The sequence below is a fragment of the Dermacentor variabilis genome, chromosome 3, assembly GCF_050947875.1.
Source record: "Dermacentor variabilis isolate Ectoservices chromosome 3, ASM5094787v1, whole genome shotgun sequence".
In the NCBI taxonomy this organism is placed as follows: Eukaryota; Metazoa; Arthropoda; class Arachnida; order Ixodida; family Ixodidae; genus Dermacentor; species Dermacentor variabilis.
In genome coordinates, this window is record NC_134570.1 from 215,201,993 (window position 1) to 215,490,350 (window position 288,358).

General features: G+C 46.7%; 1 protein-coding gene and 1 pseudogene across 1 annotated transcript; one reads left to right on the forward strand and one right to left on the reverse strand.

Annotated features, from left to right (window-relative positions):
- The first annotated feature begins 32,364 nt into the window (after nt 1-32,364).
- LOC142575019 (testis-specific serine/threonine-protein kinase 3-like) lies at nt 32,365-223,752 on the forward strand. The gene is made up of 6 exons (XM_075683993.1): nt 32,365-32,550; nt 65,808-66,022; nt 69,148-69,367; nt 155,785-155,959; nt 216,809-217,035; nt 223,618-223,752. The coding sequence occupies exons 1-6, from the start codon at nt 32,365-32,367 to the stop codon at nt 223,750-223,752; spliced, it is 1,158 nt and encodes a 385-aa protein (XP_075540108.1).
- On the reverse strand, nt 38,124-38,304 carry LOC142576811 (U2 spliceosomal RNA; annotated as a pseudogene).
- Nucleotides 223,753-288,358: the final 64,606 nt, after the last annotated feature.

A 288,358-nucleotide genomic window follows, 5' to 3' on the forward strand; every position in this document is an offset into this window, starting at 1 on the left:
GCTACTCCTCTGACAACTCGCTTTAGAATTGTGCAGATTCCTAGAGCACATTATGGAAGGGCGGGTCAAGAACTCGTTAAAAAATGGAGAATAACGAAAAACAAAACGAAAAGAAACTAACAGCAGTCTAGGAGCCTGCTGCTGAATTGACTATGCGTCCAATGGCAAGTTGTGGAAACTGCCAACTGAATTAGCTCTTGCGAAGAGGAAATTGCACCGGTAGTTTTATTTTAACTCATGTTTACGTCACAAACAGGTTTGATGGTAAACCCAGCTGAGTGTGTAATGAGGAAAATTTAATGCATAGCTTTGCTCCAGTTATTTCGTTCTACATGGCCATTTTAAAATGCAGAAAGCTCTAACTATAGTTTTCATGATGATTTCCTTCAACTTGTAAATTTCTTGCGCCAATATAAAAGATTGTGCCGTTAAGTTTCTAACTAAGAAGTTCATGAAGGAAATCAGTAATTACTGAAAAGATCGTTTTGGTTTTTGAGACAAGTGATGTTCGCCTGGGCAGGTAATTCACCTGTAGTCTGTAGTAAGGTAATTTCAGTAAAGTTTGTAGGTTTTCTTTAAAAGTCTTCAAAGTAAAAGCCATAGCCCAGTCTACTGGTACACAGGAAATTAGTGGAAGCCATTCCACGTTGCATTTGCAAGCAACAACCAGCATGTAAAGTTTTACTTTGCCGAAGCGGGGTGTGAGACCGGGGTAGTTGGTATTTCATGCTGAAGTGACTAGCGCAAGAGTGGACCCAGGACACTATAAAGGCGACAAGGACAAGCGCAAACTTCCAACTTTGCCGCTTTGGAAACCTTGCAAACCACTTTGCCAGTACCTCGCTCCAGGATACTGCTGTAAGCCCATGCTCTTACTGCTGAGAAAATCGTGGCAAGTTTGCTGCCTCACGAGAAGACAAGTTACATGCTTAGTGGGTGACCTTCTTCGAGCGATGAGATAGCTCTTGGACTGGTGGACTTGCTGCCACTTGCTTGCTACTGTCTTCGTTTTTCTTCTTCGTGGGCTCTTCGGAGCCGTGTTTCAAACTTCGCAGAGTTTCATCGCGTGCGTGTAAGATAACTAAATTTCGATAAGTGTCATCGGTAAACTTCAGCTCTGACTTGTTTCACAGCACTTACTTAAGCAAGGGCGCAAGGAAGCAGTGGACATGTCAATTTCAACTAGCCTAAAATTGATTAATCCAAAGCCGAAAGGAGGTTCACAGATATAGGAACGAAGTGCCGATAAGCACGCGAAATATAAAAAAATGGGGCCTCGAATCAAGGCACGGCAACACGTTTATTGCAGCTTGAGCCGTAAAACTTGGACCTAAACGAAGCCATTTAAACGCTGTGAACTCGAACATCGCGTCCTATGTGATTTGTTTACGAGAGTGCGAACTCTTTAATTTCAATCGCTTGCCTAACAAAAGTGACCTTTTCCGCACGTGTGCAGTTTCTTTTCGTGTATGTACACTGTTCGTTTAGAAGATTTGTTGTTTTAGTATGCTTTGCGCTTATAGGAGGCCAACAAAGGGACTGGCTAAAGAGTGGCCCATTGAGGCTTACGTGAAACCACATGAAGATTGTGTAGGAACGCAGTTTCCACGACTGGAAGACGTGCTGTTGCGGAGCCGCAACACCTTCCTCGCAGCCCAATCCCTGCACGAGCAGTTGCACCTTTCCACGGGGCAGCCCGTTGAAGCGAGCCATGCGGCGAACAGCGGCGCGGGCATCCTCGAGGCGCCCGCGGCTCAGCAGCCAGCGGGGCGACTCTGGCAGCAGGCCCGTGCAGGCGAACACGATGGCCGCATAGACGAGCATGAGTGCGTGTAAGCTGCGCCACGTGGACAGCGTCGGGGTGAGCCAGGCGGCGCAGATGGCGCCCAGCGAGAAGCCGAGCGAGACGGCCGCGCTGTCCGTGCAGCGCAGTGCCGGCACCAATGACTCTACCAGCAGCACGTCTAGGGAGGGCGCCGACGCGGCGCCCAGCGAGGTGACCAGCCGGGAGAAGGCGTACGCTGCGGCGCTGGGAGCGGCCGCCGCGGCCAGGCTACCGGCGGCGTGCACTCCGGCGCCCCAGAGGAGCGCGACGCGCCGACCGAATCGGTCGGCGATGCGGCCGAAAGCGAGCGCGCCCAGCGCCAGTCCCGCCATCGCCAGGCACTGGCACGAAGCTGCCAACCAGCGCCGGTCGCATACCAGCTGAAACTCGTTCACCACCGTGTGGGCACCGTATACGACCGAATACTCAAACTCCACCCGGTTGCAGCCACCCCGCTGCAGGACTTCGCATGGATCGTCCGACGAGTTGTTTCCACATCGGAAGGACAAACCCCCGGGCAGGACGAATGCCGATCCAACTGTGTTGAGCGCCAGGAAGAAGTTGCTGCAGGCCACCAGGAAGGCGAGCAGCCGTTGCATCGGCGCCAGACGCCACTCGGGGATGGCGCAGGCCGACATGTCGCTTCGTCTGTGCGAGCGAACAACGGCGGCTGCAGGACGCCGATGCAGCATTCGGGCACCACTTTTCTTCTTTAGCATATTGCCTCAGGCAACTCTTGCACTCAGCGCGTGCTTTTGTAAAGGCCTTTAAGGAAAACGTCACTAAACAAATTCACAAGTGCGATTGCACCTTCGTCCAAAGGCAGGCCTTTTGTTCGGCGGCAGCGAAGCGGACACCTTCGGATTCTTTTCGTGGAACGGCTCGGATATACAATGACTTCTGTTCGAGAGAATCTTGTTGCGCGCGTTGCATTCAGAAACGCGCATTAGAATATGTATCATAGGAGCTCTACCAACAGGAACTAGCGTTCTCGGTTTTAATTTAACAATTCCACTGAATTATTACTACTGTGCGTTTAAAAAAATTCGTTTGAAATTTAATATAATTGGAAAGATTTCCTCAGTATTGCTTATACCATACAGACATTCATTCTACCCACGTGCTAGCAATTAGAGATGTATCTTTAAGATACGCTAGCATTTTAGACGAAAGTGCTCGAAAGTTGTTGGGCAAGAACCTGAAGCTGCCAATTTCTCTGATGTAGTTACTTGGGGCATATTTCCCACAGAAAACGAAAATGGTGAAGAGCGCTACTGTAGCGCCCCTAGTTGCATGACGATGTAGTACGTCTTACCGTCGGACGAGCATAAAGCGAGGTATCATCAGGGAAGCTAGCGAACGATGCAGAAGCGGGTGGAAAGACCGAGAGATGAGAGACATTTTTAGGTACCGATTTCCAACGGTCATCACACCCATTGAAATTCTATCCAGACGTTGTCGCATACCAGTTTTGGTTGTTTGAACAAAATTACTATTTAACTGAATTGAATTGAATCCTGAGCTTTCACATATCAGTACTTCGCAAAATTCATGGGTGTCAGTGTAATAGTTTGAAGCAACCATTTATAATGGAGTTTCAGGTCACAGTACCACAAGCAGTGCTCTCATATTTGATGCCGTTTCATCTAATTGACAGAAGAACACATGACTGTTAACGTGCCTGTCAATATAGGAAGCTGTAAGAAATGTATTTGTAGCACTTGTGGTCTTTCGTGCATGTGGGTGACAGCTGGTCTAAAATAAAGACTATTACAGAAGAGGCTGTTTTAATAAATATTGTTCCTTTGGCGTACTTCCCTCCAGTGACAGCTACTAGAGTGCAAGATAACGAATAATTTGGAGGGTTGCTTGCAATTTTCGCATCTTGTAACGTTCACTTAACGAGAAAACAGTCTAGTTGCGTGAAAAACTTGTTACGCTTAACGTTATTCGCTCGCAGCGTCTTTCACGGTGCTCTTTTTAAGGCTAACCACTCTGCAAATCCTCGCGGATTTTCTTGGGTGTGGCTGCTAATAGCTTCAAAGGAAGTGACTTAAGTTCCCGATGGTAGGATCGAGCCTCTGTCCCCCAAGACAGCAGCCCGATACTCCAACCATTAGCCCGCAACTTAGCCCGCAGTGCATTTGCAATAAGTGTGATCTTTCGGTTCAAGTGGCTTTCCTTAAACACGCACACCCTCATCAATAAAGAAGAAAATAGCAAGAATTCAGACTTCAAACATGCAAGTTCATCTAATACGGCGAGTGAGTGTGGCAGCTCAGGATAAGCCCTGTACGGCAGAATGGCGCCTGCCCTGTCAACAAGTACAGTTTTGAGATGATCGTCGAGTACATCCCAATGGCATGGGTGCGTGACAGCAGCAGATGCGGGAGGGCTGTGCTTAGACAGCCGTGGATGACGTGCTTTGCGTCAGGGCCTTCGGTACGACCGTGCGCTGACATTGCCATAGTGTGAAAATGAACGCAGGTTTCAGCAAGCATTTCGCTCTATGTAGATTTCCGCATGGTGCGTTAGACCTGCCGCGATTTTTAATACTTACTAATCCTTATTCTTTTGTGTCGCATGAAAACTAACAACCAATTGAGCGTGTTGAAAGTTTTCCTTTAACTTGCGTGCTCACGTCCTGCGTACACTGACAATAATGGAGGCCACGTTTGGCAGAAGTTAAGTTTGAGCATATAAAAGTCATATAATCTGTCTCTTACGTATGCATGAACGTTATACCTCTTGGAACGGATGTACTGAGCCGATTTCGTTTACTTTCAAGAAAAGTAGGGCCCGGTTGAACTTGTATCTAAGTCTGATGTTCATGACTGTGTTATCTCCTACAGCATTGTAATAAAGAGAATAGAGCTTCTAAAACATATAAGGTGTTCGAGATATTATAGACCAAGTTAAGAAAAGGTGAGGTCTGTGAAAAACACGAAAAATGCGGCGGAAACCAATCCTGTTTCTTTATTCTTGCTGCGATTTGTACGGCACACACAAACGGAAACAAAGCGGTGGGGGCCATACGTAGCGCAAGAGCAACGAGTCGGCTAGCCTGATACATTCCTCTGTTGAAGTGTTTTCACGTAATGCTGCCACGGCTGCTCCGTGATACCCTGTAGTTATTCTGTTAACATGTCTCCATTTATCTCTCAGACTTCGAGAATTTTGAGGAGGTGTGGAAAGCATCGGGAAAGTTTGCCTGCGCCTACCGGGAATCTGCTTTAAACTGGAAAAAAAGTGTCTTTCGAGGACAGCGAATTTTGGGGTCCTGCGGCATCTTACATATTTTATTTTATTTATGCATACTGCAGCCCGTTCGAGCTATGGCAGGAGTAGGTGGACATGCGACTAAAACTAATTATGATATGCAGAAGTTAGATCAAGGGACTTCTCGATTTCTCGATTGCCCTTCGTCGATTTCTCGAGGCAGGGCAAGGAACCATGCTTGCACAACGCAGCATGAAAACCGTTTCACGGCATGTGTCACACAGGTTAAGTATAAGTTCCCTCTCACATGCGAGAGTTTATATAGGCCGGACCGTTTGATGTATTAATGGCGCCTGCGTGGGCACCACACTTCCCTGGGGCCAGATAATGGTGCAAACGTGCCTCGCCATTGCAATAAATGTGGCTATCTCCAATTGTTCAGCAATGTAACGATTCTTGGTCGGGGCAAGGGCAAAGAAGAGCGAAAAATCCTGGAAGCCCTCTACATCAGTTCATCAGGTGACGACTGCATTATTACAACCTCGGCGCGATTACTTGAAAAAGAATTTGCTTTTTGAGGTCGGTCCCGATGGATGCGATATGTTGTCATTTCATGCCCTGCGATTAGTGATGCTGTTGTAGCGCATGCTCTGCTGGCCGTGCTGGGATTACGCCATTTCTAATAAAGCTCAGTTGATAGTCCAATCATTGTGGTGTAAACCTCTCCTCTTGTCTATTGTGACTGTTTTTTTTTCTTCAACTATGTACTAACTGGCGCTGATTTCAACCCTTCTCCTTTTGTAAAGTATGGTCAAATTGCAAGTGAAGAGAAGCGCACGCACCAGAATTTTTCCTTTCGCAGGTAGCCGATCGAGAAGAGCTCCTAGAAAATTAACTCGGGGTGTACGTGATCGAAGCCGATGTGTACAGGTCGCGTGGCTCCGCGCAGCGCCAGCCACGGGAAGCGGAGGAAACCGAGCGCAGAGGCGGCGCATGCCGCCCGTCGCTTTGCTCGCCGCCCCGCGCTGCCATCCGACGTCAATGGGCTCCGCTTCAGGGAGAAACATTCAATTCCGTGCACTGCCGTCCGTGAGGCGTAGAAAGCCCATAAGTGCGCTCGCTTCAATTGCAGTTGCGTAGAATGCGAATAATCAGGGGAAAAACGGCAGAACTATGTTGCGGAGAACGGTATTTTTGAACCCACGAAAAAACGACGCTGTGCTGCGTCTCGCGCGAGCATCCCGCGGTCGAAACACATTCACAACACCGTCAGTAACTGCAAATTATCCGGTATACATTTGCTCATATACCGTTAGTATCACTCCCTCACTATCGTTTTCGAATAAAGGAGCGACACTTTTGAATGACTATACATGCTTGTTCGCGTTTCCTGATCCCCCGATGGTAGCTTTACGCGACATTTCGTATTTTCCAGTCACTAAATAGACTGAACGCGCCGTAGCCAGGCATCAGTGAATCATCCCTCGCACGACAGTGAGGGAAGCAAACTGTGGTGTCATTCGTTTTGTTCAGCCAATAGCCATGCTCTATGCACGAGGTGAAAGTGTTTCGATCTGTCGTGGCTATAACGTCCCAACGCAAAGCTTACTCCAGAAACACCGCGCTTCATGTCGCTCATAATGTTTTGAAAGCTGGATAATTTCTATGCATTTACATCCAGATCAAGTAAAGCTCAACTTTGCTCCTTTAGATCGTGGCAGCCGCTCCAGACGTGTGGTCACCAAGCCGCGCGCAGGTGGGGGGCAGCAGAGTATGGGCGGCGTCCCTGCGCCGTTTCGCGCATGCGCTTGGTTTTCGCCGCTTCCCGTGAGTGGCACCGCGCGGAACCACGCGCTGGCGTGTTCCCTCTATCAGTGAACTGATCTGTACATCGAAAAACTTACTAGGCTTAGAAATAAACACTGTTTGGCAGTCTCTTATTGATGATTCGAACGCGTTTAAAAATGTTTTAAGGCAGGTATACTACACAAAAGTACTAGAGTTACAAAAGAAGCAATTCTTTCTTCTTTTGTAACTTAGCATTTGGTAAAAATTCAGGTAGCCCTATACACAGTCTTAATGCCTAATTTTTCGCATGAACAAGGGGGCGAAGTTTTTGAACAAGCGCCACAGAGTATAACACACCAAAATTCTCGAACAGGGCGTACATACATAAGGTATATTGATAACAAGGCGGCCATGCGCGTCCCTGATCGACTGTTGCTGAGTCGACGCAATAATACAGCCGTTTGAACCTCCTATGCTGCAATATGTGACTACGCCACGAAAGAAAGCTGTCATATACAATTCCAATATATGTGACAACATCTAGTTGTGGAATCGCATCGAGCTTGTAGGAGGCAGATATATGCACAATGTCCTACACAAAAAACACGAGCAATGAACACTTGTTCACGTTTAGAGTCAGATGAGTCATACTAAGCCAGCCTTCTAGAACGCATAAATACCTTTGCAGATTTCCGTAAAGTGTGTGAGTGTCCCGATGACAAGAATGCTATATCATCCCTACACACGTAAGTATGCACGTGCTGTTGTGGTGGGATAGAACTGAGTCAAATATTAAATAATAATTACACTGCACTGTCCCTTGTGGAACTCTTGACTTGCTTGTATGCACACGATGAGTAGCTGTTCTCAAAGCAACAAAATAATCTGCACTTAAAAATTGCGTAGTCGATGCCTGTAAACATTTGGAGGTCTGAAGTTCTCACTGCCGGCTTATCGATACTCCCTGTTCAACGCTATCTTATGGCTTAGTTACATTTGAGATCAAGTGTAACCAGTGTCGCAATGTATGCGACTTTGAAGGTCAATATGTTGCTGCCATACTGAGCACCCTCGCCTGAAACACACTGAACGTGGGCTAAGAACCACTATCTTAATAATAAAGTTCATGACACGAACATGTAACGTTGTTTTATCAACTTTACAAAATGTGTTGCTAGGGCAATTGGTGTTATGTTGTCTAAGGTATAACCATCCCCCGGCTTTTTTAGGTAACGCTAAAATCTTTGCAATTTTCTATGATGGTGGAATCGAAGACCCTCTGACAAAATAATTTACGATGATTAGTAGATCTTCTTGCCATTGTTTATACAAAATATTTAACATAACCGAAGTGATTCCATCATTGTCCGGAGCCACCGTTGGAAGTTTCCGTAACACAATTGACAATTCACCCACTTATACCTCAGTAAAATCCTCATCAATAAGAGAAATCAACGTAGGGGGAAGAACATTGAAAGGAAATCAATGCTCCAGCCCTTAAGCAACAACTTCCACTGAATACGTGATGTCTTGTGGAGATAAAATGGTAGATTTCTTGTTTACCTGCAACGGAGTCATTTTCTTATATCTAAGAAAGCAGAATAGAACAGGTATGTGATTGCGTTAGGAAATAAAATCAAAATGCTTCATGTCATATTCATATTTTGCTTTCGAAACAGTACGTCTAAATGTACCTGCACGCCTTTATGTGGCGTTGGTTACGTAATCTTTTTTTTCGGCTGGCTTTTCTTCGACTATAATCCCGCCAGCAGTGATCATTCCACAAGTGTAAAGAGGACTTATCTTTACCTGCCTCTAACAAAGTAGGATGTCTCTAGATATGCCTCTAACAAAGTAGGATGTCCTGAAATTCCACATAAGAGATTATTCTCCTGTCACCAATGCCCTAGTCGAGTGACGCACGGAACTGTAAACCCAATGCCAGATATGGGAGTTCAAGTTCACCCGCCAATATCACGTTATAGCGCTTGTAGAAATTACACTATGCAGAGGGCCATGTGTCGTGAAACCCTGAAGCATAGTATACGTTTGCTATAAAAATAAACGACATAACGGTAGACCTAATGCTATTACTAGAATTTAGGAGACATAAGTTTCACTGGTATCTTTATTTTGTTGTAAATTGTTGTAGACAATAATGTAAGCAATTGACTACCTCTTGCAAACCCACTTGGACTTTAGAGCGATAACTATTGAGACGAATTTTTTTCGATTGCAAACCAAATTCCTTGTAATATGGTTATATTTTGATTTTGCTGAACAGTGAGGCACGACAAATCTGTGGAAGCTGCAAAAATTGAACGACAGTTCCACTGCGATACTTTTAGAGGTATCATGATAAAGATAATATTGCACTAGCAACACCTTCTCCAAAGCATCCGCCTTGACGACATATTAGGTGACAAGGAAGAAGTTGTGTAATAAAGACCTCTTCTGTTTTTGAGCTCGAGCATCGACTTTAACAACAGTAGAGATGCGCAAGTCCAACGTATGATTTTGGTGACAACTCGCAAAAGATTTAGCTATCTCATCGCTGTCATCAAAGGGAAACGAACTGCGGTTGTTGATATTTCCTACTTCTTCCGAAATTGGTAGCTTAAAAGCCACATGAGTGTGAGATGGAGTTATATTTACCAAGTTAGCCATCTAAGTACTCATTAGCTGGCATAAACATTCGGACAGGCCGGGGACTAACCTGCCTATCGCGTTTGTGATTGCCTTGGCAACTGAGGCTTCAATTTTCTGCGCGAAGGTCGCATCCGTAAAAGAAGCTTGACGTGCGGTAAGTCAACCATACCCGCAGGTTCCCTCCTTGGCAGATATCATAGAGTCTCTCCTAGAGCACCGCCTCTTGCCTATGACATCTAGCCCTTGCGTCTCTGGCACACGAACAGCCCAATTTGAATAGTCCGCTGTGTGTGCAGATTCATAGGGGCACGAATTCTCACCCTAGGGCGATTCAGTCGATATTAGTCGATTACAGCGGCCCTCACCGCATGTGCAACAGTGCAACCTAGACTTGCACCCATCAGCACTATGACCGAATCTGGAGTAATTACAGCATTGTAGGAGACGTGAAGCAAGAGGTTAAAGCCAGGAGATAAGAGGTCACACTGATTTCTGATGGGCACGATGTATCAACAAATGTTGCAATAACCGACTCAGGGCAGACCCAGTGCGTTCAAAGCTACGACTGCTACAACTCTGGCCATGCCTAGCTTCTCCAGGGTTTCAGGTGGGGTTATTTAAAAGTCAACTCCGCGCACGAGTCCTTGGGTGCAGGCAAGATGCGGTGGTGTAAACAAACTCAGCGGCACAGAGGCAAATGACGAGCACTTGCGTAGGTCCACTATGGAAGCATGGTCCGGCGACTGCGACCGCCCAGCCGGACATACCCTGCTGCTGAGGAGTCACGGCAAGAAGTTGTTCTTTAGTTGCTTTGGGGTTATCGAATCGGAAAGATCCATTACCTGAGGCCACTAGAAGGACGCGAATGTTCTTCCCGCTGCTGCGAAGAAAGGTCTCCAAAGGTACTTCATCAGGTTTTAGTGAGGCTGTCCACATGTATCGCTACAAGCAAAAGTCATTTAGGCTTAAATGGAAAAGAAATGAAAGCAGGAAACATCATTAACGAAAACTATCCGATACTTAACCAATCCTGCGCTGAGTTTACCTTAGGCATGTGAGAAGGGGACGAAGAAGACGAAACAAAAGAGAAGACGAGCGGTCATAGGCAAATCGATGGAAAGCGCTAACCCCAAAAAGGAGAAACCAGAGAAAAGCAATGAGCAGCCTGAAGAGATCCAGGAAGAGAAGCCGGAAGAGGCAGAAAAATCCAGGGATCTGCTCGAGCGGCGTGGATACAGTGTAGGCAATACACTCGGCTCCGGGTCCTACTCTACGGTGAAGTAAGACACATTTCTTTCACTGCTCCCGATATCTGTAGACTTTTACGATCGCTTGTCATATGTGTGACTGAACGCAGCCTTGGTGCGATTCTTTCTCTAGTGCATGCTCGGTCATCGGAACGTTGCGATAACACTACGTATGATAGCCATGTATTTGCCATGTCAAAGGGGCGTGAAATGCTGCACGTAATATCGTTGACGCAAGGATGAGTCCGTTTCTCGTTGCCAGAGAAGTGCTGGCATTAGCTAACCGCCGCTTCTCTCGCGCTTGCGAACAGCGGCATATATCGAATATGGCAGCCTGAATAGTCATTCTGAAGCGATAATCGCCGGAGATGTTCTCGAGTTCACGAGCTCATAACAGCTGGCTGTAACATCGCGTACGCGCCCCCCCCCCCGCAAAGTAAAAGAAGGTAAAAAAAATTGCAGTCCCTCCCGAAACACTAAAAATCGCTTGCGACAGCAAATTAGTGGACAGCTATACGTAGCAAGTGTAATGTCGGCGTGGCCACCGTGCTCACCACGCGGGCACGTTGGGCATGCCGGGACAGCGGCCTGAAGGAGACACGGGCGCACACGGGGACGGTGGCTGAGGGAGTGAGTTTATTCAGATCACGGTGCCTTAAATAGGATCAGCGTCGCTATCACAGCACCCCCTGAGGGCGAATAGGTTTCGGTCTCGAAACCGAAAATCCGATGTAACACCATCCCTTCTTTTTTGAAAATAATTCAGAGAAGAAGCAACGTTATACGTTTGTTAAGGGTGCTCAATATACAATAGCAAGTAATTCTTTTATTGCATAGAAGGCAGGGGAAGCAACATCATAATACATTAGTTAAAGGTATACATTACTCTAGCATTGTAATACCCAACCCTCTCCCCCTAGCAGAACAAAAAGCATCAAAATAGAGCACTCGATTTTTTTCAACGCAAACACAAGCACGCACAACAGAACACAATGGACAGCACAACAGCGAACAAAAGACCTGAAGACCTGTTCAGGGATGCCACGTGGAAATGCAAGTAATAACGGGAAATATGAACACAAGAAATATAATCATGAAACAAAATTTTCAGCGCGGTTTCTGGCACCGCCTGTTTGACCGCCGAGGCAATTGCGGTACATGAAGTTGCCTTTCCTCTATGGGTACCAGCAATGGCTCCAAAGTTACTATTGTGCTTTGCTGCTCAGCTAAGCACCCACTAGACAAAACTGAGGGCGGAGATAAAGACTTGGCATTTGAGCTTTCTAGCTCACTAAAACGCCCGTCAGGCGGCTCTGAAGGCGAAGAAGATCCAAAGAATTCGTAGATTCACTGACGCGCTCCTCAGGCACAGCTGGGAGCAACGACTTATGAAGAACTGCACGTGAAAACGAATGCTCAGAGACAAGCGTTAGGCGTTTCAGAGAAAGCATGTGGACGGGGCACATTATTCATTCGTTGTGAAGGTACCTGCATTGAACCACTAGGTTCGGTTACACGCCTGTCAGGCGAAAGAACTTCACGTTAGCTGGGCACCACAGCCGGACGTAGAACTGGTGCCTGAATGGAATCCTCAGATCCTATGAAGTGTTCAGCAGTCGTCGCTGCTAACGGAGCATTTTGACTGGCTACGTCAGTCAGCATAAGTTACCGTGCCTGACTCTTTTGCCTTGTGGCCTAATATGAAATACTTATTTGAGCTACTTTATGAGCTGTGTAACAACGCAGTCGCGAATCAGAAGAACAGCACTGAAATGCGGAATTCACTGAAGGAATATCTGAATAACTACTGTATGTGACTGTTGTACAAAAGAATTCGCAAGAGGAGTATATATGCCTTAGCATGCGCGCGACTATAAAAAAACCTTGTAGGAGTGCGCTCAACACGCAAATTGACCCGTCTTTTACAGTTCACCGGGGTTTACCGTGGACTTGCCGTTGCGACGCTTTACCTGGGATGACGCTCGCTGGCGTTGAAGTTGTACGAAACTTCAGACATGGCACAGCTCCAAAGTCAGATGATGTAAGTCCCCTAAGGTAGACAGTTGTAACCCTATATACTGGTTCACTGTCGCTGGTGGTGAAACGAATAGGCGTTGACCTGCGGAGCACCGTCAAAGTCCACTGCACCGTATAGGTTCAGTGAAGTCGGATGATATTCCGTCTAGCGGGAACCAATGTCGAAGTCCGGTGGTGAAGATGAGGATTGGACTCACGAAGATGTCGCTCCATCGATCACTACCGTCAATGTTTTAATCGCTATAATTTCGAGAAATGATGAACCGACTTTATTCACAAGAAAGTTCACTGAAGCTGACTTGTCTTGAACTTTGACAGTGGCGTTGAAAACTTCGACGTTCTTCACCACTTGCTCCAAGTAGTTCTGGATGACTAAATGCGATTGAAGTAGGCGGATATGTGAAAAGTGCCTCTTGTGTCCCTGAAGATTCATCAGCGACACAACCACTCCGATGTCAACCATCAACTGTAGAGTTAGAGTGTATTAGAGTCTCTTTGCTCACCTGTACAGGAACGCGGATAAGCGATAGGGCGCCGACAGCATCCTCAATGTCTAGAATGGTCGCTGTCTTTAGAGTGGTATTGTATTGCGTTTCCAGCTGCTTGACTGGTTCATCTGTAATATGCCATAGATGGCACAGTTGGAAGAAATGGTCCTTATTGCCACACTTCTGGCAGAACTTGTGGTGGGTAGGACAACCCGGCAAATTTGCCCAATGGTGCAGCGAGCCGCAGCGGAAGCAGCCGCTGGGCCAAGCCGGCGGCGCGGAGGTAGACGAGGCGCCAGGTTGCTTCATTCCCCGAAGGGGAGGCCGACCACCTCGCTCTCGGCGTCCGCTGTCTCGGCCCGTTCGGGGAGGGGGGGGGGTGAATGCCGGTCCGTTGGCCACCACCTTGAAGTGAAGCTAAGCGGGGAGGGTAACCGCCATCTTCGACTGGAACAAGACGGGAAAGACCGCCAGCTTGAAATGACGTCTGGAGATGAAGGTAACCGCCATCTTGAACTGAAGTCGGGCGGGGAAGGAGACCACATCTAGAAGGTGTCGCGAGAACGACACTGGTCGCGTCCACCACTTTGTGGCTGCCGACGTTGTGAGACGGCGTCTACTTAGAGAACGCCGAGTTGCCGCATTATTTTATTGGTGCGTTTTTCTTCTTGAGCAACTTGCAATGCTTCTTGAAGGTGAAACACTAGCCGAGTTGAATGAAGCGGTGGTGAAGCTGATGCTACAAAGCCACAAAGGACTTTGTCTTGAACCATGCGGTCGGTAGCGGTGGAAACGCACGATTTGGCGTGTCGTTGAACATTTTCAATGAATTCTGTAGTTGGCTCCACAGTACTCTGAACACTGCGTTTGAAATGTATGGGACTGCAAAATTCGTCCTATTCTTCACGAAAGTGCCTGTCGCGGAATTGAAGCGCCCCTTGGTATACGTCAATTGCCTCGGAGTCTTCTATCCCTTCATCGGTTCGAGCTTGCGTCTTTCCCTCGATCAGATTATAACTAATGCTGACGCCTTCCACCCCCAGCGCGTTGAGCACATTATCTTTCTTGTGGTCCGGCGTAGCGGTCTTGGCGGAAGCGTCACGTACGTAAACACGCGGCCATTTGAGCCAAGTAGTGGCCGGTGCACCAGGACAGGACAAGAAGGGGGGGGCGCATTGCCGGGTTCATGTTGACGAAGTAGCGGGCAGGTTCTAGGGGAGCGGATAGCCGTAAAGGAGACGCCACAGTAGCTTCGAAGGTCAGGAAGATTAGGTTGCATTCGCATCAAAAAGCAGAAAGGTGCAAAAATGGCGCTTGAAAAGAGTACAGCAGAAGTAGAAGACGTGGTCGAGAAGCAAGCTGAGCGTTCTAACTCACATGTAGGCGCGATGCACGTGGATTATCCTCGTCGCCAATGTGATGTAACGAATGGCGACGAAAAGCTTTGCACAGGTGCAATGGTTGCAGCGTCCGATCCGGCGTGTGTGGCAGCAGAATGGGGAATGGTAGAATCGGCAGTTCTTGTGGGCATTATGGCAGCAGTTCACGATGTGCAGCCCGCACGCAGAGTCAATCCTCGACGCCAATATGACGTCAGCATTGCCGCCGTGATCGCCACGCCGGGCACGTTGGGCGCGCCAGTACGGCGGCCTGAAGGAGACACGGACGCAGACGGGGACCAAGGCTTAGAGAGTGAGTTTATTCAAAGTGCGGCGCCATAAATAGGCCCAACGTCGCTATCACAGCGCCCCTTGACGGCGAATAAGTTTCGGTCTCAAAACCGAAACCCCAATGTAACAGTAAGGATACTAGTTTCATTGGGCGTATACAGTTGTAAACATAGGCGCACTGACTAAGTTAGCAAGGATGGTGTCATGCACGCACAAGCAAACATGAACACATCCAACTCCATGACCGTACACACTCGCTGTCAAAACGCTGGCGTGAGGAAATGCGGCAGCAGAAGCGAGCGAAGTCACTTACGTGTTGGCTAACGCTTCAACGAAAAGTGACTGCCGAGAACACACAGCGCGCAGAAAGCTACGAGCCGCTGACGCACGTAGAATCTATCCCTAACGAATATCGCTCAAGATACGGCCGGGCGACTGCGCGTACCTGCCAGATTCCCAGTTGAAGCCGCAGAAGAAAGCCGCACCCTCTCCCCACCCCGTGGCGCCTCGCAACGTTGTATGCATCGCACACGGAGTAAGGTGGTTTAGCTTGCCTGTTTAAGGCACGTAAAGCTGCTTACTCAAAACTAAGCGCAAGAAACTTCTTGCTGCTAATAGAATAACCTCTAAATTGTAATAAACGCAAGAACACGAAAGTCAAAATTACTCTTCCTATGATAAAAGGCTTTACTTAAATAGCATAGCTCTTCTTTGGCGCTGTAGTGCAGCTGCAAGCGCAAGATGCCACCCGCAAACTATTCATTCCTCCGTGCCCCTACGCCAACACCCGCAAAACTTTATGGGGCCCCAAGCTATTGGGGGCCCTTATTGTAAAACTCCTTTTTATAACGCTATTTGCCTTCCAAACTAAGATGGGTGCCGCTACGCCGCTGCGTAGTAGAAACTTTGTCTATGTCGCAAATCGTCTACAGCGCACTTAAAAAAATGTGGAATTGTCATTTTGTTTATTGACTCTAAAACTGAAGCGCTGTCACGCTGTTTCGTTGCTGCGTGTTTTTTTCTCCGTGCAATCACACACCAGCGCATTCCGATTGATTCATCAGTGATACGTGCCGGGAAGCGATATTAATGAAAGGGACAACCATTGCTGAAATGTTATTACCACGTTACTGGAAGACAACTGGAAAAATCACAATAAATTTATATATATATGCAAAACTGATGCATAACGCTGGTATGATGACGAAGATAATAAATTATGCTTCTTGCCATGTACATCACCACTTCGATGAAAGGATAAATTGGAAAGTGCTTGAAATCGTACGCATAAGTCTCCTGTACGGGTATGGCTTACGCTGCAGCGCTCGACAAAATGCTGCTGGGAGTGGTTGTTGAGCACCGCGTGGCATAGTGTGCAGCGTCCGTAACTGATTTCCATCCCGTGGTATTGCGCAATAGGAGCGGAGCGAAACCAAACCAGTACAGAAAAATATTGCGTGGATTCGACGTCTGTTTCGGAACCGTGAGAACGTGGACTTATCGAGGCATTTGAGCGGACTTCGTTGCTTGAAGCCGATGACAGACGTTATTTGCTGCATAGCGCTGACGCTCTCTTTCCGCGTCTTGGCTCCCTCAGAGGTCTGCCTTAGGATAACAGGTGGTCTTGTCTTGCTCGTAAACACTTTCATGATAGGGCGCTACTTGAAATGACTGATGCGTTGATGCTTGAGTCTTTTGTGTTTAACTTCGCGTTTTGCGCGTACTGTTTGTTGTATCATCATCATCATCATAACAATCATCATCAGCCTATTTTATGTCCACTGCAGGACGAAGGCCTCTACCTGCGATCTCCGATTACCCCTGTCCTGCGCCAACGCATTCTAACTAGTGCCCGCAAATTTCCTAATTTCATCGCACCACCTACTCTTTTGCCGTCCTCTAAGGCGCTTCCCTTCTCTTGGTACCCGTTCTGTCACCCTAATGGTCCAACAGTGATCTAATCTGCGCATGACATGACCTGCCCAGCGCCATTTTGTTCTCTTAATGTCTATTAGAAAATCGTCTATACCCGTTTGCTCTCTGATCCTGTGTGTTGTGTGTGCTTTGTTTGACAGACGCGAGGCTTCTATGTGGCAACGTTTCTTGCCGTGATTTATGCGCATGCTTGAGCATTTATTGTGATTAGCATTCTGGGGCTACTTCACCTACTTTCGCTTACTGTGGCTGTGTCATACCCAGCCTCTGAAACGTCCCTCTCGGCCGGGAAACAAAAAAATAAAATTACGTGTCTGACTGATCACAGCTACAATGTGCGCTCATCTACTTTACAATGAACATTAGTGTTTTACACTTAAAAATGAGGCATATGCAATTGTGTGGTCGTTTATCCCAAATATATTGTTACGGAAGGATGAAAAAAGAGGGAGAGGAAGAAGAAGATCGCGAGACGCTGGCTGCTGCGTGTTGTTGCTGGTCAGCCATCTTGACCACATTCACTTTTCTTTTATATATACGGTAAATATATTCAGTCTACACTCCCAACATCCCCGCAGCATATTGGTGGGAGGTGCTGGATACCACTGCTGGAAACGGAGCTCCCCAGTCGACGTCGCATCACCGTCCTCAGCATAAATGACGGTGAGCACTCGGGATCAACGTTGTTGCCGCCTGCAACGTCACCATCGCCCGCTACGACGCTGTCCCCTTCGGTTGTTGTTGTGCAAGCCAAGGATCCCGGAACTTTCTGGGGGACTGATGACGCCGACGTTGAAAAGTTGGCGGCTGTGTACGAACGTGTGAGTGGAATCAACAGATGGGACCCTACGCTTATGCTAGCTAACGTGTTGTTATACCTAAGAGGCACGGCAAAGGTGTGGTTTCAAAACCATGAAGAGGAGCTGACCAGCTGGGACCAATGCAAAGAGAAGTTAACAGACTTGCTTGGCAAATCAGCTGGCCGTAAAATTGTCGCCAAACAGGAACTGGCCTTTCGTGCCCAATACCCCACAGAGTCCTGTTTCGTGTATCCAGGATGTGCTGGCGCTTTGTCGTAAAGCCGATCACGACATGGCAGAAGCTGAGAAGGTAGGGCATGTGCTCAAGGCAATTGCTGACGACGCCTTTAATCTGCTCATGTGCAAAAGCTACCCTGCAGTTGATGTTATCATCATCACGAGTCGAGCCATGGTCGCAAATTCCAGGTGTCTTGCACCGACAGGACATGCATGATCCTTGGCTTTGCCCAGCAGCCTTGTTTTGTCTCACGGATCTTTTTAGGCAGGCGTAAGGGCCAGCGATGTCGATAGGGTAGCTGTGTAATTTGTAGACGGGGATCTTCGCAAATAAACAGGGGCCCATTAGTTGCATAGTCAGTGCTACCGCGGCCCAAATGTGTGTCCGCGGAGCATTGCTGGCTTTATGGAGCCGTGGTGTCGAGTTCCAATTGACTTGCACCGTCGCCACTTGATTGATCCAGGCTTTGCCCAGCAGCCTTCTTTTTCCCTCGCCAGTATTCAGGCAGCCTTGTGGGCTGGCGATGCCGATATGGTAGCTGTGTAGTTTGTAGAGGCTGGATTTTCACTACGAAGCAGGGGCCCATTAGTGGCTGTAGTCTATGTCACTGCTTCCCAAATTCCTGTCCGCGGATCACCACTGGCTTCATGGGTCGTGCCTTGGTATGAGTTCCTGCTGTCTTGCACCGACAGGACTTGAATGATCAAGGCTTTGCCCAGCAGCCTTGTTTTGTCCCTCGTCACTTTTCAGAGAGCCATGTAGGCCAGTGATAATGATTTGGTAGCTGTGTAACTTGTAGATGGTGGATCTTCACTACGAAGCGGGGGCCCACTAGTGGCGGTAGTCGATGTAGCTGCTGGTCAAATGTGTGTCCGCTGAACACTGCTTGTATTTATGGTTAACCCACGTTCTCGAGCTCCCGCTGTCGTGCCCCGACAGGACAAGAATAATCCATGCTCCAACCAGCAGCGTTCTTTTGTCTCTCGTCACTTTTCTAGCAGGAATTTGGGCAAGCGATGTCGATACCTTTGCTGTGTAATTTGTGGACGGCGGATCTTAACTATGCAGCAGGGGCGCACGAGTGCCGTAGTCGATGTAACTGCTGCCCAAATGTTTGTCTACGTAGCACCGCCGGCTTTACGAGTCAAGCCATGTGCGCGAGTTTCGGGTGTCTTGCACCGACAGGACATGCATGACGCTTGGTTTTGCTCAGCAGCCTTGTTTTGTCTCTCGTAGCTTTTCAGGCAGGCATGTTGGCCAGCGATGTCGATACGGTAGCTGTGTAATTTGTAGACGTTGGTATACGCAATTAAACAGGGGCCCATATGTGGCATAGTCGGCGTTACGGCAGCCCAAATGTCTGTGTGTGGAGCACCACTGCCAATGCGAGTCGAGCCATGGTCTGTATTTTTAGCCGTCTAACACCGTCAGGGCTTGAATGATCCAGGCTTTGCCCAGCAGCTTTCTTTTGTCCGTCGTCACCTTTCAGGCAGGCAAGTGGACCAGCGATGCCGACACGGTGATTGTGCACTTTTTAGACAACGGATCTTAACTATGAAGCAAGTGCCCATTAGTGGCTTAGTCGGTGAAACTTCTGCCCAAATGTGGGTACGCGGAGCACTGTTGGCTTTAAGGGTGGAGCGATGGGCTTGAGCACCATCTGTCCTACCCCGTCGCCACGTAAATGATCCAAGCTCTCCCCAGTAGCCTTGTTTGTCCCTCGTCACTATTCAGGCAGCCTTCTGCGCCAGGGATGTCGATACGGTAGCTGTGTAATTTGTAAATGGTGGATCTTCACTATGAAGCACGGGCCCATTAGCGGCTGTAGTCAATGTAGCTGCTTCCCAAATGAGTGTCGCGGAGCACCTCTGGCTGTGTGGGTCGTTCGTGCCTTGGTCTAGAGTTCCCGCTGTCTTGCACCTACAGGATGTGAATGATCCAGGGTTTGTGCGGAAGCCTTGTTTTGCTCTCGTCTCTATTCAGGCAGGCATGTGGGCCAGCGATATCGATAAGGTAGCTGTGTAATCTATAGGCGGTGGAACTTCGCCATAAAGCTTAGGCCCATTTGTAGTGCTATCGTTGTTACTGCTCCTCATAGGGGTGTCCGCGGTTCACCGCTACATCTTTAAGTCGAGCCATGGTCTGGAGTCTCAGTTGTCTTGCACCGTAAAGACATGAATGATCCAGGCTTTGCCCAGGAGCCTTGTTTTGTCCCTCGTTACTTTTCTGGGTATCCACTGCAGCGGTGGCGTAGAGGTAGAACACCCGCCTCGCGTGCAAGAGGTCCGTGGTTCGAATCCCGGGGCCGGCAATCTTCCACCGGATTAAAAAAAATCCGCATGTTGATAAAATTGCACGAACAGGCCTGGAGTGTGGCCTGATCCCGGTGGCCAGAACCGGTAACGCACTCCCTCACCAGAGCAGGATTGGCCACCCTGGTGTAACTTGGCCACAACCTCCTATGAACACAACAATCAAGCCCCGGCCCTCAGTCCCCAGCAGCTGCGAAGCAACTGACCACGGCGGCGGTCAGACCTGCGACGCAGCAGAGGGTGCTAAGAATCACTGGCTCCGGACAGGCCGCCATTGGAATATGCACCTGGCAACATTTAACGCTAGAACGTTATCTAGTGAGGCGAATCTAGCAGTGCTATTGGAGGAATTAGAGGGCAGTAAATGGGATATCATAGGGGCTCAGTGAAGTTAGGAGGCCAAAAGAAGCATATACAGTGCTAAATAGCGGGCACGTCCTGTGCTACCGGGGCTTAGCGGATAGAAGAGAACTAGGAGTCGGATTCCTGGTTAATAAGAATATAGCTGGTAACATACAGGAATTCTATACCATTAACGAGAGGGTGGCAGGTCTTGTTGTGAAACTTAATAAGAGGTACAAAATGAAGATTGTACAGGTCTACGCCCTTACATCCAGTCATGATGACCAGGAAGTCGAAAGCTTCTATGAAGAGGTGGAATCGGCGGTGGGTAGAGTGAAAACTAAATACACTATACTAATGGGCGACTTTAATGCCAAGGTAGGCAAGAAGCAGGCTGGAGACAAGGCAGTGGGGGAATATGGCATAGGCACTAGGAATAGCAGGGGAGAGTTATTACTAGAGTTTGCAGAACAGAATAATATGAGGATAATGAATACCTTCTTCCGCAAGCGGGATAGCCGAAAGTGGACGTGGAGGAGCCCGAACGGCGAGACTAGAAATGAAATAGACTTCATACTCTGCGCTAACCCTGGCACCATACAAGATGTGGACGTGCTCGGCAAGGTGCGCTGCAGTCACCACAGGATGGTAAGAACTCGAATTAGCCTAGACCTGAGGAGGGAACGGAAGAAACTGGTACATAAGAAGCCGATCAATGAGTTAGCGGTAAGAGGGAAAATAGAGGAATTCCAGATCAAGCTACAGAACAGGTATTCAGCTTTAACTCAGGAAGAGGACCTAAGTGTTGAAGCAATGAACGACAATCTTGTGGGCATCATTAAGGAGTGTGCAATGGAAGTCGGTGGTAACTCCGTTAGGCAGGATACCAGCAAACTATCCCAGGAGACGAAAGATCTGATCAAGAAACACCAATGTATGAAAGCATCTAACCCTACAGCTAGAATAGAACTGGCAGAACTTTCGAAGTTAATCAACAAGCGTAAGACAGCTGACATAAGGAAGTATAATATGGATAGAATTGAACATGCTCTCAGGAGCGGAGGAAGCCTAAAAACAGTGAAGAAGAAACTAGGAATTGGCAAGAATCAGATGTATGCGTTAAGAGACAAAGTCGGCAATATCATTACTAATATGGATGAGATAGTTCAAGTGGCTGAGGAGTTCTATAGAGATTTATACAGTACCAGTCGCACCCACGACGATAATGGAAGAGAAAATAGTCTAGAGGAATTCGAAATCCCGAAGGTAACGCCGGAAGAAGTAAAGAAAGCCTTAGGAGATATGCAAAGGGGGAAGGCAGCTGGGGAGGATCAGGTAACAGCAGATTTGTTGAAGGATGGTGGACATATTGTTCTAGAGAAACTAGCCACCCTGTATGCGCAATGCTTCATGACCTCGAGCGTACCGGAATCTTGGAAGAACGCTAACATAATCCTAATCCATAAGAAAGGGGACGCCAAAGACTTCAAAAATTATAGACCGATCAGCTTACTGTCCGTTGCCTACAAAGTATTTACTAAGGTAATTGCAAATAGAATCAGGAACACCTTAGACTTCTGTCAACCAAAGCACCAGGCAGGATTCCGTAAAGGCTACTCAACAATAGACCATATTCACACTATCAATCAAGTGATAGAGAAATGTGCAGAATATAAGCAACCGTTATATATAGCTTTCATTGATTACGAGAAAGCGTTTGATTCAGTCGAAACCTCAGCAGTCATGGAGGCATTACGGAATCAGGGTGTAGATGAGCCACATGTAAAAATACTGGAAGATATCTATAGCGGCTCCGCAGCCACCGTAGTCCTCCATAAAGCAAGCAACAAAATCCCAATAAAGAAAGGCGTCAGGCAGGGAGATACGATATCTCCTATGCTATTCACAGCGTGTTTACAGGAGGTATTCAGAGACCTGGATTGGGAAGAATTGCGGATAAAAGTTAATGGAGAATACCTTAGTAACTTGCGATTCGCTGATGATATTGCCTTGCTTAGTAACTCAGGGGACCAATTGCAATGCATGCTCACTGACCTGGAGAGGCAAAGCAGGAGAGTGGGTCTAAAAATTAATATGCAGAAAACTAAAGTAATGCTTAACAGTCTCGGGAGAGAAGAGCAATTTACAATAGGCAGCGAGGCACTGGAAGTCGTACGGGAATACATCTACTTAGGGCAGGTAGTGACGGCGGATCCGGATCATGAGACGGAAATAATCAGAAGAATAAGAATGGGCTGGAGTGCGTTTGGCAGGCATTCCCAAATCATGAACAGCAGGTTGCCGTTATCCCTCAAGAGAAAAGTATATAATAGCTGTGTCTTACCAGTACTCACCTACGGGGCAGAAACCTGGAGGCTTACGAAAAGGGTTCTACTCAAATTGAGGACGACACAACGAGCTATGGAAAGAAGAATGATAGGTGTAGCGTTAAGGGATAAGAAAAGAGCAGATTGGGTGAGGGAACAAACGCGAGTTAATGACATCTTAGTTGAAATCAAGAAAAAGAAATGGGCATGGGCAGGACATTTAATGAGGAGGGAAGATAACCGATGGTCATTAAGGGTTACGGACTGGATCCCAAGGGAAGGGAAGCGTAGCAGAGGGCGGCAGAAAGTTAGGTGGGCGGATGAGATTAAGAAGTTTGCAGGGACGGCATGGCCACTATTAGTACATGACCGGGGTTGTTGGAGAAGTATGGGAGAGGCCTTTGCCCTGCAGTGGGCGTAACCAGGCTGATGATGATGATGCTGACCTTAGTAACTTGCGATTCGCTGATGATATTGCCTTGCTTAGTAACTCAGGGGACCAATTGCAATGCATGCTCACTGACCTGGAGCGGCAAAGCAGAAGAGTGGGTCTAAAAATAATATGCGGAAAACTAAAGTAATGCGTAACAGTCTCGGGAGAGAACAGCAATTTACAATAGGCAGCGATGTACTGGAAGTCGTAAGGGAATACATCTACTTAGGGCAGGTAGTGACGGCGGGTCCGGATCATGAGACGGAAATAATCAGAAGAATACGAATGGGCTGGAGAGCGTTCGGCAGGCATTCCCAAATCATGAACAGCAGGTTGCCGTTATCCCTCAAGAGAAAAGTATATAATAGCTGTATCTTACCAGCACTCACCTACGGGGCAGAAACCTGGAGGCTTACGAAAAGGGTTCTACTCAAATTGAGGACGACACAACGAGCTATGGAAAGAAGAATGATAGGCGTAACATTAAGGGATAAGAAAAGAGCAGATTGGGTGAGGGAACAAACGCGAGTTAATGACATCTTATTTGAAATTAAGAAAAAGAAATGGGCATGGGCAGGACATGTAATGAGGAGGGAAGATAACCGATGGTCATTAAGGGTTACGGACTGGATCCCAAGGGAAGGGAAGCGTAGCAGAGGGCGGCAGAAAGTTAGGTGGGCGGATGAGATTAAGAAGTTTGCAGGGATGGCATGGCCACAATTAGTACATGACCGGGGTTGTTGGAGAAGTATGGGAGAGGCCTTTGCCCTGCAGTGGGCGTAACCAGGCTGATGATGATGATGACTTTTCTGGGTATCATGGGGGCCAGCCATGTCGATGCGGTAACTGCGTAATTTGTAGACGGTGGACTTTCACTATTCAACAGGGGCCCATTAGTGGCATAGTTGGTGTTAACGCGGCCCAAATGTGTGTACCCGGAGCACGGCTGACCATGTGAGTCGAGCCATGGTCTCGACTTTCAGGTGGCTTGCATCATCAGGACTTGAGTGATCCAGGCTTTGTCCAGCAGCCATTTTTGATCCCTCTTCACATTTCAGTCAATCATGTGGGCCAGCGACGCCGATACGGTAGCTGTGTAATTTCTTGACGGTGGATCTTCACAATTAGGCAAGGGTATATTAGTGGTATAGTCAGTGTGGCCGCGGCCCAAGCGTGTGTCGGCAGAGCACCGCTAGCTTCACGAATCGAACCATGGTATTGATTTTTAGTGGTCTTGCACTTTCAGCGCTTGAATGATCCAGTCTTTGCCCAGAAGCCTTCTTTTGTCCATCGTCACCTTTCACGCCGGCATGCAGGGCAGCGATGGTGATAGGGTAGTTGTGTACTTTGTAGGCAGCAGATTTTTACTATGGAGCTTGTGGCTATTAATGGTGTCGTCGGTGTAACTGCTGCCAAAGTGTGTGCCCGCGGAGCACTGCTGGCTTTATAGGAGAAGTCATGGTATCGAGTTTCAACTGTCTTGCACCGCCGCCACTTGAGTGATCCAGGCCTTGGCCAGCAGCGTTGTTTTTGTCCATCGTCATTATAGAGGCAGCCTTGTGTGCCAGCGATGCCGACGCAGTAGCTGTGTAATTTGTATACGGCGGATCTTCACAGTTAAACAGGCGCCCATTAGTAGCAATCTGTGGCCTAAACGTGTATGCGCGGAGCACCGCTGGGCATGTGAGTCGAGCCATGGTCTCGAGTTCCAGGTGTATTGCCCTGTCAGGACTCGAGTCATCCAGGATTTGCCCAGCAGCCTCGCTTGGTCCCTCTTCACTTTTCAGGCAATTATGTGGGCCAGCGATGCTGATACGGCAGCTGTGTAATTTGTAGACGGTGAATCTTCACTATGAAGCAGGGGCCCTGTTGTGGCGTAGTTGGTGTTACAGCTGCAGAAATGTATGTGTGCGGAGCAATGCTTGCTTCGTTATCACGCCATGGTGTGGTGTTCCAGCTGTCTTGCACCGTGACGAAATTAATGATCCGGGCTTTCCCCAGCAGCCTTGTTTTGTCCATCGTCACTTTTCAGGCAAACATGAGGGCTAGCGATGACCATACGGTAGTTCTGTAGTTTTTACATAGCGGATCTTCACAATGAAGCAAGTGCCCATTAGGGGAGTAGTGGAGTGATTCCTGCCCAAATGTGTGTTTGGCGAGTAATGCTGGCGTTATAAGTCGAGCAGGCTCTCTAGTTCCCACTGTCTTGCACCGACAGGACAAGGAAGATCCATGCTTCGACAAGCAAACTTGTTTTTTTCCTTCGTCACTTTTTCAGCCCGGCATTTGGGCAACCGATGTCGATAATAAAGCTGTTCAATTTGTAGACGGCGGATCTTGACTATGCAGCCGGGGCCCACTATTGCCGTAGTCGATGTAACTGCTGCCCAAATGCGTGTCTATGGGGCACTGCTCGCTTTACGAGTCGAGCCATGGTTGCCAGTTCCAGGTGTCTTGCACCGACAGGACATTCATGATCCTTAGCTTTGCCCAGCAGCCTTGTTTCGTCTCACGTAGCTTTTCGGGCAGGCATTAGGGCCAGTGATCTCGATAGGATAGATGTATAACTTGTAGACTTAGATCTTCACAAATAAACAGGGCCCCATTAGTACCGCGGCCCAATTTAGTGTACGGGGAGCACTGCTGGCTTTATTGGTGGAGCCATAGTCTCGAGTTCCAACTGACTTGCATCGTCGCCACTTGATTGATCCACGTATTCCCCAACAGCCTTCTTTGGTCCCTCGTGACTATTCAGGCAACCTTGTCGGCTAGCGATGCCGATACGGTAGCTGTGTAATTTGTAGAAGGTGGATCTTCACTATGAAGCAGCGGCCCATTAGGGGCTGTAGTCGATGTAACCTCTTCGCACATGCCTGTTCGCGGATCACCACAGGCTCCATGAGTCGTACCTTGATCTAAGGTTCCCGCTGTCTTGCACCGGCAGGACTTGAATGACCCAGGCTTTGTCAAGCAGCCTTGTTTGTCCCTTGTCACATTTTAGGCACGTATGTTGGCGAGAGATATCTATACGGTAGCTGTGTAATCTATGATGGTGGATCTCCACTATGAAGCAGGGGGCCATTGGTGGCGTAGTCGGTGTTACTGCAGCGCAAATGTGTGTCAGCGGACCACCGCTGCATTGATAAGTCGGGGCATCGTCTCAACTTCCAGCTGCGTTGCACCGTACTGACTTGAATGACCCAGGCTTTGACCAGCAGCCTTGTTTTGTCTCTCGTCACTTTTCAGGCAGGCCTGTAGGTCAGCGACGTCGGTACGGTAGCTGTGTAATTTGTAGACGGTGGATCTTCACAAATAAAAAGCGGCCCATTAGGGACATAGTCGGTGTTACTTCTGCCCAAATGTGTGTCGGCAGTGAACCGCTGGCTTTATGGTGCGAGCCATGCTGTCTAGTTCGCGCTGTCTTGCATCGACAGGACCTGAATGATTTAGGCTTTGCCAACAGCCTTGCTTTTGCCTTTGTCACTTCTCACGCATGCTAAGCCAGGGAGGCCGGTACAGTATTTGTGTACTTTTTAGACAGTGGACCTACGATGTGAAGCAGGGACCGATTAGCAGATGTAGCCGATGTAGCTGCTGCCCAGATAATGTGACCATGGAGCACCGCTGGCTTTGTGGGCTGTGCCGTGGTCATACGTTCCCGCTGTCTTGCACCGAAGGACTTGAATGGTCCAGGCTTTCTCCAACAGCCCTGATTTGTAACTTTTCACGCTCGTCTCTTTTCAAGCATGGTTGTTCGCCAGCGTTGTCAATACCGTAGTTCTATAGTTTGTACTAGGTGCACCTGCAATGTGAAGCGGGGACCAATTAGCCGATGTAGTTGATGTGACTTCTGCCCAAATGATGTACCCGCGGAGCACCGCTGGCTTTATTGGTCGTTTCATGGTCAAAAGTCCCCACTGTTCTGCACAGTCGGGATTGGAATGATCGAGGCTTTGCCCAGCAACCTTGTTTTATTGCTTGTCATTTTTCACCCAGGTCTGTTAGCCCGCGATGCCGATACGGTAGTTGTATACTTTGTAGACGGTCGAGCTGCTATATGAAATAGGGGCAGATGAGCGGGTATAGCCGATGCTGTCACTACCGTCCAAAAATGGTTTTTGGACGACAATGCAACGGGGGTTACGAGGAACTTGTAGTGGAGGGCGTTCTATAAATGTTGGCCCCTGTGATTCCATTCGAGCACCCAAGTGGCACACGACCTATTTTGGAATCAGACTTCTTGAGAGTGATGCCGGTAATCTAAACCACGATTTTGCGCTCAGTAGCGCTACGCTATTGCCACTAACCTATCGCGGCAGTGGAAAAGGTAGCGCAAATGTGAAATAAACGCAATGAGTTCGAAGACAAGTCTGTTTGATACCACTTATTGTTAACCTTTCCAAGCCTTTGCCTTTCTTAGACCGTTGCTTAATTTACCACTAGTGACACCATTCGCTAGCGCTTATCTAGACAGAGCGCCAGAAGGTCACTTCATTGGTTAATGTGTGATCTTCCAGCTAAGAAAAAAAGGACAGTTCGCTCTTTATTATACATGGTTACATCATTGTTTCCCATCAATGCTCAAGATAGTCTCGTCTTCCTCGCAACATGGGTGTCTGAAAGCATCCCTCCACAGTGGGTGGGGCGCATTTATATTAGCGAACCAACCAAGAAGCCAAGAGTAATGTGGGATGTGATGAAGCAAGCAAGACCATCAGACACCCAATCCATCCAGTGAGCTAGAGATCGGAAACGGAGTCGTCTAGTCTGCTGAATGTGTTTACCTGCGTGCCACGAAGTCAGCCGAAAGGGGGTATAACTTGTATGACTATTCGCTTAGAGCTGCAGAACAAGAACCAAAGCGACACAGACGCAACGACCTTGCAGTTCAAGCCGTACAAACGAACACACACCGTCTTAACCATCGCGATCCCGTGCTTCGAGATAACTTAGGATAGAACCAACCGAAGGCAAGATACCTGAGGTGCCACTTCAGGGGATAGGAATCATGTACCGTGGCAGATCTCGACTTCAACACGATAACTGTGCGGCTGGTGTGACCGTTTACCGCCGGGACAACACACAAGCGAATTGCCTGGACCGATTCGAACACACCTCTTCGAACATGTGTGAGCTGGGCTTAGCGCAACCGCACAATGAACTCGTAATCGCAGTGACTCATTTTAATCCCAAAGCCACTGCCTGGCGGGTTGTGCCCTAGGTCACCAATGCGATGGTGCTATATAGGTCGTTTCCAATATATATTATTGCATATTTAAACATTCCAGTAGCAACTGTTTTCTTGAATGATAATCAGGCGCCTCGGTGGCTTCACGGCTATGGTGTTGCGATGCTAAACACGACGTCGCGGGACAAAAGCCCGGCCGGCGCAGCCGCATTTAGATGGCGGCGAAATGTAGAAACTCCCGTGTCCCGGGCAGTGAGGGTGCGATAAAAATCCTCAGGTGGTCAAAATTATTCCGTTGTCCTGCACTACGGTGCGCCTCTTAATGATATCGTAATTTTGACACGTAAAACCTCACAATTCAAGTTTGCTGAACGATAATTAGCAATCATAAATGCTTCAACTCACCACCATGCTGGGATTCATCACCACATCTAGAGTTATGTGCATCAACCTCGTCTTTAAAACAGTGATTTCACCGACGACATTAAGAAAATATCCCTAACATTAGATATCAGAAGTCGTTCATCGCTACATCCATATAAATAAAGGCGACAAAATTGAACATGTCTACGAAGTGTCATTTCCTCTCACACAAGAGCAAACGCTTAAGGATTCGCTTACACACTCGTACTCATCCTGGGAACTTAAACATTTTTAATGGTAAAGCATTATATGCCCCATTACTCGAAAATCCGTCGTAGTCAGGCTGACCGAAAGATCGTACCACAAATTACCGACGGCGCAGGGAGTAAGAAAAACGCCTAAAATGTTCGGATTGATAGCGAATTTTTCAGGAGGTTCCTGCGAAGAAAGCGAATTAATGGCATTGAAAAGAAAACAAGTCACATTGTCAGTGTAGGTGGAAATCGAGCCCGGGCCTCCGCTTTACGAGATGAGCATGCTTACACGACGCCGCGGCGGCTAGCCTTGTGCGTGCGGCATTGCACGTCTCACTTCGCAGCCATCTGATGACATTTGGTCCGTCAGATGGCTATCGCGAGACTAATGCAAGCGTAATTCGTTACATGATTGCGCAGTCAATGAGGATGAGGAGGCGCCAATTTATGAGTGTATAAAATGAGCGCGTTGATGACGTCGCGCTGTATACAAGTGATATCATTTGCTCACAAAAAGCACTCAAATGTGTCTCCGCCTAATTTTCTTTTCTCTCTTTCAACTGCCTAAGCGAATGACAAGGCCCGATTACACGCGAAGATTTTTATCAATTGGTGCTACGAAAGAATCGCCATGACGTTATAGCGACTGCAGGAAGACGACTATAGGATGATGTTGTTTGAATGATCACGGTCTTATGACGACAGTTGCTTCACCACGATGGCATCATGACAATAGGATTTAGAAGCTGAAATGACGGCGATGGCGCGACCACGACGGCATGACGACGACTGTATGATGACGACGTAGTGACGACGGCGCTATTTCTTTTTGGTCAGAACGTACTGAGGTCAAGTACACCGAGCAGGAGGTGCTGAAACATAAAGTACATTGCGGCATTGTTTATATTGTTGATAAAACCGTGGTAGGTGGAAGCAAAAGATAAATACCCAAGCACGTACGTGACAACCAACATATCATATTTAATTGCAGAAGGCTAACAGTCAAAACAAACGATAGGAAGAGAAATAATCAGTTACACCTTTCTGGCGCTACACGGTAGGTCTGCATCGTCATGAAAAAATAGGGAAAAATGCTTAGGGTGCAATACATACATACATACATACATACTTACATACATACATACATACATACATACATACATACATACATACATACATACATACATACATACATACATACATACATACATACATACATACATACATACATACATACATACATACATACATGCATAGGCACGCTTTATTTCCGGAAATGCAAGAGTTCTGGTGGAAACCATTGGCTAAAAGCTGTGGTTGTGGTGAAACCTTATTATTACAGAAGTCGTTGCGTGGTTTACTTCTGGGTGGTTCCCTCTGACAGGGTTCCACTGGCCATCGCGGCTCGCCGGGCCTTGTCGAGGGTCACCAGTTGGCTTCCAAGGTCCAGTTCGGAGAGTATCGCCTCCCAAGAGCATGTAGTGAGTGTGTGTGCAGGGAGTAGTGGCAAAATTGCGTCGCCCAGATGCTCAGTACATTCATGTGTTGTGTGCGCGAGTGTCACTGTGTGCTTGTTTCGACCCGCTGGACTGTGCCGAAGGTTCATTACAAGAAATACATGCACTGTATCGATATAGTAACACTATTTAAACACTCAAATCAAATGAACTAATGCCAAAAATATGTGCATGCGACAGAAAGAAATATGGAGAACAAATAACATATTCTGTTCTTAACCCACATCCGAGGGTTTTAAATATGCAACCCTCTTGGCTCCGTAAAATGACAATTAAATCGAGAAAGTAAACACCCCTCAAGGAAACTGAAGATTACAAGGCACACCCAAACTTAAACACAATCGGTGATCACATGCTTACAAAATGCATTCGGAGTTTCTTGGATGAAGAAGAATTTAAATATTGATATTGATTTAAAATGTACAGGTAGATTAGGTTCTAATGACTGTAGCTTATAGTTATCACGAAACCACGGGGCGCACAGTGTGTAACTATTTCGCGTTATGACACAAATGAGTCTTGGTATTAGCATGCTCTATCCCCTGAAAATTCTGGTAGGCAGCATTTGCGAAGTAAAATAAGAAGTAAATAATTGAAGTTAAATGAAAATGGTAGGATAAAGGTAACCATGTTGTCCCTCGAAAACCTATGTTATAATTAAGCGTAATAATTTTCTTCTGCAGAGAAAGCATTTTCATAACATTCCTCGTACCTGTAGTCCCCAACACTAAGCTACACTAATTTAAATAGGAAGCAAGACTAGGATAAAGGTGCTAAGCTTTGCTTGGTGCAAAGAAGATGCCTACAGATAAACAAGGCTCCAGCCACCGCAGACAGTTTTTACAGGTACTTCCAATGTGTTTATCCCAAGCACGTTGTCAAGAGGAGGCAATACGTAAAATATTATGTTCCTCTACATTTTGCGGGCTCTCCGCTGGGGAGCCGCGGTTTACTGACGTGCCTCAGATGGGCTCCTGCGTCTTGCTCTCAATTCTCTGGAAAAGGCCACTGACTCCTTTCATCTTGTACCGACCGAATCGCCAAGCTACAAGGAACAAGCGGATGCCTTACTATAAATATGAGTGCGTTTTTGGTCAAAATTTCGAGCTTCATCCTCATCAACCACCACTTGCCTTGCTAAGCCTAGAGCTGCGCGAGATCATACCGGCCCGCGATGATAATCGCCGTCACACGTGCAACAGGAACATGGTGCGCGAGATAGGAGGCCTCCAGCGTTCGCTGCTGCACGTGGAACATGCGTCGTACGTGCATTGTGTACCGGAGAGGAGGCTCGGTGCTCACTGGCGCTGCGGCTGACACGCAGACCTTAAGATTATCCAGGAGACACCCGTGATGTGCGCGACGTCATGCGAACGGCAAGAATAAACAAGGGCAATGCATACAGACTAAGAGGAAGACGACAACGTCACGCAATATTATACGTTTGATAATAAGTGCGGCAGAACTATGGGCCTCAGCGACCGATGGCTGACATGGGAAAGGAAAGGCAAGAAGGAAATCACGCGCGGCGACAAAATCCACACAATAGCCAGCCAAGCCGCCATTGTCGCGCGAGTCCAGAATGGCACCGCTACCTTTAGACGACATCAATATGGCCTACCACCCGGAAGGTGGCATTGAACTTGTCAAATGGTCACTCGTCGCAGTCATTCACAGTCAATAGAGCCAGCGTTGTACTGCATAAAGAATTCCATGAAACGTGCGAGTACAAATGCAAAAAGAAGAGAACCTGCTTATTTCAAGTGCAGCTAACAAGAACTATGCTCAAAACTTAGCCAAGATCACCAACATACAGCTTGGAGGCAACATCTACAACGAAAAAGTCAACTCGCGTCTACCCGAAGATGTTAGCAAAGGTGCTCTCTACGGCATCACGCCAGGCATCTGGAGCGCGGAGGTAATGGATAGAATCTGAGTCGCTGTACAGTCTTCAACGCCCGCATGCTCTGACAGTCCCGGTGGCGGTCATCTATTCTGCGGGCCCGCACGTCCCCTACAGCATCATTTATCAGAGCGGCAACTACCGATGCAAACCGTACCGCAAGTCAGTTCAGTATTGCTGAACATGTGGCTACCTCAGACGTCGTAGAGATACTTGACCAAAACAAACCTAAAATTTCTGCTTATTTCTGTTCAAAATGTGGCACAACAAACCAATTCCTAATCCATGACTGCGAACCCACGTGCTTGATTTGCGGAAAAGGAGACGAAACGGCTGGCAAAGAATGCAAGAAAAATCTCAAGTCACCATTGTTACAACAAGGCTAAGAAATGGCGCCAGTATACCATGTGTGCAGTGTCACACACTGGCCACGCGCCCCTTCTGAAACCTCCGCTCCCACAGTCCCGGCAGTCCTCTTGCTTTATGAACTGTGAGCGGCCGAAGCATCAAGTTCCGTCTGGCACTACTGCTCCGCTCGTGCTCGCCGGCCGGCCTGTCTCTAAACATTATACTCTGTACCTCCATGTAACCACACCCATTTCTGTGTACCCCATGCTTACTAAACGCAGTTAATACGGCTAATACACGGGCACTCTAAAGCCCTTTAGGTAAAGGAACGTCTACCAGAAAGGCGTTCAAGCGCAGTGACACATGATAAAGGAGTATATCCCTTACGACAATGTTTGTTTGCTGGAAAGCAGATCGCGCATCTGCTTTTCGAGAGAAAAGGCCGTTACTGTCGCCTACACCGTGCACAACTTGTTAATAGAAGGAAACCTGCCAGAAAACTACGGTGCCTCATAAGCATATTTTTTACCTTGCGAAAATGTTTTAATTTAACGGTAATGCGATTTGTCGAAAAGTGAAGATTTCCTCTAGCTATTCTGTCAAACGCTCGCGCCACGTCACTCGTATCACAACAAAAACGCGAAAAATGAGGGCACAAACGTGGGCAGTACCGTGGCAGCACTACAGCATGCACAGCAAAACATGGACTGTCCATAGGTGCTGGGTCAGTTTAAGTTGCTGCTAAGAACACACACACATGAAGAAAATACACAAATATGCGCACTATAAGCCATCAACAATGGAAAAAAATGTTTTAAGGTTCTACAATCGCTGAATGTAATCTACATATGCAGCTTTTTTAGAATGTTTTATCTGTTGCTCTAACAAGCAGCGCTATTTTTTTTTCAATCTTTATTTTGCAGCCTTCATCTGAGGAACCAGTAAAGAAGTTAGTGCGGTGCCGTGTGTTATCGGTGCAACTCCTTTCAGCAAAAGGTCCTTCAGAGAAACAAAAGGGGTTTAGTGTAAAGGCCTTTACTTTTGCCCGTGTGTCGGGGGTATTAGCCCCGTTAACAAATTCCAGTGTTCTATCACCCACTATAGGAGACATAATGAAACGCGGTGCCAGAACTGAACTGGTTCTAACGTCAGCGCATCAACAATAAAGAAGATTCCTACACCTGCGGCGATACTTCCGACAATATCGAGTATTGCGGTGACAGTGATATCACGTACCAGATCGTTCCCGATCGTCCCAATTGTAAGCTGCGCCGCACACGCCGTCATGATGTTGTGCTCGTTCTCCACATGAAGCCGTATCTGAGCGAATAACTGTGCCAGCGATCCTTACTTCCCCGAGTAGAATTTCTGGTTTAGCATCGGGGCGATGCTCGTAAGGGGAAGGATAAATAATGCGTGTATTCTGTGCATATAATAACAACGATGGGGGCATTATAAGACTCCATCTGGTGGGTCAGAGAGATTAGGCCAGGAGGAAGAAGACGTGCCTCTGTTCAGTTTTTTTTTCAACAGGTTGTCCTGTTGCTCCTGAAGAACGGCTCCCTGTCTTGTCTCCGCGTGTTACCGCGACAGTATTTCCAATTGTTAGCGGGTACAGGGGGGTGTGGCTCGGATCGCCATAGCGGGTTGCGTCACTTCCGCTGCCTTAAAAGCCAGCGAAAAGCTAAGTGTATTGTGGTGTATGTAAAGCTAAACAATATTTCATAAAGCAAAACAAATATTTTGCGCCTAGCCCATTGCTGAAATTAACATTGCTTGTCATGGCAATCGTGGAGCGACCTTGTCGAGCTCAACTCCTAGGTGCCTAGGGACAGAACCGTTCAGGGACTTCAGACAAGCCGCATTGGATGCCTGGCCCACGCCAACCACGCGTTGTGCTACCACAGAACACCAATGTGCTATTCTATGTGGTTCCGTGTTTCATGGGGGAAAACCATGCAGTAATGGTGGCGTGCCATGGTGGCTTTTGGTCTCGGTGAACTGTGGTGGTGCGAGACCCGTATTTCTGAAGGATTTGCTGGTGCTGACGATTGAAATATTCAAATGACGCAGCGCCTCGGCATTACAGTTACCGGATCAGAGCTTCGGTGTCACCGTATCCGGCCTTTACGTAACTATGTGCTCTTTCTTGATGGAGTTCGGAACATCCTACAAGTAACGTAATGGTGGTTGCGATGACCGCGCGCTGTTCAATGCGAAGTCTCTGTTTTGTGTACTGTGCTTGAAACGAGTGGTGCAACGGTGCAGCGTAGGTGCTGGAGCAACTGCAAACGCAGCCGGAGACGCGAAGCCAGAGTGGCTTCGCGTCTCCGGTTTTCTATTCACATACACGTTCTCCCGTTTTGGTCTAATTGGCGGCTGTCACGAGATTGTGGTGTGTTCCTGGCCTAGTATGAAGTTTACGATAGTAACACAGCTAGTTCACGTACTTCCGTGCTATAGGTCACTTGCACGATGACCGAGCTGAAGACGACAGTCTGCTGAAGGTATGACAGTCTTATTACGAAGGGAATATAGACGAAAATATGTAAACATATTTGTGTATGTCTCAAACTTTGAGTTATACTTAAAACGGGTCTCTTTTACGAATGATAAGTAGGCTACGTAGCCTACTCATCAGTCGGCTACGTGGCCGACTTATCAGTCAGCTACTTTTTGTTGAAACCCTCTTCCATTTAGTAGACTGACGCAAGGTGCACGTGTATTGCTGCACTGCTGTGATCACAGTCAAAAAGCTATATATATTGTTTATTCACACCGTACAGATTCGTGTTATGCGGGGAAGCATGCTAGAATTGAGAGGCGGCCGCTATCAACTGCGTGCCATACAATGGAAGGAGAAAATTGGATTATTTTCTGAATTCCCCGCAGTTACATGGTTCGGCTACCTGGGTAAGAGTAATTACTGGAAAAATACGTTTTCCGAATATTTTATTACACAGATATTGCAATGACTGCATCTGTAGCACAAAAACAAAAGCTTACACCAAGTGTTCGTACGGACAGACTTGCTACAATGAAATTGCTGGCTTTACCCCAACATTCTGACGAATATCTTTGAAGTCGATGTGCATTCTTTAGAAGCATCCACAAAGAGTGCCGAATTAGTCCGTCTCAGGACCAGGGCAAAGAAGACATTCGTGTAATGAAACATTTGCTATAATTCGCAAAGTGGGATCGAGGCATACAACCTTCACCACAGATTAGTGTATTATAATCTATAAAATAAACTGGAAATAGAAGCATATATCCTCCTGGGACCTGAAGATGAGATTGAAGAAATTTTAAGTTAAACAGGTTTATTAAACAGTACTGACAAACACCTTTTGAATAATAATTTAATGTCGAGCAGACAGTTTTTCTGCAAAATTGCTGGAATTACACGTAACACGAACACGAGAACACGAGTTACACGAGTTACACGAACGCGAATATTTGGGAAAATCTTGGGCCTTTCTAAACATGTTAGTGAACGTAAGTTTGAAGCACATTTCCTGGTGGCGTGTATGTAGTGCTTTTCGCAGTCCGTTTCATTACTATGTTTGAAAATATCGCACACCTCAATGATATTAGAAGTTTTAGTCTAAATGTCTGTAGGGCAGAAATACATAGATAGTGATTGTGGCTGATCATAGGCATAATTTCCTGAATAAATAAAATTTGCCTTATTGAAGCTTTCAAATATTAGCGTATATGGCAATAATTGTGTTGCTTCGTGCAACGATGCAGCACAGAGGGGCAATTATTTCTGGCGCTAGCACAAGTATAAGTCGAATGTAAAGATACACTGTTGTGGTGTCCCTTTGGGTCATAGAAGCAGCCAGCGAATATTATCTTGTTCAGTCGATCACCACAAGCTCCTTTTCACCAGTTTCTGCGGAAGACTTCCCTATGTAATTTTCCCTTCAGATCGCAGGCGGGTTGCTATCCAATCTCAAGAACACACCAGTGCCTTAAACTTCGTGGGAAATGCGTAGCGTAGTTATTTACTGGTGCGATGAGCCCCCTGCTCAGGAGGAGTTGTGTGCTGCGTCAGGCAGCCAAGCACAGGCCACGCGTATTGCTAACTTTTACTTAAATTTCGGACTGGGTAGTCAGGCGCATGGGCGTGAACGCCCGTTGAGCTGTTTGGTCTGTTTGCAAGAGCGTGGCCTTTTTCAATTGACAAGGTGGCAGCACTAGCAGCGTCTATGCGTTTGCCATGACAACAGGTGTTAATTTTAGGAATGCGTGTCGTGCTCAGTAATTTCTTGCTTTGTCAAATCTTGTTCAATATGACATACAACGCAGTACACTTAGGTTTTCGATGACTTTTTCAAAGTGACGAAAGTCATGGAACCTCTTATGGCAAGCCATGCCCCGCGCTACTGCGCAGCAGTGGCAAAGATGTCGACTTTTATTACGCCTCCTTGTGTACGTAATATGACAGAAGATGGTGGGTGCACATGTGTGCAATTTGGAACGCTTATTATGTCTAGTGACAGTGGCCCCTTTGCACTTTTGTATCTTTCACCACAATACTTTGCCTAGACATCACTGCAAAGCACTGTTATATTGCGGGAAAGAGCGTTTTGGGGAGCCAAATTATGCAGTGTTTCTTAACCTTTGCGAACTTTTGTAGCTAGTTACAACAAAATACAAGGGTACAAGGCGGTGAAGCGGATCGATAATTGGGGGGGATGGAACTAACATCGTCCAGTGAAGCATACTAAGAGTGGAAAAAACGCATCTTTCATATAGGATTACACTGTGCTTATTATTTTTAACTGTAATATAATTTGCAAGTGAATCTGGAGTCGTGGCAAGCTTCACTGTATGGCAATTCTTTGTTTCTCCGCATGACAATTTTGTATCGCGGTGAACCTCACTAAAGCATATTTGCCATGGTGGAACACATTGTTCACCTTCAGTGCAGAAGCACAATGTTGATTCATGCATATGCTTCTGGCTGACCTGCACATCCTGTGCAAGAATTGAATTATTATTCATAAGCGCACAGGTACTTTATTTGGGAGGGCTAGAGTTAATATCGAAGCACAGTTTTTATTAAGGGGATAACGCGTTCCCAAGATGGTTGCAGCATAGTTTCTTTTCTTTTCCTGGCACCTGTTCTGCTAGAAGCTTCAATTACAATATTTCTTATCATTTCCTTTGTGTTTTCTGTTTTTACTGCGAAACTCTATATGGCTAGTTTCCAGCGGATCGATGTCCGTAAACCAAAACCGTGGGTCGATATCGATGATAGTGCAATGCCGGTTCGGCCCGCGGCGGAGCTGAGGGAGGCCTCAAGCACCCTGCGAAATTGCAAAAAGAGTTTGTAATGTCTCGGGTCCAAATACAACCCGTATCACATATTAAGCTGATGAGAACAGATGCTTCACTTTGACCCGCGTCGGTCATGTCTACAATCCCACTGCCCTCTCTTTTTCGGCGTGTCAAGCGCTTGCTTATCTCCTTTCCTTTCCTTCCGCTCTCCCATGGTGGCGGTCTCGTCGAACGATCGCGCGTGTCTAGTTTCCTGCGGCTCCTCGGGTTTGCGGTCCCGTCGTCCACGCGAATGTATATATAAATATAAGCAAAACTATATACAAATACGACAAAAGGAAGGAGTTTGTGGGTAACCAATTTAATGTGGCCTGTGTTGTGTGATCCATTGTGAATTTTAAGAGACCTCCACACCATTACTGCACTGCGGGGTGTCGACCAACGCACGATCACCTTCGTTATGGTGAAGTAGTGCGTGCCCTCAGAGTGCGGTGAGGTGCGTGTCTCTTCTACGTGCCGGGATCCGTTAGTAAAAGGTGTCATGCCGTCTTTTGCGACAATACATGGGTATGTATATCTTCCAGTGCCTCATCATCTTCCGTGGCTGAACACGGACTAGTCGTGGCTCGCCTTGCGTTTACATGAATATGGCATTTGAAATACGGCAATGGACAGTTTGCCATTAAAGGGCCCGCATACACAGCTTCACTGGTCATCCATCTTCAAACACTTGATTGGCACTGAATTTTCGCGCTGATTTTTAATATGCGTGCTGCACAGTAACCACATGAGTCCCGAACTTGTGCTTCGTGGTATCAGACCTCATGGTTCATGCTGACAAAACAGAGTGAAAACCGAACAGGGGTTAGGTGACATCCAGTGACCTTGCTTGTCGTCTAATGCTATCGCTCCATGAAAACAGCATGGAGCCACTATAGTCCAATGAGGAAGGGAGGTTTATCACAATCGCTAATGAACTGTATTGCAATCAAACAATCAGTGCTCTCAATAACAAGTTTTGGACGGAAGAAGAACTTGCACCCAGCAAAGGCTGAAAGTAAGCATTCAGGATATGTGAAGTGCGCATTTTGAAGGTGGAAGCATCACTGAAGGGGCTCTGACTGTCTGCCCTCTTTATGGATCGCAAAGATGATTCCCGCTTTAAGGAGATTGGTTCAGAGGTTGCTACCTGGCAACAATGTTTAATAATAGAGAAGCTTGTCTTTGCCCCCTATCAATAATCTGTTGCCTCCGGAGTCCCTGCAAAGTAGGCAACTTTTAGACGCATTGTGGTTTCCATTTATGCCTGCAAGAATTTTTACCTAAAAGACACGTCTGTTGCCCCGTGCCTCAAGCTGGTCCTCACTGACGTCACTGGAGGAGGCATCGCGGAGTATGGTGATGCACTTACAGAACGCTATTGATACCAGTGAAACCAGAATATTGTAGCTGCTGCTTTTTATGTTCTCTTCATCCTGGTCAGTTATAATGAGCAGTTCTTTGCGCAAACAGAAGGTATTTGACCGTGCATAGTCTGTGTACTAAGACCTCTTAGCGTGTTATGACGGAGACCAGCCCGAGAATTTTAGCTTGGCGTCCATATGTCAAAACCGTCTAATGCGTTGACGGCTTCCTTTTTCTGTTTCACACTGCATGTTGAAGCTGGCAATAGGGTCAACGAGATGTTTTATAGACTTCCCATCAGCTTTGTTAGGGTTCTGCCCATAGATGTCTACGTTTTGTTGACTTCTCGCATCACTTAAACCATGGCCACACCTGCTGAAGCCTGCGATCAAAAAGTGCTATACATCATGTTGCTCCAAACTCATGACATGTAATATGAGGCCTAGAGGAACACTCTCGTTTATTTATGCCCTAATTACACTGTATAAAGCCTCCATTGTAAGTGCGAATATTAATATCTGCTGGTTTTTCAGTTATTCCTGTCCGGTTGACTGAAAGCCATCCTGAGTGACTTTCAGAACCAAAAGACTGCTGCCTGACAAGAACTAGATAGAGCAAAGGTCGCTATAGCCTCATATGTCAAACAAGTTGAAGGCCGCTGAGTGTACAGGTGGTTTGCTCCATATGCAAGAAGCTTTGTTCTCCGTTTTGAAGCGAGTAAACTCAACTTTCCTTGAAGCATGGCCTATGACAAAGTACGTGGCAGATGCTGCGTCCCCTGCAAAGACCATGTTGTGTATGAGATTGTGAAATCCCACAGCGGCTTCTACACTGGGCAAACAGGCCAGTGTTAAAACAACTGCACATACAAAGATGGAAATATCATGAACATGAATGGAAATGGCCAAAAATTAGGCTACTCATTGGGCCCAACTGCAGGTGGAAGTCACTGTAGAAAGCATGTGACGCCCCCTCACGCATAATGTTCGTTCGCCGCCAGGCTCGGTGGCCTGCCAAGCTCGGCAGGCAACATTGGCCACCGCACCGCAATAAACACCGATGAGCACGGCTGCTCGGCGGTCAGTCATCGTTCATACGTCTCGTGAAAAAGTGACTGTCATGATCCACCCGGGTTCGTGAACAAGGAAGGGCTCGAGGCACCACCCCGCTGCGGAGGGTCCGTCTATCGGAGGGTGCCTCGAGCCCTCCCTTGTTCACGAACCCGGGTGGATCATGACAGTCACTTTTTCACGAGACGTATGCCGTTCACAGGAACTGGAACTCTATGAATGCCGATAAGAATATTGTAACGCACAGATGAGTGACGGTACTCGGCCAACGGTACGTTGGGCGAACTTGTGCCCGACAAGCAGCTAAGCGAGAGCCTCACTTCAACGTCCACAGCATTTTCACAAGAGTTCCACGCCTCTTCTTCCCTCCTGTAGCACGCTGATGATACGTTGTTCCGATTGCGCGTGCCTTGTGAGCCCGTGTTGCCCGCCTCACTGTCGCTATCTTTCGCAGGTAGCAGTAAACAACTGCACGGACGCAGGAGGTGGCTTCCGCGCGTAATTGGAAATGATCTTGTGTCATTGTCCCTGTTTCATGAATGCATCTTTCCGATGCTCATACACAAGGCGGTGGTTTATAGGTTGTCATTCGAAATTCTTGTAGGCGGAAGGAGTTACTACTTGTCGTAGTACGGTTTCATTCGGTCGATATGAATGATTTCTCTTTGATGTCGCAGTCGTGACGAGGTTACTTGACCTTCTGGAGCAACCTCGTAGTTCAACAGACTAATTAGGCGAATTATCCTATATGGGCCAAAAGAACGACGAATAAAGCTCCTCGGAGAGGCCACGCATACGTATGGGAGTCCACAACCATACTCTGTCTCCAGGTACATACTGGACGTCTCTTCGTCGCAAGTTTTATCGGAGCGCGTCGGCTTGCTGTTGCTCCTGAATGCAGTGTTGCGCGAGCTGTCGTGCTTCTTCAGCCCTTTGTGTTATGTCGCTGTTATGTTATTTTCGGAGGTCTCACCTACAGGTAGCATTGCACATAAAGTTGTGGTGACGGTGCGGCCAAAAGCGGGTTGGAAAGGTGTCATTTGAGTAGTGTCTTGCACAGCGGTATTGTACGCGAACGTTGCGTACGGTAGGATCCTGTCCCCTTTTTGGTACCCCATTGACAACATATCAATCAGTGTTCTGTTGAGTCGTTCAGTCAGACGATTTGTCTGCGTATGATATGGGGTGGTTTTTTGGTTACTGGTGTGTGTCAGTTTCACAAGGGACTGTGTCAAACGTGCAATAAATATGGTTCCTCGGTCCATGATGAGAACTCTGAGAGCACCGTGCTGTAGTACTATGTTAACGAAAAAAAAATGAACTACTTCACTGGCCGTTCCCTTGACAAAAGACCCTGTCTCGGCTCATCGAGTTACGTGGTCTGTTGTAACTGCTATCCAAAGCTTCCTGATGAAGATAAGGATAGGGGCCAAGTAAGTCCATTACCATTTGTGCGAACGAAGTTTCTGGTGGCTTTACGGGTTTTAGGAGACCAGCTGGTTTGAATGGTGGTATTTTACGTCTTTGGCAGTCCCAGTAAGTTCTTACGGAGTGTTGCACAGAATTCAATAAGTTTCGTCAGTAATACTTCATTCGGATGCGTGCCAATGTTCTGCTCACTTCTAAATGTCCTGATGATGTGTCATCGTGGCACGCTTCCAATATTTAGAGTCGTAACTTTGAAGGTACGATGAAGAAGTGTCTCTGCGCTGTGTTGAAAATGTCTTTTGTACACGACAACATTTCTCAAGACGAACGACGACAAGCTGCGTACAAAAGCTCGCGGAATGTTGACAGGATTTCCTTCTAGGCAATCAATGAGCAGGCCTAAGTCCGCGCCAAATTGCTGATGCTGAGTCATTTGTGATGTTGTTACAACTCCTAGGAACGGGCAATGCTGTGCATTTTCCGTAAGTGTAGATTCGGTGCAATCAATCGGTACACGTGACAAGCATTCATCGTCACTGTGCTTGTGACCGGACTTGTATACGACCGTTATATTGTATTCCAGCAGCCGCGGACTCCATCTTGCAAGCCATCCAGATGGCTCTTTGCGATTTGCCAGTCAGCACAACGAATAATGGTCGCTGATAGCTCGAAATGGTCGGCCAAATAAGCATAGTCTAAACTTGCTGATGGCCCATATCACCGCGCGGCATTCTTTTTCGGTCGATGAGTAGTTCACCTCAACCTTCGAAAGTGTTCAACTAGCATACGCAATGTCTTGTTCCTCTCCATTTCTTGTTCGTCTCCAGAGTTCCTGTTTTACGCCCAGCCTTAGATGGCGAAGTTTCTTCAGCTAACTTATGTTCGGATCAGCTCGGCGGAATAGGCGGGACATGTCTTCTATATACATGGCCAGGCTTTCATTGTTCCGTTGGTTGCTTGCTTACAGGGCAGCTTCGGCCCTCTCCTTGCTGTCGGTACTCGGGTAAGTTGCCAGCAACTCCCGTCGGAAGGCATCCCATGACACAAATGTCGCTTCGTGGTTTTCAAACCACGTTCATGCGCTGTCCTGTAACGCGAAGTATACGTTTCGTATCTTGCGCACTCCGTTCCGTCCATTGAACTCAGCGACGCGCTCAAAGCGTTGCAGCCAGTCCTCTGCGTCTTCAAATGTGTCGCCGTGGAAAGGCTCTGGCGTCAGTGGCGAGTTCTGTACGATGTTGGCGTGATTTGAGCTGCCATCTCAGTAGCGTTTCCGTTAGCAGGTGCTGACGCTCCGATAGAATCTGGCAAAGGGAAAAACTCGGGGGCTTACCATGTAGGCGACGACTGCTGCGTTGAACAGGAGCCATTTCGATGGGTCCAAGTCGCCGTGAGTCCGGGCTCCTTTCTTTGACTCGAGAATTGCTTGAAATCATACCCACCGCCTCCAAAACAATTCACAACGTTAGGAGCCGTTTTTTTGGCAAGGCATGTCTACCTTTGTGGCCAAATACGTCGCTTCTTGCGTCCAATGTCAACGGCGGAAACGGCCGACTTCGCCTCCTGCTGGGCTTTTACAGCATATCCCATGTCCCGCGACACCCTTTGCCATCGTTGGGATAGACCTAGTCGGTCCTCTGCCCATAACGCCGTCAGGTCATTGATGGATCGTGGCAGCTGTTGACCAGCTCACACGTTACGCAGAAACCGCTCCTCTACGCTGTAGTTCGGCCTCAGATGTTGCCACCTTCTTTCTGGATGCCAATGTGCTGCATCATGGTGCACCTCGTGTACTGTTAAGTGTCCGCGGCAAGACTTTCCTGTCAACAGTGACCAAAGAAGTACTCGGAGCTTGTGGCACAGTTCCCAAGACGACATCTGCATATCACCCTCAAACAAATGGCTTAACTGAGCGATTTCATCGCACACTAATAGATATGATATCAATGTATATCGGGCCAAACCACGACAACTGGGACGAACCTTTACCTTTTGTGACGTTTGCTCACAACACCGCTATCCTCACCTTTCTACCTAGTTTACGGCCGTTCGCCAACATCGACGCCGCTTTCTTCAATACCCTTCAACTAACACCTCGGCCAGTGTACCCGAACAGTTCGTCTCGAGACTTGAGGAATGCTGTCAACCTGCTCACTTCAACACCGAAGTCAGTCAGCTAGATCGCAAGCAATGTTACGACATCTCTCGTCGCGACGTCTCCTTCCGTCCTGGAGAGGAAGTGCTCCTTTGGACGCCCGTTCATACACCCGGTTTGTGTGAGAAGTTTCAATCCCGCTTCCTTGGACCCTACATTATTAATGAACAAACATCCCCTGTGAACTATCGCGTTACTCCCGTAGACGTTTCTTCGGACCATCGTTATTGTGGTTCGTAGATAGATCACTCTTTGCGCCTCAAATGATTCGTTCGGCGTCACCCTCCTGGCTAAGTCGTGGCCTGGCTGGCTGCTTGCGCGCGAGGGGAAGTTAGTGAGCATTATTCATACGCTTCATATTCTCACCTGTACATACTCATCATCACCGTTTTGAGGCCTGGTGGTGGGGTTCTCGCTCGAGAAAATAAAGAAGAGGCTGCCTGCCTAAATCTCGTCTCACAAAATTTTACATATATATATATATATATATATATATATATATATATATATATATATATATATATTGACACAACCATATTTGGCACAACAATAATGCAGCGGGTATGCGCCAGTGGGGATGACGCTGAAGTAGCGCGGGTGTTTAGGTGAAGTGGGGTAACGAAGTCACTGTTGCTTTGCCATTGGACGACTGTTAAAGTGCATTTCTTGGCGGTGCTGCTCCGCTTACTCGTTGATCCCACGTCGTTACACTGGTGAAGGTGCGGGGTATTCTTCATGCTTGGCATTCCTTCGCGGAGCCGACGATCGAGCCCGGAATCACCATCGCGAATCGAAACACCGGTCCACCGGTTGAGTCGTCGCCTGCTAGGCTTGGAGCCCGAGTCCAGTCCCGTGCAAGAAACTTCGAGAAATTGTTTGCCTCCTAAAAATAACATGGCCACCGCAGCTTCATCGCAAGTAACACTACAGAATCCTATGGTCCCGGAGAGCTTTCATGGTGATGCCTTTGAAGACGTCCAAGATTGGCTAGACCAGTTCGAACGCGTCACCCAGTACAACCATAAGACCAGCTCGGCGGACAAACTCTCGAGTGTCTATTTCTATTTGAAGGACAATGATCGTACGTGGTACGTAAACTGGGAGAGGAGCTTTGCCACGTGGGACGACATCCGCACACAGCTGCTGCAGACCTTTTCAAGCATCGATAGGAGGGAAAACACGCAGCTTCTCCTTGAAATCCGCGTTCAGAAACCCAATGAGAGTGTTACTATGTTCTCGGAAGACATGGCCCGTCTTTTCCGTAGGGCAGGCCCAGACGTGCCAGAGGAAAAAAAGCTGCGATCTCTCTTGCGAGGAGTGAAGGAGCAACTGTTTGCAGGCCTTGTGAGAAATCCACCGATAACAGTGGCACAGTTCCCAAAAGAGGCTACAGCCATTGAACGGGCCCTGCAGCAACGATACCGCCAGCATGACTTGAAAAACTCGGTGGCGAACACTTCCGTACTGGCTGCGAGTAACGAAATGTCTCTGCCTGAAGTTGTCCGAGAGGTGGTGCGAGAAGAGCTTCGGCAGCTCTGCTTTGTTGTTGCGCCTTCGGAGCTGACGCCAGCGTTATCTTTTGTTGCTGATGTGGTCCGGGAGGAAGTCCGGCAAGCTTTTTCAGCGCCAGACTGTGGGAACGTTCCGCGGCGCCTCATTTATGCCGAGGTTGTTCGCCGTCCACTCAACGCAACTTCAACGCCGTTGACACCCATAACTACAACACCACCTACGCCACAAACAGAGCCGACATCGTCACCCTCGTCGACTCTACCGACCTCGCCGATCATGCCAGCACAAACAATGCCATATTTTCGACATGCGCACGCCACTCGGCTTCACGGAGAGTTACCGCCGAACTATCAGCGTCGGAAAACCGATTTGTGGCGCACCGTCGACCGTCGACCAGTGTGCTACCATTGTGTTGAAGTTGGACGTCTATAGAGTTTGCCACAAATGGAACAACTATCGCGCCACTCAAGATCCAAGCTTTCCTGCCAACTATGCTTATTCTCCGTATGATGGTCGACGCGCTTATAACGACGCTCCTGTGAACAGTCAGCCACAAAATACGACGACGCCCCGACCACGTTCTTCTTCGCCATCTACGGCGCGCTACAATTCGCCGACTCGTCGCAGTTTTGCCTACGTCACTCGACGGGGAAATTATCCGTAGTGACCTCCGGGGGTGAGGTTTCCAATACTCTAACTTCTCCACATCCGCCGTTATCGACGAACGACGACGTGAAGACTACGATGACGAAAAAGACACCCAGTACAACGAGAAACACGACGAATACGACGAATACGACATAGTACGAAAGACGTAACTGACATCGTCAGTGCCGAGCTCTTCGTTTGCATTGACGGCCGCGAAGTAGCCGCTCTGGTTGACGCTGGCTCCCATTTTTCAATCATAAGCTTACAGGTCGCCGAAAAACTAGGGAACGTGAAGACATCATGGCACGGGCCCAACATAAGAACCGCCGGACGTCAGTTGATGACAGCTGTCTGGAAATGCACGGCCCGACTCTTAATCGCCGGTTCAACCTTCGTTGCCACCCACATCATCTTAACTGAGTGTTGTAAAGAACTTATATTGGGCATGGATTTCCTACGTGAGTACAGTGCCGTGATTAACATCCGTGACAGAACCGTCACATTTGCCACGAGTTCGGACAACGTCACCCATGCGAAGCAACAACAACCTCGCGGATGACGTCATACTTTTGCCGCGGAGTTGCTCTTTCGTACAGGTGCGCTGTGACAGCCTGCAGAATGGGACTGGAGTAGCTGAGCAGATCAGTGCGCTAGCACTGAATTGCGGTGTCTCCATTACCAGAGCACTTATCAATGTAATCGACGGGAGCGCCGAACTCTTGCTGACAAATTTTAGTAAGGAGCGACGACACATCGTTAGAGGCACTGCTGTCGCCTATTTCGACGAAGTGACAGAAATACAAGACTGCCACTTAGCGCAGGAGTCGGCCTCTACAATCCACACAGCTGCGGCTATTGTAGACGTTAATCCGACGTTAACGGCCGTTGAGCGGAACCATCTTCTTGAGCTCATCAATCAGTACCAGGGCTGTTTCTCCTCTGTGTCAAGAGTTGGTCGAACGCCACTTACCAAACAGCGCATCATTACTGATGTCGACGCCAGACCCATCCGACAAAATCCTTATCGTGTGGCCCCAAAGGAACGCGAAGCAATACAAAAACAAGTGAAGACGATGCTGGAAGATGGCGTTATTCGACCATGTAATAGTCCTTGGGCATCACCTGTAGTTTTAGTGAAGAAGAAGGATGGTAGCCTGCGCTTCTGCGTCGACTATCGGAAGCTCAATCAGGTCACAAAGAAGGACGTTTATCCACTGCCACGTATTGATGATTCCTTGGATAGGTTGCGAAACGCGTGCTACTTTTTCTCAATGAACTTGAAAAGCGGTTATTGGCAGACCGAAGTGGATGAGAGATACCGCGAGAAAACAGCCTTTTTGACGCCTGACGGACTTTATGAATTTCAGGTACTTCCTTTCGGTTTGTGTTCGGCGCCAGCAACATTTCAACGTCTAATGGACACTGTGCTCTCCGAACTCAAATGGCAAACATGCCTGGTGCACTTGGATGACGTGATTGTCATTTCCGCAACGTTCGATGAACACTTACGAAGGCTGAAAACTGTTTTCATGCGATACGCTGTGCCGGTCTCACTTTGAAGCCTGAGAAGTGCCATTTTGGTTGTCACGAGCTCCAGTTTCTCGGTCACGTCGTCAGTAGCCAAGGAGTCCGACCTGATCAGGATAAAATTGTTGCCGTCGCTAATTTCTCGATTCCATCAGGCAAAAAAGCCGTGCGACGTTTTCTGGGACTCTGTGCATATTGATATGGAACAGCCGCCACAGTGAGCCTGCACTGAGGTGGAAGAAGACGACTTGGGCCCGCTTGATATAGCGTCGCCATTTTGGCCTTCCGTTAGCTTCCCTGTAAATAAATTGTATATAGTATTGGGCTCCAGCTACACGTAACATTAATTTGGTGGAGGTGGACGTTCCCCGTGCCCGTCATGGAGCTTCGCAGCGGTCGCAACGGCGTATCACCCTCAAACAAGGGGACTGACAGAACGACTCAATAGGACATTGGCTGATATGATAAGCATGTACGTAGATGTAGAGCTTAAGAACTGGGACGAGGTTTTACCTTATGTCACCTTCGCGTACAATACGGCTCGTCAAGAGACCACTGGCAAGACACCCTTCAGTATCGTACACGCCAGTGAGGTTACAACAACATTAGACGCAATGCTCCCTCATGAATTTGACGACAACGATACGGGTGCTGAAGAGATGACCCACCGAGCAGAGCCAGCTAGGCAGCTTGCGCGTCTGCGAATTCACGAACAATAGGACTGTGACGCCAGGCGCTACAATCTTCGGCACAGAAAGAAGAAGACGTTTTTGCCCTTGCACGACTGATAAAGTACAATTCTTGGCGGTGCTGCTCCGCATACTCGTTGATCCCACGTCGTTACAATATATATATATATATATATATATATATATATATATATATATATATATATATATATATATATATATACTTAAGGGAATACAAACGCCATAAAAATGCACTGGAATACACATGAAAATTACCAACTGTAATTACAAAACATTATTCGAAACTATTTTCGTTACAGGTAAGACAAGCAAAGACGACACCAAATAAACGTAGAACTATCAAAAACAACAGAATTGCAGTTCTTTATAAGCACGCTAAATATCACAAGATTTGCATATCTTGAATTACACTTCACAGCGTTTCATTGTCAACGTGGAGGCTGTCAGGCGACACAAGGAACTTATTGAAACTACATTCATGTATAGCGCAAACCGCCCTCTTTGAAAATGGCATCTTTCGCGCCTCCGCTTTTGCGAAATCAGATATAGTCTGTTCGAAGGAGAGATCGCGGAGGAGGTCACTTTCCATGGACATGATAGCTAGCGAGTTCACCTTGTCGTCAAGGAGGCTCGAACAAAGGCGGATATTTTACCAGCGACTACTTGGAAAACGATCCTTTGGTCTCACAGTTTGCCACGGGTATGCTTAAGTGGATTCAGAAAGCAATAGAAAGGTTCGGAAACACATCAATGAGCTTTCTTTCGTGCAGCAACTTCATTATTCCGAGGGCACTCGCGTCCTGGCACACAGAGTTGTGCAGAAAGTTCGCAAACTGAACGATTTCAGCGGAAAATGCTGGCTCCAAATCATTTTTCTAGGTTTTCACCAACTTGTCAACCTGCTGTGCCAGAGAGGCCTCGCTCCCAACTTCTGTCAGCAATTTTAAGAACCCGAACCTTTCGCAGAGTTCAGTGTAGGCAGCCTTTCGCACTCGCAAAGAAAAGCCTAGACTGTCAAGTACAACATTGTAGGTCTCTATGATAAACTTTTTTCTACCTTTCAGCGCACTATCGTTTTTCCGTCCGGGTGCTTACTTAAAACGATGCGTTTGCCCTCAACCTGATAACATTGATTGGTACTTAGCGTGCGTGCTCTCTCTTCGAAGGTATGAAAGAGAGGTCGCAAAGTATTAAAAGACCTTCTAGAGAGCTCAGCAGGTCTACAGTAGTTGAAACGTCTAGGTCTGGTTTCTGAAGTGCTACACTCGTTTTGTCAAAGCGCTCCAAGATTTCTCTCCAGAAAATCGCGATGAATGCAGTCTCTAGTTTTGTCATTTTCTTGAAGAGAGAGTGTGCTTCGTTCCTAGTGTCATCGTTTTCTTCCTCGTTCTTTGATATAGCTTCAAGGCAACGCAAGACTGCATTGATTTTTTTTCAGAATGGCCTTACATGATTCAGCGTGTGCTGACCACCTGGTCTCAGAGAGACATTTCAAAACAAGCTACTGGCCAGTTCCGTCCATGCTGTCCAAACGACACTTCCGTTGCTTAGGTGAGGCATGCAACAAAGAACACGTGCAGTCTCTGAATTACAGTGAAAAATTCACATCCTTGAGAAATGTTTGAGACGTGAAGGGTGGCGTGGTGATGACGAGGGGCAAGGGATATTTAGATCCGCATCCCACATTACACGTTTTAGATGTTTTCCCCTTACCCCTCCTCTCCACACAGCACAGGACAGACGTACTGACAGGAAACCACGAAAACTCTTCCATGCAAACGCACCTCGCTTCGTAAGAAAGAGGGCCCCGCCAGGGTGGCGGCGGATTCTTGTTTTTGCAGCTCGACAAGCTCTCACCAAATGATCAGGCTAAACGCATGCTGTTACATTAGGCGGGGGGCCCTGTTTGCTCGTTCTGGTTTTCTCGCTGCATACATGCCGCTTGAAGTTCCGTTGCCCATGGTTTCATATACTAAGCAGGTTAGAATAAATGGGCCCCCTTCTTCTACTGTGCGAGGTGATGCCCTGGGCTGGAGCCCCCTTAGCGCCCCCCCCCTTAATACAGCACTGCACAACTTTTTCCTACCTCCGTCCGCGTGGTTCTTGTGACCACTAGTAGTTCGCCCGTGTCCCAGCAAGCCCAACTTGCCGACTCCGTCGTGGAGGCATCAGTTCTGTGGCTTCACTCGTGGCAAGCTCAGTGCATTTACTGTGGAACCCTCGCCCTCCTTGCAAAGCCTGCGTGATGAATTCCGCGATTAGATCTGCAAACTCTCAGCCCGAGTCGGCACTTTATCGCCTCGACGCCAGCGCTCTTTATTGCGCGGCCATCTTTCTCGCGCACGCACTCGCCGTCCTCATCACGGCAAGGCGAATGCTGGTACCATTGTACCTTGGGTAACGTAGCGCTAAAGTGAACGGCACTCTGTAATGTGCAGGGAAACTCTTCACAGCGCTAACAAGAAGCGGCGAGTGGTGCTCCTGCCGAAGTCAGCCATTTATTCTTCGGGACTGACAAACCCACAGGCCTGCGTTCTCTTGTCGCTACTGGTGTGGAGGTCAGTGTCACTCCATCGTCCACTGTGATTCGCAAGCTCCGGCAAGTCCAGTCAAGAATACAAGCTGCTAATGAGACGCGCATTGCCGCTATTGGGGAACCAGCACTGTACCTCAACATGGGCCTGCGCAGTACATTCCGCTGCATTTTTCTCATTGCTGATGTTGCCTAGAACACCTTGGGAGCAGATTTTTCGGCACCACTGCATGCAGCAAGGATATTCTCCCAGATCGACCTGGTGCAGGCTTACCATCAAATTCAAATCAAATTGCACCAAAACTTTATTTCATCTCAACAAACAGAGAAAGGAGGGGGGGGGGGAAAGCTGCATTACTGCAGCTTGACTAAGCCTGGCCCCCTATGGTACGATACGACAGTGTGCAGCAGTAACAAGGTACATAATTCTAGTCATTTTACAGAAAATGTGAGGAAAAAAAGAAATAGCAACGTGGATCTAGACGCAGTAAATTGATTTTTTTTTGTCTGTAGCACAAAATAATGAAGAAACGCTATTAGAAAAGAACATCCAAAATAATTTAAGAAAGATAAGCTGTGACAACGCAGCTAAAAAGAAAATGAAAAACAAAAATGAATACATCAGACGCAGCAAACACGATGTAAATAGACGACGTATATATATAAAAAAATAAATATATATATAAATAAGTACATATATATATATATATATAGGAAGAAATACACACGCTCATGCATACCGATATCTATACAATATAATCAAATACAAGTACAAGGATCACACAGGGGGATTTTGCGAAAGAAAATAAGTGAAAAATAAACGAGTAGACACAGTATCCGGGTTTAATCCACTTGCAGTTTGGGTATTTAGAAGATCAGCAATGCGGTAAGACGCAGATTGCTCTCCATAATTAGTACGATAAAATCGTGTTAACCAAATGTTGGCATGTTTCGTGTTATAGAGAATTTCGCGATGATTCACGTTGAACAAGCTTACATAATCAACATTTCCCCTTCTCAACGTAGTTCTGTACATAAATGCTAGACGAAATGAATAAATGAATTCAAACGACAATATTTCGTATTCATAAAACAATTTAGACGTGTGTTCTTTGAAGGAAAGTTTAGCTACATCATGAATTGCTCGGTCTTGAAATAAATTTAGTAGTGATGTTTTGTTTTGATGTCGTTGCCCAGATTAGGCGAGAATAATTTAGTGTAGAAAGAAACAGTTAGTTATACACATTTCGTTTCACAGTGGTAGGCAAGGCATGTAAGTGTCTATGTAACAGTCCCGTTATTCTATTTAGCTTTCCGCAAATACATTCGACATGTTTGTTCGAAAGTACGTTGTGTGAAAATATATCTCCTAGTGTTTTAAACTTATTTAAAATTTTAATTTCTTCACTTTTTAAATACAACACAACCAGCACATATTCTCAAGACGGCAATCACCACGTCATTCGGTCTCTTCAAGTACGTTCGCATGCCTTTCAGCCATCGCAATTCTGTACAAACTTTTTAACGATTCATCGACACAGTGACAATAGGATTGCATTTCTCTTTCGCGTGCATTCTTGGCATTTGCTTGGCTTTAGTCATGACGCAGAACAACACATCCAACATCTAGGACAACTAGATCTTTCACCACCTCGCTGAGTGCGGCCTTATTATCAGTAAGACGAAGTGTGAATTCGGCGTGCTCGATTTGGACCTCAACGGTCACCGTGCCCGCAAGTATAGCATACGTCCCTTGCCCTTAAAAGTCCTCGCCATACACGATTTTCCACTGCCATCTTCCAATCGGAAACTGCGTAAGATTTCTTCCCTCGTGAATTTCTACAATCGCTTTATCCCTCGCTGCGCCGGTCCCCTACAGCCCCTAATGGACATGCTCCACGGAAACAAATGCAAAACAATTGAACTCGCCTGGTCCCCAGAAGCACTAACCGCTTTTCATACCATCAAGATCAAGATTTCTAACTCAACCCTTCTCGTCCATGCGAGACCAAGAAGCTCACTTTGCCTTATGACCTATGCGTCCGATGCTGCAGTGAGAGCGGTGCATCAACAATTCGCGGATAATGTCTGGCAGGCCCTTCCCTTCTTTTCTCGGAAGCTCTCAGCCACGGAGACTCGCTACAGCACATTCGGAAGAGAACTTGGAAAGTACATGGCTGTATCTCACTTCAGACACTTCTTCGAGGGTCGAGAATTCCACATTTAGACATACCACAAACCTTTGACCTTCGCCGTCCGGCCGAATTCTACGAAATGCTCATCATGGGAACCACGCCATCTCTCCTTCATCGTGGAATTCGCGACGGAAACACGGCTCGTGCGCAGAAAGGACAAAGCAGCAGTCGACGCGCTCTCGCGCAGTGCCTCTGCCATCAGTACGGACAACAATCCGGTTAGCATCGACTTCTTCGCACCAGCTGCCCAGCGACAAGAGGACACAGAGGTAACTGCGCTTCGTGGGAAAACCTGGCGCCTAACATCTGCGTGATGTCCACTTTCCACCTTGAGCCGTCCCTATTTTTTGTGACGTCTCCACTTTCCGGCGCACCGTTTTTGACGCCCTTCATAAACTATGTCACCCTGCTATTCGGGCCACACAACGTCTGGCGACACAACGTTTTGTCTAACCGGGTATCAGCAAGAACGTACGTTCCCGGGCACGTGGTTGTAAGGTATGCCAACAATCGAAGGTTCATCGACACATAAGGGCACTTTTCGGCTCATTTAATCCACCATGTGAACGATACTTTTGGGCCATGACCGCCATCAAAAGGGAGCACCTACGTCTTAGCCTGCATAGATCGCTTTATTGAATGGCCAGAAGCTTCCCTTCTTTCCGACATCAGTAACCTTCGCAAACGCGTTCGTCGCGGGCTGGGTTTCGTGATACAGCGTGCCATCTACTACTACAACCGCCAGAGGGCGCCAGTTTGAATCCACACTACTTGCGGGTTCTTGGATTTTGTGGCGAATGGACGTGCTTTTCAGGGCTCCGTGGCGACGACGAAATCATAAGTTTTTGTCATGCTTTGAGCTTGCTTCTGTTTTTATTTGCTGTTTTTTTTGCATTTAAATAGTAATTGGGGGGTTTCCCTTTCCCTTTCTTTCCTTTTCTTGTCTCCCGTATTTCGGGTGCACGGGTGAGCTTCGTGTACATTTGTTTTGCAGGATGATTAGAGCGTCTTTCCGTGCCACGTGTTCCAACACTTGCAGCCGAGTGGGACATTGAGTGTCTGTAGTCTTTAAATGGTAGCTTGGAAGTGGCAAGACAAATAGCTATTAGTGGTTTTACTGTGCGTGTTTGGTAGAAAAGTGAGAGCGTGGCCGCGTGGTTGAGCGCGTGCGAGAGCGTGTCATACCATCGGTCTCCGCAGCATTGAGTGTTTTTGAAACAGTCATGAGAGTTGCTTTGCGGCATTTTGAGGATTTGGATCCTGCGCGTACCGGTTTTTTTTTTAAGGCACGTGCTCTGCATTGATATAGTATAATAGTATTTGCAGAAAGCCGTGCAATACATGGCGAGAAAGCCGGTAAAGCAGGCAGTACGGGGGGAGGGGGGTCCCTCAAGGCAGATGAGGAGACAGGTGAGAATGGAGAGGGCGTCGAATCAACCGGCACACAATGTGACGATACTAAGCTGCAGAAAATGGAGGCTTTCCAGGAAGAGCTTCTCAAACAGGTGCAAGAGCTCAAAAGGGAGCTAAACGGGGAGCGTGAGGCACGGAAGGTAGTTGAAAAGAGACTGGAAGCAGCCGAGGAAAAGCTGAACAGGGCCGCCATTGTGACCGAGAATCTGCGTGACAATGGAACGCAGACCCCCGACGCGACAGGCGCGGTAGGGTCAGAGAAATACGTGGAACGCAGGCAGGGTGATGAAGGGTTAGCTGGAAAGAGCAGCACCTACCTTGAGGCCGCTAATCGGAAAAAGCAGGAGCCCAGGGGACAATGCCCCTTGTCGAGTCCGAATCACGCGGAAAATGACAAAAGGAAGCAGGGAGAGGTAGGAGAGAGTGAAAGGGTGATTATCGCTGGCAATTCAAACCTGGCTGGGTGCTGAAAAGCAATGGTGGAGAGGGTGAAAGGCAACAAAAGAGTGGCGGTAGGGACATTTCCGAGGCGCACACTGGGTTCTGGAGCGAGCGAAAGAAAGCGAGAGTTATGGAGCGAGCGAAAGAAAAGCTCGCTGAAAATGCCCGCGTGCGCAACCTCTTCATAGTAGCAGCTGGGCTAAATGACGTCCTAAACAGGAAAGGGCCAGGACTAGCCCAGCGCTTGGTGAATGGGCTGGACGACTTGCGTGAGCTATCCCCTCAGCTGCAGATCGTGGTGTGCACGGTGCCGGAGGTGCCTGTGCGTGACAGTCACGTACAAAGAGCCGTAGTGGCTGCTAATGAGGCAATATGGAAAATGAGCCGAGAGAAAGGCTTCGAGGTTGTCGAAGTAAACAGGGAAGTGAGAAGTTGTGGTTTTAAACGAGACGGGATCCACTTCAATTACAGGCTAGCACGAGAAGTGGGCTGGCGACTTGGTGGTCGCGCTGTTGCTTTTTTAGGGGGCCCGCTGGCGCTCAGGAGGTCAGAGTAGAAAGTAATGAAGAAGGTCCCCTAGGGAAACATCAGAAGAGCATCGCCGTCGATAACAGAAAAAGGAGGAAAACAAGAAAAAGAGCTCGCCATGCAATAGGCTACATAAACATGGAGGGTGGCAGAAGAAAGGAAAAGAGGGCAGAGATTGAGGAGCAGTTACACAGAGAACAAATAGGGGTGTATGCGGTTACAGAAACGCACCTTAGAGTCTAGGAAGAGCCGGCAGTTATCGAGAATTATGTTTGGGAAGGGTGCAACAGAACTAAGTCGGAAAGAAAGGGAGGGGAGTCGGAACGCTCATCCATCAGGGAGCCAAATGGGAAAGAGTAAATCCACAATGCCAAGAGCATCTTTGGTTATCAGGTAAAATGAGCGGGAAAGAAACTTGGCTGGGCGTTGCGTATTTGTAAACCGAAAAAATTTGCACAAAGAAGAATAAAGAGTTAGTAGAATGCATAAGCACTGATATTAAGGGTTTCGGAAGTGGTGCTGAGATTATCCTATTAGGTGACATGAATGCTCACATACAGAATTTAGATGGCTATACCGACAATAACGGGAAGTCAATGCTGGACCTTTGTGAGCAACATAACCTCGTGATCGTGAATACAGGGCCTAAGTGTGAAGGACAGATCACGTGGGAAGTGGGAAACCGGCAATCTACCATTGATTACTGTCTGATGACAGAAGGAATTCATGATAAGTTGAGAGAAATGTTGATGAGGAAGGGTATAGCAGCATAGGGAGTGACCATAAACGCATCATATTGAAAATGGGATATGTAGTTGGAAAAGAGAGAAAGGAGCACAATATGGCCAGTCCAAATTTGACGGCTGCACAAATAGCAAATATAGTCACTAGAGCCGAGGAAGAACTTGGCAAATGGCCAAGTAAAGAGTGGGAATATGGTGAGCTTCAAAGTGTAATAACGACCGAAATGCGGAAAGAGAAACAACATGTTCGTTGGAAAGGAAAAAAGAAATCATACGAGCATTTCGAGAGCACAGGCAGGCAAAGAAGGCGCAGTTGCCACAGGATGAAGTAAGCAGTAAATGGGCAATATACCGGGAGAAAAAGCCTATGGTTCAAATACTGGTGCAAGCAAAATTAAAAGGTGAAAGTGAACGTTGATTGTCAGAAATACGCGAGAAAAAGGAGGCCGCACCTACAATATTTTGGAACCACATAAAATTATTAGGCAGGAAGTCAACAACAATACAACAACATATTCTAGAGGAAGACGAAAACAGACTGGAAGGAGAAGTGGCAATAAATTACATCCGAAAAGCAACAGCCGAATCTTTCCAAGGCAATGACGAGGTTGTACTTGATGAAAAAAAGAGCATGAAAGAGACCCTAGTGGAAAAGGAGCTGGTGCTGACAAAGGTAAACTGGAAGAAAGCGGAAAAGAAAATTCCTAAGCGCATAGCCACAGGGCTAGATGAGGTTCCTGTTAGGCTGATAAATGAACTAGGACCAAAAGGTAAGGTAGCTCTGGTGAAAGCAGTGGTAAAAGATAGACGAATAACAGACAGTTGGCGACAAAGTAGAATGAATTTAATTTATAACGGTAATGGGGAGAAAGACAGAATTCACTCGTATAGACCGTTGACCATATCATAGGTAATATACAGGCTAGCAATGCAGGCAATCAAATTAAAATTTCAAGCATGGACAGAGAATAATGGCATTTTGGGAAAGCTTCAGAATGGCTTCAGGATAGGTAGGCGTTTGTATGATAACTTGTTTGTTCTTACTCAGTGTATTGAAATATCAAAAGCAGAAAGCAGACCGTTGTATGCGGCCTTTTTAGACATCACAGGAGCCTACGACAACGTAGACCATAACATTTTGTGGGATATTCTGGAAGGGGAAGGCTTAGGTGACGATTGTTTACAGATTTTGAGAGATATTTACCTAGAAAATACCGTTTGTGTTGAATGGGAAGGGATGAGGAGCGAGGAGAAAGTTCATATCAACAACGGACTGAGGCAGGGGTGCCCTTTATCCCCGCTGCTGTTTATGATGTACATGGGGAGGATGGAGAGGGCACTAGAAGAAAGTAATATCGGGTTCGATCTCTCATACAAACAGGCGGGTGCAGTAATAGAACAGCAACTCCCAGGTTTATTTTATGCGGACGACATTGTGTTGCTAGCTAAGAAGCAAATTGATTTGCAACGTCTGGCTAATATCTGTGGACAGGAAGGCAACAATTTAGGTTTGAAATTTAGTGTTACAAAATCAGGTGTTATGGCATTCAATGACAACAGTGAACAGACAGTGGAGATACAGGGCCAAGAAATACCTCGGGTAACAGAGTATAAATACCTTGGTATATGGATAAACGACGGCAATGGATATATGGAAACACAGGAAAAAACCGTAACAGTAAAGGGGAAGAGAAAGGCAGCCATAATGAAGCACAGAGCACTATGGGGATACAATAGGTACGAGGTCCTCCGAGGTATGTGGAAAGGTGTAATGGTTCCAGGACTTACTTTTGGAAATGCGGTTGTTTGCTATAAATCAGGGGTACAATCAGGACTCGACAGGAACCAAAGGTCAGTGGGTCACCTCGCATTGGGCGCTCACGGGAATACTACAAATGAAGCTGTGCAGGGTGATATGGGCTGGACTAGTTTTGAAGTGAGGGAAGCTCGCAGTAAAATTGATTATGAAGATCGGCTGAGGAATATGAAAGAAAGTAAAGGGGCTGGGAGAGTGTTCAGGTATCTGTAGAGGAAAAACATTGATTCACAGTGGAGGAAAAGAACTAGAAAGCTTACCAGCAAGTATGCGGCCTGTAGGGTGGACAACACAGCAACAAAGAAGGTCAAGCGCTAAGTCAGAGAGGCTGAATTAATCGCATGGGTGGTGGAAAGGGAAAGAAACCTGCCATGGGTAGCTACTTAAGAGGAAAAAAAACGAAATCAGGAAAGAAACCATTTATGATAACTCAAAGGGAAGCTCATTACTTTTCGAAGCGAGATCGGGATGCCTTAGAACACGCACCTATAAAGCGAGATATAAGAAGGAAGAAGAAGCATGTGCTTGCTGCGGTAAAGCTAGGGAAACTACGCAGCATGTTTTATTAGAATGTGAAGACGTCTACCCAGCGGTCGATTTAGGCACACTGGCCTCCTTGAAGCCCTTGGGTTCAGAGGGAGCAGTGGTAAAGCAAACATGTCCGCAATAGACATAAGTGAGAGGCGACTGGAGGATTGGTGGAAGAAAAGTAGGGAAACGACAAAAGACGCAGACGTACAAAAGCACAGTTCGCAATAGGGGATCAGAAAATTTGGGCGTGGTAGTTCAGGGTGCTTTTTTTCATTGTTTAAACTATGTAGAATATTAGGCAGTATAGCAGCAAAAGCTTGGTTGCGCAACCCCCCGCCCCGATCCAAAGGGGACGCTCATAACATACATACATACATACATACATACATACATACATACATACATACATACATACATACATACATACATACATACATACATACATACATACATACATACATACATACATACATACATACATACATACATACATACATACATACATACACACATACATACATACATACATACATACATACATACATACATACATACATACATACATACATACATACATACATACATACACACATACATACACACATACATACATACATACATACATCCGTCCGTCCGTCCGTCCGTTCGTTCGTTCATTCATTCATTCATTCATTCATTCATTCATTCATCAATCCATTCATTCATTCTTTCATTCATTCATCCATCCATCTATCCATCCACTACTAAATAATTTGCTGGCCCTCCTAGGCAGTTATCGCATACGCATCATGGCATATCACCCGATCGCCAATGGTCTAATAGAAGATGACTTACCCCATCACCAATCACCATTACCCCATCAGCTTTTTGATAAGAATCATGTTTGCGGGTTCATTTACCGTACATTGTACGTCGTCTAAGAATCCTGCTCGATTGTAAACGTTGCTATATCGGGCAAACGGGGAGGTGCGTCAATGATCGCCTGCGAGAGCGTTTCGCTTCACTATAAGCAAACCCACACTTTCATCTGGCGGCCCACTTAACACTTGCGATTGCACTCTTATCTTTAAGTGCGAAATAATTAAAATATATAGGGAACAGCCCGTGCGGGAAATCTTTGACGCTTTTGCTTAGTCACAAGTGACGACGCATGCGTAAATTCTGCGTCCCTCACGCTATCAACAAAAGAACTGGATTATCTCCGTGGCTAATCTCTATCCTTCTTTTTCTTTCTTTTATGTCACCTTCATTGATGTATTTATATGCTGCTTCTACCAATGAATAAATATTTGCTAGTCAGCGCTCTGTCCTGTGCTCTTTACTCGCTCGTCCTGTGTCACGCTGTTTCTGTTTGTTTTTTCAATAAGTAATCGTTTGCCTTCCGAGTTGGTATGAACGACAAAGCGACTTGCAGTCATGGCGGCGGCGAGGAGGCTATAGAATACGCACTTTGCCACTGTCCTCGATACAGTGTGCAATGGCTGTCGCTAGCGACCGTGTTGGCACCCCTTGACGACAGGCCACTTTCAGAACAGTCGTGAAATGCCGACATGAACTGTCTACGCACTCAAAATTGGCAAAGGCTTTGTGGACCTGTTTATGTTAAGTGGCCTGTTAGAAAGACAATATCCCGTCTTTTTTTTCACGCCTTTCTATTTTTGTCCCGGCTCTTCTTTCCGTCTTTACTTCCCCTTTCCCTTTCCTTATTGCAGGGTAGCAAAGCAGAGGCTTTAACTCTGGTTAGCCTCCTTTCCTTTATGTCATTTGCATCTCTCTCTCTCCCTCCAATGATGAACCAACCAGCCCCTTTGAACACACTACATCAATAGGCTGCGAGCTTCATTCCGAACACTTGGTGCTGCAGAACCACGGCCAACACCGCACCGCATCGCATACTCCCAAAGAGCTGGCAACGTCCTCTCATATTTTCGTCTGCTGAGACTCTGTACGGAAGCCCCTGCAGCGCCCTTAAATCGGTTCACATCGTGTCACCCATCTTACCGACAAACATTTCACCGTGGACTTAAAGGGCCGACAAGACAGTATCTCTATTGATTGCCTCAAACCCGCCTTGGTTGAGAACCCACTCCCTCAGCCAGCGGATAAACTATTTAGCCAAGTGCAGTTGGTCCTCGGCAATCACCAAACACACTTCAACTCCCAGCACCCCGACCCAAACTCCTCAACGTATCGTGCCGGCTACGCGCACGGCGGCTGGCTAGCGAAAGGCCATTGCCCAGATAGCGAAGTGGATGCGTGGCTCACATCACGAGCGGCCGGTGCGAGGTGAGCGGTAGAGCGATCCGCCGAGGAATGTTGGTCAGCTAGGGCCTTCTGCTCATTAAAAATGTACGTTGTTTCTTAATAATAATAATAATAATAATATATGGGGTTTTACGTGCCAAAACCACTTTCTGATTATGAGGCACGCCGTAGTGGAGGACTCCGGAAATTTAGACCACCTGGGGTTCTTTAACGTGCACCTAAATCTAAGCACACGGGTGTTTTCGCATTTCGCCCCCATCGAAATGCGGCCGCCGTGGCCGGGATTCGATCCCGCGACCTCGTGCTCAGCAGCCTAACACCATAGCCACTGAGCAACCACGGCGGGTACGTTGTTTCTTGTGAATCATCGTCATCACTGATATTGCACGCCACAAAGTCTTCCCATAATCTTCCTATGCTCTGTTGCGGAAGAGCAATCGCCCGTCTTGGCCGTTTCATAAACTCTTTTTCGCTAACAATGATCTCAAGAACACTCTTTGTGCGGTGCCATTCTACGTCTCCTCACCTGTTGATCAACGTTTTAAAGAGCGAGTGGCAAGCTGCAGCACCAACCTGTACTTTCATCCATTTACGCCAAAGACGTCAACGGAATGAAACAACCTCCCCGCCCCCATCGTTAGCAACACGGATGAATCTTTCTTCAAGCCTTACGACTGCAACAATGTACAACAGCTGCACCAATCCTATCTGTGAAATCACAATGGCATAGAGATTCATTTAAATAAATGACAAAAGGAATGAATAAATAATCAAAAAAGATATAGCCGCGCGTGCTTGTTTATCTTTATCGGTGACCACGTTTGAGCGCTTCACAAATGTTATTGCGCAACGCAGGACGTGCCTGCATTTACCGGAAGTTTCGGGCATCTTATTGTTGGTTCAATCCGGGGCTGTTTGTTGTCGCCGAACCATGTGTAATCTGATTTCATGTATGCACGACGCAGTGTTCTGGAACCTTCTAGAAGACAGGCGGGCACCAGCAATTACTCTGGAACCTTCGATGACTGATGTATAAAAGCCGACGCGCTTAACCCGTTGTCAGATTTTTCGACGATCGCCGTCTGTGTTCGCCTGTATTGTTGTGCTTTATATGTAGTGTTCCTTTTTGTGTGGTCACAGGTTTGCAAATATAAGGTAGTTTCGTCGTTCAGAACACTATTGTGTTCTATACCGTCACTACTACGTGGCAGCTAGTGGAGGTAGTTTGCGTTCATGTATTGGGCGCCCCCACAAAGCCGTTACCCAAGCCCGAAACCGGAAGACAACACCAACTTCGCCAAGAACCAGCGAGGTAGCCGCAGGCTCCAGGGACTGCACCGGAGCACGAAGTTTTGCCTGAGACGACCAGGAAGATCATCACCAAGTCCACCCCAATGGCAGCCCCGCGTCCCCTATCTGCTGCAACAGCCGAGAAAGCCATCACCCTTCCATGGATCACCGAGTGAAGATCAAAAAAGCTGGATGGAGACATATGAAAGAATCGCCACATTCAACAGCTCGAGCTCCGACAACAAGCGGTGGCATCTATACTTCGCCATAGAAGACGACGTCAGAACGTAGTTTGATGAGGGGTGTCAAGCGAGAGCTCTACGCCGGTTTGATGCGCAACCTGCCCTACACAGTTACTGAATTTGCTTCCGAGGCTACAACCATCGAGCGAACACTCGAAAGTAGGAACAGGCAGTTCAACCGACTCACGCTCCCAACAAACAATACCTAAGTTCAACCAGTGGGCACCGACGACCTACGCCACACCATCAGAGTGGTCGTACGCGTGAAGCTTCAGAAGATGTTGCCACGATCGCAGCCTCAAGTAGCACGCATTACTGACCTCGTCCGAGAGGAGATTCAGCAGTCATTTAAGGTCCCCGAATTGCTGCGGCCAGAGTCGGAAGCGATGACTTACGCCGCCATAGTCCGCCGCCAAATGCCCGCTGCATGCCCGCGCCTGGGCTCCATGACGCCGTGATTCCGTCGCGGGAATGCGCCACCGTCGCCGCCGCCGCACCGCCCGTCTGTCGGCCATTGAAGCGCACCAAGGAAGACAGACATTTTGCGCGTCCCCGACCACCGCCCGCTTTGCTACCACTGCCGAGTCGCCGGCCAAGTGTACCACCGATGCCCCTACCAAGACTTGGGACTCCGAGGGCTCGCCGTCAACGCGCCGCGTCTACAGCTTCAGGAGCGCCCACGTAACATCGCCGACTACCTCACCGCTACTCAGTGGGGTTCTCGACGACCGTCCCGTTCGCCGTCACCAGGCCGCTACCTATCGCCGCAACGGCGATTAAACACTGGCCCAGCCCGGGGCCGGTCTACGAGCCCATATCCGGAAAATTAAAAGCAACAACCGATGGCGGTGCAGTAGCTGTTCGTCGAAGTGACGAAGATCCTCCACTGCCGACGAACACGCCGAAAAGACGATCTCGACAATATATCAACGAGACGCCGCAATGTCGACGAAGCCTAGAAGCAAGGAAACACGCCTACAAGAGAAGACTTGACGACGCAACATTTCAGCCACCCATCAACACGACGCAACCATGATTCGACGCTAAAACCTAACGGCAACACAAGACAAAAAGTCACCGACCTCGACGTGTTTTCGATAGCCACGCAGTCTCTGCCTTAGTGGACACAGGAGCCGGATACTCCGTGATGAGTAGACCACTTGCTGGCAAGTTGAGGAAAGTTAAGGCTGCTTGGTAAGGTCCTCGAATCTGGACAGCTGGAGGAGACTTGATAACACAAAGTGGAATCTGCGCGGCCAGAATTGCCGTTAATGACCGAACCTACCCTGCCGCCTTCGTTATTCTCCAACAGTGTTCACGAGGTCTAATTCACGGCTTGATATTCCTGAACCAACAAGGCGCAATCATTGACCTGAAGTCGAAGTCAATAAAGCGTTGCGAACATCAAGCAATACCACCGGAGAGCTCGCGTAGTCACCGTGCCTTCAGTGTGGTAGAAAATGAAGTGAGCAGCCAGCCCTGCTCCAGCATTTTCATTTTGTCGGCACCGAAACACCTGGAGAGGCGTCATCCAGGGGGACCAACATCTACTGCTCGACCGTGAAATTTGCATCGCACGAGGCACCGCTTGACTGCACGGAGCAAAAAACTAACGTGTTGCTGACAAACTTCAGCCAGGAATTGTCACATCAAGAAGGGCCCGACGATCAAATACACTGAGGAAATTCTCGAAATCTGCAATTCGTTCATCCTGTCGGATTCTGTGGCATCTACCTGGACCACCATATTCCCGAATGAGAATTTGACGTAAATGGAGGTCTCCCCATCAGTAAGCAAGAAAAGCTCAAAGGTCTTGGCCGACGATAGAAAGACTGCTTTTCGACATCATCGAGGATTCGACAAACACCAGTTGCGAAGCACCGCATGATAATCGAACAGCGTGTTCGACCACACCGCCAGAGCCCATGCCCAGTTTCAATGCAAGAACGTGATGCTAAAAGGCAATAAGCCGACGAAATGCAGCGCGACATCATGCAGCCGTCGAAAAGCCCGTAGGCATCTCCTGTAGTCATGGTAAAGAAAAAGGACGAAACCCTGGGTTTCTGCGCCGATTACAATCGATTGAGCAAGATTACGAAGAAAGGTGTATACGCCCTCTCACAGATAAACGACACATTAGAGAGTTTTAGAATAGGGGCGCCAAAGAAATAGCGTCGAAGCCACGGCGCATGCGCGAGACGCAAATTGCATTTGGGTTTTGCGTTGGGAACACTATTTCACCGATTTAGCGGGAGCTCAAATAGCGTTCCCAAAAGCTTTGCGTCAACAAACATGGCGGCACCCATCGAAGCGACGGCTCTAACCTAGCACCAAACTGGGTTCGATTCGCGGTAACACGTGAAGTTCGCCAGCTAGGAGAAATGACTGCAGTTATCGCTTTCTCTCAACTAGCGTGTGTTATGAAGATTGATTCATTAGACGCCGCTGATTCCGAATTCGAGTGCGAATTTAATGGCTAATAGGCCTAACACGGCTAAGCTTGGCTGGTGAAGGCACGTAAAGTTGGTTTTGTTGCTCAAAACTAAGCACAAGTACTTGTTTATTGCTTGAAGAATAATCTCTAAATTGTAATTAAACGCGAATACACGCATGTTAAATTACTGTTCATATCACAAAATGGTATATTTTATTTAATTATTTTTAATCGTTTTTGTTAGACGCCGTAGTGGCGCTGTCAGCGCAAGACGCTATCCGCAAACGCAAAGCCCTATTCTAAAGCTCTTCACTCCTGCGTGCCCCAACGCTAACACCGCAAAGCTCTTTGGGGCCCCAAAATATTGGGGCCCCTATTCTAAAACTCTCTATTGTATCGGTTCTGCAACGCTAAATACTTCTCGTCGACGGATCTCAAAACTGGCTACCGGGAAAAAAAAAGAAAGAAGAAAGCTCGACGAGCGGGATCGCGAAACGAGTGCCTTCATCACGCCGGACGGCGTCTATGAGTTCAATGACATGTCATTCGGACTGTGGTCGGCTCCTAACGTTCCAGCGCGTGATGGACAAAATGCTAGCGGGAAGGAAGTGGCAGACCTGCCTCGTCTACTTGGAAGATGTCGGTGCTTTTTCTGCAAGTTTCGACGAGCGCTTGAGACACCATAAAACTCTAGTGAGGACAATCGAGTCTTCCAAAGTCACTTTGAAACCGGAAAAGTGTCACTTTGCGTAGGAAGAGCTGCTGTTCCTGGGACAAGTCTTCAACACGTTTGGAGTACGACCCGACCCGCAGATGACACCTGCCATCACAAAGCTCCAACAGCCCGTCGCCAAGAATGAAGCGCATAGGTTCACTGACATGTACGACTACTACAGGTGCTTTGTCAAGGACTTTCCCAGCATCGCTGCGCCGCTGACACATCAAACAAAATGTGATGTAGTGTTCAAGTGGGAAACGTGGCAGGCCGACGCATTTTGAGAACTCAAACGACGTAAGCATTCGCGACTGGTACTCACGCACATGGACGAAGTCGTCGATACGGAAATCCACAGTGACGCCAGTAGACTAGGCCTAAGCGCCGTCCAAGTCGAGAGGAAAGATGGACTTGAACGGGTGATAGAAAACGCTAGCTGTACGCTGTCAAAAGCAGTAGGCAACTATTCTACAATCGAAAACGAATGCCGTGCCACCACAGGGCTACATGAAAATTGCGCCCTTACCTCTATGGCAGACCACTCAAAGTCGTAAGCGATCAGCATGCCTTGGTTTGGCTAGTGACATTACAGGACCCTTCTGGACGCCTGGCACAGTGGAGCCTTAGAATACATGAATATGACATCTCTGTAATTTACAAGTGAGGACGGAAACACTCTGCTGCCGACTGCCACTCCCTGTCTCGCGCTCCCGGGGACACGCCGCCTAAAGCTGACAAATATGACGACGCCTTTTTTTTTAACAATAGGCACAGACGACTTTGTCGAGCAGCGGCGAGCGCACCCCGAGCTAAGCAGTCTTGCTGAGTACTTGGAAGGAAAGACCGACTTTTTCCGGAGGATATTTAGGCACGGATTGTCTTCGTTCTTCAAGCGAAATGACGTCCTTAGTTCCTCGTTGTGGCTGCAGCACTCCGGTGAGAAGTCCTACACGCCCTGCACGACGATCAGACATCCGGGCACCTTGGGTTTTATCGTACGCTTGCAAAAATGCAAGTGAAGTATTACCTGCCGTGACTGACCGCCGACATCGCCCGTTACGTCAAAGCTGGCGTGACTGCGAACGACGCAAGAAACCGCCCACAAGTCCAGCTGCATTACGTCAGCCGATCAATCCACCTAACTGACCATTTCAGCAGATCAGGATGGATTTTTTGCGACCCTTTCTGAGGTCAACATCTGGAAAAAAGTGAATCGTCGAGGCGACCGACTACCGCACCCACTTCGCTGAAACGAAGTTCATCCCGAGAGGCAGTGCAGTAAAAGTGGCGAAATTCTTCGTCGAGAACATCCTGCTGCGATATGGTGCCCCAGAAGTCCTCATCGCCGAAAGAGGAACAGCGTTTGCCGCAGTGCTTACCCAAGCCATTTTGCAATACAACCATACAAGTCACAGGAGGACAACTGCCTAACACACGCTGACGAATGGTCTTACGGAGCGACTGAACAAGACTGTCGCCGTCATTCTAGCAATGTACGTCGATGCTGAACACAAGACGTGAGATGCCGTCCTGCCGTACGTAGCCTTCGCTTACAACGTGGCAGTACAAGAAACAAGAGACTTCGACAACGCTACGTGGAATACCAGCCCGTGACATTGTTTTGGTTTGGACCCTGATACGCCGACGAGGACTCAGTGGGAAACTATGGCGACGATAATTCGAACCTTACAAAATCAGCAGACGTATTGGCGTACTGGACTAGGAGGTCGCGCCACACGGAATGTCGCAACCACAGCGGTGCCGCGCACGATCCTGAAGTGGCTCACGTGGTGCGTCTTAAGCCCTTTTGCGCACGCTGACGAACTTCGTTATTTTGTTGTTTCTTTGCACCCCTTTGTTTACAGCAACGGGCTGAGGCCTTTTAAGATGGGCGTATTCACACGCGTATTGTATATCGTATCGGACGACAACATTTGGCCCCCTAACAAATATCATCGCACAGCGCAGGACGCGCCTGCATGTATCAGAAGTTTCTCGAATGTTATCGATGGTTCCCTCCGCGGTCTGGTTGTCACCGAACCTTGCGTAATGTGATGTTGTGTTTTCGCGACGCGAATGGTATAGAACTTATTGGACGGCACACGGACACCAGCGATTACTATGGAACCTTCATTGACTGATGTATAAAAGCTGACGCGCTTGACCCGCTGATCAGGTTTTTCGACGATGACATACTGTGTTCGCCGCTATCGTTGTGCTTTAAGTGCAGGCTTTTTTGGAGGCACAGGTTCGCCCAATAAAATATAGTTTCGTCATTCACAGTATTGCTATGTGACAATATGGTCTTTAAGGAAATAACTGAACTGACTAAGTAAATCAATTTCCATCACGGTTGTACTACGACTGGAGGGCCGAATTTCACGATATTGTGATTTCAGTAAAAAACTCATTGTTCCTAACTCTTCAGCTGCGCTGCGGGTCTGCTCGCCGCTTTCATAAGGTCTTTCGCAGCTTGCTTCCGAATGAGGACGAATGGCTGACGGTTATATTCATGGTGGACATAGCTGCATATTCAGGTGCTAGCATTCTATATTCTAAAGAACACATTCTTGCGCCAAAAAAGGAAAATAAAGACTTGGGAAGGAAGAGTACGAAAACAAAGATTGAGCGCTCAATCTGTCTTCTTGTACTCTTCCTTCCCAAGTCTTTATTTTCCTTTTTTGGCGCAGCAATGTATTCTTTAGATCCCAAACAACTCGCCCAGCAACAAGTTCTACTCATTCTGTATTCGCTTTGAAGGGATTTCGATGGCGCAACGCAGCAAGTCTATGCCATCGTTGCAACAGGAAGGCATTAGTCCGGAGAGCGCTGAACATTGCTTTTGTCGTATACAATGTATTCCAAACCCTGGGAAGTTTATTGCTTCAAGAAGGATTCCAATCAAGGTTCTTCGCACACAATAATTTAATTCTAAGCCTGTACGTTTTCCATGCCAGTGCCCGAGCATATAGTTATACGTGTGTATTCCTTAAGCGAATGCTCAATGGCGATCTGCCTCATTTATGTTGTAGCACCTCTCTTGCGTTGTCCTGCAGTTTCCTGCGTTTGTTTAACATGTTTCGCCAGGTGGCCCAAGTACATGATTTTTGGTAGGAGAAGTATGTGTGAAAGGAATCAAACCACCGTTATAAAACACTGTTTTACCTGCCTCCGTTATCGTGTGAGTAGAGCGCGAAGGCTAAGCAAGCATGTATGTTCAGGGCTTCTCTTGTCTCCGCCCTCCATTATTCCTCCTTCTTCCCTTCCTCTGTTCAGAACTGGCGCACAGATTTGGGGTTGGACAACCGTCGTAAAATATCTTTATACCTCGAATATTTTATGCAAGTTAGCTTTTTGTTTGTGTTTGCATCTGTGCAGGCTGGTGTCCAAAGGTGGTACATCTTACGCCTGCAAGATTGTGTCCAAGGAGCTGACATCAGCCGTGTACCGCGCCAAGTTCTTGCCACGGGAGCTGAAAATTCTTGCCGCCATCCGCCACTCGCACATTACCTACGTCAGCGAGATCATCGATCTCCCGTCAAAAGTATTCATCATCATGGAGTTGGCCACCGGAGGAGACCTACTGGAGAAAATACTGGTACTGTAAAACGACGCATTGATATGTGCCCCTAATAGACGAAAAAAATATAGCAACACTTTTTGGCTACCTTAATTTCAGGCATTTTATTCCGATAGCAATTATGTGAACACTCCTGGTTCGCTTCTTCCGTCGCCGTAATCTTCCGCATAAAGTCCACAGGTAACACCGTCACCGCGACCCCCACGCTGTATGTGCGAGTGAAAGCATGCGAGTGGAGCCGATGCTCACGGCTGAATCTCGCCCGCGCGAAAGGGAGGAAAGCAGGGAGGAAGCACGCATGTTCTCTCGCGCGCCAGGCACCCAACGTAGTGAGGCACCTGAAGGAATGGGAGGGACGGCGTTCTACTCCGGCTGCAACTGCGTATGTGGGAGCTGTGCGTGGTCACGCGGTTTTAAGAGTGATCTGGGTAGGGGGCAGAGCCTAGGCGCGTCAACGGCTCGTAGCTTTGTGCGTGCTGTTTTTTCTTGGCGCTCAGTTTGCGTCGAAGCGATACGAAGGTAACTTCCCTCAGTGCTGGTGCCGCCTTTGCTGACGCCAGCGTTTCGTCAGCGAATGCCCGCGGTGATCGAATGTGATGTGTTGCTGTTTGCTGTGCGCACTGACCCCATGCTTCATTTAGTTAGCTGGTGAACATCTACAAAGAGTACGCATTTCGGATGGTTGGTGCATGATTACGAGCAGCAAAGAGCCCTAAACAAAAGGACAAGGACATAGACAACAGCGCTGACTAACATCCAAATGTCTTTATTCCTGCAGTCAGCATACATGTACTCCGCCGCTAACTCAAAGCACATAATCAACAGAATTCAGCATGCGCAGGGGCGAACATTGCAATTAAAGCAATAGGAAGGCCATCTCCTTCGGAAGGAGAGAAATAGAGGGAAGGCTTACACATGCTTCGCCGCTATTATGAACATGGAAAGGTTCTGAAATAAGACGTGAACGGTCATTGAGTTATTTTGATATATAGATCACAGCTTTAGAAGACGGCTTGAAGCCGCATTCATTGCAATGAAGTGCTGCAAGCTTCGAATTGCATCTATTTGGTGGTCACAAGACCTGATGAGGGGCGCCTTCATGCAAGATCTTGTACCGCGCTTGACTATCTATGGGTGCGCGAAGTAAAAGGGATGAAGGCTCTAATGAGATTTCGTCCCTTTTCCGCATAGTTTTGGATTCTTTTGAATTGATCATGGAGCATCCATCAGACAACCAGCTGCGTTTCTTAGACTTGGAGCTGTGGTTCTCAAGCAATTATGTATGTTGAGGTTATGCTCCTCGGTCTGATAAGAGCATCATCAGGTCTTGTGACCACCAAGTAGATGCAAACTTCCAATTGCAAGTAGCCAGGCTGAAGCTCGAAGGTTTCCCGTTACCGCTTTTAACTGGCATCGCTTAAAGCCTCGCAACAAAACTTAAAAGAAAGCAATCGGCAGCTACTCAATCTGAGAATCGCTCGCGGCAAATGGTTGTGGCTATCCCATATGTGCGCCAGGTTGCGCATAATCTCGAAAAGGTTGTCAGTAGGGCAGCCCTTAGATTGCCTGTTCACTGCCAGAAATAAGTTAGGTAGCCTGCGCAGTCAAGTCAGTCGAGGGACCGAGAGCAACAAAAAAGTTGTAAAAAGCGGCACACACAAAGGTTTGTTGCTGACTCTTGTGACTGTGAGGTTTAAAAGATTCCTCCTTCATGCAAGCGTTGATGAGGCTATGAGATCGGCTGTCTGCTATCGCAGACAGCCAGTTTTCTATGCGAACACTCCCTGCAGCGCTGCTTCTTTATTATAAACGGAAGTTCTCTCCTGAGGCCGCCGCTAACGGTTATATCTGCTCTCCTGGAGCAGTAGTTAAAAAAACCAATCTATCGTCGCGACGACAAAAGCATCCCGCAACGAAAAAACTGCTCAGCTTTTGCAACATATCGAGCCCCTACGAGGAGAATAACGGAACACCAATGAGGAATCTGCCCCCGGCCCTCTTGCATTTTGCCTCTATCCCGGCTGCTGCCTGACGCGTCCTGGGTACTGGAGGGGATGAGCAGCAGCTACTCGCAGTGTTGTATGCAGGATTATCATAGCAGAGGAACGCCGCAAAGTACCACAGGCAACCTGATAGGAATTAACATTTTACTAGATAACTTAAGATTTATGCGTCCAAATAAGTAAATGGGTATCGCATGCGTCATTGCACTGTACGTTGCCTTCCATCTCTTGCGACAAATAGTTTCGCGGTTTTTATTATGGAGTGCGTGCGGAATTGCCGTGGAAGCTGCGCGTGCAGCAGTTATATAAGTTTGCATCCCAGTACGACGGCAAGACTGAGTGCATATGGTGCAATTCGCTTTAATAATTAATTATTTTTCCTTCGTGCTTCGTTGCTTGTGCGAGCCTGACAGCTCAGCAGGCTGTGTGTATTTGGGCTGTATATGAGGATTGTTTTGTCCTGCAACCCTGTTGTACTCTTTCACAATACCCGTCATGGTGGCTTAGCTACTATGTTATAGCGCACAAGAGCGCGGGAGGAAATCGCGGCCGCGGCGGCCGCATTTCGGTGGCGGCGAAATGCGAAAACGGCCGTCTCCCGTACATTAGGGGGCACGTTAAAGAATCGCCGGTGGTCAGACGTAATACGGAGTCCCCAGCAATGGCGTGACTCATGATCACATCGTGATTTTGGCACGCAAAACCCATGAAATAATTTTGATATAGGGACAGTGCATTCCAGCGAAAAAATGCAACGTAAAATACAGACGCACACAGTATAGAGATATAAAATTAGAACTTGAACAAAAGTGTTACGGGCGCTAATGGGGGGGATGCGGCATAATAATTTCGGGAACCTCTGCCCAGTTTTCCCCGTCAAGCTCATCCTTCATATTGATTTCGAACTCTTGAGTGTAATAAATAACATCAATAAAAAATTTGCCGTTCTTCCACTATGTGAAGAGGGGTGCCAGCGATGCTCGGGATCTGAGGCTCTTCGTGGTCGTACCACCTCGGCTTCACGCTCCTCCACGGCGAGGTCGGCACGTCGGTGACGAGCCCTTTCTTGAGGAGTTCTGGGCGACGTTCATCAAACGCCGCCTGTTATTCGGCCGAACGCAGGAAGCGCGGCCCGCTCCCACTGCCGTTTCTTTTTATCCATTTCAGAATACTGCCGGCCAACGTGGCCCAAGCAGGAGTGCAATTACAATGAAATGGGAAAAGAACAGAAGTAATTTCCAACAACATTCGCACGACAATATTATACATCGGTTTCACAAGGAAGATATTTATCGCACACACACATAAAAAGAACAGAACATAAATAATTTACAACAGTACTTGCACCAGAAATAATTCAACAGTTTGGCTGGGTCGATATTTAACACAACAAGTTAAGTTCAAGGGCTTCGTCAAAGTGTTCAGCCTCGCAAATTCAGGTAGGCTGTTCCAATCCGAAACTGTGCGTGGGAAAAAACTATGTTTAAATGCCTCTGTTTTGGCAAAAATTGGTTGTAGAGAGTGTTTGTGAGTGTTACGCGTTGATCTACTTGTAATTCACTTTAAATATGATTGTGGAGATATATTCTTTTTCGAGACAAAATATTACGCTAGAATTTTAGTCGACAGATTTTTCTGCGTACAGAAAATGTGGAAATGTTATGCGTAATCATGAGCTTAGTTGGAGAATCCACCCTTCCATATTTATTAAATATAAGTCTGATTGCGTTCCTTTGCAGGCTTTCTAAGCACTGCATATCTTTTTTTAGTGGGCACCCCATACAACGGATGCAGTCTGCGATCTAAATCTCATAATGGAATTGTACGCTTGAAGTTTAACATTCACCGTTGCCTTTGCAAACTTCCTTTTTAAAAACAGTTTCCGGAAAGCTGCTGCACAAATTGCGGAGATGTGCGCCCCCACTGTCATATCACTAGAAAGAATAGTCCCTAAATACTTATATTGAGTTACTGCTGGAATCTTAGATTCATGGATAGAGCAAATAAACACGCCAGGATTCTTTTTACACGTTAAATTTAATAACACTGTTTTGTTAAAGTTTAGTTCTATGTCGCATTCTGTGCACCAGCATTCAATGTGGCTGAGAGTTCGCTGTAATAGCTTATGAACTTCATGGCAGATCATTTCTTTAAACCCAATACAATCGTCCGCAAAAAGATTAATACACACTGAGTTGGAGATTACTTGCACTAATCATTTACATATTGTTATGGACTAATGAAAGAATACAGAGGAAGACGAAGATCGCGAGACGCTGGCTGCGGCGTATTGTTGGTGGTGAGCCATCTTATCTACTCGGACTCATCCTGTATATATATTGTAAATACAGTCTTTATATATACTTCCAACATCCCCGTAACGTATTGGTGGGATGTGCGGGGTACCGCGGCTGGAAACGGAGCTCCGCAATGGACGTCGCATCACTGTCCGCACCATTATTGACGGCGAGCCCGCGGGATCAACGTCGCTGCCGCCTCAAACGTCACCGTCGCCACCTACGTCGCTGTCGCCTTCGATTGCGGTTGTGAAACCCAAGGATCCTGGAACTTTCTGCGGCACCGATGGCGCCAACGTTGAAGAGTGGGTGTCTATGTACGGACGAGTGAGTGGAATCAACAGATTGTGCCTTACACTTAAGCTAGCTAACCTGTTGTTCTACCTACGAGGCACTGCAAAGGTATGGTACAAAAACACGAAGAGGAGCTAACCAGCTGGGACCAATGCAAAGAGAAGTTGATGCAGTTGTTTGGCAAAGCAGCCGGCCGTAAAATTGCCGCAAAGCAGGAACTGGCCTTCCGCGCCCAATCCCCCACGGAGTCCTATGTCTCGTACATCCAGGACGTGCTGGCACTTTGTCGTAAAGCCGATCGCTACATGACAGAAGCGGAGAAGGTCGGTCACGTGCTTAAGGGCATTTCTGACTACGCCTTTAACCTGCTCATGTGCAAAAGCTGTTCTACAGTTGATGCCATCATTGAAGAGTGTCGACAGTTCGAGGAGACAAAAAGCCGACGCGTCTTGCAAAGATTCGCCAGACTTCTCAATACTGCTGCAACGTCGACGTGTGAAGACCAACCCGCACAGCAGCATGCGCCGCCATCAGAGGACGTGGTGCGAATCGTTCGACGTGAACTGGATGCGATGGCGCCGGCAGATTTGGCTTCGCGTAGCCCTGATTCTAACACTTTTTCGCTTCCCCTCGTACGAGCCATCGTTCGCCAGGAACATGAAAACATTGAAATACATTCTGTCCGTGCTGTCGCCAATCGCAGAACTAACGAACGCCTTTTTACTATTTTAGCTCCGCCCTGACGCTTCTCTCCTCGCTATCGCAACCCGGCTGAGTGGAGAACTGAAGACGACCAGCCGATACGTTTCAACTGTCGCCGCATTGGCCATGTCGCCCGATACTGTCGCAACCTGTGGCCCGCAACACTCTGTCTCTCGTCCCTTTTTGTGCGCTAAAAACCTAAAAGTTATGAAATACGAACATACCCAAACCTACGATGTTTCCCGGATCAGACAACAACACGTGTGCTTAAAACGTCATCCCATGCATAGAATTGGAAATCGATGCGAAGTTTATCATTCACCAGTGCGACCTTCTTTCCTTGTTCTTTATCAGCTTTACCACTTTGCCAAAACAGTTTTTGTTTCCTTAATGTTTCAATAGAGTAGTCATTTAGCACGGAAATCTGCGTTCTCTTAAGCTATTTGCAGTTGAGTAGCACTTCTTGTTTATCCATGTAATTTTGAAAAAAAGAGATTTACAGGTCGCTTTCCAGGTTGTTTTCCCGGGCGATGTATCCTAGCACTAGACAAATACTTTGCGCCAAGCCTCTCCTCGAATGCCTCCTTGCTTACTTTCTGTCGCAGGGCAGCCTAATTTGCTCGGTCATCTATGTCGCAAACCACAAGATTAGTTCTCCAACCCCTATCTTCCAGCTCTACAAGTTTTGCCTGTTGCAATATGATTGTTTGTTGCAGTTTTTCAACGGAATCGTTAAGGACTTTATGTGCTGTTTCTTTGACATTTGTTTCAAGGTCTGCCATTCGGGTCGAGAAGGAATTGACGCTTTTTTCGGCGTCTTACAACCGCTTTTTAAGCTCTGCCAGATGATCCCTACTAGCCTTTTGGCCCTGTACCAGCGTCTAGAGCATATCAGCATTGGAAGGACCCCAATTCAATTCTACATCGCCACAAGCTAACAATGTGCACACATGGTAACACTCGTTGGCTAATGCAATCTAAGTCCGCGGGCACGGCACAACAACAACGCTTCTTTCATCGCTTCGGTATGAGCGAACACAACTGTCCGGCGTTTTCGCAGAGTCCACTGAAGATTCCGTGTAGGAACTCCACTTTTACACGTTCAGGACTGGCTGATGTGACGCATGCGCTCCGATATCTTGTAGAAAACCTGACGTCCAACTGATTGTCAGATGGGCGAAGTTGCCGCTTCTTCAACAAGCACGCGCAGCGCAGGTATGATTCTGCGATGTCCAAGAAGCAGTGACAATCGGTACCAAAGCTACCTGGAACAATAATACGGGACGTATGTTCAAAGCTCCGCTTCCTGCGATTTCGCCAAACTCACTGAAGAATCCGCGTTGGAGCTGCCCTTTTATACGTTCGGGACTGGCCGATGTGCCGCATGCGCTGCCGATATCTTGTAGAAAACCTGACGTCGAAATGATTGCCAGATGGGCGAAGTTGCCGCTTGTTCCATTAGCACGCGCAACGCAGGCTTGATTCTGCGAAGTCCAAGAACCAGTGACAATCGGAAGCAAAGCCACCTGGAACAACTGAGTTGATATGTTAAGGGCGCGAAAGTAATTGGTTATTAAAATTCCACAGCTCCCAGCACGTCTGCGTTGATGTTTACATTTGCATTTCAAGAGCCAAGATGCGCTTTCACTGCCCAATCTCTAGAAGAGAAAAGTGTTGTTACCATCGAAAGGTACATCGTGGAGCGCTAGAACATAGATTTTCCTGAATCTATATTAAATAAGAAATTCAGAAATAGACAATGGTGACCGGGGACACGGTTAGGGTTGTTACTGCTAATTTTGACAGTTGTCTTTCGCTCTTTACACTTTTGAGCGCACATATAATTTGTGTGTTCAATGCAAAATAGCTACACAAACATTCGTGGATGAGTGTTCATTCTGATTGCATACTGGCTTCTCACGGCAGTGCTCTGCCAAAATAATCAGACCCGAGCGAGAAAGCTTTTCACGCAACTTTGTGGAACAACCCAAAGCTTCTTTTTCGCTTCGCAAGAGCTTATGTAATATTTCTTGAAAATTAACTAACGTGTCAGTGTAACGGCACATGTAAGTCTACAGGCCTGTGCGCGACATCTTACGAATTAAAACAAAACAGATACGCAGCCATTCCCGCAGACGGTATGATTTTGATCAGCAGGCCATATTGAGGTGGCCGGTAGGGCGTTTCTGGCGCTTCGTCGTCACGGCAGAACTATACCAATTGGCCACGTCGACTTTAATACCGGTGTCCGTGCTATCAGCATTGCCGGCTTCAGAGAAGCACGAATGAATACCGCGCAAAAGAGAGGTACAGTGTACAGTACCGATACGAAACTGTCATACAATTTTAAAGCGTCTCGACGGAAAGCGCTTCTGTCGCTTCGTCAGAACTTATGTCGCTGCAACATAAAGTGGCACATTTCTAACACCACGACAGAAAATGTGTAGTCCCGAAAGAGAGTTCCTGCTGCGACGTGAGAATCGCTGTTGCGATAGAAAGTTGTTGCGACTTATAAACTCTTGCTGTCGCGACAGAACGTTTCTGTTGCGACTTCAGAAGGATTGGCCGTTGTGATCGAATGTTTCTGTTGCAACGTCAGGATTGCTGTCGTAACGTCCGTGTCGCTGTCACGATAGAAAGGTGTTGTAGCGACTTAAGAACTCTTGTTGTCGCGACATAACGTTTCTGTTTCAACTTCAGAACTCTTGGTCTGCGTGACAAAATGTTTCTGTTGCGACATCCAAATTTCTGTCGTAACGTCAGAAATGTCTGTCGCAACTGCCTAAACGTCAGGAACTTCTGTAGTCACAACAGAAATTTCTGTAGTTTCGAAATAAATTCATGTTGTCTTTTTCATCTGCGAGCTTCACCGGGCAGATTTAGTCGATGGAAAAGACGCCCTCCGGAAGGAAGCATGTTTCTGATACAGTACCTTGAAGAACTGTAGTTATCTGCAGCAAGTGAAGAAAAAGCTGGCGTAAGCGTGCAGCTGCCACGGCACCGCCGGATCCCGTAGTGATTTCCCAGAAGAGTGTCTTATGTAGCATACTATCCTCCAGGGTTGTTGAGGGTGTCCAGTCGATGCATTTGATGAGGAGCGTTGGCAGTGCTGTCATGTCCAGCGTGGGCCGGTCCCGCAGATTAGCCGGTAGATTTCATCGATGGAAAAAAGGCATTCCTGAAGGAAGCCGATTTCCGATAGCGTGCTTTGAAGAACGGTAGTTATCTGCAGCAACTGATGAAAAAGACGGCGTAAGCGTCCAGCAGGCATGTCGGCGCCGGATCCCGTAGTGGTTTGCCAGAAGGGAGTCTTATGTAGCCTACTATCCTCCAGGGTTTGCAGGGTGGCCAGTCAATGCATTTTATGATGAGCGCTGGCAGCGCTGTCGTATCCTATGTTGGCCGGTCACACAGGTTAGCCGGGCATATTTCGTCGATGGAAGAAACGCCCTCTGAAATGAAGCACGTTTCCGGTACAATGCCTTGATGAGTGGTAGTTACCTGCAGCAACTGTAGAAAAAGACGACGTAAGCGTCGAGCTGCCGTGTCGGCGCCGGATCTCGTAGTGGTTTCCCAGAAGAGAGTTTTATGTAGCCTACTATCCTCCTGGGTTGTCGAGGGTGGCCAGTCGATGCATTCGGTGAGGAGGGTCGACAACGCTGTCGTGTCCAACGTTGGCCGGTCACACAGCCCACTTGAGAAAGTGAACAGGAAATTTCAGTCTGTCGTATTTTAGGACGTAGTTTCTGTCGTTCTGTTGTCCGAAGTGTGATGTCCTGTGGTCGAAAGTTCTGCAGGTCGTCATCAATGTTTCATTAAGAATTCAGAGAGACCTCTTAAGGTTATAGAAATTTGTTAGTCCACCAAAGAAGAATATAAAAGTAAAAAAAAAAGATAAAACTTCCCCACCCTGGTTTCGAACTTGGGACTCCAGGATCCCGAGCCCAGCATCTTACCACTACACCACGCCGAACTTCGTTTATCACACGGAGAACAAAACTGAAGGTATATTACAAAGTGGACACAACTACACACCTAAAACTCAGGCAAACACACACGTGCATCCAACAAGTGCATCCAGTCTGGCGGAGGTTCCTGCGCAGCGTTCGCACTTCTTACACATGCAGCCCCTTCGCGAGAGAAGGATTTTGTAGATTGCGGGCTCTCTGCATGGCGATCACGCAGTCTACATCTCCATAGGCTGTATAAACCAAGTAATATGAACATGTCATAGGGAGGACCAGCCTTAACGTTAAACGGTAGAAACCTAACTAAATATGGACTGATGTCAATGTCCTTTTTAAGCGTCCGTTGGAAAATGTCCCAAAAATGTACAGCATCCCTACTGTCTATGAAACAGTGATCTATGGATTCGGCCTGGTGAGAGAGTCGACAGTTTGTTGACCACGGCACAAAGAAACCCCTCGAATTCAACCAAGTTTTAACAGGGAGTGCTTCCGAATGTAATTTAAAGAAAAATGTTTTACTCCAGGACGTTCACACATTTTTTCGGACGCGCTTAAGTACATGATGATAAGGTCGGCTTAAATAAGTTGCACGATACAAAGGATCTGGGAAAATAGAGTCCACCAGTGTCTCAGAAATTGCTTTTCGACTGGCAGTAAACACGTACTCCAGGCTGAATCTAACTTTCAAAAAAAGAAAGGTGTCAACAACCTCCTTGAGAAAGCCCCAAGGAGCCAGTGGGGCATATTTGGCATTTGATGACACTACTATATTAGGCTCATAATGAACTAGTCGGAGTTGCAACATTTAACGCAAAGACGGATGGTCACTGTCTCGAAAAAAAAAACAAAAAAATAGGCGAGAAACAATTTGCCTGACGAAGAGGTGGACTAATCCTAGACCACCACATTCAAGGGAGAGGTAGAGATTGTCGAGCCGCGTTGGTTCACAACTCGAACTCCAAATAAACGTTGCAAATATGCGACGTATTGCGTGAAGGCGAAGCCGTGAGCAGTGCAGTACTTACAGCACACACATAAGACGGGAAGCTAAGAACACGTTGCACACTTCAGAACGAATGAACATTGACAAATTCCACCCTGGCCATGAATTCACTTTACGTTGAATTTTGCCAAGTTCTCCTGACCAACGAGTGGCCGATTTCTATACTGCGAGAGAGGCACACCTATATACCACAGATCCTGTTTCCATTGAATGCCTGCGTAATGTGATGGCTTTCTGGCCCATAATCCAAACCAAAATCCTGAACTTTTTTCAAAGTTAACGTTTGCACCAGAAGCCGCAAGAAATTCTTCTGTAATTGCAAGAGCGGTCTCTACACAGTTTCTATCAGTATAAAAAAAAGGCCCGTCGTCTGCATACGCAAGAACCCGAACCTCATTAGTCGGTAATTTATACCATTGGTAGTTTTGTTCTTTAAATATGCTCATACACAGTGATTCTAAATACAAGCAGAACATAAGCGGTGAAAAAGGGCATCCTTGTCGTTCTGATCATACAAGCCTAATCGGATCGGAGAGAGAGACATTCAATATCAGCCTCATTGAGCCATTAGCACAACATATGCTGACAGCTCTAAGCAGCAGGGATCCGATATTTATATGCTCTAGTACAGTAAACAGGAATGAGTGATTCAGCCTGTCGAACACTTTAGTCAGATCTAGCTGTACCATTCCCACCTGTCCAATCCCCTCAGCTACATACTCTAGCACCGATCTCGCAACATGAATGTTTGTCTGAATGGACCGGCCCTTGATGCCACATGTTTGATGATCACCGACCGCAGATCTTATTACAAGTTGCAAACGGTTAGCTAATACCTTCGCAAATATGTTATAATCCACATTGCATGAGGAGATAGGCCGATATGCGTCCACTTCTTGCAATTTATTCCCATCATCGCTCTTGGCTATAAGGACGGTGTGTCCTTCGTACATTGTCGCGGTTAGGTACCCTGCTTCCCAGGCCTCACGGTACACCTGAAGTAATCATGGCAATAAGAGGGAATGAAAACGCTGATAAAATTCGGCAGTAAGGCCATCCGGGCCGGGCGTCTTGCCCTTCGCTAAGGAATCGATGCATGCAATTATCTCACTAATATCAATGCTTTCATTTGTATAATCATAATCATCCTGATTTTATTGGCGCAGCAACGATACAATTTTTTTGGCAGCATCTGTATCTAATGGCTTATGTTCTTGAAATAGTTTTTGATTATGTTCGAAAAACGCTTTAAGTATTATAGTAGGCTCATTAACAATGATTCTACCATAATCTATATCTATTTTTTGTTTAGGCAGCGCGTGTCGATGCTCATCACATAGTGCCCTGCTGCAAGGCTGTTCTTCCAGGAAACGCTGCTCTCGCGCACGCACCAGTGCACGTCTGCATTTTTCTGTGTTCAAAGTTTGTAACTATGCCTTGACCTTATGAATGTCATAAATAAATTGACCCGATGTAGACATTCCGGCTCTTACAATTCACTCAGAAGTCTACACAATACTTTGTAAGTATTATTTTTTTTCAATGGCCAATAGTGATGTTTCTTCGAGAGCAATAATTTTAGCTTCCTGTTTGAATAATTCCCGCGCAACAAAGAGCGACAAATCCTTGCGGCGTGACACATGAGCTATAAGCTCAGTAACACGATTTAAGAAATACTCACGCGAAAGTAATTGGTTATTTAAATTCCACAGCTCCCAGTACATACGCCGACTTTCGTACCGACGACTGCCAACCGATGTTGAGACTGCATGTCTCTAAGTGTACATTTTGGCTATGTGAACAGTAAGAATCTCTGTATGCGTTGATGCTTACATTTGCATTTTAAGAGCCAAGATGCGTTTTCACTCCCCCGCATAAACTGCCGCATCTCTAGAAGAGAAAAAGTGTTGTTACTATCGATATGTACCTCGTGGAGTGCTAGAACATAGATTTTGCTGTATGACATCCATAATGAATAAGAAATTCAGAAATAGAAAATGGTGACCGGGGACACTGTTAGTGTTGTTAGTGCTAGTTTCCACAGTTGTCTCTCGCTTTTTACACTTTGAGCGCGCATATAATTCGTGTGTTCAATGAAAAATAGCAACATAAATATTCGTGGATGAGTGTTCATTCTGACAGCATACTGGCTTCTCACGGCAGCGCTGTACCAGAATAGTGAAGCCCGAGCGAAAAAGCTTCTCACGCAACTTTGTGGACCAACCCGAAACTCCTTTTTCGCTTCGTAAGAGCTTATGCAATATTTCTGGAAAATTAACTAATGTGTCAGTGTAACCGCAGATGTAAGTCCACACCCAGTGTGCGACATCTTACGAAATTAAACAAAACGGATACGGAGCCATTCCCGCAGACGGTACGATTTTTGATGAGCGGGCCATCTTGAGGCTACCGGTAGGGCATTTCTGGCGCCTCGTCGTGACGGCAGAACTATAAAAATTAGCCACGCCGACTTTAATACCGGTGTCCGTGCTATCAGCATTGCCGGCTTCAGAGAAGAGCGAATGAATACCGCGCAAAAGAAAAGTACAGTGTACACCACCGATGCGAAACTGGCTTACAATTTTGAAGCATCGCGACGGAAAGCGCTTCTGTCGCTTCGACAAAACTTACGTCGCTGCGACAGAAAGTGGCACATATCTAAGGGCATGACAGAAAATGTGTAGTCCCGACAGAGAGTTCCTGTTGTGACGTCAGATTCGCTGTTGCGCTATAAAGTTGTTGCGACTTTATAAACTTTTGCTGTCGCAACAGAACGTTTCTGTTGCGATGTGAGAATTGCTGTCCTAACGTCAGAGTCGATGTCGCCATAGAAAGCTGTTGTTGCGACTTCAGAACCCTTGTTGTCGCGAAAGAACGCTTCTGTTGTGACTTCAAAACTCTTGGTCGTCACGGCAGAATCTTTCTATTTCGAAGACGGAATTTCTATCGTAACTTCAGAATCGCTGTCACTATAGAAAGCTGTTGTCACGGCTTCAGAACTCTTGTTGCCATGACAGAACGTTTCTCTTGCGGCTTTAGAACTCTTGGTTAGCGCGACAGAATGTGTCTGCTGCGACAACGGAATTTCTGTCGTAACGTTAGAAATGTTTTTCGCAACTACAGATACGTCAGAAACTTCTGTAGTGGCGACATAAATTTCTTTAGTTGTGAGAGGAATTCCTGTTGTCTTTTTCAACTTCGAGGTTAGCGGGGCAGATGCCATCGTTGGAAAAAAGAAACGCCCTCCGGATTGAAGCACCTTTCCGATACGGTGCCTTGAAGAACGGTAGTTGTCTACAGCAACTGAAGAAAAAGACGGCGTAAGCGTCCAGCTGGCATGTCGGCGCCGTGTCCCGTACAGAAGAGAGTCTTATGTAGCATACTATCCTCCAGGGTTATTCAGGGGGGTCAGTAGATGCATTTGATGGGCAGCGTTGAGAACCCTGTCGTGTCCAACGTTGGACGGTCCTACAGGTTAGCCCGGCAGATTCCGTCGATAGAAAAACCGCCTTCCTGAAGGAAGCACGTTTCCGATACGTTGTCTTGAAGCATGCTAGTGATCAGCTGCAACTGAAGGAAAAGACGATGTAAGCGTGCAGCTGACATGTGGGCGCCGGATCCCGTAGTGGTTTGGGAGAAGAGAGTCTTGTGTAGCATACTACACTCCAGGGTTGTTGAAGGTGGCCAGTCGATGGATTTGGTTAGGAACGTTGGCAGCGTTCTCGTGTCCAACATTTACTTGTCACACAGGTTTGCCGGACTGATTTCGTTGTTGGAAAAAACGCCCTCCGAAGGAAGCCCATTTCCGATAGGGTGCCTTGAAGAGCGGCAGTTATCAGCAGCAACTGAAGAAAAAGACTGCGCAAACGTCCACCTAGCATGTTGGCGGCGGATCCTATAGTGCTTTGCCAGAACAGAGTCTTATGTAGCATACTATCCTCCAGGGTTGTCGAGGGTGGCCAGTTGATGCATTTGATGAGGAGTGTTGGCAACGCTGTCGTGTGCAACGGTGGCCGGTCACACAGGTTAGACGGAAAGATTTCGTCGTTGAAAAAATGCCCTACCGATGGAAGCACGTTTGCAATACGGTGCCTTGAAGAACGATAGTTATCTGCAGCAACTGAAGAGAAAGACGGTTCAAGCGTGCAGCTGCCACGTCGGCGCCGGATGCCGTAGCTGAAGAGAGTCTTATGTAGCATACTACACTCGAGGGTTGTTGAGGGTGGCTGGTCGATGCATTTGGTTAGGAGCGTTGGTAGCGCTGTCATGTCCAACGTTGGCCTGTCACGCAGGTTAGCCGGAAAGATTTCGTCGTTGGAAAAAAAAAACACCCTCCAGTAGGAAGCACGTTTCAGATACGGTGCCTTGAAGAGATGACTATTGGGTTAGTCGGTCGTCCATATTTGAAGTAGTAACTTAACGCGAATAAAAAGCGAAAACAAGAAAGGCGGATAAGGACAAGCGCTACTCACTACTGTTTAATGGAAGGATAATACATATATATCCTCTTGTCACGCATGCGCCTACCAAGCAGAAGAGAAACAGGTACATGTAGTTCAAAGACGGTTGCACAAGAAGTGAAATTCGGCATCTAGTAATGTGATAGAAGGCTCACTTACACACCTATTTCTATTCTTCTTGATAAAGAAGGCCTCAAGGGCGAGCCTGGAAGAGGCGTTGCCGCTCCTGGCCGGAATAGTAGTCGCAGAAAATCGAGCGTCAGAACCACATGCGCTAACAAGAGCCCCAAAATGTGCGCCCTTGTTCTCCTTTTCCTTTATTTTTTATGCATGTTCTCTTAAACGGTCATTCACACAACGCTCGCTTTGTCCAATGTAGAGCTGCCCACAAGAGTGCAAGGGAAATGCATAAACAAGCCCTCTGGAGCACTCAACAAAGGGCTTCTCGTGCCTCATGCGGCAGCCCCGCCTGCTTTCACAGCAAACTCGAGAACACAGCTTCGGAAGTTTGTTGGGCGCGCGAAAAACCAGAGGAATACCATGACAGTTAGCAAACTTTTTAAGGTTGTGTGACACCTTGTATACGTAGGGAATAACCTCTGGCCTTACCTTCGGTCGTTTGACCTCTGCTCTCGCCCTTCGTGCTCCAAGCTTTACTTTTTGCAGATGAGACTCTACTATAGCCTTCACGACCGTCAAAGGGAAACCACCTGCCAAAAGGCGTCCAACTTGGTTCGTAAAACTAGACTGCATTTGATGTACGCACGATTTCCGCAAAGCCGATTCCAAGCAAAGACTATCAAATGCTCGCTTCACCACCTTGAAGTGTGCGGAATAGTACGGCAGCAATTGCTTCATGGCTCGCGGTTGATAGGTCCAGCAGACGTGGCCAGCTTCCGAAGACAGTTTTAAGTCTAGGAACTGAGGGCCTGTGTTGTAGGAAGTTCACGGGTACAACAACGAACCCTTGGCCTTGGTTGCTAAAAGATTCTAAAATAAAAGCAGGGGATGTAAAGTCACCGTTATTGTTTAAAAGCACTAAAATATCATCAACATACCTGAAAACATTTAAAACCTGTCCCCGATTAAAATCCTGCTCCAAAGACCTATCAACAAAAGACAAAAAGATGTCACACAATATAGGAGCAACACAAGACCCTATACACACTCCTCGGCGTTGCAGATATGGCAGCTCGTTGTAAAGAATAAAAGTCACACTTAAATTAAACTCGAGCAATGTTTGAAAGCTGTCCACTGAAAGGCCCGCTGAGTTCTGGAACTCGACTACGTCGTTATATTCAATAGATTCCCTTAAGAAAACCAGAAGCTTATCCTGATAAATTGTGTAGAATAGATGTTCTACGTCCACGGAAAAACCTTACTTAATGCCGTCATTAAAAAAAAAGAGCATAAGTGCGCACATTCGGGGGCTCATGTTAGCGCGTGTAGTTGTGGCGCTCAATTTTCTGCGACTACTATTGTGGGCAGCAGCGGCAACGCCTCTTCCAGGCTCGCTCTTGAGGCCTTCTTTATAAATAAAAATAGAAATAGGTGTGTAAGCGGGCCTTCTATCACATTACTAGGTGCTGAATTTATCTTCTTGCGCAACCGCCTTTGATGTGCATGTACCTGTTTCTCTCTTGCTTGGTAGGCGCACGCGTGACAAGAGGATATATACTGCCACGAGTATAAAACTTGTGGGCTCAGTGTACGTCTCCGCGCACGGCGTCGCCAAGTGGCCCCCGAGAAGTGGAGCCTCATGACGCGGCACGACGGCGCACGGCGATGGACCCACCGCAGGTTCGAGCACCGAGCCGAAAGACCTGGCCGGCTCTGGCCGTACGCATGGGCGCTCTCCCAGGAACACAAGGCGTCCAGAACAGTTAAGGCGTTTATTGATCACAAATGGCCAACATGTACCAGACTGCACCCAAACACACGGAGTACACTCGGCGCCCGCGGTTCCCGATGGCGAGGCAGGCGGGTTACACGCCGCGTCGAACAATGGTTTGCGCGCGCGGGCCGAAATGCGTTCGCAAACGCTACCTAGCGCTTCCCGTCACCGACAATGGTCTGCGACGCTTCGGACACGCAAAAATGTGACGCACTGAGCACCTGCGACTACCGCAAGGGCGGAACGCAGAGCCACTCAGCCAGTCACACTTACGCAAGCTGACAAAGCACATGAACGTCCCCAGGCCGGGGCGTTGGGGACACAAATAGCTGGTCGCTCACGTACCTTGCAGCTTGCCTCTCGTGACCGGCGCTCGTCCCTGTCGCAGCGCGACTTTCCCGCGCACGGCGATCGTCCCCAGTCGGGGCTTCTTCCCTACGTCACGCCCCCACGATCCAATCGCAGGCCCGCGTAGCATGACGTCGCGGGACGCGGTCGCGGCGCCCGGGGAAAACGGCGCGCGGTCGAGGGGCAGGCATTTGGGAGGGGTTTTCCTCGCAATGGCGAATAAGTCCGGAGCGTTAGGCACAGCAACGACTGCGCCCCGGTAGACCGAAGGAACTCCCACAAACTATTTACACGTTGTATTTACAAAGCGTATATACACAGCTGCCGAGAATCCCGAGAGGCTATTGCCACTTCCTGCTCTTTACCATGGACGAACTTGTTCTCTTTTCGCACCGTAACACGACCTCCGGCAGAAAAAGCACCGTCCCGGTGCTTCAGGCGGGGACGTCGGTACGGGCATGGTAAGGTTTAAGCCGAGAGACGTGTACGACGTCAGCTGATGTGGAACCGGGTGGCATGGCGGATGTCAGGGAGATTATCTCCTAAGTGGCATTGGTCACTTGACGTAGAAGCCGGGATGGGCCTTTGTAGCACGGAAGAAGTTTCTCCGAGAGCCCTACTCGGCGGCGAGGGGACCAAAGTAGCAAGAGAGAGCCTGGCGATTGTAAGCGTGCCGTTGAGATTCCTGCGATGCCAACAGACGAACGAGTACGCGCAAGCTGGCGCGCATGCTCAGCGTGGGCGATGGCGTTGCGGGCCTACTCGGTCCTCGAATCCTCTATCGAGGGGAGTGAAGTGTCCAATGGTAAGACAGGGTCACGACCGAAGAGTAAGTAAAAGGGGGAATACCCAGCAGTATTGTGGCGTGATGAATTATAGGCGAACGTGACATACGAGAGAGCCACATCCCAGTCCTTGTGGTCGGGTGAAATGGATTTCGAGAGCATGTTTTTAATGGTCCGATTAAGTCGCTCAGTAAAGCCGTTGGTCTTGGGATGATAGGAGGTAGCCAGTTTGTGCTTGGTAGAACATGAGGGTCGTATATCGGCGATGACTTGGGAGAGGAAAGTGCGGCTGCGGTCAGTAAGGAGCTGTCGTGGGGCGCCATATACTAAAATGATATCGCGGAGGAGGAAATCTGCGACGTCAGTTGCGCAGCTCGTGGGAAGTGCTCGAGTGATGGCATAGCGCGTCGCGTAATCAGTAGCGACAATGATCCACCTGTTGTCAGAGCTGGGCTCGGGGAAAGGGCCAAGGAGATCCAAACCCGCGTGAAAGAAAATCTCAGGTGGAATGTTGATCGCCTGTAAGTGCCTGGCAGGAAGCGTTGCAGGTGTTTTGCGATGTTGACAGGGCTTGCAAGTAGATACATAGCACCGTACGGAGCGAGCGAGACCGGGTCAGTAGAAGCGGCGGCGCACGCGGTCGCAAGTGCGAGCAAACCTAAGATGTCCGGCAGTTGGGGCGTCATGCAGCTCCTAAAGCACGGTGGAGCGGAGGTTTTGAGAAACGACAAGGAGAAGGGGAGGAGCGTCAGGATGAAAACTGCGTCGGAACAATATCACGTCGCTTAGAACGAAGCACCGTAATGATGAATCAGTAGGAACAGATTCCATTCGGTGAATGAGGGTCCTCACGGTAGCGTCATGGCGCTGCTCTTTGACCATGTCCAAAAGCTGGGAAATGGAAAAAGTACTTGCGGAAGCGTCCATGTCGGTGCTGGAGGCGTGTGTACAGGGTAGCGGGACAAGCAGTCGCCGTCCTTGTGTATGCGACCAGACCTACATACCACCGAATAGGAATACTCTTGCAGCCGCAGAGCCCATCGTCCAAGCCTCCCTGTGGGATCTTTTAAGGACGAAAGCCAACAGAGGGCGTGGTGGTTCGTTACAATAGAAAAGCGCCTGCTGTATAAATAGGGGCGGAATTTCGCCACTGCCCACACAACGGCGAAGCATTCGCGCTCGGTAATAGAGTAGTTCCGCTCCGCAGGTGACAAAAGACGGCTAGCGTACGCGATGACACGTCGATGGCCGAGTTGAACTTGTGCCAAGACGGCACCGATTCCGTGGCCACTGGCATCTGTGGAAGGGGCTGAAGTAGCGATGTGTCCTAAAATCGGTGGGGTGGTGAGCATGGTGGTAAGGCGAGAAAAGGTGGTGGCCTGAGAGGGTCCCCATGAAAATGACACAATTTTCTTCAGGAGGTCTTTGAGAGGGCGTGCTATGGTGGCAAAATCTTAAAAAAAGCGGTAGAAGTAAGAGCGAAGGCCCACGAAACTTCGGACATCTTTTGCGGACCGTGGAACAGGGAACTCTTTCACGGCGCGAATTTCCTCTGGGTCTGGTCGGATGCCAGTCGCATTGACGACATGTCCAAGAACAGTAATCTCACGGTGGCCATAGTTAAATTTCTTGGAGTTGAGCTGTAGAGCGGCCTTGCAAAAAACGGCAAATAGAGATGAAAGGCGCTCAATCTGTGTGCTGAAGGAGGGCGTGAAAACAACAACATCATCTAGGTAGCACAGACAAGTCGACCACTTGATTCTTTGGAGTAATGAGTCCATCATACGCTCAAAGGTAGCCGGAGCGTTGCATAGCCCAAAAGGCATAACTTTGAAGTGGTAAAGACCATCAGGCGTTATGAAGGCGGTCTTTTCACGATCGAGATCATCGACAGCGATTTGCAAATATCCGGACTGCAGGTCGATAGACGAAAAATACTATGCCCTGTATAGGCAATCAAGGGCGACATCAATACGAGGTAGTGGGTAGACGTCCTTCTACGTGATGCGGTTGAGGTGGCGGTAATCGACGCCGAATCTCCATGAACCGTCCTTATTTTTGACCAGCGCGACAGGGGACGCCCAGGGACTTCACGATGGCTCAATGATGTCTTTCGCTAGCATCTTGTCTACTTCCGTTTTGATGACGTGACGCTCCGAAGCTGAAACTCGGTAGGGTCGCCGATAGATGGGTGGATTATCGCCTGTATGGAAATGATGTTTGACTAGTGACATCTGGCCTAAGGTTCGATTGTTCAAGTCGAATATATCCTTGTAGGAAAGCAATAGACTGCAGAGCTGTTCAGTCTCCGCAGGAGTGAAAATCGGGGCAATCATTTTCCTAATGTCGTTGTCAGTAGATTTGTCAGACCGGAAAGGCGCACAGGAAGCGTTGACGGCAAAAGTCTCAACGCAACTAACTTCTAAAGCAGTAATTGTAGCCAGGGTGATATCTATAGGCAGAATTTGCTTAGCGAGCCGGAAATTCACTACAGGGAGATACGTGCGATTGTCTGTGACCCGCAGAACTGTATGCGGGACAGTAACGTTGTGGGTGAGAACGAGTGCAGTTATGGGAGCGGAGACGTAATAACCATCGGGCACTGGCGTACAAGGCGACATTTCGACGTATGTCAACACCTGTGGTGGAACGTGAACAAAGTCGGTCGGTCTTAGACGAATTTCGTGTGGTGTCGGAGGAACGTCCACTAGAGGCAGGTCAAGACGCACAGTACTTGAGGAACAGTTGATGAGCGCTGAATGGGCAGAGAGGAAGTCGAGGCCTAGGATGAGGTCATGGGGGCATTGGTCAAGCACAATGAAAAGAACGATAGTATGGCGGCTGGAAATGCTCACAAGTGCAGTACACATTCCCACCACGGTCACCGTGCTACCTTCGGTGATTCGTACGAACCGAGTAACGGCACGCGTAACAATTTTCATTAAGTAGCGGCGTAGGCAACTGGTCATAATCGATATGTATGCTCCTGTGTCTACGAGTGCTGTGACGGGTGTGCTATCAACTTGGACGTCAAGAAGGTTATGTCTTGTAAACAGCGTCAAAGGAGGATGTTTGGGGGATCCGGCATTGCAGCACCACCTCGAGGTGCCGTATTGCCTAGTTTTCCTGCTGGGATGGTCCAGGGTAAGTCGGCGAGGGGGAGCGGTGAAGCTGCGGCGGACGTGGCTGGCGACGTTGAGGTGAGGGCGAGCGAGCATAGCCGTGAATCGAAGTAGTGGCGTCGGAAGCGTCGTAGAATCGACGGGGTGAGCAACTTCGGGGCGCACTTGAATTCCGGAACGTGTTTCAAAGAGGGGACGGCCAACGGCGCTGGCAGTGATGGGAAACGTGGCCGATTCGACCGCAGCAGAAACAGATCGGCCTGTCGTCAGGTGAACGCCAGTTCGATGGATTCCTGAGAGTGTAGGGATGACGGAAAATGTGAAGTGGACTGCGATAGGACCGAGTCATAGGAGCAGTGCGGGTGTTAGGGCGACTAAAGGATCACGCCCTGGGAAGACCCATATTAGCGATTTCCTGGCGAACCACGGACTGGATCAGCTATATAGTCTCAGCAGTGTTGTTCCAAGACGTCTGTTGAGGCGAGGCAGGAAGCGCTGCTGTGAGTTCGCGGCATACAATTCAGGTCACGTTTTCGCTTGGAGGTGGGGAGCTAGATTGGTCGTGGGGTAGGTACAGGAAAGGGTCGCTGCAGTATTTGGGAGCCGTACCAACTGATTGTACATAGGGCGCTCTTGGCCTGCTCGAAATGGCGGCATTCCTTCGTGATGGTGTCGACAGTCGATAAGTTTCTAAAGACCAGGAGGTTCAATACGTCGTCCGCGATGTCTTTGATAATGTGTCCAACCTTCTCTGCCTTTGGCATGGACGTGTCGATTTTATGACAGAGGGCTGGGACGTCCTAAATGTAGGAGACATACGACTCAGTAGCAGTTTGCACACGCGTGGCGAGTTGTTGCTTGGCGGCTAGTTGTCGACCGGTCAAATTGCCAGAAACGTCGGACAGCTTTTCATTGAACAAGTCCCAGCTGGTCAGCTCTTCCTGGTGTGTGTAAAACCACGTTCGCGGTGTTCCGTCGAGGTATAACACGACATTGGCCACCATTATGGTTGGATCCCACCTGCTCACCTTGCTGATGCGCTCATAGATCTTCAACCGTTCTTCCACGTCAACACCATTGAGGCCAGTGAACTTGCCGGGGTGTTGCGGCTGAGGTAGAGCAACATAATGAGCACAGTTTAGTGACACTAAGCGTTTTCATCGATTTTTCAAAGGCCTTTGACACAATTAACCACACCACTCTGCTAACAAAACTTGAAATTTACGGTTTCAAGGGCCCCTTCCTTGGCTTAATCAAAAGGTATCTCCAGTTCAGATGTCAAAGGATTTCATTAAATAACTGTATTTCCGATAACTTATCCATTCATTCTGGTGTACCTCAAGGAAGCATTCTTGGACCTTTGTTATTTAACATTTACATAAACGACATAATTAATATTGACACCACTGCCCGATTCATCATATACGCTGATGACACTAGTCTGTTCTTTACATCTGGTTGTGCAAGGGACCTGTTGGCTCTTACGAACGCTGCTTTAAGTGAACTTAATCGATGGAGTTCATTGAATTCCCTGTCTATAAATAAAAACAAGACAAAGGCTGTACTTTTTCAACCTAAAAACAAAAATGTCCACATTGACGGCCATTTGCTAATGGGTTCTTCGATTATCAACATTGTGCCATCTATTAAATGCCTCGGGGTCGTATTTCAAGAACACTTACTTTGGAATCTTTATACAGACTCAGTTGCTAACAAAATCGCTCGTGTTGTGGGAATACTAACGAAACTTCGACTTTTTCTTCCCTTGAGCGTGAAAAAATTGCTTTATAACTCTCTCTTCCTGTCCCATCTGAATTACTGTCATTTAGGCTGGGGAAACACCACGATGTCTAACATCACAAAACTTATTCTCTTGCAGAAGAACGCGGTGCGCGTTATCGCCAATTCTTCATATGACGCTCATACGCAGCCCCTTTTTAGCGCCCTTAATTTACAACCGGTCACCTCCATATATCGTAGTATTTTACTCAAGCGTTTCACTACTTCGAAAAAACGGAACACGAAATTTTGCGAGCATTTATCTCTATTGACAATGAATTCTAACATTTACAACACACGTCACAGAGAAACATGGTACGTTCCTAAAGCGCGCACTAACTACGGTCAACAAGTGTTACGCCACACACTGCCATCTTTGTTAAACTCATTGGAAACTCAATAGACACCTATCTCTCCTTTTAATAGGCTCACTGTGTATTCCTTTTTTTTCTTTTTGCTCTGGTATACACTAACGCCATGCTCACTGACCTGGAGAGGCAAAGCAGAAGGGTGGGTCTGAAAATTAATGTGCAGAAAACTAAAGTAATGTTTAACAGTCTCGGAAGAGAATTGGAGGGGTATTCTGTAAGAGTCCACCTAGTGGACTGCCCATTTCGGCCGCGGCTGATTGGATGCGGCTGTACGAGCGAGGACGAGACGAGTGGCCCTAGCCAACCAGGAATGGCCGAAATGGACAGTCCACTAGGTGGACTCTTACAGAATACCTCCCCAGCAGTTTACGATAGGTAGCGAGGCACTGGAAGTGGTAAGGGAATACATCTACTTAGGGCAGGTAGTGGCCACGGATCCGGATCATGAGACTGAAATAACCAGAAGAATAAGAATGGGTTGGGGGGCGTTTGGCAGGCATTCTCAAATCATGAACAGCAGGTTGCCACTATCCCTCAAAAGGAAAGTGTATAACAGCTGCGTGTTACCAGTACTCACATATGGTGCAGAAACCTGGAGGCTTACGAAAAGGGTTCTGCTGAAATTGAGGACGACGCAACGAGCTATGGAAAGAAGAATGATGGGTGTAACGTTAAGGGATAAGAAAAGAGCAGATTGGGTGAGGCAACAAACGCGGGTAAATGACATCTTATTTGAAATCAAGAAAAAGAAATGGGCATGGGCCGGACATGTAATGAGGAGGGAAGATAACCGATGGTCATTAAGGGTTACGGACTGGATTCCAAGGGAAGGGAAGCGTAGCAGGGGGCGGCAGAAAGTTAGGTGGGCGGATGACATTAAGACGTTTGCAGGGACAACATGGCCACAATTAGTACATGACCGGGTTAGTTGGAGAAGTATGGGAGAGGCCTTTGCCCTGCAGTGGGCGTAACTAGGCTGATGATGATGATGATGATGATGATGACACTGACGCCATGAACACTTAAGCAATTTTCTCTGCTTGTCAATAACTTATCATTTATAGATGTGAATATCAAGGCTGTATTATTTGTGTCGTTTCATACTATTCGCTTCCTGTAATACAATTTCTTGCAGCATTCTATCGTTGATTTTTTTTTACCCGTATGCATTTCTGTTATACAATGTTGCCTAATGTTCACTTTTTTTCTCATTTATCCATTATTGTATGTTTGTGTTCTCTCTATTGTGCACAGTGCCATTTTTGTAGGGGGTACAGACCCCGTCAAGCCGAATGCATTTGGCTTTTTGTCTGTACTCCTGTCATCTGTACATGTATAGATGCAAATAAACTTGAATTGAATTGAATTGAATGAGTATGCGTAGTCGGCATTGCAGCTGCAGATGCGGTGCCTTGCACTGGAAGCATCTTCCCAGGCTTGGTGAGACGTCCACTGCGGAGCTCCGTGGCAAAGACGCGTACCCCGCCCCTCCACCAAAATGTAACGAGTTTAACTATTCACACATTGTATTTACAAAGCGTATATACACAGCTGCCGAGAATCCCGAGGCTTTTGCAACTTCGTGCTCTTCACCGTCGACGACCTTCCTCTATTTTCCCACCGTAAGAATATGTACTATCCTTCGTTCCATTAAACAGTCGTTAGTAGCGCATGCCCTTGTCCGCCTTTCTTGTTTCCGTGTTTTTATTCCCGCTAAGTTGCTACTTCAAATACGGTGCCTTGAAGAACGGTACTTATCTGCAGCAACTAAAGACAAAGACGGTGTAAGCGTCCAGCAGCCATGTCGGCGCCGGATTGCCGGTTTGCCAGAAGGGAGTCTTATGTAGCCTACTACCCTTCATGGTTGTCGAAGGTGGCCAGTGGATGCATTTGGTGAGGAGCGTTGGCAGAGCTGTCATGTCAAACGTTAGCCGGTCAAACAGGTGAGCCGGGCAGATTTCGTCGTTGGAAAAAATGCCCTTCGGAAGGAAGTACGTTTCCCATACGTGTCTTGAAGAACGGTAGCTATCTGCAGCAACTGAAGAAAGAGACGGCTTAAGCGTACAGCTACCATGTCGGCGCTGGATCGCGTAGTGGTTTGCCAGAAGAGAGTCTTTTGTAGCATACTAACTTCGATGGTTGTCGAAGGCGGCCAGTGGAAGCATTTGGTGAGTAGCGTTGGCAGCGCTGTCGCGTCAAACGTTGGCCGGTCACACAGATTAGCCGGGCAGATATTGTCATTCGAAAAATATGCCCTCCGGAAGGAAGCACGTTTCGATACGGTGCCTTGAAGAACGGTAGTTATCTGCGGCAACTGAAAAAGAAAGACGGTTTAAGCGTGCAGCAGCAATGTCGGCGCCTGATGCCATAGTGGTTTGCCACAAAAGAGCCTTATGTCGCCTACAACCCTCAAGGGTTGTTGCGGGTGGCCACTCGATGCATTTGGTGAGCAGCGTTGGCAGCGTCGTCTTATCCAACGGTGGCCGGTCGCAAATTTAGCCGGAAATATTCCGTCGATAGAAAAAACGCCCTCCGGAAAAAAGCACATTTCCGATACGGCGCCGTGAATAACGGTAGTTATCTGCAGCATCTTGAAAAAAAAAAGACGACGTTAGCGTCCAGCTGCCATGTTGGCGCCGGATCCCGTAGTGGTTTGACAGAAGAGACTCTTAGGTAGGCTACTAGCATCCGAGGTTCCTGAGGGTGGCCAGTCCATGCATTTGGTGAGCAGCGTCGGCAGCGCTGTCGTGTCCAACGGTGACTGATCACGTAGGTTAGCCGGGCATATTTTGTCAATAAAGATAATGCCCACCGGAAGAAAGAACGTTTCTGATACGGTGCCTTAAAGAACGCTAATTAACTGCTTCAACTGAAGAAAAAGACAGCGTGAGCGTCTAGCTGCCACGTCGGCGCGGGATCACATAGTGGTTTGCCACAAGAGAGTCTTATGTAGCCTACTACCCTCAAGGGTTGTTGAGGGTGGCCAGTCGATGCATTTGGTGAACACGTTGGCAGCGCTGTCATGTCCAACTGTGGCCGTTCAGAAAGCTTAGCCCGGCATATTCCGTCGATATAAAAAATGCCCTCCGGTAGGAAGTACTTATTCGATACAATGCATTGAAGAACGCAAGTTATCTGCAGCAACTGAAGAAAAAGACAGCGTAAGCGTTCAGCTGCCATGTCGGCGCCGGATCCCGTAGTGGTTTGCCAGGAGAGTCTTATGTAGCCTGCTACCATCCAGGGTTACTGACGGTGGCCAGTCAATGAATTTGGTGCGCAGCGTTGACAGCGCTTTGATATCGAACGGTCGCCGGTAAGACAGGTTAGCCGGGTAGATTGCGTTGATGAAAAAAAAACGTGCTCCAGAACAAAGCACGTTAACGACACGGTGCCATGAAAACTGTAGTTTTCTCCAGCAACTGAAGAGGAAGACGGCGTAGGCGTCTAGCTGCCATGCCTGTGCCCAATCCCGTTGTGGTTTGCCAGAAGAGAGTGTTACTTAGGCTGCTACCATCCAGGGTTATTTAGGGTAGCCAGTCGAAGCCTTTGGTGAGCAGCATTGAAAGCGCTGTCGTCTCCAACGGTGGCTGGTCACACAGGGTAGCCAGGCAGATTTCTTCGATGGAAAAAACGACCTCCGGAAGCAAGCACACTTCCTATACTATGCCTTGAAGAGAGCCAGTTATTTGCAGTAACTGAAGAAAAAGACGGCGTAAGCGTCCAGCTCACGTAGTATTTTCCCAGAAGATAGTCTTATGTAGCCTACTACCCTCAAGAGTTATTTAGGGTGGCCAATCGATGCATTTGGTGAGCAACGCTGGCAGCGGTGTCGTGTCTAATGGTGGCCGGTCACAAAGGTTAGACGGGCAGATTCCGTCAATAAAAAAAACCGCCCTCCAGGAGGAAACACGTTTGCGGTAAGTTGCTTTGAAGAACGCTAGTTATCTACAGCAACTGAAGAAAAATTGGAGGACGCTTAAGCTTCGCCTTCAAGAGTGGAACGCGACAGCGTTCCCGTCGACCCGCCAAGTGGTGTAAGACAATGGGCTACGGCGCAGCGACTACGCGCCCCGCATGGGACGCGGTGATCGTCGAGCAACGCAGCGTTCGGCGCGACAACGAAATGAGCGCCTGAGCAAGCGACGCACGCCTGAGCCTTAGAAACAGCTCGTTTCTAAGGCAACACCGCGTTCACTAGAGGCGCTTTTGTACCGCTTTGAAGCATCGAACTCGTGGCTCAGTGGTAACGTCTCCGTCTCACACTCCGGAGACCCTGGTTCGATTCCCACCCAGCCCATCTTGGACGTTGCTTTTTATTTATGAAGTGCCTGCCATGATTTATCGCTCACGGCCAACGCCGCGGACGCCGACACCAACACCGACGCCGACGACACCGGCTTTTCTGCGACACGAGCTCCTTAACGCTATCGCGTTAAAAAGAGAGCGTAAGCGTCCAGCTAGCTGGCATGTCGGCGCCGGATCCCGCAGTGGTTTGCCACGAGAGAGTCTCATGTACGCTGCTAGCATCCGAGGTTGTTGAGGGTGACTGGTCGATGCATTTGGTGAGCAGCGTTGGCAGCACTGTCGTGTCCAACGGTGGCTGGTCACACAGGTTAGCCAGGCAGATTTCGGCGATGGAATGAACGCTTTCCGGAAGAAAGCACGTTTCAGATAGCTTTGAAGAACGCTAGTTATCTGCAGCAACTGAAAAAAAAGTCTGCGTAAGCGTCCAGCTAGCCCGTCGACGCCAGATCCCGCAGTGGTTTGCCACGAGAGAGTCTTATGTACGCTGCTAGCATCCGAGGTTGTTGAGGGTGACCGGTCGATGCATTTGGTGAGCAGCGTTGGCAGCGCCGTCGTGTCCAACGGTGGCTGGTCACATAGGGTAGCCAGGCAGATTTCGGCGATGGAAAAAACGCCTGTACAATCGATGTGCATTCTTGAGGGGCTTCTCCAAGGAGTGCAGAATAAGTGCAAATCAGGACCCGGGCGAAGGAGACACTCGTGTAATGAAACATTTGTCATAATTTGCAAAGTGTATTCGAGACAAATAACTTTCACCACTTATCAGTGAATTCTAATCAAAATAAAATGCAAATGTAAACAGCATATATGCTGCTTGGACCTGAAGACAACGCAAGGCGGCTTTCAAGTTCATTATTGCTACTACTGCCTGATAGGCCCTCCATTGGAGACTCAAGATGGCAAGTCCACTTGCACTTGATGAAGCTCCACGGAGCTAGGGCACTGCGTATATCTCTACGTTACTAAATAATGCAACCAGGCATTGTCGGTCTTCGTGGCCTTCAAATTGTTCACTAATTCATCCTCAAGCAGCAGAAAAGTGCACCAGTGTTTCCCGTCTCTCTTCAAATATGTGGTTTTGAAGTGATTGAAGAAATTTTCAGTTAAACGCGTTGATTATGCAGTACTGACCAACTTTTTGCCTAATACTGCTATAGCGATCAGGCAGTTTTTCTGCAAACTTGCTGGAACTTGCAAATGGTGCATATTGTGAAACAGTTACACGAAGTTGAATATTTGAGACAATCTTAGGCCTTTCTAAACGCGATAAGTGAACTTAAGTTTGAAACACATTTGCTGGTGGCATGTATGCACTGCGTTTCGCAGTGCATTTCATTGCCAAGTTTGAATATGTCGCCCATCCCAATGATATTAGAAATTGTAGTATAAATGTCTGTAAGGAATAAATAAATATATATATATATATATATATATATATATATATATATATATATATAATGCCTTTTGGCGGATCGTAGCCTTAATTGCCTAAATGAATAAAATTTGCCTATGGCAGCTTTAAAAAAGCGTGTATGGCCATAATTGTGTTCCTTCGTGCAACGATGCAACAGAAGGGAAATTATTTCTGACGCTAGCGCAGGGGCAAGTCGACTGTAAACATAAACTCTTTTGGTGTGCCTTTGGGTCATAGAAGCAGCCAGCGAATATTATCTAAATCAGTCGATCACCACAAGCTCCTTTCCACCAGTTTTTGAGGAAGCCTGCCCTATGTGATTTTCCCTTCAGATCACAGGCGGGTTGCTATCCAATCTCAAGAACACACCTGCGCGGGAAACGCGTAGCGTAGTATTTACTGGTGCGATGAGCCCCGCGCTCAGGAGGAGTTGTGTGCTGCGTCGGACAGTTAAGCACAGGCCACGCATAATGCAAAGATTTACTTACAATTCTGACTGGGTATTCCGGTGCTCGGGCGTGAACGCCCGTTCAGCTGTTCGGTCAGTTTGCAAGAGCGTGGCCTTTTGCAATTGGTAAGGTGGCCGCAGCCCTAGCAGTGTGTGCGCGTTTGCCAGGACAACAGTCTTTAATTTTAGGAATGCTTGTCGTGCTCAGTATTTTTTTTTTGCTTGATGAAATCTTGTTTAACATTACATACACCGCAGTGGCTCCACACATACATACACCACAGCTTTTCGCTGACTTCTTCAAAGCGACGAAAGGCATGTGACCTATTACGGCAAGCCATGCCATGCGCTGCTTTACTGCCTAGCAATTGTAAAGATGTCGACTTTTTTCAGGCGTCCTTGTTTGCGTAGTGTGAGAGAAGACGGCGGACGCACGGGTGTGTAATTAGGAACGCTTATTATGACTAGTGACCGTGGCCCCTTTACACTTTTTGTATACTTCACCGCCGTACTTGCTTAAACATCACGGCAAAGCATTGTTGTATTGCGGAAAAGTGCTTTTTAGGGAACCAAATTACGCAACGTGTTTAACCTTTGCGAACTTTTGTAGCTTGTTACACCAAAATACAGGGGTGTGTTGCGGTGAAGTGCATTGATACATGGGGCAGGGTGGAGTGGAACTAAAGTCATGCAGTGAAGCATGCTTAGACTAAAGAGGGCGCCACTGGCACATAGGGTTACACTGTGCTTATTATTTTTAACTGTAATATAATTTCCAGGTGAATCTGCAGTCGTGGTAAGCTTCACCGTACGCGCATTGTTTGTTTCACTGCATGGCAATTTCGTATCATGGTGAAGCTTACTAAAGCATATTCGCCATTGTGGAACACATCGTTCACCTTCAGTGCAGGAGCACAATGTTGATTCATGCCGCCTGTGCTTCTCGCTGGACTTCACATGCTGTTTCGGAATTGATTTGTTATTCATAAGTGCACAGGTACTTTACTCTATTTGGGAGAGCTAGGTTAATATGGAAGCTCTGTTATTATTAAGGTTGCCAAGACGGTTCCAGCACAGCTTCTTTTCTTTTCCTGGCGCCCATTCTGCTGGAAGCTACTATTATAATATATCTAGCCTCTTTGAGCCAGTACAGAGTTTATATAAAAAGCTGACACTGATTGAGGTTGGGAACATCATCTATGCTCTGTGCAGTGAGCTTTATTTATCATCTTATTATCAACGGCGCGGCGCTGCGCTCGTACAACGCGGAATTATCAAGCACTATGGAACGTTCTCAGCAGCCCTCGCCATTGGTAACCGGCAGGAAAGTGCACAGTTCTTCGTGATGAAAAAAAAAACCGTCAGGCCATTCTGGGGCTGGAGGGTAGCGAACGCTTTGGCTTAATTCAGCGAAACGTTGACGCTGTAGCCACAACTACCTTCGAAGGAACATCCCGGCAGTTCTCCCACCTAGTTCGCGGAACTGGACGCCTTCAACGGGAATACAAAATTGTGCTTCGCGAAGATGCTACGCCCATCGTCCAGCCTGCGCGAAGAGGGCCTCTGTCTCTTCAGCAGCTGCTGCGTGCGGAATTGGACCGGACGGAACGAGTGAGGATTGTGAGGAAGATGAGCAGTCCAACAGACTGGGTAAGCCCATTAGTCATCGTGCGCAATAAAGAAGGGTAGCTAAGCATATGTCTTGACCCCAGGAAAATTAACCACAGCTTCAAACGTGAACACTATCAGATGCCCCGCCGAGAGGACATAGAGCGGGAATTAACAGGTGCGAATTTTTTCTCACGTTTAGACGCCAATCCCGGATTCCATCAAATTCAGCTGGATGGGGATTCATCGAAAATATGCACGTTCTAGACGCCCATTGGCCGGTATTGTCTTTTGCGGCTTCCTTTCGGTATTTCATCAGCCAGCGAAGTGTTACAGAAAGCACTAAATGAGATATTTCAGGGCCTTCCAGGTGTGCGCGTCTGTGTGGACGGTTTGGGGCGCGACCAGAGCGCAGCACGACCAGCGTCCACGAAGTTCTCTCGAAGCAGCTGAGATCGCGGCTCTTACCATTAACGCTCGAAAGTGCACGCTTGGGGCATAAGAGATTGCGTTCTTGGGTGACGCGATTTCCAGCGACGGCATCAAACCTAATCTAGAAATAATTGCCAGCGTCCATGCGATGCGAAAACCAGGAAACAAGCAGGCAATGCAAAGGATGCTTGGGACTATCAACTATTTCAGCAAACCTTTGCCAGGCTTGGCGCAGCGCACTGTGCGGGTGAAGTCGCTTCACAGGCATGGCGTATGATTTGAATGGACACAAAACCTTGAAACAGAGTGCCGGGATACTTGCAAAACTCTGAGCGCAACACCACTGCTAGCGATTTTGGACCCGAACCTGGACGTAAAGGTGACGTTAGATTCCTCGCAGCACGGCGTTGGTTCAGTTTTGTTGCAAAGACGTGATAACTGATGGAGGTAGCCTATGAGTCGAAACCTTTAACGGAGACGGAACAGCGCTATTCTCAAATTGAACATGAAGCTCTCGCGCTTGTTTTTGGTTGTGAACGGTCCCATCGCTTCGTGTACGGCCGCCCGGTGACACTTGAAAGCGATCACCGACCTCTCATTGGTATTGCAAAAAAAGCGATAAAATTTTCGTCGTGTTTCTGCCTTGAGTGAAGTCAAAGAGGCTCAATATTCAATGGAGCAACGAATAGCCGATATCGACCACAGGCTCTCGGCAGTTGAACAATGCATTCGAACATCTGAAGGCCAACAGGGTGAAAGCCTCGTGCCGCAAGTGGTCGTATTGAACCAATTGCACAACGAATTTGAAGACCGTTCACGTCGCGAAAACTGAATATTTCATGGGGTAGCAGATAGCGCTGCGGAAACTTGGGCGCAGTCAGAAGAGAAAATTTGCTCGGTTTAAAATTCAGCATTAGGCATGAATCTAAATAAAAGCGATGAACGCATTTCCAGAGCACACAGACTTGGCCGTTTTATCCCCAACAAGTCCAGGCCAATTATTGTCAGATTTTTATCATCTAAGCTAAGAGAAACAATTCTTTATACTAAAAGTAAGCTAAAGACAACTGGTGTTTCCGCAAGATTTTTGTAAGGCAACTAGAGCTGTCAGAACTAAACTGTACGACTTCGGCAAGAAAAGCGGTCAATTTTTCACTGGGAAAAACAACAAGCTATATATCAACAAAAAATGTTATACTTACTCTCCTGATAACGACAGTGTCTGTGAACTTCGATTGGGCAATGTTCCCTGCACTGCTGAATTATCGTCCACTGCTACTAACCACGATTCTGACGCGTCTTTTTCTTAACAGAAATTAGGCACCGGCCACGCAGCCAACCTTGTCGTGATTTCTCTTTTTTATTATCGAATGTGCGAAGTGCAGTTAATAAACGTGAAGCTCTAGCATCTATTTTCGATTCATGTGCCGCTGACGTGGTTGTATTGACCGAGACTTGGTTCACCGATAAAATTCTTAGCGAAGAGCTGTTCCACTGTGACAAGAATTACGTTGTTCACCGTCATGACCGCAACCTAAAATCAGGCGGTGGTGTTTTAATTGCCGTCGCCGACAATATAGTGTCTTATAGGATTCTACTTGCGTCGTCTTTAAAATTGGTTTCTGTGCGTATTGTAATAAACCACCAAAACACATTGCTTTGTGCGTGTTATCGGCCGCCAAGTACACCATCTACTTTTTGCGATGAACTGCATGACACTCTGAATTTTCTTGTCTCAAAATTTCAGCACTCACCGCTATTCCTTTTAGGCAATTTTAATTTCCCCAAAATAAGGTGGACTTCGGTATCGCCCTTTGCTGTCGGTACGCCCACAGAAAGTCAATCTTTCCTTAACTTGTGCCTAATCTTTTGCAACTTCTTTCTAGGCCAACTAGAGCTGGCACTACTTGATCTAACACTCTAGACTTGATCCTTGTCAGTGAACCAAACTTAGTACATTCTTTAACTTGGTTCCCAGGACTAAGCGATCACTGTTTTTTGCATTTTTTTTGTAACAGGCCCCGTTAGATGTGAGAAGAACAATGCAAAATTTATTAGAGATTATGCGAGCGGGGATTACACTGCAATTAATAATGAGCTTGCAGTATTCATTGATGGCTGTATACCAGAATTTTTCAGCCGTACTGTGGAAGAAAATTGGAACTTGTTTGAAAACAAAGCCACGTCCCTTGTCGCTAAATATGTACCACTGCGCGAACTTTCCGGAAAGAAACGCTCTCCTTGGTTTTCTACGAAACTAACAAGACTGTCAAACAAGAAAAAACGCCTTTTCGTGTTGCAAAATGCAGTCGAACATCTACTCGTTGGAATGATTATTCTAGTGCGCTGCATGCTTATCCTACCGCATTAAAAGAAGCCAAGGATGTTTTTTAATACCTATCTACCTTCACTCCTTTCCACAAATCCGTCAAAATTTTGGAGCACCGTTCAAATAAAAAAGTAAAATATCATATTTCTTACAAATACGGATGGTAACACCATGAGCGATGCAGAATGTTGCAATGTCCTAAATGACACTTTCTCGAAATCTTTTTCTATTTGCTGTGTTGATACAGTGCCACACATGCGCAAAGAAGATTTTTTTCCCATGGATCCGCCTCTCAATTTTGCGGGGATTTTGAAGTTAATTGAAGATTTAAAACTATCGTCTTCCTGTGGTGCCGACGAAATTAATTCGAAATGTTTGAGGAATACTGCTGTCTACTCCTGTATATTTTTTATGTACCTTTACCCAATCGATTGAGTGCTCAACTTTGCCCGCAGACTGGAAGGTGGGGAAGGTGGTCCCTCTGTTGAAATCAGGTAACCCGCATTCTCCTCTCAATTAGAGATACGTTTCACTTACCAGCGTGCCTTGCAAAATCCTTGAACACGTAATATTTTCCAATCTTGTCTCATTTCTTGAATCCAACTCTTTCTTCACTTCATCTCAGCATGGGTTTCGCAAAAACTACTCCTGCGAAACACAACTAATATCGTTTATACATAACATTTCTTCCTCTTTAGACAAAGGCCAAGTTATTGACTGTATCTTTCTAGATTTTGCGACAGCGTTTGACAATGTGTCTCATCACTTACTGCTTCTTAAACTTAGTACTCTTAATATTGACCCTAATATTCTGAAATGGATAGAATGTTTTCTCAACAACCGTACCCAGTTTGTAACAGCTAACGATTCCGCATCCCCACACTGCGCCGTGAAGTCAGGTGTTCCTCAAGGCTCCGTCTTGGGACCGTTATTATTCCTAATTTATATAAATGACTTACCTGCCGTATTAAACAGTTCTATTAAACTTTTTGCCGACGATTGCGTTCTATACCCTGAAATAACTATTCAGCATGATAACTTTATGTTTCAGAAAGATCTAGATAACATTTCAAGGTGGTGCTCACAATGGCTAATGTTCTTAAATCCGACTAAATGCAAAATTATGTCTGTCTCAAGTCGCTCGAACTCACCAACTCCTTTCGGCTATATTATCAATGAAACGAACCTTGAGCACATGACTTCCTATAAATATCTTGGAATCCGGCTAAACAGTAATCTTTCGTGGCATGCGCACATCGAATATATCCCGAACAATGCAAACAGATCTTTTGGCTACATTCGCAGGAATTTCTCAAAAGCGCCACCCCATTTGAAGTTACTGCTCTACAAAACACTAAATAGACCGAAGCTGGAGTACGCGTCATCTGTCTGGGACCCTGGTCAAAAAACACTAGCAGGTACCATTGAGTCAGTTCAGAACAGGTCAGCACGTTTCATCCTTTCTAATTATTCCCGCACATCTAGCGTTTCTTTAATGAAGTGAAACCTTGGCCTTATTACCTTGCACATTCGAAGAAAAATTTCCCGTCTCGGCCTTTTTCAAAAAATCCTTTACCAAAACAGCTCGCTTAAACAAGACTTCATTTCGGAGCCTTCGTACATGTCGTCGCTTCTTGATAATCGGTTTAAGGTGTTCATTCCTTTCTGTCGCACAAATGTTTTCTCTGACTCATTTCTGCCGAAAACCAGTGCCGAGTGGAACCGCCTTCCCCCCTCCATCGCCTGCATCGAGGAGGCATCATCTTTCAAGACTGCAATAAGTGATTATGTTTTGAACATATCACCTTAATACTAATAATTGTTTGAGCATGAATTTTTATTATTATTATTGTACCCACCCCCTCTGTAACGCCCTTCTGGGCCCTAAGGGTACTGTAAATAAATAAATAAATAAATAAATAAATAAATATGTCAAAACCTTCTAATGCGTTGCCGACTTCCTTCTTTTGTTTCACACTTTGCCTGACGAAGCCCGCAACAGGATCAACCAGATGTTCAGCAGGCTTCCCATTTGTTTTCCAGGGTGCTGCCCATAGATGTCTACGTTTTCTTGACTTCATACTGCAGTTTAACCATGGCCACGCCTACTGAACTCTGGATCAAAAAAGGGCTATGCATCATGTTGCTCTGAACTCATGCCATGATATAAGACCTTGGGAAACACCCTCGTTTATTTACGCCCTCATAAGACTGTATGAAGTTTGCAGGGACAACATGGCAACAATAGCACATGACCGGGGTACTTGGAGAAGTATGGAAGAGGCCTATGCCCTGCAGTGGGCGTAGTCAGGCTGATTAGAAAAATAAAATAAAGAAATAATGTATGAAGCTTCTATGGTAAGTGCCACAATTATTATCTGCTGGTTTTTCAGTTATTCCTGTCCGGGTTACTGTAAGCTATACGGAGTGAATTTCCGAAGCAAGGGACTCCTGCCTGACAAGAGAAAGATAAAGCAAAGGTCGGTATAGCGACATATGTCAAACAAAATGAAGGAGGCAGCTAAGCGTAGAGGCAGTTTGCTTCATATCCAACAAGCTTGGTTCTCCATTCGCAAGCGAATAAACTCAACTTGCCCCGAAGACATGGCCTGTGACAAACTACATGGTAGATGCTATGTCCCCTGCAAAGCCGAAGTTGTGTATGAGACTGTGAAATCGCACAGCGGCTTCTACACTTGGCAAACAGGCCGGTGTTAAAATACCTGCCCATACAAACAAGCCAATATTATGAACATGAATGAAAATTGGCAGAAATACTCCTATTCATGGGGTCCAACTGCTGGTACAAGCTACTTTTTCACCACACGTGTGTTGTTAACAGGAACTCGAACTCTGCCAACGCAGATAACGATATGTTTGAAAATAGTGTCTTTAAAGTCAAACTATAATCAACACGAGCAGTGCTACCTACAGTACTAGTACCTTATAGCAACAAGTCATGACTGCGCCAGCATGCAAAAGGCACTATTCGGAAATTCCCAACTTCTTTTCATTATACTTATCCCGGTCATGTGTTTCGACAGATTTGCCTGTCTGGTTAGGTTAATTAATTACGAATTTCAGGTGGCTCCAATCAAAAAATGTAATTTATTTTCCCGGACGCTTCGGAACCAGCATGGCTTCTCCTTCCTCGATGAAGATGTTCAGCCCAACTTTTAACCTTTGATGATCGAGGTAGGAGAGCGGGTTGGAGGGGGGGGTGGCATTCTTGGATATAGAATGGTGGTAAACTTGGCGCGGTCCTAGAAAGTTCTGTACTTACACCATGGGTGTAACCTGACGGCAGGTCTCCTTCTCGATATTGTGTGCAAAATGGTTTAATTATGTCAACAATGATAGCCATATTGTTACGCGAACAATTTATTAAGAACTGGAGACTATTTACAAAGTATACACACAAAGGATAATGCAGTGCTGGTCATTTAGCACACAGCTCGAAAACCAGAGAGCATTCATCGTCTTTGTCGGCACGACCACGTGTATCGTCCATAAGAAACAGGCAATATCCATGTATCATTATCCCCGGCGGCGCAAGCACCGTCGAGGTGCGTCTAAATATTGGTGATAACAGGAGAGTAATATGGTTTCACGCTTGCGACATGCACAACATCAGTGGAATTCGGGGCAGATGAGGCACGGGTACTGACTGGGGCGAATTCGTACCTAACTGGAGTCACGGCAGGCAGCACTCGATATGGGCCTGTGTACCGAGACAAAAGTTTTTTGACAGGCCAGAGTGACGAGTCGGGGACCGCAGGAGTACCAGATATCCAGGCGAAAAGTGGACGGCTCTGTGTTGACGATCGTACAAACGCCATTGGTTCTCTTGCGAGGTCAGGAGGCGAGCGCGGGCAATTTCGCGTGCTTGGGCTGCCCTGTTGACGGCGTCAAATGAACCAGCATGTATTCTCACTCACCTGGCACACGAGTTTGATGCTTTTCTCCAAGCAGCTTCAGAAACGCGTTGTGACGTGAACACTTTGTGGCATCAATTTAAGTCAGTCGTGGTACACTGCACAACAAACTTCATCCCCATGAAACATTGCAAACCACAAAGGAAAAACCCATGGATATCGCGTGAGGTCATTCAAGCGAAGCGTAAAGTAAAAATACTTAGACATACTATTAAAAGACAAGGGCCGAATGAATATTTGAAAGACAAAGTAACCTCCGCTCTCGCTGACTTCAAAGGAAAATTAAAAAATGCAAAACCACTATTTCAGCACAACTTTCTCCAACTTTATTACGAGCAATCCACACAGATTTTGGAAATACTTTCGCCCGCGTTTAGGTGTGTCACCCGAACTTTCTCTAGAAGACAAAACGGCTCGAGCGAACACAATCAATAACCTTTTCTTTTCGGTTTTCACTTCAGATAATGGCTCACTTCCCTCCCTACCCTGCCCACCTAAAACCATCGGTTCATTAAGCATTACCAATGCCGGAGTTCTTAATCTATTGCTTAATATCGACATCAAGAAAGCTAACGGGCCAGATGATATCCCGAATGGATATTTAAAAACGTATGCAGAATGGTGTAGTCAATACCTTACCATTACATGCCGCAAATCACTCGCGTCCGCACAACTACCAGATGACTGGAAAAAAGCGAAGGTGATTCCTATACTTAAATCCGGCGACAGCAACGAAGCTTCTAACTACAGGCCAATCTCACTTATCAGCACATCTTGTAAAGTATTGGAACATATTATCTTCAAACACATCACTATATTTCTCGAGCAAGAACATATAATAATACCTCAACAACACGACTTTAGAAGTGGCCTCTCAACGGTCACACAACTAACCGAAGTGGTGCATGACCTTGCGCTCAACCTAAACAACCGAAGCCAGACAGACATGATCCACCTCGACTTCAGTAAAGCATTTGATTGTGTAAGCCATGTAAAATTTGCTGCAAAACTGGAGGCTGCAATCGGAGATGGTCAGATTACTGCATAGATAAAAACTTCTTATCACATCGAACGAAATAAGTTATTGTAGATAACATCCCTTCCAGGTCTGTAGCTGTCACCTCCGGTGTTCCCCAAGGGTCAGTATTGGGCCCATTGCTATTTTTGATCTTTATTAACGACATTGTTGCTAACATTGAATGGGACATTAGGCTTTTCGCGGATGATTGTAATATTTATAAAGAAATTGTCAATTACGCAGAACACTTATTATTAAACAGAGCACTCGATTTGGTGCCCAATTGGTGTAAAGAATGGCAAATGTCAATTAAGACCGCTAAATCTGTATGCATGTCCTTTACAACAAAAAAGAAGCCTTCAGAATTTTCTTACGACCTCGGTGGCACTTGCCTGAATAAAGTAAATAACCACAAATATCTAGGTTTGAAATTCTCTTCTGGCCTTTCATGGAACTTGCATATTGATAATATTGCCTCAGTCGCAATACGCAAGCTTTTTTTCCTTAGACGATGTTTAAGCCTTGCACCGAAACGCACCAGACTACTAGCCTATACAACTTTTGTGCGCCCCGTCTTAGAATACGCTAACACCATCTGGTTTCCACACACATCAACTAACTTATCAAAACTAGAGAAGGCGCAAAGAAAAGCTGTGATGTTCATTTTTAACAAATGCAGGCCCTATGGCTCCCCTACAAAACTCTTAGCTGATGCAGGTCTTCAAACACTATCTGTTAGGGCCAGACACGCCCGCTTAAAATTCATCTACCAACTATGCACGACAGTTATAAGATAGACCGAACTAAGTACGTTACTTTGTCTACATCACGTCTATCGCGAAAAAATCACCCATTTACACTAAACCAGTACAGTGTTCGCAATGACACGTTAAAGTTTTCACTTTTCCCACGTGCGATCAGAGAATGGAATCGCCTCCACTCAGACTAGTTTCCTTTCCGTCACTTTCATCGTTCGTCAATCTACTAGAGACATCAAACAGAGAAGACGCCACTTAACACACTCCCATATCTAAAACTGTAATACTTATTTCTGTGCGTGGAATTTCTACACTTCAACCCTCAAACTGGCCGCTTCTGCGCGTTTTTCTCTTAGCTGTATAAGTTCTCTAATCTTAGAGCGGTCATTCATTCGCTATTTTTCATGTGAATTCTAATAATACAACATTGTTATATTCTTATACCAACCAAAAGTATTGTATCATTGGTGATTTCTGCAGTAGTTAAGAAAGCCTGTTCCTTTTTTCTTTCTTTCTTTTAATTTACCATGTAACATGACCTCTTTGTTTCTTTCTATAAAATCGTGCCTCCCTGCTTTGGTCTCTCTGAGACTGGCAGTATTGCAAATAAATAAATAAATAAATAAATAAATGCATACTCGCTGTTCTCTGCTTCAGCGGATGGAAGCGATGCGTCCAGTGGCAATGTGGGCTCTCGGCCGAACAACAGAAAGAACGGTGGAATAACCGGCAGTGTTGTGACGCGAAGAATTATATGCAAAAATGACATAGGCTAGGGAAGGTCCCAATAAGTATGGTCGGAGGAGACAGACTTTGCAAGCGTGTCTGTTAGGGTGCGATTTGGACGCCCATGAGAGCATTAGTCGGCGGATGGTACGATGTAGTCAACCTGTGCTTGCTGGAGCGGTACTGCAGGATGCCGGCGATGACTTTAGAAGGAAATGTCCGACCACGGACAGAGAGCAGTTGGTGCGGAGCACCATGCTGCAGAATCACGTTACGTAAAAGAAAATCGGCGACATCTATGGCGCAGCTCAATGGAAGAGCTCTAATGATGGCGTAGCGCGTGGCGTAATCTCTCACCACAGCGACTCACTTGTTGTCAAACGGGGATACAGGGAAAGCGCCCAGTAAGTCCAAGTGAACGCGAAAGAACGGCACCGAAGGAATGTCGAGCGGTTGAAGGCATCCGGCAGGGAGCGCCGATGGTGTTCACGGCACTGGCATTTGTCACATGCTGCAACGTATTTCCGGACGGAGCGAGCAAGGCCTGGCCAAAAGAGCCGTCGGCGCATCCGGTCGTAGTTGCGGGAGACGCCAAGGTGATTTGCCCTTGGTAAATCGTGAAGTTATTCGAGAACAGCTGACCGGAGGTGCTTAGGAATGACGAGGAGTAGGGCAGGACCGTCGGGACGTACATTGTGGCGGTATAATACACTATCCCGGAGAACAATCAGGTGCAGGGAAGAATCAGAAGACGAAGATTCCAAGCCATCAATGATGGCGCGCAAGGTGGCATCACGGCGTTGCTTGTCCGCAACGTGTAGCAGCTGAGAAACAGAAAACGCAAGCGTCGCCATCGTGGTCAGGGTCGGCGGGTGGTTCGTCCACTGGATAGCGTGGTAAACAGTCTGTGACTTGATGTAATGGGCCTAACTTGTACACGACTGCGTAGGAATATTCTTGGAGCCGCATAGCCAAGCGACCAAGCCAGCCGGTAGGATCCTGGAACGAGGAAAGCCAGCAGAGTGCGTGGTGGTGCGTGATTACTGAGAAGTGCGTGCCATACAAGTACGGGCGGAATTCGGAAACCGCCTAGACGAGAGCCAGGCATTCACGATGTGTAATCGAATAGTTGCTCTCCCCTGCTGTGAGGAGGCGGCTAGCGTAGGCAACCCACGACTTTGACCCTGTTGGTGTTGGGCTAACACAGCTCCGATACCGTGACCACTGGCATCGGTACTCACCTCTGTAAGAGAGGACGGGTCAATGTGGGCTAGTATAGGTGGCGTGGCGAGAATGTTGGTGAGCTGGGCCTCACCTAAATGGCAGGTCGTTCTTCAGAAGATCAGTAAGCGGTCGAACAATCGCTGAGCAGCGAGTGTCGTCTATTCCTACTTGTCTCCACTGTGTCCGTGTTTGTGCGCTGCTTCACCAGCAAGGTACTATAATCGCTGAGAAGTCCAACGAAGCGTCGGAAGTAGGAGGCGGTTCCTACAATACTTCGGACGTCTATGACAGATTGAGGTACTGGAAAAGACGTGACAGCGCGAATTTTCTTCGGGTCTTGTTGAATACCGGAAGCGTCGACGAGGTGGACCAGAGCTGTAGTCTGCCGACGACCGAAGTGACGCTTCGATGAATTCATTTGCCGCCCAGCCTCGTGGAAGACTTGAAGAACACCTGATAAGCGATCAAGGTGTGTCTCAAAGGCACTGCTCTCCGTCATCGTCATGGAGTTCCGCCGCGGCCGCACCGTCCTGGTTTCCGCCATGACTCCCGGTGACGACACCTCGTCTGCTTCTACCCCGTACCTCCACCAAAATGTTACGCGAACGAAGGATTAAGAACTGGAGACTATATACAAAGTATATTTACAAAGGATAATGCAGCGCTGACCAGTTGAGCCGACAGCTAGAGAGCCAGAAATCGTTCGTCGTCTTTGTAGGGGCGACCGTGTGCATCGTCCACAATAAACACGCAATATGCAGGTGTCAATATTTAATCGGAAATGCAACAGAACAAAAATAGGTAAACAGTATTGTAATAACATGAAGCCAAGCAATGCACAAGATAAGTGATCCCTTTTTTTGAAAAAAATGTCACACAACTGCAAGTAGATCACCAGCAGTGGCTAAGAAACTTTCAAGCATGGGGGACAGAGGCAAAGCTTAACAAAGTGCTACGATCACATTCAAATTAAAACGGCCGTGGACAAAGAACACTGACATTATAGTGTATAGAATGAAAGGGCAAGACTACATCCTCGAACACTCTTTGTCACCACGCATTTTACACCCCATAAAGAATCTGCAACAATAACAAAAACATAACACATTTTAGACATGATTTCAAGTCCAATGTGCTCAGTCCGAAACCAAGAACAACTAACACAAAAAGGCTTCGCGTAGTTTTGCAATGATCAAAATTGTCAAACTATGTCGCCATTTTCTAAAAAATTGGGCTGCACCGCTTATCATGAAAGAAATGCTGATACCAGGGCTGCAGAAAATGATATCAAATAAACATAAGTTGCTTATTAAAGGCACCTCTGTATGAGTTGTTTACTTACCTTGCACCATCATTGTGTATATGCTTCTCTTGTTTAAAATGGTTTAGCGGCCCACGAAAAACGCCCGTTGCAACAGCAGGAGTACGCATTGTCTGCACATAAAAAAGCCACTGCTTTCTTATTTTCTTTCTTGTTCTCTACTACCATTCAGAAGTATTTAGGCGCCTTAGTATCGCTGCTACAAACATTCTGCTACAAAGCACGAAGTTGGGCAAGCTGGGGCATAATGAAATTTGCAGTTTTACCCTTAATAGCGGATGAAATATAGTGCACCGTAAGCCTGCTCCAAGCGTTATTTGTTGGAGTGAACACTTGCTGATGAAACTGAGTGTTTTTTGAGCAGTAATAAGTGCGAGTCATATTTACATATGGAAGTTGTGCCTCGCAGTGATGAAGTCGAAGGACTTTGCTTTCTTCCTCCTCTTTCACATCCGGACTTAGCCACTGCTCTCTACCACAACCCTTTATCTTCTTACTGCTGGAATTGTTTGGGTTTTCTGAAATCTATATTTCGGCTAGCCTATTACACTGCCTCAAGTTATCCTTGAGGAAAACAAGACACTAATAGTCCCATCCTCTAGACGTGGAAAGCCAAGCACTAGTAGATAAATAACGAAGACTAAGCAGACGCACCCAATCATTGTCATTACTTGTAAGAAGAAAATTTAAGATAGAACTGCCTCCAGAAGTGGGAAAGTGATGTGCCAGAACATGAAAACGCGAACGCCGGCTCTCTATATAGAACATAGATATTGAGCAGGCGTCAGCCAATCATGGCACCTGTTGGCTAGACCACGCTTTCCAGGATCATCATTCGCCACGGCCATAGTTTCAGCAGAGTGGCTGAAATATAGAATTATGGACTGCGAAACTTTGGCCCCAAGTTCGCATCGTCGCAGCACAAGGAGAATTTTTTTACTTGCAATTTTCTCATAAGAAATTAGGGAATTCCAGCGACAACACCAGTGGACATCAAACCAATCAGGGGAGTTAGCCCATAGCACCTACTGCTGTAAAAAAGTAGACGGCACAAGCACAAGAGTTGAGACAAGCACACTACACGCATTTGTTCTTCTGCTAGTCCTCAATTGCTTTTGTTCTGCAGTTGATGATCTCTAATGAGTTAAAGGAGCAAGAATTTAGCACAGAACAAACATTAACCTTAACAGGTGTCTAGTAGTATAATTTCACCTATTCAATTTCATACAACCCTGTGAATACTTACCTGTTGTCAGACGCCTGTTGACACGACGTCAACAAGCGTCTGACTTGAGGATGTATCAAAGTGTAGCGGCAAAATCTCGTACTATGGGCATAGGATTTCATAAGGCCCTGTGTAGCGAAAGCGAAGCTCCTGGGAGAAGCCAACTCGATGACATGGTGACGAAAGGAGCACCCAAGCATCTGGTGCGAACTTTACATCGCGATGGCAACATCGTAACGCTCTTTTTGTATATGCTGCATGTCTAATAAACGAGATCGGGCGACTGACTGAACGTGTCATGTGAGCGTGATCGATGACTTTACGAGCGTAGTCAGTTGCAACACGCGGTACAGAAGGGAGGATGTGGACGGCAATTGGGTTCGCTACCATACAAGAGAGAAAAGGGCGAATATCCTCCAGTGACATGTCGGGACGAGTTATACGCGAACATCACGTAAGCCAGTGTGGCGTCCCACTCGCGGTGATTGTTGGAGACGTACATCGACAGCATCTTTGTGATTGTTTGGTTGAGACGTTCCGTAAGACCGTTCGTTTGTGGGTAGTAGGCGGTGGACAGCTTGTGCGCAATGGCACAAGAGCGGAGCAAGTTGTCCACAACTCGAGACAAGAACGAGCGGCCGCGGTCTGCAAGTAACTGTCGAGGTGCACCATGGTGGAAAGTGACATCGTGGAGGAGAAAATCGGTGACGTCGGTTGCGCAGCCAGTCGGCAATGCCTTTGTTATCGCGCAGCGTGTCGCGTAATCAGTAGTGACGGCGATCCACTTATTGCCTCTAGTCGTTGTCGAAAAAGGACCAAGCAGGTCAAGGCCTATGTGAAAGAACGGTTTAGAGGGAGCTTCAATTGGATGGAGCCGTCCGACAGGTGCCAGGGAAGGTTTCTTCCGGCACTGACATAATTTGCAAGTTGCGACATAACGACACAGAGAGCGGTGGAGATCCGGCCAGAAGAAACGGCATCGTACGCGATTGTATGTACGGAAAACTCCAAGATGTCGCGCCATCGGTACATCGCAAACTTCTTCGTGGACGACGGATCGCAGATGACGAGGAAGGAGAAAAAGCAACTTAGATTGGTCAGGGTTGATATTGCGGCTGTAGAGGATGCCGTCATGCAGCACGAACATGCGGCACGTGCTGTCGGTGCTGCCAGATTGCACTCCGGAGAGGATGGATGGTAAGAATGCGTCGCGTTGTTGTTCAGCGCGCATGTCGGTCATGTCAGTCAAAGCAATCACATAGGTCACCGGATCATGTGCAACAGGATCGGGAGGATCCACGGGGTGACGCGAGAGGCAGTCAGCGTCTTTGTGGAGGCGTTCAGTCTTGTAATGGACACTAAATGAAAATTCCCGGAGCCGCAATTCCCAGCGACCAAGCCGTCCAGTCGGGTCCCCGAGAGAAGACAGCCAGCAGAGTCGCGTGATGGTCTGTGACGACCGAAAACGTGCGGCCGTACAATACGGCTCGAGCTTTGCCACAGCCAAAACTAAAGTCAAGCATTCCCGCTCCGTGATGGAGTAATTTCTCTCGGCAGGTGACAGCAGGCGGCTGGCGTATGCTATCACGCACTCGGTACCATTCTGTTGTAGTGCCAGAACAGCGCCGATGCCATGGCCGCTTGTGCCAGTGTGGACTTCGGTCGGTGCAGATGGATCAAAGTGGGCAAGTATGGGAGGGGTGATCAGAAACCCAATGAGAGCGGCGAACGCGTGAGCGTGCTCCGTGCCGCATGATAATGGAGCGTTCTTCTTTAGAAGATATGGTAAAGGCCGAGCAACGTCGGCGAATTTTTTTATAAAACGGCGAAAATAAGAACACAGGTGGACGAAGCAGCGCACGTCAGAAGCAAAACGTGGCAGAGGGAAACTGCGTACGGCACGAACTTTTTCTGGATCTGGTTGGACACCGGATGCGCCAACAAGGTGTCCCAACACGGTATTCTGACGGCGTCCGAATTGACACTTCGTGGAGCTCAGTTGAAGGCTGGCTTTTCGGAAGACCGCAAGAAAAGCAAGAACGTCGTCAAGGTAACAAATAAGGTCGTCCATTTGTACCCTCGCAGAAGAGAGTTCATCATACGTTCAAATGTCGCAGAAGCATTGCATAGGCCAAAGGGCATGACTTTGAACTGATATAAGCCTTCTGGCGTGATGAAGGCCGTCTTCTCGCGTTCCATTTCATCAACTTAAATCTGCCAGTAGCCGGATCGAAGATCGATGGACGAGAAGCATTTAGCTCCGCGCATGCAGTCTTTGAAGCTGGCTCGTGGTTGGGTGCCTAAATAATTTGATTGCCGGTTATATGGACTTGTAGGTGTCGCCCAGGTAAAAAATGTGCTACGTTTCGATTAAGTGATCCTAGCGAAGCAGGCCTACGTTTGCGAATATGCCTCTGGAAACTATAAAAGTGAATCTGTTACAAATAAGATTTAGTGCCAAGGTTACTGCAGAGAGTAAATGGTTGCACCATGATGCATTTCCTATTGTTCACGTTATCTATGTTCTTTTGCTTTTTGAAGCGGGAGCTGCCATTCTGCGCCAATAAAAATGTGCTGTGTAGGTATCCTCATAGCGAGCTTAGAGGTCTGCCCAGAGGCGCCACATATTCCAAATCATCACTGGTGATGTAAGTGACAATGATCTATGTCCACAGTATTGCATTTGTAGTCCTGGTGAATTTTCTAAAGATCTTCATCACAAGATAGATTCATAGATGGACCGTGCTAGTGAGTAGCTAAACGTTTCATCATCCACTTCCTGTGTAACGGTAAGTTTGTGTTTATATGTTATAATTATTTAAGGCTACGCTGCGTATGATTCACTAGTTATTTTATTATACCTATACAATCCTATACAATGTCCGGGTAGCTAGACGTTTCATCATCCACTTCTTGTGTAATGGTATAAGCTTGTGTTTATATGTTATAATCATTTAAGGATACGCGGCGTATGATTCACTACTTATTTTTATGTATCTATACAATCATTTCCTTCTTCCCACAGGCTGCATCACAACGGACATGTTTCAGCAGAAAATGTCTGCAAACAAAGCGACTGTGCTGACCCAAAGATTACACTTCCCCCCCTCCCCCCCTGTGGCGAAAATGGGCGGCACACGCAGTCGACACCAAACTCGGCGAAAGTCCTGTTAGCATGCTGCGCCTCACAAATTAGCAATCAGACACAGTTGCCAGCATGTCCTCACAAATATGTACACGAACTGTCGAGCAACGAATGGTTGCTATATTTCGGGTACGTGTCTGAAAGTATAACGAGAGAGAAACGCAACGCCAGAATAAGTAAGTGTTTTATGTTTTAACTGAACGTGCAGAACATTATTAGGTGGTGGAAGCCGTCAGTAATATGCTAACATAGCAGTAATGTATTACATTTGGGAATTCGAAATGCCTCCTTTGTAAGGGTGGCCGCATGGCGCTAAGACGCGATAGCTGCTGTCTGCCAGTTCTCGTGCGCTTCTTCCTCGAATTTCGGTGGTGTAAATGCTCGGCGGCATCTCAACGGACCAACGCTTGCTTCAGTATCCGCGTAGCTGCAGGCTTGCCGCATGTAGTTGTACGGGTATTCCTACAGGTCAGTGTTGAACGGTTCATGTCCTGGTCACGGCTGCAGAATCCTTTCATGCCCGTTTCTTTCTGCAAACCTTGGCTACGCTTAGCATAGCTCAAGAAAATGTCCATCTGTGGCTTGCCCTTGAACATAAATGTTTTATGTGTTTTGATAATTATTTCCGCTCTGCTTTCTTTCTTGGCTTGCTTGTGCTTTGCTTTGTTTATGACACCGCATCAAGTAGACGGTATCGTCCATTTGATGACTATGGTCCTACTCTGTTGACGAAATATTTTGCGTATTCGTTGGGGGGCCTGCTTTTGCACATTACTGCAATTGCAGGGGTACTGGCACCTTGCGGAATAACAGGCCCTTTTCTTCTCTGATTCTTTTAGGTACTCCAGCAGAACTTTGGGTTGCAGAGTCAGTGTAAGTTGTGGAGCTCAATAAACCTGGCAGTCGCGTGCCCTGTCCTATGTTCGGTTGACTACAACGCTGCCACTACCATGTGACAAGTGCCCCTCCAAAGAAATTCTTCATGCCGTTTCGAGGAGAGCAAAAGGTGCCTGTTTGTGACAGCCATGCTTCAGAAGGTCCAAACCGCTCTTAGGCCAGCCATTTGCTTGTAGGTATTGTGGTTTCACGCCATTTTTAACGCAACCTGCGGTTTAGGAGCCTGACAAAGGCCAGGTTGCTCAGGTAACATAGGCCCCTGTACTATAGCTCTTCAGTTCGATTTGTCTTTCGCTCAGAAAAGGCCTCATTATAAAGGCTTCAAAAGTTGCTCTTCTGAGATCGTAAAAGCTGTCCCTAATTTCTCCGAAAACAGTTCTCCTGAACGCAGTTTGATAAGGTTCGCTTCAATTTGCATAAAATACCCGCAATGGAAGTTGTTAACTTCAGAAAGGCTCTTCTACTCATTGATACTGTTTCTGTTTTTGCGTTGTAAGTGCATTGAGAGAGATCGCAGGTCAATTTTACCAAGAAATTATAACGGCACACTTTCTGTTTAACTTTAACGAAGTAACAGCTATAGTAAGTTGAATAGTCGAGGTCACATTTGCAGTATGGTTGACTGTGTATGAGCTCTAACCACTCAGAAAGATAAAGGAACTTCTCCGTTGCATACCTCCATGCCGGAACGGTTGCCACGACATAGGTAACAGCGAAAAAATGGGCATCTCCGAATGGCTGCAATTGAAGTGCGTATATTTTTGTTTCAGTAACATTTCTACAGGCCTGCCAGAGGCTGAAGGCCGGCCGAGCCTGAAGATGGGTAATTTTTCGGAGAGTGAAACCCCCAGCACGTCGAAGCAGAATTGTCAAAATATGCTAGTTTTTGAGCAACGGTTTAATAGAGGAATTGATTTCACTCGCGTGGTCACGGCCTCACCTGTTCGACATTCTGCAAGTTGATTACGAAGACGTGGGAAAGTGGTCACTCACGTGGAACACGATCGGAACGAAACTTGGCATCGCAGGTAAGCATAAAAAACTGACCACTTATTAAGTGCAACGTTATAATGAAGACTTGTTCATGATTTCCACCGAGATAGTTAATTACAGCAATTTAATTATCATACGCACGCTATCGTGAGACCCTTGCGCGCAGCTAGTCCATGTGCATGCGAGGTGCGTACTCGTGATGGCCGTGGGCCACATATAAGCGAACGCCTCTCGTCTACGCACAGCCGTACTGAAATTGAAAAAGAGATTGTCGCACAAACAATATACAAATTTTTCTATGAATGCTTGCTTATGTACTCGCACTTTACATGCGCTTGCTTCAAAAGTGGTACGTCGCGCAGAATTAGTTTTCGCAGTGAGCAACGTATATCTGCGCTGGCACCAGTCATTCGGTTGTCGTAAAAAGTTTCTTTGCCAGCACGCAACATTCACAAACATACTGAAGCAAGGTTTGGGTGCGGGCCAGTTGGTATTCCATGGTATCAATAGTTACTTACAGCGCATACATAGACGAGGGACAAAAAGGACGACGAAAACATTCTTCGTTGTCCTTTTTGTCCCTCGACTATGTATGCGCTGTAAGTGACGATTGAGTAAGAAACAGGCGGCTTTTAAAATCAAATTATATCAAGTTTATTTTTCCATAGACAAATAGAGGGAGGCCTGAACGAAAAGTGAAAACAATCCACGGGCATTTCCGTTCCAAGCAGACATCTTTGAAGCTCCCCTTCTGTCCTACGGTAGTCCTGCGCTCGTGTCGTTGCTTCACATCCATGCGGCAACGCCGCGAACAAGACCAGTGTCGAAAAAAAAATAACTTTTTTATTGGAAAAAAGAATACGGAGTACAAGAAACGGGCCTAGCGAAGCCACCACTGCCTTGAGATACTTGGTCGGGCAAAATCGGCGGACTAGCATACAATATTTACTTTACGATACACGCACAACAAGATAATTCAGGATGAATAACATTTAGGAAGCTGAACACAACAAACAAAAGATACAGCAAGAATCAAGAGTAGGCACCAAGGCAGTAAGATGTACATGTTTTAGAAATGATGACCAGCATATTTAGGCAACCGAGGTTGAGGCAACCGTGTTACAGCGAACAAATCATGTTTTTCAATGCCTTTTTTGATATAATGGAGAATGCCTCATTTGGCGAAGTGTTCAGAATTTTCAGAACATAAACACAACGCATGGCCTCACCATATCGTGGTAATGATCGCGGAAATACAGAGCGAACACTACTACGAAGGCTTCGGGGGGCTGTCTAACATACTTTAATACCACTGAACCAAAATGTCTTAGCGCCACAGTTTGCGCAACCAGAGTCCAGGAGCATGGAAGGACAAGCGCTGAGAAGATGCTACCATTTCTAATCGACGGAGGGTTCTAGGCTATGTCTTTAGTATGTTTTTAACAAAAAATCAACACGATTTTGCCATAGAGTGGGGCCGAACGCAAAAACAGTACTCCCGTATCGAAGAGTGCTGCGGACCAAGGCGTGCGCAATAGTTTTTTTTTTACTTGAAGCGGAACGATAGATTTAAGGTGAAAGAAATAACCACGCAGCGGACCTATGTTTATCGCAAATGTGCGATAGTTTACTATGTCACGGCATATCGCTGTCGAAGAATACTCCCAGGTATTTTACCGAGTTCATGTATTTAACCGGCAGGCATCGACAGGAATGACAGTTCCGACTGTGCAGGAAAATTGGTGCAACTATTACTGTTATTATTACTGCTATTCTACTGCTATTACTGCTATTATATATATGCAGCGGTGCGTAGAGGTAGAGCATCCGCCTCGCGCGTAAGAGGACCATTATTCGAACCCCGGTGCCGCGCGATTTTCCACCGGATTAAAAAAAAGCAAATCTACGTGTTCATAAAATTGCATAAAGAAGCCTCAAGTGCGGCCTGATCCTGGCGACCAGTACCGGTAACGAACTGCATCACCAGAGCAGGATTGGGCACCCTGGTGCAGTACTTGGCCGCAACCTTCTACAGAAATACAACAATCAAACCCCGGCCCTCAGTCCCCAGCAGCTGCTCAGAAACTGACCACGGCGACAGTCAGACCTGTGACGCAGCAGAGGGTGCTAAGAAACCCTGGATCCAGACAGGCCGCCACTGGAATATGAACCTGGCAACGTCTAACACTAGAAAGTTATCTAGTGAGCCTAGTCTAGCAGTGCTATTGGAGGAATTAGAGGGCAGTAAATGGCATATAATAGGGCTTAGTGAAGTTAGCAGGACAAATGAAGCATATACAGTGTTAAAAAGCGGGCACGTCCTGTGCTACCGGGGCTTAGTGGAGAGACGAGAACTAGGAGTCGGATTCCTGATTGATAAGGATATAGCTGGTAACATACAGGAATTCTATTGCATTAACGAGAGGGTGGCAGGTCTTGTCATGGAACTTAACAAGCAGTACAAGTTGAAGGTCGTACAGGCCTATGCCCCTACATCCAGTCATGATGACCAAGAAGTCGAAAGCTTCTTTGAAGACGTCGAATCCGCGATGGGTAAAGTCAAACCAAAATACAGTATTCTGATGGGCGACTTCAATGCCAAGGTAGGCAAGAAGCAAGCTGGAGACAAGTCAGTGGGGGAATATGGCATAGGCACTAGGAATAGCAGGGGAGAGTTCTTAGTACACTTTGCAGAGCAGAATAATATGCGGGTAATTAATACCTTCTTCCGCAAGCGGGATAGGCGAAAGTGAACGTGGAGGAGCCAGAATGGCGAGACTAGAAATGAAATAGATCTTATACTCTGCGCTAATCCTGACATCATAAAAGATGTGGGCGTGCTTGGCAATGTGCGCTGCAGTGACCATAGGATGGTAAGAACTCGAATTACCCTAGACTTGAGGAGGGAACGGAAGAAACTGGTACATAAGGAGCCGATCAATCAGTTGCCCGTAAGAGGGAAAATAGAGGATTTCCGGATCAAGCTACAGAACAGGTATTCGACTTCATTTTAGGAAGAGGACCTAAGTGTTGAAACAATGAACGACAATCTTATGGGCATCATTAAGGAGTGTGCAATAGAAGTCGGTGGTAACTCCGTTAGACAGGATACCAGTGAGCTATCGCAGGAGACGAAAGATCTTATCAAGAAACGCCAATGTATGAAAGCCTCTAACCCTACAGCTAAAATAGAACTGGCAGGACTTTCGAAGTTAATCAACAAGCGTAAGACAGCTGACATAATGAAGCATAATATCGATAGAATTTAACATGCTCTGAGGAACGAAGGAAGCCTAAAAGCAGTGAAGAAGAAACTTGGAATTGGCAAGAATCAGATGTATGCATTAAGAGACAAAGCCGGCAATGTCATTACTAATATAGATGAGATATTTCAAGTGGCTGAGGCGTTCTATAGAGATTTATACAGTACCGGTGGCACCCACGACGTTAATGGAAGAGAGAATAGTCTAGAGGAATTTGTAATCCCACAAGTAACGCCGGAAGAAGTAAAGAAAGCTTTGGGAAATATGCAAAGGGGATGGCAGCTGGGGAAGATCAGGTAACAGCATATTTGTTGAAGGATGGTGGGCAGATTGTTCTAGAAAAACTGGCCACCCTGTATACGCAATGTCTCTTGACCTCGAGTGTGCCGGAATCTTCAAAGAACGCTAACATATTCCTAATCCATAAGAAAGGGGACGCCAAAGACTTTAAAAATAATAGAGCAGTCAGCTTACTGTCCGTTGCCTACAAAGTATTTACTATAGTAATTGCAAATGGAGTCAGGCACACCTTATACTTCTGTAAAGCGAAGGACAAGGCAGGATTCCGTAAAGGCTACTCAACAATAGACCCTACTCACACTATCAATCAGGTGTAAGAGAAATGTGCGGAATATAACCAACCCTTATATTTAACTTTCATTGATTACGGGAAAGCGTTTGATTCAGTCGAAACCTCAGCAGTCATGGAGGCATTGCGGAATCAGGGTGTAGACGAGCCGTATGTAAAAATACTGAAAGATATCTATAGCGGCTCCACAGCCACCGTAGTCCTCCATAAAGAAAGCAACAAAATCCCAATAAAGAAAGGCGTCAGACAGGGAGATACGAGCTCTCCAATGCTATTCACAGCATGTTTACAGGAGGTATTCAGAGACCTGGATTGGGAAGAATTGGAGATAAAAAGTTAATGGAGAGCACCTTAGCTACTTGCGATTCATGGATGATATTGCCTTGCTTAGTAACTCAGGGGACGAATTGCAATGTGTGCTCACTGACCTGGAGAGGCAAAGCAGAAGGGTGGGTCTGCAAATTAATCTGCAGAAAACTAAAGTAATGTTTAACCGTCTCGGAAGAGAACAGCAGTTTTGGATAGGTAGCGAGGCACTGGAAGTGGTAAGGGAATACATCTATTTAGAAAAAGTAGTGACCGCGGATCCGGATCATGAGACGGAAATAATCAGAAGAATGAGAATGGGCTGGGGTGCGTTTGGCAGGCATTCGCAGATCATGAACAGCAGGTTGCCATTATCGCTGAAGAGAAAAGTGTATAACAGCTGTGTCTTAGCAGTACTCACGTACGGGGCAGAAACCTGGAGGCTTACGAAAAGGGTTCTACTTGAATTGAGGACGACGGAACGAGCTATGGAATGAAGAATGATATGTGTAACGTTAAGGGATAAGAAAAGAGCAAATTGGGTGAGGGAAGAAACACGAGTTAACGGCGTCTTAGTTGAAATCAAGAAAACGAAATGGGCAAGGGCAGGATATGTAATGAGGAGGAAAGATAACCGATGGTGAATAATGGTTACGGACTGGATTCCAAGGGAAGCGTAGCATGGGGCGGCAGAAATTTGGGTGGGCGGATGAGATTAAGAAGTTTTCAGGGACGACATGGCTGCAAATAGTACATGACCGGGGTAGTTGGAGAAGTATGGGAGAGGCGTTTGCCCTGCAGTGGGCGTAAACAGGCTGCTGCTGCTGATGATGATGGTGGTGATGAATACTGCTAGTTTTGAAGGGTAACTGAAGCAAGCGAGTTGGGTTTCGGTGGCGTTAACTTTTAGACGGTTATCAGCGAACCAATTTATTGTCTTGTCTACATTATTCTGAAGATTCCAGATAGCCATAATGTGCGAATATGTTTTGACACCAATGAAGTGTCGTCAGCATGTTGAATTAAAAATAATAAAGTATTATTATCATTAAGAATAATAATATTATTATGGTAAGGGTAAAAATTAAGTAAGTATAATTAGTAAGTAGTGATAAGTAAGTAAAAATAAGAATTAAGGGCAGTCAGCGGTGAGTGCGTTGCCCAAGCTAACGCGCTGAATTCCAACAGGCAGGGAACTTCATGCAGCCCTCGTGATACCCTGGAAACTCCTATCATCTTCATCAGTGCTCACCATTCTGCTGTCTTTGGCGACAAGGGGTCAACTCGTCGGAAAACTAGGATCCACCAGCAGGCTGCTTAAGCCAGCGGAGAGCGGGGATCCTTTGCAGCCAGCGGCGAGTGCATTGCCAAAGCTAACGCATTGTATTCCAACAGGTTGCGGGTCGTTTGACTGATGTCTCTCGACTTTGAATTTGCCAGTGACTTCCCTGTGTGTACGCCTTACCTTGTATGCCTTGTACGTCTTACCTGCATGACAATAACAGAGTGTATTACCTGCGACAAAGCACTGCCCGGTGATGACAGGTTCATACCCTGCGCGAGTGGTAAATTTTCTTATCTTTGGGGTCAAAACTCTTCTACAATTGCACAAAACACCTTTAACACGATGCGTACAGCAAAACGAGACGTGTGGGTATGCAAGACATGCAGAACGGCAAAAAAAAAAAACGAAAAGACGGTTCCAACTCTGAGTCTGATACTGCCGAGGTTGAGAAAGGTACGGGCCTAGAATCGGCATTGCTTCCGGAACTAGAAGATATAAAAGAAGTTTACATTGCTTACCGCAGCTTTGTAGCAAGGTTCAGTAGTTGCTCATTTTGAAAACAGAAGTGTCCACATTAATCACAACAGTGCAAGAATGGGAGAACTCGGTGAATTATATGTCACAACAGTACGATTCTGCTCTCGAAGAGTGAAAAACAGCCAAGGAAGAAGCGTTTTCTTGAGATGCAGAATTATCCACCCTCAGAGCAGCAGTTCAGAAGCAAGCCGAACAGCTAAAACGCGTACAAGCAGACCAAATGACAGTAAACAATACAGCCGCAACATGAACATGGAAATCCATGGTCTCAAGGAAGAAACGGTCGAAAACCTCAAAGATGTGTTATGTAATATCGTTGGAAAGGTAGAAGTCCAAAGTTTTTCCCCGTGAGAAGTTGAAACAATCCATCCGCTACTGGGCAGATGCGACGCTATTCCTTGGGTTCTTGTGCGCTTCACTTCCATTGCATCCAGAGAAAATCTGCTTGAAGCCCACAGGAAGCTCAAAAATCTTTACGAACCTGGAAAGCGCCAAGCGAAGTTTTTCAACGACAACTTGACAAGATTTGATCGACACTTATTCTGGCGTGTAAGGACAAGGGCAAAATAAAATGAGTACACGTTTGTTTGGATTAAGCGTGACAAGATTTATGTGAAAAAGACCAAAAATTCGCCCCTCCTGTGAATAACCAGGCCGGAAGACTTAGATCAGATTAGGTAACTACTATGGCCAATACCTGCAGCCAGATCCCAACTATCAGTCTTTTAATGACACATTTGGCCACAGCTCAGAGAATGAATTTACTGTCGTAAACACCAATATCAAAAGCCTTCGAAAATACTGAGAAGAATTTAAGCTGGTTGCCATTTTGGGAATTTGATTTGTTGACGTATTCGGCGTGACATAAATCAATTTTCAGATGCTTACATGCATTCATTTTCAGTGCCAAGCTATCAATGCCGTTTTATGACGCGGCCTCACCCACGAGGGGGTGGGATCGCTATCGCTCTTCAAGATACCTTTAACGTTGTATCAATTGACATGAAATTTGTTCATGTGGAATGCGTAGCGCTTGCGGTATATTGCGGTACTCGATGTTTAAGGTTGCTAGCTATATCGACTGCTATATCGGCCACCTTGCAACAGCGTTACCCGTTTTATTCTGGAACTCGAAGAAATGTTGATCTCTTGGAATAGACTGAAAGAATTATGTTTAGTGGGAGACATAAATATAAATACCCTGCGTTTCACATCAGGCTCTGTATCCGATTTCTTGGCCCTTTTGTCATTGTACGGTATTGTTGATACTATAACCGCTCCCACCCAGGAAGAAATCGTTGATGACTATGTAACAATGTCATGTTTACACCATATCGCTTCACGTGCTTCAAATTACTCCTTTGCTTCTTGTATTATTTTGCAACGTTTCGCAGATCACTATGTCGTCGCTTGTCGTACGTCTCCATCTTTACAATTCCAACTGCCCGTCGAAACACCACAGCCAAAAACTCAATTGAAATCACTATAATTGACCAGAGGGTCTGAGACAATCTCATTACCAGTTTTCATGGGATGGCTATGCCTGATTCAAATTCACCACAGAAGGCGTATAGTACCTTTTGTGACCAAATAAAAAAAGTTTGAAAACATTTCTAAAGGCGTTGTAATACAGAAACGTAGAAAGGATTATAATTGGTCGACTACGGATATAATGCCGGTCATTTCTTACAGACATGATCTGGAAACAATGTAAACATTCCCAAAAAATAAAGACCTACGGCTCGAATACAAAGCCGCGTGAAGTGGGGGTGGTTACTTTGATAACATACACAAAGCACCAGTAAATTTTCGAAAAAATTCAGCAGACATTGAGGAATGCGGAAAAAACATGGTCGTTCATAAATTATCTTCGTAGCGAAAATGCTTCAAATATCAGCCCAATTTCTCTTTTCCCGCGCCAATCGGTCGAGGTCGCGGATAAGTTCAACCATTTGTTTGCATTGACTTCCGAGAAGTCATGTTCATGTAGTACCGTCCAATATACGCTTAAATAATCCCTTTCAGCGTTCGAATTTCTACCTAGAACTTCAGAAAGTGAATTCTGTAAAGTATTTTGAGCTTTAAGTGGAGTAAGCTTGCTGGTATCGATGGTTTATCACTGAATCTGCTACACAGGAACTTTACAGCCTTATCCGATATACTATTTTTGATGTTGAACAATTTTCTTGATACCGCGCTTATCCGAAAAAAAGCTTAAGACCGAAAATTTCAAACCGATTTTTTTATTCGAAAGCCTGCTCTTAGGCATAATACAAAGGATGTTAAATGTACACGAACATATTCGACTCGTGCAAAAAGTCTACAAGTTAACAATGGTGTGGTCCATGAATCCAACGTTCAAGGCCGGGTGGGCGGCCAGGCCGAAGGCCTGTTGCCCGGATGTGGCGGAGATGGCTTAGATGAAGCCCTGGGCACGTCCATAGTGGGTGTGTCCCTGCCACATTTTGAATTTCTGGGTTACAAAATGGGCGCGATGAGCCGTAAGGTCCATGGTACTGTTGTGGCGAGAAAGCGGTCACAGACGGGGTGAGCGCGACCCCGACACGTAGCCTCCTGGCTGGTTAACCCACCAGGAAGGTCTGACCCACATGGAGGTATAAGAGCTGGTGTGGTGTGTCGGAGCTTTCCTTTTACCGGATCAGTCGTCCACAGGCTCCTTCAGGAAAATGTGGAAGTGGGTATGTTGTAATCTGTGGGTGGGTTGCCATATCTGCTTCAAGGAGACCCGGCAGGGCTACTGGAGGCACCCACTGGATGCGTATGAGGATATTCGTAGTGGCAGCAAGACGGTGAATGCTATCTGATAACAGAGTGGACCGAGATACCCTACGCATGTCGTGGGTAGCTTGAGTAGAGTCTGTGCGAATGGTGAGTCGAGAGTATCGAGCAGCTTGAACAGTAGGTATAACGCGGCCAAGCCGTCTCGTTAGGCAGCAAGCTCGGCAAGATAGGCCGGTGGTGCAGGATCGGCAACATACGAGCACGTCTGTCTTGCCTCATGGACACACGAGAGCTGTGTGAATCATGGTGCCATTAACACTGACATCAGTGTATGCTACAAGAGTCGCATCGTCTTGATTATCATCGGCGCGATGAAGGCGGGAAACTTGGGCATTCCCCTGGTGAGGAACCGGGCTATACAGACGACCAAGAGGCTTATTGTCACTTAATTGTACTCTCTTGCACGGAGCTACATCAGGTATCGTAGATGCTGGATTGTCTATTTCGTGTCCCATGTACCGGGCCAGTGAAGCAGCCGAGCAGAAATTTGAGGGTTTTCGGGCGCGCATGCATCCACGTTGGTGCACGAGTTCGCGAACCAACGTCGAATAAGTGTTGAGTTGGAACTTGGCCTGTAGGGTTAGCAGTGGAGTGAGACGTGGTAGTCCGGTTATGCTCCGCATGGCTTCGTTACTAATGGCCTCCAGGCGAGCCCATTGTGCCTTCGTGAGATGATGAAACGGCTCTGTAGACGAGTCGTGGTAGCAATACAGAACGGACAAGAAGGCGAGCGATGTTGGTGCTCGCTCCGCCAGATTTCTTCGCAATCCGACGTATAAACTGGATCGTTTCTGCGACCTGTTGCTTTGCATTCTTGACCCATTGTCCCCCAGATCCGGAGGAATTAATTTCAAGGCGTAGTACACGGAGGGTCAAAGCCTTGTGTAGTGGTTGCTGATCGAGAGTAAAGTGAAGAGGCCGGAGTACATGTAGACGGCGCCCATACTTGTTCGCTACTGACATGTATGTCGTTTTGTCCTTGGAAATTTCAAGCCCTATCTGAGCGCACTAGTGGCGCGTCATGTTGAAGGCCCCTTGGAGCGCTTGTTCTTGCTGCAGATTTCAGGATCAACTGACCAGACAGTGATGTCTTCTGCGTGCATTATGTTCTGTGCGTTATGTACTGTCGCTAGCTTCCAAGCTAGTGGAAGGAGAGCAATATTGAAAGGGTCTGGTGCGAGCACAGATCCTTCTGAGACATCCCAATGTGCGACGAACTGACCTGCCACTTGGGCAGCCAGGCGAAGGGAGAAGGTGCGAGAGTGCAGGAAGGCTTCGACGAATGTGCAGATACGGCTAGGGGACTGAAGCCAATGGAGAATTCCGGCAATTGCTTCGTGGTTCACATGGTCATATTCTTCATGGATATAAATTGCCAGAATGGCGCGAATTCTTCGGGAGGAGCCTCCGGTGAGAACCATAGAAGATAGGTACGCAAGGCCATCCTCTGCGCCTAGATGAGCACGGAACCCGATTTGGCCAGGTTGATACCGCGAGTACCGCTCGAGCCACCACGGAATACGTGTCGCGAGCATAAGCTCCATAAGCTTGCCTAACGTTGAGGTTAGTGCTGTTTGGGCGCACATTAGCGATAATATAGTGGGGCTTACCGGATTTGGGGATAGGGTCCATTTATGCATGCCGTGAAGAATCGGGCATGACTCCTGTAGCCCAAGTTCGTTTATGGCCCCCAACAGCACTTCGAGAACCTTGCCTTCCGTGTTTTTATAAAGTTCGTACGGTATGCCATCCGGTCCTGGGGCATTGCATGGCTTCGACAGGTCTATTGCCGCTAAAAATTTCGCCATAATGAAGACAGCTTGTATAGCCTCCATGTCGGAGAGCGTAGGCGGCATACCTGTGCCTGCGGGAAGGCAGTTTTGAACAACGAAAGGAGGCGGTGCTATGTCCAAAGTCGGAAAGAAGTGTGGGTAACAGTTTCTGCGAATACTGCTGGTGTCTGACCCGATGATAACAGGGCGCAGGCTGCGGGTTCTGGAGGGCGCCGACTACGTTCCATTATTTGGAAGGTGCGCCGAATAGAGGCATTGGACGACGAAGGTCCGAGAGAATAGCACCAGTCCATCCAGGGGCCACGTTCTAAGCGGTGTTCATGGCGCCGAGGTACTGTAGAAAGGCGTTGGGCCTCTAACCGAAGGGTATGTGATGCAGGGTCACGTTCTGATGCAAGTTCTGCTTGGCGGCGCGACGCCCAGAGACGCAGAAGTTGCAAAGAAGGAGCGGTTCGCAATTCATACACCCACGACGTACGTGTTGCCTCAACTAATGGCGCCATAAGACAACAGGACGGGTCCCGCATGGAGTTAGATACAGTGATTTTTTATACTGCCCTGTATCGATCCCAGTCCACCACTCGACATAGTCGGTGGAGGTGGCCTGTTCCGCCCGAATATAAGCCAAGGTGAATCGGATGATGGTCGCTACCCAAGCAGTCGGGCTCACCTGACCACGTGATGGTCGTCCTTCCTACCGACCATGATAAGTCCGGTGAGTGTGGCGGCGCGCGAGGGTGGTCACACCGACGAGTAGGCACTGATACATGATTAAGCAGAGTCAAGTGGGCGTCCATAAGTGTGTCGAGCACACACGTACCATGCACACTGGAAATAGAGTATTCCCATGTGATGTGGGGCACGTTGAAATCTCCTGCTACCATAATGAGGCAAGCAGGAGGTTTATGTCGTAGGTGCGCCAACCAGCCGAGACACAACTGAGCCCCATGACTCCTGTAGGGGCGGGCATAGTACGAACCGATGATAACGTCCGTGTATTGCATACCAACCAATATGGCCACGACTTCTTGCTGTAGATTACGCCACCGTGAAAGATCAACGCGGGTCTGATAAAGAGTGCATCTTACAAAAGCTGCAGCCTATCCTGGAGGGACATCGGGCGTAGCACTCCTACGATCCAACATTGGAGGCGATGAGAATGCCACTAAAGGGGTGGCAGGCCGTTGGATTCTTGAAGCAGTAGAGTCCAAACATGCTGATTCGCATATCTGAGACGCTGACGCAGCGCTCCGACCTCCCCGCGATTCCGCGACAGTTCCATTGTAAGACGCCTTCCGGCACACTTGAAGATGTAGCAACCATAATACGTTAAGATTGGCCAGTAGAACCGAGGTTAGATGCTGAAGCTGTTGCGCAACGGAGCACAAGAGTTCGTGGGGTGAAAAAGGTTTCGACACAGATGCCGGGTTAGTCATATAAGCAGGAGTAGACGTCGACGACGAATGCGACAGCCGCGCTCCGTGAAGACGACGCCGGAGCACTCTATGGCGTTCCTTGAGACGTTGCATTTTCTTTTCAAGGGTGGCTAGGCGAGCGTCGATCTCGAACTCTTCGTTTGTCAAAGGAAGCTGCGCGTCTTCTATCGATTGTGATGCCCTTTGTGGTCGTGAAGTGTATGACGTAACAGCTGCGCTAAATGTAGGAGTGGCAGCATCACTTGTCGGTGTACTTGCTGTCACCTGGCTAGTGTCCTCTTCCAGCGAGGCAAGAAGAGCGTAACGGTTGTACGCAGGGGCTTCTTTCATTGATGGATCTCGAGGACTCTTTGTTGGCTGTCGAGAATGGCTTTGTCGAGCCTTTTTAGGGGCCTTAAACTTCGTAGAGCATGTCGTGGGAGTGACGTCATGACCATTATGCAAAAAAGAGGGGATGCGTGCAGACAGGACACAAGAGTAGAGAAGTGGACAACACGAACGCCGACTATCAACTAAAGGGAGCACTGAGGCGAAAAAAGAAAGAAGACACAGAACTCATCTGCGCAAGCCCAGGAATGGTATCACCTCGTGTCAGTCGGGTACATGTGCCGGTCTACGTGAGAGATAACTGTTAAGGCACTTAATTTCTTCCTTATGTAATGTAATCGAAGGCTGACTCACGCATGAACTTCCACCATTATAGATATGCCATGCCTCTACCATAGGACGTGTATGTTCATTCATATGCCTGTACAATATCGCGCGTTCATCTAACTCTGGCGTGCATTTACTATCTTGGCAATGTAGCGAAAGATTAGAAGGCGATCCGCCGGTTAACGACCTTTTCTGTACCATTAGCCTCTGATTGATACAACGTCCCGTTTGCCCTACATAGATCTGGCCACAGCTAAGGGGAATTTTATAAACCACACCCATACAAAAGTCAGTAAAACTGCTCTTCTTATTGTGCTTCACTGGACAAATATCTGTTCTTTTTTGCCTTTTACCTTCTCCTTTTTCCTCTGTATGGCAGCGTGTATCTTACCTAACTCATTGGGATGAAAGCAACATTAACATCATATCTGCTTGCTACTTTTTTAAGCTTGTGTTACACTGAATGAATGTACGGAATAGCCACTACTCTTTTTTTGCTATTACTGCTTTCTGTAATCACGTCCGTCCCCCTCGAAACCGACTTCTTTAGGCGCTCAGCCACTGTGGCGCCCTTCAGTTGATAGTCGGCGTTCGTGTTGTCCACTTCTCTACTCTTGTGTCCTGTCTGCACGCCTCACCTCTTTTTTGCATAATGAATCCTTACCAACTAGCTCAGCTTTCTGTCGTTCTAAAATGTCATGATCGTTTCTTTGGCATAGGCCGCAGCTAAACGATGCTGACGGTTGAGGCTCCATGGTGTCTTCCTTGGGTGGGTAGGGTCAGGATGATTTCATGTGTCACTGTCTAAAGCAAGCGTAGCAGTACACAACGGAAGGCTTGAACGGACGCGGGCATAATACGCAGCCGTAATGCAGAATATGTTCAGGTGGGGAATTAGGACCTTAAAGCGTGATTAGGCACGTACGACCACTGCCTAGGTAGCGAGCAGCCACGACCTTGTGTGTCGGACACGATAGTTACTGCAGGAGCCTTTCGGTTTCTTCATCAAGGTCAATGCCATTAACCACGTAGCGTCTTAAATCGGTAGCACTGGCGAGGTACGCCTGGACTGGAAGGACACATTCTTCCGAGATTTGTATTTGTTGCAGTTCTTCGAGTTTATAAACTAGTGCCATAGCAGGCACCCATACTCAGACTGTATAGGTTGGTTTGTGGTAGACCGAAGCCTTGAAATCGGGAAATCTCGAGGCTGGCGTCCAGGGCCGCCTTGAATGATACGGTTGTGCAGAGTGGACATGCCATGTCTAGTACGAGACTTGATAACGACTTTGTACCAGATGTCGTTGGCGACCCCGAAGACGTACGTGTCGGTCATGTGGGCAGGTCTTGTGATGAGCCAGATCTTTTCGGGTCTACTGGAGCTACATTTTAATCCGATGGAACGCCAGTAGCTTCCTTTGTTCTCTTGGCCGAGGTATGCGCCATGACAGCACGGCTGTTCTGCTCCACGTTGGTGGTATCCATCCTCAGGGATGTATACCGCCATCGCCTTCGCACGTTGCAGTTGTCCCCACGAAGGAGACGCTCCTGACTTGGATGGCAGTTGCATCGGTAATGTTCCGCTCCCTCGACACAGCAGACAGCAGCTTGGATGCTCCGCGCCGACGCGGCGAGTGCCGCGGGGGCACTCGCACTCGCGAAGCCGCACAAGAACCCGAGCTGGACGACGCTGCAGGAGGGTATCGGCGGGCCTAGTAGATAGGCGCCTGTAGTAATTATGAACCACCAAAGCGGTCGATAAACAACAGAGTTCCAGTAGTGGGGAACAACCGGCAACGGGGCGAAAATGCGGAGTTACGGAAAAACACGTCCGAGTGGAATGGTCACTGGAAACGCCCCCCTCGCAGCCCAAACCACTTTCTGAAGGAGGAAAAAGGGATGACATGAAAAACTATCCACCTATTTCTATACTACCACACTACTCACATTATTGAAAAATTTCTATTAAAATGCATGTAATGTTCTGTTGAAAAAGTTTCCATTTTGTCGACTCGTCAGTTTTGCTTTGTTACCGGTCATCGTAAAGTAGTCCTTCTGGAGTAGTTCAGGGATGAACTGTTTTCAGCTTTTGATCAAAAACTGTTTAGCGTTTCCTTATTATTGGACAAATCTGAAGCTTTCGATAAAGTTCATCACGGGATTTTATTACAAAAATTATATTCAAGATGTTTTAGGGGTCCATTTTACGATTTCCTCAAAAACTATCTCGCAGAAAGATCACAAGTGGTTGTCTGAAATAAAACGATAAATGCAAGTGGTAAGCTCTCACTCAAACCCGGAGTTCCTCAAGGGTTCTTTCTATCACCTCTACTTTTAAATATATTCAATAATGATTTATTTCGGGTTGTTTCAAAATGTTTGATATTTCAATACGCTGACGACACGATGTTGCTGTGAAAAAATTTTTCGTAGAGCATGGCTATCTCAAATCTTAAGAATAATGTAGTCAAGACAATAACTTGGTTTGCCGGTAACTGTCTTAAGGTTAATGTCTCAACAACTCAACTAGTTTGTTTCAGAGCCCCTTTAAAACTAACCGTAATCGAAGCAAGACTGCGAGTCGGCCTAGTTGGAATAAATTCAGCTTTAAAACTTATTGTGCGCAAGCAAACAGGGACGAAAAATAGAAGAAACACAAACACAAGTGCTCGTCCTTGCGTTTCTTCTATTCTTCGTCCCTGTTTGCTTGCGCACAATAAGTTTTAAAGATTAACCGTAATTGATGCACCAATTTTCCTGCACAGTCGGAACTGTCATTCCTGTGGCTGCGTGTCGGTTAACAACGTGAACTCGGCAAAACCCCTGGGAGTATCGTTCGACAGCGATATGTCGTGGCATAGTCACCTATCGCATATTTGCGATAAACTTAGGAGCGCCGCGTGGTTATTCTTGCAGCTTAAATCTATCGTGCCGCTTCAAGTAAAAGAAAACTATTGCGCATGCCTTGGTCCACAGCACTCTTCGGTATGGGATTGCTATTTTTGCTTTCTGCCCCAGCCGATAGCAAAACCTTTTTGATTTCTTTCTAAAAAACATACTAAAAAAGCATAGTCTACAACACTCCGTCAATCACAAATGGTAACATATCAGCGCTTGGCCTTCCGTGTTCCTGGAATTTGTTTGCGCAAACTGTCGTGCAAAGGCATTTTTGGTTCAGTGATATTGAACTATGTTACACAGCCCCCGAAGCCTTCTTAGTGGTGTTCGCTTTGTAGTTCCACGATCCTTAGGAAGATATGGTCAAGCTATGCGTTGTGGTTATGTTCCGAAAATCCTCAACGATTTGCAAAATGAAACATTCTCGATTACATCAAAAAAGCATTGAATAACATGATTTGTTCACTGTAACACGGTTGTGTTCACATTTGTAAGATATGCTGGTCATCATTTCTAAAACAACCACATCTTGCCGTCTTGGGGTGGATTGTTGATTCTTGCTGCATGATTTGCTCCTTGTTCGTGTTAAACTTCCTAACTGTTAGTTCTGCACTATCTTGGTATATGTCGATACTAAAGTAAGTAAGGCACGCTCGTTCACTGGTTTTGCTGGGCCAAGTCCCTCAAACCACTGGTGGCTTTGACAGGACCGTTTCTTCTACTTCGTATTCCTTAGTGGAATAAATTATTATTATTATTAATATAATTGTTATATTCTGCTCTAGATAAGAAACTGTATATTTGTCCTTTGCTTTTGTATTTATCAAAAGCGTTCGAAAGTGTAAATAACGACACTTCATTGGAAAAGTTGTTTCGTTTGGGTTTCAGGGGACCTTTTTTGATCTTATTAACAATTATTTACAAGACAGGTCACAGGTAGTCACGGGTAGTAAAGAAATTGTTACGGTTAGGAAAAGCATCACAGCAGGCGTTCCACAGGGATCCGCGTTTTCACCTCTCTTATTGAGTTTATTCATGAACGACTTGCCTACGATAATTACAAAAGCTACGGTGTATCAATGTGCACATGAAGACTCACATGTCATAAGCGTTATGCGGAATCAATTACCGCCTATATAATGCCGTTCATAAATCCATGCAGTGGTTTGAAGAAAATTGTGTATATATCGAAGCTAAGAAAAGCAAAATCATGTGCTTTCGAAGTCCATTAAAAACTAAAAAGATAAACAGCCAATATTTCTACGTGATGAACATTGTACTTCTCGTAAATGTACTGCTATACAATATGGGGAGACATTGAAATACTTGGGTGTAAAGTTTCACAGTGGCATGTCTCGGCAGCATCACGTGGCGTTTTTATGCGACAAACTACGGAGTGTTGCATATATACTTTTCAACATAATGGTTTAGCACCTCTACCAGTCAAGAAAAGGATAGTTCATGCACTAGCGTGCAGTTTGGTGAAGTATGCTATAACGATATTTGACTGTCGTGCAGAGCGCTGGAAAAATCGGATAGATAAATTACTAAAAAGTATATTAAAAATGTTGCTTATGGTACTACACTACGTGAGAATAATATTTTTCTTGAATTAGGATTTCCTGCATTGGAGGATTTATTTACCAGAACGATTATTATGCAGCATAATTGTGGCGATGAATTCAAGGACGATTACGATGCACCTCGATTGTTAAGAAACAAAATACAATTTAAAGTACCCATTTCCACAAGTAACTATGGAGGAGCGAGAATAAGTGTACACATTCCAAAATATTTAAAGATTTGCATGGTTAATTTTTTGGTAACTTCAAAAAAAGAACAGTTGAAGAATTTATTGATGAAATGTTGAGTTTTAGTTCTTATTCTTGAGTTATTTATGTGTTTGTTATTGTTTATCATGGTATTATCTGTTAACGGGGAATAGTACCAACCATTCTTCTGAAAGTTGAAAAAAATGCGTTAACACGTAAATGTCTGCATTTTCAACTATTATGTAACCATGTGCCCACATAGCTGTACCGGCTCTGCCGGGCCTAGTCGCACAAGTCCTCGTGGAGTTAAACAGGCCATTTGTTTGTTTTGCTGTTCGATGTGTATAAATAAACTATTATTATTATTATTATTATTATTATTATTATTATTATTATTATTATTATTATTATTATTATTATTATTATTATTATTATTATTATTATTATTATTATTGCAGTCGGCGGCGATTCAACAACCGGACATTAACACACATATTTCACAGGATCGCACGTGTTATCATCCGAGAAGATTCTACTGCTGGATTGGGCCTTCATCCGGTTTTCAAGCCATCACCACTTCAGAAACGTCATCGCAGAAGGCTTTTGGGAAATCACAACCAGCCTCAAGAAACCTTGGCAGAAACGCCTACTTAAACAGCCTGCAGCACAGGACGCTCTGCAGTCGGCGGCGATTCAACAACCGGACATTAACACACATATTTTACAGGTACTGTACTTACCTTGTGAACCTAACTAAGGGTGTTGGCCGCCGACAGCAGAGTGTATCTTGTTGACTGTTATTATGGGCAATTGTATTGCTTGTAACAAACTGCTACCCGATGATGGTCGTTTCACTACTTGTTCGGAGCGCGGCAACCCTTATCATTTGGGTCAACATTGCTCAGGTCTTGCTCAAAATACTTTCGCAGCGAAGTGTCAAAGTAAACGTGAATCATGGGTGTGCAAAACGTGTCGCGCGGTAAAGCAAAGAGGGGGGGGGGGGCGGGCTCACAGTCTACGAGTATGACTCCCCCAGAAGAAGACACTTCAGAAGCCACGTTAATGTCAGAGCTAGCAGGTATTAAGCAAACTTTGACCTCTTTGCTGACTTTACATGGAAAAGTAGGTTCTCTGCTCCTCCTGAAAGCAGAATTCACAAACTTGAGCATAACAATGAAAGACCTAGAAGAAAAAGTCTCCTTTTTGTCTAAACAATACGACATGGTGTTAGCACAGCTTTCTGCCATTAAAGTACGGGAAGCTGCGCGTGAAGTACAAATTACTGACATGAAAACGCAACTGGACACACAGGCGGAACAGCTGCAGCAGCTGCAACAAGATCTAAATGAGAGCGAACCGTATGGCAGAAAAGTAAATATGGAAATTGAAGGGCTACCTGTCAAATACGAGGGAAACCTAAAAGAAGTCTTATCGAACATAGCCAGCAAACTGGAGCTATCAGATTTCTGTAGCTCTGATATCGAGGCGGTGCATCGCTTACCAAACAAACATAAGACGAACCCAACAGTACTAGTACGTTTTTCTTCCTTGACCGCAAGGGATGCGTGGTTTGATACGCGGGGGAAGCTAAGACGCTTGCATCAAATTGGACAGCTGCCGAGGCTTTTCATCAATGATAACCTGACAAGAATGAACCGAAATCTGTTCTGGCGAGCTAGAACTACAGCAAAAGAAAAGAACTAGAAATTTGCATGGGTGAAGGGTGGAAGTATTTTCGTGAAGAAGAATGAAGATGCACCCCTAATCCTAATTAAGAGTCTAGCCGATATTCTTAAAATTTCATAAGCAACATGGCAACAAATTTTTCCTCTGTCTCAAATTTCAATGAGTTCAAAGATATATTTGCTACCAGCCGTGAACACGGTTTCACAGTAATTAGTATTAATATCAGAAGTCTACGAAAATGTTGCGAGGAATTTAGAGAGGTATCGGAATCAGTCGCAGATGTAGTAGATGCATTTATAATAGTGGAAACAAATGTACCAGAGGACTGCACTAACATTTACAAATTAAAGGGTTACAAAGCCCATTTCATGTCCCGACAGAAACGACGAGGAGGGGGTATAGCATTGTTTGTTAAGATAACATATGACTCTGTGATTACGGACATTTCTTTAAACCACGCTGAAAGTTTGACAGTAAAAATTAAGCTTACTAACACAGAATTATTGTTGATAGCTATTTATCGTCCGCCTAATAACAGTGTCACACGGTTCTTGCGTGAACTTGAAGAAATTTTAGAAGGCCACAAAGAAGCAGATCAGGTTTGTTTGGCGGGCGACCTAAACATTAATATATTGAACATCAGTTCGACTACTGTGTCGCATTACCTCTCCATCTTGTCAACCTGTGGTGCACAAGTGACCATAAATCAACCTACTAGAGAAGAACTCTTACAAAATGAACTAGTATCCTCCTGTCTAGACCACCATAGCAATAAGAGCACCAAATTATTCTTTAGCGGCATGTACCATTAGGCAAAAGATAGCGGATCACTATTTTGTCGCATATCGCCTTAAGGCACTTTTACCCCTGCCCGACAAGGACAAATCAGAAGAAAAACGTGATAGTAATCAACTAGAAGTGCAGATTTTCAATAGAAAAACATTTGATCATTTGATCTAACAGTTTGACTGCACGGAAATAATTAAGGATTGTAATTATGCTAAAGTTTATGAAAAATTTTGTGAGCTGCTGAAAAGTTTGAGCTTTCTAGTATGTACACAATAACTTAAAAAAACAAAGGAAAAGTTACCGCTGGTTTACAGCCGACATATAGAGAGCTATTTCCTACAGAGACTGGTTGTGGAAAAGGAGCAGGCGTGCGCCGAAAAATCAGGACTAGAAAACGGAATATAAGATTGCGAGGAATAGGGTCGCTGCCCTGTTGATATCAGCAAAACGGCGGTATTTCTTAGACAGATTTATTCAAGCGCACAAAAATTCTGCAAAAACTTGGGCGTTAATAAATACGCTCCGAGGCAGTACTGCAGCACCTGCAAATGTCTCAGAATCTTTTTCAGAGAAGCCAGATATAGTGGTAGATAATTTCAATAATTTTTTCACGCGTTTTTCTAACACTGCGCAGTCGCAGAGACATATTTGCTCACTCAAACAAACTGTTCAAGCATCTGCTTTTTTGCCCACGTTGTCGAAGGAAGGTCTGAGGCGAATAATTTTTAGTTTTCGACCTAATAAACAACATGGTATAGATGGGTTGGCTGTGGCCACACTAAGAAATTTTGATACATTAGCAGACATACTGCTTTTTATGATTAATGGTTTTCTAAGCACCGCATCAATTCCGGAGTCATTAAAAACGGCTATTGTTAAGCCACTGTATAAAGCAGGAAAACAAGATGAAGTTGAAAACTATAGACCTATCTCAGTTTGCCTATACTCTCTCAACTACTGGAAAAGTTTGTTTGATTGTATGACTTCCTTCTTAAAAAAATGTTCATTCCTAACACCAAGACAGTTTGGATTTGTTGCTGAGCGAGGTACTATTACACTGTTAGAAGAGTTCACCGATGCATTATATTCTGATCTAAATAAGAACCTGTATAGTTGTGTTTTGTTTTTGGATTTAGCAAAAGCGTTCGGAACTGTAAATGACGATATTTTATTGGAAAAGTTGTTTCGTTTGGGTTTCAGGGGACCCTTTCTTGATCTTATTTGCAATTATTCACATGATAGATCACAGGTGGTCATAGGCAGTAAGGAAATTGTTAGCGCTAGAAAATATATTACAGCTGGGGTTCCACAGGGATCCATGTTGTCCCCTCTTTTATTCAATTTATTTATGAACGGGTTTCCCACGATAATTAGAAAAGCCACTGTGTATCAATATGCAGATCATACAGGTATACTCACTCGTTATATGTATTATGAAGAAGCTATTAGCGCCCTACAAAATGCAGTCCATAAGGCTATGCCATGGTTTGAAGAAAACTGTGTTTATATCAATGCTAAGAAATGCAAAATGATGTGCTTTGGTAGTTCATTCAAAATTCAAAAAATAAACTTGCCAATATTTCTACATAATGAACATTGTATTTCATGTAAATGTACTGCTATAGAATATGCGGAGACATTCAAATACCTGGGTATAACGTTCAACAGCGCCACGTCTTGGCAACATCACATGGCGCTTTTGTGGGGCAAACTACGTAGTGTTGCATATTTACTTTTCAACATAAAGGGTTTAGCACCTCTACCAGTCAAGAAAATGATAGTGCATGCACTAGCGTACAGTGTGCTGAGGTATGGGATAACGATCTTCGCCTTTTGTACAGAGCACTGGAGAAATCGGATTGATAAACTACTAAAAATATATTAAAAAATGTGCCTTATGGTACTACACTTAATGACAATAATATTTTTCAGGAATTAGGATTTTGCACATTGGAGGATTTATTTACCAGAACTGTTGTTATGCGGCATAATTGGAGCGATGAATTCAAAGAGGCATACGATGCACCTCGATTGTTAAGAAACAAAAAACGTTTTAAGGTACCCTATTCCACTACTCAGTATGGTGAAGCGAGAAGAAGTGTATACATCCCAAAAATATTTAACGATTTGGCCGATGAATTCTTTTTGGCAACTTCGAAAAAAGCATTTGAAGAAATTATAGATGAAATATTGAAATTTAGTCCTAATGTTTACTTAAGTTGTTTATGTGTTTCTTTTTATTTACTATGTCATTGTCTGCTAACGGGTAATACTACCGAACATTCTTCTCAAAGTTGAAAAAAGAACGTGTTATTATGTAAATGTGCACCTTTTCACTTCTATGTAAATATGTAATCACATCGCTGTACCGACTTTGCCGGGCCTAGTTGCACAAGTCCTCGTGGATTTAGACAGGCCCGTTTCATTGTTTTGGTTTTGGATGTGTGTCTATTATTATTAATATTATTATTATTATTATTATTCAATAATATTATTATTTGTTTATTAATTCCAGTTGGCGGTTGGCGGCGATACCCTCGGCCAAGGCTCATACCTCATTTTTCAACAGATTACAGATGTGCCGCGGGAACGTGTTGGGGCTGCACTGCAACTGGTTTGCCGATTTTTCAAACCTCCGCCCCCGCTGCTACTCCTGAATTCCGGAATTCTCGTCTAGCGTCGCAGGACCGGTCCATCGTTTTGCTACACCAGGACTTGGTTGCTAGTCTTGGTTTCAGCGACAATCGCTAGTCCTGCCAGACTTGGTTTCAGCGACAATCGTCTAGTCACCAGGAAACTCTGGCATAGGGGCACCTACATACTTTGGCCGGACGCCCACGATTCCTTGCAGTTGGCGGCGATACCCTCGGTCGAGGCTGTTACCTCGTTTTTTTAACAAGTAGAGTGTTGCGACTGTATTACTTTTTTTGTTGATTGTATCGCCGCCGACTGCAGCTTTTGGTTGTTGATTGCAATTTTGTTGCTACCTCGTGAATTTGGCATGTCGGGCGATGATAAAAATTACGTTGTGCGTCACAAACAGCTGCCCACTGGCGGAAGGTAATGAACTGTTCAAGCTGTAGCCATTCCTATCACTTAGATCAATCTTCTCTGGTATTGCCCAAAACACGTTCACCACAATGGGGTTGTCTAAAAGAGAAGTTTGGATTTGCAAAACCTGTAGAATTACGAAGAGCCGGGCTGGTTCCACTTCACAGTCTGATATTTCTCATGTAGTGGATAATGCGATCCCGAATGGGTCACTGACGGCTGAGCTCAAGCACATAAAAGAGAATATTTTCTGCTTAACATTCCTGACTCAAAAAGTGGACACACCTCTAGGCCTCAAAGAAGATTTTTTGAAATTAACTCAGGCCGTTGACCACCTGGAGGAAGCGGTGATATTTATGTCGAATAAGTACGACTCGGTTAACCCTCAGCTAAACGAACTCGGGACTCAAAATGCAAAATACAAATGTGAGCTTGCCACTCTATCTTCTACAAAGCAGATGCAGGCAGAGCTGCTTCAGCATTTGCACGATGTTCAAAATGACAGTGAGCAATATAGCCGCAATGCTAATCTGGATATTAACGGCCTTCCTCAAGAAGATCACGAAGACTTGAAGTAGACGATGGGGCAGCTCGCTAATAAACTGAGATTGGCAGATTTCACCCTATCATATGTGGTGGCCGTACATTGCTTGCATGGAAAACACTACTCGATTCCCACAGTCCTGGTGCGCTTCACGTCTGTTAAGGCTAAGGAAAGATGGTTTCAGGTTCGCGGCAAGTTGCAGGAGATATATCACTCTCATAAGCTGCCAAAACTATTTTTCAATAAAAATTTAACCAAGCAAAATCGAGAACTGATTTGACGAGTAAAGACAGTAGCCAAAGAAAGGAAGTAGAAGTTCACTTGGGTCAAAGTAGGGAAAATGTTCGCAAAGAAAAATGAATTCTCGGCTCTGATTCGAATCAACATGCTAGCAGACGTTCAAAAGATTGTCTAGTAATTGCAAGCACCTGCCAAGAGGTTCCCTATTTTCAGTCTTTCTGTGACAGCTGCAGTCGATAGTCGAAAGGTGACTTCATAATTACTCATCTTAAAATTAGAAGCTTACAGAAATACTTGGATGAATTTAAAATGATTGTCACTTCAAAACTTAGTTTTGTGGATTTGTTTGTTATAACAGAAATTAACGTCGCTGATACAGGCCCGGATACGTTTGTTCTACATGGTTATCACTCGCTCTTTGTGGCACGGTCCCATTGGTGAGGAGGAGTGATTGCTATTTTCGTCAAAAACGTGTATGACGTGTCACACATTGATGTTTTTTTTTCACTTTTGCGGAATGTCTTGCTATAGAACTGGCTCAGAAGCAGTTCCTGCTGTCTGTATTCGCGTTTTATCGTCCTACATGTAATTGTGTCAGTCGATTTTAATAGAATTGAAAGTCTTCTTACAACGATTCAATCCGGTAGATGAAATATGCCTAGTTGGAGACTTCAACATAAAAGCGCTTTGTCACACAAATTGTGCGGTAGCGGACTACTTATCTCGTTTAGCTTCCCACGGGATTGAAAATACTATAAACATTACAACCATAGAAGACCTGGTAAATGGGCATGTAGTCAGTTCATGCGTACATGATATTTTGGTTCCTACTTCAATTTATTATTTAGATTCATGTGTCATAAAACGGCGTTTGGCAGATCATTATTTTGTGGCTTGCCACTTTATGTCGTCAACCCCATTTACAACACGCGCTTGCACAGAGGACTCGCCTAGCAACGTTGTTAAGATTTCTATAATAGACGAGCGTGAGCTCGATGACGTAATCAGGGCATTTGATTGGTCTACATTAATGAACTCAAATGCTCCACATGTTGCACAAACAAAAATATTTGAAAACTTGGCAAAAGAACTGTAACAAGGAAACGCCGAAAAAATCATAACTGGATAAATGCTAACGTAATTCGTGCTATAGTGGAAAGAGATGTGTTGAGGAAACGTTCGAAACGCTCCCCCAAAATGTAACACTTCGCGTTGAGTACACAGCAGCGAGAAACAGGCTAGTCGCCCTTATTAGATCGGCAAAACTGCAGCATTTTTTACAACAATTTAATCTAGCCTTGAAAAACCCTGCAAGCCTTGGTATTTAATAAATGACCTACGAGAGAAAGCAGGCTCGAGATCTGCCATTCATTCCTTTTCGACGACTCCGCAAGAACTTCTAATATATTTAACCGTCATTTTACTCGTTCGTCTAACGGAGCTGATCAAGGGCATGCTCTGAACTGCTCGCTCGAAAAATATGTATCTGCCGCAGCCTTCCTGCCGAAGTAGTCGGAATTTGATTTACGTAGGATCATTTTCAGCTTCAGACAGAACAAACCACCCGGTCTTTATGGCCGTTCAGCGCGCATGCACCAAAGAAACTTTGAAAACCTGTCCGGCAGTCTTCTTATGCTTAACTGGTTTTTGGACGATTCTTGTATCCCTGAAAGACTAAAAACTGCTTTAGTCAAGCCGCTTCACAAAGGAGGAAAAAAGGATGTAATTGAAAACTATAGACCTATGTCTATTTTGCCTACACTGACCTAAGTGCAAGAAACGTTTCTCTTGGAAACAATGCTTCCCTTCATTAACAAGTACTCATTTATGCCCCTGATCAGTTTGGTTTTGTCACCGGTTAAGATACTACCTTACTTTTAGAATCCTTTCCGGATGAAATTTTTTCAGCGTTCGACCAAAAGTGGTTTAGCATTGCATTATTCTTAGATATTAGTAAAGCCTTTGAGACAGTTAACCACGACCTTTTGTTCAACAAATTACATTTATTGGGCTTCCGGGGACCATTTCATGATATCCTTAAAAGTTATATATCGAACAGATCGCAAAAATACTCTTAGGCAATCACTCTAGTTCTATTTTGCCTAATAAAGCTGGAGAGCCTCAAGGGTTTATCATAGCCCCGCTCCTGTTTAATATTTTCATGAATGACCTTGCGTCCACTGTTTCGAAATGCACAATTTTTCAATACGCCGATGGCACTGTTATGCCAGCAAAGCACTTATGCTACAAATGGGCAAATAATATGCTACAAAAAGACGTCCATAATGTAATTGATTGGTTTTATAAAAACTTTCTTGTAATCAATAATTCAACAACAAAGCTGATTTCCTTCAGGAATTCCTTGAATTTGAGATCGATAGATGAACATATCTTTTTGAACAATAAGTTATGTTCGCAATGTAGTTGTACTCCAGTGGAATATGTGCAGTCTACAAAGTAGATGGGTGTATTTATTGACTCGAATATGTCGCAGGAATCGCATTTAGCGTACTTATGAAGTAAACTCCGAAGTGTTGCTTGGCTACTCTATCACTGTAAGAGAATAGTTCCTTTATCGGTAAAAAAAAACAATTGTGCATGGTCCTGCCTATGGAATATTAAGTTATGGCATCACAATTTTCGCCTTCTGTTCTGTGCGTTGGGAGAGCCGGGTGAACGCTCTTTTAAAAAAAACCTGTTCCAAAGTGTAGCGCATAACTCGCCTCTGCTTTCATCTCGAAACATATTTACCGCCGAAGGTTTTCCTTCATTCCGCTCATTGTTCGTTGAAACAGTGGTGTTACGTCATTTTTGGGACTCGGATTTCAAAGTTGAACACAAACCTGTGCGCATGCTCCGTTCGGGCTTGCATTTCACTGTGCCTCGTTCCGCAACGAGGTACGGTGAGGCCCGGCGATGTGTGTACGTTCCTAATCTGTTTACCAAACTACCAGAGGACATTTTCACACCAACATCGAAAATATCACTTAAAAAGAGGATCCGTGCTCTGTAGGCGAAAAATGTTCCACCTTCACATTTGTTTTGCCTTCTTCTCTCACATAACATTTATGTGGAAATTGTTTGAAAGTATCGAATTCGTGCATTTTGTGTTGTTCTGTGTGGTGTTGTCTGGTTTATGTAAGCTTGTACTGTAGGTACTGCTGTAATAAATTTGCGCAGCCAAATGTAGTGTCGCCCGCCTTAACTAACAGCGTCAGTTTTCTTTGATATGTGATTGTTTTCCTATTTAAATGTTTTTCAACCTATTTCCTATTGTGCAGGGCAATGCCCCACAAGCCCTTGTAGGCTTAGACAGGCCTGATTATAACTCTGTATATGTGTTATGGCAATAAAGATATGGTTATTATTATGAATGTTATTCTTATTCTTATTATTATTATTATTGTATTACTGGGAGTCAGCGGCGAGTGTGTTGCCCAAGCTAACACGTTGTATTCCAACAGGAGTTGACCTTGATGCAGCCCTCGTGTTACTCTGGACGCTGCTATCACCTTCATCAGTGCCGACCATTCTGCTAACTTTGACGACAAGGGGCCAACTCGTCTGGAAAGCAGTATTTACCTGCAGGCTACTTCAGCCAGCGTACAGCGGGGATCCTTTGCAGTCAGCGGCGAGTGCGTTGCCCAAGCTAATACGTTGTATTCCAACAGGTCGCGTGTCGTTTGGCTGATATCTCTCGACTTTCAATTTGCCGCTGACTGTCCACTGTGTACGCCTAAGGCCTTGTACGCCTCTCCTGCATGACAATGACGGAGTGTATTACCTGCCACAAATCACTGCCCGATGATGGCAAATTCATAACCTGCGCGAGTTATAAATTTTCTTATTCGGGTCAAAACTGTTCTGGAATTGCGTCGAACACCTTTAATATAATGCGTACAGCAAAACGAGACGTGTGGGTATGCAAGACATGCAGAACTGCAGAAAAAAAAAGGAAGCACAGACGGTTCCAGCTCTGTCTGATGCTGCCTAGGTCGATGACAGTACGGGCGTGGAATCGGCATTGCTTTCGCAACTACAAGATATCAAACAAGTCTGCAATGCTTACCGGAGCTTTATACCAAGGTTGATTTGTTGCTACTTTTGAGAACAGAAGTATCCACATTAACCACAACAGTCAAAGAATCGTGGAGCTCGGTGAATTTTACGGCGCCACAGTGCGATTCTGTTTTCGAAGAATTAAAAGCAACCGAGCAACAAGCGCCTTCTCGAGCTGTAGAAATACCCACCCTTAGAGCAGCTGCACAGACGCAAGCCGAACACCAAGAACGGATACAAGCAGAACTAAATGACAGTGAAGAATACAGCTGCAACATGAACATGGAAATCCATGGTCACAAGGATGAAACGGACGAAAACCTCAAGGAAGTCTTATGCAATATCGCCCGAAATGTAGCAGTCAAAAGTTTTTCCCTGTCCTAAGTTGAAACAATCCACCATCTACTGGGCAGGCGCGGCGCTATTCCTAGGGTTCTTGTGCGCTTCACTTCCATGGAATCCCGAGAAAAGTTTTTGAAGCCCGCAGGAAGCTTCAAACTCTTTTCGAATCTGGAAAGCGCCAAACAATATTTTTCAACGACAACTTGACAAGACTCACTCGAGACTTATTCTGGCGTGCAAGGACTGGTGCTAAACACGAGTACAGGTCTGCTTGGATTAGGCATGGCAAGATTAATGTGAAAAATACCAAAAACTCGACCCTTCGACTAACCAGATCGGCAGACTTAGATAAATTTATGTAACTGTACTATGACCAACGCCTGCAGCCAGATCTCAAACTGTCAGTCTTTTAATGACACATTTGGTCACAGCTAACAGAATGAATTTACTGACGTAAACACCAATATCAGAAGTCTTCGAAACTACTGGGAAGAATTCAAGCTTGTTGCCACATCGGGAATAGGATTTGTTGACGTATTTGTCCTGACAGAAATCAATGTTTCAGATGTATGCAAACATGCCTTTTCAGTGCCAGGCTATCAATGCCGTTTCTTGACGCGGCCTCACCGACGAGGGGGTGGGGTCGCTATCTTTATTAGAAATACGTTTGGCGTTACATCCATTGACGTGAACTTCGTTCATGCCGAATGTGTAGCGCTGACGGTATCTTGCGGTACTCGATGTTTAAGGTTGCTAGCTCTGTTATGGCAACCTTGCAACAGTGTTACCCGTTTTCTGGAGCTTGAAGAAGTGTTGATCTCATGGAATTCAGTGGAAGAATTATGTTGAGTGGGAGACATGAATATAAATACCCCATGTCCAAGAGTAGGCTCTGTATCCGACTACTTGTCCCTCTTGTCCTCGTACGGTATTACTAATACTATAACCGCTCCTACCCAGGAAGAAATAGTTGGTGACCACGTAACAATGTCATATTGGACCATATCGCTTCACGCGCTCCTAACTACTCCTTTGCTTCTTGTGTTATTTTGCAACGTTTCGCGGATCACTATCTCGTCGCTTGTCGTTCGTCTCCATCTTCTCCAATGCCAACTGCTCATCGAACCACCACACCCAATAACTCAATTTACAGAATAAATTGTTGCGCCAAAAAAGGAAAATGAAGACTTGGGAAGGAAGAGCACGAAACGACAGATTGAGCGCTGAAATCTGAAAACTGAAAGGGCTGAAAACGACTGTTTGTCGTTTCGTACTTTTCCTTCCCGAGTCTTTATTTTCCTTTTTTGGCGCAACAATGCATTCTTTAGATCCCAACCAACTCGCCCAGCAACAAGTTCTACTCAACTCAATTTACATCACTATTACCGACCAGAGGGTATTAGACAACCTCATTAACGGTTTTAATTCGATGGCTATAACTGATTCAAATCCACCGCAGAAGATATATAGTATCTTTTGCGACCAAATAGTAGTTTTAGAACATTTCTAAATGCATTATAGTACAGAAGCGTAGAAAGAATTATAATTGGTTGACCACGGACATAATGCTTGCCATTTCTTACAGAGATATGCACTGGAAACAGTGTAAACATGCCTCAAAAAATAAAAACCTACGTCTCGACTACAAAGCCGCAATAGATAGGGTGGTTGCTTTGATAAGGTACACGAAACGCCAGTACTTATTCGAAAAATTTCATCAGTCATCCAGAAATGCGGCAAGAACATGGCCACTGATAAATTATCTTAATAATAATAATATTTGGAGTTTTACGTGCCAAAACCACTTTCTGATTATGAGGCACGCCGTAGTGGAGGACTCCGGAAATTTTGACCACCTGGGGTTCTTTAACGTGCACCTAAATCTAAGCACACGGGTGTTTTCGCATTTCGCCCCCATCGAAATTCGGCCGCCGTGGCCGGGATTCGATCCCGCGTCCTCGTGCTCAGCAGCCCAACACCATAGCCACTGAGCAACCACGGCGGGTGATAAATTATCTTCGTGGCAAAATTACCTCAAATGTGTGCCCAATTTCTTTTTTTTTTTTCAGGCGAATCAGTCGAGCTCACAGATAAATTCAACCATTTGTTCGCGCTGAGTTCCGAGAAGGTTTGTTCATGTCAGACCGTCCAATACAGGGCTTAAAGAATCCCTTTCAGCGTCCGTATTTCTACGTAGAATTTCAGAAAGTCAACTCCGTGAAATAATTTTCACCTTTGAGTGCAGTAAGCCTGTTGGAATCGACGGTTTATCAGCGAATCTGCTACAAAGGAACTTTGCAGCCTTATCCGATATACTACTTTTCTTGATGAAAAAATTTCTTGATACCGCGTTTATCCCAAAATAGCTTAACACAGCAATTCTTTACCTATTCTTTAAAGGAGGGAAAAGGGATGACATCAAAAAACATCCGCCTATTTCTATACTACCCATACGTTCTCATATTATTGAAAAATTTCTCTTAAAATCCATGACATCTTTTGTTGAAAGATATTCAATTTGGTCGACCCGTGAGTTCGGTTTTTTTACTGGTCGTGGCACCGTAGTTCTTCTGGAGGAGTTCTCGGATGACTGTTTTCAGCTCTTGATCAAAATCTGTTTAGCGTTGCTTTATTTTTGGACATATTTAAAGCTTTCGATACAGTTCATCACGGGATTCTATTACATAATTATATTCCAGTGGTTTTACGGGCCAATATTAGGATGTCCTCAAAAACTATCTCGCAGAACGGTCACAAGTGGTTGTCTTGGATAGAACAATAAATGCAAGTAATGAGCTTGCACTGAAAGCCGGAGTTCCTCAAGGTTCCATTTTCTCACCTCTATGTTTCAATATATTCATTAATGATTTATGTCGGGTTGTTTCAAATCGTTCGATATTTCAATACGCTGACGACACTATATTGCTGTCAAAACTTTTTTCGTACAATATGGCTATCACAAATCTTCAGAATAATGTGGACAATACAATAACTTGGTTCGTTGATAACTGTCTAAAGGTTAACGCCTTAAAAACCCAACTTGTTTGCTTCAGATCGCCTTTAAAGCAAACCGTAATCAATGCGCCGATTTTACTGCGCAGTCGGAAGTGTCATCCGTGTCGATGCGTGCCGGTTAACTACGTGAACTCGGCAAAACCCCTGGGAGTATCCTTCGACAGCGATACGTCGTGGCATAGTCACCTATCGCATATTCGCGATAAAGTTAGGAGCGCTGCGTGGTTATTCTTGCACCTTAAATCTATCGTGCCGCTTCAAGTAAAAGAAAACTGTTGCGCATGCCTTGGTCCACAGCACTCTTCGATACGGGATTGCTATTTTTGCTTTCTGCCTCGGCCGATAGCAAAACCTTTTTGATTTCTTTCTAAAAACATACTAAAAAAGCATAGTCTACAACACTCCATCAACCACAAATGGTAACATCTTCTCAGTGCTTGGCCTTCCATGCTTTTGGACTCTGTTCTCGCAAGCTGCGGTGCTAAGGCATTTTTGGTTCAATGAGATTAAAGTATGTTACAGCCCCCCGAAGCCTTCATAGTACTGTTCGCTTTATAGTTCCGCGATACTCAACAATATATGGTGAAGCTAGGCATTGTGTTTATGTGCCCAAAATTCAGAACGATTGGACAAATGGGGCATTCTCCATTACATCAAAAAAGGCATTGAAGAACATGATTTATTCGCTGTAACATGGTTGCTTCAACATTTGTAACGAATGGTGTTCGTCATTTCTAAAAAAAATGTACATCTTGGTGTCGATTATTGATTTTTGCTATATGTTTTGCTTCTTGTGCGTGTTAAGCTTCCTAACTGTTAATCCTCCTGGATTATCTTGACAGATGTCTATGGTAAAATAAATATTGCACGCTCGTCCGCTGATTTTGCCGGGCGAAGACCTTCAAGCCACTTGTGGCGTTGACAGGCCCGTTTCTTGTATTCTGTATTCCTTTGCGCAATTAAGATTATTATTATTATTATTATTATTATTATTATTATTATTATTATTATTATTATTATTATTATTATTATTATTATTATTATTATTATTATTATTATTATTATTATTATTGAACAACGCATACTACGAATACATCCTTTTACTGTGGAGTGATTTATTCTTACTCTTTCTTTAAGTAGTGAAGTGTGCATGTACCGACGCCTGGATGACGGGAATTTCACAACATTTACGACTTCACTGTGAACTACGTAATCATGGAATATAGATTAAACTCATCATACTATTATAGTCCTCTTAGCAGATATTTGTTGTATAATTTTTTTCGGGATAGTTACGATAAATCCAAAGTTACAGCTATATTCTGTAACAATGCTCCCTCCGTAAACGACCTTGTACTGACAGCAGACGGTAATTCTGTAATGTTTACAACTCCACTGTGAACTAACTAACTATGAAAAGTAAACAAAACTCGGCATAATGATAGAGCCATTTCAGCGGCCAACTTCAGTATAACTATCTGAAAGATACCTACATTACATTGAGAGCTACAGAGCATTCGCGAAAAACTGGAGCCGGAACAGGTTTGTTGTGTCGACGCGACGCGTATACGGGCGGACATTGACCACCGCCAGAGGGTAGCTGCGGAGTACAGCGTTACGTATTTGTGGACCGCAAATAATTGCACAGAGAAGAATAAAGAGTTAGGGGAATGCATAAGCGCTGATATTAAGGGTCTCGGGAGCGGCGCTGAAATTGTCCTATTAGGTGACATGAATGCCGACATACAGGATTTAGATGGCTATACCGACAACAACGGGAAGTCAATGCTACACCTTTGTGAGCAATATGACCTTGGCACCGTGAATAGAGGGCCTAAGTGTGAAGTGCAGATCACGTGGGAAGTGGCAAACCTGCAAACGACCATTGATTACTGTCTGATGACAGAAGGAATTCATGATAAGTTGAGAGAAATGTTGATGAGGAAGGGTATAGCAGCATAGAGAGTGACCATAAACGTATCATACTGAAAATGAGATATGTAGTTGGGAAAGAGAGAAAGGAGCGCGAAATGGCCAGTCCAAATTTGAAGGCTGCAGAAATAGCAAATATAGTCACTAGAGCCGAGGAAGAACTTGGCAAATGGCCAAGTAAAGAGTGGGAATATGGTGAGCTTCAAAGTGTAATAACGACTGAAATGCGGAAAAAGAAACAACATGTTCGTTGGAAAGGAACAAAGAAACCGAAAAGCTGGTGGAACAGGGAGATACGAAAAGCGATCGCAGAACGACAGAAAGCATCTCGAGAGCACAGGCAGGCAAAGAAGGCGCAGTTGCCGCAGGTTGAAGTAACCAGTAAATGGGAAATATACCGGGAGAAAAAGTCTCTGGTTCAAATACTGGTGCAAGCAAAGATAAAAGGTGAAAGTAAACGTTGGTTGTCGGAAATACGTGAGAAAAAGAATGCCGCACCTGGAATATCTTGGAACCACATAAAATTATTAGGCAGGAAATCAACAACAATACAACAACATATCCTAGACGAAGACGAAAGCAGACTGGAAGGACAAGCGGCAATAAATTACATCCGAAAACTAACAGCCAAATCTTTAAAAGGCAATGACGAGATTGTATTTGAAGCAAAAAAGAGCATGAAAGAGACCCAAATGGAAAAGGAGGTTGTGCTGACAAATTTCAACTGGAAGAAAGCGGAAGAGAGAATTCCTAAGCACACAGCCACAGGGCTAGACGAGATTCCCGTTAGGCTGATTAATGAACTAGGACCAGAAAGTAGGAAAGATCTGGTGAAAGCAGTGGAACAAACTTTAAAAGATATACGAATACCAGACAGTTGGCGACAAAGTAGAATAAATTTAATTTACCAAGGCAAGGGGAGAAAGATAGAATTCACTCGTATAGACTGTTGACGATTACATCGGTAATATACAGGCTAGCAATGCAGACAGTCAAATTAAAGGTTGAAGCTTGGGCAGAGAATGATGGCACTTTGGGAGAACTTCAGATAGGCTTCAGAATAGGTAGGCGTTTAGACGATAACTTATTTGTTCTTACTCAGTGTATTGAAATATCAAAAGTAGAAAACAGACCGTTATATGTGGCCTTTTTAGACATTACAGGAGCCTATGACAACGTAGACCGCAACATACTGTGGGATATTCTGGAAGGGTAAGGCTTAGGTGACGACTGTCTACAGGTTTCGAGAGAGATTTACCCAGAAAATACCGTTTGCGTTGAATGCGAAGGGATGACGAGCGAGGAGAAAGTTCATATCAACAAGGGACTGAGGCAGGGGTGCTCTTTATCCCCACTGCTGTATATGTTGTATACATGGTGAGGATGGAGAGGGCGCTAGAAGGAAATAATATCGGCTTTATTCTCTCATACAAACAGGTGGGTACAGTAGTAGAGCAGCACCTTACACGTTTATTTTATACGGACGGTATTGTGTTGCTAGCTAACAAGCAAAATGATTTGCAACGTCTGGCTAATATCTGTGGACAGGAAGGCAACAATTTAGGTTTGAAATTTAGTGTTAGAAAATCAGGGGCCGTATTCTGTAGCGGTTCGCTTTGGAACCGGTTCGGTCTGGCTGTTACGTCTGGATCACGTCACTCGGAGAAAGAGTGGAACGGGGCGGTGGGAGGGAAACGAATCAACGAGCGGAGGTCTGTCGGAAGACACGTCATCATTTTTGTTTGTACTTAGGGGACGGTGTAGCAATTGAAGGATGTTGCTGGTTTGATAAAAAAACATTGGTTTGTATAGAACACTGCAAATGTAATTTTCAGTAATAAATGGGAGCTTGCGGCGCAGACGGCTACTGGGAGTTGTAATTTCATTTGTGTTGTTTTCTTATTTAGTCGCTAGGTGGTGTGCCATACGTTATGCAAACAACTTGCCTCGCTAGCTTTGTTTACGTTTTGGACTTGTTCGCGCGCCGAAACCGAAACGATGTCGTCGCACAAGGACAGGCGGCTGCGTCCTCATGTTTCAGCGAGGCAGCGCGAAATACTCGTTTCATTTGTCGAGGAGCACCCCTACCTAGCAAAGGCGTCGTGTGTGTTGGGCCAGCACAGCTGACGGCGGCTTTCTGTTGCGCCGTGGATGGGAATCTAACCCATCCTTTTTCTTTGTTCACAACCGTAATGGCCTTGGCGACGGCTGTAATGATCCGGTTTACCGAAGGCTGCGACAGTGCAATCGCTTCTTCATTCCCGACGCAATGTTGGAAGCTCCCGGTGGCAGAAAAACCGCAGCGCGCACAGCACTTTCATCGTAGTGTCGACACCACGAAATCTTTGAGGTCCGAGATGTTCTTCCAGCTCATCGCAAAGACGTCGCACTATGTCTTTGGAGAACCTGAAATGCCTTCGAAACTCTTCTTCGGTCATGCCGAACGCGTCGCGTCGTTGCCTCTCGTCGCGTCGTTGTCTTTCGGCGCTCACCAGCAGCCAAACAACCAAAAAAGCCGCCATTGCCGTCTCTGTCTCGTCTCGTATAGGTGCCGGCTCGTCAGCTGGCGCGAGACTAGCCGGCAGCCACGGTTGCCCTAGCAACCCTCGACACCATGCTCTCCACCGCGCGCGACCCTCGAGCGAACCACTTCTCCGCGGTTCCTCTCGTAGCAGGGAACCGGTTCCTTTCCAGATAATTGACAACCCGTGTGACTTCAACAAAATTTGTCGTCCCGCCCACCAGGGATGACGACAACGAAGCGCCGACCAATGGCAACAGCCAGACCGAACCGGTTCCAAAGCGAACCGCTACAGAAAACGGCCCCAGTTGTTATGGTATTCAATGAAAATAGTGAACAGACCGTGTAGATACAGGGCCAGTAAATACCTCGGGTAATAGAATATAAATACCTTGTTACATGGATAAACGAGGGCAATAGATATATGGAAACACAGGAAAAAACAATAACAGTGAAGGGGGAGAGAAATGCAGCCATAATGAAGCACAGAGCGCTATGGGGATACAATAGGTACGAGGTCCTCCGAGGTATGTGTAAAGGTGTAATGATTCCAGGACTTACTTTTGGAAAAGCGGTTATTTGCTTTAAATCAGGGGAACAATCAGGATTCGATGGGAACCAAAGGTCAGGGGGTGGCCTCGCACTGGGCGCTCACGGGAAGACTACAAATGAAGCTCTGCAGGGTGATATGGGCTGGACTAGTTTTGAAGTAAGGGAAACTCGCAGTAGAATTGGGTATGAAGAACGGCTGAGGAATATGGAAGAAAGTAAATGGGCTGGGAGAGTGTTCAGGTACCTGTGCAGGAAAAACATTGATTCACAGTGGAGGAAAAGAACTAGGAAGCTTACCAGCAAGTATGTTGCCTGTAGGGTGGGCAACACAGCAACAAAGAAGGTCAAGCGGAAAGTCAGAGAGGCTGAAATAATCTCATGGGTGGCGGCAATGGAAAGGAAACCTGCCATGAGTAACTACTTAAGAGAAAAACGAAATCAGAAATGAAATAATTTATGATAACTCAAAGGGAAGCTCATTACTTTTCGAAGCGAGATTGGGATGCCTTAGAATACGCACCTATAAAGCGAGATATAAGAAGGAACAAGAAGCATGTGCCTGCAGCGGTAAAGCTAGGAAAACTATGGAGCATGTTTTATTAGAATGTGAAGACGTCTACCTAGCGGTCGATTTAGGCAACACTGACCTCCTTGAAGCTATTAGGTTCAGCGGGAGCAGTGGAAAAGTAAACATGGCTGCAATAGGCGTTAGTAAGAGGCGATTGGAGGATTCGTGGACGAAAAGTAGGACAACGACAAAAAACGGACACGTACAAAAGCACAATTAGCAATAGGGTATCAGAAAATTTGGCTGTGGGAGTTCATGGTGTTAATTATTATTTTTTTATTGTTTAACTTATATAGGACATTAGGCAGTATAATAGCAAGAGCTTGGTTGCGCAACCCACCACCCCGTTCTAGAGGGGACGCTCATAACATCCATCCATCCATCTTTCACTGTTATACGTCTATTGCGGCATTGCAGGGGCGACCTTTGTCGCTGCAGCCACTTCACTTTGCACTGCCATTTTTATAACTCAGGCAAGCTAGACTTCTGCGTCTTTCCTGCCCACTGCACCCTCAAAGAATCAGTTGACTGGGAAGCTGGCCCGATTTAATCACACGGTATTCACACCAATAACGACGAAAATATCGCTGCTTGATCATGGCGCTCAGTGGGCGAAAAGAAATGCCTGGACCAGTAGGGCTCGTCACTGGCCCAAAAAGAGTGATTGTGGTTATAAATCTTTTTCACCCTCAACGAATGAAATCAGTCAGTACTTGGTGGCAATGCCGTCAATGTATTTCTTTGGGCTCGCTATTTCGTATCATTTTTGGTGCCAATCATCCATAATCAGTGTGTAAACGTCATTAAAGATCAGTGTTTTTGCCGATTTCCTGACGTCGCATGACAGACAGGCGCAGTGGGGGCAGCGCTAAATATTTTTCAAAAAATTGTGGAAGTCTCCTTGCCAAAATAGAATGGAAGCCGTTTTTAATACCTTGACGGTATAGCGCACGTACATTATATTATTGATATCTAATGTTCTGCATTCTTTGCGCAGAAGGTGAAGCGGTTCAAGGAGAAGAGAGCATACCAGTACTTTATGCAGATGGCCAGCGCGTTGGCTTACCTGCACTACAAGGACATAGCCCATCGAGACCTCAAGTGCGAGAACATCCTGTTCACGTCGACAAACTACGTGAAGCTCGCCGACTTCAGCTTCGCACGATACTGCAGTGAGAATGCTTTCGCGCGCCTACGCCGTCGTCACATCGATTGAGTTGCGCAACGTCCAATAGGACCCTGACGCTTTGAAATCCAGAAATAATACCTTTTTTGTTATTGTAAATCCGTAGCAATGAGAGAAGGTAAAGTTAAGCATTGCAGAAAATGTATAACCGGGCTAGATGGCTGACGTTAGTCTTGATAACATTTTCAAGTGCGACGAAAAAACTGAACACAGAGGAAATACAGCAGAAGGCACGTTCTAGATGCGAAATAATTTTTTGAGGAAACTACACATCTATACAGGTAGAAGTGATCACGCATGCGGAACAACGCGGAACCGAATTTAAAAACAATATTGACATACGGACACCTAATCGTAAAAAATAAACGTGATAGTTAAAGGCAGACATATACGTTGACTAACAATTCCGCAACCGCAATTTTGCACGGCACCTGGCAGAAGGGTGGCTGAACCATGCGCCTGCTTTTTTTGTGATATAAATGACAGAGGCACTGCAGGCGAACTTCCATCATCGTCGCCACCATCACCGTTGAAGTGACGTTCCATATAAATTCGAAGTGCAATAAGATTATATCGCACCTTGCGGCTTCGTTTGCAGTAGGCCCGAGGGAAAGCATGAGACGACGAGTCGAGATGGATAGGGACTTGATGCCCCGCCCCCTCTCTTTGATGAAGATAAGAAGGGAGGTGAGCGCGCGCTGAAGGAAAGGAACGGAAAGCAGGGGATTGACCTAGCCAGTCGTTGCTGCGCATGTTATCTTGGATGCGTGTTACCTTGCACATGGGCGCCGACTACGGGGCCGCTGCGGGGCCCGAGCCCCCTCCGGAGTTTTTCGGAGTAGGCTGAGCCCGCCCCGCTCCCAAACTAACCTGGCAGTGCCAGAGTTCTGCCGCCCGCGCCGTTTGGGGTTTCATTTGACTTGCCTCGAGCTTATCAATTAAAATTTTGTTTTGGGTAATCGCTCAGTGCATTATTGCTGGCATAGACGTGCACAGATTTTAATTCATACTTTGCTTTATTTCTGCAAATCTTGACAAGATGAGAACAATTGCACTGGAAGTATGAGCAGCGGCTGCCTCATTCGTGCTTTCTCACTTCAACATTATTTTAAATTTCCGCTGTAAACACCATGCATATGCACAATATATTTAGATATATACACAGGACAAATATTATTATATTTTCTAAAGAGAAGGAGGTAGCCTATCAACAATTCTTTCTATGCTAAGAGAATGCATATGTTGCTGTATGTTCACCTCGGTTCAAAACGCTATGCGTGGTTGTTTGACCCTGAAAAAAACCTGTAGACTTTCGTGACCTCTTCGGCAGAGCTTTTTATCAAAGCCGTGTGAAATGCACGTTAAGTATATGTGTCTCAGTATCGCCTCTCTTTCCAGTAAGCAAAGCTAATGACTCATTAAAAAACACTGCTATTTATTCAAGCATTTATTACGGGATGGAAACATCGTTACTGGCATGCAGAGGTCAAAAATATATACAGGGTGTCAAAGTTAACTATCATGCACTTAATCTATAAAAAAGAGCAATTGCGTTACTAGAAAAAATGCAAGTGCATAGTGTTTCCGGTACAGTGCAGCAGCTGCCAGTAATTTTTTCATTATTGAGCTTTATTTAGGTAATTATAACCAATTGTCTAACTCGAGACGTGATGTCCTAATTATCAAAGTGTCAGTGAGGCATTTGTAGGCACAGCTTAGGGAGATCTAACTGCGGTATTTTTAGCCAAGTACAAATTGCGCTCTATTTTCCAACAGTAAATAACCCCGCGAAATTTGAAAAATGCCACGTGACTGAGCCCCCACCTGCTTCATAAAGCAGCGCCCTCGGACAGGCTCCCTCTGAGTTATCCATAACGAAATAAAGGAAATAAAGAAAAGCATTGGGGTGGAACTCGGGTCTTATCTTCCGCGCCTCGGCCAACGAAGACGTCGCGTTTGGTGTTAGTTGGAAACAAGCTGTGACAGCTCTTGTGTTAGCGTAGATAAAGTGCACGGATGTTCTTTCTTTTTTTTTGGCACGAAACCTATCACAACGAAAGCCAATTGAGAGCGCCAGAACAGAGGTTTAAATGTGCCTTTTGTTTCGTCCGAATCGCCATCTCTTTCTCTAATGAGCAGAAGGTAAAAATGGTCATTGTCTTGAGAGCTGGAAATGACAAGAGGAAGGCCGTAAATATATATCAGTCATGGAAGTGTGGTGGTAGACCAAACGCGTCGGCTATCAGCACAAATGATAAAAACCTGAGACAAACCGAGAGCGGCGCGAAACAACGGCGTAGAACTCCATCTTCGAGTCCTAGCCGACACACGAATGTTTTAGCATTTATGGCCGCCAACCCTCATGCTAGCGTATGGGACGTGGCCGCCCAGGTACCAATTACCAACTCACCAGTTTCGAGGATACTGAACGACGGCCTTTCAGCCGTACAACTTTAACCAGCAACAGTGCTTGGAAGATAGGGACCTGTACAATCGTCTAGATTTCTCCAATTTGGTTCTCACGAAAGCCGATGAGTCACCAGACATTTTGGGCAATATCACGTGCACACATGAAGCCAATTTTCGCAGAAACGAGCAGGTAAATTTGCATAATGCACACTATTGGAGTTACTACATTGCACACTGCGTAAAGCGCAGTCGAGACCAGTACGAGTGGTCGTTCAATCCATGATTCGGAGTTTATCCCGGTGCTATAATCGGTCCCATCTTCTTCGATCACAGTGATTGGACAGCGTTACCTGGAAGAAATCCTTGAAGGAGTAGTGGATGTGTTTCTCATCAAACTCCCGCTGTCATGTCTTCCACTTATGTGGTATCAGCAAGATGGAGCACCAGCACAACGTAGTAGCCGAGCACGAAATCGGCTGGATGAGTCTTTTAATGCGCAATAAATTGGAAGGAACGGGACTGTAAATTTGCCGGCAAAGTCACCTGACCTCTCGCCACTCGATTGTTTTCTTCGAGGTTATGTGAAAGAGCTTGCTTACGTGATTGAGGCGAACGTCAGATAACGACAAGATAACGGACGTCTGCCCTAAAACTCCAGTGTCTGTCATCAAGAAAGCCAGTGAAGATGGGTTAAAGCGGACTCAGTGTTGCGTAGCTGCAGGACACCCATTCGAACACGTCCTGTAGGCAGCAGCTGGCGTTGAACGGCGCTTAAAGATTTATAGATAATAAGGGCACACTGAAATCCAACGTGTTTTTTGTTTGTTTTTGTGCAGGCGTCCCAATTGCCAATTCGGCTCATTTAGAATTGGTAATTTACTTTTTAACCAACGGTTTTGCCTTTTCTCAACACGTGCGTCGCATCCCGGTCTGTTTATTTCGCTTTCATTTCGTGCCATGCACCTGTTTTTGGAGCGCGCATACACTGACATGAAAACTAAAACCGTCCCTTTAAGTTGGCTTTGGTTCGAAGCAAATTTCTGGCGTGAAATATAGCTGCGCGCACGCACTGTCGATTCGGTATAAGCAGAGGCGGGAGTTTCAAACATTCTTTGTATATTCCATTGCTTTTCGCGATTCGTGCGTGGTCAGAGTGGCGCTTCGGCCACGTTATTTATTTATTTATTTATTTATTTATTTATTTATTTATTTATTTATTTCAGGAGTACTGCCGACCTCTCATATGGGGCCTTAGGCAGGAGTGGCTTATAACACAAAAACAGATTTGGAAACAAAGAGAAACAATTCTAGAAGCGCAACAGGAAATGTTGCCGGAGCAAGTCCAATGCAGGTACTAGGTAGAACGTGATTCATGCACAGGTACAAGAAACAAACGCTAGGAACTCGAACACTAAATGTTCTACAATTCAAGGGCAGAATGACGGCCACAGACCTCTCTTGACAAACATCTCCGCAATGAGTGAACATACCATAATCAGAGAAAGATACATTTGTAAAACATTACGCCTTGCGAACACCGAAAGATACACATGACGCCAAGCAAATATTTTTAGCACGCTGAAAAAGTACTAGAAAACGTCAATTGAAGCGTAGTGAGCGTGCGTTGAACGAGGCCGTATAGGAAAAGGGGGGGGGGGCATGTACAATTAGGTAAGGTCAAGTGGATTCTTGCCGCAGCTTTGCCATGAACGACTCAACAGTACAATTTACTGTATCGGCAGAAAGAGCTTTCCATTCAGTAACGGTGCGCAGAAAAAAACAATTTTTAAAAGCTCTTGTCTTCCAAGAATAATCCCTCAGTTTTTTTAGGTGGTCGGATGGCGTGGATTACCGATTAACGGATTCTGTGTACGTGTCCTTGTTTATGCGCAGCTTGTCCCGATAAAGTAAAAACATGTGTTTCAAACGATCATGTTGTTTTCTTGTCTGCAATGTATCCAGGTTAGCGTTATCTAGAAGTGTGGTGGTGAATGTAAAGAAACTGTCGGGATTGTAAACAAATCTAATTGCTTTCCTTTGAATCATTTCAAGCTTTTTTAATGTTTACTTGGCTATGCGCATACCAAATCACGGAAGAGGTTATCGAGGGACTTTTATTATCAATGTCAGTCAGTCGAACTTGAGAGACGGATAATAAGTGTGACGTAGAAATCAGGGCAAGGAATAGCTGAGAAGCCGCGAAACCTGCTGTTGGTGCTCCTGCCGTAATTAATACGCTGTCTTTTCGGGTTCGCAACAGGCAAATCAGTTGCTTCCAATCAGCTTATTTGAGGGTGCTGCTTTATGATGCCGGTGGGAGTGCAGTCACTTGGTATTGGTCATATTTCGCGAGGTTTGTTTCATTGCACCACCGGACTGGGGCCAGTTGGGGCACGCCACCGCAACGACAGTGGTCACAAAAATCCCCTTCTTGACGCAGGTCAGTTACCTTCCGAACGCGGCTTGTGTCCGCTCTGGAAATCGCTGTTTTCTTGCGGTGTCGTGCCCCCCCCCCCCCCCGCCTTGTGTTATTGGAACTTGTGGGATGTTGTGTGAAATGTTATCTCTGTACATCAATGCTAACATAATTACTCTGCTCCTGTCGCTGTCGGGCGACGTAGAATTAAACCCAAGACCAAATGACGTTTCACCGCCGTCCATTGAAACTATTGCAAATGCCATATCTCGCATATGAACATCACAAAGCTCTTTTGTGTCCGAACTTTCTCTAATCGGAGCATCACAGAATAGCATCGAGACCCTCGTGACCAGCCTTTCGGCTGGCGTTAATACCCTGGAAAATATTGTCCAGTCGACTCAGTCAAACGATATAGGTTTAAAGGCGGACGTGAATGGTAGCCTTGCAAAACTTTCCACTGAAATCAAATTTCTTACCGAAAAATGCGATGATGCAGAAAATCGCCTGCGTCGTTCGAACTTACTTTTTTGTGGAAGTCAAGACACAAAGGGTGAGACTTGGCTTGAGTCCCAGACAAAAATAGTATCGTTCTTCTCCGAGCAACTCGGTTTATCCGTTAGTACAGACGACTTGGAGCGTGCACACCAACTTGGTCGTTACCAGCAAGACAAAACTAGGCCTATTGTTGTAAGATACGCAAGATTTAAAGCTAAATCAAGAATTCCTGCAGCAGCTTCTAAGCTCAAGGGCAAGAATTTTTCGATTCGCGAGGACTACTCAGCCAGAGTTCAACAGGCGCGAAGGAAACTTTATCTTCATGGACAACAGAGTGGCAGATCATTTAAACTTCGCTTTGACAAGCTGCTGCTTGATAGCAAGCAATTCACGTACAATGCTGAATGTGATTGTATAGTTGAACTGACGGCATAGCGGTCAGTGCGTCTCTCCAGGCATGCGCGTCCCTCTTCTCCCCCCAGACCTGCCTCGCCTCGATTACTGTCCCTGTTTATAAGAATATGTCGGTCTTGCTCGCAAACATGCGTACTTACCTGCCTAAGAAAGACGCCCTAGAATCTATCTTGAAAGACATCATTACTGACCTTGCTATACTCACGGAATCTTGGCTGCATCCAAATATTGCTGACCACGAGCTACTAAATGATAGCGAAACATACGCTGTTCACAGGCTTGATAGGTTGGGGCGCAGGGGAGGCGGCATTTTGATTTTTGTGAAAGAAAGTGTTCATTCATATGTCACCAAATTGAACTGTCAACGTGAAATTTTGCGTGTAAATATATCACTTCGGCCAAGTATGACTGTGATTATTGCCTGTTATCGCGCTCCTGACTGTGATGTTTCTTTCAACCATGAACTAAATTCTGTACTAGCGAATCTTTACTGACGCTTCCCGTCTGCGAATTTTATGCTCCGTGGCCATTTTAATTTTCCGGACATTAACTGGGCAAATCTAGAGGCACACAACCGGCAATGCAAAGATTTTCTTGACACAATCCTTACATTCAACTTTACCCAGATGGTTAATATGGCAAACCCGTGGGGAGAACATTCTACACCTTGTCCTTGTTTCTAACCCCAAAATAATAAAATCGCTTTCATCCGTTGCTGGTCTAAGCGACCACAAATTACTCCTATTTAATCTCTGCATTCCAGTTCCTTTCAGACAGCCCTCTACTAAATACATTAGGGACTACAACAGAGCAGATTTTAGCAAAATTAACATTGAACTGAACAATTTTTCAAAAATTTTTCGTGAGACTGCTCCTTCTCGTACAGTAGGTGAAAACTGGTTGTTATTTTAGAATAAAGTGTTATGGCTTATTGAGAGACATGTTTCCTTGTTCGCATTCGCGGTGATTTAGGAAAGCCTGGTTTTCTAACACACTTCGGAGGCTGTCGGGAAGGAAAAAAATGTCTGTTTCGTGATGCGAAACACTGTAAATCTTGTTCAAAGTGGGACAAGTACTTCAAATGCCTGAGCAAATACACTAGCACTTTGAGACAATCCAAAAAGAAGTTCATCCACCATGACTTGCCTAACATCACACGTGTCAAACCAAAAAAAAATTTGCAATATTCTGAAACCAAACAATAGCTCCAATAACATTTCCTTGACTTATCCTAACGGTTCAAACGTGCCGCATGATCAGCGGTCAGGCGTAATGCACTCATATTTTTCTTCTGTTTTCACTCGTGAGCCTGCACTGAAGGACTTTGATTTGCCCAGCCACAGTTTTCCCCTCATGTTTCCCATTACGATTAATTCTCAAGGCATCATGAAACTTGTTGATAACCTAAAGATTTCTAGTGCCTCCCAGCCAAATAACGTCACTGCTAAGATACTAAAAGGTACGAAAGCGATTTCCAGCCTAATATTACAAATAATTTTTACCCAGTCCAGTACTGATAGTTCACTTCCACATGACTGGAAGATTAGTAAAGTTGTAGCGGTATATAAGTCAGGCAGCCACTCTGATCCTTCCAAATATCGCCCCATTTCCTTAGCAAGTATTCCCTGTAAACTCCTGAAACATAATATATTCGCAAATAGCATGTCATCTCGGTGATCCTTCCTTCTTTTTTCACAATCAGCACGGTTTCAGGCCTGGTTTGCCGTGCGATACGCAGCCTTTTCAATTTATTACTGAACTTCACCTGAACTTAGACTCATCACTTCAAACTGACGTCATATATCTAGAGTTCACCAAAGCATTTGACTGTGTTCCCCATCAGCGGCTTTTGGCCAAACTTTCATGCCTCGGTCTCGACCCTCTCGCACTGCCATGGATCCGTTGCTTTCTTACTAATCGATTCCGGTACACAGCTATCGGAAATCATTGCTCAACCACTGCTAGCGTCATCTCCGGAGTACCACATGGGTCAATCCTCGGTCCCCTTCTCTTTCTCATCTTCATAAACGACTTTCCCAACGGCATATCATCCAATATCCGACTTTTTGCAGATGACTGCGTAATCTACCGTCGCATTACAGGCCCAGCCGACCATGCAATGCTCCAAAAAGACTTACATTCACGAGAAACCTGGTGTTCCAACTCTTTAATGAAACTTAACATCTCCAAATGCAAAGTTATGCAGGTATGCCGTAAACACTCTAACAAGAATCACCCGTACTTTTTAAACTCGACAGCCTTATTCACCGTTGAATCGTATCGTTATCTCGGTATCACTAATAATAGCAAGTTGACCTAGTCTGACCATACAACAAAATTGGCTACCGACACTAATAAATCACTTGGTTACGTCAGACGTACCCTTGCGCTGTGCCCCTCATCCACAAGAAAACTAGCTTACGAAACTTTTATTCGAAGTAAACTTAAATACGCCTCAGCTATTTGGAGCCCGCACCAAGCTTACTTAATTAATATGTTAGAATCAATACAAAATCGTGCCGCTAGATTCATCACTTCCAGGTACAGCCGTGAAGAAAGTGTCAGTGCGATTCAGTCATCTCTAGGACTCGAACCATTGGTGTTGCGTCGGAAAATTGCGAAACTGTGCCTTTTCCAGCGACTTTATTATAACTTCCCCTAACTGCATGGAAGGCTTCTAATCCCACCAACCCGTTCATCTCGTCGCCTTTTTAACTCTTGCAGCATCCAGCGCTTGCATGGTTCAACATTTTCCTTTAATCAATCGTGTTGCCTAGCGCCATTATAGAGTGGAACAATTCACCAGATAGAGTTGTCAATGAGCGCAACCTCATTATCTTCAAGCAGCTGCTTACTCATCATCTCAAACCCTAACCTTATAATCACCGTACTGTGCCTTCTTTCTTTTGCGATTGCCGTCTCACATCGTGACTGTTCTGCTGATTTGCTTTTGCATTCTATTCAGCGTGCCTCTTGTTTTTTGTTGTTTGTTTGTTTTAATGTGAATCCATAGGCTGAGTCTTGTAAGTAATTGTAACCATATCTTTGTTTCTATCCTTATCTTCTCTAACCCCCCCCCTTATGTGATACCCCGACAAGGGTCCTTAAGGAAAAAAAATGATGATAAATGATGATGATCAGCCTATTTTATGTTCACTGGAGGACGAAACACCTATCTTCGATCTGCAATTGCCCCAGTGCTGCTGTAACTGATTCCGACTAGCACCTTCAAATTTCTCGATTTCATCAGCCCACCTCGTCTTCTGCCGTCCTCTACTGCGCCTCCCTTCTCTTGGCGCCCATTCCGTAACCCTTATGGTCCACCGACTACCTAACCTATGGGCTACATGACCTGCCCAGCTCCGTTTCTTTGTCTCCATTTCAATTAAAATATCGGATGTCCATGTTTTCTGTCTGATCCGCACCGTTCTCTTCTTTTCTCTTAACGCTACACCTGACATTCTTGGTCCATCGCTGTTTGCGCTGTCCTTACCTTGGTTTCTAGCTTCTTTGTCAGTCGCGAAGTTTCTCGCCATCTGTTAACACCAGTAGAATTCATTGCTTTTACACCTTTCTTTTTAATAATAACGATAAGCTTTACAGTTAGGATCTGACAATGTGTGCCGTATGCGATCCAACCCTTTTTCATTCTTTGTAAATTTCCTTATCATGATCAGGGTTCCCTGTGAGCAAATGAACTAGGTAAACGTACTCCTCTAGAGATTCCAGAGACTGACTGGCGATCCTGAACTCTTTCTTTTCGTTGCCTAGCTATTGCTGAAAACATCTAACTTCCGAAAACACAGCAGTTAGATGTCATTTGGGGGAGCCTGGGGGTGCCTCAAAAGGCCTCATTGACACTTTGATTCTCGAACTAGAAAATTACTTGCAATTGTCGAATTAAATTTCAGGAACAGAAGAATTACTGGCGGCAACTCCACTGTTCTGGAAACAATATGCACCATGCTTTCTTCGAGTAGCCCAACTACTCTTGCTTTTAGTCTTGGTGCACGATAGTTGGGGCACCCTACATAATTCACTCAGTAACCGGAATGAGGCCAAGCCGCATTCAATCGAAATCAGAATCAAGAGCAGTCATGCGCAGGAGCGCTTGTACTCGGAATCACAGAAAAAGAAAGAAAAGAGAGAGGCTGCAGTTTCGCCGGAAAAGCGAAGCATTATTAGAGACAGCGAAGTATATGACAATTATACAAAGGTAAATCAGGCTACCGAGAGACGCCCGATTCTTGGTGGTGGGAGAGGACTCCGGCTGTGAAATGGAACTGACTCCTATTATTAGGGCTTGTAAACTCGCATAAAGGTCGTCACCCCACATATATATATATATATATATATATATTGTGCTGAAGAAGAACGAGCATAGGTCCTGCTTAGAGAAATGCGACGACAACGAGTGGTTGGAAGCCTTGTGTCTGTGTTGCCGAAGCTCTGTGTCCTTTCGCAGCGGTGCTCTCTGCTATCTGAGCGTTTTAGTAATCGAACTATAACGCCTCTTGACATTTGGTGGAGGTGCTGGACCCTTCCCAAACCTGTAACTCCGCAGCCGGACGCTCCTTACCGTTTCTGCCATGCCTCAGGAAGCCGCGCAGCCCGATCCTCCCCTGGCATCGCCTGTTGTCTGCTCCGGTGCTCTACGCCAACGAGATCCTCCGGTGTTCAGCGGCAACGACGACGTTGACGTGCAGGATTGACTTTCGTCATGCGATTGCGTGAGTGCGCATAACAAATGGTATGACAAAGCTAAACTGACTAACGTCAACTTCTATATTTCTGGAGTCGCTAATCTCTGGTTCCGGAATCGCGAATCCAACCTTTCCACCTGGACAGCCTTTACCCATTCTTTCAAAGAAGTCTTCGGCCGCCCTGCTGTGCGCAAGCTACGCTCAGGACACCGCTTGCGTAGTCGCGCTCAGCAAAAGGGTGAAAACTTCACAAGCTACATTGAGGACGTAGTTGACCTTTGCCGGTGCAATAATCCCGCCATGCCCGACTCTGAACAGATCAAGAATGTCATGAAGGGCATAGAGGATGACGCCTTCCAAATGCTCTTGGCGAAAAATCCTCAAACGATTGACGAGGTCATTACACTGTGCCAGAGCTACGATGAGCTCCGCAAACAACGCCTTACTACGCGCCGAGCTGCCGCGCCCGACGACACGATTTCGGCTTTAACTGACACTTCCAGTGCTGCTCCCGCCCACTCCTCGTTCCTCGACCAAATCAAGGAATTCGTTCGCGAAGAAGTCGCGCGCCAACTGTCAATGCTGCCTGCTGCCCAGTCGCCTGAGTCCTCTTTGTCCCCGGAACTCCCACGCGTCATACACGAACAAGTCAGCGACGCACTACCTCTCGCTAATCAGCCACCCTCAGCGCCGGTTCCGCTCACGTACGCTGCCGTCGTCGCCAGGCCAAGACCACCGCCTGAAGTTGCGCACTACACCCCCACAAGCCGCTTCTACGCCTCGCCTTCTCCAGCTGCGAACTACTTGCCCAGAAGCGGCTTCTGCGCGCCTCCGCAGCCCCTACGCCCAGCTCAAAACAGTGCACCGCTACCTAGGCCCCCTGTTGATAATCCGTAGCGTACCCAAGAAAACCGGCCGATCTGCTTCGCGTGTGGCTTTGCTGGCCAAGTGGCACGGTTCTGCCGCCGGCGGGGTTGGTATCCTCCCGATACTCCGAGATGTCAAGGGAATGCTACTGCCTCCCAGTCCCGCTATTCGCCACCAGTTCCGCACTTCGCTCCTTCATCTCCTGTTCCCCGAAGCTTCACGACTCGCCTGTCTCCATCTCGCCGTCGACGTTCCTTCTTCCCTATCGTCCGCCGCCCTCCGGCTGTGGAGGAAAACTAAGAGGTGCAGTTCCGGAGGCAAGAACTGCGATCTCGTCGAACTGCTCAAGCCCTCGTTTATTCGCTATGAACATCATTGAAGTTTTTACCGAAGGTGTCGCCGTTCGCGCGTTTGTCGACACGGGTGCCGCCGTGTCCGTATTTGCCGACCAGCTTCGCCGTATGCTCTGAAAAGTCACAACGCTGTTTTTTGTATTTTTCGCTACGTACAGCCAGCGCTGAGCCAATTGAGCGCTTAGGAACATGTACCGTCCGTGTCGCCATACAAGACAGCTTACACCACATTGAGTTGGTTGTTCTTCCCCGCTGCTCTCATGCCATCATTCTAGGATAGGACTTCCTCTCATCTCACCACGCTATTATTAATTGTGGCCGTGCAGAACTTGCGCTGAGTCCATTTTGCGGCAGTCCTTTTGAAGATTTGCCTCCACCTTCTGCTCGGGTGTTCGTCGCCACCGACGCTGATATCCCTCCTTTCTCTTCCGCCCTTGTATCTGTTTGCTGTGCTGCATTCTGCGATTCCACAGCTCTTTTCACGCCATCTCAACTTGCTGCACGCCATTATCCCTTCTTGCTTCCCTTTGCCCTCCTTCCCTTTCGCCAGGGTTCCAGCACACTTTACCTTTCAAATCCGTTTTCGTGTCCATCAAACTTACATCGTGGCGAGTGCCTCGGTTTTGCTGATGAATTCGACGCGAGCTCTGTGTACGATGTGCCTGATGACTTGACTCCTCTGCACCTTGGCACCATGGCTCTCCCTGCCTCTGCGCCTGCGCCTGCATGGGACCGGAAGTTTGCTCCGTTGATTGATCCTAACCTCACTACGAGTCAGCGCGCGCAGATCGTCGACCTCCTTAACCAATTTGGAACTTCTTTCGACCTCCAAAAACAATGTTTAGGACGTAGCTCCACAGCCGTTCATCACATCGGCTCCGGCAGCCACGCGCCTCTAGGCCAACGTCCATACCGTATGTCCGCGACGGAGCACCATGTCATCGATGAGCACGTAGGAGGCATGCTTCGACGCGGAGTGATATAGCCATCACACAGTCCCTGGGCTTCTCCGGTAATGCTGGTCAAAAAAAGATGGGACTATTCGTTTTTGTGTGGACTATCGATGTCTAAATAAGATAACCCGGAAAGATGTCTATCCTCTTCCCCGCATCGACGACGCACTGGACAGCCTCCAAGGCGCCGAATTCTTTTCGTCCTTAGACTTACGATCCGGTTATTGGCAGGTCCCCGTGGCTGATGCAGACCGCCCGAAAATAGCATTTGTTACGCCTGATGGCTTATATGAATAATGCCCTTTGGCCTCTGTAATGCGCCTGCAACATTTGAAAGAATGATGGATAACATCCTCCGTGGCCTCAAATGGCAGACATGCCTTTGTTATCTCGATGACATTGTCATCTTTTCCCCGGACTTTTCTTCTCACCTGTTCCGACTCAAACGGGTGCTCACTTGCCTTGCCGATGCTGGACTCCAGCTCAACTTAAAGAAGTGTCGCTTCGCCGCCCGGCAGCTAGTCATCCTTGGCCACGTTGTTTCGAAAGATGGTGTGCTCCCAGATACAACAAAACTCCAAACCGTTGCCGAATTCCCACGACCAAAGAGCACAAAAGAACGCCGCAGCTTCGTCGGATTATGCTCCTATTTTCGTCGTTTCATCCACAACTTCGCCACCATAATAGCGCCTTTGACGCAGCCTCTCGCGGGTAACCCCGACCGCTTGGCCTGGCCGCCAGTTTCCGATGCCGCATTCACGACGCTGCGTCGTCTTCTAACCTCACCCCCCCTACTCCGACATTCTGACCCAAGCGCACCGACAGAAATACACACAGACGCCAGTGGCGTCGGCATTGGCGCTGTTCTTGCGCAACGAAAGACTGGCTTCGATGAATACGTTGTTGCCTTCGCTAGGCGCGCACCCACGAAAGCGGAAGCATACTGTTCCATTACAGAAAAAGAATGCCTTGCTATCATTTGGGCCATAACTAAGTTTCGTCCTTACCTCCACGGCTGCCCTTTCGACGTCATCACGGACCACCATACACTCTGCTGGCTGTTGTCCTTGAAAGATCCCTCAGGCCGCCTCGCTCGATGGGCGCTTCGCTTCCAAGAGTATGATATTTGAGTGCTGTACCGCTCTGGCCGTACAAATTTGGACGCGGATGCCTTGTCTCGCTCCCCAATGTCAGGTCAGCCCAATCATCAAAAAGAACAAATATGCGAGTCCTTCCTCACCGCCACGGGTATGCTTTCTAAGCAGCAGAAGGATCCATGGATTGTTGCTATGCTGGCTTTTCTGTCAGACCCATCAGGGCCTTCTACTGGCCGTGCATTGCGTCGCCAAGCACAGCACTTTGCTGTTCGTGACGGGCTCCTATACCGCCGTAACTACCTCTCGGACGGAGCTCCACTTGCGTGGTTCCAGACTCACGAAGAGGAGATCTCGAGCTGGGATCTCTTCAAAGAGAAGCTCCGCGACTTTTTTGCTAATCCGTTCGGTCGCCAAGTCAATGTCGAAGAAGCCCTTTCCACACGTGTGCAGACGTTGACCGAGTCCCACGTGTCGTACATTCTCGAAGTCTTGACCCTTTGTGCAAAGGCTGACCCTACCGTTTCTGAGGGCGATAAGGTTAATCACCACCTCAGAGGTATTGCTGACGACACCTTCAATTTACTGGTGTTTACAAACGTCACCACCATCGATATGATCCTCAAGGAGTGCCGGCGTCTCGAGCATGATAAAAGCCGCAGGGTATCCCAGCACATAACGCGACTTCCCAACACAGCTGCTACGTCATCCTGTAAGGACCTCTTCCACCAGCCGTCGCGATGTGACAACTTGACCCGCATCATTCGTCGTGATGTTGAAGCGGCACAACCGGAGGCCCCTTCATTCCCATCACCTGACCATTCTCCGCTGACAATCTCCTTGATCCAGGCCGTCGTCCGTCAAGAGTTGTCCAACGTCGGCCTGAACTCCATTCGTTCCGTATGCTCGGAACCTCTCTCTCCACGCACGGCCCCACCGCGCCCTTCTTACTCTTATGAATAGCGCAACCCCTCCGAATGGCGAACCGTGGACGACAAGCCGATCTGTTTTAACTGCCGACGCATTGGATAAGTCACTCACCACTGCCGCAGCCGCTGGGCTTCTCCGACACGCTATTTTCCTAATTACCACCCTCGCCCCTCTAGCGCGTCCTTTTCCTACGCCCCTTCTATGCCCGCTCCATCATCTGACCCTGCGACACCTTTGACACGACCCCGCTACTCCCGCTCGCCTTCTCCCTCACGTCGTCAATCTCGTTCGCCCCCATCTCGCCGTGCTCCTTCTCCGACCTAATCGCCGCACCCCCGAACCGGAAAACTAGGCAGTGCAGCTTCTGGAAGTGAAGCTGCAATGACGACATTAGCACGAAACCCTCGCTTCACATTACCCACGAACAAAAATCTTTTGGACGTTCTCGTCGACAATGTTCCTGTGTGTGCGTTGATTGACACTGGGGCGCATGTGTCCATTATGAGTGCTGCTCTTCGCCGTCGGCTCAAGAAAGTTCTGACGGCCACCCCGAACCGAGTTACACAAGTAGCCCACGGAGCGACTGTCGCTATTGTTGCCATGTGCTCTGCCCGACTCACCATTGCTGACAGAGACACCGTCGTTCTCTTCACCGTCATCGAGCCTTGCCCTCTCGAACTCATTCTCGGTCTGGATTTCCTTGCCAATCATTCTGCCGTCATTGACTGTTCGGGCGGCTCCCTTCGCCTTGACTTTCCTCTTCTTGCCGGCCCTGTGGACCCGCCTCCAAGCCGTTTGAGCTGCATGAATTTTATTCGCCTACCGCCTCACTCTGTGACACACGTCGACTTCTTGTCCTCACCAGCTTTACCTGACGGTAATTACGTGGTCGCACCAATTGCGGCAGTTATACTTACACACGTTGTTACCGTTCCGCACACTGTGCTGACAATTACTGGCAACCGCACCTGCCTTCGCCTCGTCAATTTCGCGCTAACCACGCAAGTTCTCCCTCAGGGGATTTCATTGGCTACAATTAGCGCTTTGCAGGATGATGAGGTCGAGCCATTCACACTGGAAGATCGTCACAGCTCAGCCCATACCGTGACCTCATTGCACGGTACTGACGTCGACGTTGGGAAGACTGTTTCCTCTGACCTTACACCTGCTCAAGCTGAAGCTCTTTGCCGCGTTCTTTATGGCTATCGCGACATTTTTGGCTTTGACAATCGACCCTTAGGTCAAACGTCCTTCGTGACCCATCGCATAAACACTGGTGATGCGAGCCCTATTCACCGACGTCCATATCGTATTTCTGCGTTAGAACGAGCTGTTATCCAACAGGAAGTCGAAAAGATGCTTGCAAATGACATTATCGAGCCTTCCTGTAGTCCCTGGGCTTCTCCCGTCGTACTTGTCGAAAAGAAGGATGGAACGTGGCGTTTTTGTGTAAATTATCGTCACCTGAACAAAATCACAGAAAAGAACGTGTACATTTTGCCACGTATTGATGACGCTCTAGACTGCCTGTACGGTGCCATCGATTTTTCTTCTATCGACTTACGGTCCGACTACTGGCAGATATCCGTCGACGACATGGACAAAGACTGCATTTGTTACCCCTGACGGCCTTTATCAGTTCAAGGTGATGCCTTTCGGTCTCTGTAATGCACCCGCCACCTTCGAACCAATGATGGACTCTTTGATTCAGGGGTTCAAGTGGAGCACCTGTTTGTGCTATCTGGACGACGTCATCGTTTATTCGCCCACATTTGACACGCATCTAGACCGTCTTTCAGCGATTCTTGACGTTTTCCGTTGCGCCGGTCTCCAGCTGAACTCGTCAAAATGTCACTTCGCTCGCCGCCAAATCACCGTCCTTGGACACCTCGCAGACCCCAGAGGCGTGAGACCTGATCCGGACAAAATTCGCGCCGTTAGGAACTTTCCTGTTCCGAAGTCTACCTAGGATGTTTGTAGCTTCGTAGGCCTATGCTCTTATTTCCGACGCTTTATGAAGGATTTTGCGACAATCGCACGTCCTCTTACCGACCTCTTGAAGAAAGACGCCCCATTTTCTTGGGGACCCGACCATGCCGCATCTTTTTCGCAGCTCACTACTCTCCTTACCACGCCTCCAATTCTGGCCCACTTTGACCCGTCTGTCTCAACGGAAGTTCGAACTGATGCCAGTGGTCATGGCATAGGAGCAGTGTTAGCACAACGCCAGCGTGGACATGATCGCGTTATAGCCTATGCCAGCCGACTTCTATCACCCGCCGAGCGCAATTATTCAATCACAGAGCGCGAGTGCCTCGCTCTTGTGTGGGCTGTTGCGAAGTTTTGTCCATACTTGTACGGACGTCCCTTTCGTGTCATCATTGATCACCACGCTCTCTGCTGGCTATCCTCGCTCAAGGACCCCACGGGATGACTCGCTCGCTGGGTGTTACGCCTGCAAGAATATACCTTCTCCGTGGTATATAAGACGGGACGCTTGCACCAGGATGCCGTTTGTTTGTCCCGCTAAACCGTTAACGAAACAACTGATGCGGACGCCATCGCTTGCGTTTTCTTTGTGCCCCAGTTGCTTGAAATCGGCAACGAGCAACGCCGCGATCCTTCATTACGAGCCATCATCGATCACCTGGAGTCAACGCCTGGCAACGCCTCTCTCCGGATGTTTCTCCTTAAGGAGGGGACATTAAACCGCCGCAATCTCGATCCACACGGCCTTGACCTTCTACTCGTAATTGCGTCGCACCTGCGTTCGACTGTCCTCCAACAACTTCACGACGCTCCCTTGGCTGGACACTTGGTCGTCTCGCGCACATACGACCGTGTACGATGTCGATTCTTTTGGCCGGGTCTCGCCCACTCCGTGCGGCGCTACGCTGCCGCTTGTGAGCCCTGTCAGCGCCGGAAGAAGCCCTCCACACCTCCAGCTGGATCTCTCCAGCCGATCGACATCCCACCGGAACCCTTTTTCCGTGTTAGCCTAGACCTGGTTGGACCGTTTCTTCTCTCGGGCTGCGGAAATAAATGGGTCGCCGTCGGTACTGATTATGCTACGCGGCACGCAATCACCAGAGCCCTTCCGACAAGTTGTGCTACTGACGTTGCTGACTTTCTGCTCTATGACATAATTTTAGTGCACGGTACTCCGCGCCAATTACTCACTGACCGCTGCCGCAGCTTTCTGTCGGCAATCGTCGAGGACATCCTCCACTCCTGCTCGACGAAGCACAAGTTCAGCACGTCCTACCACCCACAGACCAACGGCCTCAGGGAGCGCCTCAACCGGACCATCACCGACATGCTTTCCAAGTACGTCGCGACCGACCACCACGACTGGGATCTTCACTTACCATATGTGACGTTCGCGTATAATTCATCGCGTCACGACACCGCCAGCTATTCACCATTCTATCTCCTATATGGCCGAGAACCCGCGTTGCCCTTAGACACTTTGTTGCCCTCCGCCAAGCGTTCAGCCACTGAATACGCCCGCGACGCGATCGCACACGCTCGTCCCCACCCGTCTCGAGGCTTCACAGGAGCATCAGAGACACCTCTATGATTGCCACCATTGCGACGTGCACTTTACTCCGGGTTCTATGGTGCTTCTCTGGTGACCCATTCGACGTGTGGGCCTTTCCGAAAAGCTGCTGTCGCGCTACACTGGCCCATACCGTGTGGTGCGACAAGTGACCGATGTCACGTATGAAGTCATCTCCGCCGACCTCTCAGCGTCATCGTCGGCTGCAAGTGACATCGTTCACGTGGTGAGACTAAAGCCATACCACACAAGTTTAGCCGCGGATGTGTAGATTAAGCACCGGGATGGGGCTTCTACTGCCGGGGGTGATACTGCGGAACAGCCGCCACAGTGTTGCTGCACTGAAGAAGAGGAGGATGATGGTCGACCGCTTGATTTAGCGTCGCCATTTTGATCTTCCGTTAGCGTCCCTGTAAATAAATTGTACATAACATTGGGCTTCAGCTACACGTAACAATGTATATATATATATATATATATATATATATATATATATATATATATATATATATATATATATATATATAGATGGGGTTCGGAAAGGTGGTCGGGCCCCAGATCCCCACGGAAAAATGAAAATTTTCAGCCTATGACCTTGGAGGTAACCTCCAGCGGGTTCGAAGGTTCACGAGCCAAGATGGCTTGTGACTTCGTGTGTAATGTGCGCGCGAGCTCTCATAGTGTTGCAGGTGGCATAATCTCAGATTTCCCAGACGCGTTGAAGCCAGAGGTAGACGGAAGCATCGGCTCGCCGCTGCTGTTTCTATTTATAACGCTAGTTTTGGCAGCAAGTGTCCGCGGCCACTGAGTTAGATCAGTAAAGGTTTGCCTTAGCGAACCTGACACCATCTTTGATAATTTAGCTAGAAAAGGTAAATGTTACTCCAATATATACAGCCTACTAACGTTACTCTGTACAACAGTGTAATGATTTTCTATCGTAATCGACGCTTTGTCTGTGGGTGAAACTGCAACTTTATTTTAAATGAGAACGATATATTTGACTTGAACTGGTTATTGCTTTTGTGAACTTTCTCCTTTTCATTAAATACGCAATAGCAGTCACGCCCTCGGCAATAAGCTGCCAGACGAGATGCCCTAGTCAAATTTAGCGGTGCGTGATGGTTGCTTAGAGGTACGTTATCACAGTCGCCTGGCTGGCCTATATTCATCCTGCCACAATGAGAGGGCATCCCCTATTGACTTCCTGAAATAAATAATGCATTCATAGAAGCTGCATGCAGGACTCCAGCTTTGTGTCTAGGACCTGCTTGCTTCAATTCGTGAGCTCTCCTATGTCGATCCTGAATAGTTGCACACTTGTTGCTTTGACTTTATCTACGAATTCGTTGCTTTTGCTCGACGCCTTTCAAATTTCACCTGAACTAATGCAAACTGGCGTAATGACAGTATACCAGCCTGTTGAAACTTGGCCTGACATTAGAACCTCTAATGCTTTACAGTCTCGCATTATGTTTTTAACGCCTAGACCCCAACCTGGCATTAATAATTCCCCTTTTTACCAGTGGAAACTGTGCTCAGTAGTGCTTATTTATGTGCTTTAGCGTAATCAATTATAGCTGTAACGAATTGGTTCGTGCCTTACTTAACAGACTGAGGCGTTGCCACAGTTCTAGAAATGAACAACGCCATCTGCAACTTAAGGCACGCAAAAAGCACACTTTTTAAAGTAGAAGCCAAACCAGTGCAAAGAGCCTTATGGCGTTGTCTCCAATATCTCAAGATGTTCACAAGAAGGAAATCACAACATGGAAGTGCAACCAGACGGCATGCAAGAAATCGCGCAAGATCGAAACATAAACATGTGGCTAAATGCAGCCCTGGCAAATGTACAGTGAGCTAAAGAGTCCAAGTTCATCTCATCAAGACTGTGGAAACAAAACTACCACAGGCTGTTTCTTCATCCTGATTAGAAGCCATAACCGCGTAGGCAGCTCAGTGATGCTAGTGACGCTCGACGACGGCCGTGCCCCGCAGCTGTTTGCAACGCGGCCCCGTCTCCGCAACCACGGGAGAGACGCCACAGGTCGTCGGGAAACCACCATACGTCTGGGTTGAGGCTTCTGTGAGCCCGTGTCCAGGAGCCCGTCAAGCCCGCGCCCCCGCACCCCAGCAGCCTTCCTCGAACGGACCCGGCTCACGTCGTGCCCGGTCAACAGGTCATCGGGGAAGCTTCGATGCGGTTGGGTGAAGGCCTTGTACGCTGGGGTGCTTGTGGCTCCACGAACGTAAACCGCTGCACTTCAGGCCGTCTTCCGCCGAATCACATCCGCTGACGTGTCTCTTTTCTTGACCTGCTCGTTTTCTTTTCCTCTCTAGTCACCCGTGGACTTATGGTATTAGATATTTATTTTCTATTTTTGTTTCTTGCACCTCTCTGCGCGCTCGCGCCAAAACCACATGACACGTCGTCTCCGTCGTCTTCATCCCGCACAACGGTCACGTAGCGCCATGAACTCGCAAGTCCTTGATGATGTGTACATGGAAACATAGCGAACATCATGACAATAGGCTTCAGTAATGAAGCATAGACCTGAGAGCGCGAGCGCAAGGCCTTCGCGTTCGGTAAATGAGTAATTCCGTTTGGCAATGAAAAGGAAGCCGCTAGTGTACACAATAGCATTCTCAGGCCCACAGTTATACCTGGCTACAGCAGCGTGAATTCTATAGCAACCAGTGTCTGTGAGGACTGTTTTCTGGAATGTGCGCGTAGATGAGGCCTCTAATTTGATTTGGGGACAGAGGTGGGAGAAGGTGGTAGCTTGACCCCAGGAAAGAAGGAGCGCTTTTCCTGAGCTGCGCTATTTGCAACGTGCACATATATTTCTCCAACTCAGCAAGCATATCACAGGCCCTTCAAGCTTCGTGCGTCCTGGATCGGGAATATTGACGACAACGCCAACTTTGTCGGAATTTAGGCGGACATCAGACGAGTTTACGAAATGATGGTGGCTGGTATGTTGTGCGCAAGAAAAGTGGCACTTGGAAGTACTTAGGTCCCAGTCAGCCAGACAATTACACTGGCATAAAACAATAAAGACTTGTTCAAAGTCTGTCGAATAGGCTGGAGGGAACAGTATCGTGTTGTCCATGCAGAACAAGAAGGTAGACCATTTAGAGGCATGCAAGAAAGCATGCCCATCATTAGCTAAGCTGTGGCCGAGGCAGTGAACATGACAAACGGCATGACTCGGAGCTTGTTGGGGCATTTGCGAGTGACTAAAGCAGTATCTCACGATCCATGTCGTTCACGGCCAGCTGCGAGTAAATAGAGTGCAGCTATACAACAGAAATGTAGATCACTCTGCTATGTAATAGAAAGTGCGCGCACAAGTATATAGTCATGTATTGCGGTGGTATTCGTTAGAGGTCAGTAATTTACGTGTAATAACCTATTCTCGTGTTTCTTTTGATGAGAGTTACATAGTTACTTATGTATTTAGTAAACATCCCGTCGACCTATCGTCATAATTTCGAACTCGGTGTGTGATACGCAGTAGGATCGTCTGTGAATAGCGAAGGATCCAGCGGTGCGTATGCGACTCATCAAAAAACGTTTAGCTAAATGAACGGCCATCACAATAAAAAAAATCCCAGAGCAGGAGGCTAGCCGCGACGTCGCCTATATGAGAGTTTGGTACCAGGGAGCCATGTTGCGATCACTGAGTTAGCAGGTCTGAGCGCGCTGTTGTGCTAACACGCGGCTGCCTTGGAATTTGTTATCGCACATTTCGGCACTTGAACCTGGCTATTTATATTCGTTTTGCACATTCTTTAGAGATTTCGCATATTCAATAAGTCGGTGAGTGCAGAATTCCGCGTCGAATTTACCAAGACGCGGCATTTCTATTGTCGGAAAGGTGCGTCCATAATCTAAAATAATGTCAAAACGCAGCAAAACAAGCGTACCTCAGCAAATAAACACACCTTACCGTTTTGCAGGAAAGCTGCCGAGAAGTGGCAGCCCACGAGCCGCAAGCGGCAGGCGACATGGCGCGATAATGTGTTCATTCCCCTAAAATACTTCTTTCTGCGTAGTTCGAACTATGCTGCGTGCCGCCTAGGTAAACACTGCAAGTTGCTTCCGTGTCTGCACCATTACAGATGGCCCTTCTTCGAAGGTTGAGCCCACTAGGTAGGTAAAATAACCGGAACTTGCTCAGACTCACTCACACAATTTATTTTTTCATCGGACAGAGACTCATGGGTCAGTCTATGCCTTAGTAAGTCGACTCACGAGGGGGCTTGCCGACCTGTGCAGTTCACATCGACTCGTCACTTCTGCAAGATATATGTCTAGGGAAGTATTTGAGTAGTCCGAAATTCAAAAGTGGTAGACAAGCCTTGTTACCCGCGATAGCTACAACGGTATGGGGAACAGTCACCCTGTGCGACCGTAAAGCGCTTGCGTAGAGTTATCCCATAGCAGAGGTAGTGACAAAGTCCAGTAGATCAACGGCGCAGATTAGCGTTTGTGGTGGCAGACGAACCAAGTCAGTTCAATAAAGGTTGCTCTTCACTTTTTAGGAAGTTTGGTGGAATGAGACAAGTCAAGCTGTATGACGCCAGGCGAGTCGTCAATCATAGCTCATTTATCGGACAATAGTTTAGCCAAATGACGCTGTCAAGGTAGTAGTCAAGTGTGTGGATCAGAACTGATGTGTGGTGGCCGTGGCCGCTAACATGAGCGGTACACATTCTGAGCAGTGCCGCAGTTCTTCTGTCAGTGAACTCTATGCAGCTCTCAGCAGTCGTGGGTATTTTATTTAGCCACATTCGGAAATTGTAACAGAACGGGTCACCAGTTCAACAAGGCGGCCATCATTGTTTATTTCTGTACATACAAGCCGCCCCTCTTCCTTCTTCGTCTGCCGGAGCAGCTTCCTCGCTTCTTTTTTTCGGCTAAGTTTCACTTCCCCGTTTTCCTGCTCCACTCCTCCAGGGGTGATAACGAAGAACGTTGCTTGTGGCCGCAAACTCCAGCTGTCCATCATTATTAATTTACCCCCACAGTCTCCTGTACTTCTTGTTGAACCGATAACTTTGACTTCGAGAGGTCCAAGAATCTCTGCTTGACTGGCCGATAGTCCTTTTTGAACGAGCACAATGTGTTGTAGTCCAAAGTCTGGTATATGGCCTTGGCGCCGCTTGTGAAAGGGAAAGTTCATGACTTTTCCATGTCTGTTTTGCTCCCCGGATGGTTTGATACCCTCAATCAGTAGTAGCCTGTCTGCAATACCAAGTTATTTGTCTGTGCTTAGATTAGCAACATAACCATAGGCAGCAAAATATGCAGTGCACCCAAGGCTGCCTATGTGAGTCCTGTTATGAGTCACATCCTCTTCTAGACAACATTTCGAGCCACCATTAAAATTTCGATACATCGACATAAAGTGCTTCAGATCGCGTATCACCGTCTACAGCATTGCATTTCCCTAGGGGTGATACAACGCCGCAGCATGACGCCGCTTGTCTTTGCCCACTCTTGAATATTTCGGCTAAGAAATGCAGGCCTATTGTCCGATATTACAGCCCTCACATCGGAGAATGTGCCTGTATCGAGGAGGTGTGATGACACTGTTTGCATCTCCCTGGCCGGGCCGGGTCGCTACCATTCTGATACATTGATCTGTTGCGGCCAGCAGTGACTGAGTTTTGTGTACTCCTGGACTTTTCTTTTTTTAGCTCCGCGAAGTCTTCGTGTATGACTTCAAAAGATTTCTCCGAGCGTTCATGTGACGCCAGCTCGCCTAGTCGTGGTAAGCACTTGTATTTGTTAAACTGGCACACATCGCGTGATCCGACTCAGTTTTCAATGTCTCATTTTATGTGTTTCCATGTAAACCTTTGAAAAACCTTGTAGGTGCGCCAGAACCATCGTGGCCGCCGGACTCTGTAGTGTCGTGGTACTAGTGAAGTATATTTTAAAGCAGGGTCTCGGGTTCCATGAACTTTCCATTTTCAAACTTTAGTTAGTCGCATGGTTCCAACAGTTTTCTCATATTATTCATCTCATGTGAGAGCTCAATGGCCAACCGAGACGATGCATCGGCGTCTGTCAGGCGGTTGCCTGAACGATGAAAAATTTCGTTGTCATATTGTTGTATTTCGTTTGTCCAAGGAACAAGCTTCTCTTTTGGTTCCGACATCTTCAGGAGGTAAGGGAGGCCTTGATGATTTGTATGTAAGGTTTCTCTTATGGATACCTGGCCGAAAATAGTGCACGTCTATTAAAACACCGTGGGCCTCTTTCTCAGGCGTAGTATAATTAACTTGACGCGATCTGAAGGTGTAGAAGCAGTAACTTATGACTAGTAGCTGCGGACTCAATCAAGATCGTGTCTCTTTGGTATAAGCCTACCGCAGTACGATAGTTAGGTGCGTCAGTATTCATCTCAAAGGGCTGGCTGAAGTCCGGTAACGTAATCACTGGGTCAGACGATATTCGATGTAGTAGTTCCTGGTAGGTGGCCTCACATTCTTCCGTGCAGAGAAAAAGCAGCCCATTTTTATACATTCAATCAAGCATATATGTATTTTAGGAAGATACCTGATAAATGTTTGGAAGTTGCCAGCTAGTTCAAGTACAAACTCTGAGTGAACGCAAATCATGTGGCTTCGTAAGCTTCGAGATTTGTGCACGGACTCTTGTTTAGTGGTCTTGGTGGCACCATCAAACGCCCTTCCAAGATGAACTAGGCGAGGCTTAAAGAATTCACTTTCGCTTTCGTATTTCTTCAGGTCAGCATCTGTAAGCGCTTGCACAATAGTCGCCATGTGCTCAGAATACGATTTTTACGACAGCAAGTAAACTATAATGTCAGCAATGGACACGTTGCCAAAGCGTCCAAGATTTGGCTTTAAAACTTTATTCGTCATCTTTTGAAACCAAGCTGGCGAATTCTTCCAACAGAAAAGCAGTCTATAACATTCATGTATGTGGAAAGGTGTCACAAATACGGACAACGTTTTTTGGTCTGCTCTTTTGAAGGGACTTGCCAAAAGCCCTTGCAAAAATCCAAGCGAGAGAAGACGCTGCACCCACCTGTTTCGTTGATAATTTCGTCGATGTGTGGCATCTGGAAATGGAACAGGTCAGTTTGCTTGTTAAATTGCCGGTAATTGCTGCAAAGTCGATACGTTTTGTCAACTTCCGGTGCTATAGTGATGGGTGATGCGAATGTAGACGTGGACGGTTGGATAACATCAGCATCGAGCATCTTCTGCAGTTCTTCTATTAGCCATAGCTTCTTATTGCGCGACATGTTGTAAGCCTTACGTTTCACAACTATTCTATCTCGAAGCTAAAACGTTAGTTTAAACTTGGATGTATCCTTAGCATAACCCCCAATACAGAGGAGCTCCGGGTACATTCAGGTGATGTCTTCTTCTGTAGCGGGCTTTCGAAGGCTTTCACTTAGTAGAGAGAACGATGATAACTGACGATCACCTTGAGTAGTAACTCCATCATCGAAACTAAGGTTTATATATAGCTGTTGCATTGATTTAGGTGACAAAAGCATTTCATATATCCGCCATGGTTGCACAGTGGCTATGGTGTTGGGCTGCTGAGGACGAGGACGCGGGTAGAATCCCGGCCATGGCGGCTGCATTTCAACGGAGGCGAAATGCGAAAACACCCGCGTACTTAGATTTAGGTGCAGGTTAAAGATCCCCAGGTGGTCGAAATTTCCGGAGTCCTCCACTACGGCGTCCCTCCTAATCATAAAGTGGTCTTCGCACGTAAAACCACATAATTTATTATTTATTTATTTGATATTTTTCTCCACCGATGACGAGTGCTCTGGTTTGATACTCTTGCCCTGAAACGTGACGATTACCTCCGTCCACTCATTCTACACTTGTTCTTGTCATATCCTTATACATTGACTGCAAAATCTTTTACTGGGCTCATGCCCAGAATATGTCTCTTGTATACAACGGTGATCAAATCCTCAGTGTCAACGAACCTCTTGCCTATCTGCGTGCACCGGAACCTACACCGAGTTGGTAGGCTCTGCAATGAATATTTTGTGTTGGGATCGCGCTGAGGTTGTAATCAGAAGCTTGTTCCAGTTGCCTTCCTGCTCTCCTCTTTATATGCGACTGGTTTATTCGATGGGGCCAATTTATCTTGGGATTTCACACTATGTTGTAATTTTGCTCCTCCGTATACCTTCCTGAAACTGTCATAACTGCCCACAGGGTTCTCAACATTAAAACACTTTCATATTCTGCAGTGTCTCTTCTGTGTTGTTTGGTATCCGAAGTTCGACACGACACCGCAAGTCTTACGGAAGTCCCAGCATAATGAGCGGGAACAATGGAGCCTGGTAGAGAGCAGCCAGCTAAACGAAGCAAGTCTCCAATTCTCAAAGAAAAAGCCAAGAACCAATCCAGAGTTGCACTTGGGAGACGTACCTTCATCCCAGCTTTGAAGCTTGCTCTAAGAGAATGAAATTAAAAAGCGCTGTTTCCACACGTTCCATGGCGTTCAGCTTTTTCTCAAGCTCGAAGCTCGTGCCAAATCTTTGCATTACCTCTCAAGTACAGCCGCATTTTCATAACTTTGTCGTTGTCCTCCCGCAGGCAATTCCTGTCAGAGGCATACTCGTAAATAACAAGCCATTCCTGGGCAGTTCCTGTGTACGACCAGTTCTAGATCTCTGACATGAAAGATTGCATAGGTGTCTTCCTCATTTGCTGAAAGTTTGCTTGCAGTAAGGAATCCAATTGTTGCTGCTAATTCTCGTTATTCGTTTTTTGCACATTCATAATATCGTGCATCAGAGCACTTACACTGTGGTCCCATAAGTCATAGGTATGAGAGGTTACCATCGTTTTCGTGAAGACGGGATTTGCTGCGGTGGAACCGTGAAACCCACAAAAACGTGGAGCGTCGGCATCATGCTGAGGATTAGTAATGGCAATCTTGAAAGCTCTGGCCAGCGTTTGATTGTAAGGAGTCAAAGTTGCAGTCGTAAGAGTTCTATATAATCAGTGCTCATCCGAACAGGACCGCTCTCCACCGTGAACGCACTGTGCGAAGCGCACCGACTTATCACGAGAAACTGCAATGTCGGTGCACATCGTCCATGGAAAATAGACGCAGCTCAGGCGAGTAGTACAAGGTTCCATTTTCGATTGTGCGAAATTTGTAACAGAACAGGTGACCAGTCCAACAAGGCGGCAGTGGCCATCACTCTTTGTTTCTATTCATAAAAGCCTCCCATTCCTGCGTCTTTGGCGAACCTTCCTCGTTTATTATTCTTCGGCTAGGTTACAAGAATTAGCGTTCATGATTGCGCGAGATGTTTCCACAGGCGTCGATCATGGCAGGAGCCTGTACGGCATTCACTTCCATTGCGAGTAGATTCTGACGCGATGGTGCGAAGACGACCGGGAGCTACGACCTTGCCCCGACAGGAAATAGCTGAAGCACCTTCTCGATGCACGAGCGCCCAGCAGAGGACTGCTCATCAAGCGGCGAATTCCATCAGCAAATTGCAAGGGCCGATTGTGGCCAAAGTGTCATTCAAAGGTAGAGTGAGGAGATGGGGGCTCAGTATATCGTCAATAGCGGGAAATGTGTTCCATACTGCTGCACTGAAAGTAGATCGGTTCGTCTACTCGTGTTCACCACTGGTCCGATAGCACCGCTACGGCGGCATGGGAAGTTAGAGGAGGTGGAACATTAGGGCTAATTAAGTCCGAAGAAGTGAGCCGAAAAGTTAAGTGCCTCCCGCTTCTTCTTAGGTGACAACTTGGTCAAAGCATGGCTGGTGGGATGTCATCAGAAAAGTGCAAGGAAGATGACAATGACGAAGAAGCACTTGACGACGCACAACATGCACAAGGCCTACATACCCTTATTAACCCACTTGTTTGCGTTACCATGTACCTGAATATGACCCTCTTCATGTCAGAAGTTTAGTGTAAATACGAACTGTCTGAGTGGCGTGTTTTCGTTCTTCTCGTGACGCCGTCAAAACAAGCATTTAACATTTTCCAGCGCTTCTAGTCGCACTATTAGCTTCACTGTAAAAACAAGCGGCATACGTAGCCTGATGACGCTGCATACCTAATTGGCAATATTTGTTCGAAAACGCGCTTTTTTAAATTATGTAAAGATGAGTGTTTGTCTGGGTTCCCAAGCTTTGAAGCCAGATAACTTAACTAAAACGATAACTGATCGAGCGTAATGCACATGGTCTTGGCTACAAGAAGAATGCTTTGTTGGTAACAAGGGAACGTTTTTATAGCTGCGCTGCTTTCTTTGTTCGCACAGTGTTGCTATCTTCGTCGGCCGTTGCATCCTCCTTTCTTTGAAGAATGAAAACGCTGAACACACGGAAAGCACTCACCATCGAAGAGTAGCAGTCGACACTCCTAGGCTGTTTCAGTCTGCTGGAATCCGTGCTTGTAGGCCAGGCGATCTTGTGGTCTTCGTGGTCTGGTAGATCGCCTCAGTGAATCTGGAACGTTGGGCGAACCTGGTGTGCCTGCTGGTGGTCGATCTGACGTGGTTGGAGGAGGTTCTGGGCGCTGCTGCGAGACTGCGCTCTAAGATGAAGGGAGGGGGGTCGCACTCGTCCGCCTGGTAATGGATGGCTCGATGGCACGCTTCTGGTGTTTTGCGAAGGTGCTGTCTATTTCAACAGAAAACCCGACCATCCTCTATCAGAACGATGTACGACCTTGGGGCCACGAGATCGCAGACTTGCGCCTTGATTTCGCATCTACTGTTTCTGAGGATGCGGACGACGTCTTCTTTCTGTAGTGGAGCTAGTGGTCTTTTTGCGGTCCTTGCTTGAACATGTTTTTGGACGGGACCTGACGATGACGCTGAAAAATCTGGAAGCAACGTTCTGAGACTTCGTCCCATTAGCAGTTTCGATGGTGATCGGCCATCCTCGAATTGACCAGACCAACTTGCTCACTTGCCCCGAGGCCCACGATGGTTTGCTTCTTCTTTACTATGAAGTAGTCAAGCAGCACATGCCATTTGTCTAACTGCACAGCGAGTCGAAACTTTCCACTGTGTGGTATTTCGGCGCCCCCATAATGGCGCAGGATGCTCCTCCTGGGATACGGCTGCTGCCTTGTTCCGAATCTTTTGAACAGTGAACGTGGCAAAAGTTAGCCTGCGCTCCCGTGTCGACCTTCAGCTGCACTTCAGTCCCCTCAATGCTCGTTGTTACAATACCGTCACGACTTTCGGGGCCACGTTTACTTTCCGCCGTCCTGATCTCCAGAACATCGAAGTGACTGTCACTGTCCGCTCCTTCGACTACGTCATCACCGGCTCCTCGCTTGCTCGTGCGGCGGGCGGCGAAGTGATTAGGCTTCGTGCACTTTTTGCATGTTTTGCCGTACGCCGGACACTTCCTTTTCGCGTGCGAGATTTTGCAGTACCGGCATCTTTGGCGTCCGTGTTTAGCTTGCGTTCTTAAAACAGGTGCAATCTTGCTTTCCTCCGTCCACGCCCTATTTTGCGATTCGGCAAGTTCCTCAGCTTTGCAGCATTCCACTGCTGTGGTCAGGGTCAGGTCTTTCTTTCGAAGAAGTTTTTCCTCGCAGAGAAGTGCTTAAAATGCCATACACGATTTGACCCCGCAGCAGAGAATTTCCTAAATCCCCGAAGTTGCACGTTCTTGCTTTTAGTAGCAGATCCCGAAATAACTGTTCGAATAGCTCTCCGTGCACCTGACGACGCGAGTGAAACACATCGCTCATAAGTTCCATTGAACTTAGGCAAGCAGTAGCTTACATACGCTTTAACCAAAACGTTGTAGTCTTTAGCTTCCTCCGGCGATAGGTTCAGAGTGTTAAACACGCCAATTGCTTCCTGACCCGCAACACGCAAAAAAATGCAGCTTTCTGCTCCTTACTGCGTGGCTTCGGGGGCACAGTTGCTACCAGGGCAGCTGAATACGTTGCTTGAATCTGCCAGGACGCCGCTGCGTTGTCCCCTACTTGCAGTGGCTCAGGTGGACGAAGGTCGGTCATGGTACCGTGAGCTAGCTACACTTATGACATCAGGTATCGCGCGTACTGCACACGGTCGCGGCTACATGAAGAATGCTTTACTGATAAGAAGGCAACGTATATATAGCCGCGCTGCTCTCTTCGTTCGCAGAGTCTTACTACCTTGGTTGGCCGTTGCAACAACCTGATTATATTCCATGGTATGGGAGCTGCACGGTCGGTAAGGTGTTGCAAATTTACATAAATTTTCGCAGCGATTTCACATCAGGCAGCATTTTAATTCTTTACATCAAATGTGCTTATTGGTTGTCTGCAGGAGCTGTGATCCGTTGGTCTACCCGGCAACATTCATTATATATATATATATATATATATATTGCCGCCAGGTGTCACGAGCCAGCGCTGAAAAAAAAGAAGTTGGGACTGGAACACCCGCTCAGCAAGAGACGGGCGCTGAAGTAGAAGAGGTAGAAGCTGCGGGCGCCGGCTTAAATTATTGCACGCCATCTTGTTCAACCGCCTCCCTCGCCGACGCCGGGTACATCGTCTATTGTCTTTTCGTGACAAAAGTGGTGGAGGTGCTGGGTACGGTTTATCCGATGCCACAAACCCCTCCTGGTAGCAGGAGTACCAGCCCTATCCTAGTGGACACCCCTGTTCACCGGGCAAGCAGGAGAATCCGAGGATTGCCTCCGGAGCTTGATCATCTTTCCGCAACAACATCGACGCCCCCACACACCGGTATGGAAGGAACGTCGACGTCCCTACCGATCATTAGGCAAGGTACGGCCACAACGGCAACGCAGTACCTGCTGCAGAATATCCGAGTGCCGAATGTATTCCACGGAGATATCTTCGAGGATGTAGAAGACTGGTTGGTCCAGTTTGAGCGCGTTGCCGAGATAAATGAATGGAGCGACGTGGCGAAGTTAAGGAACGTCTACTTCAGCTTGGAGGACGGTGCCCGCGCTTGGTACGAGAACCGAGAAGGGCTCATCAAATCGTGGCTTGATTTCCGTCGTGCCTTGCTGGATACCTACACCAATGCTGATCGCCGCGAACGAGCCGAACGGGCGCTCAAATCCCGCATTCATCTGCCGAACGAGAGCGTGACGTCGTACGTCGAGGATATGACGCGCCTTTTCCGTCGGGTGGACCCAACCATGTCCGAGGAAAAGAAGCTGCGCCATCTAACGCGGGGAGTTAAGGAACAGCTATTTGCTGGCCTGGTTCGAAGCCCGCCGAAGACCGTGGCTGAATTCTTAACTGAAGCCACCACGATGGAAAAGATGTTACACCGGCGCTCAACTTTCTATAACAGGCAATTGAACCCAACTTCTCCTTCGGACCAGCACTCAGCTCCGTTTGACAGGCACGCGAACGCTGCTTCACTGACGGACGCGATTGCCTTTGGAAACGTGGACGTTCTCCGAGATCTTATCCGCTCTGTGGTGCGTTATGAGCTTCAACGGCTCACCAGCCCGCCTCAGCCCACGCTAGGTTCCATTTCTGCCCTTGTGAGGAACGAAGTGCAGCAAGCGATCCAGTGTCCCGTTCCTAACAACAATGCGCCGCCTGTGACAGCACAGTTGCAGCGGCCGTCGTATGCGGAAGTTTTGAGGCGAGTCCCTGTCCAAGCTCCGACCCATTTCGACCCCGCCACGTCTTACGCTGCGTCATACGTCCCGCCGCTCCCATCTGTGCAACCAATCCAACGTATGGAGGATCGTCGCCCACCCGAAAGGAAATATGACGTCTGGCGTACCCCGGACAGAAGGCCTCTGTGCTATCATTGTGGAGAAGCCGGTCACATATATCGCGAGTGCCCATACCGCCGTCTCAGACTGCAAGGTTTTGCCGCGGATTCACCAAGGCCCAGATATGGTGAAAGGCCTAGGGCGATTGAAGAATGCTTGACCCAGCAGAGTATGCCACTGTTCCCGCGGCGGCAGTCGCGCTCGCCGTCCTCTGGGCGTTCTTCCCCCGCTCCTAGAAGCCCTCCAATGGCAGCGCAGGGACGATCGCCAAGCCCTCGCCGGGGAAACTAAGAAAAGCGACCTTCGGGGGCGAGGCCGCTGATAATCGCCCTTCCGAAGACCTCCCATCGACGCCAGCATGGTCTATTCAGCATGATTCAACGACGATAGCAGCCGAACTCAGCGACAGACTCTCGCTCGACATACCTGTTGTGCTCGAGGGCCGCCACGTTAGTGCTTTATTGGACACGGGGGCTGACTACTCAATCTTGTGCGGAAAACTAGCGACGGAGCTTAGAAAAGTTATCACGCCTTGGTCTGGAGCGCAAATTCGTACTGCTGGCGGGCATGTCGTCACACCGTTGGGCATGTGCACGGTCAGAGTACAAATTCGTGGGTCCACGTTTCCTGCCAGCTGCCTTATACTCCGCGATTGTTCTCGGGACCTTATCTTGGGCGTCGACTTTCTGTGAGAGTATGGTGCCATTATAGACCTCCGGGAGCGCACAGTGACTTTTTCGACAGAAAGAGCAGCGAACAACCGCGACAATTGCCGACGTAACGCGCTTCGAGTTTACGCCGACAGTGTAACTGTACCACCACGCGCAAGTGTCATGGTAATGGTCGTATGCGACGATCTGCGTGACGGCGAAGCTGTTGCAGAGGGCAATTCCTCCCTTATGCTGACACACGGTGTATGTGCAGCCCGCAGTCTGATTATGCTTCGAGGTGGACTTTCGGCGCTCCTCGTGACGAATTTCAGCCAGGAACATCGGCACCTATTTCGTCGTACTACTATTGCTTTCGCTGAGCCCATAGCAGACGTTGCTGAATGCTGTGCGTCTGTGACGAAGGAGAACCCAGCGCAGACACTCAGCAATATCGACATCAATTCAGACCTTTCGGAGGAAAAGCAGAAAGCGCTGCGTGAGTTGCTCGTTCGGTTCAAGGAGTGCTTCGCATCTTCTTCTAAGGTACGCCAGACGTCCATCACGAGACACCGAATAATCACGTATGACGATGCTCGTCCCATACGACAACTGCCTTATCGCGTATCGGCGAAAGAGCGCAACGTGATTAATGCACAAGTGAAAGAAATGCTTGACGATGACGTCATACAACCATCCCAAAGCCCTTGGTCATCGCCGGTGGTCCTCGTCAAAAAGAAAGACGGAACGCTTAGGTTCTGCGTTGACTATAGAAAGTTGAACGACTTCACAAAAAAAGACGTTTATCCGCTTCCGCGGGTCGATGATTCGTTAGATCGACTCTGGCGAACCAGGTATTTTTCATCCATAGATTTGAAGAGCGAATATTGGCAAATCGAAGTTGACGAACGAGGTCGCGAAAAAACTGCCTTTGTTACCCCAGATGGACTGTACGAATTTAAAGTACTTCCATTTGGCCTGTGTTCTGCACCGGCCACATTCCAGCGAATGATGGACACTGTTCTGACGGGTCTGAAGTGGCACTGCTGTTTAGTATACTTAGATGACGTCGTCGTGTTTGCGGCGACCTTCGAAGAACATTTGAAGCGTTTAGAGGCGGTACTTGAGGCGCTCTGCTCCGCTAATCTCACACTAAAGCCAGAAAAGTGTCACTTCGGTTACGAAGAGCTGAAGTTCCTCGGGCATGTAGTGAACGCCGACGGCGTCCAGCCTGACCCAGACAAAACATCTGCTGTTGCTGCTTTTCCGACTCCTCGTGACAAGAAAGCAGTACGCCGCTTTCTCGGTCTGTGTGCGTACTATCGTCGCTTCATCGCCAATTTCTCGCGCATCGCTGAACCACTCATACGCCTAACGCGAGAAGACACACCCTTTGTTTGGGCGAATGAGCAGGACGCAGCTTTCACCGAGTTACGGCAACGCCTGCAGGAATCACCTGTCCTCGCTCACTTTGACGAGGACGCTGACACCGAGGTGCATACCGATGCCAGCAACATCGGTCTTGGCGCTGTACTCGTTCAACACCAGGAAGGTGTCGAGCGAGTCATCGCTTACGCCAGTCGCACCCTTTCACGCGCCGAAATCAACTACTCCACCTCCGAGAAAGAGTGTCTAGCGGTTGTGTGGGCCATCATGAAATTTCGGCCTTATCTCTACGGTCGCCCTTTCAAGGTGGTGACAGACCACCATTACCTGTGTTGGTTAGCCAACTTACGAGACCCGTCCGGGCGACTTGCTCGATGGAGTCTCCGTCTGCAGGAGTTCGATGTTACCATCGTCTACAAATCGGGCCGAAAACACGAAGATGCCGACACGTTGTCGCGCGCTCCCGTCAAAACTTGCGATAAGGACATGGACGAAGACGGCGCATTCCTTGGGGCCCTCACCGCATCAGACTTGATCATACGGCAGCGCGAGGACGCCGAAATACGCCCTCTCATCGGTCACCTAGAAGGCAAGAATGCTACAATCCCACGACATATTTCTCGCAGTCTCTCGACCTTCTGCCTCCGACAGGGCGTCCACTACAAGAAAAACTCGAGTGCCACCGACAAAGAGTATCTATTGGTAATACCTGCCGCCATTCGTGATGACATTCTCCTAGCCTGCCATGATGAGCCCACGTCTGGACACTTGGGATTTTCACGCACTCTTGCACAAGTACGCCAGACGTACTACTGGCCCCGACTTTCTACCACGGTGAAGCGTTACGTGCAAAGCTGCCGGGAGTGTCAACGCAGGAAGTCGCCGTCTTTGAAGCCCGGGGGGTTACTCCAACCCATCGCACCACCTAGCGCGCCGTTTGATCAAATCGGCATGGATCTTCTGGGACCCTTTCCCTTGTCAGCCAGCGGAAACAAGTGGATTATAGTCGTCACGGACTATCTAACACGCTACGCCGAGACGAAAGCTGTACAACGTGCCACGGCCTACGAAGTTGCCCAGTTCTTTATCGAGCACATAGTCCTCAGACATGGTGCACCCTCACATGTCATCACCGACAGAGGCACTGCCTTTACAGCCCAACTTACAGAGGACATATTCGAGCTCAGCTGCACGCAGCATCGCAAGGCGACTGCCTATCATCCGCAGGCCAACGGACTGACGGAACGGCTAAACAAAACCATAGCGGACATGCGGTCTATGTATGTGGACGTCCAGCATAAAACATGGGATCAACTCCTGCCGTACGTTACATTCGCGTACAACACCGCCATTCAGGAAACCACACGCTTCACACCGTTCCGTCTTGTCTACGGGCGCGAGGTCCAGACCACGCTAGACGCTATGCTCCCGCACGACACCGACACATCACTTACTGCCGACGCCGAGCAACTTACTCAACACGCAGAGGAAGCTCGCCAACTCGCGCGCATACACATCGCGAAGCAACAGAGTTCAGACGCACGACGCTACAACCTTCGACATCGGCACGTCGAGTACCAGCCAGGTGACCAAGTCTGGGTGTGGACTCCAGTCCGTCGCCAGGGATTGTCTGAGAAGCTCCTGAGTAGATACGTTGGACCCTACAAAGTGATACGCCGCGTTATTGAAGTGAACTACGAAGTCATTCCCGACGGTGCCGCGTCGCCTTGGCGTCGACAGCACCGCTCAGAGATAGTGCATGTTATTCGCCTCAAGCCGTATTTCGCGCGTTAAGGCGACGCCAATCCGATATCATACGAATTCCACACTTCCTCCTTCTAGTTTAGTAAGCATCGGGTCGATGCCTTTCTTTTGGCGGGCAGTAATGCCGCCAGGTGTCACGAGCCAGCGCTGAAAAAAAAGAAGTTGGGACTGGAACACGCGCTCAGCAAGAGACGGGCGCTGAAGTAGAAGAGGTAGAAGCTGCGGACGCCGGCTTAAATTATTGCACGCCATCTTGTTCAACCGCCTCCCTCGCGACGCCGGGTACATCGCCTATTGTCTTTTCGTGACAATATATATATATATATATATATATATGTGTATATTGACACGTGTACTTATCTTTACCGGGCGACATGTTTCACCGCCTAACAAATGTTATGGCACAGCGCAGGACGCGCTTGCATGTGTGGGAAGTTTCTATCATGTTATCGATGGTTCCATCCATTGCCTGTGACCGAAACTTGTGCAATCTGATTGCATGTGTGCGCGACGCGAATAATGTAGAAATTTGTGGAAGGCGCGCGGGTCCCAGCGATTAGTCTGGAACATTCGACCATTGATCTATAAAAGCCGACGCGCTTGACCCACTGATCAGATTATTGACGATCGCCGACTGTGTTCGCTGCTATCGTTGTGCTATAAGCGTAGCCTGTCTTGTGGGCACAGGTTCGCCCAATAAAAGTTAGTTTTGTCGTTCACAGTATTGCTACTGTGTCCATCTACGCCACCACCACGTGACATCTTGTGGAGTTGCTTTACGTTCATGTACCGGACGCCCCCGACAAGCCGTAATTCAAGCCCGGACCGCAAAGAGAATACCAACGTAGTCCCGGACCATCGAGCGAGCCGCCGTCTTCAACAGCTGCCCCCGGAGCACGGACTTCTACCTGAGAAGACCAAGAAGATTGGGGCCAAGGAAACCCCAATGGCAGCCCCAGCTTCCCCCGTCGTGCCCAGGGAACCACCGACGTTCCGCGGTTCCACATTTGAGGACCCGGAAAGCTGGCTGGAAACGTATGAGAGGGTCGCTACGTCTGACAGCTGGGCAAGCGACGACGAGCTGCGACATGTCTATTTCGCATTGGAGGACGCCGCCAGGACCTGGTTCGAGAATCGAGAAGCCACCTTGACGACGTGGGACCTGTTCCGAAGCGGCTTACGATGAGCTTCTGTTCCTAGGCCACGTCATCAGCAAGTATTGAGTCCGCCCCGACCCGCAGTAGATAGCTGCCATTGCAAGGTTCCCGCAGCCCATCGACAACAAGGCAGTGCATAGATTTCTTTGCATGTGTGTCTACTACAGGCGATTTGTCGAGGACTTTTAACGCATTGCTGAGCCGCTGACACAGCTAACTAAATGTGACGTCGAGTTCAAGTGGGGAAACGCCGCAGGCCGATGCATTTCAAGAACTCAAACGACGCATGCAGTCGCCGCCGGCACTTCCGCACTTCGACGAGCACGCCGATACCGAAATCCACACTGACGCCAGTAGCCTAGGCCTCGGTGCTGTCCTAGTCCAGAGATAAGATGGACATGAACACATGATAGCTTACGCTAGCTGGTCGTTGTCAAAAGCGGAAGGCAATTATTATTCAACGGAAAAGGAATGCCTCGCCATCGTTTGGGCTACAGCGAAATTGCGCCCTTACCTATATGGCAGGCCATTCAAAGTGGTCAGCGACCATCACGCGTTGTGCTGGCTAGCTAACTTAAAGGACCCTTCAGGACGGCTGGCACGGTGGAGCCTCAGACTACAAGAATACGACATCACTGTAACATACAAATCCGGACAAAAACACTCAGATGCCGATTGCCTATCACGCGCCCCCATTGACCCACCGCCGCAAGATGACGATGATGACGACGCCTTCCTTGGTATAATAAGCGCGGAAGACTTCGCCGAACAACAACGAGGGGACCCGGAGCTAAAAGCCCTGGTCGAGTATTTGAAAGGGCACACCGACGTTGTCCCAGGGCATTTAACCGTGGATTGCCTTCATTCACGCTTCAAGACAACCTACTCGTGAAGAAGAACTTCTCACCAGTCAGCGCCAACTACCTTCTTGTTGTTCCGTCGGCGCTGCGTCCAGAAGTACTGCACGCCCTACATGACGATCCGACCGCTGGGCATCTCTGTTTCTCCCGGACGCTATCGAGGATACAAGAAAGGTATTACTGGCCGCACCTAACCGCCCATGTCGCCCGTTACGTCAGGACATGCTGAGACTGTAAGCGACGCAAGACACCACCGACAAGGCGAGCGGGATTACTACCGCCAATCAAGCCTCCTTACCGACCTTTTCAGCAGATCGGGATGGACTTGTTGGACCGTTTCCGACATCAACTTCCGGAAATAAGTGGATTGTCGTGGCGACGGACTATCTCACCCGCTTCTCTGAAACTAAAGCTCTACCGAAAGGCAGCGCAGCCGAAGTGACGAAATTTTTCGTCGAGAACATCCTGCTGCGACATGGTGCTCCAGAAGTCCTCATCACCGACAGAGAAACGACATTTACAGCAGAGCTCACGCAAGCCATTCTGCAATACAGCCAGATAAGTCACTGGAGGACAACTGCCTACCATCCGCAGTCGAATGGTCTCACGGAGCTCCTGAACAAGACCCTCGCCGACATGCTAGAAATGTACGTCGACGTCGAGCACAAGACGTGGGATGCGGTCCTGCCGTACGTAACATTCGCTTACAACACGGTGGTGTAAGAAACAACACAGATCACGCCATTTAAGCTGGTCTACGGCAGGAACCCGAGGACGACGCTCGACGCCATGCTGCCGCACGTCACTAACGAGGACTATCTTGACGTCGCTATGTATCTCCAGCGCGCCGAAGAAGCCCGCCAGCTCGCCCGCCTGCGGATCAAGAACCAGCAGAGGGCCGGCAGCCTTCACTACAACCTCCAACGACGCTTCGTCGAGTACCAGCCCGGCGAACGTGTTTGGGTATGGACCCCGATACGCCAACGAGGACTCAGTGAGAAACTACTCCGACGCTATTTCGGACCCTACAAGGTCATCCGACGTATTGGCGCTCTGGACTATGTCGTGCAAGACGGCATTTCAATATCACAGCGGCGCCGCTCACGACCTGAAATAGTCCACGTTGTGCGACTCAAGCCGTACTACCAGCGTTGATGAACTTTGGGGCTTCGCGCAACTGACCTTTGGACTTTGTTTCTTTTCGTTGTTACTTCTGTTTAATAGGTGTCCTTTTGTGTTCCGCTCTCTTATATTTGTAGCATCGGGAGGATGCTTTCTAAGAGGGGGGGTATTGACACGTGTACTTATCTTTACCGGGCGACACGTTTCGCCGCCTAACAAATGTTATGGCACAGCACAGGACGCGCTTGCATGTGTGGGAAGTTTCTAGAATGTTATCGATGGTTCCATCCACTGCCTGTGACCGAAACTTGTGGAATCTGATTGCTTGTTTGCGCGACGCGAATAATGTAGAACTTTGTGGAAGGCGCACGGGTCCCAGCGATTAGTCTGGAACATTCGACCATTGATCTATAAAAGCCGACGCGCTTGACCCGCTGATCAGATTTTCGACGATCGCCGACCGTGTTCGCTGCTATTGTTGTGCTATAAGTGTAGCCTGTCTTGAGGGCACAGGTTCGCTCAATAAAAGTTACTTTTGTCGTTCACAGTATTGCTACTGTGTCCATCTACGTCACCACCCCGTGACAATATATATATATATATATATATATATATATATATATATATATATATATATATATATATATGAACTTAAAAACCCGAGCGCGGTCGCACAAGCTTTTATCGCGAAAGTGATGTGCTTCGGGCGCACAGTCTAGGCAGGCCAAAGGCTCATATATTTGCGTGCGCTGTGTTTTCATTGAAGCGATACACAGCACGAATGTAACTTCGCTCACTGCTGCTGCCGCGATTCCTCACGCCAGTGCACTGATAGCGAGTGTCCGCAGTAATCGAGTGCGAAGTGTTCAGTTTTGTCCGCAGCCATGCTAAGTAATGTAATAGTAAGCGAAAGTTTAGAACATGGAGTTCTATTCCGGCGGCTGCTGCATATGGTGCGGCCACGCAAAATTATGAGGAAATTACGACAGATTAACAAAGACCCTTCTATTTCGTTTGAGGTGAACAAAACAACTACGTTTATTTCGATAGTGATGTCCGTTGCCGAGCGAGTTCGGTGGAATACAGGGTTGCCCGTTGACTGAAAGAATGATACTAAGGTTGGCACTTTCTTCATACTACCTCGGAATTAGCTTCAGGTCGTTCGTCAATGTATTCCATGGGGTACAAAAGTTGAATCGATCATCTAATTGTGGTTCCACTTGGGATGCGCACCATGCAGGCTCTGATTCTGTTTTCTCAGCCAACGAGAACTTTTGTTACTTGTTCAGTTTCCCAGAGTTGCCCCGGTAGGTATTGTTCATGAACTAAAGCGAGAATTCCTTTTTCAGTGCACATGACGAATTCGGCACAGCGGAATATGCTGATCAGGCACTCGTCAGGCACTCCTTTTCCCAGCGACGCCAAAATTGGTCGACCATTCTTTGTCCGTAGCACAAGCGAAGGGTGAGTTTAACAGGGGCCTGAGCCGCCTCTGTAGCGAAACCGCTGTCAAGAAGAGAGGTCAGTTGGTCTGCTGTCAGAAAGTGGGATGGTGCTAGAAGTTCGGGCTTGTTCGCCCCATGTAGACGTAGGTCAGGAGTGGAGAGTTGATGACACCTTCGATTTGAATTAGTAACGTCGTGAGCTCCACGAAGTTGCAGTGACATCGTCGTCTTTGCCAGAAACTTCGACGATCATATAAGGCGGCTTCGAACAATTCTTGAGACAATCAGGCCATGCCTGGTCAACCTGAAGCCGGAAGAATGCCGGTTCACGTACGAAGAGCTCATGTTCCTGGGCCACGTCATTAGCAAGTTCGGAGTCCCTCCCGACCCACAAAAAACAGCTGCGATAGTGAAATTCCAGCAGCCCGTTAACAACAAATCAAAGCGCAGATTGCTTGGCCTCTGTGCGTACTATAGACGCTTTGCTAGAGACTTTTCAGGCATCGCCCAGACATTGATCCACCTCACGAAATGCCACCAGCCGACTCATTACAAGAGCTTTACCGACGCCTGCAGTCCCCACCTGTAGTCACTGACTTCGACGAAAACACCGTTATGGAAATCAATAACGACGCAAGCAATGCAGGCCTCGGTGCCGTGCTAGTCATAGTCACGCTAGCCGCTTTCCATCGACAGCGCAAGCCAAGCATTCTACGATGGAAAAAGTATGCCTTGCCATCATTTTGTCTACCGCAACGTTTAGAGCTTATATATACGATAGGTCCTTCAGAGTTATGAGCGACCATAACACATTCTGTTGGCTGGCAAGTCTGGACCCATCAGGACGCTAAGCACGGTGGAGCCTTAGATTCCAAGACTTTTACGTCAGTGTGGTGTACGAGTCCGGACGGAAAACTCTCATGCCGATTTCCTGTCTCGCACCTCACCGACCTGCCACCGAAAGACGACCAAGACAAGGACACTTTCCTGGGGACAATAAGCGCCGACGTCTTCGTCGAACAGCAGTGAGCAGACCCGGAACTAAGAAGCCTTGCTGAGTACATGGAAGGCAAGACCAACTTTGTCCAGAGGGTGCATAGGCGTGGATTGTTTTTGTTTTCTGTACAGAACCATATCGGTCGTATAGGAGAACATGGGCACTCTAATGTAAAGCTATTGCAAACTTTTCTATTCCTGTTCTGCAATCAGCTATACGCGATTGGTCAAAAACATTTTTGGACCACCCCACTTTGTCTGTCTGTCACGCGACGTCACGAAAACCGCGATAGCTCCCCATCTGATATGACGTGTACACACTGATTATGCATGATCTGACTAAAAAAAAATAGTTATTTCCGATTAGTTGCCTTTTCGCCATTAGCCCTCGGCTATTGGTCAAGAGTTTTCGGGCTGGACCCACTTCACCTGCCTGTCACGCGACGTCACAAAACCGCAAAATCTTACCGCGTCAAAGTAACCTGTACGCGTTAAAGATGTATTAATGTGCCGGACAAAACTGAATTTTCTTCTCAGTAGCCGCAGGCTGCCCCATTCCGAAAGGCATAAAAGATGGCTGCTGCTGATCACTCAGGCACTTGATACTCGCGCCTGCCGGAGAGCATGAGTTTTTCTGCGTGTAATGAAAATTTTGCGCAGCCGTGCAACGTTTCCGAGCCCTTTCGGCACGCTTCCGACCACGTGCTACCAACTCCTGTTTGCTGAGGATCTGTTTTATTGTCATTGTTAAGCTTCCGTTGCATGCCACCGCGATTTTTCACCAGCCACTGCAAGCTAAGTAAGGGACAGTGAACCGAATACAGACGCCGGTACCACCCTCTTCATTCGGTTATCGATTTTCAGTGAACTGGCTCGGCCCGATGGAATCCCTCTCCACTTGAATGTGCTCCTAGCCTCTTGTCAGCCAATTAGATAGTACAAGGCGCTCAGTGTAGGCAATGATATTCGTTTTTCAAGCAAACAAAAGTGACCTCCTGTGATGGAGGAGAGCGTTTGATTTGTCTGTTCAGACAACGTTGCGGGTTACTGCCCGATGCTTGCGTCGGTGGTTATGCAAATTTCCCATAAGGAGATTGGAATAAAAACATATTGCCATACTTTTACGTTATAGGGCCCCATTTTTCGTAAAAAAGTTCCAGCGTAATCGCTGGTGATGGCGTACATTCCAGAAAGAGCCACACAATTCGCGTCGCCCCTGTAATCATATTACATAAGTTTCTGTGAAGACAAGCAGCGGATATAACTATCGCTAACACTCGCGAAACTTCAGATACGTGCAGGTGCGTCCTGCACAGAGATATAACGTTAAGCATTTGTTAGTCCGTGAAAAGCGGTCACGTGAGAAAGATAAAGTACACATGTGAATGTAAAGCCAGCAGACAATGAAGCCCAGGAAAGCATTGGGTTAGATACCTGGGGCTGAAATTGAGTGATAGAAACTAATAAAGGGGGTAAAGGCAAATGAAAGTGGATGACGAGTCTAGGTGTCACCGGTCGGATACGAGCCCATAACCTCCGTATACGCGTATATTGAAGCACCAATTGTGCCACAGCGACGAGTATCCACGCCACATTATATATACCGGGTGTCCCAGTTAACGTTGCCAAGATTTTAAAAAGAACCGAAGAGCTCTAGAAAAATTATACCGACTGCGTAGCAGCAACAGCCGTGTGTACTTACAGCCAGTTTTTCTTTCGTCACGAAGTATTAACTACACTCTAAAAACAGTTTGCACGCTTTGGGGTGTATATTTGTACCACAACGATAATCGTCATCTGCCTTGCTTGCGTTTCCTTTCTTGAAAACACGGCGCTCGCTACTTCCCTGTCGAGAATTCTGCGTCACACTGATAATGCGCATGCCGTTCGTGACTGGGAAGTACCGGGCTCGCAGCGTTAAAGAAAGGAAACGCGGGCAAGACAGATGACGATTATCGTTGTGGGACAGATATACACCCCAAAGGGTGCAACTGTTTTTAGAGTGTAGTGAATTGTTTTAATTAGTGAACTTTTTAATTATTGCTTGAATCAGAAACATATCGATTGCAAAGTTGTAATGCACCTTCAACAACTTCGGCATTAAGCATTTATTCCCTGCTGAAGTGTGTCTGGTTGTTCTTTCCAAGCAAAAAGTAAAGCCCGGGAAATATGAAATAGATGCGCGCTCGCGCGCCGCTACACCCTTAAACAAATGCACGCCCTTCGGGGTGTACGTTTGCCACTCAACAATAATCGCCCTCTGTCTTGCTTGCGTTTCCTTTCTTTAAAACGCTGCACTCGCTAATTTCCTGTCGAAAGTGCTCTGTCATGGTGATAATGCACATGCCCTTCGTGACTTGGAGGTATCGGGCTCGCAGCGTTAAAGAAGGAAATACGCACAAGACAGATAACCATTATTCTGGTGTGGCAAGTTACGACCCACACTCTAAGAACAGTTTACACCCTTTGGCTTGCCCCTTGTGCCACACAAAAATAATCGTCATCTGCCTTGATGCGTTTCCTTTCTTTATCGCTGCGAGCCCAGAACTTTCCAGTAACGAATGACACGCGTGTTATCAGCATAGAACAGTTTTGGAGTGCCCTTTCTGATAACGCGCGTGCCGTTCGTCACTGGGAAGTTCCTGGCTTGCAGCGATAAATAAAGGAAACGCATCAAGGCAGATGACGATTATTATTGTGTGGCAGAAGGGGGCAAGCCAAAGGGTGTAAACTGTTCTTAGAGTGCAGAGGCTATAATTTTGGTTAAGAGCGTACTCAAGCGCCTCCAAGCAAGCTTTGAAAGATATACGGCTGCAACCGTTTATAGCCACATCGTACAAAGCTTCGTCATGTAGGATGATTCAAGAGGTTTCGTGACCTAACTAGCGTGGTGCGATAAGCGCGAATCTCGTGGCAGACTCTGCTTATTTTTGCCTCTAGGGCGTCCAGTGGTAGTTTCGCTGCTAAACATGCGATCTGTCACGTAGCCCCGCTAGAAGTCCAGCGGTGTCATGTCCAGCGGCCTTACAGGCTAGGGTCAGGTCCGTGCCCGCCAAACCACTGTCCAGGAAAAAGCTTGTCGAGCCACGCTCGAGACTGATTACTACTATGCGCATGGAGCACCATCGTGCTGAAACCAGATGTTCCGAAGGTGCGCAAGTGGAACCTTGGAAACAGACGTCGTCAACGAGGCCTTCGAGTATGTCGTTGACATAGCTGTGCGTCGTTAGTGTCTTGTCAAAAAAGATGGGTCCGATGATGTTGCCATCAAAAATACAGCACCACACATTGCACGACCCCTGGAATTGGTGTCGTGTTTGTGCCAGCCAGCGGAGATTCCTATCGCTCCAGTAGTGCGCGTTGTGAAGGTTAACTTGTGCGTTTCTGGAGAAAATAGCCTCATCCGTCCAAAGTACGCGAGCGAGAAAGTGCGGTACTTCTTCAAATTTGGCGAAAATCCAAATTGGAAAAGTGAAGTCTGTTTTCAAAATCCCAGTCTTCAAGTTTTTGATGAAGTTATACATAATACGGGTGCATATTACATTAAAATCCTGTACACTGATGACCTTGAGGGTCCGGCCTCCACACTGGCGTCGCGTACACTAACGTGAGGGATAGCAGCAAAAAATGCTAAAACATCCGTTTCCGCTTCTTGAGCTACCGTGGCAGTCCTGTGTCACTTTTTTGTAAAGCTACCGTTCCCGCAAAGGACTTCCTACGTTTTAAGCATTGTTCACGGACTAGGGCGTCCTCCACAACACCAAATCTGGAATGGCTTGGCTGCCTTCCTCTTGTCGCCGTGCGTCGCCTTCAGAGCCAGGATCATTTTAGCCTTCTGGTCATTGGCGAATAGCATGACTGTATTCTTGAAGAGCACGTCACTGGCGTGGTACCGTTGAGATCTCCCGTTATTATCTACGCACTATTACTTCAAGCAAAAATGATTTTACGTAATCGACAACAGCATATGCTGGCCGTGCAGATCCGCCAAAACGCATTAGATGGACATAGCCCGCGCAAGGTTTGTTTCTATGCTAAGGGGAACAAAAGGAACATAGGTTCCGGGCGCGCCTATTTACAGAACAAGATGAGTGCGCAAAATTACACTCACAGTTGCGCCGTCACGGTTTCCCAGCTTCGAAATACCCCGAAACTTCCCCCCTGAGGCTTCGTTACGCTTATCAACGCGTAAGCAGCGCGTTCTCATGCTGCAGCGACCATCACATAGCGTGAAAAAGCTACTGACTGTAAGTACTCACGACAACGGCTACTGTGCAGTTGGTAAGATTTTTCTAGAGATCTTGGGTTCATATTTAAAAATTGGTCCAAGCTAGCAGGGACACCCTGTGTATGCACCTGAGCATCGCAGTCACGTCTCTAGGCGCTACAGGCACCGTTTAAAGACAAGCTTCTTCGTCAAAACGCGTCTGGTTTAGAGTCGTAAGACTATACGCTAATTATTATTGCAATATTGTAGTTATTTACCACGATAATTATTTAAACGGCGGATAAAGTATTATTGACACAATCCTGGGATCTTGTGGCCGCGTTTCCGGTGAGAAAACTTAGTGTTATGTCAATAAACGGCTGAGAGGGCACTAAAACAAGTTATGAAATGGTACAGTTGGGCACTGACTTGTCAATGGTCATGACTGCTGGTACATTCCGTATTTTCATAACTCTTTTATAGTTTATCCTGACACGGGCCAATATGGTCTGATGATAGCAGAGGGTCGTGGAAATTGATAGTGAACATAGATTCTTGTCGCATAGTCGATTTTGCTTACTACAAATGAAAGAAGATATCAGTAGGCTGCGCAGGAATGAAATTCTTGAGGTTTGGTACAGCGCTTGACAGGTGGTGGTGTAAGATTTATGCGTTTCCTTTTCTTTTCTAATGCATACATCTGCCAACGATCTTTATATTCATGTCAGTTAATGCTAGCGCCCATGTTTCGTTGATCATGTGTTTCTCTTACTTTCTCGTTGCATGGTACTATGTTACCTTGCAATCTATTTTAGTACGGTAGATCTCATGTTTCGTCTCTCTTCTTTGTCCATGTTTTTAGTGTGCGCTGTAAGTTATAATAAAACCGTGCAATATTGGTGGAACTTTCACGTTACGCATTTGCTTTGTTGGCAATATTACAATTATTGATATAGAAAATTTTATGCATGGTTGTAATAAGAACATTCGCTATTTTTGTTTTAATCCTTGGCTGGCACTGGAGGAGCTTTCTTCACGTTTGTGCCCGTACACGCTTAGAATGTGTTGTTAATACCACTCCGCGCACAGCGGCCTTTAGCGGCGAGGCGCGGCCGCACATGTTCCAGTTCCCATGCATTCTGGTGCGCACTTCAGGAGTGCCCCTCGCCGGTGCACGCCGTGCCGTCAACGCTGGCGCGATATTATTAAAAATTACTAGGATGTAAACCGAAAGATAATTTTTGTCACCAAGAGATGAACGGAGATACTTGAATCAACTATTAAACAGAGATACCCAAACCGAGAGATTCACAAGAGTCATAGGCGGACAAAAACTAGCCGCTGCCTTCAATGAATTCCTCTCCCAGCTTGGTAGAAGCTGCTACAATCTTAACTTTTCCTCTTTTCTAAGTAACCGAACGCCACAATCACTATCTTTTGAACCAAAAGACGACAATGAGGTATACTCTACCTTTAATGCTTTACGCGATAGCTCTAGCGTAGACGCATTTAATGTTCAAAGCGGGCCGGTAATATATGCATTATCCTTTCACGTCCCATGCCTAACACATATATTTACTACTGTACTGATCGCAGGACAATTTCCCGCAGATATGCAGCTAGCAAGAGTTGCAGCCATTTTACAAGAAAGGTGACCGGAATATATGGAGTAACTATAAGCCTCTATGGATCCTTGCGTATTGCTATAAGGGACTGGAACAAATAATTCGCTGCTTTCTGCAGGTTTTTTTTTCTCAAACACTCTGTAATTACTGACCTTCAGTATCGTTTTGCCCGGAATATATTAAAACAACATGCACTACTTGATCAAACAAAACATATACTAAATAACTTTGAATCCTAACTACTCACGTTTGGCATGTTTGTAGACTTCAGCAAGGCGTTCGACACGCTCAACCACGGCATTATTTTCGCAAAGCTAGAACACGATGGTGTACGGGAGCATGCCCTTAATTTTGTTACTCGAAGGACGAGTCAGTAAGACGAGCAACTATTTACAGGTTATATTTACAACAGCAGTTGCAGCGATGACCGGTTAGATTCACAGCCCGAGCCCAGTTCGTTCTTCCTCCTCTTTTCCGGAGTGATGACACCTACGCGCCTCGTTCGAACAATGAAATACCACACGCGTGTAGCATATTCCCTCCGCGGCAGAAGCAACGTCCCAGAGCGTCTAAATGTCATCACTGGGAGGCTGATACTGCTTCAGTCGTGTAACGTGCACGATATCACTGGACTTGGAAGCAGATGGGGCGTCAGGGGCGATCTTGTATGTGACGGGAGTCACGGCACGAAGCCCTCGGTAAGGGCCTGTGTAACGAGACAGAAGTTTTTCTGACCGGCCGACCTGACGCAACGAAGACCATAGAAGCACCAAAGAACCAGGCGGGAAGTGCACGTCTCGGTGTCGCCGGTCGTACAAAGGCGTTTGACTCTCTTGGAATTTCAGTGCATATTCACTTATCGGTACCGCGTGAACAGGGACAGTTATGTCGAGGGGCAGTGCTGGTTCCCGGCCGAACAGAAGGAAAAATGGGGAATACCCAGCTGTGTCGTGGCGCGAGGAATTGTAAGCAAACGGGACAAACGGTAGAGCGAGCTCCCTGTCAGTGTGGTCTGAAGAGACATATTTCGCGAGCGTGCCTGTGAGAGTGCGATTGAGACAATCCGTGAGGCCATTTGTTTGCGGTTGATAAGACGTGGATAGGCTGTGCCTCGTGGCACCGGATTGCAGCATGTCCGCGATAAATTTTGATAGGAATGTCCGGCCACGGTCTGAGAGAAGTTGTCGCGGACCTCCATGTAATAATATCACGTCACGTAGAAGAAAATCCGCGACATCTGTGGCGCAGCTTGCAGGAAGCGCTCGGGTGATGGCGTAGCGCGTGGCGTAATCCGTGGCCACAGCGATCCACCTGTTCACAGAGGTAGAAAGAGGAAAAAGGCCAAGTAAGTCCAAACCAACCCGAAAGAATGGTTCCGCGGGAATGTCGAGTGATGAAAGGTACCCAGCAGGGAGCGTCGATTGTGTCTTACGTCGCTGGCATTTCTCACACGCAGCTACGTTTCTTCGAACGGAGAGAGCAAGCCCTGGCCAAAAGAAGCGTCGGCGGATCCGGTCGTAGGTGCATGACACACCAAGGTGACCGGCAGAGGGGAGGTCGTGCAGTGCACGGCGAACAGCCGGGCGAAGGTTTTTAGGGATTACAAGGAGTAATGCACGACCGTTGGGCTGAGCGTTGTGGCCGTAGAGTACGCCATCTTGAAGTGTGAATAAGCGAAGGGAACTGTCGACAAGTGACGATTCCAGGTGGTCAATGATGACACACAAGGACGGGTCACGGCGCTGCTTTTAGGCGATATGGAGCAGTGGAAAAACAGAGAGAACACAGGCGTCAGTGTCATTATCACACGTAGAGGTCGCGTCTTCGAATGGGTAGCGAGAGAGGCAATCTGCTTCCTGGAGTTCGTGTCCCGACTTCTAAGTCACTGTGTAGCGATATTCTTGAAGTCGGAGGGCCCAACGACCTAGCCGGGCAGTAGGATCCTTGAGCGATGAAAGCCAACGGAGCGCATGATGCTCTGTGATTACTGAGGAGGGCTTGCCATATAAATATAGGCGGAAATTTGAAACGGCCCAGACGAGAGCAAGACATTCGCGCTCGGTAATCGAATAGTGGCGCTCTGCGGTTGTCAGGAGCCGGCTAGCGTAGGCTATTACGCGGGCGTGCCCATGTTGGCGTTTCGATAAGACGGCGCCGATCCCATAACCACTGGCATCGGTTCGGACCTCCGTAGGTGTGGACGGGTCAAAGTGGGCCAAGACCGGTGGATTGGCGAGAATCGTGAAAAGCCATGAAAATGTGGCAGCCTGAGGAGAGCCGCACGCGAAAGGCACGTCTTTCTTCAGAAGTTCAGTGAGTGGTCGAGCGATTGTTGCGAAATGTTTCACGGACCGTCGGAAATAAGAACAGAGCTCCACAAAGGTACGGACGTCTTTCACAGACTGAGGTACAGAAACATCCGTTACTGCTCGAATCTTCTCCGGGTCGGGTGGTACTCCGGGAGCATCGTCGAGACAGCCTAGCACTGTAATCTCTCGGCGCCCGAAGTGGTACTTCGATGAGTTTAATTTGAGCCCAACCTTGCGGAATACGTCAAGGATAGCTGCGACGTGCTCAAGGTGCGCCTCAAAGGTAGGAGAAAACACAACGACGTCGTCAAGGTAACAAAGGCAAGTTAACCATTTGAAATACTGAAGCAGTGAGTCGATCATCCATGTGAAAGGGGGGAGGGCATTGCATTAACCGAATGGCATAACCTTGAATTGGTTGGGGCCACCTGCAGTGACGAAAGCGGTCTTTTCTTGGTCTTGCTCATCGACGGAAATCTGCCAATAACCAGAGAGAAGGTTGATGGACGAAAAGTATTTGGCACCGTGCAGACAATCAGGAGCGTCGTCGATTCGTGGTAAAGGGTAAACATAAGTTTTAGTAATTTGGTTTAGATAGCGGTAATCAAGGCAGAAACGCCACGTGCCATCTTTCTTTTTGACGAGCACGACTGGCGACGCCCAAGGTCTCGACGAAGGCTCAACAGTGCCTCTAGCGCGTGTTTTGTTTACTTCCTGCTGAATAAGTTGCCGCTCCGCCGTGGACACGCGATATGGTCGGCGGTGAATGCAAACAGCATCGGCTGTCTTTATCCGATGCTTAACAAGGGACGTCTTGCCAAGTGATCGATTGGCAGTGTCAAATATGTCGCGGTAGGAAAGCAAAATAATATATAGGGCGGTTGCTTGGCCAGTTGCGAGGTCTGGAGCGACCATGCGACGTATTAGGCCTTCGAGGTTCAAGGCATCTTGCGGGTAATCATTAGGATCTGGAGGCACGTCCGCAGCAAAAGCAGTGACGTGGTCGTCTGTCACTGACCGGAGCGCAGCCACCCCGATGCCTTCAGGTAACACTTGCTTCGTCAAGCCAAAATTGATAACGGGGAGACACATTCGATTGGCGGCAACGGTTACAACGCAGTGTGGCACAGAGATGTCGCGCGCCAGGAGCAAATCACGAAGTGGTGCGACGACACAGTCGCCATAAGGCACGGTTGCCGTCGAGACCAATTCGACGGTTAGGGATTTTGGAGGTAAGCGAACAAACGCGGTAGTGCAAATGGTGTTCGGTTGTTCGGGGCGAACGTCTGAAACAGGAGGAAGCTCGAGGCACAGCGTACCGTTAGAACAGTCGATGAGGCCATAATGCGTCGTCAGAAAATCGAGCCCCAAGATTAGGTCATGATGGTAACTGGTCAGCACGGTGGACAGGACTGGAAATTGGCGGCCAGCAATTCCTATGCGAACCGTGCACATACCCCTGACGGCAACAGTGGTGCTATTGACGATGCGTACAGCTCGAGTGATGGCAGGCGTAAGAACTTTTTTGATGCCACGGCATACGTTAGCGCTTATTATGGACGCTAGGGCTCCAGTATCAATAATGCCGTCAACGGAACACCACCTGCGTCTACTTCAATTAGGTTCGTGTTGGTGAAGAATGTCAACGGAGGATTTGGACAGGATGAACGTGATGCAGCACTACCTCCAAGAGCTGCATGGCCTAGTTTTCCGTCCGTCGGCTTGGCGAGGAAAAGCGGCTAGGTTGGGGTGACGGGGAGCGACGGCGTTAAGGCGACGGCGACGAACGGAGGAGCGCCTGTTAGGGGCATCAGAAGTAGGGTACAGACGGCGAGGTGAATAATGGCGAGCGTCGGCGTGTGGGCGAGGAGCAGGGAATGAGCTCCAGTACAGCGGCATACATGTGGTGCGGACGTGGTGGGATACATGACCAACGCGGTGGCAACGGAAGCAGATTGGTTTGTCGTCTGGGGTTCGCCATTCTGCAGGATTGCATGGTCTGGGAGCGAAATGCAGGTCACATTAGGTTGTGTACATGGGAATCGGTGCCGAATCAGATCGGAAGACAGAGCAGGCGGCAGGGATGCCAAGGTTTGCAATTTCTTGCCGCACAACTGCTTGAATAAAGGGAAATATTGCGGACCGCTTGGTCAAAGGTACCGTCAGGCGGCCGTGGATTAAAGTGGACCGGACTCGCCGCTTCAATCTCACGGCGAACGATACATGTGACGTTCTCTTGAAATCGTCGTGTTGCGTCAAGAGCGGAGCAAGAGGACGTGGCAGGGGTGTTTGGGATCCGGGAAAACTGTGGGACGAAGCGGCGGCTTTTGGCTACCTCGAAGTGGCGGCATTCTTTGACGAAGGCGTCGATGGTAGAAACATCGTTATAGACGAACAAATTGAAGGCGTCGTGCGCGATACCTTTTAGGATAAGGCCCACCTTGTAAACCTCGGTCATGTGTTCATCGACTTTCCGGCAAAGCGCGATAACATCCTGTGTGTAGGATACGTACGATTCGGTCGACGACTGGACACGGGTGGCAAGCTCTTTTCGCGCAGCCTGTTGGCCACCTGGCGGGTTGCCAAATATGCCGCGACGCCACTCTTTTTAAATGTCCCAGCTGGAGAGCTCGATCTCATGGTTGCGAAACCAGTCACGCGGTTTATCATCCAGATAAAAGATCACATTGACTGTAATGATGGTAGTTTCCCCTTGGTGGCTTTGGCTAACGTGCTCATACATTCTGATCCAGTCGTCGACGTCAACGTCATTTGACCGAAGAATGTCCCAGCATCACGGAGACTAGGAACCGCAACGTACATTGTGGTTCACGCCGCAGGTGTTGGTGGAGACGGGGTGGTTCCATCGGAAGCCATGGCTGAGAAGACGACGATGCGGCCGCTTCGGAGCTCCGTAGCGAAGACGGCGAACGTTCCACCTCCACCACAATGTTACGTAAAGTACCAGTCAGTAAGACGAGCAACTATTTACATGTTATATTTGCAACAATGGTTGCAGCGCTGACCGGCTAGAATCACAGCGCGAGCCCAGTTCGTTCTTCCGCCTCTTTTCTCGAGTGACGGCGCGCACGCGCCTCATTCAAACATCTAAATACCACACGCGTGTAGCAATACATTTAAATTCTACTTAAGCTCCCGTTTCCAATATGTAACAATTGGAAACTATTCGTCTGAAGTCCTGCAAATCAAAATTGTTGTCCCGCAAGGCTGTTTGTTGGGACCTCTGCTTTTTAATACTTATGTCAACGAATATATTAACATTATTAAAGAGGTAAAATGCATTATGTATGGAGATGATACCTGCCTGCTTTTTCGTGTGATAACGTTCTTCATATGACCGACACTGGCAGTCTGGTTCTTTCGTTGTCCAAATGGCCTTCGTGCGATTCGCTAAATATAACGAAATAAAAACAGGCAATGATTTTTCACCCGAAGAGCCAGTACATATCTAATCCATCGTATCAACTCTTATGAAGTCTTATATAATAATAATGGTATTGATTATGTTGATGAATTTACTTCTCTGGGTGTAGTCTTTACTACTACTGTGACATGCGATACTCACATAAATAAAACTTGCGGCACTCTTTCCAGATTTATCAGCACTTTTTCATGTAACATACGTAGTTTGCCCGTCAAGGGTAGGCTGAGTTTATACTACGCTTTCTTTTACTCATACCTAAATGCTGGTTTCTAGTTTATACTACGCTTTTTTTTACTCATACCTAAATTGCTGCTTTTTAGCCTGGGGTAACACCACTGTTCCGAACGTTGAAAAATGATTTGTTCTGTTTTTACTGAACCAGTACAGCGGACACAAAGGCAAACACCGCTTTAGCACGTTACTGCGAAAGGCGCGCGAGGCAGCCGGCGACGGGCCCTTACTACGAAACGCCGAAGGGCAAGCGCCTGTGGTAAGACGCGCAGAATGAGGGTGCTGGAGAAGAATGAGCGGCTGGAGGGCTTGAACCCTTCCGTGTCCACACGCAGGGGCAACAGTGTAGGCGCGGACACTTTCCCGACCTCACGTTTACAAAGAACGTAGCTGCCTCGCGGCGGCATTACATGCAGTAGGACTTGGGTAGCGATCACTCGGTGATCGAGATCCAGTTTGACGCGGGAGCACACTACCACCACCACGGTAATCGGGACGGTACCAAGGGCAACCACTATCGGCTGATGGAATGGGACGCGTTTCGCAAAGTCCGGAAAGTGCATAATGGCGGCAGCGCGGTAATCGATCACACCAAGAGCTGGACTGCGACGCTCAGGGAGGAAGATGAAGCGCCAACGCGGGAAGTCCCGGCGGAAGCTGACCTAGAGGTGATAGGTAGTAAACTCCTACACATGTAGGAAGGCAAGCGCAGCCTGCAAGACGGTTGGACGGGTCAACGACACAATCGAACGCTACGCAGGCGCATAGCACGGCGAAACAGAGACATAGAGGATCACGCATTGCAGGTATGCAGAACGCAATGGGAGGAAACGTGCAACGGCATGGAGAGCCAGCTAGGAATGGCCAAGACATGGCACCTCCTCCAGTATCTTTTGGATCCTGAGGAAATTAAATCAGCGGACGCGCATAAGATCAACAGGCTAGTTCACGACAACGAAGGCACGTCCGCGGACTTTCTTGAAGTCGTGAGAGCCCGTTACGTCAAGGAACCTAGCTCCGTCGCGCATCTGGCGTACGCCGGGGAGTGTAACTCGCAGCCACATGCGGACTTCATCGTAGCAGAGGTGAGGGTGGTACTGCACAAGCTGCAAAAAAAAAAAAAGAGAGAAATCGGCGTCAGGCCCGGACGGGATAACCAATAAAACGCTCCGTAACTTGAACGACGAGTCGGTAAAACGGCTGGCGGATTACATTAACGTGTCATGGAATGCGGGCGCGACACCAAGCGCGTGCGAAACGGCGCGCATAATTATGATCCCAAACCGGGTAAACGGGTAGAGATCGACGACCTTCTACCAATATTCCTGACGCCCTGCGTCAGCAGCGTCATGGAACGCGCGGTTCTCGATCGTCTTGCCAACTACTTCCAGGACCGAGACATGATACCGCAAACGATTCTGTGGTTTCGTCGTGGCCTTTCTACGCAGGACGTCATCATTTAACTGAAACACCCCATCGTAGAGAATCCCACGCGATCCACAAAAGCAATACTCAGACTCGACCTCAAAAAGGCGTTTGACACGTAAAACACGCCGCCATACTTGAAAGCATACGAGCATTGGGACTGGATGAGATAACGTACGACTACGTACGTGACTTACTTACTGGTCGCCGTGCCCGCATAGCGATCGGCTGACTGGAATCGCAAGACATAGACATAGGTTGCACGGCCACGCCGCAGGGCTCCGTCATCTCGCCCATGCTCTCTAAGGTCGGAGTAAGAGTTCGATGCCACGATCGATCGATTGATTCGTTGAAATTCACCCCCACCGTCAGCGTCCGAGACGAACTCTCAGAGACGGTCTGCACAGGTGGCTCAATGGGTGACTTAGGCTCGAAGGACACAGACGCTGAAGTAACGAACGAACAGAACTTGTATTTACAGATAAAATTACAAAGTTCAGTAACAGGATTGTATAGTTTCAACAGTACGTCGGTTACAAATAGTTACACTGGTTTGGACCACATAGGGCGACCCTATTTCGGCAGAGCCGATGGTGCTTAGCACCGAAGCCAGGTCAAGAACTCCCGATCGGAGCGCTGCGGCCGCGTTTTCTAGACGCAACGCTCCGCCCAAAATCATTGCTGGCGAATTACCGCCGGGTCACGTTCCAACTGGAAAATCCGTTCACCAATCGCTGCGTTCAGCAGAACTTGCGTGCGTGATTGGCCAGTCGAACAACCATCAATCAAAGAAAATCTTTTTAGTACAGTTCACAGTGTAGAATTCTCACCCAAAATACAATCTATATAGGAACAAAGGGGCGAGGGTCACGCCAGCTGTACACGTCGCAAGTTCCGAGAAACGGCACGCGAGCACAGCTGGCGTAACAAGCACTGACCAACAAAACACATTCGCAAAACCTAAAAGCTAGGAAACGTCGGGACCATGTTGTCAGTGCTCGAACACGTGCGCGACGCGACCAGATTCCAAGAAACCGAAGCCCATGCGGCGCCATAAATAAGCAATTGTTTGCAAGCCAAACTGTCACAGAGGAGCACGGGATAATTGTCCACCCGCCAAGGTCGGCCCCGTGTCCGGGCTGTAAGCCGAAGAAGACGTTTCCTCGGCGCCTCGGAACCGAGACAAAACCGTAGGCTCTTGTGCGGCTCTAAGAACCCATACGCCGGTCTGCGCGCGATGCAAACCAATAAAAAGTAATGAGGCTGGCGCGCCCGCTTGATGCCGCGCGATCCCCGTTGCCCGCGTCCAGACCCGAATCACGCATACTCCAAGGTCACCCACCAGAGCACCGCGGAAGTCAGACGCGCACGACTATTAGGGCGTCCGACGCCCATTCTGGGAACCTCGAGCTGTGAATGAGTTCACACCCACCAGCCGGCCGCGCGCAAGGAAAACGCCTGCGGGGATTGCGAGGAAGCTCCCCGCGACGGGGGTCCGAAGCTCCATTTTCACTGTGATGCGCGACCGCTACTGCGGCGCTGGTGGTCCTCTCCGCTCCCCGAACTCTGCGGCAGCCATGGGTGCCGGCAGGGTGGTTACTTTGCTTGGCTGCAAGGCCCCGCTCTGTGTCAATCATTGGCAGCCATTACTCAAGTGTGCAAACAATCTCGTCGAGACGCATGGCCCCTGCCCAGATGGCCCGCGCCGTCTTTTTGGGTTTGTTTTGCAGCCGCCCGTAGCGGGGCTTACAGTCGAGCTTCTCGGGTTGCCCCAGAAACTAGCAGAGATAGAAGGCCTCCACCACAGCTTTTGCGCCGATGACATCATGCTCTGGGTTGCTGAGGGAAATGACGGCCACGTAGAGCAAACGTTACAGGCGGCTGTCGACGCGGTGCAGGAGTATCTGCGCGACACGGGCCTCGAACGCTCCGCGGAAAATCGGAGCTCCTGCTCTACATACCCACGGGCAGGGGCCGGAAACTCAAGAACGCCGATTCCGCAGCCGAGCACACAGAGAGTCACATCGGATGGCACTGCCATCCCACATGTTCACAACATTAGAGTACTGGGCTTGCACCTGTCGGCCGACGGCAACAACGACGAAACCGCACGCATACTAGCGCTTGCGGTCCATTTAACCATCCGGTTGCTGAAACGTATCACAAATAGACATAGTGTAATGAAGGAAAGCAGTAGGATAAGCCTGGTTTAGGTTTTCGTAACCAGCCACATAAAGTACGTCGCCTCCTACCTCAAGTGGCAGATGACCGAACGTACGACCTAGACCGCCTGATCTGCAAGGCGTACAGACGTGCCATTGGATTGCCGATCAATACCAGTACGAATAACTTTTGTCGAGCTGCGTTTAGACAATACCCTAGATGAGATAATCGAAGCGCACAACGTTGCGCAATACGAGCGTTTGGCAAAAAACATAACCGGACGACACATCCTTGAGACCCTGGGCATCAGCTACCACACGCAGCAGGGTGAAAAGGTTGCAATACCCACACTGATTCGCGAGTGCATCGTTGTTTCGTCGTTGCCCAAGAACATGAACCCGACACATCACGCCGGCTGGCGCAACAGGCGCGCGTGAGACTTGCAAAAGAAATACGGCAGCGGCAAAGAAACGGTTTACGTAGAGGCGGCCCGTTATGAGCGACGTTTCGCGGTCGCAATCACGGACCGCAGCTGGGGCGCTACTCTGGACACTGCACATTTTCTCCAAAGCATGACGAAGACGCGACGCCTTCAAAATGGCGCGGATGGCCCCATTTTGCTTTCGTTTACTTGACGTTTTGCCTAAGAAATATAAATGAGAGCACCGAACCTAACGTTCTTGGTGAAGCAAAACAGTTCTTCTCCTCAGTAAAAATAAAGCAGCTAGATCAAAGCCCACGATTACGCCGTCAAAAACGCTTCTCGCTGCCATCGTCTGCTTAATTAGCTAGAACGCGTATACCCGGGAAACAGAATGAGTCATCCTACGTTCGCCCTAATGCGCTTGTTTTCTACCTTGAGTCAACACACGCGGCCTGCCAGTGGTGATGAATGCACGTTCTAGGCCACGTTATCGCTATACCGCGAAACACATGCGACTCAGCACGACTCAGCTGGCTGAGAAACGGCCGACTTGCGCGCGCCAGAAGTATCAGCTGGCGCTACGCAATCGCCGGCGCTGCCATCTCTTGTTCACTTCGCAGGTTACTCACACCGCGGGAGGAGACTTTAAGGCGCAACCTTACGTACATTTCGTTTTATAAATTATAAAGGCGTCGTTGTCATAACTTTTGATTGTGCGAAAAGTCATTAATTATGATTACAATACAAACGTAGCAGTGAAAAGTGGACAATGTTGCAGAACGTTTCATATGTTGAACCAATATTATTTCGTATAAACGCCTTCTCCTAAAAATGATGGCCCAATACACAAATGCCAACACCACCAGAGAGCGATGCAAATACTACGAGCACGCGTTATGAACAAGATATTTTCATGGCGCCAAACGACTTGGGAAATGTGGCGATAGGCATTCCTTTCGGCCGCCATTGCATATGGCTGCTCATTAGCTTAATTAGCGCCGCTCGTCGCACCACAAATTATGGTGGAAAATTTCTGCAGTGGCGGCCCAGCGCAGCGTCACGCCATGTCAAACTGACGTTTGTGAAAGAACCTTTCCTGTAACGCTTCAGCGCTACTGCAATTCCTTCAGCGAATCAGCAAGTTGGCATGGCGCATATATTACATCGCCACCACATTTTCACGAAATTTCAGATGCCTTGCACTGGATTTTGTACGCTGCCGCTCACTTTCCTTTTGAAGCGCTAACGCCGCAATATAGCTGGCAAGGAGCAAAAAAAAAAAAAGAAAGAAACGAGTTAGCCGATAAAATTTGCATCTTACGTCAGGTTTGGTCATCTTGATGAAAACACAACATTGTATTTTGCTAAACTTCCGTTCCCCTGCATAAATTACAAAGCACGTGAGCTCTCCACAGCCAATGAGAGAGTAAACATGGCCGATAATCGCGGCCATGCAGCCGCCATGCGTGTCGAGAATAGCGCCCGGGAACATGCGTCGCGAGCTCGACGACATGCACGGAAGAGACGGAGGCGGCCGAGAAGGCGGCACTAGCCCTCGCGGTAGCCCCCATGGACGCCGAGGTGATAATAAGCGACTTGCAGGCAGCGATACACAGCAACGCTAGCGGCTGGATCTCCCGGGAAGGGGCCCGCATTCTCAAAATTTAAGAAGGCAATGTTTGCCGCAGAAACGGCAGTTTCCTGGTATGGACCCCTGCCTACACGGACCCTCCGTTCCCGGGCAACGAGACGGCCACACGCCGCAGCTCGGACTTACATGCCGAGCCGCGCCGCCCGCCGGCAATCCCGACGTCGCGCCCACCGCGAGGGCGATGCGGGAGTGGACGGGGGGGGGGGGGGGATCACATGACCACTTTCAGAGCCATCACGCAACACTATAGATTGAACCGATATAAATACGCACCACCACACGCAAAACTAAACAAGAAACAGGTGGTAGCCTGGAAGCAATTGCAGAGACACACATATCCTAACCCGGTGATCCTTCACCTCTGCTACCCCGAATTTATTCGTCCGATGATTGTAAAGCGTGCGGCGCTAGAGCGACGCGGCAGCACATGCTGTGGGAACGCACCGGTAGCGTGCACCAGGAGTCCGCGATGAACGGAGTAGACACGGCAGTCTCGAACCGAGGGGCGTGTTGGGAGGCGGCCCTGTTCACGCCGAGAAGGCGGCACTAGCCCTCGCGGTAGCCCCCACGGACGCCGAGGTGATAATAAAATATATGCGTAACTCCTAGCACTACTATAAATTCTAAAAAAAAGCAAGTTATAATACCGAAGCCATTTAAAAAAAGCACCCTTGGTACCTCCAAAAACACCCAGGGTGGTGATGTTTGGAGGAATAAATAACTCCCAACATTCCACAGAAATCCTGCAGCTCTCGTGCTGAAAGCAGGAATGGCTGATCAAAGCAGGACTCGCTGATCAACTGTGGGCCCTCCGGCACGCCGCGGAAGCCGCTCATGCCCAAGGACTCGAGGCCGTCACCTGGGCTCGGGTGCTTATGGCCCCACCCCACCCAAATAGCCGGCCATTTAGAATGTTTTCACTCACTCACTCAGAAAAAATGCTCCGGATAATTGCCGATACCCCATACGATGCTCCAACACTTCCCCTACGCCTCAAATACAAAATTGTTGGTGTAATTAAATTGTTTCAATACAGGTTTGCTTGTTTTTTATAAAAAATGATAGCAAAGAAGGATCCCTTCCTTAATCGCATAGTAAAACTAACCAAGCATATCACACCATATGAGACTAAAAAACGACATACTTGTACATTACCTCGACGTAGAACTATGACTTCACAATGTTGATGTACTTATTGCCTGAATGTTTAAACACTGAATTGTATAATTTATGCTATACGTCATTTTCTGCTATTCGACACTCATTCATGACTTAACTGCTGTTGACATTATATTCTGCACCATTTGACTTTCCCTTTGTTATTATAATTTTATACTGTTTCACGTTAGTCCAAATATTTTTCGTACTCTGTAGTTTATATGCGAGTATTCACTGCGTGGTATAACTGCATTTGAAGTTCCATAAATCATTGCATAAAGATTTACGTAAATCTTGTGCTCACAATGTCCGAGGTACTTCATTGCAGTACACAAATTGCACTTTATCATTGCTGGACTTTTTCTTTTTATTTTCTCCTGTCGCGACTGTCAATGCTGTTAAATGGGTTCGAGAGCTTTGTCAAGCAGTCGTAAGACAGCTTTTTCTCTCTTACGCCATTTGTACTGCCGCACACTGTACTGCAAACTGAAATAAAGGATTGATTGATTGAATGATTGATTGATTAATTGATTGATTGATTGATTGGATGGTTGGTTGATCGACTGTGGCCGCGAAAATGCTGATGCCATTTCTGTTCTCGCATTGTGTGCTAATATTTCGAGTGTTTTTTGCACGTCCATTGAACGTGCACTGATAGAATGTTGAAGCGTGCACTAAATTCGGTATAAGTCACACGAATAGGCGTTAAGAGTTTTCACAGTTGTACAACAAACGTTTATCGTATTTATAATCTATCGTCCACTTTAAGGTAAGCATAAATCTTGTTTGTGCTGAAGGTGGTGCGTGCGTAACAAAAATGAAATTGGGCCAATGGTTACCTGCCTTCACATTCTGCAGCGGGCGAAGGCGGCAACCCCAAGGAGTTGAGCGCCACATTCTGCGGCAGCGAAGCGTATGCCCCTCCGGAGGTGCTCCAGGGCATACGGTACCGGCCAAAGAAAGCGGACGTCTGGTCACTTGGTGTCATACTGTTCGTCATGGTCACCGGACTCCTGCCATACGAATCCGAATGCGTGCCCCGCCAAGTTCGATTACAGATGACGCGCACCCTGCGTTTCCCACAGGTACGTTGTGGCCATTACATTTATTTGAACATGCTTGTTTGCCCAGTGCTCTGTTAGATCTTCTTACACTGCATACAGGTTTTATCATTTTATGGAGTTAGGTTTGACGGGAGCACAATATAGTCCATGAGAAGGAAATTTTTTCTCACATCCGTATTTTTGATCTTTTTATGGGGAACTTGGAAAGTTTCTTTTATCTGAGCTTTTGCGGTACCTGGGGAGCTTATTATAGCCAGTTTGAGCGATATCGCTGCAAGGGTCTTTATGAGGAAAGTTGGGAATTTCTTACTAGTGCTTTAAACATGTAGACTGTGGGAGTGTTCATGAGGAGCTTTCGGAACTTTTTATTCCTGCTTTGAGCACGCGAGCTGCAGGATTTCTGTGGAATGTTGGGAGTTATTTATTCCTCCAAACATCACCACACTGGGTGTTTTCGGAGGTACCAAGGGGGCTTTTTTAAATGGCTTCGGTATTATAACTTGCTTCTTTTGAGAATTCATAGTAGTTCTAGGAGTTACGCACATATTTTCGGAGCGGTTTGGCTTCTTGAGGGAATTTTTAAAGAGACCATTAGGAAATTACTTTCGCTCATTGTGGGAGTGCTTAGGTGTAAATGTGGGAGCAACTGTTTCTATATTTTGATAGTTTTGCTTAAGGGTGCTCTAGTGGATAGTTTTGGAATTCCTTTTTTGTTTTATAGCAACATATAGGAGAATGTACATGAGTTGCTGCTCAAACCTTTAAGGAACTTTGTTTAACTTAGTTTTAAAGAAATATCTTGGGAGCGCCTTGGCTCTCTTTTAGAGATTTTAGAGGATCTTTGGAAGCTTATTATGCTCGTTCGGAAATTTTATGAGGTCTAAGAGAGTTATATGTGAATCATTTAGGATGTCTTAGATGTATGAGAAAGCAATGAAAGCTCTGGAAATTTGGTACATTTGTCGAATAATATGTGCCTGAGATAGTACACTCAGCGGTTCTTGGCCTAATGAAAGTGAAATTATCGAATAAATCACGTATACATAAGCAAACAATTTTGACAGGAAATTCAAGCATTTGTCAAGCTTCAGTACAATTGAAAATTCAAAAGTGCACCCAAGGCCAATATTGCTTAGCTCAAAACAGCATCACGAGCTATTAGGACTCCATGTATGCATTCCAACAGGCGATACTTGTTTTTGTAGGCAAACGAGCGTGCTACAAAGAATGATGCAAAGGATGTCAGACAGCACCAATGACCCAAAGAGAAAATTAAACATTTTGAAAATACTTTTGCATACCTATTCTAATTCTAATTGATATCTACACACAAGTCACTACCACATGTCATGCTCGCAGGCAATACGCAGCTGCAAAGAAAAAAAACCAAGGTAGCGCAGCCCACTCTGAATCGATTTGTTTAGCACTGTGCTAGTACCTGGAGCACAAATTTCCCAGCCACTGAACACGACAAAGTTCACAGCAAGCTGAGCATAATCTGCTAACTAAAGTCAAACAGGTAATGCCTCAGGTTGAAATTAGTAATTCGACGAGGTGACGAGTTTTTGTCAGGGAAACAAAATGCAAGCAGATACCTTGCCCGACACCGACAGGGCATACGTAGATATCCATACACAGGTGCTTGTTGTGATGACCCATGTCCCAAGTTGATATCGAAGATGTTCAATAATTAGTGACGCTTTCATAGCGGCACACACCCAGGGCCGCTTACACCAGCTGGTGTCAAAGAGGTTCATTGAAGAGCTGCATATACTCATTGGCCCCAAAGATACATAACTAGCGGCCACAATGAGACCTATTGTGGTTCCAGGATCACATCCAAATTTACGCATATATAAGGAGCTTCTTGAAAATCTCTTGCCTCAGAATTAACCTCGCGTTATATATGTGACGTAGGCCCAAACACCAAGTCGACTCTCATGAATTATAGTGGCAGCAATCTGAGTGGCTTGGGGAAACTCCCGAGCTTGCACACACCTCGCAATCCCAATTAAGCCCCTATGTTGAGCATGTCAAGTCGCCTCACCCTACTCTGCTCCTTCTCCTACATCTCTACTGAGTCGAGAAAACTGAACCATGTAAGAGCTGCCAAGGAAGAATGTTGCTGCCCCAGCAAAGACAAGTCCCCGGGTTGAAAAACATTTCTCCGCGTTATGCGACACTTGTTCGAGCACTGCTGATCACTTTCAGCTGAACGTTGCCTAATATCAAATTAAGCGCCAATTCAACTATAATTTGCTTATATACTGAAACGTGAAACTTTCTGCAGGTGGTCAATGAAAATATAAATCAGGAACCCTTAACAGCATCTGTAAGTGTGAAATTCTCACACAGCCGACACTTAGCCACCAGAGCCCACATGAGACTTCATTAGGAACATTTTTCCTGCACAAAGCCGTTACACACTCACGGCATAGAGTGTTGCATAGAACGAAGCATGCAGATCAATAAGTGGGCATTTGTATTTTCTTCTGCCACATGGCACATAAAGATCAAGGAAGGCGGTCCGGTGATGCTGTGCAAGCAGTGGTGGCCTTGTGAAACGAAGGAATCTGCACAAAAAACCGTGGTACGTCGAGATGGCAGTGCATGATATGCAACATTCTGGAAAACCAAGCAATGGATTATGTACTACTGTACTTGCAAACTAACGCCATATTCCTACGGAACAGCCGCCACAGTGTGGCTGCACTGAGGAGAAAGAAGAGGACGTGGCCACCGCTTGATATAGCGTCGGCATCTTTGCCGCCGTTTGTCTACGTGTAAATATATTGTAAATAGACTTGTACATCAGCTACACGTAACATTAATTTGGTGGAGGTGGACGTTGCGCGTGCCCATCATGGAGCTTCGCAGCGGTCGCCGCGGCGACAGTGCAACTTCGGCTCGTGCTGGCGGCACTTCATCTACGCAACCGTCTCCGCCTGCAGCCCCGACCTACGTCGCCGTTTCCGGAATGATCTCGTAGCATCAAATATTTCACAGTGCTAGGCTATTCAATGCCACAACACTAAGCGTGTTTTGGCCATCTCAGGTTTTATGAAAAATGATAACCAATGACTGCGGTTGCAGACTGCACATACAGAACATCGTACAAGTTTCACATCATGTGAGGATCACTATTATCTTGTAGCCTGAGGTGAAAACGTCGTGGCACTCAGAAAGGCGCAAAGAAAAAGGCAAAAAAAAACCTTATTAAAAAGAACGCTACGGCAATCTTTGTTGTAGGGGCCTCAGGTGGCGGCTCGAAGTCCTTGGAATCAGGCGGCCTCTTGTGGCGTGCCGGACGGCCCACAGCTGGTCTTCCAGGTCCTAACTTTTTAGAGCCGCCTCCCAGAGGCGACGAAACCGACGGAGAACGTCGCCGGCGGCCCCCGCCGCCGGCTCAGCACTGGGAAGGATCGAACTCGAGGTTTCCTGTACGCTGGAAACGGACACCGTCATGCACGCGTCGCGAACGGTGGCGGTTTCAGTACCGTTGTTGCCGGCACATTCCCACAGCATTTGTGGCAGCGTTGCTCTGTGTCTGCACCCATTACACGCATCAATCGCGTATAATTCTGGGTAGCAGTGGTGTAAGACGACCGGGATAGGGCAGGTGTGTGTTTGCAGTAATGGTAACTTTATAGCCTCGTTCCCGTTTGATTTATCGTGCGGTGGCGGGTATGGGCGTCATTCAAGTCTGTAGTGTTGGGCGAGATCTCGGAACGTGGTCAGGCGATCGCCCCAGGCCCATTGTGATTCTTGTTGCTGCGTATCTGTCATAGGGTCCCGATCCCTCAGATCCGACGCCCAATTCTCGGGGGTGGAGGCGGCGGCCACTTAATCTAAGCTATATATAAGGGTTTGTTATAAACCATATATTTTTCTATCACCTGACTGATAGTGTGAATATGGTCTATTGCTGAGTAGCTCTTACGAAATCCTGCCTGGTCCTTCGGTTGACAGAAGTCCAAGGTGTTCCTGATTCTATTTGCGATTACCTTCGTAAATACTTTGTAGGAACGGACAGTAAGCTGATTGGTCTACAATTTTTCAACTCTTTGGTGTCCGCTTTCTTATGGATTAAAATTGTTTTGGCGTTCTTCCAACATTCCGGTACGCTCGAGGTGATGAGGGATTGCGTATACAGGCTGGCCAGTTTTTCTTGAACAATCTGCTCACCATTTTTCAACAAATCTGCTCTAACCTGATCCTCCCAAGCTGCATTCCCCCTTTGCATAGCTCCCGAGGGTTTCTTTACTTCTTCCGGCTTTACTTGTGGGATATCAAATTCCTCTAGACTACTCGCTCTTACATTATCGTCATGCGTGCCACTGCTACTGTATAAAAATTCATAGAAATTCTCAGCCGAACTATCGTATTCATATTAGTAATGATATTGCCGGCTTTGTCTCTTAAGGCATACATCTGATTCTTGCCTATTCCTGGTTTATTCTTCACTGCTTTTAGGCTTCCTCCGTTCCTGAGCGCATGTTCAATTCTATCCATGTTATACTTCCTTATGTCAGCTATCTTACGCTTGTTATTTAACTTGGAATATTCTGCCAGTTCTATTCTAGCTGTAAGCTTAGAGGCTTTCATACATTGGCGTTTCTTGATCAGACCTGTCGCCTCCTGCGATAGCTTACTGGTATCCTGTCTAACGGAGTTACCACCGACTTCTATTGCACACTCCTTGATGATGCCTATAAGATTGTCGTTCACTGCTTCAACACTAAGGTCCTCTTGCTGAGTTAAAGCCGAATGTCTGTTCTGTAGCTTGATCCGGAATTACTCTATTTTTCCTCTTACCGCTAAACCACTTATCGGCTTCTTATGCAGCAGTTTCTTCTGTTCCCTCCTCAAGTCTAGGGTAATTCGAGATCTTACCCTATGGACACTGCAGCGCACCTTGCCGAGCCCGTCCACATCTTGTATGTTGCCAGGGTTGGCGCAGAGTATGAAGTCTATTTCATTTCTAGTCTCGCCATTCGGGCTCCTCCACGTCCACTTTCGGTTACCCCGCTTGCGGAAGAAGGTATTCATTATCCGCGAATTATTCTGTTCTGTAAACTATACTATAACTCTCTCCTGCTATTCCTATAACCTATGCCATATTCCTACACGGACTTGTATCCAGCCTGCTTGTTGCCTACTCTGGCAGTGAAGTTGTCCATGAGTATAGTGCATTTTGTTTTGACTTTGCCCATCGCCGATTCAACATCTTCATAGAAACTATAGACTTCCTGGTCATCATGACTGGATGTAAGCATGTAGACTTGTACACCTTCAATTTTGACCTCTTATTAAGTTTCATGAGACCTGCCGCCATCTTGTTAATGCTATAGAATTCCTGTTTGATTCCAGCTATATCCTTAATAATCAGGAGTCCGACTCCTAGTTCTCGTCTCTGCGCTAGGCCGTGGTAGCACAGGACGTGCCCGCTTTTTACCACTGTATAGGCTTCTTTTGTCCTCCTAACCTCACTGAGCCTTATTATATCCCATTTATCGCCGGCTAATTCGTCAAATAGCTCTGCTAGACACGCCTCACTAGAAAACGTTCTAGCGTTAAACGCTGCCAGCTTCAGATTCTAATAGCTACCTGTCTGGATCTAGATTTTCTTTGCACTCTCTGCTGCGTCACAGATCTGACCGCCGCCGTGGTCAGTTGCTTCGCGGCTGCTGGGGACTGAGGGCCGGGGTTTGATTGTTGTACTGATATTAGAGGTTGTCGCCAAGTACTGTACCAGGGTGGCCAATCCTTCTCTGGTGGGGGAATGTTTACCGGTTCTTGTCACCGGGATCAGGCCGCCCTCCAGGTGTGCTTAATAACACGCGGATCTATATATACGAGGAAACTTTCCCTCACGAACGCATATGAACACACTGACACTGGAATTTCTGCGAGACGGAGCCCATATCACTAACGGCGTTTAGAAATAATAAGGTGCACGTTGCACTCGTTTCGACGACGAAAGGGGGCATCTAAGTAGGCACACCTCGGAAGCGCGCTTCGGAAGTTATTGCAGCGCATTTCGTAAATCTTACTTGCCTTAAAAAAGCTCCTTTGATTTATCTGCGATAGATGTGTTTTACTGATAAGATGTGTTTACTGATCACTGATGCCAATACGGAATGACTTCTGAACGCTTCTGACCTCGTAGTTTCGGAATCTCACGTACGCAGGCGGCCGTGAACTCGGCTAGAAAAACGAGGCGTTTCGATGACCTCTGAAATGCTTACTGGGACGTAATCTTTTCACATCACGGTGAGAGTTCTGGTCGTTAGGATTAAAGAAAAAATCTTACAGCGAACAGGCAAAATTTGACCTAATCAGGACGCTCAGTGTACGTGCGGTTACCCCAAAAGTTTAATTCGTTTCGTAAGACATCGTTCGGGCAGGACAGTGACCTCGCTTGGTCGCAGCACCTTGAGGTATTGCTGCCGAGACCTTATTTTCGGGACGTATTGAATGTGAGTGGTCACTACTGTTAGTATGCATCGAGACATGCGTCGGACACCCCAAAGCCATTATGTACTAACCTTTAGGTTGCGAGGCTCCTCTAATGTTTTCTCGCGGTGATCTTCTGCTGTGCAGGTGCTGCCGCTCAGTTATCAGCTAAAGAACCTCATCAGGGGTATGCTAGAGCCCGTGGCGACGCTTCGCAGCTCGATGGCTCGCGTGCTTCGACACCCGTGGATCCAGATGTTTCCCACTGCTATGGCCGAGTGAGCATGACGGGCGTCCTTTATGAACTACATTGGTTAATTGTACTGCACATGCACACAAGTGGAACAGAAACCACAAATAAAACACCGGTTATAGACGGAAGGGTGATACTGCTGCTGAATAGAAGGGATATACTTTTGCTAGCTTTCATGGGAAGGTAGCACCAACCCATCAATATTCAACATGGATTTATATTATTGTTGAATAACCAGCGCTACCATCAACGTTACAGAATGGGTGCCAAGAGAAGGGAAGTGCAGTCGAGAACAGCAAAAGACTAGTTGGGGTGATGAAATTTAAAAAAAAAATCGCAGGCACTAGTTGGAATGAGTTGGCGCAGGACAGTGGTAAATGAAGATTGCAGGGGAGAGGCGTTCGTCCTGCAGTGGACATAAAATAGGCTTGCTGTTGCTGCTGATGAACTGTTTTCTCATGTCAGCTCTTATTAGAGTGCAACTGATGCCTTTTTTGCGCACGAGCTACCAGAATTACTAATCTGGCTTTCTTATTGTGATAGCAATACCAAGACAGTACGTAGGACTTTTGAGGTCGTCATCGCCTTGAGGTTGAGTATAACAAATAGAGGACGCTCAAGCTTCGCATTTAGGAGGGGAAAGCAATAGAATTGAAAGATCCTGACTGCTTGTCACACTTCCCGGCAACTGTAGCGTATGAAACCCTAATGTTTACGTGGAAGCGTTGGCCGTGAACGCTATGCACAAAGGCGAGGTTTGTGGTAAAAACACGACATCTTGCGTTGGCCACGAGGCGGTGGAGGCGAGCACCAGCTGGCGTTATTGCAAGGAACCGGGCGCGCCACTCCGTGTCCCTAAAACGCCCATCGCGCCGGCGCACGAAAAATGGCGGATGCCACGGCCGGTCTGTGAACGCCGCGGTCGGTTTGTGTGTGAAGTGGTTTCATTGAGTTTTCGCGTAACAGAATTATGTTTTCTCGTATAGTTAAATTACAATCCGAGAGGTATCATGTTTGTAGGCCGCGTGCATGTCGTAGTTTACAATCTTTCTACGTATTTTAGCGCTACTTAGTGTAGCCCTAGACGACCCTCCCGTTCGCCGTCACCTACCTGTCGCCTTAACGCCGCTGTCGTCGCCGTTCTTTGAACTGACCAAGATCCTCCGCCACCGACAAAGACGCCGAAGTGACTGTCAAGACGAAATAGCGACACGCCGTCATCACGACTACGCCTAGAAGCAAAGAATCCACCGACTAAAAACCTGACGACGCGACGTACCAGCCACGCGTCAACATGACGCAGCCGTGATTCAACTCCAAGACCTAGCTGCTACGCAAGACAAACAACAACCGACCTCGATGTACGTCTCGACTGCCACGCGGTCACCAGCTTAATGGACACAGGAGCTGAATACTCCGTCATCAGTTGATTATTCGCAGCCAAGCTGAAGGAAGTCACGGCTGCACGGGACTGCCCTCCAATTCCGACAGGTGGAGGACACCTAACGCCGACGGGAATCTGCACGGCGAGAATTACAGTTCATGACCACATCTAGCCCGCAACTCACGCTCTCCTCCAACAGTGCTCGCGAGATGTAATTGTCGGCACGTACTTCCTGAACCAGCACAAGGCCATCATCGACCTGACGTCGAAGTCGATAATGCCGTCCGCAGACCAAGTGATAGCGATGGAGAGGCATTCCAGTCAGTGTGCCTCGAGTGTACTTAAGGATCAAGTCATCATTCCGCCTCGCTCCAGCATCGTCACTTCCGTCCGCATCGAAACACCCGCAGACGTAGAAGGCGTCGCCAAGGGCGACGAACGTCTACTGCTCGACCGTGAAAATTGCGTCGCAAGAGGGACCGCTCTACAGCACGGAGGGAAAGTGTAAGTGATGCTGACAAATTGAGCCAGGAGTTCAAGCACATCGTAAAGGCACCACGATCGCGTACATCGAGGAAGTTGTTGAATCCAGGAACGCGTTTTCCTCTCAGTTTCTGCCGCATCTATACCAAGTCATAGTCCTCGAAGCAGACTTCAACATAAATCCAAATCTCCCACTGAGTATACAGCTATAGCTCAGAAGTCTGCTCGACTAGTTGCAAAGCATCGCACAATAATCGAAGAGTGCGCTCGACCACCCCGCCACAGCCCTTATCGAGATTCGAAGCAAGAACATAAAGCTATTAGGCAACCATTTGACGAAATGCCTCGAAACCTCAGCAATCATGGAGGCATTACGGAATCACGGTGTAGACGAGCCGTATGCAAAAATACTGAAAGATATCCATAGCGGCTTCACAGCCACCGTAGTCCTCCACCAATGAAAGCAACAAAGTCCCAATAAACAAAGGCGTCAGGCAGCGAGATACGATCTCTCCAATGCTATTCACAGCGTGTTTACAGGAGGTATTAATAATAATAATAATAATAATAATAATAACAACAATAATAATAATAATAATAATAATAATAATAATAATAATAATAATAATAATAATAATAATAATAATAATAATAATAATAATCAGCCTGGTTACGCCCACTGCAGTGCAAAGGCCTCTCCCATACTTCTCCAACAACCACGGTCATGAACCAAATGTGGCCATGTCGTGCCTGCAAACTTCTTAATCTCATCCGCACACCTTACTTTCTGCCACCCCCTGCAACGCTTCCCTTCCCCTGCAATCGAGTCCGCAACCCTTAATGACCATCGGCTATCTTCCCTTCTCATTACATGTCCTGCCCATGCAGATTTATTTTTCTTGATTTCAATTAAGATGTCATTAACTCGCGTTTGTGCCCTCACCCAATCTGCTCTTTTCTTATCCCTTAACGTTATACCCATCATTCTTCTTTCCATAGCTCGTTGCGTCGTCCTCAATTTAAGTAGAACCCTTTTCGTAAGCCTCCAGGTTTCTGCCCCGTAGGTGAGTACTGGTAAGACACAGCTAATCTAAACTTTTCTCTTGAGGGATAATGGCAACCTGCTGCTCATGATCTGAGAATGCCTGCCAAACTCAACCCAGCCCATTCATATTCTTCTGATTATTTCCGTCTCATGATCCGGATCAGCTGTCACTAGGTGCCCTGAGTAGATGCATTACCTTAGCACTTCCAGTGCCTTGCTACCTATCGTAAACTGCTGTTCTCTTCTGAGACTGTTAAACATTACTTTAGTTTTCTGCAGATTAATTTTTAGACCTACTCTTCTGCTTCGCCTCTCCAGGTCTGTGAGCATGGATTGCAATTGGTCGCCTGAGTTACTAAGCAAGGCAATATCATCAGCGAATCGCAAGTTACTAAGGTACTCTCCATAAACTTTTATCCCCAATTCTTCCCAATCCAGGTCTCTGAATACATCCTGTAAACACGCTGTGAATAGCATTGGAGACATCGTATTTCCCTAGCTGACGCCTTTCTTTATTGGGTTTTTGTTGCTTTCTTTATGGAGGACTATTGTGGCCGTGGAGCCGCTATAGATATCTGTCAGTATTTTCACATACGGCTCGTCTACTCCCTGATTCCGTAATGCCTCCATGACTGCTCATGTTTCGGCAGACTCAAACGCTTTCTCGTAATCAATGAAAGCTATATATAAGGCTTGGTTATATTCCAAACATTCCTCTATCACCTGATTGATAGTGTGAATATGGTCTATTGTAATCAAGCCTTTACGGACTCTTGCCTGGTCCTTTGCTTGACAGAAGTGTAAGGTGTTCCTTATTCTATTTGCGATTACCTTATAATATAGTTTGTAGGCCACGGACAGTAAGCTGATCGGTCTATAATTTTTCAATACTGTGGCGTCTCCTTTCTTATGGATTAGGATTATGTTAGCGTTCTTCCAAGATTCCGGTACGCTCGGGATCAAGAGGCATTGGGTATACACGGTGGCCAGTTTTTCAAGAACAATCTGCCCACCATCCTTCAACAAATCTGCTGTTAACTGATCCTCCCCAGCTGCCTTCCCCCTTTGTATAGCTCCCAAGGCTTTCTTTACTTCTTCCGGTTTTACCTGCGGGAGTTCGAATTCCTCTGGACTATTCTCTCTTCCATTATCGTCGTGGGTGCCACTGGTACTGTATATATCTCTATAGAACTCCTCAGCCTTTTGAACTATCTCATCCATATTAGTAATGATATTGCCGGCTTTGTCTCTTAATGCATACATCTGATTTTTGCCAATTCCTAGTTTCTTCTTCATTGCTTTTAGGCTTCCTCCGTTGCTGAGAGCATGTTCAATTATATCCATATTATACTTCCTTATGTCAGCTGTCTTGCGCTTGTTGATTAACTTCGAAAGTTCTGCCAGTTCTATTCTAGCTGTAAGCTTAGAGGCTTTCATACATTGGCGTTTCTTTATCAGATCTTTCGCCTCCTGCGATAGCTTACTGGTCTCCTGTCTAACGGAGTTTCCACCCACTTCTCTTGCACACTCCTTAATGATGCCCACAAGATTGTTGTTCATTGCGTCAACACTAAGGTCCTCTTCCTAAATTAAAGCCGAATACCTGTTCTGTCGCTTGATCTGGAAATCCTCTATTTTCCCTCTTACCGCTAACTCATTGATCGGCTTCTTATGTACTTGTTTCTTCCATTCCCTTCTCAAGTCTAGGCTAATTCGAGCTCTTACCATCCTATGGTCACTGCAGCGCACCTTGCCGAGCATATCCGCATCTTGTATGATGCCAGGGATAGCGCAGAGTATGAGGTCTATTTCATTTATAATCTCGCCGTTCGGGCTCCTCCACGTCCACTTTCGGCTATCCCGCTTGCGGAAGAAGGTATTCATTATCCGCATATTATTCTGTTCCGCAAACTCTACTAATAAGTCTCCCCTGCTATTCCTAATGGCTATGCCATATTGCCCCACTGCGTTGTCTCCAGCCTGCTTCTTGCCTACCTTGGCATCGAAGTCGCCCCTCAGTATAGCGTATTTTGTTTTCACTATACTAATCGCCGATTCCACGTCTTCATTGAAGCTTTCGACTTCCTGGTCATCATGACTGGATGTAGGGGCGTAGACCTGTACAACCTTCATTTTGTACTTCTTAATAAGTTTCACAACAAGACCTGCCACCGTCTCGTTAATGCTATAGAATTCCTGTATGTTACCAGCTGTATCATTACTAATCAGGAATCCGACTCCTAGTTCTAGTCTCTTCGCTAAGCCCCTGTAGTACGTGCCCACTTTTTAGCACTGTATATGCTTCTTTTGGCCTCCTAACTTCACTGAGCCCCATTATATCCCGTTTACTGCCCTCTAATTCCTCCAATAGCACTGCTACAGTCGCCTCACTAGATAACGTTCTAGCGTTAAACGTTGCCAGGTTGATATTCCAATGGCGGCCTGTCCGGAGCCAGGGATACTTAGCACCCTCTGCTGCGTCGCAGGTCTGACCGCCACCGTGGTCAGTTGCTGGAGGTATTCAGAGACCTGCATTCGGAAGAACTGGGGATAAGAGTTAATGGAGAATACCTTGGTAACTTGCGATTCGCTGATGATATTGCCTTGCTTATTAACTCACGGGACCAAATTAATCTGCAGAAAACTAAAGTAATGTTTAACCGTCAGAACAGCAGTTTTGGATAGGTAGCGAGGCACTGGAAGTGGTAATGGAATGCATCTGCTTAGGGCAGCTAGTGACCGCGGATCCGGATCATGAGAATTAAATAATCAGAAGAATAAGAATGGGCTGGGGTGCGTTTGGCATGCATTCTCAGATCATGAACAACAGGTTGCCATTATCCCTCAAGAGAAAAGTGTATAACAGCTGTGTCTTACCACTACTCACGTACGGGGCAGAAGCCTGGAGGCTTATGAAAAGGTTTCTGCTCAAATTGAGGACGACGCAACGAGCTCTGGAAAGAAGAATGATGGGTATAACGTTAACGAATAAAAAAGAGCAAATTGGGTGAGGGAACAAACACGAGGTAATGACATCTTAGTTAAGATCAAGAAAAATAAATGGGCATGGGCAGGACATGTATAGAGGAGGGAAGATAACCGATGGTCAATAACGGTTACGGTCTGGATTCCTAGGGAAGGGAAGCGTAGCAGGGGGCGGCAGAATTAGGTGGGCGGATGAGATTAAGAAGTTTGCAGGGACGACATGGCTACATTTAGTACGTTACCGGGGTAGTTGGAGAAGTACGGGGGAGGCCTTTGCCCTGCAGTGGGCGTAACCAGGCTGATGGTGATGATGATGATGATGATGATGATGACGAAATGGTGCACGAGGACATCATCCAGCCGTCGAAAAGCCCGGGGCCATCTTCTGTAGTACTGGGGAAGAAAAAGCGTGTAACCTTATTTTTCTGCGTCAATTATCGCTGACTGAACAAGATCACGAAGACCGACGTATACATCCTCCCACGGATAGAAGACGCATTGGATCGGCTCTGCAACGTTCAATACTTCTCGTTGATGCACCTCAAGTCTGGCTACTGGCAAATAGAAGTCTACGACAGAGATCGCGAAAAGACCACCTTCATCACGCCAGACGGCATCTGTTAGTACAAGGTTATGCCATTTCGACTGTACTCCGCCAACGTTCGAGCGCGTGATGGACACGGTTTTAACAGGATTGAAGTGACAGACCTGTTTTGTTTACTTGAATGCCGTCGTCGTCCTCGCCGGAAATTTTGACAATCATCTTAGATGACTTGCCACAGGGCTAGAGACAATGAAGTCGTCAGGGCTAACTATGAAGCCAGACCGTCCCGTTTCGCTTATGATGCGATGAGCGTCTATTTCTAGGCCACGCGATCAGCAAATCAGGAGTCCGCCGCAACCCGCAGAAGACAGCTGCCATCCCAATGTTCCCACAGCCCATCGACAAGAAGGCAGTTTGTAGATTCTTTGGCATGTGTGCCTATTACGAGCCCTTTGTAAATGACTTTTCACGCAGCGCTAAGCCTGTGACACGTCTGACTATACGCGCTGTTGAGTTCAAATGGGAAACGCCGCAGGCCGACGCATTTTAAGATCTCAAACGACGCATGCAGTCGCCTCCAGTACTTACGCACTTCGACGAGAACGCCGATACCGAAATCGACACTGACGCTAGCAGCCTAGGCCTCGTGCCGTCCTAGTCCAGAGGAAAGGCGGATTTGAACGGGTGATAGCTTACGCTAGCTGGTCACTGTCAAAAGCGGAAGCCAATTTTCACGCCACCGAAAAGGAATGCCTCGCCGTCCTTTGTGCTACAATAAACTTCCGCACTTGCCTGTTTAACAGAATATACTCGTAAGTCTCAAAAATTGTGCCCGAAATAATTGATATCAGTGTGACTGAGTGAATCAACCCTACGTGGCTTGAAGTTCACAATTATCTATAAGCAGTGATGGGATATCTCTAGTAATTGCACGAAGAACGCTTCTTTCTCAACGCGCAATTCGATCACAGCGGTAGTTAGCGAAACTGCGAGAGCCACAGGCGGTATCACAATCGCGCACATGCACAGGAAAACAAGTTTGTTTCAAGGCAATAATTATTGCATAACAGGTGTTGATAGGCGAAGCTATAGCATTGTATTTTCTCACAATACAGAAGCCTTCAGATATTCGCAAAAACAATAGGCAAGTAAGGTAAAACTGCATGTGACGGCCAGCTACTGCCCCTTTCGCATCCATGTTGTGTCACATGTAGGGAAACCTTAGGGTTATGTTATGTGCCAGGCGCATTGTGACCTCCTTCACGGACGCTATTGACAGATGCTTCTTAAATGTGGCATTGATTGCTTATCAACAATTATTGTAGCGGAGTATAAAGTTGCGGAAAATGCGGTAACTGGTATTGAATTCAATTCGTTTGTTTGAGAGCAGTTCAGGTAGGCAACAAGAAGTCTTCACTAATTACAGCGTTATTTTGTTGGAATTAGATGCACAGAGCGAGCAATTTGTAACCTGTCTTGGAATGTGAAAAGTTTGCTGTTTTGGGGCGACACTTGTTAGATTTAAAAGAGCCGAGGCGATCTGCGCCATAGAGCGCGTCAACTGAAACATATTCGCCTGGTCTCAGTTTCTTGCCTTGATGCTTTGGTGTGTGGAATGCCGCGATATATTAGGTTATCACGCCGCGGCCTTTCTTAAAACTCCCCGAGGCCTAAGTCAAGCACGTCCAATCGACAAATTGTACTTTCAGCCGCGACATGCGCGCCTGACATTTCTTTACTTACGTAGCCGAGGTGGCGAGATGTTTCTTCGGCTACGTCGAAGGGCTTTTTAAGAGCGCTAATTTTTGTTTCAATGCTTTGCTGGCAATTTCTTGGCCTTATGTGCCCAGCTAGCTTGGATTGTATCATATAACTCTGAAGTGATCGAATGTGAACATCCTAAAATAGCTTGAAGCAAAATATCATCTGCTCCAAAAGTTCACCGGGGAGCGATTCAATATCAGGCGGATAATCAGAGCGTCATTAGGTGCAGAGTTAATCTCGATAACGCCTGAATGCAATAACAGTAGGGTGAAGGAAAAAGTCATTGTGTTCAATAGCACTTTTAGACAGGGAACAGTAGCAGCTAGCAATTAGAGAGTTTTAGAAGTGCTGTATTACGGTACCGTAAGTGTGGTCCACGAGTATTACTGTTCCGTGCTAACCTACCGCAATGACGGATGACGTTTTAGCTATCTGTGCTGCTCGATGCGTATGGTAATGTGATAACGATGATAGTGGTTAACATTGGGCTTTGCGAAAACAATAACCATCTGCGGAGCGCGATATATTCATTTTGGCGAATAATAGAAAACTTTGCCTTGTCCGTACAGACATTATTCTTTACGAAAGCGCCCGGTTACTGGAAACGTAGGCGCCAGTCACAAGGCTGATAGCGACGTCATGTTACATTTCATCTTACAACACGTGAAACCTTTTCTTGTTACATAGGTGTTCTTGTCTCAGCAATATATAAAAAAGGAATTGTTTGTTGCAAATTGCACCACTGCCGACACTTTAGATAAGGAAATACGCAGAAATATATAGCTCGTTACTGCAAGAAACGCTGCTTAAACTCTAAGTAAACTCTGCGTCACTAGAGGGTGCCACCAAGCCGAAGTGCTTTTTATGCCACTTTTTATTTTCTTTCTTTTTCTTTTAGACGATTTTAGCTTTCTTTATTATTCTTTTTTTTTTCATTCGGCCTGAGTATAATAATCGCCTGTACGAAGGTTGCGGCCACAAGTTCAGTGAAGCCCAAGTTTGCTTTCCAGTCAGAACGGCTGTCATACTTGCGGCCCCTTCGTCACGCCGCAGAAGATGAATTAATGTTAACTCAAGGCCTTAGACCTACCATGGTGATTAACGCACGCGAGACGTGGACATGCACTGCGTGGATTTTGTGGCCGACATCATTTTCTATCTGATATGGCTTGGTGCGGCTTGGCTTGCAAGGCACGGTGGTACACCGTAAAAAATTTCCGTCATTATACGGACGATTTCTGTCATTATACGGAGGAATTGCGGGTAAAAATACGCAAAGTATGTAATATTTCAATAATGCGGCAAAAGCGTCTGTTAATATACGGAAATGCTCCCCGTTTTAATTTTTACGGACATTTTCACTATAATAATACAGTGGCTATACTGTTTTCCACGAAACAGACAGAAGTGCGCATTTCTGTTTTGCAAACATCCGTTTCTTTTTTGTGAGGAATACTATACACGCTGTCTGAATGAGTCCTTGTACTCACAAAGTTTCATCTAACAATATTTCATTGAACAGGCAAACTTTATGCATTGTGAACATACGTGCAAAATGTGAGATCTAGCTTTCTACCAAAAGCTGTAGTAACAGATCGTATAAATATATATACCGATCCTCTATTCCGATCGCCGTTTGCCGCGCATGCGGGCCTTCTAACTGTGATCATATGCTAAAATATATGTGTGTTTTTACAATGATCTCAAGTTAGGCGCTTTGTAGTTAATAATACAGCGCATATGTTTAAGTGAACGAAGATCCGTCGGCATACGTGCCTGTGTAAACAAACTTGCGGCACTCAGGTGCTGGTGCATTGGGATGGACATTGGTGCTCTGCGCCAAAAATTGTGCGCACTATAAATCAGTACCCAAACGCAGGGAGTGGTATAATGACCGTAACTGCGTTTACATTTAGCAACAAATGATGTCGAAGGGAACTGGCGAGGGAACTGGCAACTGGGAAGCAATTAAACCAAGCGTGAAAGGGCTTTGCTGAACTGCAATGTAGTTGCTTTAACTCATTCCCATATTAGTTAAAAATATCTCGTCTTTGTCAATAACTGCCCATTCAATGAGGCACATTAATTACGCATAATCTTCACTGTTCATGTGTTAATTCTTGCGGTAAGATGTTCTCGCAAAGATTTGGCGCTTCATTTTGAAACAAGACCGGTGAGCGCGTACGTTCTTGTACGGCAGAACAAAGATCGCGAACATGCACTGACATGTGTGCAAACTACGGGAAGATTGCGGAAGATGAAGGACCTAGTACCATGCTAGTACCGTGTGAACCGTCAAAAAGAAAAAAAAAGACGGAAAGAAAGAACGCCCTGTGCTGAGTTGTAACGACTCAAGCTTTATTTCTTTTTGAGCCAGAATGCAACACCATATCCTGAACGTGCTTTACCAATGGGTAAATGTTAAGACACAACTCATTATTTACCTTTTTCATTACATGCACCAACCAGCCCAAATTAGCACTAAACTAGAGCTTATTGACGCATCGCAATGCACTGCTTTGCACTGCATTACAACGTAGGAGTTCGCTAACCCCAGTAGCAAACTGTTCGGTTGACCTCCCTCCCTTCCTGCTTGCATTCTCTTTCTCTTTTCATAAAACGTACTACCTTGTGGGAGAGAGAGCGTTCTCCTCTTTTAGAATTCAAACAATTGTCAAGCAATTATATTGCTGTTCCATTAAGTAGAGCACAAATGCGAAAACGAAACTGATTCTCTTCTGTTCTTCGCGATTACTGAGTGCGGCACCAGACGCGACTTTCATTTGAGGGATCGCCAGTCGTTTGTGCGGAGGCTCGAGTAAGAACGGGCGCGAGAGAGAAAATCTGGGGGCTTTTTTTCCTTGGGTATATGACTCTGGCTAGGCACTACAGAGGAGGTTTCTTAGCGCGTGTGGTATGCGTTTGAATCCAAGACATGCCGGCTTTGCGGAGTGCGGTAAAATTTGTTGGCGCCCCGCCGCTGGCTACCCGCGTGGTGAGGCAGGGCACAGACGCCCCATTTGGTGATCGCTGTGTCTGAAGGGGCATGGTTCTGACTGGTGTTGTATAAATCGCGGGTCGCTTTTTCCCTCGTGATGATAGCTTGGACATTTACAAGCACTGATCCAGGAGGGCACATGTAATCGATAAACGGAGGCCTCAGGGCACCTGAGGTTATATTAAAGCAGGCAGCGCAGGATCTCCAGGTCACCCAAGGGGTAGCGGGGGGATCAAAGCTGGAAGCAGGGAGGCCCGTGGGTTAAGGCCGTGGAGGCCGAAGCGTGCCATAGGGTATCCGCATAAAAAATATCCTGTCCGCGACAGTGGACAGCCGATACGTCCCTGGCACGCGCAGGCGTCGGCGGCGAACTGGAGGCGTCGTTTGGTGTCCCGGAGGCGCCGCCAATAATGCGAAATAACGGCACCTTGTCACAATTAGTAAAAAAACACGATTGAATGAATATAAATACGTCCAGCCACCAACTTGTGATGCTAAGTTCAGCACCACCACGCCCCACGAATTCTGCAACACCAGTCAGAACTTGGCCCCTCAGGGTACATCGGGCATACTGTCTCGCGCCTGCGGCGCTCGTGCTGGGTCAGTCATCGTCACCGGCAGCCTTTCAGGCACTTGCGTTCAACCGCGGTTGCTAAGGCGCTCTGCTCTGCCTTCTAGATTTTGTATATATGTGGCCCAGGTCTACTACAGTTGCTACTGCTCCCACGGAAACATCTGTGATGTTATTTACAAGGTACATCGTTGTAAGGCGCGAGAAAGCTACCATCCGCCACGACTGACTTAGCACGAGCACCGCAGCTGCAAGTCAGTGTGTCTGACACAGACACGCCGTAGTTGCTCAGGGGCTATAGTGTTAGGCTGCTGAGCATGGAGGTCGCGGGATCGAATCCCGGCCGCGACGGCCACATTTCGATGGGGGCGAAATGCGGAAAGACCCGTGTACTTAGATTTAGGTGCACGTTAAAGAACCCCAGGTGGTCAAAATTTCCGGAGTCCTCCACTACGGCGTGCCTCATAATGAGAAAGTGGCTTTTGCACTTAAAGCCCCATAATTTTTTGTCCGACACAGCAGTCGTCAAATTGCGCGTTAGTGCCCGCTGCTTCACCTATTTTACAGCTCCGGCAACCAGCGTCCGAGCGTAAACAGACTCAACCCCAATCCGCAATGTCGCCACGCCTAGGGACAAATGCCTTCAACAAACGCTAAGAAGCCTCCTCCGCAGTACCTAGGCAGAGTCATATATTCAGGGAGGAAAAGCCCCCAGATTTTCAGTAAAGTGGAAAGTTGGGCTAGTTAGGCTAGCAGCGAGTGTCGTCTTTTCCTGTTTGTCTTCACTGTGTCCGTGTCAGTGCGCTGCTTCACCAGCAAGGTATGAAGATCCCCCAGATTTTCTCTCTCGCGCACTCTCTTAATCGCGCCTGCGCACAAACGACGGGCCATTCCTCAAATGAACGTGTCGTGTGCGCCAGGGGGCAGTGCGTGCTGCGCTTCCGTGGGTCGGCTTGAGATATTGTGGTGGATGGACGTGCTTTATGGGGCTCGGTGGCGGCGACGAAATCGTAAGTTTTTGTGCCTGTTTTGATCTTGCTTCTGTTTTTCATTTGCTTATTTTTTTCGCCTTTAAATAATAATTGGGTAGTTTTTTTTGTCTCTCTCTTTTTTTTCGTGAGTGGGGGTGTGTTTCGTGTACATTTGGTTTTGCAGGATAGTCAGAGCGCCCTTTCGCTCCACGTGCTTCACCTCTTGCAACCGGGTGGGACTTTGAGTCTTTATAGCCTTTAAATAGTAGCTTGGAAGTGGCAAGACTAATAGCTAGTTGTGGTTTTACTGTGTGCCTGTTGGTAAGAAAGTGAGAGCGTGGCCGTGTGGTTGAACACATGAGAAAACGTGTCATACCTTCAGTCTCTGCGGCATTGATTGCTTTTAAAACATTGGGGAGAATAACTTTGCGACATTGTAAGGGTGTAGAACCTGTGCGCGTCGGATTTTGCCAGAAGGCACGTGCTCTGCATTATTACAGTATTATAGTTTTCACATTATAAAAAGCCGTGTACTACATGGCAAGAAAGCAGGGAAAGCAGGCAGAGCGCGCTGATTCCCTCAGGGTAGATGAGCGGACGGATGAGAATGGAAAGGGAACCAAGTCAATCGGCACACAATGTGATGTCTAGGCTAGGCTGGAGAAAGTGGCGGCTTTCCAGAAAAACCTTGTCAAACAGGTTGAAGAACACAAAAATAAGCTAATTAGGGATCGTGATGCATGTAACGTAGTGGAAAAGAGACCTGAAGCAGCCGAAGAAAAGCTCAGCAGGGCCGCTATTGTGAACGAGAATGGTCGTGACAATGGAACGCAGTCCCCAAACGTGACAGGAGAGGGAGGGCCAGCAAAGTACGTGCAATGCACGCAACGTGGTGAGGGGTTAGCTGGAAAGAGCGGCACCTACTTTGAGGCCGCCACGCGGAAAAAGCAGGAGCGCATGTTTAAGTGCTCCTTGTCAAGTCTTAATCACGCGGAAAAGGGGAAGCATGGAGAGGTAGGAGAGAGTGAAATGGTGATTATCCCCGGCGACTCAAACCTGGCTAGGTGCTCAGAAGCAATTGTGGAGAGGGTGAAATGTAATAAAAGTGTGGCGGTAGGGAAATTTGCGGGGCGGACGCTGTGTTCTGTCATGGAGCGAGCAAAAGCAAAGCTAGCGGAAAATGCCCACCTGCGCAGACTTGTCATAGTAGCAGGTGGGTAAATGACGTCCTAAACAAGAAAGGAACAGGACTAGCCCAGCGCATGGGGAAAGGGGTGGACGACTTGCGCGAGCTATCCCCTAGGTGCAGATCGTGGTGTGCACGGTGCCGGAGGTGCCTGTACGTGACAGTCACATACAAAGAAGCGTAGTGGTTGCTAATGAGGCGATATGGCAAATGAGCCGAGAGAAAGGCTTCGAGGTTGTCGAGAGAGAGAGAGAGAAAATTGTAAATGAAAAGTAGGGAGGTTAACCAGGACTGAGCACGGTTGGCTGCCCTACACTGGCGAAAGCGAACGGGGGACGGAAAGATTAAAAGGAGAAAGTCCATTGGAGATATCAGTTGGTCACTCAGTCCGGATCACAGGCGCTGACTCAATCCGATCGCTTTCAAATATCGCAGCAGCGCTGTTGTGGCCTTTTGTAGCTGCGATATGGGAGGCCATGTTCCCAAGATCTTGTTCAAGGTGAACGGCGTTCCATCTAGCTGATTGAGAGCTGTGCAGAGGTCCGGCCTTTCATTTTCAAAAGATGGGCAGTTGCACAGTAGGTGTTCTATGGTTTCCTCGACACCGCATGCGTTGCACTCGGCGCTATCAGCCATTCCAATCAGAAATACATAAGCATTGGTGAATACGGCGCCCAAACGTAAGCGGCACAGCACTGTTTCCTCATGTCGCGGAAGACCTGGTAACAGCCGCAGTTGCATAGAGGGATCGAGGGAATGGAAGCGATGTTGAGTGAATTAAGGTGTGTGGCACTTCTCCAATGTCAAAGAGTGCGCTAGCTTGCCTAAGTGTTAGGCTGCATCGGTCCGCGATAAAGGTATTGAAACAAGGGTTGCTCGTTCGTGTGTTTTTCTAGCAGCTTCGTCAGCGAGGTCGTTGCCGGAGATACCGCAATGACCAGGCAGCCACTGAAACACGACGTCGTGTCCTTTGGCGTTCATGTGATGGTGCATTTCTCGTATCTCCTACACAAGTTGTTCACATGACCCGTGACGAAGAGATGAGAGAAGACATTGTAAGGCCGTCTTCGAATCGCAGAATACAGCCCACCGATTAGCCGGTTGGTTAATAATATAGTCAACGGCACCTCGGAGGGCAACAAGCTCCGAACCGGTCGATGTTGTGAAGTGAGAAATGTTGTATTGGATGCTTAGTGATCGTGATTGTATAACCACTGCACTGGTGGAGCTGGTCTGAGTGGAAGAACCATCCGTATATATGTGGACTCGATCAAAGTAGAAAGTGTGCAAACAATCCAGAGCTGTTTGCTTCAAGGCCAAGGTAGGCAGGCCGGTCTTCTTTGTTATCCCTGGAAACATAAGACGCACTTGAGGCTGTTTTAAACACCACAAAGCTGAGGTTGAACGTGCTGAGGGTTTGAAACCCGATGGTAAGGAGGCACGATGGATGCTGACTTTGTTGGAGAAGGACGACTGTGGTCGTCGTTCTGGCAGGCACGCAAGAGAGCGTGACTGCATCCGTGAAACATGACGAACATGGGCTCTAAGCGTTTGGGTGCTAATGTAAGTCGTGATCGGATGGTCTTAAGCCATTATAATGGTTCCAGCTGTTGAGGCGCTGTGCGGAAGGCCTAGGCAAACATGTAGTGCCTGCGCCTGCACGCTCTGAAGTTCTCGAAGATTTGACTTGCATGTTTTAGCATGCACGGGAGAGCTATAACGTAGGAATCCGATGAACAGTGCTCGATATAACTGTAGCATGGAGCCCACTGACGATCCCCATGTTTTGCCGGAGGTTGTCGAAGTAAACAGGGAAGTGACAAGGTGCGGTGGTTTTCATTGAGACGGGATCCACTTCAATTACAGGCTTGCACGAGAAGTTGGCTGACGACTTGCTCGTCACGCTGTTGCTTTTTAGGGGGCCTACGGGCTCTCAGGAGGCCAGAGTAGGTAGTAATGAAGAAGGTCCCCTAACGGAACCTCAGTATGGCGTCGCCGTCAATAACAGAAAAAGGAGGAAAGCAAGAAAGAGAGCTCGCCATGCAATAGGCTACATAAACATGCAGGTTGGCAGAAGAAAGGAAAAGTGGGCAGAGATTGAGGAGCACTTAAATAGAGAACAAATAGGGGTGCATGCGGGGACAGAAACGCTTATGAAAGACACGGAAGAGGTGCCATTGATTGAGAATTATGTTTGGGAAGAATGCAACAGAACTAAGTCGGAAAGAAAGGGAGGGGCAGTCGGAAAGCTGATCCATCAGGAGCCAAATGGAACAGAGTAAATTCAAGATGTCAAGAACACCTTTCGTTATCAGGTACAATGAGTGGGAAACAACTTGGCCGGGCGTTACGTATTTGTGGACCGCAAATAATTGCACAGAGAAGATTAAGCAGTTAATGGAATGTATAAGCGCTGATATTAAGGATTTCGGAAATGGTGCTGAAGTTATCCTATTAGGTGATATGAATGTCAGCATAGAGGATTTAGATGGCTGTACTGACAACAACGGGAAGTCAATGCTAGACATTTGTGAGAAACATAACCTCGTTATCGCGAATACAGGACATAAGTGTGAAGAGCAGATCACGCGGGAAGTGGGAAACCGGCATTTAACCATGGATTACTGTCTGATGACAGAAGGAATTCATGATAAGTTGAGGGAAATGGTCATTGATGAGGAAGGGTATAGCAGCATAGGGAGTGACCATAAACGCATCATTTTAAAAATGGGATATGTAGTTGGGAAAGAGAGCAAGGAGTGTAAAATGGCCAGTCAAAATTTGAAATTCGAATAACAAAGGTAGTCCTTAAAGTTGAGGAAAAACTTGGCGAATGGCCAAATAAAGCGTGGGAATATAGTGAGCTTCTAAGTGTAATAACGACAAAAATACGGAACAAGAAGCAACATGTTTGTTCGCAAGGAAAAATAAAACCGAAAAGCTGGTGGAACAGGGAGATACGAGAAGCAATCGCCGCACGACATAAAGCATCCGGAGAGCACAGGCAGGCAAAGAAGGCGCAGTTGCCGCAGAATGAAGTAGCTAGTAAACGTGAAATACACCGGGAGAAAAAGACTATGGTACAAAAACTGGTGCAAGCAAACATAAATGGTGAAAGTGAACGCTGGTTGTCAGAAATACGTGAGAAAAAAGGAAGGCCGTACGTAGAATATTATGGAGCCACATAAAATTATTTGCAGGGAGTCAACAAGAACACAACATATCCTAGACGAAGATGGAAAGAGACTGGAAGGATAAACGGCAATAAGTTGCATCCGAAAAGTAACAGCCGAATTTTTCCAAGGCAATGGCGAGCTTGTATTTAAAAAAAGAGAGTGTGAAAGAGACTCAGGTGGAAAAGAAGCTGGTGCTGACAAATTCATCTGGAGGAAAGCCAAACAGAAAATTCCTAAAAGCACAGCCACAAGGCTAGACGAGGATCTCGTTAGGCTGATTAATGCACCAAAATAAGGAATCCTTGATGAAAACAGTGGAAATATTTTTGAAAGATAGACGAATACCAGACCGATGGTGACTAAGTAGAATGAATTTAATTTATAAGGGCAAGGGGCGAGAAATATAGAAGTCACTCCTATAGACCGTTGACATCGGGAATATTCGGGCTAGCAATGCAGGCAATCAAATCAAAGCTGCAATCATGGACAGAGAATAATGGCATTTTGGGAGAACTACAGAATGGCTTAAGAATAGGTAGGCGTTGAGATAACTTATTCGTTCTTACTAAGTGTATTGAAATATCAAAAGTAGAAATCAGACCGTTATATGGGGCCTTTTTAGACATTACAGGAGCCTATGACAAAGTAGACCGCTACATTTTGTTGAATATTCTGGAAAGAGAACGTTTAGGTGACGATTGTCTACAGCTTTTGAGAGAGATTTACCTACAAAACGCCGTTTGCATTGAATGGGAAGGGATGAGGAGCGAGTACAAAATTGATATCAACAAGGGACTGAGGCAAGGGTGCCCTTTATCCCCACTGCTGTTTATGATGTACAGGGTGATGATGCAGAGGGCGCTAGAAGGAAGTAATATCGGGTTTAATCTCTCATACAAACAGGCGTGCACAGTGTTAGAGCAGCAGCTTCCAGGCCTATTTGATGCGGACGATATTGTGTTTCTAGCTAACAAGCAAACTGATTTGCAACGTCTGGCTAATATCTGTGGACAGGAAGGCAACAATTTAGGTTTGAAATTTAGTGTTAGAAAATCCGGTGTTATGGTATTCAATGAAAACAGCGAACAGACAATGGCAATACAGGGCCAGGAAATACTTCGTTAGGAGAATATAAATAGTTTAGCATATGGATAAATGAAGGCAATAGATATATCGAAACACAGGGAAAAGCATAACAGTGAAAGGGAAGAGAAATGCAGCCACAGTGAAGCACAGACCGGTAGGAAGATAAACAGGTACGAGGTATGTGGAAAGGTGTAATGGTTCCAGGGCTTACTTTTGGAAATGCGGTTGTTTTATTTAAATCAGGTGTACAATCAGGACTCGATTGGTACCAAAGGTCACTGGGACGCCTCGCATTGGGCGCTCACGGGAGACTACAAATGAAGCTGTGCAGGGTAGTATGGGCTGGACTACTTTTGAAGTGAGGGAAGCTCGCAGTCAAATTGAGTAGGGAGAACGACTGAGGAATATGGAAGCAAGTAAATGGGCTGGGAGAATGTTGAGGTATCTGTACAGGAAAAAACACTGATTCACAGTAGAGGAAAAGAACTAGGAAACTTACCAGCAATTATGCGGCCTGTAGGGTGGGCAACACAGCAGCAAAGAACGTCAATCGGAAGTCAAAGAGGCTGAAAAAATCTCATGGGTGGTGGCAATGGAAAATAAACCTGCCATGAGTGACTACTTAAGAGTAAAAAACGAAATCAGCAAAGAAACAATTTGTGATAACTCCAAGGGAGACTCATTACTTCGAAGCGAGATCGGGATACCGTAGAACATGCACTTATAAAGCGAGATAGAAGAAGGAAAAAGAAGCATGTGCTTCGCTGCGGTAGAGCTAGGGGAACTATGGAGCATGTTTATTAGAATCTGAGGACGCCTTCCCAGCGGTCGATTTAGGCACTACTGGCCTCCTTGAAGGCCTTGGGTTCAGCGAAAGCAGTGGAAAAGTGAACATGTCCGCAATAGGGATTAGTAAGAGGTGACTAGAAGATTGGTGGAAGAAAAGTATGGAAACGACAAAAAACGGAGACGTGCAAAAGTAAAATTCGCAATATGGGATGAGAAAATTTGGTTCCGCGAGTTCATAGCGTTTTTTTTTACTTTTTCTGGTTTAACCTAGTTAGAATATTACGCAGTATAATAGCAGGAGCTTGGTGGGGAAACCCAGCACCCCGTTAGAAAGAGGACGCTCATAACATCCATCGATCTATCCATCCGATCTAAGGAGTGGTAGACGAAGCTTCGCATGTGTAGTCAGCCGGCATTTATCGTGTCGTGTTGTGAAAATTGCTAATTTACTCTAAATATGACTTGATTTGTGCTCAAGAGTGGGCCTTGAAGAGAGATTTATGCATCGGGAGCGAAGAACAGAAGCGATTGATGGTTACGCTTCTTGGGTATCGGCACGTCCGAATTGGCCAAGTTACACATTTCTAGCTGTGTGGTGTACGCTTGGGCACTCTCCATGCGGCGGCATCTCGCGGAGATATTTGCGCTGAATGTTTTTCACTTCGTGTGCAAAACTGGACGCTGCGACATCGAAGTTGTCCTAAGTTCGAGTGCACGCATGCGCTCGGATACGCGATAGCCTGCTCTCAACGGGTGTTCAACAGTCTACACGCGCTCGTAACTTCCTCATGAGGTAAGCCCATTTTAATTTTATTTGGCTTGCATAACGTACAGGTTCAATGATGTGTGGTTAGGCGGTGTCGCGAACAAAAATACTGTTTCAAAAGGCCACTATGCAGCGTCTGAGGGTAAAATGACGCATTAATGGGGAAATGGTCACCCTATCTTTTCAGACCGATTGCAGTGGTAGTGCGATCGGTTCGATCGCAATTTCTGTGTGACACTTCTAACCTCTTGCTCACTTGCGTTAAAAACGTAGAATGCAGTTGCGCATTTGTATTGAGGCTTGCACCGCCTTGAGAGCATGCTGTATCCGACACAAGAACTTCTGTTAAAATACGGAAAGAAACGTTCGAGGTAATAGCGGCGGCTCACTACGTGTGACCATTGCTTTCTTGCTTTGATGGAGGATTTAATTCTAGTGATCAAAAAACAGTTCTTTGCTTTGACTGCTCTGCTGTGTGTTTCCTTGGTGCAACTGCTTGCGGTGCATCAAGACGTGTTGCTTCGAATGATGTCTGGGTAGTCAAGGCATTCGTGTCAGTAAGCAATCAGTAAACATTGTATCAGTGGAAAAAAAATTGGACATACAAGAGAAGGGAATGGTATCATTGCATACTATTTTACGAATAATTCAGTTGTATTGCTAAAGCGGAGTGTGGGTATGCATGAAAATCAGGTTGTATTGATACTCAGCAGGAACAAGGTAACTCATCACTAGTAATTAATCCTTTTCTTTTACTGAAAGGCAAGTTCCTGTTCTGCTGGAGCTGAGAAGAGGTCTGCTGCCTGCAATGAATACATCTCTCTCTACTTATCGCAGCATTGTAGCTCTCAAAGTCAGTGGATTTTCTTTCTCTTAGCAATTTGCTGCCTGAATCATGACCATCTACTTAGCTGTGCAGGTGAACACTGTTATAGTGGAGTGCTGGTGGACAAGCACTCCTTCATTATTGCAGCACATATGACAGAGTGCAGCTGAGATCAGTATGCGAAGGTGTTAATATATAAGCCAAATTAAGTTATAAAAATATCCTGCATTATATTCATGGAAATTGGTAAGCTGCGTGACATGTCTAACATGTCACGCAGCTAATATTTTATATATAATATAAAAATATTAGCTAATATATTTATATACTAACTCGGAGTTCTTCGAGTTAGTATATAAATACATTGATGTCATTCGATTGTGATCTAGCAGGCAAAACAAGGAGAAGTAATCTTAATTGGCACTTGGTAAAATGTGCCAGCAAGCCAAGCTGTTACACATCAAATGGAACATGTGTAGATGTATTCTACAATGCTGCAGTCCTGAGTAGCTTCAGAGTTAAATGACACCACTATAATTTCTCTGCAATGCATGCAGCACGGTTTAGCATCGGGGAGGCTGGCATCAACAGATGTCTATTTAGTGTGAAGTTCAAGTGAGGTGTGACTGTTAGGGTCACAACATATAATTTATGCTTTAGTTCTAATCTTGTATGAGGCAGACTTAGGTTATCCAGATGGTGAAACAATAGTGATGTAATATGTATGTATACAAGTATTACCCATACATTTCTGCCATTTGGACAATGGCAGAAATGCGTGTGTAATACTTGTACACATAGACATTACGTCACTATTGTTCAAACAAGTGGTGCCCCTGCATGCTACAATTTACAGGGCTATTATTAAATAATGTCAACTTTTGTTGTAACATTAAGGCAACAACCTTTATAATATTAGAGATTACCATCATTCTGTACCATCACAGTGTGATATTTGCACGAACTGTATTTGACTTTGTCTATAAAACCTTGCACACATGTGCGTCATAAATTTTTATCATGTTAGACATGTCACGCAGCTTACCAATTTGCATGAATATAATGCAGGATATTTTTTTGATAGTTTCTGGCTTCGGAATCCACTTCACATTATATTCTTGTTTGCAGCAAGACTATAATGCAGTTCACTCTCTTTATATCTTGTAGCACTTCAAACTGCAGTGAGCTAAACCACTCGGCAGCAATACTGGAATCGCTACCGCGTGTGGAGCTGTGTTCAAACCGACACAAGGAAACGCGGCTTTGTCTTGTTTGACTGTGTTGCAGGCACTTCTGAAGTACTGTCTGTCCAATAACCTTGGTGACATAGAAGCGTCGTCCACTTCTATGCGTTGCTTTCCGTTTCATTGTGGCATCACATGAAATTATACTCGTTATGTATATGATCTTTTTCTAAGAGACCCATATTACTATCCTTGTGTTATATTTCTGCCGCATTATTTATGTGCCAATGACCAGTACTCCAAATTCCATTTTATTGCAAAGTAAACTGCTGGTGCCGAAAGAGTTCTGCAGAGCAGCAAACCAAAGCCGAACTCCCGAACAGTACCAAGCAGTAGCCTTAGCTCAGCCTGAAGTAGACAGATTGCATTGGTCATGAAGAGGTGAACAGCGTACCTCTTTATTACCTGCTGAATAATTAAGCTGTGTAAAAAGTGCATATATATGTAGCTTCAACCATATGCCATTGGCCATTGCACTTGCCCTCAGCAAATGTGGAAGATTATCACGGCATTTCTTTTTCTAACTCTTTATCCTTATTGCACTGGGATTACTGCATGTCTCAGTAGGAAACGGATCCCATAGACAGTGAAAATCCGACAATGTGTAAACTTGGAACATTGATTGTACATTTGTACGACTCAGAATAAGTAGAAACGCACGATAAACAATTCACAATTACCTTTTACTTGACAGAGGGCTAGAGCATACAGTAAGCACACTGCATGCTCATACGGTGTCACGGAAATTTAAATTCTAGTGTAGCTTTCCAGTGTATGCTTCTATTGTTGCATTCTGTCAGAGGGATGGTAACATTTCACATGACTAGGAACTAGCCTGTCTACATACAGTCGTAAAATGTGCGAACTGTATTTTTTAATGAGTTGATGGATTGTGTAGAAATATAAAGCCATAGAATCAAAGCACAGTGATGTGACTCTCCCTGCAGATGTTGCAAGTTCAAAAAGTAAGGTATAAGCTGTTGCCAAGGCTCTGACCAGAAAGGAAAGCCAGTATAAAAGGGTCCCCGCCACGGATCTCTACTACAGGGGATGGACAACGCATCGAGCACCCTCGACTGAGCCAACCTTGTCCCGGAAGTTGGTGCTTCACAACTTTGCAGCAGGACTTCGTCTGCACGGGTGTGTGACATTTATTCCCTTAACATGCGTGCCTGATGTGCCATAAACTACCCAAGCCGGCCAGAGCAGTGTTTCGAGGTGCCCAGAATTTTTCCATTGCAGCGTTTACAGTGTCGCTAACATAAGTGGCGTGCAATGAAAACACTGGTAAATAAGAAAACAATGTAAAGAAACACTATCGTATACTTACCAGACATGTAGAGACATCTCCTAAAATGTGAAAACCTAAAAAATTTTTTTTCGACAGCAATATTATCCGATCACACGCACTAGTTATTCCACCATACGCCCTGCGTCTAGGATGAGTCACTGCACGACACCGCATTTCTACTAGCTTCACCTGCATCCGGTGCGTTGTGCTGCATCCAGAAAAATATATTCGAAAGCTTTGGTGCAAAGGGTTCCTGTCCACTTTTTCGACGCCAACTGAACGCATGGTAAACTGTTTCTTATGCAGGAAAACAGAGGGAAAGGGCTCTGAACACATTGCATTTTAATGTGGCTGGCACTGGGTAAAGCATGTATTTTGGCATAGTAGATTTACACCAAACAACATAGGAGCCAAAAAGACTGCTGGTTGCTTGCAAATGGCCAACATATTTTTAACATGATGAATTTATTTTTTATTCTCATCGCTTATTCAGCTAGTGGGGACAGCTTTTACAACTGGAGAAGAAGCCTTGGAAGCATGAAACAATGAACGAAACCAGCTTCAATATATCATGTGCCGCCGGCATTACATAATTTCATGACTGCATGAGTGAACCCACAGGTTACCCTGCAAGAGTGTCCATAGCTTTTGTCATGGATTATCCACTTTATATACAGGTCAACCCTATCCTGATACCTAAGCTGATGTTGTGTTTACAGAAATTATGGCCGAGAGCCAGATTTTGCGAATACAGCATGAGGTCAACAGATTAAACGGCAGAACAATTCGTTGAGGATTTAGGATCGAGAATCTTCAAAGCCCACTTCACTTAGTGGTGTTAATATTATGGTGAAAGTTGTTGACTGTTACGTTCATATTGTGCCCAAGCATTGCTGTAACAACTTGGAGCACATAGCAAGGGTGTACTCAATGTAACCTGGTGGCTTTTTCCTGCAATTTCAAGAACTGGTTTCTCGTTCAGTAGAGATTTTCAAGTTTTCTATTGTTTTTTTATGTGTTGTCTCCTGTTTTCTTTTCCTACAGCTTCTTAGTTAAACATCTGAATAGGGAACACAACTTGATCTTTTGCTTGATCTTCTAGATTACACACACTTGGTGCAAAACAATTTAACTTCAAAACGGCTTGTACCTTACTGAAAGAATCACATGAAGCAGCCGTAACCACCAATAACACGCAGGAGATGATTATGAAAATTGTAATATTGTTTTTGATCTACAGGGTGTACCAGCTATTATGCACTATGATTTAGAAATAAGTTAAATGCGATGTAACTATAAAGAAACAAGGTAATGCTATTTGCCATCGCTTCGGGATGCTCAGATTATTTTTGCATTCTTCCTAATTACAAGATAATTCTTAATTAGGTAATAAACTTCTCAATTATTTAAATGAGGAGGGTCATGAAAAAATAGTAGTGCAAAATGAAATCCTCCCGATACACCTTTCTGTTACTCATTGTGTGCTACGTAAAAGTGTTTTTCCAGCAAAGAAGCCTACGAATACACGCAGAGTGCCTTGAGTGACCAGTCATGTGGCAGTTTTGTGTTGCAGAGCCATGAATACAACCTAAATGGGTCCTTTTAAGAAAAAGACAGCTCAGAAAATTACTTTTTATGCCGCCTGTGGAGACAAGGTTTCTTGGGCATGGCCATGGCCCTCAAGGAAGATCCTAAACCACAGCAGTTGACTGCAGAAGCCAACACCACACGCAGTTCCTCCACTGGCCGTGAAAAAGTCCCCTGCGGCACAAGTCTAATTTGGCACCACCACGTTTCTCCTGCAGGTTTCTGTATCCTTAGCAAACCAGGCGGGTCAAAGATGGCAAAGGGAAGAAGAATCAACAGCTTCAAGCACAGAACTTGCTCAAGCTCAATACATTTAGGTGTGAAATTGTTCCCTTGTCATTTATCAAGAAAACCGGAAATAAGTATATGGTATGGTCTTCATATGAACACCTCTTTCCCGCAGAGAATTAGCAGTATAAAAAGCAGCTTATGAAGGCTTGAATATTGGCGAGGATGATTTGGCATACATATGATGGTTATGAACATTTCTGGTGAAGGTAGTGGTAGTAAAGTGAATAATCAAAGAGTTTAGATATAGATTAAAAGGCATAATTCATTTCATTGCCAGAATTTTAAATCATCCAAAATAATTCTTGTGTTTGATAGTCTATGCGCATTGAGCGACAGGGCTTCTTGATGCTTGCTTCTTGCTGACATCATTCTTATGCTGCATAATTCGCCGGTTTAAAATCCTCGTTTCTCCCGCACAAGAAAATTTAAGTTCATCATAAGAAACCTTGTAGATGATTTACAGAAACTTGCTGGTGAGGATAGAGGGCTGCATGCACCCCAGGCTTAGATATGCATTGATGAGCCTCGTATCATGCAAATGTTAGAAATACTCTTTGCTAAGCTAGTTTCTGGTGTCATCCACAAGGTTATTTTCAAATACTAATTTGCTCAAATTGAAAAAAAAAACAGTCCATTTAAAACACGTCAAGCGATATTGCTGACAATGCACACATATTCTAAATGCAATAAATACAAATAAATATAGCACCAAAGGCAAGAATCATTGGCATGATGCCATGATTCAGTGGTATAAAATCTGCCTTCCGTTGTAAATCTGGAATCCTTTATAATTCAGACTACTAAATACCTCATGAGGGTTGTGGGGTGAAATATACATGTTGTATTTATTCCTCATTTCTTATTTTAAGACCCGATGATGCTTAAAAGTGGTGAAAGAACTGAGATCAGAGTATATAATACTCTATATTGTTCAAGAAATCAGTTTCTCTGCCGATCACAGCACCCGACACTAACAATTTTGACAGAAAATGTGAGACAGAAGGCACATAACACTTAGGGTGGTATTATTCGCTTTGATTGTTTGGGAAAGAAGCCTATAGTGCACATATTATGGCCCTACTTGTCATTACCTTTAAACAATAAAAGGGGGGGGGGGTTGCGTTCTAGAAAACTGCATGGAGGTTTTTAATGTGCACAATTTAAATTAGAAGCCTTCACAACTGATACTAAATGCATTCTCCACAGCTTTAGGCTATACAGGTGCACCACTTTACACAGAACACACTCTTTACCTCGTCACGACACTGCCGGTGAGTCAGGCTCTTCAAAGGTGTTTCATTGCATGGGATGGCACTCCACTTGTTTGCACAATATGACGTTCCAGTTGTGTGATATGAGATAAATTCAGAGAGCTTTAAGTTGCCCTTAATGTATTACAGCGGTGTACTGGTAAACTGGCAGCGCCTTGCAGTACTTGTGGAAAAACAATTGTAACTACCATATTATATGTAACTGCTAGTGCACAGGCATCTGCAACAGCAATGGTTAGGGTACACTTGTTTCTTCTGCTCTGGGGTATTCATCCTCCACCAGAAATTAAAGGGTTTTTTTCTCTTCCTCTTCTACCAGATTAGAATGTGAAATGAGGTGTAATTTGTAGGGTGTACTTTTGCATAACCTTCATAAGCATTTCTCCTTGTCTGCGCCACAGATCGTTGTTGCGTACGACTGTAAAAGCATGATGCCTGTTTACAGCACCAGTAAAGAACAGTCTGTGAAACCATAAGGAAGAGTAACCATAATGAATAATCGAGTATATTTAGTAATTTTCAACAAATTTAGCGCTCTTTGCCTCCCACTGTGGTGTTTTTTCAAACTATAATGTTGGCACAAGGTTTGACTGCAGGATGCCATTTTGTGTGATAGAGTGCACTTGTGCGCATTACACCTCATCGGCAATGTTCTGCTGCACAGAATGTCAGGAGTATTCGTATGCATTGGTCACTATCTCACAAACCGCTTGCTTCCTTGTTCGTTGGAATGTAGCAATAATGTAAAGCCCATTTGATGGTCTAACGAAAAGGATTGTTGCCTTTTTATCCCCTAATTATCCTCTATTGCTGCTTAGTGTTATGATAGCATGGTTGACACCATGAGAGGCAGTAGGGCGTATAATTCTGTGTATGGTGGGGTGCGTGGGGTGCAATAACTTCAACAACTTTTCTGGATGACTTGAACTGGCGTTGTGGAAAGCTGTTTGTTTCTTTCAGTCATTGTTACCAAGCTTCACTAGGGTTGTGGCAACAAGTATAATGTAGTTCGCTAGCGCTTCTGCCAACATATATAATGTGTAGGCATCTATGTTAAAAAAAAGACTAGCTAATGGTTTGCCAGGAGGTAAGGATCACTTAGACCATTAACTTTGGAGCTTACACCTGTGCAAATTCCTGGTGAATGAAAGCCCAACTAGAAGAACTGCCCATATTTTCTTTCATTTAAATAATGCTGTAGCTTTGAACAGCATTTGAACTTAGACTTCTTTAAAATATGACCCATTTCTTGTTCAAGTAAGACAAAGGTTCCACAGGAAGGCAGAAACTTGAAGCCATCAACAATCAACAGCAGCATGAATATAAACAGCGCTGAATGTTTCGCAATCTTGCACCTGGTTATCATTTTTCCGTTCAAATTTCTTTCCACAGACTCTTCTATACTGTTTTATGGTTATGAACAGTTTAATTTTAATGTCATGATATTTTATTGTTTGGTCAATATACCTTTTCTTCATCGGCTTTGAACAAAATGTGTATTCCTAATGTGCCTTCACTTACCATTTACACTGATCTTAACCAGACGCATCTTGATATAAAATTTATTTTCCTTAATTCTTCGTTGCCTTTTTCCAAATGTGGCAAAAGTTTATCTTAATACCTGTTTTGACTTCTGGGAAGATTAAGTCTACTGGAAAAATGACTGCTTACATGTGTACATCGTTTTATGCTTTGGTCACCCCTACCCTTTGCAAGAACTGATAGGAGTGCTCATACCCGCTCCATCACAATCACCACTGCTAAGCACACCCTTGCTTCCTTTATTTTAACACTTTGGCTTCTCTTGACCTATTATATGGACCAGCTTCTTTTCCCCCAATGAGGGTAGGGGCTAGTGAGCTATGCACAAAAAACACAGCCAAGGAAACATTTGCTACCCTGATGACAAGCACCTATGTCGAAATGTCGGCTACAGCGACATCGCTTGTTCCAACAATGTTGGTCTACGTACACATTTTGATAACACATAAGTTACTGCTTTGTTGTGTTTTGTGACTATCCTTTTTTGCCGCTTTCTTTAGAATAAAAATTCACGAGCACTATTTGTTTCTCCTAACAGCAGCAAGTTTATCCTCGCAAGTCGTTTGGGGTCAAGAACAACTTTCACCAGCAAAAAGTGCAAGACGAGTGATTGAACAAAATAAAGTTGCTTCTGTCTTCTAAGAACCTGATGACTGAAATTTTGTACCTTTTTGTATATATGCTATTCAAAGCATTCGTGTCACAAAGTGCCAAGTGTCTTATCTCTGCGGTCATGTGAGTGTGCTGGCAAGACAATTTTCTCAATGTTGACCTGGTGCTTCGGCTATGCGCTGCCTTCATCACACTAGCATTAAAGAGATGTTATATCGTGGGCAAAAGTACCCTGGAATTGCGAGCGTTGAACAAATGGCATGTCTGTGTTCAAGACCGCTGCAAGCAAGGTCACGTATGCACATTCCGAACGCACATGTTAGTGCGGCTGATCCCAGCAAATAGAGCACAAATAAAATTTCGTCCGGGGCAATTTTGTCCCCGATGGTACATTCTCCAAACAATGCATATGCTCTGCAAGATGAAATACGGGAAGCACTTGTACTTTAACGGATATAGTACAGATTCAGCATACAGAATCTTTCGTTTTCTGAATTCGAGAAACGCGTGTTCTGTAACTGTTATAGCACAGTTTCAGCATACAGTCTTCTGTTTTCTAGATACTCGTACCTTGTACTACAGTCTCTCCGTTACAGCTGCTGTCCATTCTACGGATATGACCGTTGTTTATTTACCAAAAAAGGTTCGATCACACATTACCACTAGATTTTCCGTAAAGTAAGGCAATTTTTCTTACAATGTAGCCTAGCCTTGCCGACTAGTTGCTATCTATTATGCCGTCTCGAAAGTCTTTCGTACTGTAAGGTGCGCGCATGCGCAGTCCTTGACCAGCACAGTACTACCGCACTTACCGTATGGTTACTTGGCACTGCTTAAACTCTGTATTACCATTTTAGCACGAAGACAGAACAATATGCGCACCTACACAGCGAAAGCTAGACGATTATGAGTGGTGCCGTAAGCACTGTTCCCGTGTGCACTGAAGTGTAGGTCGATGGATCGGTAGCTTAATTCTGCGTCTCCTCGTGGTGGCTATGTCGATGTGGCTGAGAGGCTGAATGGATTGTCCACCGAGAAAGCCGGTAGCACGGATGGCGCATCACCGACATAGGCATCAGTCATGCTTGAAAAAGCACATTGAAGAGTGCAGGGTCATAGGATAAGCATGACAGCTGTCCGAAGATAATCCAACGAAGGCCTGTGTAGCGAAAGCTAGATGATTAGGAGTAGTGCCCTATGCACTGATCCCGCGTCTCCTATAAGTGATAGACCATGGAATGAAGGACTATCACAATGGTTCCTTCGCGCTTTCACTCATGACATGAGTGGCTGCGCGTTTCATGCCTCGGTTGTAATACCAAATTCACAATGTGGTGGGCTGTGCCAAAAAAAGAAAATTATTCTGCCCCAGTGCCTGTCGTATCGCGATCGAGAACCTGATACCGGGTGTGCGCTTTTCGAAAGCGCTATGGAGAACCTGCCATAGTTACAAACTGTCGTAATGCTGGCAGTTCTTAAAATATGCAATTGGCGGAAAGTGCCAATACGGAGGACTTCCCTGACGGAAACTGCTCGTAGAAGTCGACTGCTTTATTCACGGGTCTTAAGCTTCGGAAGCGTGACAGTGCCCTTACCATACCCTTAGTTAGTGGACTTTCGGACTACGCAGCACAAAGACTGCCCAAAAGTCGACTCAGCCTTCTGGATATTTTTGGGGGGGACCATAGGTGGTACCATATAAAAACTTATTTGGAGTAGTATTTGTGCTCCGCGAGCCTAACCGCATGCACAACCTTACGGGAAATCTTGTTACGTCGAATAAAGAAGCTACAGGAAGATTTTGTTCGTACACAGATTGTATATTAATTTATTAGATCATTACGACCTCACCTCAAGGGTATTAGATATGCACCACTTGCTCCCATGGTTATGTTAGTTTCCTCGACAATTTGCAGCTTACCTGAACTGGCCGTATTTCTGGTACGCAGGGTGGAAGCACGGGCCAGGCGCGCAGCAGAGGCTTGCAGAGTGAAACAGCACACGAGGAGTGCGATGCATGACGAGGAAGAACTCACGGGGACTTCTGAGATAGGCAGCAAAAATGCTTCAGCCATCGACCAAATGGTAAGGAATTGCGGACCGCACTGGTTGCGCAATTTCATAGACACCGACAACCTGAAGTTCGGACCTTGATTCGTAGCCATTGAAGTTTACCGTCATTGTGATAATTTCGTATGAACTATAAATTCATATTTCACATTTTGCCGCTTGAAAGTTTGACACTTCTACGCTTATCTTGATTGGGATGTCGAACCGAACCTCAACTGAACCGAAAAGTGGAGCTGAACCGTTAGCTTTCGCCGAGCCACAACTTAACTGAACTGCGATTTTTTTCGCTATCTTGAAATCGAACCTCTGCCGGAGTTTTCTAGCGATACCAGCCCCTGATTACGGGCAGGGTCATTTTTGCTGAAATTATGTGATCGTGCAGGGAACTGCGCTGACGAGAGTATTCGATGTTTTTTGTGTCAATTTGCATTGCGCGGAATGTTACCTCTGTAACACTCGCGTGGCTCGCCACCGTGGCAAACGAAACTATACTCGTTGTCGCCGCGTACTATCAAAATCTACTGTGAAGGGTTGGATGCCATCAGCGAATTTTACGGCTCCCGCTTCTACATTTGCCATCATCGCAGTTTATGCAATGCTTCATGCTACAGTAGGACCATTTCTCGACTAATTTCAAATTTGCTTCATTCAAACCATGCACTCATTGGTGATCATTGCCGATGACTTCAAAGTGAAACTTGGGGGCCGGGTACACGGGATGGGCGCGTGGTGCATAGGCATGGCTTCCGTCAGTTATCTCCTTGTAATTGGTGACCATCCATCCCAAGCTACATTTCAGTGGCACGTTGCTCACAGACGGGGGAATGACAAGATGGCATCTGTTACGCTCGCCTCTTGTAGTTGCGACTGGTTTATCAGCTATTCCCAAACTCTATCTCGCTCTCACCATAAAAACATGCAAGCCTCTTTTTTCTGTAAAAATAGGCCTCGACTAAATGCCCTAGAAAATTTCGAAAACCAGATTCGGAGATCACCCTCTAATTCTCTTTACTTCCACTTGGTTAAACAAACACCCTCTGCATTGAAATGAAGCTTTTAAATTTGTCAATAATAAATTCTACATTGTTTCCAAACGCTTGCGTAAAACATTATTTACGACCAATTCTACGATCAGGCCGGAGCAATTCCTGGCGGACGCGGGATTGGACAATTGAACGAAAACGCATCATTGCAATGACATAGGTGTTTTCGAAAAACAACTCGAACTTGGCCACTTCTACACAACTTAATACTGCGGAAGTTTTGTCAGTTATAAAGTGCACATTGATCTTCCTAAGACACGTGCCTACAAGGTGCTTCGGACATCGTTAATAAATAAATATTTTTGGCTTCCCATTTTAAATCTCATTTCAAAAAGAACAGCATGCCGCGTAAAAACTTCCATCTCTTCAATCAAGATATGTTCCAGTCTCTATAGATTGCCACAATTGTGGCAGTACTAGCCCAACCAGCGGGTTTTCTAATGTGGAAAAGACATTTGCCACGCTCTACCAACGTTACGGGGCATCTTCAGTCCTATTCTCCGCACTTGAAAGCAGTGGCGATCCTTAGATTTATTTTTCCAGTACCTCTAAGAAATTGGCCATCTCGAAAAGCATTAAAAAGGCTCACTTCATCATAAGTAAATCCCTGATTGCCCCATCCTCTCAACTGTAAGCATAGTTATCAGGTTTCCTCTCTCATTTCATATATCTTTATCGCCATTTTATGCGCTCTTTTGATGTTTTATTGTAATCCTATTCCTCCTTCATATGTAGAGTAGCAAGTCAGCGGCCATATGCACCCTGACAAAAATATCTGCATTCCAATAAACCAGCTTGTCTGTCTTTCCCATAACTTTCACTTCAGCCGCTGGTTTCACAACAAGATTTGTACTCCGCGAAGCTGTTAAATAAACCAATTTCTATAGTTCATCTAGTCACTGAAAGTGATTATTACACTCGGCTCCCCCGATTAATGGCTGCCGCTTAGCAGACTCCGACTACCGATGTGCCTTTCGCCATAGAATAAATTCAACGAGCAATAACCTAAGCTAACATGCGCTTTGCTGAGGGGCTGGATGGGATCATTCTTCCCAGATTGAAATTCTCTTTCATAAGGGACCCACAAAGTTTTCCTAGTGTTCGTCCACGTATAATTTATTTGGTGGAGGTGCGGGGCTTTTCTTCTCAGGACGGAGCTTCGCAGCGGACGCCACCTCGAACCTGCCACCATACCGCCTGGTGAGGACGCAACACCGTCGGTTACTTCTGCGAATACCAACCAATTTATCGCCCTCTAATTCATATGATCCCAGGATCTCATTCCAGAGCGAACAGCGCTGACATGGATAGTGGCTCAGCATGTACGAATGTTTAAGCAAACATAATTACTGGAATCCAACTTTAGTGTTGGCGAACGTAATATTTTACCTCGGCGTGAAGCCTCGCGTCTCGTTCCGGGCCCAAAAAGTCAATATTGTCACATGGTATTGACGGACGAGGACAAAGCAACGAAACTGTGAATACGAAGCTAACTTTGTTCGGTGAACCTGTGCACAGAAGAACAGGCTACACTCAAAGCTCAACGAAAGTGGCGACCACTGTCGGCGATCGTCGAAAATCTCATCAGCGAGTCAAGTACTTTTGTACATGAGCTATCGAAGGTTCCAGAGTAATCGCTGATGCCCGCCTGTCTTCCAGAAATTTCTACACAATTCGCGTCATACAAGCTTGCGCGACAACAGATAGCAGAAACTTCCGATACATGCAGGCGCGGCCCGCGCTAAGCAATAACATTTGTTGGAGGGTGAAAAGCGGTCACACACAAAAAAAGATATAGAAGTACACGTGTCAATATCACAAGCTGGGATGCGTTCATGCAGCAGCCCAGCGACCTTTTCGGCAGCCCGTTTGGTCGACAGCTTGACGCCAACGAATAACTTGCTGTACGTACTCAGACGTCAACTGAGATTACTTGTCGTACTTACAGAACGTGCTGGCTTTGTGTGTGCAGCCCACCAGAAGATTTCCGAGGTTGACTAGATCGTCCACATTTCGAAGCGTATCATACACGACGCGATCGATCTGCTCGGCTTTACCAATGTGAACACCATTGAAGATGTCATCAGAGAGTACCGTCGGCTGGAGGAAGCAAATTTCTGACGCATCTTGCCTCAGTTCAAGCTCTGCCGAATACCGCTGTAACGTCGTCCTGCGAGGCAACTCCTTTTCAGCCATCCCCATCCGATGACGTCACGCGCATCGTCCGCCGAGAACACAAAGCCGCAGATCCGGTTTCTTATAAACCCACTGTAGCTGAGACTTCAACGCCGGCTATTTATTTATTTATGCAATGTTACAGACACATATGAGAGCCCAAGGAGGAGGGGCAGAGTACATCAACACTTACATGTATATACATGTCCACAAAAAATTAATATAAACACAATGCAAAGTATGCAAGGATCAGGAAAATGAGACTGATGAATAAGCAAGAATAATTGAATATACACCGCATGAATAAAACTTGACAGGCATACCATTATCAGACGGAGCTCTGGGTGTCAGGATAAGGGCGATAGATACATATACGCACTTGCAGCCATTCTCGCCAGAAATAAAGGCAATACAACAAGTACCAGAGGCAAGTCGACAAACGAGCAACGTTGCAGAGTGACGAAAACAGTAAAGTGATATGTGGGATGTGGCAAACGAAATTCATGCGCCAAAGATATAACAAATCAAAGGCAAAAGGGTGAGAAGCTTTACCAACACAGCAATACCGTTAACATTATAATGACACATGCATTCAGTAGCATCAGTGCTTATCAATTGCGATAATGGCAGGCTGTTCTGGTCTGTTACAGTGCGCAGGAAGAGAGAAAACATCGAGGTTAGTTTGGGCTTTATAAGTTCCTAAAGAATGAGCTTGACGATGCCGTGTTCGACACGATGTAAATGGTTTAACATAAACCTGGGAGAGCAGAGATAAAAATTTGTTTTTAAGCAAAAAAAATGCAGCCTTTGTATTTCGTTGCGTAGCCGCCACGTCTGAATATTATGTTGATCCATTATGCTAATGGGACCAGTATACCTATATATAGAAAAACAAACCTGACAGCTTTACGTTGGATTATCTCTAAAGCCTTATAGTCAGTTTTCTTATAGGTATGTCACACCATGCATGCTTATTCTAATTTTGGTCGGATGAGTGAGGCGAAGACGAGTAACCTAGTACTAGAAGGAGCCTACTTTAGTTTCTGCCTCAGGAGAGAAAGTTTCCTGAAAAACGAGTTACAAGCGTTGTAAATGTAGATATTCCAGCTGAAAACACTGGTTCCTGCCATTCCAGCATATCTGTATTGGCTGACATTGTTCAGCGGTTCAAAGCCGAGGTTATAGACAAACCACATTCGATTTATTTTTCTTCTTATGAACACGTAAACAGTCTTTCCTCCGCAAATTTTTATGCCCCACCGACTGCACCAAGAAATGATGTTTTGAAGGTTATAATTGAGCAATAATTGAACCTCGTGGCAAGTAACTGCGTTAAGCAACAGACAATCGTGAGCAAAGAGGGTGATAAAATTTGCTAGCGATATTGTTTATGTATATTGGAAAAAGTAAAGGTTCTAGCACACTACCTTGAGGTACTCTATAACTTACTGAAAGTTCATTAATCCAGGTTGTTCGCAAAAATTTGTGAACCATGGCCTCGTCTCTACTGTCTGCGCCATGAACACTCCTGACGCCGCCCTAGTCACAGCGGAAAGGCCTCGTCACGGACTGTACGGCTTCGTCGTTCCGCAAGCCCTTTGGAATGGAGAAGAGCCGAAGAAAAGCCTATCTGTTTCCGTTTGAGTCGAGCTGGACACATTGCTCGCTATCAGTCAGTGGCCCTCTACGTCATCTAGCCCCACATCTCTCACTTACTCTGGTCTCTTCCGTACTGCAAGCCGCTATCCGCCCCGCACTGATTCCTTTGCACCCAATGACACTGAGGAAGGTATCCATTGCGCCAAGTCGCCTCCCCCACATCGCTGTCCATCTCGTTCACCGACTCGCTGCCGCTCTCCTGCGCCGTATTTTTGCGTTGCTTCTCGCTGGGAAACTAGGCTGCATAGCTTCTGGAGGTAGAGCTCCACTCTGCACCTCGACTCAAGATCCTCTGTTGCCCGTACGTGTCATCCGCCACATTCCTCAAGTCCACGTAGACGCCGTACCTGCCAGACCTTTGGTTGATACTTGTGCGCACGTCTCTGTCATGACTGACAGTTTTTGCTGCCACGTGAAGATCCTTACACTTCTCACGACCCGAGTCGTACGTGTCGCTTACGATATGACAGCCATGGTGATGGGAACGTGTGTTGGTCGGATTACCATTGCTGATCACCAGGTGGCAATTAGTTTTACTGTGCGTGTGAAGTGCCCCCAAGACGCCATACGAGGACATGATTTTTCTTGTACCTATTCCGCTCTGATTTATGGCCCCGCCGATGTCCAGCGCTTTGAACTGCCTCGCCTCTCTGACCCCAGTGACCAGCCTACTCCGTCTCGCTTACATTGCAGCGATATTTTTTCGTCTACCATCTACAATCGGGGCGCATATGGAATTTTTATGTTTAGACTACTTTGTTTAGGCAAGTACGGAATACAACAGCATTCTGTACTTGCAAAAAGTGGACTTTTTTATTATACTTTTCCTTCAAGACTGCAAAAAACTTCTTATCGAAACCGCAGTTCATGCCAACCGAAGATATGTATCGTCGAATGGTCTTGACGGATGGGAGAGGAAGCACGTCACCCTCTCTTAGGAACCTGTAGCCACGTGGTGTCTGAATGTGGAGGAGCAAGCAGAAAAAGATGCAATGGACAGAGTACTTCCTTCCTTTCTTTGATGTCGGTCATGCTGCTATCATCATCATCATCATCGTCATCATCATCATCATCATCAGCCTGGTTACGCCCACTGCAGGGCAAAGGCCTCTCCCATACTTCTCCAACAACCCCGGTCATGTACTAATTGTGGCCATGTCGTCCCTGCAAACTTCTAATCTCATCCGCCCACCTAACTTTCTGCGCCCCCTGCTACGCTTCCCTTCCCTTGAAATCCAGTCCGTAACCCTTAATAACCATCGGTTATCTTCCCTCCTCATTACATGTCCTGCCCATGCCCCCCCTTTCTTTTTCTTGATTTCAACTAAGATGTCATTTACTCGCGTTTGTTCCCTCACCCAATCTGCTCTTTTCTTATTCCTTAACGTTACACATATCATTCTTCTTTCCATAGCTCGTTGCGTCGTCCTCAATTTGAGTAGAACCCTTTTAGTAAGCCTCCAGGTTTCTGCCACGTAGGTGAGTACTGGTAAGACACAGCTATTATGCACTTTTCTTTAGAGGGATAATGGCAACCTGCTGTTCGTGATCTGAGAATGCCTGCCAAACGCACCCCAGCCCATTCTTATTCTTCTGATTATTTCTGTCTCATCATCCGGATCCGCCGTCACTACCTGCCCAAAGTAGATGTATTCCCTTACCACTTCCAATGCCTCGCTACCTATTGTAAATTACTGTTCTCTTCCGAGTCTGTTAAACGTTACTTTAGTTTTCTGCAGATTAATTTTTAGACCGACTCTTCTGCTTTGCCTCTCCAGGTCAGTGAGCATGGATTGCAATTGGTCCCCTGAGTTACTAAGCAAGGCAATATCATCAGCGAATCGCAAGTTACTAAGGTATTCTCCATTAACGTTTATCCCCAATTCTTTCCAATCAAGGTCTCTGAATACCTCCTGTAAACTCGCTGTGAATGGCATTGGAGAGATCGTATCTCCCTGCCTGACGCCTTTCTTTATTGGGATTTTGTTGCTTTCTTTATGGAGGACTACGGTGGCTTTGGAGCTGCTATAGATATCTTTCAGTATTTTTACATACGGCTCGTCTACACCCTGGTTCCGTAATGCCTCCATGAGTGCTGAGGTTATGACAGAATCAAATGCTTTCTCGTAATCAATGAAAGCTATTTCATTTCTAGTCTCGCCATTCGGGCTCCTCCACGAAAGTGGACGTGGAGGGAGCCCAGACATCGAGACTAGAAATGAAATAGACTTCATACTCTGCGCTAACCCTGGCATCATACATTATGTGGACCTGCTCGGCATGCTGCGCTGCAGTGACCACAGGATGGTAAGAACTCGAATTAGCCTAGACCTGAGGAGGGAACGGAAGAAGCTGGTACATAAGAAGCGGATCAGTGAGTTAGCGGTAAGAGGGAAAATAGAGGAATTCCAGATGAAGCTACAGAACAGGTATTCGGCATTAACTCAGGAAGGGGACCTTAGTGTTTAAGCAATGAACGACAATCTTGTGGGTATCATTAAGGAGTGTACAATGGAAGTCGGTGGAACTCTGTTAGGCAGGATACCAGTAAACTATTGCAGGAGACGAAAGATCTGATCAAGAAACGCCAATGTTTGAAAGCCTCTATCCCTACAGCTAGAATAGAACTGACAGAACTTTCGAAGGTAATCAAAAGCGTGAGACAGCTGACATAAGGATGTATAATATGGATAGAATCGAACATGCTCTCAGGAACAGAGGAAGCCTAAAAGCAGTGAAGAAGAAACTAGGATTTGGCAACAATCAGATGTATGCGTTAAGAAACAAAGGCGGCAATATCATTACTATTATGGATGAGATAGTTCAAGTGGCTGAGGAGTTCTATAGAGATTTATACAGTACCAGTGTCACCCACGACGGTAATAGAACAGAAAATAGTCTACAGGAATTCGAAATTCCACAGGTAACGCCGGAAGAAGTAAAGAAAGCCTTGGGAGATATGCAAAGCGGGAAGGCAACTGGGGAAAATCAGGTAACAGCAGATTTGTTCAAGGATGGTGAGCAGATTGTTCTAGAGAAACTGGCCACCCTGTATACGCAATGCCTCATGACCTGGAGCGTACCGGAATCTTGGAAGAACGCTAACATAATCCTAATCCATAAGAAAGGGGACGCCAAAGACATGAAAAATTTTAGACCACTCAGCTTACTGTCAGTTGCCTACAAACTATTTACTAAGGTAATCGGAAATAGAATCAAGAACACCTTAGACTTCTGTAAAGCAAAGGACCAGGCAGGATTCCGGAAAGGCTGCTCAACAATAGACTATATTCACACTAACAATCAGGTGATAGAGAAATGTGCGGAATATAACCAACCCTTGTATATAGCGGCTAACAAGCATTATAGAATTAGCATTTGCTGCGGTTCGGACAGCGTTTGCTTTCTGACATGCTGTAAGCATTACGTCCTCGTTAAACTCCAACACCTTGTCTCGACATGAGGATAACTTCGACAGAAGCTTCTTAATTAGGTTTAAGGAAACATGGCTTCTTCTTGCAGGAAGCATGACGCCCCTATCTTAACGCTTCAACCGCCTTTCTGCTCGCAGGACAGAGCGGTATCCTAACTCTATGCTTCTTGATGCGCTTGATTTTTCCTTCCCTTGTGAATTCGTAGGGTGTTCTAGAACCTAGTGCAATATGTGCAGGGTGTTTTCTGTTGCTGAGTTAAGGAGCACTAGTTATGTCTTCAGGTGTTGCTCGCGTCTTTGTAGCCGCATTCGAGGCGCACATCTGCGTACTTACTATGACATGGGCAGCCAGGACAGAGTTGCCGTTCATGAAGGTATCGTAGCACTTGGCTTACAATGGCCCGGTCCCCCTGCCAGCCCGGCTGGCAAACATCTGAAATTCCTGTGGTTTGAAGCCTGCGGCCTAGTATAAAGGTGCTTAAAGAAAACGTTGATTTTTCACCAGTTGGAGGAGGAGAGCTTTCGGAAGAATGGGTTGTCCTAATGGGGATAGGAGAACATCCATGAAGCAACAGCTGTCAAGCTCCTTTTGATGAACACAATGGTATTTCCAAGCAGCACTGGGCAGTTTACCCGACAACGGATTTAAACACACAGGCGAATCATCGGCGGTGGAGCTAACTTGCGTTTCCAGTGCTGCATAGTCCTTGTTGTGTGCTGTGTTGATATGAATTGTGGGCCACCCTTCCTCAACGTTGAAATTAGAGGATTCATTCCACTTGTGCCCAACAAGGTTTTTTTCTGCAGAAGCAACAGTTCGGTCCTTGTATACAGGAGCAGAGGATGGTTGCCTCATCTCATTAAATTGGAGTGCTCCATACGCATCGTCATTCGTTATGACTTCTCCTGCTGTACGTCGTTTGTTTCTGCGCCTCCTAGGCGGGGGTGATTTCCTCGTCATGGGTGGCTTCCGCTTCCTTACGTGCGCCGGTGGGAAAATGCAAGGTATGGCACCATCTGCCAGCACGGTTCTCTTTGGAACGTGAAGCAAAATGTTCCTCTCCAAACTCAGCGAAATATCGTTTTTCAACCAAGATTTCCTCCGTGGAGTGCCTGCTGTAAACGGCATCTTCTTGGTTCAGCACATGGGCTTTGCGAGGAATGGCTTGTGCCCTCTCTTTTAATAACTTTGAGTCGGAAGCAGCATTAAATAAGGTTACCTTTGCTTTGCATCTTGCGTAGCCACTGTTGCAGTTTTCAACAAAGCGCTTGCGGCCCATCGCTGCAGTTTACCGATCACCACCGTGCCCCTTGGGCAGTGTTGTCGTAAGATCGCAGTCTGCTTGCTTAAAGAGCTAAAGCGATGCTGCTGGAGACGACGCAAGGAACTGGTCATGACATGCGAATGGCGTGTGTGACACAAACGAGCCGTGTGATTTCATCTGAATGCTATCGCAACGAGATTTTTCGTGTCTGTTTACGTTTCTTCCAGCGAAGTTTCACTGTGTCATCGCTATGCCGGGCTGACGCTGCGATCAGCGGCCCGGTTCGCAAGAGCGTGGCTGGTACATTATGTGGACCTCTTATGCCCTGTGCATCGCCCATGGTGTGCCCACATATATGTATCTTCTACCATGGGCATGACTACGCGATTCTTTTTTTTTATTGAGATAAAGACTTGCCCTTAAGGCATAATTTTTGATGCGGATATGTGTATTAATATTTGGGGTTTTACGTGCCAAAACCACTTTCTGATTATGAGGCACGCCGTAGTGGAGGACTCCGGAAATTTTGACCACCTGGGGTTCTTTAACGTGCACCTAAATCTAAGCACACGGGTGTTTTCGCATTTCGCCCCCATCGAAATGCGGCCGCCATGGCCGGGATTCGATCCCGCGACCTACGGATATGTGTATTATATGTGTGCTGTGAGGCCTGTGCTGTGTATGAATTGAAGCAGTGTTTTGTGGAATCTGTTGTCATGTATCCAGCGGTCATAGCTGGTTGTCACACTGTACTGGAGGCCGGCTTGCAGTAGGAGACGCGAGCGTTCCGATTTTAAACCAGTACATATCCATATTAGGTGGTATGCATCTGCTTCCATCACAGGAACGGAGCAGTATGGACACGTAGCACTAAGTGGTAAATGCGACCAGTTCCACCTTGAGATAACAGCCGGTGTAAGGGCCACCTCGGCCCGAAGCCTCCTAAGCACAACTCCCTCCGCCCTAGTAAGGTGAAGGGGGAGGGAGCAGACACACGGTGGGATAAGAGAGCGTGTGTCCTGCCGGAGAAAGTTTTTACGGGCTCGGAGCGAATTAAGGGGTTGCGGTAGGAGGGGAATAGGCGGAAGATCAGGATTAGGAGGGCAGTGTGCCTGCTGGTCAGCAGCAATATAGTTAGGGTTCGCTGAATGGCCTTGAATCCAGTGTACCTTGACGCAAGTAGCTGTCTTACTATTCATAGTGTGTATTGTCTCGCAGATTTCCATCGCCTATCAACCATCTTGAGTTCCTGAATAGCCGCTAAAGAATCAGCGAAGCTATCTAGTTACTCGATGGTAGGCAGCTTAGATGTGGCATCTTGCACAGCGTCGTGGATGGCTTGAAGTTCCATTACTAGAGCGCTGGCTTCCGTAGATGAATAGCGCTGGTGGCCGCTAATGAAATTATGCGTAGTACTCCGGAATGATGTCCTTCCGCCGTCTGGGAGAATGGCAGCATCCGTATAGATTTTGCAGGTGTTAGCGCATGATGCATCGACGATATTGTGTTCGTCAATAATACCTGTTGTATCGCTGCGTCGTAACTTCGTTGGCTTATTAGTTGTGATGCTGGTGAATTCCCAGGGAGGCATTGGATAGGGCTGACTGTCAATCCGAGAGCCGCGGTGAAAATGAGCATGCAACGCAGCGACAGCCGGAATAATTTTATTTTTTATTTCACGTGCTTTTTCACGTTAGAAAATTAGCTCTGCAATTGTGTTGAGCTGGGCATGTTCCTGTAAGGTTGGTATCGGAGTGATGCGGGGCAGTGCTGTGATTGTGCGCATAGCATCGCGATTAATCGTCTCCAACTGTACCAGCTTTGCCAAAGTCAGCCGTTGAAATTGTGCTTGGTATAAAATTCGTGGCTGCAAGACTGCACGCACCAACCGTCGAGCTACGTCAGTACGAGCTCCAGCTGCTTTTGCTGCAATGCGACGAATAAGGTGAAGGGTTTTTGTCGAACTCAGTCTGGTTTTACGCAGCCAGTCAGAGTTCGACAAACACTTCACCTGCGCGATTCAATCGCACTTTGGGCGATATGGTATCTATGTACATTACGTCCTATTACACGAACTGGAACCTCGTTTTACAATGTCTGACCTACGCATACGCATACAACACTGCCTCACAGGCCACGACATGCTTTTCCCCTCGCTTCCTCGTATATGGCCGTGAACCTCCCTGCACCTTCGACACGATCCTCTCCTGCTGACCTGACCCATAGGAGTGTACGCCACTGCCTGAAGCTTCCAAATACGGCGACGAATGCCGCCAGCTAGCCGGCTCTCTTACGACTGAAGACCAATGGCAGCAAAAGCTCCGTCGCGATGACGATCGACCTTACCAGCTCATACTGGCCGGACTCTTTAGTCTGGATTTGCATACATTCCAGCACCCCCGGTCTTTCCTCTAAATTTCTAGCCAAGTACCGCGGTGTCTGCCGTGTCGTGCAACAGACGTCTCCTGTCAATTACCTTGTCGATACTCTCACGCTGTCCGCTGACTTAAGGCATCGTGGAAGTGAGACGATGAATGTGCAGCGACTCAAAGCTTACTACGACCTCGTCGTTCTCCGCTTGAGTCGCCAGGATGGCGCCCTATTCTCCCGGGGGGAGTTGTAAGAAAGACAGGCGTGTGCTTCAGGCGCATTGTCAACTCCTCGCTCGACAACAGAGCTCGTGCGCTCGGTGCCCGACGCTTGATCAAGAGGCCGGCCTGTGTATCGTGCAACGTTCTGGCTTGTTATTTAAACCACCTTACAATACTAATAACTCACTCCATCGGAAAAAATGTCTTTTTGCACATCGTAATCTCCCTTCACCTTGTAGGTGCGGCGTAAGACACTCGGATAAGTTACAGATAAATGTCTAAACGCTTGACTCATCTTTCTTGATTTCAAAGGTGCTTTCCACAGGATTTGGAATCCCACAGTATTAAGTTTTTTTTCCATTCTTATAACTGCCCTTATATACCTTTGTCATTTATTAAAATAATTCCTGCAGCACCAAACTGTCATTTACTGCGGCGAGGCGTAAGCCACACCTGCTATTAGAAGTCCTGAATGCCCGCCAATAATTTCGTGTGATGAAATATCATTCACAGACACAGACTTTTCATTGTCCCCTTCCCACCTGGTGTGTCAGCGCATGTATGCGATGACCACATATGGCCGTCATTTCCGTGACCAACAACTCGGAATAAAAAGCAAGGGCACGCGAGCCACTCATATTGTCTTCGGCTGGATGTGTAGTGCAATATTTTCCATCAGCACAGAAAAATCATACTTCGTATACTTTTACAATAGCCATATCAATAATTATACCTGAACGCTCAACTCCGTAGTTCGTTTAAATGCCGTCGCCCCCAGTTGCCTAACAAATAAGCAATATATTAGGTATATTTTACATTACGCATTCATTTCGCACAGTATGGACAGCGAGTGTTGGCAACCTGAAGAATAAAATTAAGGCGAAAATAAGGTGGAGGCTGGCTGAGCACTGCATTGGCAAGCTCACTGAATGTCCCACTTCTGGACACAAATGCGCAGGGCAGCAAATGTTTGTGCTAACCTTAATTAATGCCTGTGCAAAAGAAAACACTCCATAGCAGGTTTGCATAGGTGGTAGCCAAGGGAACTGCGTCCGAAACCATCGCGCGTTTTTTGACAAACACCACGCGAACGTTGCTTTCTTCTCCGAACAAGTCTGAAGCCAAATGAGCCAATTCAGGATGCAACGAAATGGTTCGAACCGTTATTATTTTTGCTCCGCAGCTGAACCGGACCGGAACTGAAAAGCGCAAACCCAAAAGCGAACCGAACCTGAAAAGATTCGGTTTAACACCCTGACGTTGATATCACATTTGTCTGTTTGAAATAAATTTGATGTTTCCTTTCTTGAAATATTCAACCTTTTATATTTTAGAGGAGCATCTCCATCTGCAATTTACCACTCATAACAAGAAACAAATTGAATTTTTACAAAATTTATAACATTCTGTCAAATTTCTCGTAATTGTGTCGGCTGGAGTACTTGAGCCGCTTTTAATGCGAATACCATTTATTGCCTACTTCAGCCGCATCTGTCTGTCTGTCTGTCTGTCTGTCTGTCTGTCTGTCTGTCTGTCTGTCTGTCTGTCTGTCTGTCTGTCTGTCTGTCTGTCTGTCTGTCTGTCTGTCTGTCTGTCTGTCTGTCTAATTGTCTACGTTCTTGGGCCACTAGTAATGTACTCCTAGTCGTGATTACCGTGCGGTCATTGCATCGCCGTCATTCCAGCTTCGTCACCGACACTCACGACCATCCGGCCGTCGGCGGCATGCTGTCGTCGTCAAATAGTCGTTGTGCATTGGTTATCACACCGCCATTCTGATGCTCTTGTGGTGGTTCAATCGTGGTCATTCCAGCTTGTGATCATGCCGACACCCTGACGCCTACTACTCCGACCATGTGATCCACGTCAAATAGCTGCCGTCCCTAAGTATGGGTTCGGGGTGGTTTCGCCGTCGTGGTCATTCAATTGTCGTCATTCCAACTTTGTTATCTAACTCACTTCATGCGGTTGTTATCACGCCATCTTCGTTACACCATCGTCATCATGCCGTCATCGTGATACGGTCGCTTTGTAATTATTGTCACTTCTGTATTGTCTTTCCGTTCTCATGCTGGCGTTGTCATGCCGCCTCCGTCGTTCCAACAACGTCAATATTCCTTCTTCAATGTGTTGTAATCATGCTGTCTTCTTCTACCTTCATTATGCCACGTTTGCCATGCAGTCATCGCCGGCCAGTCACTATCACGCCTCCATTGTCAGACCATAATCGCAATGACTTTCTCGTCGCTATGTCGTCGTCATACACCTTTTGTGATACATTCATCGCCACGCCATTGTCATCATGCACTCGTAGTTATTCCATTGTCTTTATACCGTTGTCATGCTATCGTAATCAATAAATCATCGTCACACAGTCATCGTCATGCATTCCTTGCCATACCGCGGTCGGGTTGCCGTCGCAGTCGTTCCATCATCATCATTGTAAGTAAAACACCGACTTCTGTCATAGCGTCATCGTCATATCGTCGTCGTCATGCCATCGTCGTCCGCTCTCGTTGCACCATCGTAATCACTTTTGTGTCGTAATAACAATGTCGTAGTGCCGTCATCGTAATACCAACGTCACCTTCGTCGATAGGTCGACGTCATTCGTTGTTCATCATTCTATTGTTATGCTGTAGTTAGTCACTTAATCTGAATTATGTCGCCACCAATCATGGACAGTAAGTTGTCGTCACACAGGCGCTATCATGCACTTGTTGTCATACCGTCGTAGTGATGCGGTATTGGTCATGGTATTACCGTCATTCGGGCTTCTTCAGCGTGTTATACCATAGCTGTCATGCCATCGTCATCATACAGTAGTCGCAGTCGTATTGTCCTGATGTCGTCGTCGTTGTGCCACAGAATATTTAGGAATCGACATTTAATTGTCATTCATTTTAAATAGTGCCAAAAAACACGGACAAGGAAGAGTACGGGACCAGCGCTGTCCACCATGGGAACAGCGCACAGTCCCGTGCTCTTCCTAGTCCGAGTTTGTTGGCCCTATTTGAAATGAATGGTTCCTGCCATCAACCTGACGCCCAAACCTTTCCGAGTAGCCTAATTGTTGCCATGCCGTCCTTATTATACACCTCTGTCGTTCGATCGACATCATTCTTTGTTCGTGATTCCATAGTCACTGCATCGGCGCCATACAGCCGTCGTTATGCATCCATGTACCTTCATGAAGGACGTCCGCAAGCGAGTCCCAGAGCAAAGTAAGAAAGTATAAATGTATGTGGCTGCAGCAACGACTCTCAGAAGTGCCCGACTGCTGTTCATATTACCGTCGGCAGGCATGGTGAGATGAGTTCTGCCGTAATTTTGTGAACTAGCGGTTGTGCGTTCCAAAAACAAGGAAATATGGTGCTGAATGAAGTGGCTTCTTTGGACGCAGGAAGGCCACAAATACCATAGGCTCCACCTAAAAAGAACTTGAAAGGATAGAAAAAATGTGTTCCGCTCATGAAAAACTTAATTTAATGGAACGATTCCAAAAACACCAGCCATTGCTTTATTCGAGAATGTTCTGAGTGTTTTAACATTACGAAAGAAAGAGACTGTATTGCGCTCTGCTTCAAATGTTGTAGCTTCTTTTGCAGCAAGTGATGTTGAGGCGCAAAAGAATTGTCAATAATTATGCACAGCCCTCGCGTCCAAAGTGGCACTGGAGACTTTCAACAGCTTCTTTTGCCGCCACATCCTAATCAGTGCCGCACAAAGGAACAGTAGAAGCCATCTCTTAGCCAATGGAATCGTAGCCTTCACCACGAACTTCATGGATAATATTTTCAACTGTCTCCTCAGAGAGGTAACAGGTATCTCATGTGTCTTATTCTTCGTGATGTGAACGAAGCATTAGTGGCAGCCTCACTGCAAGATCTCACCTACTTCGTAGTGCTCTTTCTCCTCAGGGTTCATTACATCCTGATGAAGTCATCACGATGGAATTACCACTGCCATTTCGACATTTTTAATTCGGATGAATTTTATGCAACTATCTGATGGACTGAATTTTCTTCATTATTCATAGCATCACCTGTTTAACATGTTTGCTGGACTTGTTTCGTAGGCTGATAAGATAGGCGTCAGTTTCCGTTGCAGCTGCGCTCAGCCGGAGGTAACAAAGAGATGTCTTCTGTTAGCCCGCAATTGGCTAACATTGGTGCCTGTGGGAAGCCAATCGAATTTGACGTCATATTTTCTCGTTTATGCGGCATTTGCGTTTGAGCAATTTTGTTTATTCCATGTGCCTTGTAGTTATAAAATCAACTGCGGATAATGTTATGGTTTTTTTTAAATATTCTATAAAATGCCTCAAATTGGCCTTTTCTAGCTTAAATACATTAAAAATAATATTGGGGCCTTTGACCAGACGGTATAGTAACGCGCAATCATTTAAAAGCATTAGAGGTAAATTTTATGCTTCCTTTGATTGACCCTTCTGTCCAAATCACTAATGAAGAGCATTGGTTTTAAACCGTGGCACTAAAGCAACCACGATGGGAACATGCTCACAGCTGTTTGCACTATTTGTTTTAGTTACCGATTTTCATAGAATAATCAATTTGCAATGTTCAAATTTCGCGAGGTGCGGTTTCTACATGATTTTATTTCTTAAGATTATAGTCGTGCTTGAACACGGGCCCAGAACGCGCGTGCGATCTTTCCCCGGGTTAAATTAGATGTAGCGAGATAGCTAGGCAATGATTCTCGATGCACATGAGGGATATTTACAGCGTATACTGGCAGCTCATGATAGACAAATGAATGCTATTGGTATATTAAGATGTTCTGCTTTTCAATACTTGCGCTAGATGTCATGGCGAAATGGCAGAGACTTTGTCGTGAGATGCGCAACGCGCTTATGCGCGATTTCATATGTGCGCAAAAAACAATAGCCCTTGTTATTGCATCGAAAAAACGAAGATTTTTCGAGCCATTGCTCAAACCCAGTGAAGTCTAGTGGGCGCAAAGAAAGTAATATTCCGAAGGGGATGAAAAATTTCAAGATGCGTCTATTATTTCCGACAGGCTTCACTTGTTTTCCTCTGAGAGTCTCGAGGATAGAGGAATTTGCATCTTTTAGTGTTTGCTTCTTTCGACTAGATCCTAAAGGAAGAACCAGATTCAACTGCATGATAAAAAAGTTTTGCTCACCTGCTGTTTACTTATCGCAAACTAGGTAAGAAACTTATTTTTATTCTAAGTACGCCCCTGCGGACTCTAGAATAGGTGCGGGCTGTAGTCCGGAAAATACGGTAATCTTGCTCTTTCTTTTTTTTTTTAGTTACAGTATCACCGATCCACTCCCAGTCATAGAATATACGAGTTTCTGTGATCGAAAATGTACTTTCGAAATCACATCCACCTAAGAAAGTTTACAATATTTGGGATGGCAACAAAAAAGCGCCTAAAAGAAATGTCGGTCTTGCAAACAGAATGATCTTACTTCTGAGTAGTTAAGTTGAACTGTCGTAGTGTCGTTGAACTGTCATAAGTAACTCGACGCCTTTACTTTCTACCACAGGAAGAACGCGCAGCCGGAACTACCGGCAACAGCGCTTCTACGACATCATCTCAAAGAAAGAAGTCTACTAGCCGGGTAAGGAGCAAATCCAGACAGTATGTAGACATTGCTTTTAAAGACATGAACGCGTTTTCATGAAATTTAATTTATATATGTATCTTATGGTCCGAAAGGCGTTAGAGAAAGGGCGGGTTTATTATACTAACGAGTACGAATCATTATAGCAATAAAGTTTAGTATAATGTGTTCTCCATGCATGGCTGCATTGACGTTTTCATTGCCCAGAGTGACAGCGAAGGGTGGAGGCGGGTAGTCCCGCTGCAGACTTGTTCATAAAACAAGGGGAGTGGCCGCCCGACTTCGCGGAGCGCTTATCTACGCCAGAATCGGTCCAGCAGCACAAAGCAGTAATAATTTACCCAGCAGTCAAGTAAGAAACAAGTTCTGCGGAACTCATATTGATTGTCGACAGTGATACGCTCAGCATTGAATCAGCATGGCGACTCGGCGTATTGCCACCGAGGAATGCACGAGACGCTTGCCTGAAAGCGCTCAGCGCCGCCTGGCGGCGAACGCCGCGAAACGCGTAATGCGGCAACCCGGCTCCCACCTCGCGCTTAGATGATCATGGTTGGATGGCATCCCCTATGAAACGTGGTGGGGACAAATAGTAACCTGGCCGGCTTGATTTATGCAGATTCTTGATTAAATTCTTGACTAACATTCTTGACTAACATTCTTGATTAAATTTTCCTAATTATATTTTTTCCACCAATACTCTAAAGGTCTCTGGCTTATCTCTACTGCTGAATGGTTGACGCTTCCGTCCACTTAAAACCACAGCGCTTCTGGAATGTGCACGCTACTTACGGTTTTCACTGCGCGAATCCGCTCGCATTCCGTTAGGATGTGTTGTGTGGTCTCCGAATTGCACAATGCTCCAAATACTTGTTCCGGTATGTTTTTGTTCATAAGCAATCGGCTAGAGATTCAAACAGGAAGGTACATGCCTTTGTGTTATCGTACAGATTTTTCATTTTGATTCCTTCCTTCTGATTCTTGTAAATATCCATGGCACATTTTGTTTTCATTCTTTGCATCCAGTTAACACTCTCTGTTTCTCTCACTATCTTTCTGGTGACTCTTGGTTGTCTATTTACAGTTTTAATTACCCTGTTCTTGGTTGCCAACTTTCTTGACCTCTTCCTCTATTGCTTGTTCGCTCTGTTCAAGTGCAGACACTTGTGAACTTTATCTGCCAATTTATTTGCATGAATGTCCGCGAGTCTTTCTTCAAAACCAATTTTGTTCTGTGCTGCTCTTACTTTAAGAGAGGCCCAACCCGTGACACCTTGCAATGACTCATTTGTGGTTTTATCTTGGGCTCCCAAAGCCAACCGGCCTACCATTCTTCTACTGACTCGCAACCCCGACAAAGTATCCACTGTTAAGCATAAAATGTCATTTCAACACGTTAGCGCGCGCACCATTACTACTTTGCAGATTGCACGCACAACTTCATAATTATTACGGCCCCACAGTGCTCGATGTTTCATTGTTGCAGCATTCCGCTTCCCCTTTATTTTCAGATTCGCTTGGTGCGTGCTTCAATAAGCTTTCCCTTTATTTATGTATACGCCGAGGTATTTATTTTGTTTGACTATGGGTATGATTTGCTGTAGAATTGACACCACATGAATTCTTGTACCTTCATTAAAGGTCATAATTCCTCACTTCCTTGGGCTAAAATTGAGGCTAAAAGTTTTCGCTGCGTTGCTACAGATATTCGCTAGTGTGTGCATATCTTTTATATTGATCGCTAGCGACACTATGTCATCCCCACCTATCAGTTCAGGAAGCTTCTGTTTCACCATTTGTCCATTACACACGTAGATTAAATCACACCATACTTCGCTGTTTGCCAGTCGTCTTTGGGTGCCCTAACATAAACCGTGAACCACTGCGGAGACAGAGGGCATTCTTGCTTTAGCCGTTGTGAATTTGCACCACTTAATTACGTTTTCCACGTTCTGATACAAATTGTACTCGATTGTCTCTATATATGTCCTTCAGCAGTTCCACGAAATCTTCCTCTATGCCTTCGTGTTGAAGAACAACAATTACCTGTCTATGTTTTCATAGGCTCCTTTATTATCTGGAAATACGATCGATAAAGGTCTATTCTTAGCTACTGAGTCTCTATATGCTGGGGCACTACAAACACATTATCCTTTAAGTGTATGACTTGCACGAACCATTCTGCAGTTCTCCTAATACATTTATCTCCATCGATTCGACAGTTATAATTTTATGCCTTGCATTACCATTCTATATATCAGCGACGTTGCAGTTACAGGCCACTACTAACTCATCTTATCCTTATCACCTTTGCCTTTGCAGATGACGTTCCTCTTGCTTTTGCACCATCCAACTGAAATTTTGTTCGTTCTAATGACTTGCTCTATGGGATTAGTCAGCAGTGCCTTGCTCTTTGGAAGGAAGTTTTTGATTAGTGGTATTGGGATTTCATTGGGTCCTGCTGCCGTGGTGTTAGACATATTTTCTGTTTTTCCCAATAAAAGCTCTTTATGTGAACTTTTTTATCTCTCAGAGTTTTCTGTTGTTCCTCGGTTTGTTTGAGTCGGAAGTACGCTTTCTTTCGTGCTGCAGTTATCTCTAATAACATCTGTGATGTACCGCAGCGCATCGTCTCCTTCGCAGGTGCTTCTGCCTTCATCTTCTATAGCAGTTTGCAAATTTTTAGCAGGAGCTTCGAGTGCTCTTATATGGTTCCAGAATCTTTTTGGAGTGCCTTGGTCCTTTTTGCAAATATTATGCACCCAGCGTTCACTTGCACTTTTTCTTTTCTCGGCATTTGTTCCATCTAAGTACCACATCTTCGTGTCATTCCAACCTTTTTGTTCGTCAATGATTCCTTGACGCCTGCTCACGCTCTTCTACAAATGGCTTCATTTCCTTGTTCCACCACTTAGCAGCCCGAAAGCTCAGCCGCATGCGCACCAAGAATCAGCAGAGGACCGACAGCCGTGGTGTAATAGCGATAACGCGGCCTAGAACATGAGCGCATCACCCCTGGTAGGTCGCGTATGTTGTTTCAAGCAAGAAATCAAGCGCGTTGGCGCCAACATACGATGACTCATTCCATTTTCCGGGGACACGCATCCTTGCTATTGAAGCAGACGACGGCTTGTACGCAGCAGATGACAGAAGCGAGAAGCGTTTTCGACGGAAGCATGATGCGCTTTGAGCTAACTGCTTTATTTTTACTGCGGAGGACAACTGTTTTGCCTTACCGAGAACCTTACGTTCAGCACCTTCATTTCAGATTCTTAGGCAAAATGCGAAGTTGGCGTCATGTTACGAAAGCAAAATGGGGTATCACTGCCATTTTATTCGCGTTGCATCTATGTCATGCATCGAAGAAAATGGCGGAATGTCCAGAATAGCGCCCGAGAATGGCAGCAACTGCCCAGGGACTTACCAATTCTCGAATTACTCCCTTTCCTTGCATCCCTTTAGCTTGCTCGTTGATGATGCTGCGCTCTGACGGTGCCACGCTGTAAATTTTGCCGTATAGGAAGTGCCGAAGCGGTGTTGATTCGATGTCGTAGTCGAGACGCTGGAATTAAAGGCATTTTGCTGCTTTTCAAAAAGTCGAACACTTCCGAGTGCTTGGAGAGAGCGCCCAGGGGCGTATGACTTTCGTTGTAAGAGACTTGCTGATCATTTGTAGAAGTTGTTAATCTGCTAAACATTGAGAATCTAGATGTTCATTCTCGCTTGTAGCAGCAAAAAGCCCAACCAGCGTCTTAGAGGATTCCGATTTGAATACAGCGGGTTTCATGCCACGAGGCAACACTGCAGGCTCCAGTAAAATGTTAATGGTACATACAATTTCGCGACATTCGACTACAGACACCACGCAAGGAGGAACTAAAATGATTTTTTTTTCTCACACAAGTAAATTGAATCGGTTCCAGTGTGGCATCGAACATGGCAAGGTCGTTACTAGAAGAGGGTACTGGAACGGGTACTGGAAAAGGTTACTAGAAGAGTGTACTGGAAATTCAGGAACGACCATGTCCTCGGAGATGAGAAAGATGCATTCATCACGTGAATAATTTTCCAAGAGCGCCACTGGGAAACTACCGTGGACGAAAAGGTGCCCAATTCTACAGTACACAGTTGCCTCACACTCCCGCAAGAAATCGATTCCCCAAATAACATCGTGATTTGATCGTGTAATAACCGCGAATTCTGTGGGAAGCACTTAAGCACACAAACACGTCCGCAGTACAGACTCCCACAGGACACAACGCATCACCGCTCACACCGCCGAATGTCGCACGCCGGCTCAAAGAAAACATCACTTTCAGTCAAAGAAACGTCTTAAAATTGACACTCATCACAGATGTCATGCCTGTATCCACAAGTGCCATGGTAGGGACGTCATCAACAAGTACATGAACGTCGTTCTCGGGCATAAACACTGACGAATGATTTTAAACGAAAAAAGGAAGAGATAGTACAGCGCCGTTCCTGCCTCTCGTGCGAGGTTACCTCCACAGCGCTGTACGTATGGGGGAAAGGGATAAAAAGGGTAGGGGAGAACAAGCGGATAGAGGGGAGAGGACCGAGCAGTAGGGCAGGTCAAGGAACGCGTGGCGGCTACAGCCGTTCGTACAAGTCGGGCCCGTCCAAGTAGCCGAGCAACGCCGCGAAAGCGCGCCCGACCAGCGAGAAGTGCGCGGACGGGAACAGAAGTACCTTTGGGCTGTCACACGGCAGGCCGAGACGGCGGTATTCGTTCGTGAACAGGGTCGGTATAACGTAAAACTATTCCGTTCTGTTTCTATTCCAACATGGCAGACACCGCTCGCTCATTGGTCGAATTTTTTGAGGCCGCGCCCATTTTTCCTGCCTGTCAAGCGACGTCAGGAATGCACAAAAACTGCCACGTCAAAGTGACGTTTACGCACTCATTATGCTAAATTATGCCGAACAAACCCGGCAAATTCGTGGAATAACCGGTGAGTGCCCCGTTCCGTTTGGAATAGAAAAAAATGGCGGCCTTCGTGATTGCGTTGGCGGCGGCGGCGGCGGCTCGTCAGTCCGGGCGCGGGAGGAGGGAGCCCGAGGATGCGTTTGACATGCCAGACGATCAGTTTCGGCGGCACTTTCGCCTGAAGAAAGAAACTGTGCGGTGGCTGTGCGACGAAGTGGCAGAGGAACTCGGAGGCGTGAGAACTTCAGCGCTGTCGGTGGAGCGGCAAGTGTTGTGCGCGTTGCGATTCTTCGCAACGGGCAGCTTTCAAGCCTCGGTAGGGAGCGAGGAGACGATCGGCGTGACCCAGCCTGCGGTCAGCAAGTGTGTGCGACGCGTGGCGGAGGCAATCGTCCACGCCGGGGCCCGCAACAAGTGGGTCCATTTCCCGAGGACGTTGGAGGAGAAGGCGGCCGTGAACGAAGGGTTCCTTCGACGCGGCTCCATTCCCGGCGTCATCGGATGCATGGACGGCAGCCTTATAGCCATCATCGCACCGAAGGGCGAGCAGAAGGCGGCATTCATGTGCCGCAAAGGCTACTACGCCCTCAACACAATGTTCGTAAGTGTCTTAATTTTTGTCTAATGTGCCCGTCATAGCAACGCGTGGCTTATGCTGCTGCTGTGCGCGCTCTCGTCAGATCTGCGACGCAGGCATCCGGATCCTCGCCGTCGACCCTCTGCGACCGGGGTCAGACCACGACGCCCACGTCTGAAGAACTACGTGGTTGCGTCGTCGGTTCCTGGAGGGGCATATTGCCAAGGCCGGCGAACACCTCCTCGGTGAGCAGCAGGAAAATTTTGTACAGTTGCAATTCTGGCAGCATGCAGCAAAGCGTGCTCGCGCCGTAGGAGAATATTGAAGCCCGAACCCCTTATGTCATAGTCAGGTTATTAAGTATAGGCGAGATGTAGAAATTTTCCAATGATATCTGCACGAAACAAAGTGACAACACACCTGCGTCCTACTTTAAACTAATTTTTAATGTGAGTGTACAGTGCACGCGTTGTCACATTCTTTTTTACACTGACCGTCATTTGTGAATGGAGGCTACACAAAGAGCTGCTTTGCTGCAAATAGGGATGCTATGTCCCAGCTATTGCTATATGTGATCGCAGCTGCGTCAGGTGCTCAGCCTGTATATTTCTTTATTGCAGCCTTTCTGTAGTAGGTGCATTTTACATGACCCATGCTTCGCCTACTAAACTTTGTGCAGAGTTCATACCATGTTTTATGATCCTGCAGGTGACAGCGGCTACCCCCTGGAACCATGGCTCCTGACCCCAGTCACAGGCCACCCTCCCATACACACTGCAGAAGGCAGGTACAACACTGCACATGCTGCCATGCGGTCCGTAGTGGAACGGTGCATTGGGCTTCTGAAGAGCCGCTTTCGCTGCCTTCAGCGGTACCGCGCCCTCCACTACGAGCCAGAACGCGCTGCCAACATCGTTGCAGCATGTGCAGTGTTGCACAACTTGTGTCTTGATGAAGGTGACGTGTTTGTTGGATGATGTTAGTGATGACAGCAGCAACAGCAGCAGTGACGATGAAAGTGGCAACCCCTCCCCACAGAGAGTTCCCCGAGTGAGGGCATCACGCATAATGTACCTGAGAGGCTGTGCTGCCCGGGATAGGGTTATTAGCTCATTTGGCACGACACGGCAGCAGCACCAGCACTACCTGAAAAGGGTGCGAAGGCGGCTGCGTCGACAGCAGCACCGACAGCAGCAATAAACACGTGCCTGACACTGCAGGTAGGTGTTTATTACTGCTGTCTACACACCTAATAGAGAGCAGGAACCAATGTGAAGAAATGTGTGCAATTAGTGGATAGCGTGCTGTTTTTTTAACAAATCTGCTCAATCATAACCAGCGTTTTCACGTGTCCTCTGCCAGTGAGCTGTTACTACCGGAGATGATTGCATCATTCCAATGTGACACTACATGAGAGCCTTTCATTTAGTACCTGTGGATAGAACACTTTGTGTTCATCAGCAGAATGTTGCAGCCACTTCTCTGGGCAGTTGGGTTTGCCAAATGATTTGCTGCTGCTGCTGTTGCTTCTGTCATCACCGACACTGTCACCGCCATCTGCACTGTGCATGGGAGGCTGGTCTTCGTCTCCTCGCTTCCTATTTGGGCTGCTGCCAAGCACAACACTTCTCGCTCCACCATGTGTACTGTTCTCACGCACCTTGTAGGTCCTGCGCTATTTTGCCACACAGCCACCGCACAGTTCCTTGACAGAAGGCCAAGTTATGCTGAAAACAATCGCCTGGCATGTCGAGCGCGTTCTTCTCCCTTGGGAGAGTGTACATATGTAAATAGAGTTGTGAAATTACTAATTACTAATTAATTGAGTTGTAGTACGAAACAGTTTCTTTTCAATGACTAGTGCCGTAATAAGATCACACTATAAAGCAGCCATGACATGCTTTTAAGGAACAAGTGAGAAAATGCTTGGCACTTCAACAGTATTTCATATAACGGCTGCAAGAGCAGCCTGGCAGCGAATGTCAAAATAGCGGCCACATTGATGGCTCCGTTACGTATGTCGCAAACTGTGCTGTACTACAATGGGGACTAGATTGTGTTGCTATCATAGGTAGGGACACCTGAAATATCACAATAACCATCACAAGTAACAGGTGCTTGGTGTTAACAAAAATACCAATTCGGCCACTTTGCGTAGGCACGAATGGTTTGACATTGCAAACATGACATACATATGGCATGAAAATTGATTTCCAGTTATCACAGCATTGTAGTTATTAAGCGCACCTGTATGGTGTGCGAGACAATGTCGTAGTTGCCGTAAAAGTGATTGCATAGTGTATCTTCCGTGGAAGAACGGTGCACATTGAAACATATCAGTAACAGCAAAACAAAAGTGAACAACACCTAATAAAAATATGGCAAAAATTGTACATATAAGTTACACCGTTTCACTTGGTCAAATAATAAAACACACGAAAAGGAATGAACTTGGGGGAAAAATACGGTAAGGAACAGAAACGCAAAAATATGGCAAAAATTGTACATATAAGTTACACCGTCTCACTTGGTCAAATAATAATACACACGATAAGGAATGAACTTGGGGAAAAAATACGGTAAGGAACAGAAACGCAAAAATATGGCAAAAATTGTACATATAAGTTATACCGTTTCACTTGGTCAAATAATAATACACACGAAAAGGAATGAACTTGGGGAAAAAATACGGTAAGGAACAGAAACGCAAAAATATGGCAAAAATTGTACATATAAGTTATACCGTTTCACTTGGTCAAATAATAATACACACGAAAAGGAATGAACTTGGGGAAAAAATACGGTAAGGAACAGAAACGCAAAAATATGGCAAAAATTGTACATATAAGTTATACCGTCTCACTTGGTCAAATAATAATACACACGATAAGGAATGAACTTGGGGAAAAAATACGGTAAGGAACAGAAACGCAAAAGTTCTACATATAAGTTATATAATGCCTCACTTGGGCAAACTTGCACTACATATGAAAATAAACATAAGAGAAATTACCTTGCAAAAAAAAATATGATTAGGGACAGAAATGTACGGAAAACAGCCATATCATCCTTTAGTGCTACATAAAAAAAAACCATGCATTCGTGTTTCAAGTTACATCACAGCACTGTCAGTCTTTGCTGCCATGGTCACGCATGACCTGCACATAAGTTCACAAGACTGCCTACAACTTGGCAGCACAACTGCTTGTGAGAATGTATGGGCACCACCACCAAATGCTGCAGCGGTGATTTGAACGGAAAGATAGGCAACACTTGCACCTACACAGCACTAAAGGATGATATGGCAAAAGAAAAAAGAAAAAAAAAGCTGCCCCTTATGGCTGAGGCGGCTGGCGCAGGTGGGCGAGGGCAGCCAGCAGCTGGCGCAGCGTGGTTGCAATGAGAGTAGTCGCCTCACGCGAACCACGCATCTCGGCTACCAGCTGCTCCAGGACCTGCCGCGTCGCCCTCTGTTCTTCCACCAGCTGCGAAACAAATTCACTTAGTTAGCTACAGGTTGTGCAATGTAAATGCTCGATTTGCACTGTTTGCAAGTGTTGCAGTTTCAGCAAGGTTACTCTTGAGGGCAGCGAGATCATTTACATATGACATGACAAATGGCCGTGCAAACATACATGGTCTGTTATGTTAAAAACGTGTGAAACGTAGCAAATCCTACCAAGCTGCCTCTGCCTGTCAGAAGGCAGTATTGGTGACTAGTTGAATTGTTAAACAAATTATGATCATGCTGTGGCGATACATGCAACCATGGAAATGTTTTGTAAGTTGCTATGTGTTAAAGAACACCTCAAAGGAGATGTATAAACGTGCATGAGCCAATGAGCCAAATGACTACACATGCCTCTCATGTGTAACATGGTTGTAATTTACATTATTACCATGTGCACTAATCACCTCTTCAAAAAATTACCCGGCCAAGTTGTACGCACCTGCCTCTGTTGCTGCAGCAACAGCTGGTGGAAGCTTGCGGCCTCCGCGTTTGCCGCCTCAGCTTGCCGGCTTTGCCGGGCATAGTCAGCGGCCGTCCTACACACTGCGTCCTCGAAGACCTGTAGTCGGGGTGGCCTGAGGGGCTGCTGCCGAGCTGATGGTCCGTAAAAATAAAATCAGTAAACAGTGGTTAAAAAAACTAATTTCGCTCCATCCTGCGTAGACATTTTACTGGTTCATTATCAGGTGGAAGCCCAGAAAAATAATTCCAGCAACACACCGTTTACAAAATGAACAGTAAATTTGCATAAACAAAAAGGCACTACACCATCATAAAATACTACACTGATGGTACTTTCAGCTTGTACGCTGCACAAGCTGCATTACAAATGGTGTTAACAGTCAGATTATTGTTCCATTTTGCAGCGACCTTTAGGCAGGCACTTTTGTTTGCCATGTAAATAATGTAAATACACAATTTCTGTTTCAAAGGTCTTAATAGATACTGCTTGGAGTGATGTGTTCGTATTGCAATAGCTGCTGAAGTGCCTTACGTGCAGTGCCACTAGTCCCCGGCTCCGTGCCTACAGAGACGCGGGCAGCTGCTGGTGGGGCAGGGGGCACTCCAACATCCGACTCCTCCTCACTGGTTGCGTCCTCCTGGAACAATAAAGTACAGGACATAATGTGATTACGTTCCATCAACTGCTTGCAATGTCTATTTCACTTATCACGCAATTCTTAATCCATCATGCGACATACTAGTGCCTTGGAGCTTTGACAACTCGTTGCTAATGCTTTCCGGATTAACGAGCCATGAAATCCACCACAAGGTGTTTCTTAACAGCAGTGGGGCAGCATTTCCGTTCTTCCAAAGTACGGATATCATGTGCTGGCATGTGTGTTGAATTGTAAGAAAACACACACAAGCACACAACGGCAAAATATTCACCACGGTGTAACTGCCCGACATCGGTACACATAGCAACGAACATTGCTACTCACCTCGGAATCGCCAGCGAAAAAATCCACAGGGGCGGAAGCTGGGCCGGTACGGCCAAGCACGGCGAGCACGCGACCCTCTAGGCCGCCCAACTTTCCGCCTCCCGTCTTCCTGCAAATGCATGAACACCGTCAGCTTATACGTTCCGAAGATGTTGCTAGTCGCGGGCACACCTCTTCTCGGCGCCAACCTGCGCCGCGACCTTTTTGCAGTCGTACGTAAGCCGGGCCCAATAGAGGCGCCAGCGCCGGGCTGCCTTTGCTGCCGGCCCGACGGCGTTTAGGGCGGCGGCAATTTCCTCCCACAATTTTCTTTTTTGAGCAGCACTCATACTTGGCGAGAGGCTTGTGGAGCCTCTCGCCAAGTACGGATGCTGCTCCATAAACTGCACTAACATAGCGGCCTGCGTGGCCGAAACACGCGCGCTTTTGCTTGCCTCCGCCATTTCTTTTTCGCGCTCAATTTTCGCCGGACCGCAGCGAATTAATACCAACAAATCGTACCGTTTCAGATATCACTACGTCGTTAAAACATAACGGTTACATTCATTTAATGTGTCGTTATTTTATCACGCCATAAATGCCACGTTAAATTTAACACAAGTGAATAACAACAACAAAAAAAACTTTTCTCGTGCAAGTTATATCCAGCAGAAGTATCTGTACCGCCCGCACGGGGGAATGGATCACTGCGCAGCAGTGTGTGGCAAAGAAAAAAAAATGAGCCTCTGTTACAGACCACCCTCGATTTAAATCATGACCTACATTCGGAGATAGTTGCGATCGTTTATAGAAAACGTTTTCTTACCAGCTATCTGTTGAGATGTCTTCCAACCTTCATCGATTATTCCGTATCCTATGCGAATAAAAACAAAAGTGAACACCATGCGATCACCCAGATGTTCAGATGCTACTGCTCAGTCACTAAGCACAAGAAAGAATGATGTGTTTACTCACCGAGCACTACGCTTTCACAGTCTTCATGATGTTCACAGCTTCCAGAATTCTTCTCGGGCGAAAGTACCTCGTACAGCGAGATTTCATCTAATCACGTTACGGACAAAAATACACCAAGAGCGGCCCACAGAACCGATCAGCTGTTTTCACGCAGCCGCCATCTTAAGTGTGCGTAGCAAAATGGATTGGATGCGGAATTGGCACGTGTGTGGCTATGACTCGAAAAATAAAGTATTTGTGTTTACATTCAAGCGCGCTTCAACTTCTTTTGCGTTAAAAGATTACAAAATACTTTTACTCTCAGCGACATACAATTGTTCTTTTATCAGGCGTTTATATCTAAATGTCACTTGCTATACGGTCCCTTTGCAAATAAAAAACAAGCAAAACATGCTTCCGGCAACGATGGAGGCTGCTGATTGGGCAGATTGAAAAACGTCGCTGGTTCCCGCCCCCATACGCAGAAACTGTCGCGTCATTTTGACGTCCGGAGTTTGGAACACTTTTTGTTTGGAATAGAGTTACGTTATCGCGCCCCAGGTCACGACCAGCAGCTTACGTGGGGCGTCAACACTGACGGGGGTATATCTGCCGTTAGTGATTCGTATCTTGCGGCCTCACCCCCATTGGCCACACCGACTACTTTTCCGGCGGCGGTGACTGCATGCGTCACCGCGCCGATGGCGATCATGGAGCACGGGGAGATCGTGGCGGCTTTAAGAGGAAGCTTTAGCTCGGGTGCTCTTATCTAAATACATGTAAAAGGAGAATTCGTTTTTCTCGGCAACCACTGCACCAAATTTGACGGGGTTTTCTGCATTTAAAAGAAAAGCTTAAAATCTAGTGACTGTTGGTTTCGAATTTTCGATTTAGGTCGTCAAATTCTTATAAAAATTTGGCATAAATCGCAAATTTTCAGAAAACGAAACTATCAAGTTTACAACTCCGTAACTCAGCAAGAAAAAATGATATCGCAATTCTGTGAATTGTACCTGATAGCACATCTAAAGCGGACAAAATTGATATGTTACACATGAAGCTCAAGAAATGGAGTAATGTGTAATTACAACTTTTGCAGAACCTTCGTAAACAACGTAACAAATTCACGTAAGATGTAAACTGACATATCAAATTTGTCCGCTTTGAATGGTCTAATGGATGCCGTTTACAGAATCGCGATATCTGTTCTTCATGCAGAGCTATTAGCTTGTAAACTTCGTGCTTCTATTTTTTTCAAACGTCTGAATTTTTGGAAATCCTTTTAACAAAATTCAAGCCCTAAATCAAAATTCCGCTTCCAACAGTCACTAGAATTTAACTTTCTCGCTCAAATGCAACAAATTTCATTAGAATCGATCCAGGGGTTATCTCAGAAAAACGTTTTTGCGTTTTTACATGTATTTGAATAGGCTGCGTCGGAGTTGGGCCCGAGCTAAAGCTTCCTCTTAAGCTTTGATCAGGGGCTGGCGAGGGGTAGCGTAAACCAAGAGGTGTGCGTGGTGGCCATGGTATAGAGTACGGGCCATAGAAAGGCCGGGAGGACTTGTGCAAGGGCTCTCGCTTGTATGAAGGGCGGTAGTTGCAAAAGCGCGAAATGTGAACCAAGACGTCACAGCTGTAGCACACCGAAATGGGTCAAGACACCTGTGGCAGGTCGGAGAAACCAGGCCTTTCCGAAGGTATTGAATTGTAGTATCGCCCTTCTCGGGGACGGCACCCAGCCGACGTCCGTTGGGAGAAACGCGACGAGCGAAAACGGCGTTCGTAATTGGAGGGTGGTCGATATGAGAACCCACGTCGCAGGGTTCCTTGGCATTCATCGACGACATCTGCTGCATTAACGGATGCCTGTCATGGCGTCGGAGCAACCGCCGTTCGCGTGCGTTCTGTTCCTGCTGCATAGCCATCCTGAAAGACACCTGGGCAATAAGATATTTGCTGAAATCGAAGCAATTCTTCCCTTACAATGTGCCGTATTGTCCACGAGAGGTCAGTAGGCGCATTGTGTCGACAGGGCCCACTGTTGGGACGTTTGACAGATGGCCAAATTTCGAAGTTATCTGCCCCATCTTAAGCGTCTCAAATGTACGACAGTGCTACATTACTTCGGACACGTTCAGGTGCTCTTTGCCAATCCGAAATTCGTACACGTCTTCGGCTATGCCCTTAAGAACGTGCCCAACCTTGTCCTCGTCAAGTATCGTGGGATTAAGTAAATTCACTAAATTTCGTCTATATACGTGGTACATCTCTCCTCTGGAAGCTATGCCCTCTGAGCCAATGTCTGCTCTGCTCGCTTTTTCTTAGCGTTAGAATTGCCTAAACACTTCTGCGCTTTGTCAACAAAACGATCCCAGTTTGTGAACATGCCCTAAAGGTTTTCGTACAATATGAGAGCGGCGTTAATTACCGAAAACACAACATGACTAAGCTGCGCTGCCGAGTCCCAGCCGTTGCATCTTCTTCCCCGTTTGTAGTTCTTGAGCGACTCTTCGATGTCGTCTACTGAGGTCCAGCCGAAGTTCGGCGGCACTTGGTAGTATGGCAATGAACCCGTAGGAATTGCCCTCACCACATCAGTGGTCTGGACTTGGGACATCATTTGGATCGGCGAAGGCCCAAGTTCGGCAAGGGGCGGCTGCGGGGAAGTCAAGGGAGTAGAGCTTCCGTCGTTGGGTTCGTCTTCGTCTTACCCCGCAGCTTCAACCAATCTGTTACGGTCTCCGGAGATGGTTAAGGGACTCTTTTAATGATCACCAATGCACACATGAGCGTGGAAATTGTAGGAGCAACGTCGTCCTCCTCTTTCTCTACTCTCGCTTCCCGCGTATTTTACTTGCAGTGACCCTTTCTAACAATACATATATATATATATATATATATATATATATATATATATATATATATATATATATATATATATATATATGTGTGTGTGTATATATATATATATATATATATATATATATATACCACCCCCATATATATATCCCACTTGCCACCCCCCCCTGCGCACCATGCGGATATATATATATATATATATATATATATATATATATATATATATATATATATATATATATATATATATATATCCGCATGGTGCGCAGGGGGGGGGGGTGGCAAGTGCCTCCCTGCTCTCTCGATAGTTATGTCTATTGTTCAAGTTGCGTGTAACACCGTATATGTACCTGCTGGTGATGAAAGGAAAGCTGAAAGCTGTTCCAGAAAAAATGAGTGAAGAGCAGTACGCCGTGGTTTTCAACCCTCTGAATTCGAATATCGCATCGAAATTGAGCGAAAGAAAGCGCAAACATATTTTATATCGACGAAAAGTGTAGCGGCAGACACGCCCAACTCGCGCCCCGTTTCCGCCTGTGATTCGTCGGGCGCCTCGTGACGTCAACAATGGTGTTCGTCCGGACCGACTGCTGCCGCTACACACGAAGCAGGGTGCAAAGTAGTTTGGTTGTGTTTTGCTGAGACGGTCATGGAAATTTTCGAGAGCTTGCGTTTCTCTGAGGAGTTCGGCGTTAAGTCCGAATCTACGATAGCGATTTTGCGCGCGACGGTGACGGCCGACGGCTTCGAGCGACAAAACCAGCCATCGCTTGAACAAATCGCTTGGTGTAGTCGCTCGATCGGTCGTTTCTAGAAATCTAGAACTCGTCGCTCGTCACCCCGAAATGCTATGAGCGACTAGCCAATTGTGCGAAGCCGAAACTCGATGTACATAACTCAAATACTACTGTTTGTCGCACGGAACGAGCAAACTATTGAATTTTACAAGTGCAAGAATAAGAACCTAGTGCAAGACCTTCAGAAATATTTTGTGCTCCTTCTTCAGTAAAATACATCAACTTAAATTGATAAAGCATGCGTCACGCTAGTTTCGGCGCGTATATTGCTGCCCTCATACCTGGAAGTCGTCGCTCAAAGCCGTCGCTCGCGTGGAGTTCGGCTTGCAGACGACGAGTGAACGCGACAGCCATCGCCTCGCTCGTAGCGCTGTCGCTGTCGCGTGCATGATCACTTGTAAGGGGTTCATACTTGTACATACAACACATACGTACATACTTGTACATGCTACATGTACGAGCCGATTGCGAAGAGCTGGCCTATCCAAGAAGCAAAAAATGCTGGTGCAAGCACTGCTTTCCACGCGAACGAAGGTAAAGTGTTAGCATCTCCTTGTGTTGGAAATGTTCTTTGGCGAGTATGCTTTTTGCTAAGCTGCATTCAGCGTTCCAGTTAGTACGTTTCCGGGCAAACAACTGTAGTGTTATGTTCCTGCATGCCTCCTCGTAGAACGTAAACGGTGATGCGATCTTCAGCATTTGTGCGCTGCCCCAAAGCTCTCGGCAATCTACACAGACGGTTTAAACGTGGGAAAAGTTTACCGGCTGTTGTAGCAGGTGTAGTATAGAACCTTCATCAGCGCGCCATCCGCACGCTACTCGTAACCGGCGAATTCCGTCGGCTACGTGAGATGGTCAGTTTCTTATGTGCGCGAGAGAAGGGGTAGCGCAGCGTCTTGGCGTGAGCGGGCTTTTCAACACATGCAAACTTTACGCTTGCACTACGTTATGGTAGCTGCATGCAGACTGTTTCACAACAGACGTGCGAATAGAAAATTCGCGGCGCTTGGCGATGAAACCTGCGTCAAGGGTGGGCGATAAACATGAACCTTCCGTTCAGCGTGCTCAATATTTTTTTTCTTTAGCAGAACCCAAAGCACGCATTATTGATAAACTCCGGTAGTAATCGTCACGGAAGTGGTTAGAGCACAACACTGTTGTTCTTGAGCGCTTGAAGTTGTTTCGCTTCACAGCAGCCTCCCACTTAGCTGAAAGCTTCGTGTCTTGCAGGAGCTAATGGAACATCGGAACATCGTCGCGGCCGCTGGTGTTCGTGCAAGCGTAGGCTGCACAGAACGCC

Coding starts and splice junctions, on each gene's coding strand:
- LOC142575019 (XM_075683993.1), top strand. CDS start 32,365: ATGCAAAAAGAAGAGAACCTGCTTATTTCAAGTGCAGCTAACAAGAAC. Junction 69,368..155,784: donor ACCTACTGGAGAAAATACTG/GTACTGTAAAAC, acceptor TTCTTTGCGCAG/AAGGTGAAGCGGTTCAAGGA. Junction 217,036..223,617: donor GCACCCTGCGTTTCCCACAG/GTACGTTGTGGC, acceptor TCTGCTGTGCAG/GTGCTGCCGCTCAGTTATCA.